The 288358-nt window shown below is 38.7% G+C and overlaps 1 protein-coding gene across 1 annotated transcript; it reads left to right on the top strand.

Moving 5' to 3' along the window:
- Window positions 1-48934: 48934 nt before the first annotated feature.
- Window positions 48935-209791, top strand: LOC306852935 (protocadherin-1-like). Its single transcript, XM_079390048.1, has 5 exons — window positions 48935-49576; window positions 57513-58347; window positions 60057-62240; window positions 153455-153674; window positions 209097-209791. The coding sequence occupies exons 2-5, from the start codon at window positions 57523-57525 to the stop codon at window positions 209504-209506; spliced, it is 3639 nt and encodes a 1212-aa protein (XP_079246174.1). The 5' UTR covers window positions 48935-49576; window positions 57513-57522; the 3' UTR covers window positions 209507-209791.
- Window positions 209792-288358: the final 78567 nt, after the last annotated feature.

The raw sequence follows: 288358 nt of genomic DNA, 5'->3' as shown, positions 1-288358 counted from the left end.
GTCGGGTTGGAGTCACCCCAGTATTCCATGTGTAGTACAATCCTACGGGGTTGGTCCATATGTACTCTCCACATAACTCCTTCGGGGAAGGATGTGGTTCCGCAGCGGTCCTTTCCAAGGAAAGGGTACGCTTTCCCAGTGTTATCCATTAGTCTCACTGAATGAGTTTGGTGAACAGCAGTGATCGACACTCTCTGTGTTGGCCCTGGCCCACCGTCCTTAAGCAAGGGGGTTCAGGAGGCTTGCTACAGAGCGCTGAAAGGGGGCAGCTCCTGTGGCGCTTTGGTAGGGATTCCCATTCCTGAATGGGAACGTCTCGGTTACATAGGTAACCCTCGTTCCCTGAAGGAGGGAACGGAGACGTACGTCCCGTCGCCACAGTCGCTGGACCCCGCTGATGCTGCCGCCTTACCTGTTCGGCTCCTCAGCGAAAACTTGAAGATGCAACACACCTGCTGCTCGTTATATACCCGCGCTGCGAGGCGAGCAGCTGCTGCATGTGATTGCATGCCAATGTGCATTGGCTCGTTTCAGTTACACTCAAAGCAGATTGGCCTCTCTAGCGAGATTCCTATTCGTCGGTCAGTCCGACGTACGTCTCCGTTCCCTCCTTCACGAGGGTTACCTATGTAACCGAGACGTTTTCCATTTAAATGAGGCTCATTATGGATGCATCAGATTTACAATAAATGTGGTGGTATTATGAGCTCAGAAGGCAGGAGGTAAATGAAAGTTTATTTGAAGGAGGCATTTCTGATCATTTAAGCAAAATTTGTAGCCCGATTGAGTGCGTGTGGTGTGGGCCATATGCAAATTTGTTAGATGCTTGACAGATATTCAGATGTACTATAATAAACCATAAGATACCATTTATTTAGAGTATTAAAATGTTTTTTTCCTTTACTAAAAAGAAAAAAAAAAGACTAATGTGTGAACCAACATCTTGCTCAGTTGGGATTGCATGAAACAATACCTATTTGAACCTGATGGATTTTTTTCATTTCATAATTTAATGGGTTTTTTTTTTCCTTTCTCAGGTTTGCCTGTTAATGTAGACTTGCATCCATTTATACTATCGCCTTGCACATGCAAAATGCATTCAGATAGAGATGGCAGCAGTCCCAATTTTGCCAGCGTGTTGCGCCGTTACCACATTTGCATAATTCCTTTAGTAAATTATTGGTTGCTAAACCAATGCAGACATCTGGAAAAATCTCCTGCTACCCTGAGTGCTGTCATCATGACATCTGAACGCTGGCAGGTTTGTGTCTCCCATAGCACTCAAACCATGTATGAACAGGTTTAAATGTCAGGGACTTCTCGCTGTCAGATAACTATGAATTTGAGATAAGTGGAGAATTGTCGTCAGATTTAAATCCAAGTCCAGGTGCTTGTACATGAATTTTGGCAGATTTTAATGAGATCTTTGGATAGACTTGTCTAGACGACGATGTCCCAAAGGAGTTTTACTTGCAAGCACAGGAGGGTGTTCATTTAATTGCATCAGTCTCACAAGATAAAATTTACATGATTCTTTACTCCGCCCACTGTTTGTTTATTCATCTGTAGCTCAAGAAGAGATGGCAGAGTTTTAGTTATGTTTTTGTCACGTTGGATTAATTATCAAAAGATTTACACCAATCAAACAAACCAAACTCTGATGATTTGGGTCTGCACCAAAAGTTTTGTAGGCAAGCACCCTGAAGCTTGAGCCCTCATGTCTCCTTTCTGCCAAATCTGTTTATCTCAGAATGACCCACAAAGATTACATGTGAATTTATACATGATGTTAAATGAAGAAAAGACTTTATCTTAAATTTAGAGTCTGTTGTGGGAGTTAATGTCATATAGTTAACATAGTGCAAACTCTGACAGAATGTTATAAAAACAGACTAATGTAAACTGCCAACATTCAGTTCTTCAATTCAATTCAAGTTTATTTGTATAGCGCTTTTTACGATACAAATCGTTGCAAAGCAGCTCTACAGGAATTTAAGTTTCCACAATATATTTATATATTACAGAACCTTAATATATTTAATTTATGGCAAAATTTGGTAATTCTGTATGTTGTCTGAGCATTGGCATCCTCTGAGGTCCTCTGAGGGGTTGGCATTATCTTTTCTCAGGTGTTCGGTCATCTCAGGTCATTTAAGGGTTGGATCCAGACTGAAGCTTCTGTGATTCCTAGTTACCACGGGATGTTAATCCCGTGGTAATCATACGTGGCAGAAACAGAGAAACAAATAGAGACACAATTAGCATAGCTGCTGTTCCATCTAAGCAAAAATGGTTTGTTCAACCCAAGCTAAAGAAGAATAATAATGTACATTTGATCAGATAGTAGTACAAGATTATAAGATGCATTATGTGAATGCTTGGCTAAAGAGATGTGTCTTCAATTTTAGTAATTCTTTTTTAATGTATGTTTATTATTTATACATTTATTTTTAGATTTATTTATATATTTATGCATTAATTTTTTAAAAATGATTTATTCCCACATGTATTTATTTTTAGATTTATTTATTCATTTATTTTTACTATTCCGTGTGTAACATGGAAATGAGGAAGGTGGTCCTTGTGTAGCTTCAGTGCATCATTGTTTGAGAGCTCACGCATCGCATGGTCAGGCCAGCTAAGCGATAGAGATGAAAGTTTTCAAAGAAAATAGTGGCAAGTAGTAATTTGTTGTCCAGTTTGCTACGGGATGTGGCAGATCAGCTGGAGAGTTGCAAGTTATTTTCACCTAACGTTATTCGCATTAGTGCCGAAATATTTAAAATATTTTCCAGAAATAAAAACAGGAAGCGTATCGATGAGGAAACAAAAGGTTCAGTAGACTTTTTGCTTTAAAAGAATGGTTATTGTCATGGTGTAAAGAAAAGAAACTGCTCTTTGTTAATGATTGGAATATTTTCTGGGAGCGTCCTAGGCTTTTTCGTGCTGATGGCCTGCACCCCAGCAGAGTCGGAGCGGAACTCCTGTCGGACAACATCTCCAGGACGCTACGCTCTATCTGACTAGTAAGACAATTCTCAAATAACTGCTATGATGACTTTTGTTCTACCCACTTAAAAGATAGAAGTACTTGCGTTGTCCAATCTATACAGACTGTGTCTATTCCCCGAATAGCGAGGTCAAAATATCAATTTAATGCAGGATGTAGAAAAAATCGGATCGTGATTAAACCAGAAAAATATGGAGGACCAAACCTGCATAAATTAAATATGAATAAATTAATAAATAAATATATTAATGAATAAATAGATAAATGTGATAATAGGAAAATAAATAAATGAATAAACGACTTCATAAAATAAATATGATTAATTTGTAATAAAATACATTTTTTCCCCCTTAATTTATTTTCTGCTTTTAGACATTTATAAAAAAAATTTTAACTTTTATTTTTTCACTAATTCTTTTTTAATTTGGACAAGCCAGAATCCAGTGCCCTGACAAATCCATCCATCCATCCATCCATCCATCTTCTTCCGCTTATCCAGGACCGGGTCGCGGGGACAGCAGTCTAAGCAGAGATGCCCAGACTTCCCTCTCCCTAGACACTTCCTCCAGCTCTTCCGGGGGGACACCGAGGCGTTCCCAGGCCAGCCGGGAGACATAGTCTCTCCAGCGTGTCCTAGGTCTTCCCCGGGGTCTCCTCCCAGTGGGACGCGCCCGGAACACCTTCCCGGGAAGGCGTCCAGGAGGCATCCGGAACAGATGCCCGAGCCACCTCTGCTGACCCCTATCAATGTGAAGGAGCAGCGGCTCTACTCTGAGCTCCTCCCGAGTGACCGAGCTTCTCACCCTATCTCTAAGGGATCGCCCAGCCACCCTACGGAGAAAGCTAATTTCAGCCGCCTGTATCCGGGATCTTGTCCTTTCGGTCATGACCCAAAACTCATGACTATAGGTGAGAGTAGGAACGTAGATTGACCGGTAAATCGAGAGCTTCGCCTTGCGGCTCAGCTCTTTCTTCACCACGACAGACCGGTACATCGACCGCATTACTGCAGAAGCTGCACCAATCCGTCTGTCAATCTCCCGTTCCATCCTTCCCTCACTCGTGAACAAAACCCCAAGATACTTAAACTCCTCCACTTGAGGCAGGAACTCTCCACCAACCTGAAGTGGGCAAACCACCCTTTTCCGACTGAGGACCATGGCCTCGGATTTGGAGGTGCTGATTCCCATCCCAGCCGCTTCACACTCGGATCTGAAGTGTGATCCCCCTGTAGTTGGAACACACCCTCCGGTCCCCCTTCTTGAAAAGAGGGACCACCACCCCGGTCTGCCACCCCAGAGGCACTGTCCCCGACCGCCACGTGATGCTGCAGAGGCGTGTCAGCCAAGACAACCCCACCACATCCAGAGACTTGAGGTACTCAGGGCGGATCTCATCCACCCCGGTGCCCTGCCACCGAGGAGTTTCTTGACTACCTCGGTGACTTCAGCTTGGGTGATGGACGAGTCCACCTCTGAGCCCTCAGCCTCTGCTTCCTCAATGGAAGACGTGACGGCGGGATTGAGGAGATCCTCGAAGTATTCCTTCCACCGTCCAATGATATCCCCAGTCGAGGTCAGCAGCTCCCCACCTCTACTGTAAACAGCGTTGGTAGGGCACTGCTTCCCTCTCCTGAGGCGCCAGACGGTTTGCCAGAATCTCTTCGAGGCCAGCCGATAGTCCTTCTCCGTGGCCTCACCGAACTCCTCCCAGGCCCGAGTTTTTGCCTCCACAACCACCCGGGCTGCAGTTCGCTTGGCCTGTCGGTACCTGTCAGCTGCCTCAGGAGTCCCACAAGCCAGCCAGGCCCGATAGGACTCCTTCTTCAGCTTGACGGCATCCCTTACTTCCGGTGTCCACCACCTGGTTCGGGGATTGCCGCCTCGACAGGCACCGGAGACCTTACGGCCACAGCTCCGAGCGGCCGCTTCGACAATGGAGGTGGAGAACATGGTCCACTCGGACTCAATATCTCCAGCCTCCCTAGGGATCCGGTAGAAGCTCCGCCAGAGGTGGGAGTTGAAGATCTCTCTGACAGGAGACTCGGCCAAACGTTCCCAGCAGACCCTAACAGTACGCTTGGGTCTGCCGAGTCTTTCCAGCTTCCTCCCCCGCCATCGGATCCAACTCACCACCAGGTGGTGATCTGTTGACAGCTCCGCCCCTCTCTTTACCCGAGTGTCCAAGACATACGGCCGCAGGTCAGATGAAACGACCACAAAGTCGATCATCGACCTACGGCCTAGGGTGTCCTGGTGCCACGTGCACTGATGGACACCCTCATGCTTGAACATGGTGTTCGTTATGGACAAACTGTAACTAGCACAGAAGTCCAATAACTGAACACCACTCGGGTTCCTCCCAATCACGCCCCTCCAGGTGTCACTGTCGCTACCCATGTGGGCATTGAAGTCCCCCAGTAGAACGATGGAGTCCCTGGTTGGAGCACTTTCCAGCACCCCTCCCAGAGACCCCAAGAAGGCCGGGTACTCTGCACTGCCGTTTGGCCCGTAGGCACACACGACAGTGAGAGACCTATCCCCTACCCGTAGGCGCAGGGAAACGACCCTCTCGTTCACCGGGGTGAACTCCTACACATGGCGGCTGAGCTGGGGGGCTATAAGCAAACCCACACCAGCCCACCGCCTCTCACCATGGGCAACTCCAGAGTGGTGAAGAGTCCATCCTCTCTCTCGAGGAGTGTGGTTCCAGAGCCCAAGCCGTGCGTAGAGGTGATCCCGACTATCTCTAGTCAGAACCTCTCAACCTCACGCACAATCTCAGGCTCCTTCCCCGCCAGCGAGGTGACATTCCACGTCCCTAGAGCTAGCTTCTGTGTCCAGGGATCGGGTTGTCGAGGCCCCCGCCTTCGACTGCCGCCCGATCCTCTTAGCACCGGCCCCTTACGGTCCCTCCTGCAGGTGGTGAGCCCACGGGAAGGCGGCCCCACGTCGCTCCTTCGGGCTGAGCCCGGCCAGACCCCATGGGGGGAGGCCCGGCCACCAGGCGCTCGCATACGAGCCCCAACCCCGGGCCTGGCTCCAGGGTGGGGCCCCGGATGCGCCATACCGGGCGACGTCACGGTCCTCTGTTTATTTTTCTTCATAGGGGGTTTTTGAACCGCTCTTAGTCTGACCCGTCGCCTAGGACCTGTTTGCCTTGGGAGACCCTACCAGGGGCATATAGCCCCGGACAACATAGCTCCTAGGTTCATTCGGGTACTCAAACCCCTCCTCCACTTTAAGGTGGCAGTTCAAGGAGGAGCCCTGACAAATACTGCAGCAAAAATATGTGCACCTAGATCACTTATTAAAGAATCTACGCTTCTATTCTCCCACAAATATGCACGAAGTAAGAAGATGAAGACTCAGAGGCATTGGGCGTTCCCTCCTGAAATATCACAGTATATCACTCTCATTCTTTGCAGTATTATCAGGATGCAGTTGCAGAGTGATTTGGACTTTTTCACATAAAGCGAGTGGGATGACTTGGTGTGTGTGTGTGTGTGTGTGTGGGAGGGGGGGGGGGGGGCTATAACTTCAGAGCTGCTGACAGATTCACTCTCGGTGTCACGCTTCACTTCCTCATCAGGAGAGAACCGTTGCATCACGGTTTCCTCAAAGTGCTGACCCTTCACTTCATCACACCGATGCTCTCGTCGGCCTTCAGGATCGCCCTTCAGAAACATCGAAAACACGAGCTCCGGGGAAACAGTGAGTGTGCACTTTACCTTCAGCTAATGTAGCACAGACGTGCCGGACGATGGAGTCTCCGATCACAGCGTCGCTTTCCGTCTCGCGGAGGGGAACGAAGCGGTTTCCGGGTGGAGATCTCGAAGACCGGATGCGGAGAGGTCGTCGCCCGGGGCCTGGCTCGCGTCTTCCGCTGATGGTGCACCCAGGGTCCGTGGCATCCCGGCGCCGGAGTGAAGGACATCTGGGAAGATCCCGTCATGGGTGCACAGGGTCTGTGCAGAGAAACACACTGAGTAGAGGTGGTGGGAGTGTTAGCAGCATGCTGTATACTTACCCCGGACTTGTGAGCGTCAGCCCGGGATGTTTCCAGCGCGGCTCTCCGCTCTCTCAGCTGGGCCTGCTTCTCCACCAGGTCGCGGATCTGCTTCTCCACGGCTTCCAGCTCCAGCTGCACCGAATGCAGCTCGAATGTGTCCTCACCTGCACTCAAAGGTAGACACAAATCTGCCATTTAACCAAGTAACAGTGAAACAATGGTAATGTGTGTGAATAGAGTATTAGCAATCTAAGCGATATGCTAACGGGCTATAAGCTAATAGCAGACTCGAGAAATCAAAATAAAACTAGTGATAACAAGGCGTTCTGATTGGTTTTGTTTTAGAGTGCTATAGGGGATATATTCACACGTTATAGGAACGAAAATGATAGTGTATAAAATTGTTTTTAAGATAAAATAGACGATAAAGAATAAGTAAGATTTTTTTTTGAGTTCTTCAAAAACAAACTGACAAATTGAAGATTAGATTAGAAGCACTCATCTAGTGAATCCCATTACCATTAACTGCCAATTAGTGTTAGCAGCAAAAGATTGGAAAGCTGTACTCTTTGACATCTTTTTCATTTATTCAATTTCACGTATTCTTTGTATAAGTTATTTTTTTTTCCTGTGACATATTAATCTTTTTGTGTTTATTCATTTTGGCAAACCAATCACCATGGAAGTGAACAACCTGTTTCTTTTTTTTTCTTTCTTTCTTTCTTTCTTTCTTTTGCTTTTTTTTAAGAAAACAGAGTCGACAGTTTTTGAGTAAAAGATCATGAATTTTAATATGTTTTTCTTTCTGTGACTTGAGGCACTTTAATGTACTTTTAAGCTTGATTGAACATATATAATTTTAGAGTTAAATAATTAACTGCAATTATTAAAGTAAATATGTGCATTAATTTTGATAATATATTTGAAATTACTTACATCTTTCATTCTGTGATAACCGTGGCAACTTGATGCAGTGATGGTTGCTTTAGCTATAGATCACAGCAGTGTGGAACTTATTTCAAAACCTCTGTGACAAGATGAAGAAAGTAACTGGTTGGGGATCACAAGCAAAACACAAGAGACAATTTTTGGACCAGGATCCCTCAACTCACTTATTTTTCCAAAATATGTTCTGATGGATTCCACATCTATGGAAGTTGGGTATTTTTAAGTGAGTATGTGAGATTTTTTTTGGAAGTATAGCTCACAGATATACTCTAAAAAAATTGATTACAAGAGGGGTTTTCACAGTGATGCCACAGTAGTAGAACCTAGAAAACATAATATACCAAAATATATACCAGAAAGGAAAAAAACAAAAAAAAACATAAAGAGCCTTTTATGAAATTGAATGTTTCCATGGATTTTAAAGGTTCTTCACGGAACGATTTATCTCAAAGAATCTTTATTTTTAAGAGTGTACAACAATACTTGAAATATCAATGTGGGCCTAATGAATTTTATCTATTAAGCCTGAAATTTAGCATTTCCATTAAATGTATATATTTGAATAAGTCAGGAATCTGCTCTCAAAGCATACATTTCAAAACAAGCTGAGAGAGGGGTTATGTAGGCCTGGCAGCAGAAGCAGGGTTCTGAAAACATCTGTTTAGTCTCTCTGGCCGTGTAAGTCTGGCACTAACCCATCTCAGTGTGATTCATTTAAATGTAGAAGAGGGCTTCAGAATGGGTCATCTCTGTATTCACTCAGAGTGTGTGTGTGTGGGGGGGGGGGGGGGGGGGCTGCCTTATATTCCCCATCATAATGTGGCATTCACATGGGCATACTGCACAGAGAGAGTGAAAGAGCAGGGATAGCAATATATATTACAACACATGGTGTGAGGTGTGATGTTTTTAATAGATATGGTATTGAATCTTAAATATTAAATGTCTTCACCGTTGCAGATGTAACTGATCTTTTATCTTCCCTGCGTTGTGTTGTGGATCAATAAAGCTCGTGATTCAAGAATTCTTCTCTCAGCCTTTTTATTCACTGAGAAAACTGAGAAAACAGGATAACACAGAGTGAGTTGATAACTTCCAGCATATTCGACACTCTTCGTGCTGGCACACGCTGGCCTTTCACACATGAACTGACTCAGAGTAGAATAAATTCAGGAAATATTAAACATAATTGAATGAATACATCGTCACAAAATCATTAAGAACCAAAGTTGATAACTTCCAGCATATTCGACACTCTTCGTGCTGGCACACTAAAATAAAACACGCATATTTCACTGTCTTCATCAATGCCTAGCACTTTTCTTGATATCGAATATATGCTGTTGCTCATGATATATCACACATTTCATAGATAATAACAGATGGAATTACAGAGCTACTAAACACACAATTTACCGCTGGCCTTTCACACATGAACTGACTGATGCTACAGGGGCTTACACAGTATTAACCAGCCAGCCAATAGGAAACTGTTAACCCTTTCTCATCAAATCAATTTCCAGTGTGATTATCTAAGAGATCATAATTCGCAAGTGGAGACACACCCTATATATATATATATATATATAACTCTGTTACACAGACAGTTTCTAGATGCACTCATCAGGAGCTTGAGTTTAGCTATTTACTTGCACACTTTTTAGATAAGCTCATGGCTTCTCTTTAAACTCACACTCTTTAAACTTGTGAGAGCTCATAAATGAATTTTGTTGGAATAATGAAGACTTTTTAATGTTGTTGAAATAATTAAAATATAGAAGAACTGTTTTCTTTTTCAATAAATATTAAGTTATTATGTAATTTAGGCCTATTCCTGTGATGGCAAAGATGAATTTCCAGCTGTCAATTTCCCCAGTCTTGTCACAAAACGGTTGCAAATTAGTGATGTTTGGTTCTTGACCGAATTGTTCTTTTTTTTGTTATCAACATTTTTTTTTTTTTTTTTTCATACATAACACAACATATAATATATATATATATATATATATATATATATATATATATATATATATATATATATATATATACAACAGACACATACTTAACATCTCAAAGTCCAGTCAAAAGGAGGGAGAAAATGAAGGACAGAAAAAAAAAGAAACCCACAGAAGTCACTCCTCCATACAGTCACGTATTTCAAAGAGAAAGCACTGCCAAGCATCAATGGTAGAAAGCTTGGCCCCATTGATTTGTGCTGTTGTACATTCACAAGAGACTATTTGCAGGAGGCTACGGATCCAATATGTTTTCCCACACATATGCGGTGTAAACCAGTTCTGTATTATGGTCTTCTTCGTAGCTGTAAAGCCAGCAAACAACATTCTCTTTTGCATCGAACTTATACAGAGACCAGAATCATCATTAAGAAGACACAAACTTGGGTTAACTGACCAATCAATTTACAGTAAGGATGATAAAACCAGGTTTACATGTGTCCATAGACTGATAATGATAGGACAGTCCCAAAACATATACAGAAAAGTACCTGATGAAGTAGCATTACATATATGGCAGTTGAAATTTGATTGTAGTTTCATTTTGAATCTTTTGTAAGGAGTTATGTATGCTCTATGAATGACTTTGAAGTGAATAAGACGATGGGCCAGATTTTTAGATGTTAAACTGAGATTAGACCACACCCTCTCCCAGTCGACTGACAAATTAAGGTCAGATAATTCCCTATTCCAAATAGTTTTAATAGAAAGAGGTTTTATAATGCAATCAAGAATCTTATTATATATTAAGGAAGCAGATGGCCGACCAGCAGATGGTGCAATCCAGTCCCGCATAGGATGAGAGGAAACGGGAGAAGACCAAGGAACGCCATACACTTTGAGAGCGGAACGTAATTGAAAAAAGACAAAATATGCGGATGCTGGTAGACAAAATTTTGTTCTTAACATCTGAAATGAACATAGGCCCTGGTTATCATATATATCACCGCACGTGTTTACACCTAAAGAAGACCAAGAGGGTTGGACAAATGGGCGATTTCCGCATACAAAATTAAAATTGTGCCATAAATGTGTACTATTACAAAATTTAAAGGGTCCTCCTATCCGACGTTCAACCGTTTTCCAGATTTTAATAGAGTTGGCCACAACCGGACCAAATTTATAATTATCCCCTTTTTTCCCTGTGCCAGTAAATAAAATATCTTGGAGTCTATTTGGTTTAACCTTGTCAGCTTCAATCACTCTCCAAGAAACTGTAGATTGAGGATCAACCCAAGTATGAAGAGCCTTAAGCTGGAACGACCAATAATACAGTTCAAAATTTGGTACAGCCAGTCCTCCTGTGCTATTAGGATGTTGTAATGTGGTAAGTTTAATTCTGGGGCATTTATCATTCCAGACAAATTTCGTAATTATGGAGTTGATCTCCTTAAAGTAACCTGGAGGGGGAGAAAGCAGTAGCATAGAGAAAAAAAAAAAAAAATTGCGGTAACAAATTCATCTTAACAGTGGAGATTCTTCCTTGGAGGGAAACGTTAAGATTCTTCCATGTTTGAATGTCATTCTTGACCTTAACTAAAATATTATTAAAATTGTCCCTGGCAATCTTATGAATGTTTTTATATATGGTAATGCACAGATAGGTGAAAGATTCCTTAATAGGGATGAATGAGGGAATAGAAGAATTAACTTTAATATTGTTAATTGGCATTAAAGCAGATTTGCTCCAATTTATTTGATATCCTGATAAGCTACTAAAATTATCAAATTCCTTAATTATATTAGAGACTGAAACATCAAAGTGGTCTAAATATAGAATAATATAATCAGCGTATAACGAAATACTATGATTATGATCATAAATCTTAATTGATACTCCAGATTTCCTGATGGCTTGTGCTAAGGGTTCAAGAGATAGACAAAACAATAAGGGGGAAAGCGGACAGCCCTGCCTCGTTCCGCGCTGTAAAGGGAATGGGGGGGAAATAATATTACCAGTTATGACTGATGCTGCAGGTGAGTGGTATAATGTCTTAATCATAGAAATGAAGTGTTCACCGAAGCCGAAACATTGCAAAACTGCACACATATAATTCCACTCTAGCCTGTCAAAGGCTTTTTCTGCATCAAGTGAAAAGACTGCACAAGGGGTTGGGTGGGAGTCCGCAAAGTCAAGAATATGAAGGAGTCGACGCATATTGTCAGATGCATTGCGCCCCTTGATGAAACCAGTTTGGTCCTCCTTGATCAGACTATGAATTACCTTCTCCATACGAGAAGCAAAAACTTTAGCATAAATTTTTAGATCACATGAGATAAGCGAAATTGGTCTGTAGTTGGGACAATCTAATGGATCTTTCCCTTTTTTAAGAAGTAATGAAATCAATTATGTTTTTTGATCTCTATGAAATATCCCATATTCAATTGCAAAATTAAATGAATTAAGCATAAGTGTCCCTACCAAATTTCTAAATATAATTCCGGGGGGAGTCTGAATCGTTCTTTTGAGCCGGTTCTCAGGAAGTAACCGGTCGAGCCTGGTCCGGGTTGATGACGCAGGACGCACAGCAGAAGTAGCACGTCCAACTCAAAAAGAACCGAATGAGCCGTGGTGAAGTTTGCAGAGGATTACCGAAGATTCTGATGAGTGAGTTGACAATACTGTGCAAGCCTGAGGCATGTACTGGAAATATGCTATTATGACAGTTATTAATTAAAATTTTATTAAAACCTGCAAAAACCTTTCTGTCGAGTGATGTAAATAAGTTTTACTATAGTTTATTGCGCATGCATATTATATTTAAAGTTGCTTAAGTGAAATCAAGGAGTTTCAGTTCAAGTTCAAGTTTATTTGTATAGCGTTTTTTACAATACAAATCGTTGCAAAGCAGCTCTACAGGAAATTAAGTTTCCACAATATATTTATATATTGCAGAACTTTAATATATTTAACATATATTAAATTTGGTAATTCTGTATGTTGTCTGAACGTTGGCATCCTCTGAGGTCCTCTGAGGGGTTGGCATTATCTTTTCTCAGGAGTTCGGTCATCTCAGCTCATTTAAGGGTTGGATCCAGACTGAAGCTTCTGTAATTCCTAGTTACCACAGAAACAGAGAAACAAATAGAGACATAATTAGCGTAGCTGCTGTTCCATCTAAGCAAAAATGATTTGTTCAACCCCAGCTAAAGAATAATAATAATAATGTACATTTGATCAGATATAACTGTAGTACAAGATTATAAAATGCATTATGTGAATGATTGGCTAAAGAGATGTGTCTTTAATCTAGATTTAAACAGAGAGAGTGTGTCTGGACCCCGAACGTTATCAGGAAGTCTATTCCAGAGTTTGGGAGCCAAATGTGAAAAAGCTCTACCTTCTTTAGTGGACTTTGCTATCCTAGGTACTACCAAAATTCCAGAGTTTTGCGACCTTAGGGAGCGGGTTGGATTGTAGCATGGTAGAAGACAAGTTAGGTACGCAGGAGCTAAACCATTTAGGGCCTTATAGGCAAGTAATAATATTTTGCAAATGACACGGAACTTAATAGGTAGCCAGTGCAGAGACTGTAAAATTAGGGTAATATGATCATATTTTCTTGACCTGGTAAGAACTCTAGCCGCTGCATTTTGGACTATCTGTAGCTTGTTTATTGAAGATGCAGGACAACCAGCTAGCAGTGCATTACAATAGTCCAGTCTAGAGGTCATGAATGCATGAACTAGCTTTTCTGCATCAGAAACAGGTAGCATGTTTCGAAGCTTGGCAATGTTTCTAAAATGAAAGAATGCTGTTTTTGTAACATGGGAAATATGATTTTCAAAGGACAAGTTGCTGTCTAATATAACACCCAGATTTTTGACTTTAGAGGACGTAACAGTGCATCCGTCTAGTTGCAAATTGTAATCCAAGAGATTCTGTGTACTGTTTTTTGGTCCAATAAGTAATATCTCTGTCTTATCTGAATTTAATAGAAGGAAATTATTGGTCATCCAATCTTTTAATTTTTTTACACAATCTATTAGCTTAGATAGTTTAGAAGTTTCATCTGGTCTTGTTGAGATATATAGTTGAGTATCATCAGCATAACAATGAAAACTAATCCCGTATTTTCTAATAATATTACCAAGGGGCAACATGTATATTGAAAATAGGACCTAGGACAGATCCTTGTGGTACTCTATACTTTACTGGTGATAATTGAGATGACTCCCCATTTAAATGAACAAAGTGGTACCGATTAGACAGGTAGGATCTAAACCATCTTAAAGCCTACCCTTGAATACCCGTATTTTGTAATCGATCTATGAGTATGTCATGGTCTATAGTGTCGAACGCAGCACTAAGATCAAGTAATACTAGCAATGAGATGCAGCTTTGTTTATAAGTTTATAAGACTGGTTTACTCAGTCTTTTTACTGTAGACATGTAGAACATATCAGCGTTTGTGCATCAATGTGTGTAATGTGTCCTGTAGGAAACTTTTAGGAATCTTATCCAAGTTGTAGGCTAGTCAATATTGGTCAGTCAGTCGTATCTGACATAAAGGATCCGCGAATTAAACTGTGACCACAAACACCATTAACTTAAGTGAATTATATGGCAATAATCAACAATGTGCTTTCACACAAATAACTTTATTTTTTGAATGTTTCAATGTGTTGACACAAATGAATTTTCATTGATACAGCATGGCAACAAGTTGGTAGAAAATAAATGTAGAAATGTTATTGCTTGATGACGTCAGGAACCGATGAATCGCCTTTTTGAACCAGTTCAATAAGCCGTTCTGTCCAAAAAGAACTGGTTCACGGAAATGAATTGGACATTGCATCACTATTGCAAATAAGGATAATGGATCTAGGTGCAGCAATATAGTTTTATTTACACAAACGTTAAACTGGAAACAGGAACATAACATGTAATTAGAACTGACAATGAACAGAACAAAACAAAACGCAGAGCTTAAATATACTGACACAAACCAATGAACTAAATGAACATCAGGTACAAACACTAATTAAATCAATGAGTAATAAGGGAACAAACTAAAAACTAGGTCACAGAACAAAAACATTTGCCAACCACCCAAAACCAAAACACATAGATGAACCAACCCAATCTCACAGCAATTCTTAGATATATTTACAAGGTTGCTAATTCGTGCAACCTCACGCATACAAATTTGTACGTTTTGTGAAAAATCAAGGTGGCAAAAATTGTTGGTATTCGTTCGAAAGTTCACACCTAACCTCGCCCCTAAACATACCCCTCACAGAAATAATACAAAAGTGAGTTGTATAATATGTAAAATACATACGAATTGGTCATGTGATAGTATTGGAGGAACTCTGACAAGTCTTCAGTGTCACATGATCCTTCAGAAATCATTGTGATATGCTTATTTGCTGCTACAATTTTTGATTTTTTTTATCATCAGTGTTGTAAAGTTTTAGCTGCTTAAACGATTTAAGCTAAAAATCCAGCTTTGTCATCACATGAATAAATTACAATTACATTTTAAAAAATAGTGTGTTTTCAACAATGCTATGTTCTTACTGTATCTTTAAACAAATACATGCAACCTTATTTAGTGTAAGAGACTTACACTAGTTAAAAAAAAAATCATACTGTTGATTGGTAGTCTATATAGTCTACACTTTTTTTTATTATTATTTATTTTAAATATGTATTTATTTACCACACAGATGCCACTACATTCTATCATCTCTGCACATTTTGTTAATGTCTGTGAATTAAACTGAAACCTTATAAAGAGATCTTTGTAGCTGAAAACTGCTGGCATAAAGGGATCATTTAATGGTATAGATGTATTTGGGTATTTGACATATCAATGTGTCCTATGGTATGACGGAAAAAAAAAACAACCTCTAACATTGAAGATAAACCTCTCTAAGAATGACGATACATTTTTCTCATGTTATTTGTATGTTGAGTTTTTTTCTACATTTTTGCTATGTCATACGATAGGAAATATTGTAAATTTTACCCAATTGTAAATACGATGTCTAAAATAATCTTAATTGTGAGATTGGAAGAACTCATTCATAAGTATGACCACATGCCATTTTGGAAATCACAGTTCTACAGTATTTATGAGTTCTTCTATAAATGTCAGTGTTTTGCTACTATGTATTCAGCACATTTAGTAAAACAGATGGAAATGATGCGAGAAAACTACAGTTTGGATAAAATGATGAGAGTGCATTGGCCTGCCCTATCTCAGATGAGCATGCTGGGGTTGTTGCTCCTCTCTGAAGGTCAGAAGTCAATTGCAGTAATGTGCTAGCAGCAGCCCACAAGCCTCCATTATCAGGAATAATGTGTGGCTGCATTATTCGCCCACACCCTGTGTGGCTTGGGCAGTGCTCCCTTCCCATAAACCTCAGTGCACAGGACCCTACAGTCTCATTATAGACAGCTACAGCCATCAACAAAAGTGCCCATCTAAAAATACATAACAGCATTTATGTTATGTATTTCTCAACAGTTTCTATACAAACAGTACATGCATTATGGATTTTGAATGTTGCATGTCAGATTAGTCCACTGTGGCATGCGTTCACCGCTGTAAAGGCTAGAGACCATATGCTGCGTGTTCAGAACAATTTCACATCATTTTCCACAACAAAGTGTTACTTCATTCATTCACTAATGAAGCTAGCAGTGCTTGTCCAAATCAATTTCCTATTCTGATTCCCATATAGTCAGCATGGAATTAAAATGGACCCTGTTTACTTAGAGTAAATACCTCAGTGTTATTATCATTATTATCAGCTTATGTATGTATGCGATTTCAGAGATCATATGTAATTCTGACTTTGGAATGTGTCTCATGCACGCCAAGACTGCATTTATTTGACCAAAAATACAGTACTATTGTGAATGTTATTACCATTTAAAATAACTCTTTTCTGTTTTTATTTGTTTAGTTGTAATTTATTCCTGTGATGACGACAGCTGATTTTCTGCAGACATTTATCCAGATTTTTAGTGTTACATGATCCTTCAGAAATCATTCTAATATGCTGATTTGGTGCTCAAGATTTCTTAATAATTAATATGAAAACGAGTGCTTGATCGGTTTATTGAATATTACATATATTTAGTATAATGTTAAAATAAAAATATATATATATCTATACTTTTACTGAGTATCAACAATATTAGTAACTTTTACTCTACTACTTTTGTAATGAGTGTTGCAGTTACACATTACATTTTGCATGGAACCTAGTTTTCTTCTGTAGCACTTTATTTCTGCTACAAAATAGATGGTACTGCCTACTACAGGGCACCGAAAGTACTATATCTTGTGTGTTTTACCCTTTACTCACCCAAACTTGTCAACAAGGCTACTTTATGTGAATGAGAGCTCCTTGATGTTTTATGTATGCGATAAGGACATGACTGCAGCCGGCAATGAGGCCGAAACCAGCACATCCAGTGCAAGAAGGCTTTGACTTTTTATTTTTACTTTCCATCTGTTATTCTGAAGAGACCTTTTTGAGGGAGGTTTTTTTTTTTTTTTTGCTCAGTTTTATTTTTGTTTCAGAAAATAAACGTGATTGCTCTCCTCTGTTACATGCTCTCTGCCTTGTCTTGGACTTATGTCACTTCCTCTCTCCCGTGGTGTTTGTAGTCAATTTGTAGTCCGTTTGTTCATTGGTTCCCCTAGATTAGTCTCTCCAGGTGTTATCTTATTAAAGTGGTGGTTGATTGTGATTTCGCTTTTTTAACTTTAGTTAGTTGTGTAATGTTGCTGTTTGAGCATAAACAATTTCTGCAAAGTTACGACGATGAAAGTTCAATGCAAATTAAGATATTGTCTTTTAAAATTACGGCAGTTTAATGCCTACAGTTATGACTCATAGGGACTACAACAAGCTTATTTCAGGTTTGGTGACAAACCCTGAAATTTACATAAACGCCGCCCACCGGAACATGCAACAAAGGGGGTGAGGCCGTGTTGCACTGCTTTAGAGAAGAGGAAGAGTTGTTGCCATCTAGGGGTGCACAAAAAATCTATTAATATACTGTATGAATCGTGATTCTGTCTTCTGACGTTTCTAAGGGATTCACATGTTTCAAAATCAATGTTGTTAATCCTGTTCCTCGCGTCCCCCTGTTCTGCACACGCTCTTTTCTGCATCTCTCTCTCTCTGACTTGATCAGCTCATCAGCTCCATCAATGAACTGTGTTCTAGTTATACACTTTACGTATATAGACAGACAGATATTTTTTACAAAGTGTTAAACATGGCTGGTAGTGAGCAATACTTGCTGGCAAACACTTCTTACTGTTACAAAGTGAAAAATTACTTTACAAATATGCTACAGTGCAATCATGTATTCTGTTGTGTTAAAACTTTAATCAGGATAAAACCATTTATTAGAAGTTAACATAAGCAGTAGTACTTACAAATAACAGCATATCTGAAAGTACGAGACAACAACACAAACAAACAAAAACAATACATACACTGTAAAAAAAAAATAGTTTCAAAAAGTTGTTTCAACTTAAAATAATTTGTTGCCCCGCTGACTTAAAATGTTTAGTTTAGTCAACCTGAAATGTTAAGTTACTAAATTAAGTTAAGTTATTCAATGTTAATTTAAGGGACAACTGGAATATTTTAGTTGACCAAACAAAAAATTTTAAGTCAGCGGGGTAACAAATTATTTTAAGTTGAAAAAGTATATATTTTTTTTTTTACAGTGTACCGTTCTGAAATGTCCTATACAACTGAAAAGGGGGGCATGCCGTTTCTGGACAGCACTAGGCAGTTTAGCGAATTGCAACACACCGGGCCGGCTAACCGATCTGAGTCCATAGCATATTTCTGAAGGAGGGGCTTCATAAAACCAGGAAATCATCAGTGTTCATAGGCTCAAAACATGCCACTTTAGCAATAAATATTCACCATTATGGCATAAGACACAATATTGTGCATATTTGCAGCTGTTTGTCTGCTTGACTACACTAAATTACTGTATTTCACAAGACAATATGGTGTGTTTTCAGTAAAACATTTTGTTGCCTAACCATTCCAAACCATGTTAAATTGACAACAGTTATATAATCTGCACACAGCAAAACTTTATTTCATTGTAATGCTTCCAAGACTGATAGAGAATAGAGGTAAAAAACAAAACAAAACAAAAAACAGGAAGAGTCTTGCATTCAGTGGAATGGCCTACTGTGCAAGCATCGCTAGACAATATGATTGATTTTGACAAGGCTTTGTGTTTCCAGTGGATGCTTTATACTGTTAAGCTGTGATTGTTGTTTAAAATCTGCTGTCTTCACCTGCAACAACAAATACATTTTTTGTGTTCAGATAAGAAAATGATTAATTCATTCATTTCTGGTGGGAGGTCAGCATGAGTTTTCCCCTCCCATTGTTTCAATTCACAGCATCATTAGTCACACTGTTATAATTGGGACTTCTGAGCAGTAAGGAGAGCCTTGTGGTTCCTCTGAAACTGTTTATCAACACCTATAGTTTTCAATTATGCTAAAGAGATCCCCACTTCCCTGAGCTGTAATTGAAACACATTTGGGATTGCTTGTTGGAACATAGATTCGCCACCAGAAGAGTTCACAATTGAAGCCAAGAGAGGAGTTAACAAGCAATCTGGATTGTTTTTTTGTTTTTTTTTTCCTGGGTATTATCAAGCTTTTTGGACAAAAAGAAAAGGTTATTGCCATGAGAGGATGTGTTATGTATTTAGAACAAATAAATAAATGACAAAAATGTCCTTACTGAAGATTCGAAAAGTTTTCTATAGTATATAGAGCATTTATGAAAAAAAAATAAGAACATACAGACGTGATAATGAATACCCAGGTTAGTTTTCACAGTCTCTGTACAGTGATTATTTGTCAAAGTAAATTTGTATCTGAAAATCTATTTCTTTATAGGTACTGTTCCTTAAAGTCTTGGCCTCTAAAACGATATTCCACTCTTCTACTGCTTTTTCTCAGGGAAAAAATAGAGTTTGTGGGATAGGTTGCCACATTAAACTGTTTAACAGTTTTTAATGGAAAATGTAGAAATTATCTTCATTATATAGTTGACCCTTGTCTGAATGTATAGAAGTGTGATTGTAGGGGTGGTGTGGGGCACAAACTAATGTGGGTTAGTTGTAAAAAACATGCTTTAAATATTTCAAAACATGCTAGCATAACAAAAATTACGGTAGGCTATTTACAAGTTGCCATATCAATACTATATAGAGAAAAATTATGCCAAAATTCAAAAATCTTTTGAAGATATCACCATAGAAAAAGTAAATTTCTGGCTGAAGTAAATTTTTCATCTCAGTTTTTAGTGAAAATTAGACAAATCTGCTATTATTTAAGTCTCCAATCGACTTGCAGAAGACACTAACCGGATTTAAATTCCAGTTGCGCAGATGGGAATGTTGTGTGTATATTAATGACATCAGATAACATTTTAAGCTGATCATGTTACAACATGCCCCTCAGATGTTACAGTGTACCCCACCTATGGGGCACGTTGTCACATTGCATTTCCATTCTTTTGGGGTAGGCTAAATAAAGTAAAATGCTATACACAGTAATTACGAAACAAAACCACATGTTTTGTACTAGACAAGTGTGAAATTAATGTGCAACAAAAAATATACTCCGAAACCCATATGGATTTAAACTGAGAAAGTAAAACAAAAAGTTTGTGTGTTGTTTTCACCCAATAGCTACAGAAATATATATATATATATGTTTGAAGATTAGAAATTAGGTTAGAAGAAAACATCTTATTTAGCAAAAACAATTAAGACCGCTTGAACAACCCGAATTCCGGAAATGTTGGGATGTTTTTTTAGATTTGAATAAAATGAAAACTAAAAGATTTTCAAATCACATGAGCCAATATTTTATTCACAGTAGAACATAGATAACATAACAAATGTTTAAACTGAGAAATTTTACAATTTTAAGCACAAAATGAGCTCATTAATGAGTATGCTACAGGTCTCAAAATAGGTGGCACGGGGGCAACAAAGGGCTGAAAAAGCAAGACATTTTGAAAAGATTCAGCTGGGAGAATATCTAGCATACATAGAAAATACTGCTATATAGAAAATACTAATTTGTGTAATTGGACTTTTGATTCAAACTCTTATGGTTACTGAGATGGTGACAACTAGCCAGGTTTGCCCTTCCACTTAATAGTCAGAGAATGCACATTATCTGCTTTAGGTCTTCTGATGGTCTGCTTTGACAATGACAAAGCTGACTTTTACCGTCAATGTCAAAATACTGACATGATTCAGTACTTGCGGTTTTTCTAAAAGGCAGCAGTAAGAAGTCGGTTTTAAAGGTCAGTTAATGAGCTTTTTCAGCCAGGTGCTCTGCACTCATTTCACAAAGCAGATTTCAATGAGATGGGAAGCTCCCTTGAGAATGATGATAAGAGTGACTTGAAATAGGCAGCACCGTGATTTCATCTAGGTTCGCATAAAGTTAGTGAAGCATGAGCCCATTCACAGTAAAACTTGGTCGGTCTATATTTCATGCTGCCTTATGCTGTTACAGACAGGCCTGACCACTCCTAAACAGTCATTTGAAAAATGTCAACCTTTCATTGAACATTACACTAAATATCCTCTCATACTACAACAGAATGACTCTTAAAAATGAATTCTATAAGTGGAGCTTAATGAAGAGTTATTGATTCCCCCATATGTGAGGTTCAATTCTTTGTGACATGAAAAGGTCTAACTTTCTCTCAGAGCGTTTTATTCACCGTGAGGAGCACATGGGGGTTCACCTTACAGCACAGCCATTTACAGAGGAAATTGGGTGTTGTAGTTTAAAGTAGAAAAAAATATCTTCTGCTATGTGTAGACATAGACAATCCTGATGATATATTACCTCTAGTGCAGCAGAGGACAAGTCACATTAAGAAGTGTCAGTGATGAGATCCAGTATCACAGATGGCTCTGAAATTTGGTTAGGTTGCAGTAAACCAAAGCCTGAAGCGCTCTACAGTTACAGTGATCTTGGGGATTGTATTTCTTTTGTTCTGGTACTTTGCTGCAATGGGCAGTTTTCTGAGTTGGTCTGTACGTTTACGTCCGCAGCTGAGGGTTGCTCGGTCTTTCACTCTCCTGCACTTTTAGGGATGCACAGCACAGATTCGTACAGATGCCAACAAGACCATAATTATTTTCATGATGTTATTGGCAACAAGTAAATACATTGAAAACAAAGCACTAAACCTAAAGTTTAAAACCTAAACTGTGTAGATATATGTGATATATCTAACCATATATGCACTAAACTCTTCAGCTATTTATTTTCAGTTATTTATTTATGGATTGCAGTATGCAGACTCCATGAGATTTGTCACTGTTCCCTCAGTAATTAGCAGAAATTCTTTTTTTTTTTTTTTTACACATATAGAACAGACGCTCATTTTCCTGTAAATGCATTAGGGTGAAAAAAGAAACCACATTCAATGCATTGAAAAGTAAGCGTCGCTTAAAGGTGGGTGGAATATTCATCGTTAATTAGTTTACTTCACAAATCTTCTTTTCTGTCACTGTCCTGGCCTTGAGAAAAAGCCCACACACCTGTTCCAATTTGTTTTGTTTTTCCAAGCCAGTTTCAGTAATTGCCTACCTGATTATTGCAATGCTCTGGCGCAGGCTGAAGTTTCAAAACTTTGTTATTGTGCTTCATAGATCTCTTCATTATTACATTGTCTGGAATTCACAGCTACAGTCCAATAACCTGACTACAAGACGCATCCTCTTGTTGAAAGGCGTTAGAGATTCTTTTTTTTTCAATAGTTTCTAAGCACTTTGCTGTGGTTTTCAAGTGATTCTGTTTTATTGATCCTTCTGAAGTAAATGCACTTGTGGAGAGATCGCCTACTGTTAGGTTCCTCTGGGCATTTGTTTCTCAGGTTTGATCTAACCATTTCAAACTGTCTTCTTTGACCAATAGTGGTCATTAATGTTTATCGACTCTGGTTTAAGAGCAAAATGTAGGTAAGAGACTGAATGGCATATGACTACACCAGCGTCCTGCTCTATTCAAAATGTTTAGACTTTAAAAGCAGCATGCATGTATGTAACCTTTCGAAAGGCTAAGGATATAACTGGAAATATTTGACTTTAAGCGTTGGAGAAATATTGCTGACCTTCAGAAAAGCCAGAATGGAGTCTAAGGTCACTGTAAAATTACGCTTTCATTTATAGACATTTCAGAGGGTAGAGGGGATATGATTAAGCAGTTGAAGACAGATGGGATCTATCGTTTGCCAATAAAACCTTCATCTCTTATCAGATGGGGAGAGAGGCATGTTATAAAGAGCTTCTAAAATCAATTTTTTTTATATAGCGACAGAGCGTGGTGTGTGAATGAGAGAGGAAAGCAGGCTGAAACTAAACAAAAAGCAGAAACAATGCTGATTGATAATATTAATTAAAATATGGTGATAGTCAAAACAGTTTAAGCTACATTCATATGTCAAATTGTGGTTCGTAAAACAGAAGCGGATCAAAAAACGTAGCCTTGAGGAATGCCTGTAACCATAGTGATAATGATAGTAAATATTAAGACATTTTTTTTAAGGATTTATTTTTTAATCTGAACTAATGAGGGTCACTCCTGCTGTGTGCATCCTCTCAGATATGTGGGCAATATCTCTAGCTTGCTGCAGTTTTTTTTTTTTTCCTCCTTCTCTGCCCAAACACTTTATCTCACTCTCCAACCATGCAATAGTCCAATTTGCTACCATTTTTCATAACCTGAAATAAATTATAAGTCCTAATATTAGTGACTAATGCTGATTTACAGTTATGCATTTGGCAGACACTTTTATCCAAAACACCTTTGCTTTCAATATATTCATTTTATCAGTTCATATAACTTTGGGAATCATATAGCTTGGATGTTACTAAAGTTATGCTCTACTATTCTGTTCATAATTTGCTATAGTGACATGTTTTTTGAAGTTTCAGATAAAACAAAGATTATTGGAGTATATGTTTTACAAGAAAATACTATTTCAGTCTTTATACCTTATAATTTCACATCTAATTCATTGTGTTACTCTCAAATTTCAGTCTGGACTACTGTAAATTTAAGGGAGTCATTTTGGTTATAGATTCAGTTGTCATTCAAACTGTGCATGAGATGCATTTAGCACACAAACAGGACTGAGAAACCGTATTGTAATGCTGTGTGAAAATTTACAGTACCGGCTTTGCCACAGTAGTGATTCATATTCAACATTTGAAGACATATCATTTATAGATTGTTCCTCTGGCTCTTTTTTGTCCTCCACCTCCTTCCTTACTGTGCCGTGTCATTAGCACCAGCTCTGGGGCGGCAAAGAACACATTTATTTCTTCATATGGTGTAATGTGTCATCCCCTTTTCCCCCTCCTTTTTCAATTCACTGAAATTTAGATTTGCACATCAAGGGAGCTGTGGCAGTGATGAAATCAAAGGCTCGCCTGTGGCTTTGAACCCTCCTGATGAAGAGATGAAAAGGGCCAGGTTGCTGGAGCTCCTAGCACTCACCACTCCAGTTCCTGCCTGGCCAGGTTTGCCTGGATGAAAGCCACCTCTCTCCCCATCACTTTCTCTATCTCCCTTTCTTTCTCTCTGTGTCTGTTAGTCGCTATCTCAGTGGCTTTCAAACCGAATCTTACTCTCAATTGCTACATTTCATCTCTCTTGGCGTCCCTTTTGTCCTCTTGGGGTCATGTCTTCTCTTTGTTTGCATTTTGCTCAGTTTTTCCTAGATACATCACTCTGCTTTTCACCCTCCTTCACCGGATACTTTATAGTACACCCATTTTGAAGATGGATGAATGATTGGCAGACAGCTAGATAGGTAGACAGACAGATGGATAGATTCTAACAACATTTGAATTTTCACTTAGAATGTATGTAAAATATTCAGGCATTTTTGTGCATGTAATTTGATTTCAACATTATATCAAACCATATTGGTTATCAGATGATATTACTTTGTTTTATACATATTTGAGTAGATATAGAATATTTAACTATGCAAGCTCATTTTTCCAATGTTTTATATTTAGATGACCTTTTCCACCATTTAACGCTTATGTAGTTACTTTAAAAAACAAATAATTTAATAACAGTAAATCTCAAAAATGAAAGTCCATTTCTCATATTGTACATTATAGTGTTTTGAAATCATGGCATTTTAATTGTCTGACTTTTTTAATGTTTTATTTTCTATTAGATAAAATGGTATATTTTTATATCAGTCATTAATTGGTTATTTGTTATAGTTGTTAATTGTAACACTGTTAAACACCTTAATATAAGCATGAAAATCAGAATAATATTGGTTATTTGCAGCCAGGTTCTCTAGATACTAGCATTGGATTTAGTGGTTACTGAAAAATGCAGTTGGTTTCTATATTAGATATTAAAAATTTTGAAATTGCAGCATATTGTCTTGGATTTGTATTGTTATTCATTGTATTGTCAATCTCTACTGAAGAGTCAATGCACTAAAATGTTGATAACCGATCTTTACTTATTTTTTATTAATTATTATTTTTAATTATTTTTGAATGTTTAATTATTTTTTAGCTACTCAAGACACATTTAATGACATTTAAATAATGTCACTTGAGAAATAACTGATTTCTATTTATGTTGGATGATTTAATATTCAAACCTGTAAGTGTACACTTTTGAAGGCAAGGTGAACCTGGATAGAGATTCAGGTGTCCTTGACTGTCTATTTATATTGAAAGTTTCATAAAAAAATTGGCTGATTGGAAACTTTATTAATTTATTCTGATTTTTTTTTTTTTTTTTTTTTTTTTTTGGTCAGAGGAGCTCCTTTATTTAGGTAATATATCCTTACAGATGGTCTGCCTCCTGTGTGCTCAAAGCATCTTTCAGAACTGCGATCAGATTACCTCCTGTTCCATATTAGCTTCAATAATAACAAAAAAATGATCCTCAGTCAGTACTGTTACTGTGCTAGTTCCAAATTTGCCCCTGGCCTCAATCAGTACCAAGTTAACTAGCACTTTTATCAGACTGAAAAGCAGCTTTTGGATCATATGCTTGAGTATTGATTTTCCTCACAAAGCTTTAATTTGCAATAGATTTCTGTAACACAATCGCAGGAAGAAGCTATTACCGTTATTGTACATACAAGCATAATAGCTGCCAATCGATACAAGAAGAAAACATTTAATTAATGAAACATAATTGATGTTAAGGTCATTACCAAATGTCTTTTTAAGAACTGTTCACTAGCTGTATATCTCCTCCTTTTAACTGAACTTTCAAACTGCACTTGTATACTCTTATTTACTCTCACACTATTTGTACAGCTTTATTCCTCCTTTCCTTTGCTCTTTCTCGACGACATCCCTTAGATGCTTTTGTACTTCTCTGATGGACAGTGGGAAAGAACAAAAGTGAGGGCCAGGCTGACCCACAGGCGATGCCTGGCAGGAAGGAATATCAAGATACTAATCCTCCGCTGCTTCAGGAGGTCGGGTCGCGCTCGGTAGTGGGCAGAGCTCAAATGCTGAGCATTTCCCAGCCTGCCATTCCAAGGTTCACAAGGTTTGTGAATGTTTGCATGTGTGTGTGGGCAGGCTCTGTAATGGGTGAACAAGGTGGCACGCTATCTGCTTAAATAGTGTGCGGCAGATCCATAGCAAGAGCCAAGAAGACAATCAGCGCTCGGTTACAGAGTTACGGGTCACTGCGAAAATCTCCAGAGAAAATATGAATTCAATCGTGCACAAAACAAGCAAGCGGTGAATATATCAGGTCTCCAGAAGGTTAGGCAAGACCCGAATCAGGCATGAGAGAGAGCTAAAAGTGAAGCAGGCAAGCTAACAATCTTCATGCTGTGAGTTGCACTTATTGTTGCAATCGGTTTCAATTTCCCAGCTCAGTACCTGCAAGCACACGCGAGACTGACGCGTTGGTTTCTAGTCATTATTTTCTGGCCAAGGTCAGTGTTCTTGCCGGTGCGCTTGGCAAGAGGATAAACAAATACATGGTGTTTCAATGACCCCTTTAACACATCTCCAAAGCCTCATGTGGCTCTGAAAAGTCCAAATCAGTTTAGGTACATTAAATGATGGAATGGGTTCAGGTCCAGTGTAGTTTTCTTGAAGAAAACGGCTGCAGATAGCTTAGGAAACAACGTGCTTTTCATCTTTCGGTCATAGCATAAAACACAGCGGCGCTGTCTGAAAAGTGTCTCGGCCCTCGGTGAAGAATATAGATCAGTGCCACAGGAAGTAAATAAATAAATAATTCAACAGAAGCACTGAGCCAATCTTACATCGAGCCTGCATCGCTCACCTGTTCAGTCTCACATTTTATTTCTGTTTCGTTGCTTCTGCTCTGCTCCGTGGTCTTCACTCACACCTGAGTATGAAAAAACCCTGTTGTTTGTCATTCTGACAGATTCCTCTTATGCGGCACGGGATGCACCAGACAAAGAGAAGATTTGGTGTTGGAGGACACTGAAGAATGGGAGGCAAGGGAGTGCCCGAGCACCCAGGAGGGATCACTCACAGTGGGATTAGACATTCAGACACAGCTGGGTATTGCTGTCTGGATGGGTCTCTTTCATCAAATAGATGGTTCTCTATTGTGAGTGTTGCACTAGTGGGAATTTGCTCTTAAGTATGGAGTGAGAAAGGTCCAAGGGACTGGGAGGACACATGCATTGAATGGCAAAGAGCCAAGGGAAGCGGAAAAAGAGATAGTGGTTACTGTGGAGGGCATTGCTTTAAAAATACATAAACTGGGATTAGAGAAGTGCCTTAAACCCTTACAATTGATTATTAGTGACTGGGCCAGCTAAGACTAAATTTGTACGAAAAGGGGGGGGGCTGTCAATCGATTAAAAAAAATTACATCATGCAGGTTTCTGTAATTTATGCAATTAATCACATAATCATATTCAAATTTGTAACCAAATATATTTTCACATTGAATCTCAAAGATCACTTTAAATATATTAAATTCTATGTTTGTTCCGTTGCCTCTTCTTTACTAAGCATTATTTAAGAGACCTAGTATCACCGATACCAATACTGATACTGATGCCTCGATTAAATGGACCTCCCCCCCATCTCTGAGGATAAATGGGTAATTCTAGTCATTTAACATTACATTTAATAACTTTAATTGAAGTGAACTTATTGCTATAAGTTTAATTAAAATGGATTGGTATTATTAAGTTTATACGTTTTCAAAGTTATTATAAGTTATAATCTTAAATAAATTATAATATTGTTATACTTACAATATTCACATAAACGCATTAAAATAAATGTCACATTTATCTGTGCCTTTTTAATGTATTTGTTGACGTTGTCATATCTCTATCAGATCTCACTGTTTGAATGAGAGTTGTCAGTTCATTTTTTCCCCCACTGTAAATGTGTTATTTCTGTAACTTATTTTCATGATAAATAAATACTACATTACGGTTTAAAATCATGTATCAGGTATCAGTATTTTTAAATGAGGATCAATCCTCTCAATACAACTCTAATATCACAAGTAGTCATATTTCAGGAATTGCTGCATTAATTTTAACGCATTGACAGCAAATATCTTTAATAGCTTTTATATCTATATTATGTTATATTATATTATAAAAAGAAGTGGATTCATTTAAATACGTGACAGCAGCAGATACTTTTATTGCATTAAGTTGAATTACTGGTAGTTAGCAAATAAGACTCACATGGAGAAAATGTTTGCTAAAGTGATAGAGTTTGATTGTTGGCTACACATTCAGAGAGAATTTAGATTTCATTGCTATTCACTTCACTTGTGTTTGTGTAGGAGAAATAGAGAGAAGACAGATCCAGAGATTGGCATCAGTTATTATGTTCCTTGTGGCCTCCAATCAAAGCATTCAGTGTCCATTCAGATCCTTTTTGTAAATAACTGTAACTTGTTCATCCAAGCATCCATCCATCCATATAGCCAGAATTTTTTTCTCAACAGAAGAGTTTCTAAAGATGTTTTTAACAAACTACCTCACATACAAAAGGGTAGACAGAAAAAAACAAAACACAATTACAGGTTCCTTAGGTTCTTTATCTCAAGGATGCAGGAAAGCATTTTTAAAAGTGTGGAATATTATTTGAGAGTTTACTGTCACTAGATTGTGTGATTTCTCACTGGTTTTGCAAGCTGTCTCCTCTGATGAACAATAGGATGAGGAATGGAAGTGGCATTGTTTGTTTTTCTGAGAATAAAGCCATGCCAGGAAGTAGTTAATTGCATTTGATTATCCTTTGCTTTGAGGAACATCATCTAATGGATTGCCATCTCATATGCCCAGCAGTTAAAATAAAACAAAATAAAAAAAATCTGATTTTCTGAGAACAGAAAGGGACAACATATTGCTTACTATGATTTTAGGGAATAACAGTATTGTTTCAGCAGAGAGAATAGGGATTTTCATCTTCGCAAAAGTCACACCTGTCACACCAATGCAAAAAGTAATCTCTGTGAACCCATTACTGTGGATTGACAACACCGGAAAAGCGTATAAGCTCAGTCAGACATCACACATGTATCTATGAATGTTGATATGGACTCCTGTTCTGTGAATTTTTGCTGTATAGGATCATGTTCAAATTTAAGCAGCCTTGCTTTTGACCGCCTCCGATCCTTTTAATGTTCATGGATTTTGTTTAGTTGCTGTATTTATTTCCTTTTCAGAGGATGCACAGCATATTGTTACCAATTTTGGTTATCTGACAATATTTATTGTTGCATTTAGTTGCATTTATATAACATTTATTTGTGTTTATAAAGTTAAATTGCTTGCAAATTCGCACATAAGAAATATAAAAAAAAAAAAAAATGTTACAAATGGCCGATAAATCTCTATAATCTGGTCTCCCAACCGGTGCTCGTCTGGGGGTGCGTGTGTGGATAAGGGTGAGGCCAGCCAGCACGCATGGGATTTACAGGCTGAGAGATCAGCCAAAGGAGAATTTGAGAGGCAGAGAGCAGTGAGCCATCGATTTCTCACATACACGCCATTGCCGACAACCAGCACCACTGTGTTTCACCTTTGCTGCCATAGCAACACCTCTGTTGACTCATGTTGCTCATGGGAGAGAACTGGCCAGAGGAGAGAGGAAAGCTTCTCACTCACACTGACTTTAACACACACTCAATCACTTACTCACTATTGCTCTCCAGGTGCATGTATGTGGTCTCAATTCAGACACTAGCATTTTAAGCCTACACAAATTGCAGCTCTTCAAATTAAATAAATATTACACTACACAAAGTGTTACTGCAATAAAGGAAGCCTTTATGTAGATTATGGCCAATAATGATGTCGATAAATGTTATGGCTGAACATTTTAGTATGGAATTTTAATTATAAATGAACTATTGAGAAATGAATGGTTTTACATACAAGTGAATGTATGGATCGGGGATATTATAGGGAAATATCAGTTAAATTGAATCTAAAATGGAAAATCATTGAGATAAAAATGTCACTTTAAATAAACAACCAAAATAATATACTAAAAAGGGGAGGGGGGGGGCTTTTTATTTTAGCTAACAAAACATGACAAAAAAATCATAAAATAAAAATAAATTCCAAGTTAAAATGAAAAATTATAAAAATAAAACTATTTCAAAATACACTAAAATAACACTGGTAGGCATGGTACGCAACATTACAACGCACAATATGAAAAATGGGTATTCATTTTGAGATTTGAAAAAAAAAAGATAACTAATAAATGTCTAAGATCAAAATTCTGTAATATATAATAATTCTATAATATTAATAATTCTATAAATCTAACAAAACAAAAACAAAAAAAGAACACACAATTTTTTATGTGAAAGAAAAAGAAAGACAGAAAGTAAGAAAGAGAAAGAAAGAAAAATTTTTAATTAACATGCCTTAGAAAAATATTACTTAGAAATATTTATTATTAGAAATAAAAATATTACTGGTGTGCATCTTGAGAAAAACCAAAGGCACTGATATCTTTTCAGATAAACCAGTGCAATTTTCTTTCAATTCAAACAGCTCAGAATTACATTTTAGTCTGGGACTAGGCTTAAGCCTTGTCTGTGAAACTGAGGGTATGTGTAGTATCAAAAATAGATATTCATTTTGTGTTTTGATAAATATTACATTCCCATTGTTATTAAATGTTTTGAATATGGAATTTAAATGAGTATTAGATGTAAAAATTGGGGAAATTAGCATGTACAACTAAATAATCTTGTGTCTGCTGGAACTGAAAAATGAAAAAGTGTCTGATAGCTAACATGGTACTGATATGTTGTGCATCTCAACAGTAAAGATGGCTATTTGCATAAAAAGCATTGATACATCAGCCCACACATTTCATACATTCCTCTATAGCTTGGTCACACACTGAGTCTAGATACAGCTACTGTATTTACAACAGAGCTGATGTATTTCTTCCTGCACTGCATGCTGACCGGCATTAGGTTTTACTGTGCACAGCATGGTTTTGGTTTTATGTTGGGAGATTAAGTGCTTGTTTGGTTTTATTTCAGACGAGATAAGTCGTTGTGATCCATCTTTGCTGGAGGTTGGACTCCGAGTGTGTTTGGTCCCTACAGTGGGAAAGAGCGTGTGTAATAACCTCTTAAAGCCCCATACACTCCCCCACATACTTTGTGTAGAGGGTGATGGATACTAGCATTAAATCCATGCAGGGACTCCATGCCGTTCTCTCTCTCTCTTTCTCCCTCTCTCTCTCCCACACACTGCACACATTTCCCGTTCACATTCATCTACATTCTGTGCACTCTCTATAGCCTGCTGCTTTTGCCAATGTCATCAGTCACATTACAGTGGAACAGAATGCTGGGGAAAAAAAAATATATCAAATATTTTTACTGTAACTACCACCAAGGCACCGGAACAGCTTTTTTGCCTAATCTAATGTGGCCGTGCAGGGAGTAAGCAAATGAGCCATGCTTCATTACGCAACATTTATCTGCCCACAAAGTGTGTATGTGAATGTTTTTGCTATTATTTAATCAGATACTCACCTTTAAAGAGATGTATTATTTACTCACCTTCCTGTCAGTCTAAACATGTTTGATTTAATTTCTTTTGTGGAAAAGAAGATATTTTTTTTGTTCATACAAAGAAAGCCAGTGGGAGCCAGTCATGTTTGAAACCAATGTTCTTTTATGATAGCACTTTTGATGTGCACCTGGATTCGTTTTGCATCAAAGTTTGATTGGTTTTGGATAATGTGAGCGCACACCTGCAAACTGTACTGGAGTCTGACTAAAAAGGACAGTCTGGGGTACACTTTACATTAACTAAATGCCGAAACACACTACACAAATTTCAAAGACAGTCGTTTTCACGGTCTTGTGCCCAAAGATAGCCTACAATACAGCCGGGGGTGAAAACTTTTTTTAATTTGAAGATCAAGGTAAATTGTACTTCATTTGTCTTCCAGGAAACATGCAAGTATCTTCTGTCGCGTCAGAAGGCCAGTACTAAATGGAAAAATATGATATTCAACAAAATAAGAAAAATTTGGACATCTTCATCCTGTTCAAAAGTTTTCACCACCCGGCTCTTAATGCATCGTGTTTCCTTCAGGAGCATCAGTGAATGTTTGAACCTTTTTTAATTGTTGTGTTTGAGTCCCTCAATCATCTTCAGCGTGAAAAGGTGGATCTCAAAATCATACAGTTACTGCTGGAAAGGGTTAAAATATGCAAAAGATGCTGGAAAACTGAAGATTCTGCAGGACCTGGAGGATTTTTCTGAAGAACAGTGCTCAGTTGAACTGTTCAGAACAAACAAGGGACTCATGAACAACCATCACAAAAAAACAGTCGTAGATCATCCAGGTAACCACACACAGTATTAAGAACCAAGGGTTCCCAAACTTTTGAATGTGGTTATTTTAATAATTTCAGCTATTTTTTTGTCTTGTGGACTATATGTAAACATCTTTTATGGAAAATATCTTACTCAGGACAGTACTAAATAAAAAAATAACATGCATTTTGTATGATCTCTCTTATTTTGGTAAAATTATCCACATTTTCACAGATTCTGCAAGGGGTTCCCAAACTTTCGATCCCCACTGTATATCATATATATATATATATATATATATATATATATATATATATATATATATATATATGTACAGTGGGGGAAATAATTATTGGATCCCCTGCTGATTTTGTATGTTTGCCCAATGACAAAGAAATGATAAGTCTACAATTTTAATGGTAAGTTTATTTGAACAGTGAGAGACAGAATAACAACAAAAAAATCGAGAAGAACGCATTTCAAAAAAGTTATAAATTGATTTGCATTTTAATGAGTGAAATAAGTATTTGATCCCCTATCAATCAGCGAGATTTCTAGCTAGCTCCCAGGTGTCTTTTCAACAGGTAAGGAGCTGAGATTAGGAACACTCTCTTCAAGGGAGTGCTCCTAATCTCAGTGTGTTACCTGTATAAAAGACACCTGTCCACAGAAGCAATCAATCAATCAGATTCAAAACTCTCCACCATGGCCAAGACTAAAGAGCTGTCCAAGGATGTCAGGGACAAGATTGTAGACCTACACAAGGCTGGAATGGGCTACAAGACCATTGCCAAGCAGCTTGGTGAGAAGGTGACAACAGTTGGTGCGATTATTCGCAAATGGAAGAAACACAATATAACTGTCAGTCTCCCTCGGTCTGGGGCTCCATGCAAGATCTCAGCTCGTGGAGTTTCAATGATCATGAGAACGGTGAGGAATCAGCTCAGAACTACACGGTAGGATCTTGTCAATGATCTCAAGGCAGCTGGGAGCATAGTCACCAAGAAAACAATTGGTAACACACTACGCTGTGAAGGACTGAAATCCTGCAGCGCCCGTAAGGTCCCCCTGCTCAAGAAAGCACATGTACAGGCCTGTCTGAAGTTTGCCAATGATTCAGAGGAGAACTGGGTGAAAGTGTTGTGATCAGATGAGTCCAAAACCGAGCTCTTTGGCATCAACTCAACTCGCCGTGTTTGGAGGAATGCTGCCTATGACCCCAAGAACACCATCCCTATCGTCAAACATGGAGGTGGAAACATTATGCTTTGGGGGTGTTTTTCTCGTAAGGGAACAGGACAGCTGTACTGCATCAAAGGGACGATGGATGGGGCCATGTACAGTCAGGGCCAGGGCATTTAAAATGGGTCGTGGATGGGTATTCCAGCATGATAATGACCTAAAACACACGGCCAAGGCAACAAAGGAGTGGCTCAAGAAGAAGCACATTAAGGTCCTGGAGTGGCGTAGCCAGTCTCAAGACCTTAATCTCATAGAAAATATGTGGAGGGAGCTGAAGATTCAAGTTGCCAAATGTCAGCCTCGAAACCTTAATAACTTGGAGAGGATCTGCAAAGAGGAGTGGGACTCTTTTCAAGTTCAAGTTCAAGTTCAAGAAAGCAGCTCTACAGGAAATTAAGTTTCCACAATATATTTATATATTGCAGAACCTTAATATATTTAACTTACAAAATTTGGTAATTCTGTATGTTGTCTGAGCGTTGGCATCCTCTGAGGTCCTCTGAGGGGTTGGCATTATCTTTTCTCAGGTGTTCGGTCATCTCAGATCATTTAAGGGTTGCATCCAGACTGAAGCTTCTGTAATTCCTAGTTACCACGGGATGTTAATTGTTCATGAATACAAATAGAGACATAATTAGCGTAGCTGCTGTTCCATCTAAGCAAAAATGATTTGTTCAAACCAAGCTAAAGAATAATAATAATAATGTACATTTGATCAGATATAACTGCAGTACAAGATTATAAGATGCATTATGGTCTAAAGAGAATGATTGGCTAAAGAGATGTGTCTTTAATCTAGATTTAAACAGAGAGAGTATGTCTGGACCCCGGACGTTATCAGGAAGGCTATTCCAGAGTTTGGGAGCCAAATGTGAAAAAAAGCTCTACCTCCTTTATTGGACTTTGCTATCCTAGGTACTACCAAAAGTCCAGAGTTTTGCGACCTTAGGGAGCAGGTTGGATTGTAGCGTGGTAGAAGACAAGTTAGGTATGCATGAGCTAAACCATTTAGGGCCTTATAGGCAAGTGATAATATTTTGTAAATGATACGGAACTTAATAGGTAGCCAGTGCAGAGACTGTAAAATTGGGGTAATATGATTATATTTTCTTGACCTGGTAAGAACTCTAGCCACTGCATTTTGGACTATCTGTAGCTTGTTTATTGAAGATGCAGGACAACCAGCTAGCAGTGCATTACAATAGTCCAGTCTAGAGGTCATGAATGCATGAACTAGCTTTTCTGCATCAGAAACAGGTAGCATGTTTCGAAGCTTGGCAATGTTTCTAAGATGGAAGAATGCTGTTTTTGTAACATGGGAAATATGATTTTCAAAGGACAAGTTGCAGTCTAATATATCACCCAGATTTTAGACTTTAGAGGACGCAACAGTGCATCCGTCTAGTTGCAAATTGTAATCCATCCAAATTCTACTACGAACCCATGCTGTTGTAATAGCTGCAGTATGTGGTTTTGCATTGTCCTGCTGAAATACACAAGCATATGTTGCTCTAATACCTTTATATACCTTTCAACATTCATAGTGTCTTCCAAACCATGCAAACTGCCCATAACGTATGCACTTATGCACCCCCATACCATCAAGAGATGCTGGCTGTTGAACTGAACGCTGATAACATGCTGAAAGTTCTCCCTCCTCTTTAGCCCAGAGGACATGGCGTCTGTGATTTCCAACAAGAATGTCAAATTTGGACTCGTCTGACCATAAAACACTTTTCCACGTTGAAACAGTCCATTTTAAGTGAGCCTTGGCCTACAGGACACAACGGTATGGCTTCCTTTTCGCATGATAGAGCTTTACTTGGCATCTGCAGATGGCACGGCGGCTTGTGTTTACCGACAGTGGTTTCTGGAAGTATTCCTGGGCCCATTTAGTAATGTCAATGACAGAATCATGCTGATGAGTGATGCAGTGTCACCTGTGGGCCCTAAGACCACGGGCATCCAACAAAGGTCTTCAGCCTTGTCCCTTACTCACAGAGATTTCTCCAGTTTCTCTGAATCTTTTGATGATGTTATGCACTGTAGATGATGAGATTTTGCAATTTGACATTGAGGAGCATTGTTTTTAAAGTATTCCACAATCTTTTTACGCACTCTTTCACAGATTGGAGAGCCTCTACCCATCTTTACTTCTGAGAGACTCTGCCTCTCTAAGACATCCCTTTTATAGCTAATCATGTTACAGACCTGATGTCAATTAACTTAGATGCTAATCTTTTCTAAATGTATTGCTTTTTCTGCCCTTTGTTGCCCCTGTGCCAACTTTTTTGAGACATGTAGCTGGCATCAAATTTGAAATGAGCTCATTTAGTGGATAAGTGTAAAATTTCTCAGTTTAAACATTTATGTTTTCTCTTCTATTGTGAATAAAATATTGGCTCATGTGATTTGAAAGTCTTTTAGTTTTCCTTTTATTCAAATTTAAAAAACGTCCCAACATTTCCGGAATTCGGGTTGTATGCGTGTATATAATATATATTTGAGTGAACTATCCCTTTAAGGACTATTTGGTTAGGCAAATGTTAGTATACAATCTCAATCACAGCCATTCTGTTTTCAGGAAATGAAGCACAATTCATTCACTTTCCATTTCGATCTACATTAGACAGAAAATTAGAGCAGAAAAAGCCATTTGAGCAGATTTATTGCAATACATACAGTTTGAGGTAGTGGGCAGGTGTCTTTTATACTGATAACGTGTTCAAACAGGTGCCATTAATACAGGTAACGAGTGGAGGACAGAGGAGCCTCTTAAAGAAGAAGTTACAGGTCTGTGAGAGCCAGAAATATTGCTTGTTTGTAGGAGACCAAATACTTATTTTACCGAGGACTTTACCAATTAATTCATTAAAAATCCTACAATGTGATTTCCTGGATTCTTTCCCCCCCATTCTGTCTCTCATAGTTGAAGTTTACCTATGATGAAAATTACAGGCCTCTCTCATCTTTTTAAGTGGGAGAACTTGCACAATTGGTGGCTGACTAAATAGCTTTTTGCCCAACTGTATGTTCAATTTATCATCCCGATGCACAGTAGCTGGATGCGGCATGGAGTAAGTGTAGTTATCAGAGATGTTTTTTGTAACGTTTGCTTAGGTATGATGAATGGTGGAAATACATAATGCTGTGAGTATTTTCAGGGTTGTGTTCGGTGTGAAGTGTTACCTTTTTATCCTGTTCTCTCATTCCTCTCGAGTTCTGCAACACTTGCAGCCACTGGTGTGTGTCTATCACTTCTCTGCACACCCGCAAAGCATCTATGCTAGCCCAGCTGGGCCACTGGCCATTTCTAACAAGGGGAAGGGGCCATCTGGGAAATCTAACACAACACATGCTAACATAAACTCACACAAACATACGTGAAGACAGACAAATATACTGGCCAATATGAATTAGGACTTAATACTTCAAATATTTTTTTTGCATTATATATTATAAAATACATATTGTTAAAAAAGAAGCTTAGTTTGAACACTTTCTTCATGTCATACATTAGTAAAATGTGATTCGAGGGAAATTGGCGCCATCCACTAAAATTATTTTTGTTAAAATAAGTGCAAAAAACAAAACAAAAAACAAAACGTTAATTATCAACGGAAAAAGGTCTTGCATAATTTGTTTGCAGATATGACTGTTGCAGATATGTTTATTTGATTTGATTTTAATTAAAAAAAATATTTTACTTTATTTTAAGATTAAGTTGGCCAATGCAATACAATATGTATATTTTAAATGTCTAAATATACTTTTTATTTTTTTTATTTTATTAATTTATTTATTTTGTTTACCATTTTTACTGTTCACTAGTTTGGGATTCATTATTATAATTTTTATATTTCAAAATAATTATCTTATGCTCACTGAAGCTGTATTTATTTGATTAAAAATAACTGTAAAAGCAGTGATATTATAAAATATCATCACATTGTAAAATACATTCTCTATTTTTATTTTTTTTTTCTAAATGTAATTTATTCCTTTGGCAAAGCTGAATTTTCATCAGCCATTACTTCCGTGTCACATGATCCTTCAGAAATCACTCTAATCTAATATGTTGATCTGCACAAGGAACATTTATCATTTTTATGCTTTATTTATTTACTTATTAGGAAACTCTGCTGCTTTTTTGTCAAGTATTTCTTGAATACAAAGTTCAAAAGAAAAAAACATTTATTTAAAACAGGAACATATTTATCTTTACTGCCACTGTTGATCAATTTAATGCCTCCTTGCTGAATAAGAGTATTCATTTCTTTCTTTAAAACAAAATTGTATTGACCCTAAACATTTGAACTGTATTAGTAACACTACCATTTTGCTGTTCACAAATGCATGGTGTGTCATTAGCCAGTGCATAAACATGCCAGCCATTGGAATTGAAGCACCTACAACCCACTTATATGCAAATAAGACACATGGAAATGTTGAAGGTATATCTCTACGACAGTTTCGCCATGTTTACTACTGATCAGGAATGAGATCATGCAGTTAGGATTGCACAGACGCGTTAGTGTGAAGCTCTTAGGCGGCAACATCAGGGGAGGAATTACTGTCTACAAGAATGGATGAAAGATGTTTTACACACGCCGTATGGAGAGTGATTTCACTACAGGCCGCAATCTGGATGGATCACAAGAGAAATGCATTTTCAGTATGCTTGCGTGTGTTCCAGCTATGAATGAATGTTATCTGGAGAGCAGGAGTGAAAGTCAGAAAGAGCATGAAAATTAGACTGGCACATATGAACGGAATCGATCATAGATAAAAGGCATTTGTTTGTCGTAGTTTACAAGGATAATGGGCTGACAGGCAGCACACATGAATCAAACGGAATAAGGGCACGTGTCAAACAAACAGAGTGAGAAGCGACTGTTGCCAATCCACGCCTCACCCACTCACTAGCCTACTGTTTGTCTACCTCCCTGGCCAGGCTCAACACAATTAAAGCACTTTCCACATGACAATTAATGCTCATTTGCATACTCAATTGCACCTTTTTTGCATCCCGTCCTTTCAACATTGTGTGAAAGTCAGCGGTTGCCATGGAGACTAACCCGCTGTAAGGTACATGTGTTAATGTTTGTTTTGCTTATGTAAATGCAGTTATTTTATTGAGGTCAGACCGTTTGAGTGGCTACTTTCTAAATTAACCACAGATTATGTTTTAAACGCATTGCAAATTGACAAAAAATAATCTAAAATTCACCTTCATTGCTTCACTCAAAGTAAAAACAGGGATGGTGTCTCGAACGTTCACTAATTAAATATGTATCTTGTTTTCCCACCTTACCTGCCAACATTACACTTTCATCAGCATATTAGCAGGTACAAGAGAAAATTAATGTCATATTTAACCCTGGCGTTATGATTTACAGACTGTCTGCAGAAAGGTCAAGGCCTTTCAAACACTTCTTAATTAGACTTCGCCTTTTTCCATTAATAATGCTTACATGGGCAAACTTCTAATGACTTGCATAGATGAGGAAAGCCATATTTAAATCATTATTTAAGTCGTTAAACACACCCCCTGACATAACAAAAAAACTCCACCATAGCCGAGAATGATCATAGCATTTGATAAATCAATTACGCTTTCATATACAGGCACTGTTTTCATATAATATAAAACTTTCACTGCAAGCTTTGAACTTTATAGTTGAGAAACTGATGACTGAAACTAAGAATATAGAGGAAATGTAGAAGTCCTTGCATACGGTTTATTTTAGGGTTCTTTGGGCTGCAATAGGGTGTTATAGAAAATGTCCAGAAAATAAATAATGAAAAGCATTTTTTGCACGATCAATGTTGACAAAGTACTTGGACATTTAACTACATTTTAATGCACAGCAAAGATTATATTCTAGGACTTTAAGTCTTCAGTTTGATTTAATATATAGTTGCAAGTATATAAATATATGATTAATTACTGAAGGATCATGCAACATTGAAGACTGGAGTAATGCTAAAGATTAAGCTTTGGAATCACAGGAATACATTTTATTTTAAAATGTTTTTATTGTATTTTTGATTACAAAATGCATCCTTCACTGTAAAAAAAAAAATGAAAAGTTGAGAAAACTTAAAAGCTTAAGGTATCCAGCTTCAGCAGATTGGTTTTGTAGGAGATGAGAAAGTTGAGAAAACTCAAAACATCTGCCGAAGCTGGTTGCCTTAAACTTTTACTTTTTCTCAACTTTTCAGTTTTTACAGTGTTGGTGAGCATAAGACATTTTAAACAAATGCAATTAAAAAAAAAGTGTTCGCTATGACCCCAAATATATTTAGACATCTAAAAATATATACAGTTTTTTTAAATGGACAACAAAATCTCAACACATGTGGTTTCTGCAAACATATGATGCAAGACCTTTTTCCCTTCATAACTAACTTCACTTTTCTGAGCAATTTTTGCAATTTTTTGTAGCAAAAAGATGACTTTAAGTGGATGGCATATTTTCCCTCAACACCTAACAAGCAGAAAGTGTCCAAAAAAGACTTATTTTTCAACAATAAATCAATTTTTAGCTATTATGGGGGAATAAAAAAATACATTCTTATTTCTCTGCTTTTATATTACAGGAAGGGTGCCTGTCACATTCCCTCCTATTTGAGGGTCTGAAGTTTGAAAACATCTGATGGAGATAATGATCTTTCCATCTTCCTATATCCTACACCCATCCATGGCAACGGCCATGTTCCTTTCAGCGTTTTTTTCCACTTTTTTCCAAAACTTGGGGGTATATGAGATGAAGGTTGAATAGTTCTTCTCAACCTGGTTTCTGACTGTTTACAGGACCTCGCAGGGCCTAAAAAGTCCAACCTCAGGAGTCGGTTTGATATTTCATCACAAGCTGTGCCTAATTATCCAGAGGGAGTGATATTTGAGTGAGTATGTATAAATATCCCATTATGGATATACAATAGAGCACTGCACACTCTGTTCTGTTACCTGTGCCACTGTGAACTCATAACTGGATTTCTCTCTCTCTCTGATTCAATCTCTAAAACCGTTGAGCAAAGGTCCACCGTATTCATCTTTAAATCCTTCCACCTCCATGATTTTCCCTCATATCTCTGTTCCTCTCTCTTTTTCTCTCTCTGTATATGCCTTTGATCTATTCATCTTTTTCAGTTCACAGCTCTGTCTCTACTTTGGTTTGCCAGGGCCACTGTCACAAGGGCTTCCTCCCTTTCCTTTCCTGGTTTCCCTTTACACATCTATCTGGCTTTCTTCCTTCATCTCTCCCCTCGGTTTCTCTCCATCACTTTCTTTTATCCCAGGGTTTCTCTGTTCTTTATTAGTGCCGGCCATCTCTAGGTGCAAGATCAGTGATGTACCTAATGGCCTAATTAGGAGAATAAAACAGCACTCTACCAATACAATGGAAATGTCAGACCGCAAGCTATAATTTGACTTCCGAGTCGCTGAAAGGGCGCAGTGAATTTACCCTGGCGACGGGCATCGGCTCAGCTGGGCCTTTCTCTCTCACCTTTATCTAAATGTCAGTCAGGAATCAGTGGATAGGAGGCAGCCATGCCGAGATGGAGGATATGGGTGGTTGGTTCCCACATTCACCGACTAAAGGGGTTTTGTTGATGAGCGAGCGGGGTTTCGTACAAAAAAACGAACCAAATTACACCCATAGAGCGTCCTCTGAGATGAACTCTCTCACTGATTAAATACAGGTCACCATTCTTTTGAAAACTTTCTGGAGGATCACTCAAGTGAGCCTGGGGTGCTTTTTGATCATTTGAGTGCTTTGTAACTTTGACCGCTCCGAGTCTCATGGGCTCGTGAATAACTGAATTAATAGAAGTGTTCACGGTAGACGTGTCGTGGTCTGACCTGCTCGGTGCCTGTGAAAAGTGCTTACCTGCATTACCCATGGCCTTTGACTAGCTAAATGTCCAGGTCGCTTTTTGGCATCACGGATGAATAAATGTTGGCAAATGGCACAAAAAAACAAACACAACTGAGCGACTGAAGCAACAAGCAACTTGATGGAAGACAAGACGATATGTGAAAATGGCTCTTTCATGTGCACACGACTGCATGCTTTCCCTTAGGAGTCAACATGCTTTGACAGTAGAGTCCTGTCCAAAGACACTGATTTGAGATTGGCCATTCGCTAAGCTCCACCCTTCTTGGTTACTGTTGCTAACTCAGACAAGCTCAGAACATTTCTGTAAGGGAATAAACTGGAGTTTTTATTCAATGTAATCTTCAGTAAAAACTGGTAAATATCGAATTGATGTTGCTCTGATGTGAGTTAGAATGAATTGTGACATTGCAAAGCATTATGTTCAATTATGCAGTAACGTGATTCAAATCTGTGAAGATCGTAAACCAGAGTTTATGCAAACGCTTTTCGTCATCATCTGAAAAGAGAAAAAGCCTCATTTGAAAGCAATTATTGATAGCACTAGTGTAGATGAACACAACTCTTCCTATAGATTCTGCAGCACATTTATTGTAGTACTATGAATTATTTTGTCATTGCCAACGCTGACCTAAATGAATATATAAATTAAATTATGTTAATGTTAACTTACCTTAAAGCAAATGTAGAGGTTTTTATTGTTTGTTTTTTTTTTTTTTTTTTTTTACATGTTTATTTAAAAACGACAATGGCGCACTCAAACCATTTAGAAGTTTGGGGTCAGTAAGTAATTGTTACAACCAATTTATTTTTTTATTTATTTACCTATTTTTTCAAATAACTTCTATTACTTTGCTATTTCTGTTCATTAAGAGGAAATGTGAAAGTTTTAAGTGGCATTGATAATAAGACGTTTCTTCCAAATCACCATATTATACAGATTTCTGGATCATGGGACACTGAAGACTGGAGTAATGTTGCTGAAAATACAGCTCTTCCATCACATGAATAAACTACATTTTAAAATATATTACAATAGAACACATTTAATGTATATATATATATATATATATATATGTGTGTGTGTGTGTGTGTGTGTGTGTGTGTGTTCCCCCAAAATATTACTGTTTTTGCTATTTTTGATCAAATAAATGCAGTCATATAGTAGGCATAAGAAACTTATTTAAAAAAAAAATTAAATTCGTACCAAACTCAAACATTTGAATGATAATGTACTTTAATGCACATGAATTTGGAGAGAAAAAAAATGCTTTTTAAAAAATAACATGCACACAGATCTACATTAGACAGAGAAAATGCCAGATGAAACATTTCTAAGGTAGGATTGGTTAGTAGTAGTGTTTTAAAGCAGGACTTTAAAAGCTCAGATGGAAAATAAAATCTGAACTGACAGAATATTGAAAGAAGAGGTAATAAAGTCAATTTTCATTTGTCAAGGAAGGAATCAGAATCAGAATCAGAATTAGATTTATTGCCAGGTATGTTTGCACATACGAGGAATTTGTTTTAGTGACCGTAGCTCCACAGTGCGACAGAATGACAGCAACAGGACAGGACACAGATAATAAAAAAAATAATACAAATTAAAATTAAAATTAAAATTAAAATTAAAATTAAAATTAAAATTAAAATTAAAATTAAAATAAATAATGGACAAATATACAAAAATGGACAATGTGCCAAATAGCACAAACGCAATATACAAAATAGACAATTTAGTATGTACAGGTATGTTAAGTACAAATTTGAAATGTAATATGTATGTGTGTTAAATAATAAAACGTATGATAGTGTTGTGTGTTTCATGTCTATTGTTAAGAGTTCAAGTGTTCATGAGATGGATTGCCTGATGGAAGAAACTGTTCCTATGTCTGGTCGTTCTGGTGCTCAGAGCTCTGTAGCTTCGACCAGACGGTAACAGTTCAAAGAGGTTGTGTGCTGGATGTGAGGGGTCCAGAGTGATTTTACCAGCCCTTTTGCTCACTCTGGATAAGTACAGTTCTTGGAGAGTGGGGAGGGTTGTACCAATGATTCGCTCAGCAGTCCGGACAACCCTCCGTAGTCTTCTGAGGTCAGATTTGGTAGCTGAGCTGAACCAGACAATTACTGAAGTGCAGAGGATGGATTCAATGATGGCGGAGTAGAATTGTTTCAGCAGCTCCTGTGGAAGGTTGAACTTCCTCAGCTGGTGAAGGAAGTACAATCTCTGCTGGGCCTTTTTCACAATAGAGTCAATGTGAATGTCCCACTTCAGGTCCTGAGAAATATGATCGGTAATATGATAACACGTATATACAAATTCACAATGTAACAAAATATATCTTATGAAATTGTCTGAAAGATTATCAGGAGCCTATGTGATGACAAGAATGAAATTACTTATTGCAAGTTACCATAACAGAAAAACATTATGTGTATAATGAGCTGTTGATGAACTAGAAATGCAATCATAATGTTCAGAAACCGATATTAATGTCTTTGTCAGCTCAAACTTGAAGTGGAAAACTGCTAGCTTTAATTTAGCAGACTTTAAAATATCCCTTACTATATTGCGAAAACTGAATTGACTGAATGCACCTCATTGCATCTCAGTAATCTCAGCTTGGTTGAGTGACCCAGCTGGGTGTGGACATTTGCACTGTCCAAACAACCAAAGACAGGCACGGAGTGTTTGAAAAGTGTTTGGAAACGGTCATTATTTGCGTGACATGTTTGCTTGAAAGAGGGCAAAGCACATAATTTCAGTGCCATTAGCAGCACTAGACACACTTCACCTTCAGTAAGATCTTTCCAGCATGAATAATTATAGTTGTGACATACGGCCATCCCTCTCATCTGGCTCACAACGGCACACGCCAAAGTGAAGTGTCCACTTCTTTGACACCACATGAACATATGTATATAAACACTTGTGAGACAACACAGAGGTACACAAATATATACATTATCATTAGATGAGCCTGCCTGTGTTCATGCATTCACGTGTGTTTGCAAATGAAATGTTAATGTGTGTGGGAGTGTGTGTGTGTGTTGAGAGAGAGATTAACATGTTGAATTATTCATCCTCTTGTTGGAGTTAATAACAGTGGTGTATCAGGGGGATGGGGTCTGATGGTTGTTTGTTCTATGATAAGCTGACGGAGCTCTTATCTCATGGGCCAGTGCTAAATTAGGCTGTTTTTTTTTCCCTGATTCAAATCTCTAATGCCTGATTTGCCATCTCCCCCATACCAAAGAGTCAAAACTCACCATGGACTGGAATCGAAATTAGGATGAAATTGAAGTCAAAGGGCAAAAATGCATGCATGCGGCACATCAAAATGAGTCAGCAAGGTGTGTAGCTGAAAACTTGAGTGCAGCAGTGTGTGTATGTGTGCAGCAGTGTGTGCCCGTCTCCATTTTTCTGACAGTAAGCAGGTACACCATCTCATTAGCACGGATTACTCAAAGCACTTCCTGCTGCTTGTGGCTTCATCCACAAGTATGACTCCTGTGCGTCTGCGTTTTACTTCCTTCCTTTTTTCTCTGTCAGTGCATGTGCATTTGTTTGTCCTGTCACTGTCAGACCACATACGTCTATGACCACAAGGCAAAACCCTTAATTCCGAAGTCTGCCGTGCTTCAAAGTGACATGCATTAATTACAGACTTCTAAACACCTGAAAGGCAAAAGGACTGTAGGCCTCACATTCCTCTAAAATTACTGTCCGGACAAGAAAACGTCCAACTTCATCTCACAAAGTGCTCATGCTATTAATGGTGGCAAATAATCCTCTCGTTCCTGGTTATACGGAGAGGAAACATCCCTTTTTTAATAGAAAAGTGTGAGGCTTCCATTCTCTGAGCTCAGCTGTGCAGGTGAACTAATTTCAGAGTGCTGTACCTGTAATTCGTCTGAGGAAATGAGGAAAGTCGAGTCTGTGAATTTAAATAATCTACATCTTGAGACAAAAGGAGAGTCGCATTGAAGGGGGACTGAATCATTTAGCTTTGAAGAGAGACTGAATTATATCATGATTCAACCCCCCTTCAATACAACTACTCAATTAAAGGAGTAATTCACCCTTGGCAAGATGGAGTTTTAATAAAGGTTGGCTGTAATTTTATTTTTTATCTTTTGGCTACATGGCTAGAGAAAACTATGGAAGCCAGCTTCCAAAGAATAAAAACGTTGTTTTACGATTCCATTTTTTTTTTTTTTTTTTGCAATTTGAAATTTTACATCTCTAAATTTTTATGATATTATGAATTCTGAGTTTACAATCTCACAATTCTATTTTTGTTACTCTCACAGAATCCAACTTTTTTTTCTTACAATTCTATCTTTTTTCCTTGCAATTGCAAGTTACTTCTCAGAATGGTGATGGGAATTCTAGCTTTTTTTCTTATTATATGTCATCTGGTGAACTTTTGCTAAGAAATAAAGAGGGATATCTCTGTGCAGGTATTGCAGAGAAATAGTACACATTTGTTTATTTACAAATACTAACAACAAATAGTATTAGTATAAAAAATAGTATAAAAAAATAGTATAAAAAAACTATGTAACAATATAAAATAAAAAGTAAATATAAATAGTAACTGACTACATTCATAGTTTGCAATGCATTTCTTAAATAAACTTCAAACAGTTCTTTTCAGCCCAAGGCTACAAGCAACTGCAGATCAAGGCTGACATAAACTTGTTCAACTCGTCTCTACTCAACCTACTGTTAAATACTGAATAGATCCCCTCGTTCCATATATAAAGCAACTCCACTTCTCTTTAAAGATTCTTGAGTTTTCACAGCCTTTAGTTTAAGATGAAGTAACCAAGGTTTGAAAAACTGACTCACTAATTGCTAACCTCTGACTGTGGGTTAGCAGAAAGTCTTCTACTGAATAAACTGAACAAAATGTCAAATGTCTCTATACCGCTTTGAGTCTGTATTAGCTATAGGCTACTGCAGATAGTGCCAATTGGGGCACAGCTCTGACAGCGTATGCCTTTGATACGTTTTAAGAATATTAATTTTGCAAACATGTTTTTTTTTTTTTTTTTGGTAACACCAAGACTTTAACCAATTAGAAATTAGATACAGGACTGTCAGTACCATTATATATATATAAGTAAACCGTACTACCACAATGCATTCATGCACTAAATTTAAAAACACATACTTTCTAGTGTTACAACCTAGTGGGTGGGTTGTAACAGTTCTTTGTACTTGACATTTAATTGAAACAGTTTATAGACAATATCTATAAACTTGAAGCATATAAATTTGAGTTAGAGATTTGCTTCCCTCCTAAATTTGATAGTCTATAGTCCACACTTGAATACCATAATCTGAAGTTTGTATGTTTTTAATAATGTTTAATAATTGTCATTATTAAAAAAAAGACAGTGAATATGAGAATTTCTTTTGTCCCCTTTAAACTGCATTAGCCCACTAAACAATTCTAAACAGTCTACTTCAGTTTCCCACATTTCAGCGTCTGTAACTAGAAATTGCTTAGCTGTCTGTGAAAGAAAGAAAAAGTGCAATGGTAAGCACATTTAGTTCAATTTATCTCCTGTCCACCGTGTATACAGTTAAGTGTATTCGTTTGGCTCACCGTTGGTGTAATAATTATTCCTCCCGTGACCTCTAGATGCCGCTAAGAGCACAATGAACATTTCCTTCTGCGCTCTGCTATAGTGCGTTTAAGGATCTGGTATGTTTATTCCCCTTCTCCCTCCTACTTAGTGCCCCATGACAGCGTGATAAACTAAATAATATCATTTCACATGGTGTGTTGATGCAGATGATCCCTTTTAAATAAAGTAGAGGATGACTGAAAATCGCGCTGAGTCGAGAGATTTACCCGTGAATGACTCAGTCGTGCTTGCTATCGCAACTCTCGATTGTGTTTGAGTTCCGGGCGAAAGGATAATGTCCTTTAATCGTACATTGACAGCGGTAACGTCTGCATGTGTCTTAATAAGAAGCATATTTTAAAGGTATACGTTGTGTTAATATCATTTTATTTCTTCATAAAAATGTCTTTCAGATAAGGGGTGTGCATGAGGAAGCTAGGGATGCGCGCGCAGCGTGACGCGGGTTGAAAAGGGACGGAAATAATCGTTTATTCCGAGTGGTTGTGAGACGCATCCCGAAGTTTTTCTGAATGCGAAGTTTAGGAGGTAAGCTATCCCTCTTGGCAGCGTTGCCAGATCACAGATCACATAAGAGAAACAGACGAATTAAATTATTTTAGCCAACAAAAAAATAATTAAAATATCTTGCATACACAATTTAAATAAATGCTTAAATCCCAGTTGTTCATCAGTGGTCTATAACTTGTTGACTGTTGATGAAGCCCATATTTTGTTTGTAGTATAAATACGTTTCCATACTACATTTATGTTGACATTGTCCTTTGACCCGTATGCTTTTTGACCTAGTGTGTACTAACAACAGCTGCAAACACAATTTTTGGTGTTGTTAAGTTCAATAACCTTGTGGAGCAACGTGCCTGTAAGTACAGCTGTCATTTACATATTGTTCACTATTTCACTATAAATATTCTACAGCTTTTCTGGACATCATGCTCATTTGCATACTAAAGTTGGGAAGTATCTAGCCTATATTTAGATATGGGAAATATGTAGAGCATGGGTCAAGCTGTACACTTGACAGCAGCAATTAGTAATTGGTCACACTTTAGCCAAACCGCAACTGTGTTCTGGAGCCCCAACTTGCCATTGCTCGTATCCATTCTATGACAAAATGAACATATTCGCTTATAATAAGCGGATATGGCAACACTGGCACTTGGTAATGTTTGGGTAAATACGAATGAGGTTTTGTTGTGGAGTCCACAGAAGCACGTATAACAAAGCTCCGCCCTCGACGATTCAAAATGATGTTCTTGTATGAGGGACTGAGCGAGCGAGAGAGGGGGAGAGCGAGAGCGCAATCGGTCGGAAATCACTTCACTCTCACACAGGCTATCCACAGTATAGACGCGCGCGGTGAGCTGCGGCAAGAGCGCGAGCCCCGGCGTCCTCAGTAACACTGAATGGTGAATTGATGATGAGAGCACGCGCACTGGACACTACCGGACATAGCCTTGGAAGATTTTTCTGTTTTCACTTTTACGCACAGACAGTTGTTGACTGAAGGTTGAAGTTTTTGGAGGATGTTGTCGTGTGGAATTGGAGGTTTCGGGATGCTGTGAGCCCGGTCCAGGGTAGCGCTGGTTCGGGGTTTCCTTTCGTGCGCAAGGAGAGGACACGTCTCTCTGATGTGCGTAACCACCGTCAGCCAAGTTGCGCGCTCTTATTTTCTGACGTGACACTTTTCGCTACAGTTCTAGCGGACCCTTCGTGTTAAAAAGAGTAATTTTAAGGAAACCCAAGAGAGCTGACCGCGGAAAAGTGTGCTGTTTTTGTATCGACAGGATTGCGGTGGTGCTGAATTTTGGATATCCAAAGCGCTTGATTTGTGGCGTGCAAAGGGAACGCGGCTCACGGTCCGACTCCATCGGTCAAGACTAGCCTACAACTGAAAGGAGTAACTATCTGTTAAGGTATATGAGTTTTTTTGCCATCGATATTTATACATTTGAACATTTGTTCGTCTTACCAATGTATGCGCTCTCATGTTGTCCGTAAGTGAGGGTATAATAGGAGCTGTGTAGAGATACTTTTCTTTATAGAGAAATGTGTTTGTGTTTCTGTGCGTGTGTGTAAATCATAATCAAGACATAAGTAGCCTATAATATCACCCGATATCAGGTTGCGTGATTATTTGATTTTTCATTATAATAAACGCTGAGCAAATAACTGTGAAGTGCTGCACGCCTCAGTTTAAATATCCCGAATTTATCGATATCTCAAGTTAACATTGCCCTCGATTGTCCTCAGAGCTGATTAGCTCGCATGTGACATGTTTTCCCTACACTACTGCTATTGATTTTTCTACAAGAAACCGAGCGCTGGAGTGGAACTCCAATCTACGCTTGCTATTGCATTTCCACATATATAAATAAGCCATTGACTCCATGCATCATCCACAGAGATAGAACATCTTCATCTTGCTCAAGTGCCGGTCAGTGTATCTTCGCGTAGATTTTAGTCGATTCCTCACTCTAAAATGTAATATTCAACTCTATCCAGTGCGCTCGAGAATGAGCGCATTATAGATGGAAAACAGGAACTGCGCTTATTTCCTGTAAACTTGTTCGACGCTTGTAAGCACTGTTCATAGTAGACAGAATAATGACTTTGTTTAGATGCTGTGAGCTTTTATAGGTAAACCCTTAAGTTTGCTATCTTATTTGGTTATTGCTCGCTCCCACAACACCTGTTGCTCTCGTTTTTGCGCATTTTCTCGCATAGCCTTACTTTTCCATCTCAGTGCGTTTAAAAATTCAGCGGGTAATTTTACCCGCAGAATGTCGACTAGTCAACATTTCACGAGACGTAGGCTACTGATGTCTTTCTTTGCACTCAGTCACCAGTGATCATTACTGAACAATTGAAAGCAATGCCTGTCATAACAGCGGAATCCGGTCTTTCTGGTCGCTCCCGTCGTCGGGTTGCTTTTAAACCTGTTCGTCCGGCTGAGAGAAACAGGTGTGAAAACACGGCAAGGCTTGAACTTTATTCCGCCCAGCTGTGATCGGACATCGATTCTTTCTGCGGTTCATTTGTAGGCAAAGCGTTCAGCCGGATGTAGGCTAATATTGTACAGAAGCCCGCAATGGCTTGCAAATGACCTGGTCTAACTAACTCGGAGCGCATTTATCCGCAGGTAAAATCATTTCCCTTCCGTTCTCGTCGAGATCGTGTTCTGTAGGCATCAGCACAACACACCGGCACTTGAGTGAGATCCTCGTGCTGTTCCAGTAGATTATTGATCTGTGGATCGTATAAACACCTTCTCTTATATTCCACCTCCGTTTCTGTAATGTGCTGAAACTATTTTCGTTGCACAATCTGTACAGTTATAGGTGAATGCGAATTAAATGGGGGGGTGGGGGCGGTTTACCACCTATAAGGACTTGTACTTCCAAAGGAAGTCAAAACCAAAGTTGTTGTGGTCTTCATACATGTTTCAGTGAAATTTTAGTTAGTCAGGGAGTTAAAAACAAAGTTAATCAGGGAGGCTTGTATGTTCATCTATAGGCGCTCGCGAACAGAAATCGCGTAGTCTGAGGAGGAAACCATAGCAACAGCAGACCGCAAGCCTTTCCGATGGTACATTGCCAAAACATAAATGCTATCATGTTTTATCAGTTTATTATAGATTGGCGTTTCAAAATATAAATATCAAGAAGGTGTTTTGAATAAGACCCCTTTAGTTTTGTTATAGTTGGCGTTTGGACGTATGCGCCCTGTCAGGCTCAACTAATTGCGTCCTGCTAGTCTTCTATAGAGATTTGCTTTAAAAAGTTGAAAGAGATCGAATAATTCGTCCATTTAGGGCATTTGATCATGATACAACGTGTCTCCTCATTATAACCAGCCCTTAGTAAACTTGATGGGCGTAAACGCTCCACACTGAGTTCGAGAGTCCAGCGAAACGGGAGGAAATGAGACTCCTCGCGCACACACTGAGACAGATTTAAGGTGATCGCTTGAATGAACCGAAACTTCAACATTGTATAAAGCAGAGATTATGCTGGCATATTTAGGCTAAACTATAGAGATGTTTTCTTTGACATTAAAATGTACCTCAGTTATTCCAAGTAACCTCCTGTAAATGTTTTTAATTTGGCACTTATTACAAATTACATGTTGATTTGACTGTAAATGAAGTGAAATGAACTTGTGGCAGTGAAGTAGTCAACAATATACACAGCACAGTGCCCAGTTGAACGGTAATACTCAAAGAAGTTCAATTTATTTGATGGAGTTTCTAATCTATGCTGTCATACTTTTTTTCTTTTTGATTAATATGTCAGTGTTAAGACTTATTGTATAAATTGAGATTAGTTAAATTAGCATTTTATCCAATGATTTTATATTGCCAATTTCCAGCTAAAAATAATAATATGAATTTCCTTCATTCATCACTTGAAAGACAACATCTAGAATCCTTCAACTATGCATATAAACAATTAATTTAGTGTACGTTTATATTGTTCATGGAAAATAATTGTCTGTTGGTCAAAACGACTAAATAGCAAGCTATCACCCAGTGTTGAGCTTTGCCGTCCTTCATTATTTTCCCATCAGTTTCAAAACAAATACGTATACATTAAGTAAAAATATTATGCCTGTTTTGCTCATTTTATTACAACCTCATCTGTTTAACCCATACTATTAGCAGCAGTCTTCCCGTCTTTGTTTTTCAGTGTGTGTGTGTGTTTAGCCGTGTGTAATGGTGTGTGAGAGTTTGTGTGCCAGCCTTGTGACTGGCCAGCTCTCTCTGTGTAACAGCCTGGTAGACAGCAGCGGGGCAGCAGTTCATCTCGTCTGAAAGCGGGCACAGACTAATCTGGTCCCACAATGGCTGAATGAAATAATTAAAGTAATCCTCTGTGCTTCGCACTTGGCTAGGGAGGGGGGCCTTGGACCACCCATCCTAAACGGGTCACTGAACTCCATGGAGCTGGTGGCCCTTAGAACCTAGATGGCTGCAGTCGAGGACAAAAGCTCACATGAACTCAACTCATTGGCTGTGGACACTGGCATCAAAGTCTTGACGCACTCAGTGTTTAGAATGTGGTTGGTTAGTGTTTATCGCCTGCTAAACTACTTCATTTTAGCTCATTTATGTGGTTTCAGGAGGATTCGTTTGCGTGGTCTCCATGAGAATGAGTGCATATGAATGCGTTTTATTCACAGGTCACTACACACTTTTTCGATCTTCTTGCTGATTAATCGGCAACATTATTCAATTGGTGAGTCTATCGGCTTACCTCGTGTAACAGTAAGCAAATAAATCTTCAGTTTTTATGCTATATTTTTCAAATACGCACTTCAGGTGCGCACTAAAATGTCAGTTGAGCCGGATGAGTTAACCATTAACCTAGGACAGATGCAGTACTCACACTTCCTTCTGAGTCAATCATTCTCCTGGCTTCAGACAAGAGCTGACTCCTGAACCCTCATAAATGTCACCGCCTTAATTTAATTCTTTAATTATCGCAGTGAAACCAGCATGGGGAGGGGTTAGAACAATCATTGACTCAGTGCGTTACCGTGACGCAGTGCCACTGCTGTGCCTCGTCCAGGAATCCGACTCCTGCCATGCCGGTTACGTAAATGCTTTTATTGCTTTATTTTCCCTAGAATCACCTTGCTGTTTCATGCTGAGCTGGATGCCACCTGGGGGGGTATCTTGGCAGAGGTATGCCATCCTCATATTCCCATGGGTTTTTTTTTTTGCTGGCAGAGGAAGGGTGAGCGTTGGTACAATGATGAATTCCTCGTTACAAATCTCTAAAGAGGAAAGAAGGAGAGCGAGACGGTGAGAGTGAGGGAGAGAGAAAATCATACAGCAATTTTAAAGCATGTCAGCGGGGGAGGCTTTAGAGTAGTAATTAGCCCGTTAAATCTGTTAACCTCCCCCTGCGCAACGACACAATGGCCTTCTCGGCAGTATATATATATATGAGCGCGTCTCTGAGAGGGCACGGTAGGGCATAAAAGGACAGTGTGTGTGTGTGTATGAAAGAGAAAGACAGAGAGATGTAGGAGGTGTTGTTACAAGAGACCAGGTGTGAAATGAACATAATGTGGTTTTTGCGGACAGGAAATGAGAGGGGAACCGTGTTCCCCCGAAGGCTGATGTGAAAATTCTGGCCAAATGTACTGTGAATAATCCATAAAGAGCTGATTGTTAGACTCCATAGGGGAAACGCCGATTCACGCCTTTCTTTGCGCTCACAGCTATTGATTATATTAATGACATCCAGCTTATACACAGCAGTACAAGATGAATTAGGCTACACAGCCTGAGAGCCAAGCATAAATTCTCACAGGATTATGACAGTAGTCATAAATACCACACTCTGGTGACGCCTGTCTCCCTGCGAGGAGATCTTAGCTGCGGCTCGACGATGGCACATTTGAAGACATTATTAGAGAGGTGGACGGTGCGTGTTGATTTAGGGCCTGTCATAAATCGCCTCTCTGACCATGTAATGATGACGATCAAAGCTCGGAGGTGAAGAAAAGCCCCACCGACGGCCTATTGTCATTGTAATGGCTAGGCTTTTTGTGTACCTGTGAGAAGGCTAAGTGCTAACTCTCTGCAACTGAAAGGAAAGCCGTCTAGGTAGCAGTGCTTGATTTGACTCTGTTAGGGCCTCCTGTGTCTTGTAAATGTTGTTGTCGTTAAGGCACGCCACACATATGCACTTACACATTTCCATTACAAAGGAGAGTTCTTAGCCAAAAGCCCGAGCCATTGCCACCCTTAAATTTCATATACTCAAACACGTTCAGTTGTTTTCCTATTTTTCATGACCTTCACGTTTTTCTCTAAGATTTTCCATTTTCCCGAGCCTGTGCTCGCAAACACTCACTGATATTCTTTTGCTGTGGTTGTTTTAGATCTTGTGTGTAACTTTTACACACCCACAGATGTAAGGCGCATACATATGTGCGCACGATTTCAGAGAAGAGTGTGGGAAAGGATGTCTACGGCCCACATTGGGGTTCCCAGTGTACAGTGACCCTTAACACAGACTCTTTGCGCCGGGCCCTTGAGAGCGAATGTCGTGAGAGATTCTTAAACCCTTCATCGCAACAAACAGATTCACACGCTTTTCATGTTGCGAGAATGTTTTTGAGCTTTGTTGATTTTTCCAGCACATGATGAAGATGGGATGTTTTGGTTTAGTTTATATATAGTTCTTGTCCTTTTTGTTTAAACAAATAGCATTTGAGTGCCATTTGTTCAGCCCGGTTAATCCTTGACCCAGTGCTTTTGAGGTCCCTGCCCTGCTTTTTCATGTTGACCGTTTTTTCATCAACACATGGTACAAAATTCAACACGCACCTTCAGCAAAGACTCTGACACATCATTGTGAAATGCCAACTCCATAAGATGGTCGTTCGAAACCACAATGAGAGATAGGTTGTTTTAAAGGTGAGGTATTTTTCACCTCTCCAGCCTCCTTTGCGGTCTGCGCTGTTTAATTAGCTGCATGAAAGTGTGCCAGAGTTGTCTGTCTCGACAGATTCAGAATTAGACTGTGAAATTAGTATGAAACGAGTCAAGCTCTCATCATATGTGTGATCAGGGTCACACATTCCACCCTTCATTTCAGCCTCATTAGTGCATTGTTCTCCCTACAGTGTCGTTGCCTTGTGGCTGCAGTTGTGCGAGTGTGTTTGTAGTCACTGGTGTCTTAATTTGTGTGTATTAAAACTGCCTTTAGGGGAGCGTGTGCTTGTTGCAGTTACCTTAGCCATTTTTGTCGCTCTAACCATACATTCTTTGTAATGTGTTTGTGAAAGGCTCACTCCGCTAATGGAAAAATATTGAATGGTACATGCACTAAACTGCTACAACCAATCAATACTGGTGAGTGTATGGAAGAAGCCACTTCCTATTAGTTACCAAATGGCTGCACCAATATGCTGACAGCCATTTTTCTTTGTATATTTGTGGTTTTTAACAAAGTTACACAATGATATTTTTTTTTTCAACCTTATGGAAGGTGACATTTAAAGACTGATTTTTATTCTTTAGGTTTGGTATTCACACAGGCAGAATGTAACTGGTGCCAGTGCTCACACATCCCCCATTGGTTCACCGCTGGGTCGAATTGAGGTGTCTGTCTCCTCTGGACAGTAATCTAGCAGCTCTGCCTCATTAGCCATGGGGAGCGTGGTGGGATAACATTCCACATATGTTACAGGGGTCTGCAATTACCTCTGTGGGAAACATCAAAGTAACCTGACCTTAAACATGTTGGATTAACAGAATCTAATTTATTTATTTGATTGTTCTTTTTTGTGGTCTTTTGCAGTACCTCATGCTACCTCATGCTGAGGTTGTTAATGTTTGGTGAAGTGGCAGGAGGGGGATGTTGTCAAGACGCCCTCTATAGTCCATCTCACACCTCTCCGAGGTTGTGTGATGTTGCAACAAATTGGGAGCCATTTGCTGTGAATAGCTATCTGCTGAAGTGGCCATTGGAAGATTAGAAAACCACACTATTCTCCCATGTGTTCAATAACTTAAAGACAGGAAAGGGAAGATTCACACGTGATACTGTTTTCAAGAAGCCATAATTTTGGTTTCATTTCTCCTTTAAAAATAAATAAATAAATGTTTTGTAGTTTTCTCCCCATGGTCCTAACATAATGGTGGTCTTTCTTTGTCAGAGTAAAAAATATAAAAGGTCGTAGCACCAAACACTCGTCCAAAAGTCCAGTATAGGCCAATAATATAAGCTGCGCAGAAAGACGAAAGAGATCCGCACTCATCCAAATTTAGCCCAAAAGGCTTATATTATTCAGGTCACAAAATTGTGCAAAAAAAGTGCAAAGGTGCAAAAGTTCAAAACAATTTCGGGTATTAACCCTTCCTCAGTGCCATGTGCTACCAAGCTATCACCTGCGCTCATTAAAACACGTATTACCATAATACACTTAATATCACGAAGATACAAAAACAATACACATTTATATCTCAAAACATATCCAAATAAAGCAAATACATTTACAAATCAACCAAATTTGGTGTTTGCTTGGTATAAAATAAAAAAATAAATAAATACAAACCCAAAGATTTACCATCAGATTTATTTATTATTTTTTTTAGTTTAGTTTTACTGTTTTGCCCCCAGTTTTCACTGTGATTTTGGATTTATTTGTATTACAGAATAAAGTACAGGTTTTAGATAAGGGTAGGAATTGAGGTAAAGTAACTAAAATAAATATTAAATAAATAAAATGAATAACTTTTTTTTTCTATATGCTGAGAGTAACATTGTCCAAAAATAAATTTAATTGTACTTCCTAAGATTTTTTTGGTTTTGGCTGAAATGATGCATACGACTCTGGGAGATGAATAAAAAGAATCGTGTTGGTTGATTTTGATGGATTTCACACTTTCGTTGACCCCATGCATGGTTCTGGAAATGAGAGCTGAGACAGTTTATCAATAGCTTGAAAAAGGTAGATCAAGCAGAGTAACAGAATTATTTGAATGGACATCACTTGTCTGCTAGCTTCTTCCTCTCGTAGGGTCAGTCAGCCAATGCATCTCTCAGGAATACGGGCATATGTTGTCTTTATGAATTAGACATGACATGAAGTTTGCAGAATGAAGGTCAAACACAAGTAACTGTTTGTGACACATTTACTACCTCTAAAAAGGAGAGGTTTACAACACATGAAGGGGCGATCAATCATAAATCTCAGGGAATCAGTACCATAAAACTCAGTGGCTGCCATCGCTTTACAGGCTTCTTGGCACTGTCAGAGACTTTGATGGATTATGTCTGAAGAATGAATGTTTCTCTAATCTTATTTGTTTGTTTGCTTGATCTTTTGCAGCAACAGACTGATGATGTGCCAGAGTGCCAATGCGATGTGGTCACGGTGGAGTGCCATGCTAGTGTGGATGTTCCTTCTCCTCTGTTGCTCTGCAAATGTAGTCAGCACCATCATCTACCAGGTGACCGAGGAGCAGCCGCCTAACACACTGATTGGCAGCTTGGCATCTGACCAGGGCCTGCCAGACACCGGTCACCTTTACAAGCTCGAGGTGGGCACACCTTACCTCCGTGTCGATGGCAAAACTGGAGAAATCTACACTACGGAGACCCCAATCGACCGTGAGACTCTCAAGGACTGTCGTAACCTTTTCGAGGGCGATCCTTGTTTCCTAGAATTTGAGGTATCTATTACAGACCTGATGAAAGGCACAGGACCTCGGCTCATCGAAGGCCGCATCGAGATCTTGGATGAGAACGACAACACTCCACAGTTCTCTTCACCCGTCTTGACACTGTCGATCCCAGAGAACACGCACGTGGGTGCGCTTTTCCCAATACCCGTGGCCACCGACAAGGATTCGGGAAGTAATGGCATCGCCGATTACGCACTAACGACTGGCCCTGAAGCTGCTAACCTTTTCAGCCTGCAGGTGGCACAAGACTCAGATGAGAAATTGCCACAACTCATTGTATTGGGAAACCTGGATAGAGAGCAGCGAGATTCATATGACCTCAACATAAAAGTGGTCGATGGAGGCTCTCCACCCCGCCAGAGTAGCGCCCTGCTCAGGATCACCATTACAGATGCTAATGACAACGTGCCCAAATTTGAGAAGTCACACTACGAGGGTGAGCTCCCAGAAAACAGCCCAGTGGGTCATTCTGTTCTACAAGTAAGTAATCTCTTTTTTAAGTCATACTTTCTATCTAAAACTAAACAAATGTTATGTCATATGCTGGAAAATTATATATTCTTGAATGCGTTGTATTTCATGTTGCATGAAAGTGCCTGCTGAATTCATAATAAATTATTCTTATAATTATTATATTTAAATTTTATACAGTGACTGTTTATGTATATTTAATGTTTATTATATAAAATATGAATCAAGTAAAAATGTTGTGACACAAGTGTCTCAATAAACGTACCTGTAAGAAAGCATACTGTATGTTATGCTAAACATTTAGATTGGGCAATAAGTAATAGAGGAGCTGATTTGACAGCTTGGCAATAGAAGTGCACTTAAGCCCCACATACAGAGCCTGACAAGCTCTTGTAAATGGAAGTCTCAGTTATCCCGATGGGCTTTGGCCTCGGTTCCCACACAACAGGGTTAAATCGGAAGAAATGGGAAAGCCAAATCATATTTTCACAGGCAATCGATTGATGCCTCATGGTCCCTTTAAACACAAGCTTTACAAAACAGGAGCGAGGTATTGACTGGCGGTGAGAATTACATGTTGAGTTGTTGTGGAAACGAGAGCACTGCTAAGATTAGGATAGCCGTGAAGGCTGGAAGCTTTCCAAGATCAATCTGAGGCAAGTGTCCAGGCAAAAATTGTTTTATTAATGACTGGTAATCTCTCAGTCAACAATTAATCCATGCAACCAAGTTGTATTCAAAGAGTATGTCAGAAGACTTTATTTTCCTCTCAGTCCTCAATAGCATTCTTTGAAGCCAAAATAAATAAGCAGTAGTGGTATTAAAACTTAATTTTGTGATTTCAGAGGTTGGAAATGTTGATGGAGTGTTTCAGCTTGTTCAGAGAAATGCTCTTCAAATACATAAAATTAAATGAATTCCCAGTTTGCATGGAGGATGAAATGGAGTGACTCATATAGAGCAATAATAACTTAAGCACCATGAATAATCTTATGACTGCTTCAGATTAAGGCTGTTCGCTGTAATACATGGACTGAAACACCATGCACGTTTCATACACAGCCAAAGACGGAAAGAGGAGAGGATGCAGCAGGAACAAGGGAATCTTGATTGCTTGAAAGCTTTAATCAAGCCACACTTCGATTTAGAGCTGTTTAAATTTATTCCCAGGTCCACTATAGACCAGAAAAAATTATAGAAATCTGTGCCAAGACTGAGTAATTTAAGTGATTTAATCTCAAATCTCAAATTAATTTCATCTAGCAAACTACAGCTAATTTTGGAGAATTTAATTTAACACAAAACACAACCCAATCATATTTAACCCCTCTGAGTAAGTGCATTTCCCATTTCTCTCCTTATATAGGCCTATTGAAAATTGAATAATAATAGCATTATGGTATTACTAATTAGTGAAAGCACAAGCTGTTTTCTGGAATCAAATGATGTGTGCTTTATTTTAAATTTCAGGGAAATTCAGTTAATTTATTAATTAGTCTGATGTAGTTCTTGGATGAGCTTAGGGTCTTTTTTTAAGTGTGTTTTTGGCATGCAAATTCATTGACACTTACAATGATCTTTATCCGTTTACGAAGGTCCTGACCAAGCATTTTAATCCCTATACTGACATTGATGTGTAAACCTGTGATTACATAAACTGTTTTGCAAATGAATGTTTCAGTACTTTGCTTAGTTTCATTTGTGTTGTGTTGATTTAGGTGAAGGCCAATGACTCTGACATGGGACCCAATGGAGAGGTGACCTACAGCCTCCACCAGGCATCACCAATTGTCCAGAGGCTCCTTAGCATTGAACGCAACACAGGCATCATTTTCGTCAAAGGCTCGGTGGATCGTGAAGATATCAGCATGCTCAAGTTCTACGTCCAAGCTAAAGACAATGGTCCACAATCGAAGAGCTCCAAAGCCCTCGTGACTATTACAGTGAAGGACCAGAATGACAATGCACCCTTAATCAGAATCCGGGGCATTGGCCTTGTGACACATGAAGATGGTGTTGCTAACATATCGGAGGACATGCCTATAGGCACAGCTGTGGCTCTGGTGGAGGTATCAGATCGTGATGAAGGTGAAAATGCAGTTGTGACCTGTGTGGTCGCAGGGGATGTCCCATTCCAGCTGCGTTCAGCTAGTGAAACAGGTAACGACCGCAAGAGGAAATACTTCCTCCAGACAACCATGCTGCTGGACTACGAGAGGATCAAAGACTATAGGATTGAAATTGTGGCCGTGGACTCTGGCAACCCTGCACTATCCAGCACAAATTCCCTGAAGGTGCAAGTGACAGACATGAATGACAACTCCCCGGTCTTCTCGCCCTCTTTGTACGAGGTAGAATTTGCTGAGGAGAACCAGCCAGGTGACAAGGTTCTGGATGTGGTAGCCACGGATGCCGACAGTGGGACTAATGCAGAGCTGACATACAGTATAACTGGTGGATCAGTCCCAGAGGGGCTATTTGAAATTAACCCTAACACAGGAGAAGTGCGTGTCATGAGCCAGTTGGACCGTGAACAATTAGATCACTATCAATTTCTAGTCGCAGCAGCTGATAAAGGTGTACCAAGCTTGAGAGGAACTGCCACTGTTGTTGTTAAGGTGCTCGACAGGAATGACAATGACCCTAAATTTATGCTCAGTGGTTACAGCTTTTCAGTCCAAGAAAACATGCCACCCCTTAGTCCTGTTGGAATGGTAACAGTCAACGATCGCGATGAGGGCGACAATGCTCGTGTTCAACTCTCTGTAGAACCAGACAATGGCAAGTTTATGATTCAAAATGGAACGTACACCATACTTTCGACTATTTCCTTCGACAGAGAAAAGGAGAGCACCTACAGTTTCCGACTTAAAGCTATTGACGGAGGTGATCCACCACGTTACTCCTATGTTGGCATTACCATTAATGTTCTTGATGAGAATGACAATGCGCCATATGTCACCAAGCCCTCAAACTCTTCATACAAGTTCTTGGATCCCCGCACCAGCCCAGAAACCCACGTAGAACGTGTTGAGGCAGAGGACATGGACATCGGTTTAAATTCGGAGCTGGAGTTCAGTATTGTAGGGGGCAACCCGCATGGCTTGTTCCGCATCTCTTCAGAAGGTGAGGTTACATTGGCTAAAGAGTTCACATCCAAACACATTGGTCTCCACCGTCTGGTAGTAAAAGTTAATGACAAAGGCACACCACCACGCCATACAACTGCACTGGTGCACATTTATGTCAATGAGACCATCGGCAATGTCTCCCACGTCGAAGGACTTGTTGGACACAGTCTTTATACACCACTTGAAATGGACATTGCGGGAGATCCCGATTATTCTCGAGACGGGCCAAGTAACATTATTTTTGCAGTCTTGGGTGGCTTTTGTGTGGTTGTTCTAATCATTGCAGTGGCTATGATCATCAGGCATGTCATGCTGAAGGAGAATAAAAGTGGCTACCAGGCAGGCAAGAAGGAGACCAAAGACCTCTATGCCCCCAAACCAGGACCTAAGAGCAACAAGAACAAGAAGGCAAAGAAAAGCAAAGCTCCAAAGCCTGCCAACCCATCTGAGGAGGATGAGGGGGATAGTCTCCAGAAAGGCCTAAAGTTCAACCTCATGAATGATAGCGTCAACGATAGCCCAAGGATTCACCTGCCGCTCAACTACCCCCCTGGGAGCCCAGACCTGGGGCGACACTATCGGTCTAATTCTCCTCTGCCATCCATTCAGCTCCAACCTCAGTCACCTTCTGCCTCAAAGAAACACCAGGCAGTGCAGGACCTGCCGGCCACCAACACCTTTGTAGGAACCGGGGACAACAACTCAACAGGCTCAGACCAGTATTCGGATTACAGCTACAAGGCCAACTCTTCAAAATATAACACCAAACAGGTAGGAGATGACTTCGAAAGCATGGCAAGGTACCACAGCACAGGGTACCAAAGCCCAGGGTACCCCAGCCCTGGGTACCACAGCACAGGGTATCACAGCAACATGGTGTGGACTAAGGGCATGTATTAAGGGCTGGAACTGAATGAATGTCAAACCAAAGCTGCACTGATCACAACTCCCATGCACATCATTTGATTGACAGAAGTTTGTTTTATTTGTCAACCTTTTTTTTTTCTTAAATTTTGTAGTATCGTTTATGCTCTGAAGGAAAAAAAATACTTAAATTAATTACTACTTATTTACATGAAGGAGACAATCCTACACAGTCTTATTTCCATTTAGATTTTTTTTTGAGAGGATCATTTTCAGTTGGACAGTGTTTATTGCTCCCCCTCAAAAGATGAACAGAACTGCTTTCAAAAACCTTTGAAACACATTTGTGATATAATAACCTTTATAATAATGAAAACCTTGACCAGAGAGATGTGCCTTATTTTTTGCTCTGAAAGACAACACATAATAGCCGTTATTGTTTTGATATCTTTTGTTAGGCTAGCTTTAGGTAATTGCACAATTGTTAATGTGTCAAAATGATTCTAAAAAGCATTATTTTCTTCTTCATAAAGAAAACTGTGCGCTAAGTTAAAATACACAGGAAGGTCGGACAAGTAAGCTCAACATATTTGAATGTTTCCACGGCACATTTTGGCGGGCATTAAAAAATTAATTTTTAATTATTTGGACCCTGTTTAGTTGGAGTTGAAGTGGGTTATTTTTACAGATTAATAGCGAGTAATTCCCCTGTTCTTTCTCAAGTTTCGCATACAAAGAGTGCCTTCATTTTGTTATGTACACAACTAAGTGGAATGGCTAAATGTAGATTAATAATCAGCTATAAACGCCAGAGTGTGTCATTGAACATTATTGAATTATTAACTGCGGGATTTTCTACTAGGCTGTGAATAATGTCACGTTCACTGTAAATAGAAAGCTACTTGACATTAAAACTCTTATCACTTTTCTCTAGTACTTTTTTCTAGTACTGAAAAGAAAACCAAAAATAAATAAAAATTTTCTTTGACTGCGTTAGCAAACCTTTGGAGACAATCATTGAAAAAAGTTTTTTGTTTTGCAATTTGTATATTGTGAATGTTAATAACCAGCTATATGTGCTGTTGCGTGTGTGCGTATTCATCCCTTAAGATGTTTGTTTTGTTCTGTTGCGGAATGGCGATGAACAACCTGAATAGCTTTATACAGAAGAATTTGCTTAATTGGTTTTTATCAAAATTTTCTTGATACCTGATGTGTAAATAGAACCAACAGATAGATCTTGAGATCTCAGCTGCTTTGATAGTGGCTTCATCCTCCATTTTGTACATTTGAAGTCTGGTTCTAAGTGAAATGTGTTCATATTTAAAGCAATAATCACGTGTGTTGTTGTTATGCTGGAAAGATGCAATGTTGCAGGAGCGACTAGTTTACACACAATGCAGCATACGCATGCATACGACCCTTTGCATTCTATGTGGAGTGTGTATCATCTGTGGAACTGTATTTAAAGCTGCAGACATCCCCATTTGTGTTTAATTTCTTTTATGTGTTATTTTGTTTCTGTTGATTTGCAATTTGTATTTTGTAATTTTTACAAGTAAAGCAAGTTGGCTTTCAATAAAACTTTTGTGAAGGTGTTACATTGTGGATTTAATGTTAAACAGAAACAGTGCATTGAAATTACTCACCAGGGGACATGAATTTTTAAGGTACAGTATTTAATTTCCATATTATATTTATTTATGACATTGCCCTTTCTATATATCACATTTTACCAGTAAACATTCACTTTTTATTTACTAACCGACACCATAAAAATCTCTACTTCAAAAACTATTTGAAATTCTCTTGGTACCAGCGAGAACAGGTCGATGTGCTTGCATTACTGCAGCTATTATTTCAAGCTCCCTAAGTTGATGGCTAAACAAATGGATTGATTTTTCTTTACTATTCAGCAAGTTTAGTTTTATAGTATTCTTATATCTTATGTGATCCATGTCTTAACACAATTAATATGACACATTTACAGCATTGCTCCTTCGGGATCGAGCCAAATACTGAGTCACTGAGCTTTACAAATGCATTCATTTTTTTTTTTTTTTTTTTTTTTTGTATTTCATGTGTGTTTTTGTTTTTCTCATTCATGCTGCACATCACAGGAACACAATCATGTTCTAAGAGGATTTGAGCAGTGCAGACTTGGCGTATCCGAATGACCCTAGAGGAAAGTGAGGTGTTTTGTACAGGTCCTGTCAATCAAAGCCCTTTTTTGGCTCTCATCCTTAGATTCGAGGAATGGGATCAAGGGATGGTTGTCAGAGGTCTTGTTAGGTTTTTTTGTACTATTCGATTGTCTTCTTGTATGCCGGCAGCTAATCTGGGCCCCAAAAAAGACACACACACACACATGCAGCCTTTCCTGCCACTGCCGACCATTTAAATTCTAGCAGCGTCTGCGCTTCTTAAAAGCTGTCGATTTTGCCCTCAGCTTGCACCATCACCATGGCAACGGACTGACCAGTGTGTGTTGTATGCTGACTCACAGACTGTTCTGAGTGCAGGTGGGGGGAGACAGAGAGAAAGAGAGACTTGGAGAGATAATGGGGGATGAATAGAAAGAGGGCACGAGAAAGAGAGAAAAAAAAAAAATATATATATATATTTCTGTTAATTCACACCATTCTTCCATGTACTCAGTTCATGGTGCTAATGGAAGAAACAGGCCATTTATTCATTCATTTGGTCACATTCTCTCCTGTCATTGGTGAGTGCTGTCCACTTTATCATTTTTTCATGAAAATCCACTTGTATTGAATATTAGACTCTACTGTACCTTAAGTTTGTCATTGTCCCTGTGTTTTCCTCTCAACGACAGAAATCCAAAGAAGGGGATAATGCAGCCTTAATACAATTCCTATATGTATATGCATAGCGTTTCATTTCTATATGTTGTTCAGTATGGGATATCATGCAAAATATAGCATCACGGTATTAACAAGTTAGCAAAGTAATTATACATATTTTTAAATTTTACCCTACCTTTAAAAGAGCTTTAGCTTTGCATGCTTGTCTAGCCTCCACTTGTTTCTCCCGGGTTGTAGAGACTTCAGTCGGAGCGTGACTGCGAATTAGTGAATATCATTTTGAGTGGATGTCGGTTTGATGTCGGTCCTTTTATGTTTCCATGATTTAGGAAAACAGGAGTTGGAAGATAAAACAAGAAGCTGTCCATTTCTTCGAAGTTGTCTTTTTTTCTCTGTCTAGTGTGGTGTGGTCTTGTGACTGTAACCGTTACAGAGCGAGAATCTATTTTGTGAAGTGTGAAGTCAATTATGCAAAACAGTTCTGTGGTCCAGGCTGCGGTACATCAGCTGCAAGTCACCCTTTAGCAGTCCATGGCCTCAGTAGTATCTTTATCTCAGCAGTCTGTCCACCTTTCTCGCCTTTAAATAAGCAAATAAATGCCTACTATTGCTTAGCGGTTAATCAGGCGGAACAAACTCGCCAGTAATAATCGTGAGTCATCAGGAGAGAATATAGCTGGAAAACAAAATTGTTTCAAATGAACTTTGAAGGAATATTAAACAACCAGCTTCTTTTGCATTATTCAGGTGTCGTCATTGACAATGCAAGGCTAATTAAAATAAAGAGCTGTTAATTGTGATGATGGACCTTTTTTCTCCCTCCTCCCACCTTGACATGTATTTGATGACACATAGATACGATGGAGAATCACTAGCTTTGTCTGTCTAGCACCTGCAAAAAGCCCCAGACTGATAGCATCTTTTGTGTGCATTTCACAGGGGAAATTGCACCATTTGGAGTGATGCCACTAAATTGCACACGCTCTTTGCACACTGACTATTTTGCATGCTTTGTTATACTTGTGTATATTTCTGCTACATGAGAAAAAGCCATGATTGGGTTGGTAAATCATGATGTACAAAGATGAAATTGAGATACTAAGTCGTAGTTATGAGATGACAACTTCAAATGGACTTAAATTGAGATGTATGGATGAATGTCGAAACTGAAATAAACATTATGATGAATGATATAAGGTTAAGTCGAAATTATGAAATGCTAAGTCTCATGAGATGATTAAATAATCAATGAGATAAATGTCAGAATTATTTCAATTTTTACTTCAGCTTTATATATATTATATTATATGTATTTATTTATTTATTTTTTCCCCTATGTGGCAGACATGGGCTTTCACAGCCACTGTGGAACTGGTCATTTCTGTTACTGCACCCATTCTTTTGAGTTTTGTTGTAGGAAGGGAAGAAGGAAGGATAGATGGAAGAAAGGAAGGAAGTGACAGTGACATTTCTTGTGTTTTGAGCTTTCCTTCTGGTTTTGTTGAGGGCAGGAAGAAAGAAAAGAAGTGGAAGGAAGTGACACTGGCATCTATGTCAGTGCATTGCCATTCCCATAGTTTTACCAAGAGGAAAAGATTGAAATGGAAGGAAGGAAAGAAGAAAGAAAGGACACTGACATTTCTGCCTTTTGAAGTTTGAAAGTTTTGTTGAGGAAAGAAAAGAATGTTGTGAAAACGAGTTGTGAATAGCTCTGTTACTTCACTTCTCAATAGTGTTTGAGGTGTGAACCTAATGAGACACAAAACTAAGCTTGTCTTTTTGTTTGTGTTGGCCCATGACACCCTGTTGTAATATTCTAATTAGCTGCCAGGGCTTTTCATAACATGTTTTTTTTAGGCTTGTTGTACTGTACTCCTAAATTTTAAATGATACCATGAAGATGTCACTTATTACATGGCTTAAAATTTTGGCCCCTTAGCGCCTCCATGTTACTGCTGTTCTTGTTTCACAGGATGCGTCGCCTGTCCTGTGGGCTTAAATCTGGGACAACAGTGGCAGACAGGTAGATGGCCTTTTTGACGCACACACAAAGGAGTGTTTTTACCGCTCTGTAATCAGTGAATTCCTGAGAGTACAAATCACTCAGCGAAGGAAAATGAATCTAGCCTTTCTAGTGTGTTTGTGAGTCATGGTGAAGGCACGTGTGCAAGTCTTTCCAGCTCTTGCGGGAAAGATAAGGGGACACGCATGCACAAAGGTGAGCGGGAACACAAAGGTTCCTCTATGTGGAACTCTGACGTTCCCTGTCAGAGCCTCTCTCATTAAGCAGCCCGTCTCTGGGCTCTCACTACAACCCGACATCAAGGTCAAACACATTAGCTCTCATTTAGCTCCATTATCTAGATTATCTGAGCAGATCTAATGATAAGTATTAGCAAAGTTCAGCTCTGTGGTCGATGTTAAAGAACTAGCCGACTGTCAGCTGGTGCTCAGTTCGGATGGAGGCCTCATATGCAGCCATATGGCTCTCTTGGGGCATATGTGTACAATTATTTTAATGGTCTCTGATTAGTAATTAGTGTGTTAGGACATGCTAATTGGGAAATGTTCCCGGTTAGCCTTCAGGGCAGCTTGGATGGAGATCAATGGAGATACCAGATTTCTAACCAAAAGTTAGAAAGCAATCTTTTTGCAATCTCAGTGAACAGAAAACCTGGTAATCACACACTTATTTCATCTAGAGGTCTTATAAATGTTTCAAACTGTGATCAGATTTGGCAAGCCTCAATTTGAACTCAAACATTTCTTGTCATATACTTGGGAGTCAAGATTTTCTGAGCTATTCTGTACAACTAATTAATGTGGATACTCTTACTTAGCTAGTAAAATCACCTAAAGCAGCCTAAGATTGGCTGTTGGCCAGTTTTAAAGGGGTTTGTGACACTTTTCAGCAGGTCTTGCCTGCAAAAAAACAGATTAACACCAGCTTGGTCATGCTGGGAGACCATTATTGAAACAGGTAAGACCATCAAAACAGTTCAAGCTGCAGATATCAAAAGATAGGAATAATTAAGATTTTTTTTTTTATTATGTTCACAAAGGCTACATTTATTTGATCAAAAATACAGTAAAAATAGTACTATTGTGAAATATTCTGACTTAAAATAAGTTTTCTATTTTAATAAATGTTTAAAATTGAATTTATTCCTGATGGCAATGCTGAATTTTTATCAGCTATTACTCCAGTCTTTAGTATCACATTATCCTTTAGAAATCACGCTGATGTGGTGCTCCAATGCTCAGTTATTTACGATTGTATCATTGCTGAAAACTTTGATTCTTTGGATTCTTTGATGAACAGAAAATTCAAAATTGTATGTTATAGATATCTTAATTGTCATTTTTAAAAAAAATTTTAATGCATCTGTGCTGAATAAAAGTATTTTAATGGTTGCAGAATAATGTCACAAAAGGTTTTTTGACCACCAAATCAGCATATTAGAATGATTTCTGAAGGATCATGCAACACTGAAGCCTGGTGTAATGGTTATAAATTTAATTAAAATATTTGTAAATAGTTATATATTTATATATGTCTCTATTTAATTCTTTCTTTATTTCATTGCATGCTTGATTGATTTATTTTCTGGTTTTATTCTTACTAAGGATATATGTAGGGATTATGCTGCATTTGAGACTTAATGGTTAGAGAGTCGGACTCGTAATCCAAAGGTTGCGGGTTCGAGTCTCGGGCCGGCAGGGATTGTAGGTGGGGGGAGTGAATGTACAGCGCTCTCTCCACCCTCAATACCATGATTGAGGTGCCCTTGAGCAAGGCACCGAACCCCCAACTGCTCCCCGGGCACCGCAGCATAAATGGCTGCCCACTGCTCCGGGTGTGTGTTCACGGTGTGTGTGTGTTCACTGCTGTGTGTGTGCACGTTGGATGGGTTAAATGCAGAGCACGAATTCCGAGTATGGGTCACCATACTTGGCAGTATGTCACTTCACTTATTAAAGTTGTCCTCTGGGGTCTTTCTCAGGTTGATAAAGGCCCAAGCGGTACATAAAACGTTTCTCTTTATTTACCTTTCTCTTATTCTCTCCCCTGTCACTTTACTCTTGTGGGCTGTCATTGTTTCTGGGTGAGGTGTCGTGTGGCGTGTGGTGACTGCACTCTTTGCCTGTGCAACTGCAGAATCCGACTGCTACTCCACTTCTCTCCTCCCCGGAGGCCCATCCACACACCCTGGCATTGTCAGGCAACATCTGCTGAAATTACGCCTGGCTGTCCCCTTCCTGCGTGCACACACATACTCACTCTCCGCACAGATGCTGACAGAGTCCATCTTTATAGGTCCTGACAGCAGATGAATAAACTCACTCGCGCTCGCTCAACTACAGACAAATGCACACACGCAGATGCGCTTGGCTGCATGGACAGAAATTAGCCTCATAATCATAAAAACGAACATGAAATCCAATCAAACCCTTCATGTGCACAGTCAACAGAGTTTAATCCCTTTATTTATGCATTTGCTAGCTCTAAATTTGAAAAAAAAAAAAAAACAGGCTTCACTTTGCATAGCCATTAAGAGAATTTTAGTCCAATGATGTTACAGAGATTTTCATGGTGCATGTTTATGACACATTTAGCGTTCTGCCTCACTGCTCCGCTCTTCTGCCTCATAAGGCACTTGCTGATCGCTGTGTCTACAGATCTGTTTTTAATTTCACAGTGAGGATACAGAGAGAAAAAGGCAGCAGTGCAGTGTGCACGTCTTTACCCTTGTCTTTACATTGCTAAGCTGTTGCTTGGTCACCTGCTGAGAAAGGCCAGAAAGGCCATGCTGCCATGTTCCATAATTATTTAGTTCTTCCTGGCCAAACATAAAGTCAACAGCAAACACAGTAATGCTAATATGACTAAATGAGTTTGAGTAGCTATTACTGCTGATTACGGTTGTGCATTTGTGATGTTGTTTGCTACTGGACAACATTCAGGAGGACTTTGTCTTTTTTTTGCTTTTGTTATAAATTATTTTTTACTTTTTTTCTGATAAACTATCATTCAGACGTCTCTTATGCTCATCAGGGCTGCATTGATTTGATCAAATGCAGTAAAAATAGTAATATTGTGGAATATTATTACAATTGAAAGTAATTAATTTCTGTTTTAATTATTGCTGTCAAACAATTCATCGCGATTAATCGCATCCAAAATATAAGTTTTTGTTTACATAATATATGTGTGTGTACTGTGTATATCTATTATGTATATATAAATACACACACATGCATGTATATTTAAGAAAAATATGTTACGTTTATATATTAAATATGTCTATATATGATATAATTTATGTGAATATAAATATATACATGTACATAAATATTTTCAAAATATATGTTGTATGTGTTTGTCTTTATATATATACATAAATATACACAGTTCTCACCCATATATTATTAATCGCGATTAATCATTTGACAGCACTAGTTAATATACATGTGTGTATATATATATATATATATATATATATATATATGTATATGTATATGTATATATATATATTTATTTATTTATTTTATTTTTTTTTTTTTCATGATAGAAAAGCTGAATTTTTAGGAGACAATCCTCCAGTGGTGCTCAAAAACATTTATTATCAAAGTTAATAAAAAAAAAAAAAAAAGAAAACATTTATTTGAAAGCATTTATTTGAAATGTAAAAAAATCATAACATTATAAATGTCTTTGTCACTTTTTATCAATTGACTTCATCTTTGCTGAACAAAAGTATTAATTTCTTTTTACTGACCCCAAACTTTTGAAAGGACATTTGTAATTGTCAACTTTTAGGTGTACACTGGTATATAGGTCAGCATCAGGTTAACGGACATGGACATGCCTCCAATTTTGATCTCGTAAGCTCTTTTAAGACTGCAAACTCAATGTTTAGAGCAAACCAAGAAGCCATACGGACAGAGCTAAAATGGCCCCAGGTGATTTGGCTAGTATCGCTAGTAAATGGGAGTGACAGAACAGATGTTTTTTTTTAGCATAATGGCACACACACTTACATACCTACACTCTCACAATCTGGACCCGCATAGAAAGGCATAAACATGTTGCCAACAGGTTAATGGATTTCGCTGTGGTGAATGTAAATGTGTGTAAAGTGAATAGCTTTGTTGCTTCGTCCTCTGAGCAGAGGGTGGGGCCTTGATGACCTTTGACCTGTGCAGTGGTCTCCAGTACATGTTGCAGACGTCTCTCGTGCCTGTACCAGGCTGTTAGCAGGTGGCACGGATCTGCCAAGGCGTGCGCTCACTGACCTGTGCTACAACCCCCAACACTCACCGTCTGTGTGTGGGTGTTTATGCGAGACTGATACATGAAGAATCCGCTGCATTTTTGTGCTCCTCATAATGATTTTTTTCAGGTCTTTATCACAGGAAGCTGTGTGATTGATGTCGGAGAGAGATTTGACCAGTATCTCAAGCATGTGGTTGAAATAAGGCAAACTGTACAGCAGGAAGCATCGTAATGTTTACAGGATATGGCTACTTAGACACATGATACTTGTGGGTTCCATACGTTTTCCATTAGGTATTATATCCTTTTTGTCCTTCTGTCTTTGTTTTCATTCCGATAAGGCAGTAAGCTCTTTGTTCTTTCTATATTATTTAGTTAAATTAATTATTAGATTAAAAAATAATTTAAAAACCACAACTAATGCATTTAGCAACAATACATTTATCTATTTATTTGAGCAAATATTTGCTAAATTTTATATATATAATTTGGAAACGCATACAATATTGCTTGATAAATAATTTTTGGACAATTTAGCCCCGCCCACATTCAATCCTTCAATCCACTCTTATTTTCACATCAAATATGTCAAAATATTGGCTTTTATTGTGTTTTAACTTTTAACTTATTTTTTTCTTCTTCTTCTGGACAGATCTATCACTTGGAAATGTGTCACATTTCACCTAGTCAGGATGTGGTTTAATATAGTAAACCAGATGTAAACATTTCCTTTCCCATCCCACCCCATATTTTTCCCCCAAGATTAAATTGTACAGCTCATCTCTGATTTTAATGTCTCTGTCTGTCTGTTGCGCACTCAGTAGACACTCACTTAAACTTCCTTCATCTCGAATCAACTTTTGAGTGACAAACGGCTGGGCTGGGGCATCAGGGCATATGATTTATTTGGCGTACCTTAGAGAAGCCATTAGTCATGTCTATATTTAACGTAGCTCTGCACTGGTGCCCACCTCTCATGTGCCAACTTGGCAGAGAAAAGAGAAGAGATTGGAGAAAGAGAGAGCGAGAGATTGAAGATAGAATGTCTCATGGATAGGATGTAGAGTATTCAACAGCCATCAGCACTACTGGCTTCATCGGCAGAGTGAGAATTGGTCTTGTGGTCGGCTGCCATGAGAGGCAGGCATCGCTGCATACTGGTGTGTGATTGCAGTCAACGGGGGGTTTGTTAGAGGAACAAGGCTACAGGAAGGGAATCAGAGAGAGGTGGGACCCTGTTGGGAGAAGGGTTGATTTTTGTTTCTCTCTCACAGGAAAATGCATTTGGTGACTGAATGAAAGAAGCAGGTGAGAGAAATGAGAAGATGATAAAGAAAGAATGATTTATAAAACTGGAAGAGCTCAGTGAGAAAATTCATATATACGTTGTATATTAACCTGTTCTTTCAAAAAAGATTTTCCGTACCCCCGTAAGTCAGCTTTGAGTTTTGCTAAAGAGCATGGTTTTGATTTTCAGTGGAAGAGCAAATTAAATTTTGTTCAGTTTCCATATAAATTTACCATATTGCTTTAGAAGACTTGGGATATAGTTCATAGTGCTATGGATCACTTTAATGATGCTTCATGGTTTTTTTTTTTTTTGTCATTTTGGAGCTTGACAGTCGCAGCCGTCAATGACATGTATTATACTGAAATGGCCAACATGTTTTTTCGATTAAAAAAAAAAAAATAAAAAATCAGCTTTTGTGCTCTATATAACAGGGTCATACAGATTTAGAACAATACGAGTATTGTATTGTCATATTTGGTAAACTATTCCCATAAGGTGTAAAAGAGATGGTGAGATGAGTAAAGGAACGGAAAATAAGCTGGGGTTTCAATGAACACAAGAGGAAGTATCTCTCACTCATCTATCGATCTCTCAATCTATCGGTCAATCTGTACCAGTCCCTGTGGGGGTCTTTTTCAGCCTCGTGGCAGCGTGGCTCGACAGTGAGAAAGCGAACCTTCAGTCTATACTGACCATACATGCACACAGTCAGACAGTTCATTTTTATTAGAGCCAAAATTATTATTATTTGAGGTTAGAATTATATACACTTCAGTTTAAATGTTTTTGAAAGAATCAAGGCAGCATTTATTTGATCAAACATACAGTAAAAACTGTAAAATTGTGAACTATTATTACCATTTAGAATAACTCTTTTCTATTTTAATATATTTTAAATGTAATGTATTCTTGTGATGTCGACGCTGAATTTTTAGCAGCGATTATTCCAGTCTTCAGGGTCACATGACCCTTCTGAAATCATTCAGATATGCTGATTTGGTGCTCAAGAAACATACTATTATGAATATCGTTATGAAAGATCAAAACAGGATTTTTTTCAGGATTCTTTGATGAATAGAAAGTTCAAAAGAAAAGGATTTATTTGAAATAAAGTCTTGTGTAAAATTGTCTTTCCTGTCACTTTTGATCAATTTATTACAGTCTTACTGAATGAAAATAGTTTGATTGAACTAATCTAATTGCTGATAACTTTGGCATTTGCGTTGTGCATCACCAGATTCTACTAGCATATTTATCTACATTCGATCTTTGTTTTGACAGTTATTCTGTGTCTTGTTTTCAGTCAGATGTGCAAAGATTCAACAATCAATTTGTGACTAATTTTTTGTCACACTATTGAAAATCCTGTGTGAATACATGTATGCCACCTAAAAATTTAAAATGTATGTTGATGTACCTTTTAGAGGGATAAATGCGTCTTTAGATGCTACTTGTGACCACAGCAGTTTGAGTAAGTGACTGAATACCCCAGGGGGAGATAAACACAGAGGTCATACCCTCTTTTCTCATCCCTGAGTCGCTGTGCATGTGCGTGGAGCGAGGGATAGAGGGACAGCAGCAGCGCAGGTCCATGCAGGTCATGGTCAATCCGCTCCTCCTTCTGCTTGACCGGACGCCACACTCAGAGAGGTCACTCGCTGTCTCACCGTTTGCTCTGTCTCTCAGTCTCTTCTCAAGTACTCAGAACTGGCACACTGCTAAAAGTCACTTTCGCAGCATACCCTCTCAATTTGCTCTGTGTGGGCTCCTTTTTATCCCACCATTTCACCATTCCTGGCTGTTGGCCAGCTCCGTTTGTCCACCCCCCGCAACACCAAAACTATTGACTCTCTAAAATAGACCACTTTTCACCAGATGCAGCCAGCCACAGGAGAGGATAAGAGACAGGACAGAAGAGTGGGTATAGCCTTGGGTGGTTCTGAGTAAGACTACAGTGGTTATGAATCACTCGGCACTGACAGGTTAGCTTGAGGTTTTAGGCTGACGAGTAGGAGGTAATACGTTGTGAGTGTGTAAATAAGGCACAAGATGAATGTAGATGTTTTACCATTATAAACACTCTGCTACCCTTCATTAATATTCCCCTTTTTCAGTTTCACGTCTTGTGTAATGAATAGCCAAGTATATTTAAATTTGTGTTTGAGCATGTGTGTGTGTGTGTGTGTGCGCACAGCTACACTTGTGTATGTGTGTGTTGTGTCTGCCCCGGGCCTCTGCAGATTACTTGAGCGTACACCTCCTCACCATAACGGAAAGAGGAAGAAGACACTGTCCATCTGTTTATCCACAACAGATCCTCTCAGCTCCTGCTGCTACAAGCTCTGTGTGTGTGATGGTATGCCTGTGTCAGATTTACTCAAATATTCACACTCAAGTCAAGATAAAATCAAAATAAGTGTAATGGTTTCAAACACAAATATGTATATTGATATCAGTTTATTTTTCTATTATTAATTATTGCTTTTTAGTAATACTTATATTCAGCAAGGATTAAATTGTTCAAAAGTGACAATAAAACATTTATAATGTTACAAAATAAAATATTTTAAACTTGCTGTTCAAGAGGTCTTACTGTTTCCACAAAAAAAATTATTAAAGCAAGGCTTTTTTCCAACATTGATAATAATGAGAAATGTTTCTTGAGCAGCAAATTAGCATATTAGAATGGTTTGTAAAGGATCATGTGACCCTGAAGACTGGAGTAATGATGCTGAAAATTCAGCTTTGCATCACAGGAATAAATTACATTTTAAATTAAAGCTGCAAGCAGCATTGAAAGGCCCTCACACCTGGACTCAATGCCTCCCGGTGGCTTTAGGAAATCAGCAAAAGGTGAGCAATATGCATTTAAAGTGGTAAATATAGGACGAATATGTCGTCATTTATATGTGCCAAACTTCCTGCTTCCAGATGGTGGCGCTATAACCACAACAGAATATTGACATGTAGACGTCTTCAGGCCTGGCCTCTTAAGTTTGGTGCAAATTGGACATTGTATGTTTAAGTTAGTGTAAAACAAGTAATTTCCTGTTGCCAGCAGGTGGCGCTATGATTATAACGGAATTTTGGCATTTAGATGTGTTCAGGCCAGGACTCTTATTGAACATGTGAAATTTGGGGCAGATCGGACATAGTGTTGCTGAGTTACAACAACTTCTTTTTTTCATGGAGAAACATAGAACAAAGTCTTCTCAATTTAACGTCACAAAGGGCTTTAGATTAGACTGACTAAATTTGGTGTTGATCTGAAAAAATCTCTAGGAGGAGTTTTTTAAAATATGATGCCTGAAAATGGCAAAAACGGCACAAAATTTGTCGGGAAAATTCAAAATAACTGACTTCCTGTTAGGATTCGGATTTCATACCAGGAGACTTTTTCGTAGGTATTGGTGAGTTACATGTGTCTACCGATTTTCGGACATGTACGTAAAAAGCAGATTGAGGGGTACATAGTTGAAAGTGTATAGGTGGCGCTATCGAGCCATTTTACCACACCCACTCCTGAGACCCATATCAGACCTAAATATTAAAATAGAAAAACGGTTATTTTAAATTGTAATAATATTCCACAATATTAGTTTTACTGTATTATTGATTAGATAAATGCAGCCTTTTAACTCATTTGAACACCACACCAACTGCTTATTTATTTATTTACAGGTCAAGCTGTGGGAAAACTGACCTCTACCATGACATTAGTTGCAGTATAGTAATGGTAGTAATGGTCATTTATGGTTTGATTTTATGTTCGGTTTGGTCTCCAGGGATACACATTGCTTTGTGCTTCCGTTGGCCCAGAGCTGTGGTCAGTCCTCACCCCAAACACACACATCCCATCTATCTCTGCACTCCTCACATATTTAATATTGCCACCGCTAGTCTCACCTTGAGCTTTCTCCCCCTCAGCTGCAAACTGTTTGCCTGAGATAACACAATCTTACAGGAGAGAAAAATAAATAAAGAAAGAAAAGTAGAGAGAGAGAGGAAGAGGAGAGAGAGAACATGAGACATTATTTAGTGAGGTTTCTTCACAGCGTCTCCTCACACGTAATCAAAAATCATTAGGCACATTAGTCTTTTTTCAGCAGGGCACGATGTGTCTTCCTGTAAAGCTGAATCATTTTGACGCTTCTGTTCTACCATTCTTTTTACTCTCTCCCTTTCTTTCTTCTCTCCCTCAATTTTCTTCTTCTTTCCTCTGTCTTGAGGGCAGCAGACTGCTTGCATATGCATGGTGATATGTCAGTCAGCCATTAGTAGGGAGGTGTAATCTATTCTGTGGATAAAGAAAGAATGATAGTGAGAGCTGTAGTGACGAACGCAGGGTGTCTCAGGCTGTCTAACGCAAGTGTTTCTCCCATCCTGACTTTGAGTAATCTACACTCTTTGTCTCAAAGTCAGCATGCTCTTCAATGAGGCTTTAGCGTGGGAAGTCCACTTTCAGCCTGATCCAGGTATAAACCACCCATATGTGTCTTCATTGTCACTATTCTGTTACTAAAAGGCCACTTTAGTATGGAATGTAATAACTGTGGGGAAGCTTCATATTTATTGAAAGAGACAGCAAAATTAAGGTCGAACTTAAAACATCACTACCTGTGAGACTCATTCACAAGTAGCAGATGGCAATTTGTTTATTTTTTACTACTACTATGACCATTATTTAACTCATTAATGCTTAATATCGTTTTACAGGACCCTAATTTGAACACCCCACCAATTTTTCTTTAGTTTAAAGGGGTCATATGATGCTTTTTTAAAGATCATTATTTTGTGTATTTGGTGTAACAGAATATGCTGACATGTTTTATTGTTCAAAAAACACATTATTTTTCAAATACTGTACATTATTGTAAGTCCTCTATGTCCTGCCTCTCTCAAACGCTTCGATTTCTACAAAGTCCCTCCTTCCGACAAGTGCAGTCTGCTCTGATTGGCCAACTTGCACAGTGCATTGTGATTGGCCGAACACCGCAAACCGCGTCGGAAATGCAACACCCCTTTCCATAATCGCCAGCTTCAGCTCACAAAATTATATGTAAAGAAAGACAGTAAATAATGTCCTTAGTTTTACCATCAGTTCAAGCCCGAGAGGGGAACAGAGTTGCGTGACAGACACAGTGATGAAGCTCGATGTGTTTGCACACAAGCTGCGATTGTGTGACCATTTCTCCCTCTCTCTCTCACACACACACACAAACAAATGACGCTGCGCTGTGACTCTCTCTCTCTCTCACACACACACACACACGTGACGCGCAAAATTCCACATTTAAACAGTCAATAGTAAATACTTAAACGAATAACAAGACATACAGTTGCTGATTCAGAAGCACCAGATTGTCATAGCAAAGTCATAATTACCTCCTCTCCTAGGTTCACGAAACGGTCGTCCATAAAATGTGTTGCTGTTCTGTTGTAATAATCTTAATGATTCCTAAATACATCTACTTTCGGAAGGTCAAATAAAGTGCTTTTGCTTTTGCCTAGAAACACACAGTGTCTCCCTGACACGGCTGCATCAACACTACTACGGTTGGGGGAAGTCGTGGCCTAATGGTTAGAGAGTCTGCCTTGTTATCCAAAAGGTTGCGGGTTCGAGTCTCGGGCCGGAAGGGATTGTAGGTGGGGGGAGTGAATGTCCAGCGCTCTCTCCACCCTCAATACCACGACTGAGGTGCCCTTGAGCAAGGCACCGAACCCCCAACTGCTCCCCGGGCGCTGCAGCATAAAATGGCTGCCCACTGCTCTGGGTGTGTGTTCACGGTGTGTGTGTGTTCACTGCTGTGTGTGTGCACGTTGGATGGGTTAAATGCAGAGCATGAATTCCGAGTATGGGTCACCATACTTGGCTGAATGTCACTTCACTTCACTTCACTTCACTTACTGAAACCACTCCTTCTTTCTTTGCGTGAACTTTTGGGCAGCATTATGCAAATATTTCCACATCGTGCAAATATTTCCACATCGTGACATCATGATGTGGGGGTGTGGCAGAGTCTTAACTTTGAAAAAGAATATCTGTTTGGTTTTGAGATTTTAGTCTTTGCAACTTGAGGGACCTTATCTATGCACAATCAGCTTGTAACACTCCAAATAGAAATGAAAACTTGAAATCGCATCATATGACCCCTTTAAGAGCACCTATAACCCATTTGAGAACCTCATTCAATTAATTGGCTTCCTTTGAATGACTGATTTACAATTAATATGTTTTTTTTTTTAAGTTAATAATTCAGTTATCCTTTATGTGATTCAAAAGCACATGTGCTTTAAGCTGAAAACATGAGTTCGATCTATAATTAAAATATATTGTGTAGAATGCCCTTAATTTACAGCTGCTTTCTGGCTCCATTTGTTCACATATCCTTTTTATGAACCCTATAATGTAAAACTGTGACGAGGGCAGTGTTGGGCAAGCTACTTGAAAAATGTAGTGTGCAAAGCTAACAGTTACTCTTCATCAAATGAAGCTTCACTTCACTAAAGCTACAGCCCTGGGAAATGTAGCAAGCTAAGCAACTGCAACATGGCAAAAGTAGTTTACTACATCTAAGCTATTTAAAAAAAAAAAAATTTTTGTACTGAACCAACATCATACCAAGTCAATGCTCTCTCAGTGATCAATAAAACTGTCAGTCGAGCAGATAGCCAGGCATAATAGTTCAGGTTAATTGTTTATTCAACAACTGTTCCAAAACAATTTGGCAGCAAAAATCAGTATCATGTACAGGGCCGGATTTACGCCATATTGTGAGGAATAATGAGGTTTGACTGACAGTTTGAGCGTCACTTACTGATCCAGGATCAGCGATCCTTACCTGTTATATTTCTGATTTGAGCTTGAGTTTCAGAAATGCTTTGTAAAATGTAACGTTAGCTTTTGTTGATGCTACCGTGCTGCTTGATCCGCTACTGAAAAGCTGTTTTATTCAGAAAACAGAGATGCTACCACCACGCTACTGAGAAATGTAGTTAAACTAGTAGTGTCACTACTTGTAGCGACGCTACTTCCCATCACTGGACAAGGGCATCTTTTTCACCCTGAGAGAAGACCTACTGGTGACAACAGCCTGTTTGTGCTGACCTTTGCATCCTTTGTGGGCGATTCGCAGCCTCACTGACCTGGCCATCCTTTAATCAGAGCCATGCAGAAAGCAGGGCACTGAGGCATATCTTTCTCTCCCTCTCATCTCGATCCCTTGGCTTTAATCTCTCAGCATTAAGCAGGGTTGAAGGCTAAATGTGTGCCTTGGTCTTAATCACTGGTCTGTCTGTTTCTTTCTGCCAGATATCTGCCAAAGGGTCTGAGCACGACAGAGAGAAACAGAAGAAAGGGAGGTAAAGGAGGGCTGAAGCCTTAGCTTAGCTGTCAACAGGGCACACAAATTGCAGCCTAGTCTATGTAATGTACAAAATTGTCCTGAAATCTGTTCAGGAATGAAAAAAAATAAATAACCCAAACTGAGCTCATATGTAGATCTAGCCCAAACAAACATGGAGTGTAGTATTTGTTATGCTGAAACCGAGCAGTGTCAAGTCACATTTAGGTCTGAAGTCAAGCTAGTTGTGCCGGAATGGGTGGCAGCTGCTGTTTGCCAGCTTACAATCGGATATCAGGCCAAACCAGGTACTAAAGCCCTTATTTACTGCCTGATCGTCTTAGCCACCGGTACACACCCATCTCACAAATGGAGCTTAGCAGGAGATTAAGGCATACAAGATCCTCTTTTCGATATTTAGCTAGTCTAATCGTTGCATTAAAACAGAGGGAGGGAGATGCATCCTAGTGTAGCTTCCACCCTTGTAAGGTTTGATCACTCCGGACGGGAGTTCGAGGTGGCGTTGTGCAGTTGGGGATACAGATATACGATCACATGGCTTCTAGTGTGCGCGTTGGTAGAGGCTACATGCTAGGCCTCGTTATGTGCTTTTTGGGAGGCGAACAGACAGCGACTGTTTCCTATAAGCTCTACGACAGGGGTCCTAAGGGGCTTAATTAAGGCTGTCTTTAATGTAGTAACTCAGGAGATTAGACAGGACAGAGAGCTTATGGCTATTATCCCTGCTTCAGAAGACACTTCGGCAGCATCCTTTAATTAAGAGAGCACCGCATTCCTCTCCTCGTCCATCTTTCTCCCCCGTCCCTCGCTCTTTCCGTCCGCATTTCATAAAGGAGTGTGTCCACACAGCCGTGGGATTGGTGTGACAGATGAATGCGTCGCGCTAAGCTTGCCGTTCTTTCCATCTTCGTCCTCGCTCCCCAGCAGGCAGCCTCTGTTTCCCCTGAGATACTCGTAAACACTCATCAAAAACGAGAAGGCAGAAAAAAGGACAAGAACAGAAGAGAGAGAGAGAGACGAGGGAGAAAAACACCAAAGCACTAAAGGAAATAATCATAGCCCAAAGAAAATTGAACCAACAGACAATTTAAATACCCCAACAACTTCAAAGAGTGAGTCATGCAGACTTCAAAACAGGAAATCTAATTTCCACCAAAAAATCTGGAGCTTTTACTTGTAAGCATTGTTTTTGCTCTTTCGCTTTCTGTTTCTCTCTTTTTGGAGGGCAAGGGCAGAGGTCTGGGTGCAAGAAGTGTGCCAGTCTGATTTCCTGACCCAGGAAATAAATGTAGAAATGAGTTCTGGCCTGGTTGCAATGTGGTTTATGCCCCGTTCACACATGCACTCATTTTATAGCTGCAGGTCACCAAGTTGCAGTATTGCTGGTCGCTGGTTGGCATTTAGTGGAGTTATTGGTTGCCAGTCCAAACTTTTCAAACTGAATTCTAATTCACAAACTTGACTTTAATTCAATTCCAGTTAATGTGGGTGTATTTTTGGGTATATTTAATATTCATCTTCCTTACATATGAAAGAGATATGACTATGTGAGTATGCTTGCTTATTGTGTATACAGTATATAATATATAAACCTATTCTAGCTATATAATATAATATAATATAGTTATATTATATGCTATAGTAATATAATAGTGCTATCAGATAATAATAATTATTATATAATAATTTATATTATATTATATTAAACTAGATAAAAAAGTTTGTCGAGAAAAACTTTAAGTTGGCTTGAGAAAGCCGGACCAGAAAGTTCGAAAAAGTTTGAAAAGTTTAAAAAAGTTTTAAGTTTGATGGTTTTCAGTATGAAATAGTTTGAAGTTTAAAGTAGTTTTACAAGCTTAAGACAATACAGTCTGTCAGAGATAGATAGATAGATAGATAGATAGATAGATAGATAGATAGATAGATAGATAGATAGATAGATAGATAGATAGATAGATAGATAGATAGATAGATAGATAGATGGGTGCTAAGTAGGTACCCGGGGTGTTTGCTAGGGTGTTGCTATGTGGTTGCTAGGGTACCCGGGGAGATTGCTAAGGTATTGCTATGCGGTTGCTAAGGTATCCGGGGTGGTTGCTAAGGTGTTGCTATGCGGTTGCTAGGGTACCCAGGGTGGTTGCCAAGGTGTTGCTATGCGGTTGCTAGGGTACCCAGGGTGGTTGCCAAGGTGTTGCTATGCGGTTGCTAAGGTACCCAGGGTGGTTGCTAAGGTGTTGCTATGCGGTTGCTAGGGTACCCTGGGTGGTTGCTTAGATAGATAGATAGATAGATAGATAGATAGATAGATAGATAGATAGATAGATAGATAGATAGACAGACAATGTAATATTGTGAAATTATTATAATTTAAAATGTAATTTATTCCTGTGATGGCAAAGCTGATTTTCAGCAGCCATTACTCCAGTCTTTTGAATGGTAGTAGTGGCTATCAGTGTTGTTGCCATGTCCACGGTTTTCTACTTTAACACTGTTGCCACGGGTTTTTGTGACCCCAATAACATTATATTTAGCCCCTGGAATGTGAATGTTACCAGGGGAACCCTGGCAAAAAACGTGTTTTACCCCCCAGATCGCAATTTTTAATGGGGGACCCCCCTCAAAAGGCGATTGGGCTGGGCTAATTTTGGGCTAGATTTGAGTAGCAATTGGGTGGGTTTTGATGTGAAAACCTGGCAACCCTGGTATGTATGCGTTAACAGACAAATCACTCACAATAACGTTAACATCCTATCTATGCTCCACAGTAGATTGATCATGTGTGCGTCAATGTGTTCTCTCCCACTGTCAGTTGTTAAACTTAACTTCTAGACCGATGCATGTGCAAACGCCCCTTTAAGGAAAGATCCACTGCAGTGTCCGAGGTCAGAATAAACGTAAGGTTTTCTAACGTTTGCATTTCTCTCTCCCCCTTTATCACCCTTGATCAGCATGTCTTCAATGACTAAAGGCTAAGTAAATGTAGCCCCTGTTTGTCACACGCCAGAAGTCAATATGTGAAATAACCAGCATGTCTTTATCAGCTGCATATAAATGAGCAAACGAGTGAGGAAAGGAGGATGACAGGGAGAAAGAACGAGAACATCTTTCCTTGAAAGAAGGTCATCCTATTTGTATGAGTGACAGATCGACCTATTCGGAGCTAATGCTGGAGTGTAAGGGGTATAAGTTTGATGTATTGAGCAGGGAAGGGAATTTTTTGAAGACTTCCACACTTCCTAAGAGGTTGTCATAGCATAATGAACGAGGCAAATTTGAAATTCAGTCCTCTAGCCATGAATATAGTTTTTTTTTCTTTCCTTTTTTGTGTGGTATTCATATTTACCCCCCAAGCAAACAGCCACATCACGGTGATAGGTAGTGTCCTTGTGTTTATTATTTGTCTCATTGTCGCTGTGAAATAAGCCTGGGATGTCAATACCCACATCTGTCTGTACGACGTCGTCCCGTGAATATTTCCTCTGCTGGAAGTGTGTTTCTTTTCTTCGCCTGTCCATTGTTCTCGTGTTTATAAATAAGTTTGTCTGAGCCTTGTCACTTCTGTTGGGGAAAGGCAGTCCATTATTCAAGCATCTCTTTCAAACCCTACAAAATTGCTGGAGTCAGAGTTATTCATGGACAGCTTTTGTTTTCCTCCCTTCTTTCTCTCTCTTTTCTCACAAACAGCCATTGACTTCCACCAAAGTCTCGTGCTGTGGGGAAAAAGCACAGGGTCTCAGGGTGAAAGAGATGTAGATTTTGAAGTAGATAAGATGTGTGTTAGGGAAAGAGCGCACACGTACACACACACACACGGCGAGGTCTCTTTTGGTTTATCTAGTGAGAGGCACCTTTAGAGCGCTCCGAAGGCTCAATGAAATGCCGCTGTGTGTGACATTTATCCGCACTCTCGGTGAAGCACACTGCTTTTTATGCCTGTTAACTCTGGGCCCTCTGTTCTTCACTCTGTCTCAGTATGTGTGTGCGTGAGAGAGAGAGAGAGAGAGAGAGAGAGAGAGACCGTATGTAAATGTACTGGATATTCTCTGTTGGCCTGTGCGGGAGAGTCTCTGTTTCGCCTCTAAATGATGATTTCCATGTCATTGGGCAAATTCCATTTCACAGTGATAAGGGGCTAAGAGTGGACATTACACACATGATAAGATAAAACGGGTGGGTCACTTCTGTTTTCTCTTCTATTTTCGTCTCGTCTCATTTCTTTTCTGCTGGTCTAGTCTCATTTTGACTGCTTTCTCTTTTCTTCTCTACCAGTCTCATCTCATTTCTTTTCAGCTTTCTCTTCTCTTCTCTTCTCTTCTCTTCTCTTCTCTTCTCTTCTCTTCTCTTCTCTTCTCTTCTCTTCTCTTCTCTTCTCTTCTCTTCTCTTCTCTTAGATGTAGTCTTTGGCTCTCACCTCATCTTGTCTCTTACCTTTGCTTTTTTCTTTTCTACTCATCTCTTCTATTTTCTTCTCTATTAATCTTGATCTATTTGCTTCTCATCTCTTCTTATTTTACCCACTTGTCTCTCCACTCTTTTCTACTCACATAATTTATTTTCTTTTTTCTCTACTCGTTTCTTTTCTTCTCTACTTATCTAGATTCCTCTCATCTTTTCTCCACTTGTTTTGTTTATTTTCCTCTCTGTTCATCTCGTTATTTTTATTCTCTACTCGTTATTTTCATTCTCTTCTTATGCCATTTTTTTTCCCCAGTCTCTGTTTATTTGCTGGTTTAGTCTATTCATTTGTTCTCTGTTCATTATGATTTGTCTCAACATTTTATTTTTGCACATCTTGTCTCTTATCTCATTGTTTCTTCTCTTCTGGTCTTGTCTCATTTCTTCTAATCTTGTGTTGTCTCTTCTTTGTTCATTTTATATCTTAATTTCTTGCTACTTCTGCTTCTCCCCTGTCTTTTCTCACTTTTTTCCCTTTTTTCTCTACTTTTTAATCTCTTCTCTTCATTTTGTCTCTTTGCTGTCACTCTCACTCTTCTCTGTCTCCTTTTCGCCTCCATTTCCAATCCTCTGCTTGACCTCCTCTGATCCTCATTTCTCGCTGCCCTCCTCCTTTCCTCCCCGCCTGCTCTGTCATTCCATCTCACTCTTCTTTGCCTCTCGCTGCCCTCCTCTCCGCTACGTTTGTAAATCCCATAAATTTGCCATGGCCTATGAACGGGAAAAAGACTTTGGGAAGTCATGCGTTGGTCTCCATGGAGCTGGTGACTGGGCTGGGCTTCCCATGATGCTTGTTTCTTACAGCACATGTTTGTCAGCTACAAGACAACACACATCTCCAGTGTTTTAGCATTTCAGCTGGAAAGATAGTTATTAAATAGTATATGACAAGAATAAAGCGATGAGACCAGGAAGCTGAACTATGTAGTTAACAGTTAGTATTAGTTAACAATTTGTATTTATAGACTGGTATGTTGCAGGGTTCCCACGGGCATGGAACAACCTGGAAATTAATATATTAATATATTCTAAATATAATACTTTATTTAAAATTTAAATTATAATTATTTGTACAGAATATATGTATATATTAGTGTTGTCAAAAGTACCAACCGCGATACCATTCCGTACTGAAAAAAACGTCCATTTCCTGCTAAGATTTGAGCGCTGTTGAGCAGGTTCTTAAACAGCGCTAGTTGGTCATTGTGTTCACGCGCTCAACAGATACATCTGTGATTGGCTTCAATGATCAATGAAGTGCTCGGTGAAGAGTGTGAAGCGATGATCATTGAAGCCAATCACAGATTTATCTATTGAGCAATATATTATTACATATATTAATATATTACATTATTTTGCAATAATGACCACTTGACTGTATACAGTCATATATGTTACTCTGCTTACACTAAATATGTATACTGCTAACCAAAAATAACAAATAATAATAATAATTTGAAGTTGAAAAAACAGCAGTACGAGAGACGTGAAACAGCAATGACAACAAAATATACAGTTTAGCAGTCATTACATAAAACGATTTGAATGCCATGATTGACCATTCCAGAGAGTTGTGTTATAAATTGATTGACTGTCCAGAACATTATTTAAAATCTCTTTGGGGGCTTCAGTATATAATTTAGGTCATAGAGGTTCAGCAGACCAAAAAGTGTTGCTAATCTCCACCGTATACGTCATGATGGTAAAATGAAAGATTTGCAGAGATATTCTTATACTGTGATGTGGTCTGGAAGCTGTAAAAGGATTCAGGAAAAGCTGTAGAACTGTGTGTACTTTCCTGAGCGGCGTCCTTTTCGTCTCAAATGACGACAGAGGAGCAGTGAGCATCCTGGTCCTGACTCCACTAAATGCAAAGCAGGCTAAATCGGAGACACGATTACGACTCTCTCGTAAGGGGAGGGAAGGAACAGCAGCATATGCACTCTCCCAACTGAAAGTGATTTTTTTTTTTTTTTAAACTTCTCATCAGATTTCCAATTTAGAGAGATTACTGGGTGAGGCCATCATTAATGGAACCCAAGTAAGCCTTTGAGAGCAGATTCAGAACAGGCCTATCTCAGCACAAATGTAGCATTAGCAGTGCCAGGGATGCACTCTCTATCACACACATGCACAGACACACACTCGTGCTCCCAAAACACATCAACAGACTAATCCAGGATCGTCAGAGAGCATGAATGTGTGTCACTCTCAGCTTTGACTGTGACACACACACACACACACACACTCCATGCCGTACAATTTGTGACGTATTCATGTAGGAGTGTGTTCCTAATCCCTCCGTTCCCCAGCTGCATCTTCAGCCTCATGTAACCCGAGGGAGACACGGACAGAGTAGAGGTGATTTATGCAGAGAAACAGACAAAGAAAGCTAAAAAGAGAGCAGGGAGGAGGAGAGAGGTTGAGGTTTTGATTTTCTTTCTCCTTAAAGTGCCAAATCGAACCTTGAGGTGATTTATACCAACATCCACCCTAACACCACTCCCATACCAGTGTCTAATTCACTGCTCAGAGCTGAAGATAAGCCCAGAGGGGAGATGTTTCTTTCGTACATGTGTAAAAGTGATAACGGCAGCGTTTGCTCTTTGACCGTCCTACATGGTTTTAAGGCAAGAGGACTGTGCTGAAGTTCCCCTTAGAGACACTTGACCCCACAGTCTCCTCCTGAAAGCGCTGAACTTTTAAGTCAACACTGTCACGCCAAAGGCAGCTTTGTATTGATATTCCTATGCTTGCGTTTCTTGTTCTCCCTTTTTGCAATTGATTCCATTTGAGCCGCTTCATGTAATTAAACAATCAGTTGGTTTTGTAGATAATTCTGTGTATTTTTAATCAGTTTTTTAAGGAATTTAAGATTGAATTTTGGAGGACTAAAATGCATAAAGAATGGCAGATGATTTTGTTTCTTAAAGGGATAGTTCACCCAAAAGGTTTTTTTTTTTTTTTTTTTAACTCACCCTCATGTTATTCTAAACCTGTATGGATTGCTTTCTTCTTCGGAACACAAAGATATTTTTAATTTTCAACATTGATCATAAGAAATGTTTCTTGAGCACTAAATCTGCATATTGGAATGATTTCTGAAAGATTGTGACAAGAATACATTTTAAAATATATTAAATTAAGCTGTAGTAATATTTCACTTTTTTTTACTGTATTATATGATACAGTATATATATGAAATAAATGCAAAAATGTATTCAAAAACATGACAAATCTTACTGACCCCCAACTGTTTTTAACAGTAGCTTAATGATGTTTTGGACTCAGCATGAAGAAACAATGATAGAAAAAAAGATAAAAGTATAGAGTTTGGTAAACAGTAGCGACTGGCGTCCACTTACATCAATTGTTGTGCTATTGCTAGCTCTGTCTTTGAGTTTCTTCTCAGCAGTGGAGACCTGTCAGCCTCTGTCAGAGGAGTTTAGTATTCTTAACAATATTAATCTCACTTCCTCCCTTCATAAGAACAGAATGACAGGATGACTCAGTTTATTCTCCTAGCTTTCTTATGCTCACATGTCGAGATGGACGTTTCGTTTCCTTCATAATACAGAGTAGGTTTGTTTAATGTCAACATGCATCACATGAAATGGAAGTTATTTCTATTCAATCTTCTGTTTTCGTTTTTGTTTTTTATATATCTAACGGTGATGTAGTACACGCTGAGGGTAATTCACATTTACATGCACACCATGAGCAGATGGAAATGTGTGATGACAAACGTGTCCTAGTACAAATACAATCCCTAGTTGAACAAAAAACTGGGTTCTGATGCAGATGACAGTGTGCAATTTTGCAAGATGTGCATTTGGGACTAAAGCGGAATTCATAATCAACTTTTTATGGATTGTTGACTTGTGATACGCTTTCTCCAAACTCTCAAGGAACATTATTACAAATGTTTTAACTGATCTTGCTGATGTGTGGGCATAGTGGGTGCTGGATATCTGCTGTGTCAGGAAGTTTAAAACTTAGTAACAATTGTGCGATTGCCCTGCAGGCCTGACAAAAAAGTGCTTAAACCAGAAATATCCTACACAAGGAGGAAAATCCAGCGAGTGAAACTGGGATGGAGCAAATGATGCGATAAAGTGAAGACGGAGTGGAAAGAGGTCAGAAAGGAAGCTGTAAGTGTATTGGCGAGCGGCTGAGTTTGGGCTCATTTTTTGCAGAACATAAAAACGTGGCAGTGGCACCTGTCAAGACATAGTGAAAAGAGAGGAGTGAAGACACAGGGAGAAGCCGAGTACTGCATCTGACATTTAACTTCACGGAGAGGAGCTTCCAGTCTGTCACCACTTAAAGAGAGGGAGAGAGAAAGAAAGAGAGCGGGAGAGAGAGGGTGTGTGTGAAGTTGTTAAGTGCTTTTGTGGTGCTGCTCTGTCAGCCTCCCACTCTCCTCTCCGTCTTTGTCTTTTTCTCACCCCTCATTTAGCCGTAAACCTCTGTCGATCACACTAAAACACACACACAGACACTCTATAGCAGCAGGATGCACGGTGACAATGGCAGCATACTGGAGAGATGCGGGGAGGGTAACTCCTCAACAACTGCTTTGCTTTGTGTGTGAGACAGAGAGAGAGGTAAATAAAAGGAAACGCGAGCTGAACAGAAGGATGGACATTAGGACAAAGGCGGAAGCAGTTTCACACAAAACCAATCTACAGAAGGCAGGGTATTTGTTTGTGTGCTGTGCACGTGTGTGTTTGGATGAGCTACTGTTAGCAGAACTGATATTGTCTCGTAAGTGTTTGCCTACTTAGGAAAGGAAATCATCGACTTGTATAAAGATGTGTGTCTGCACTTGTTCTCTTTAGAAACACAATTAATACTCTATCTTTCTGTCTATTATAGATTTGAGAAATCTACATCCTATTTCACATACTTTTCCACTGTTCTATGCCATATGTGGCAAAAAGGAACATAATAAACATTCTAAAGTGACAGTTGTTATTGGTGTGATACAATATTCCACACACACACATATGGGATGGTAAGAAAAAATAAATAAAACAAAACTGTAATATTACTAATGATTTTTGGCATAAAAGAAAAATCAATAATTTTGACCCAAACAATGTATTGTTGGCTATTGCTACAAATATACATGTGCTACTTATGACTGGTTTTGTGGTCCAGGGTCACATATACAGTATATACAAACACACACGCACGCATGTGCACACTGTTTTCTGTGTTTCATTAGCATCTGGCTTGTCTTCACTGTGTGGTCTTTGTTGCTCTAACGGTGGAAACGCATTACGACCCCTCTGATTACCATCCTGCTGATTTGTGTATCATTACTTGTGTGTGTGTGTTGTGTATATTGTCTTTAGTTAGATTGGTGGGAGGTCCAAATTAATGTCTTAATGGCACTCGTACCTATTTGCAGAGCTGATGAGTAAAAGCACTTGTCTGATCAGGTCAGGCCTGGGTCAGTGTTTACTGTGCAACAGCCCATCAAGAGAATGGATCCTTCCCCCCAGCCCTGTTCATTTAGACCCGGTTAACAGCTTCAGTGAACACCTGCTGACTTGTGTCTGCAGATAACAGCCATTTAGCATGAGGCAGTGATCATGCATTAAATGCACCAAAAGGCGAGAAATTTACATCACGTCCATTTGCCGGCAAAAATAAATGCACAAAACCTATTACCGTTCAGTTTGGTTTGTTTATGTGCCTGACAAGGGGGAAAATAACTGTTATATTGGATAAAATCATCTTCGAATGAGAGATTTAATTTAGCAAAAACTCTTTGTTGGTGATGTGTGCAGCCTTAACCCACGTATACACACATACACATGCATCCACAGCATAATCTTTGTCATCCTTGATTGCGTGTAGAAACAACATCCTGTTTCCATCACTCTGACAGACTGTGAATCAAGCCTCAGCAAACAGATTCCCCCCTCCCTCAATTAGACTAACACCCATCAATATGGAGGTCTTCATATGACGCCCATAGATCAGGCTCACAGAACATGTTGCAGCCATCACATCAGCCATCACATTTTCATCACTGTAGGGGGAGTTTACTAAGCATGCTACTAAAAACATAGTTTATTTGCTGTTTTGGTAATAGTATTTGGGTAACTGTGCAAACATTCATTTTCAATTTCGATGCATGTCTGACTATTTGTAGGTATTATAAAACAATTATATACATATATATAAATGAACCATGATATGATGTAAAGTTGCAGTCAGTGTTATTTTACTGACTATTACTATTATACTTTTATTAATTAATTATTTGAATTAGATTTTATTTTTATATTTTCCTTTTTTATTTTAATGTTTTTTTGTGATTTTAATACATTTAAAAGTTGTAATATTTTTTGTGATTTTGTTATTTTTATTATTTTTTTTATATATTTCTATATAGTTTATATTATTTTTTCAGGTTTAGCTTTAGTTATTTTAGTATATCAAGTTCAACTAAATCAAAATAATAAATGTAATAAACTAAATCAAAATAAGAAATTTTCTTTTTTGGTATTTTTGTATTTTCATTCATTCATTCATTCATTCATTCATTCATTCATTCATTCATTCATTCATTCATTCATTCATTCATTCATTCCTTCCTTCCTTCCTTCCTTCCTTCCTTCCAACTCTACATCAGCACAGATATCAGCCAGTTGGTTGGGATTGAATAAGATGGAGGTGTTTGTGTTGAAAAAAAAATCCTGTGAAAGCAATACAGCTCAGTGAATTTGCCCTGAGTGTTCTTTCATTAAATGCCACAAACCAAAACCGCCCCAGGAACAGGCCCCAAAACACAAATCCTCCTCAAATTCAGCTTGAGCCAGATCTGTCAAGCTCTGTGTCCCCTGCCGTCCACCTGCCATTGAAATATTCTCAGTGTTTTAGATCAAAAACGCAACATAGTCCCTCATACACATGAAAAAAAGCAGGACTAGGCTTTATTCACACCGGAGTCATGGCGTCAGGGACACACTACGTTCCACTGCAAAGCCGCACAATACCAGCTCTCTCCTGAGTTATAACCATGAAATTCATTCCTGTCCACGCTTTCCTTTCACTCAGCTTTCTGTCACACTTTTATGTCACGTCTGGAGAGAGAACAAGAGGGAGCAGGGCTGTGAAAGACCCCAGTGTGTGGCTAACTGTGCTCTTACATTCACATAATGCGTCTTAATAAGGAAAATACACAACTTGTTGTACGTAGCTAACAGACCGTTAATGGCCATGTAAGATGCATGAGTGACTTGAGTGGAACTTTTTCAAAATTATTTCCTTGTTTTTAATGAGATTCTATTTGCGTGTGTGTTCGTGTTGTGTGTAGTTGAATCCTAATGAGTTTACATTTACCACGGTGTACGAGGTGCCACTGTAAATTGGTTGATTAACGTGTGATCGCCCTGAGGCAGATTGACTGTCTGTTTTTGGAAAGAGTGGCATGGAATACATCAGCGGTAGCTTCAGGAAATGTGTGTGTGTGTGAGAGGGTGTGTCAGTTTATGTGTGTTGGTTAAAGTCAGCCACATCCAATCACATTCAATCACTCCAGATTACAGTCTGACAGCCCATGAGTGGCTATGGGGACATGCCAAACATTTCTGTATGCTGAAAGGACACACTGCAGAAGAGAGGCAGAAAACAGGAGTATTGCAAATCAGTTATGCAATTATATTTATATAATGTATTGTTTTTGTTACTATTATTATTGAGTATTGTATAAATAATTAATAATAATAACGTTTTATTTTATTTATTGTGCTCTTATACTTGCATGTCAAAAACAAGAAAATAATACATCATGCAAAGTAACCGTAATAGAAACAAATTTAATGTTAAATACGCTAATATAAAAAATTGTGTTTCTTAAACTAATATTGTATATAGGCTTTTATATACAATATTTTATTATTGTTTAGTGTGTGTATGTATATATATATGTATATACTACCTCTCAAAAGTTTGGGATCAGTAACATTTTTAATGTTTTTAAGGGAGTCTCTTCTGCTCTTCTACTGTTTTTTCTACTGTCTTTTAAAACACATTACTCATTTGTCTCTGTCACATAGACGGCGTTAGCACTCAACACAGTCCTGAGGGAAGTATGAGAGCACCAATGAGAAAGAATTCACATTTAGCTATTGTGTGGAAACTCAGACACGAATGCAATGACTTTAAAACGGTCATACTTTTTGCGGATGCTGTATTACTTCCCTCATCCCGTCTCTTAATTTGGTTTCTTTCCTGTAAGAATTCCTGTTTCCGTTTATGGGGCTTGAGGCGTTTATTGACCGTGGTTGTTGTGTAAAGTGGGAAAGAGTGAATTGCGTAACTCTCCTCTCTAAGTGGCTGTGTGGCCTCAGTTGGCATCTTAAGTAATTATGCTCTTTGCTCTTTTTTTATTGAACCACTTTAAGTCGTACACGCATATACGCTCAAATCCGGAGTAGTATAGTGAATATTGAATGGTGCAGCAGTCAGCTGCTTGTCTTGTGTAAACTCGGTCGCCCCCATGGCTCATTACGCTCAATAACTCGAACAAACTCCCCGTCTCCAGATGAATATGAAATATGAGAATAAACCATGGTAGTATTGCAAATATCCACACTCTGTGATCAGCAGTTTAATGCGCGTCTCTGTTAAGCATGCCCACGATCAATCACTCTGTCGCCAGTTTCACATCCCGACAAAGGGAAGGGGTGCGTGTCTGGCAAATGAGTGTAAGTTATAACCATGTTTTAAATTGATTCCACCTTCCCTTTTGGATCCCATCACAAACATTTATTAAAGATGTCAACTTTAAACACTGATAAAATGAATGGTTAGATCGAATGACTCTTCCTCTTATTAAAAAAATCAGTTCCTGTAGAGAGCGATAGAAAGAGACAGGGATACAGAGACAGAAAGATAGAGGTGAGTCATAAGCCATTTTCATTTACCCAGAGGTCTCCTCTCCTTCTACCCTCCGTCTCTTTATTTGATCGACACGGTTGTCTGAGGCATAATTTGACTGCTAGGCAACTGGTGAGGACTTTGAAACCCAGATCCCAGTATAATTGCATGGTGTAATGAGAAGGGTGATATTTAATGATATTTAATTCTCCTGTCCCTCCATTTATGACAGTAAGAGGGGACGGTGCTCTATGAAAATATAATTCTTGACATCAGTAAGTAATTTTATTCTGAGGGCCGATCTATTTCAGGGAAAACTCTTTACCCACCGGTGACATTTAATGACATCACAGTGGCTTTGTGCACGGATACAAAAATGTATTAGAGACGGAGATAATTTTAATCGGCAGTGAATATGGTAATGCTAGCTTTGAACCCGGTCTTTTGCGGTTTAATGCCATATGTATTTCAAAAGATATCTGACAAATATCCCCTATCATCCGTGCGCCTAGCCGTTGTCTTGTGCTGTGCAAACCCTATGCCAAACTAATTTCACTACCTTGGCCGTGCAAACCTCATTGTTATGCTAACTGCTTGGCCAGTTTAATTTCTAGATAACTATTTGCCAAACTAATCATATCCAGACTAACCTTTAACCCGCAAAGACAATATCAAAGATGAGGCGAAAAAAGGACTTAGCTTACATTCTTGTTTGTTGTATTTGATGTCTTTTTAAAGTTGTTTATAGAAGTATATATTATATTTAACTTTATTTTGCTTCACACACAATACGTGTGTGTAGATAGATAGATAGATAGATAGATAGATAGATAGATAGATAGATAGATAGATAGATAGATAGATAGATAGATAGATAGATAGATAGATAGATAGATAGATAGATAGATAGATAGCCTAACGGAAATTAAATATAAATGTATTTAAAAATACATTTATTTCATGCTAAGAATACTACCAATACATTTACATATTTATGTGCTTGATAAAAATGTCCTGCAATTGTACTTGGTAAACAAATATTGCTACATATTTATAATAAATATGATATAATATTTATTTAAAATTGTTAAACATTATGTAGTATGTAATAATATTTTATACATTTTTTACTTTTTATATAAGACATTTTATATATGACTGTTATATGTATTTTGGCAAGTCAAAATCAAGCATCTATTTAGCATAATCCAGATAGTCCCTGTTGGTAGATGCCATAAGTACACCTTTCTGATGCAACAAGCATCTTTCAAAAGCCCAAGTGTGTATTGGCGGTTGAAATCTGCCTCTGGTATGGTGTGGCCATCTCTGTGGCTTGTGGTTTTGAGAGCCCAGCAGGTGCAGTAATTGAGTCCTGATAGAGTCTGGAGGGGTTTTGAGAAACCTGCTTTACCGCCCAACTCTCCCTCTCTCTCTCTCTTTTCCCCTCTCTCTCGTTCTCGCTCTCTCTCAATGTTGTCTTCATCCTCTGTGGTCACACTCCATTTGCTGTCATACATCACACTCGCTCTCTCTCTGCTTCCTCTCAAACACAATCCTAGTCCATTGGAAGCACAGGTGTCACCGCTGCTTCAGTAAGAAACGCTCTCGCTATTAAACCCAGGCCGTTCGACCACACTCAATCTCCCTGCTGACCCGGAGAACATCTTTCTTCATTCTGTATTTTCAAACACCCTGGCTACTTAGGTGTGTCCTTCCAGGCAATCAGGGTACAAAATGTTGTATCCTGACTCACTGTGCTCAGGTCTCCTAGTGTAATAGTTTCCCTGGCTCTTCTGCTTTCTCGCTGTTGGTGGTAACAGTAGGGTTTCTGCGTACTGGTCTGTTCCCCAGGGCCTCCCCAGAATCTCTGCCCAGGGCTGGGACCTAAGGCCCCTTCAGGCTCTCCGATGATTGACAGACAAGTCCCCAATTCAGATTTGCCCGAATCCGAGTCCCCGCTTGACGTACAGGCCCCAAAGCTGATCATTTCCTCAGATTAAGAAATTAATCATTCAGAGTGCTTAAAGAGTCATGTGACACCCCTCAATACTGTCAGTGAAGTTATGATGGTTCCACAATGGAATGTAGAAATAATAATAAAAAAATTGTTTGTGGTTTTTAATTGCAATCGCATCTAAAGGAAGACACTTCCTGAAAGCCACAGCTGGAACAAGAATTAGGTCATCCCCTCAGGCTGTCATGTTATGGTCATTTGGAGAGCTGTCAGAAGGTCATGAAATCAATGATTCTCTGTTTCAACTCTTAAGTGAAGTCGTATGTCAAAAAGGTATTGTCTGTCATCTCCGTTTGCCCATCCAACTAGGGTTAATGCAACATGAATAATTAATTTTTAAGCCTATTCAGTTTTGAGTATTGTCACTGTTATTTTTTCCGAAAGGCTTGTAATCATTATGAATAGATTTCACAATAAAGTTTTTTATAAAAGACAGACAGAAGCGCGTTTAATATAGGTATTAAGCACAAGCTCTGAATTATCGGTAAACAAGCGTAAGAGCAAGACAGACAAAGAGACTAGAAAAACACAGGGAAAAAAAAAAAACAATGGCAAGAACAATGCAAAGACACTCGTCTTCTAAACCCTCCTATTTTTGGACTTCCTCTAGCATCTTCCTGGATGAAACAATGGATAATGCGGACACTCAGCTGTTTTAATGTATGATTGCTCTTCATTAAGTTTCCTTTAGCTAAGATCTGAGCCAATCCATTTCCCAATAATCTCCTGCATCTGTGCTTGTATTCCTCATCGATCCCTTTGTTCTTGGGCTGTAATTACTTTCTTTTGGCCGTAGCTGCGCATTATTATTCGATGTTTATGGAGGAGAACACTTCGGGTAACACGCCAGCCGTCTCCGCAGACAATCAATGGCAGCGCATGCAAAAATTATCAATCAGTGCCTACTTGGGTTAGAGGAATGTGTGTGTCTGTGAGTGGACAGACCTGAGGGAGAGGTAGAGGGGTTCAGGGGACAACACACCTTGTTGAAAAGAACAACAGGATGCTTTACTAATACAACCCCAAAATGGTTGACCAATATGATTTGCATTTAACATATAACAGATCGGCACCAAATCTGTACCAAACAGTCTTTGTCACAGATTTGGAAAAAAATGGAAACAGGAAAATGTATGAGTATAGTTTTTTTGTAGGTGCAAATGATAGCTCACTTCCAAAACCTAGCGAGAAGCCTACCTAGACAGCATTTTAACCTGAAGTGAAGTCTGCTTTAACCTGATTCTGCCTACTTAAGATATCACATTTGTCAATAATTGTTGAATGTAATCCAGATGTACTAGATTTGTTACGCTGACATTGTAATGTGACCTGTCGGCGTCAATTGCATTGCTTTTCTTCCTCATAGGATAGTAAATTATCTCAAGTCTCTCAAGTAATAGATTATCCAGATACTTTTCACCTACTGATTTATGAATACTGTGAGTTCAGATAATTCTGCATTCCAGTAGCTCAAACATTACAGCTTGGCACTATCAATGCTGAGGTAGTGGGTTTGATTCCCAGGGAATGGAAAAAAACTGATAAAATGTAAATGTATATATACCTTGAATGAAATGCAAGTAGCTTTCGATAAAAGTGTCTGCTAAATGCATTAATGTAATGTACAAACTACTCTTTTCACATACTGTTTTTTCATCTAGTATAGTATAACATAGACGTATGTAGTATTTTGAGTTAGTTCTCTCAGCAGCCATCTTGCTAATGCTACCAGCAGCTATTTACCAAAATCTCCAAAACTGTTTGCCCTGATTACATTTCAATATCATCAGCAATTCAAATTACACTAAACAACTGTAATTTCAGGCAGGAAACTGGAGTAAACAAACTGCAGTGATTTTCTTTTAACTGAATAGTGGGCCTTCCATTTCTATGACACCCAAACTTAGCATTATGGTCTCTCTTACATAAACAAGTGGTCCATCTCCACCTCCTTATATTGTCTCTGACTTTCTAAGTAGAGCATCAAATCAATTTATTACAAAATTCTACTTTCTTTAGTTTTGATTCATTTGAACTCATATGGTGTCTCCCCGTGTAGACATTAGCCAGAAAGGTAGTTCAGTAGATTTCAGAGCAGAGCTGTTATTACTGGGCTTTGGAGGTGCAGTTACTTATGACCTTTTTGTGCTGGGAAGCAAGCGTGTTTACACTGTTGAGTTGTTTGCGTGTGTGTTTGTGTGCTCTTTGTGAGCAGTGTTATTGGTATGCATGCTCACATGCCTCAGGCACACACACATATGCTTTCACCCGAATGGCTATGTGTACAGAGCCGAGCATTGATCCTTCTGTGTGATAACCTGTTCTATTCTCTTACAGCCATGCCATGTCTGTGAATACAGAGGAAAGAGAATCTTTATCCAAACATTCCTCTTGTCATCTCCCCCGCCAGTTCGTTGTTCCCCATCTTTCGTGCTTCCCCTCTCCCTCCTCACCGTCTCTCGTCCCCCCAGCCCTCCGCCGCTCTTCTTATCAGATGTGTGCACGCGAAAGAAAACAAAGAGTGTGGCACTTTCATTTTTGCCTCATTATTTTGTAATTTCACAATCCAATAACTTTGCCTTTCCCCAAAGAGAGATACACGGCGCCGCGCTTCATATGCCGGGCCACGCAGAACAGAAAGAAAAAGAAAGAGAATAACTGAAAGAAGGAGGGAAGACTGTATCGTGGCTGCAGGTCGGAGCGTTCAGGGAGGAAGAGAGCTTTTCGTGACGGCAGGGGAGGGAGTCAAATCATAACCGTTACGAAGGAAATGAGTGCTGCCTGAAAGGAGGCAGAACGAAAGCTGCGTTTGTGTCACACTGTGATGTACATACGCTTTTTTAGTTGTCTTTTGTGCACGTTAGGGGTTTGCGAGTTGTTTTGTACGCGTTTAGGTACTATAGGTGCTGTCTCTGTACACATCAATAAATCCATTCCCTCCATTTGTGCATACAAACTAGTGTTTTTCAGTGGCCAACCTTGAAAAATGACATACCGTGTTTTCAGTGGGGACTTGTTTGCCCCTTTCTTGCACTTTGCACTGGAGGAGTTGTTTTGATTTTCTTTGTTTATTTATTTACATATTTGTGTCTCGGTGTGTGTCGATTCATGTTTTCAGTTCCTGAGGGTAACCCGTAGGCTACCTCAACCCTTCACAAACTACCTGTAGGTGTCCCGTGCAGATTCCACCTGTATGACTTCTGCCCTCCCAATATGGTGTCTGTCAGCAAATCTGCTACACATATCAGCTTCCACCTTGAAATTAAAACAAATCAGACTTGGAGTTTCTCATGTGCATTCCATGTATGAAAACTATTAGCCATTAGCTAACGTGAATCTCTTCTGTAATATGCATCAGTTTCACACTTCGTATATGTTTTCTGTGCTCTTTTGATGGTGAAAATGATTTTGTTTGGTGCCCTGAGGCAGATATCGCACTGTGTGAATCTATCTGTATTCGTGAGTCTGGGGTGTAAGAAATGAAAATGTAAATAGGCTCATCGGAGTGCTTGTGTAAACACTGCGAGGCCTATATAGCGCTAGTTTTGAGGCAGGGGAGACTGTTATTGTGTGTGTGTGTGTGTGGGGGGGTTAAGGAAGATGGTAGTGTTCATATGCACGTGTGTCTAAGCACCTGTCCCATTAGTGTATATGTTTAGGACAGTCGTATTTAATTTGAATAGCATAGCGCACTTTCCTTAGCCAAACAGAACAGACTGCCGCACGGCTGTGCTACCAAGTGTTTATTGAACCATGGCTGCCTGCCAAATCTCTGTCTTTCTCTTCATCTTTAACGAGCAAGAAAAAAGAAGGGAGGGTAGAGAGAGATAGAGAGAGAGAGAGAGAGAGAGAGAGAGATTATAGCTTCTTCATTATCCCCTGTGTTTGAATTAATATTATGATGATAATAATAGAATAACAGTAATAAAGATTACAGCATCCGTTTTGTATACACAGAGCGTTGCTTTGTGTTGTCATTTGTATTATTTAATGATGGGCTTTATCGCACTTGCTAACTGCTGTGACGAACCTCACTATCATCTAGTCTAAGGAGAAGAGATCTACGAACGCCCACGTACAATTTCCCATTTTATTTCTCTTAAATACAGGATCTCAAAATCTAATTTTGTTTGTGCACTCTGTAAATATAACAGATAATTTGTTTGAAATGAACTATGTCACAGAGCATTTGGAGTAATTATATCGCTTGTTATTGTATCAGAAGTGCTTAAAGCTCTTCTGATTGAAAGATGGTGAAGGAAATGAGAAGGTGAAACTGCACACAGAGGTTCCGTCACTTCAGCACAGTGCAAAATCAGGACTAAATGTGCTGAAATAGCACGGCTGCATGCTTAAATTAAGTCAATGTCATTTTTTAAAATGCAAACACATCTGCTTTGTTTGCAAATTTAGCTTTTTATAGAATGTACCATATTTACACAACTTAACATTAAGCAATTAACGTGCTATTAGCACCTGCGGTAACACTTTATTTCGATAGTAACAGTAAGTAAATTTGCAACTGCATGTCAACTAGCAGTCATTAGTAGACTGTCTGTTGAATATCTTCTAACACTTTATTTTGATGGGTCCACAACATACAACATACTGACTATGAGAAACTTTGCAAGTATATGTCAACTTATTCTACTAACCTTAAACCTACCCTAACAGTCTAATCTGAGAGTTAGTAGATATGTAGTTGCAAATTAATGAGAATTAGTTGACATGTAGTTGGCCTGTAGTTACAAAGTTACTTATAGTTAGTAGAATGTCTAGAGTGGACTATCAAAATAAAGTATAACCGCACCTGCAAGAAATAAGGCAGTAAACAGACCTTTCTTAGGAGAACACACACACACTGCAACAGGAATATATCTATGTATACAAAGTTGAGCATACTTTCTGCAGTTGAAATAGTAATTTTGGTGCTTTGGGGTAGAAAAATGCTGCATAATCCTAGTAAATTATGCCACATTGCAGTAAAGCGCCTAGATTAGACCTACGAGATGGAAAATTATTGTGAGGAGTGCATTCAGCACAGATTTTGTGGCCATATTTGGGCATTACATGAGTTATTACATTAATTTATTTAATTAATTGATTAGTAAAACAGCAAAGACAACATGTGCACATTAAAACAGGTGCAATTCCTTCTTTGTACCACCAAAGTTCTGTACATATAGCTCATTTTCTGCTTTCACGACTAAAGGAAGGAGAGATGAAGAGAACGAAGGGAAAAGTGGTTTGTGTTGAAGAGATTCATGGGGGGATGGATGAAGAGACAATCTCACCTAGACCAAAAGAAAAGCATGATGCCTTTGGCAAAGACATTCACAGGCAGATGGGTTTATGCATATGCGTTTCTTTTTTGCATATATGAATGAGTGTGTTTGTGGGTCAGTATAAATGACCCACAAAGGTTGTTGTGTATAATTCAGTGATGTTTTCTTTTTCCACTGGGCAAATTGAGAGGCATCCATTTGTAATGGATACACCCACACACAAACATGTTATCATTGTAGGATCACAGATCCAGGTTAACAGGTATTTTTTGTTCTTTAGAAAGAAGCTTGTGTGTGTGTTGACTGTGGAAGCTATTGCCACCCACAAACTGTATTGCATATGAGTGCATGCCTTTGAGACTTGACAGGCAAGTCTCACATATTTTTGCTGAAGGTATGGGTGATATTTTTCTATAAACAGACATGAGGAAGCACTGTAAAGGAGACAGAGGAGAAGGAAACACTGTACTTACGTGCAAGAGGCAAGCACAGCTGACAGTGACAAATTCGTAATCCTTTGTTTTTCCCTAGCCATGACCAGCTCTCTTTCTTACACACACACACACACACACACTGCATTGTGATAACCTTATTCTGAGTGGAGGTCTTTAGGGTAATATCTGAGCTCAACCTGTCCACATATCTAGGTTGCAGTCACTGCCCTAGAGATAACGAGAGTACCTCTTAAGGTTCTTCAAGAGCAACCTCTGCACCACCAGCCTCTACACTGCTACACTACAACAAATCAAGCTCACAATCAATTGTTTTCATTACAAGCATAATTAAAAAGAAAAGACCATTTATTGAAATGCAAAATTGTTTAAGAATTGGTAAGAAAAATATTAAAATCAAGATAAATCCCATCAAAATGTCTTCAATTTTCTAGTTATTAACTTATTTTTGTGAAGTTATTTATTTTTTTTTTTTATGGTAGTATTTTATGGACATTGATCAAAGAACATATGGGTCAAAGGTCAAAATGTAATATGTCAGCAGCACATCCAGTACATTCTATGTCTCCAAAATGTATAGAACATTTATGTGGCAGTGCACTTCTTGGCATTAAGTGTACCAGATTGACAAATTGTCAGAGTCTCAACCACTCCTCCGTTCTTCCATGTTTATCCCCCCATTCACCCCTCCATCTGGACTTCTCTCTCTTTCGCAAGCTAGTATGTGTCCCTATGACATCGCCGTGTGTATCACCACACTCTGTGAATCTGCTTCCACACCGACACTTTGAAGAGAATGGTGATTTATTGCCCGCTCAGTGATTGATTGATTTCTGACTGACAGAGCCTTAGAGCGAATGTAAACAGCTTCTTTCCCCCCTCCCATGTGCATCCCTTGGATATTGACAACTCTGGGTTATGGGCCATCCATCCGACTATCCAGCTCTTCATCCTTCCATCCGTCCATCTCCCCATCCATCCATCAGTCTGCAGAACCCTCCTGTTTTCACTCTAGTGTCTGTTTAGCGAAGGCTAGTTGGTGAGAGATAGACGGGCCCTTTGTTTGAAGGTCCCGGCGATGTTGTCTGGAAGTTGCGCTACTGAATGTCTTGATTGTGGTGGAGGTGTAAGGTATCAAGTCTGACCCTAAGGACACGCTGAAGTGGAAATGCTAACACGGTGAGCTGTATAACTTGATCTGTGACATGATTCCGTTTTCCCACTGGGAAATGTGAGAACGTTGAATGTCAACATGGCTTTGCTCATGTGAATTTCAGTTCAAGTATTTAGGTACTTGAACTTTAAAATATGAGTGAATACTGTCAGACTTCGTGCCTGATTGTAATAATAGCTTGTTATGGTCTTGTGAATGAAAATCAAAAAAATATTTTCACATAAAATAAACCCTTAGTGGGGAAACAGACACATATGTGTGTGTTTTTCATAGAGAAAGCTCCGATTGATGACTGGCTCTCAGCTCTTAATTGACAGGAAATGGCCACCAGTGGCCTTTGACCTCATCAGGCTTTAAACCCCCCCTGCTTTTAATATGTGAGTGAGCATTTTGTATCCAGTAAGGAAAAATCTGGACTTCGTTCATGCACTTCGCACAGCTTATTCTTTGTTATAAAAACTCACCAGTCACCATTGCAGATATAAATGTATCAATGTTTGTGTCGTTTAATTTAATTTAATTTAATTTAATTGTAGTTTAGTTTAGTTTATATAACAATATATCAATGGGAATATCTGAACATTTTTTTTATTATTTTTTTTTTTTTTATGGTTCCATGGTTCCTCATGGTGGGGGAAAAAAAGTTTAAAGTAGTTTATTTTCTGCGGAGGTTGTTAGCAATATGTGAGTGAATATTTTGTGTCCGTGAAGTAGGGAAAGGTCTGGACTTTGTTCAATAGCACATTTCCCACACCTAACTCTTTGTTATAAAGACCCACCGTTCACCATTACAGATATAAATAGGCTTCATTGTGTCTCCATCTCAGCAGGTGGTTTTAGCTCAACAAGTCTCTTGTTGTTACAGTATTCAGAAAGTGTGTCGGATAAATTTCAGGTCGAACGGAATTTGTTCACTGCCACAATGAAATGGCCATCAGTTGGGTTGAGCACACAACATATGCTTGGCTGAATGAGCTGTCACTCATACTGTAGCCAATCACTCGAGACTGATTACGCTAATGCTGTGGGTGGGCCCTGGACTCAATTGCCTTTAATTCCCACATGTGTGATATTAATTACCTCAAGTCAAGTAAACAAGTTAGGGTGTTGTTCCAGGGTTCCCCCACAATGCTTTGTCTTAATTATCCCATTTCTCCTGATTAGATTGAAACTTGAACCCCACAAATTAATTCATTATTCGGTGGAGTCCCCAGAAAGCGAGCGAGAAGTGCATGAGAGAGGCGACCATTTGTTTCTCGTCAAATGTTTCCCTTGTTAAAAGGCCTAGAATCCGATCTCATTGATTAATATTTCATGTTCCGGTTCATTCATTTTTCACAAATCACATAATCTGGACGTCAATCAAAGGACGTTTGTAACAACTGACATGCTCGGTTGTCAAGAATGTCCTTTGATTGTACCCCACAGATTGATCTATTGATCCAAAAGTGTAGTCATCAGCCAAAGAAGCACATATGGAAGCTTAATGGTGCCATAATATTTCTGCGAAATACGTCTGTGTTCAATGACGCAGGTTGAGAGAACACAGTGAGAGGTCAGAGGTCAAATTGAGGTTATAATGTCAGCACAGTACTTCAACTAAACCCTTGTGATTGTCTCAGCCCCACTTACTTATATGTGGTGAAAGCGCAGCGAGCTGACATTCCTACCGCCGGAGAGAAAAATATCACTCCATAAATCTGCATTCCCTCCATTTTTCACTCCTCTCTTCTCCTCTACCTCTCCTCTCCCCCTCTAGCCGCTTGTTCTCTTCTTGTTCCTTTAGCCATCGCTTTGCCGTTCTCCATTCCAACCCCTCCCAACTCTCCCTAATCAATCTGGCCTGCACTTTTTTCTTTCCTTTTCTCTTTTTTTACCCTTGCTTCCTCATTTATAGAGCGTGTAAGACTGTGTTTTTCTTAATTAAACGCTGAGCTTGCGTTTCCACGCTCATGAGAGCCACTTCTACAACACGGTTGAAGTTGGTCCCCTGCGGGGGAACCGAGCACCGGGAACGGATGACAGGATGGATCTGTTGCTTTATTGAGCGAGCGTATGACAGGACAGATCTGTTCTTATCAGCGCGACTTGTGCTTCGGTTTAATTATTCTCTTGTTTCGGTAATGGACTTTCGGAGCGTCAGAGCCCAAATGAGATGTGAGAGGCAGGAGACAACTGATTGCTTTTTCTCCTCCCCCACCACACACAGAGACACGCAAACACTTGAGGATCCACTGAGAAATTAGGGGTTTCTCGTTTTTATGCAACCTTTAAAGGGCAGATAAAGGACTGCTGAGAGAGAGAGAGAGAGAGAGAGTGCTCTGGTATTCAGTGTAGTTACGGCTGCACATGCATCTTTCCTCTCATCCATACTAATGTCTCACTGCAGTGTGGAATGGGGCTAGTTTGTGTGTGCACTTAGACACCTGCACCCAATAATTTAGAAACGCAAAACAGCTTTACACACAACCTAAATGACAAGCCTTGGGTGCGGGACATCTGTAATTCTCGCTGAAGAGGACCTGAACAGGTTTTTCCCAGTTAAGTCGGTGGGCTCTCGCTGTGGATATTTGTTTGGTGGCGCTTTGACTGAAGAGTCCCTACACACACACACGTGGCATTCTTCAAAAGGTCGGACAATTGTAGATGGCTTGATTTGCTTGTGAAAGGCCTCTGAAATTGAGATCAGGGGCCAGGTAAATATACCCTCCCCCTCGTTCCCTCTTTTCCAAACCTCCCCGCTTCACTTCGTCCTCTCTCCTGTCCTCGTGCCCTCTCTTTCCAGCCTGCTCCTGAAGTACCCATCATCTGCATCTCATTAGCCATTATGCTGGGAGATAAAAGAGGCAGAGCAACAGCAGACGAAAGGAAGCCATGTTGATCTGTTTCCCCATCTTTATTTATCCTTATTTGATCCATCAAAGCCAATAAATGGACATTTGGATGAGTAAACTCGTGTATAATGCCTTTACCAATCTGTCTATGTGAGTGTGTATGTGTGTGTGCAGATTTCTGGATTCAGCACTAATGAGGCATTTATCTGACGGGACTGAACTGAGCATTTAGAGGGTGATGGATGATGTTCTTGCCGTTTTCTATAAGTGTGTGTGGGTCCATGCAAATGTGTGTGTCTGTATTGGCATGTGTGTACATAGATGTTTTTTATGCATTTTTAAAGGCACACTCAATAATTTTTATTCTCATTAAAAAGTTCTATGCATAGCACTGTGAGTATATGAGCGGAGTAGTGTGATTTTGAATGGAGGAAGGAGCGGATTTTTTAAAAGTCGGAGCATCGTGGTTTTCACTCGCTCCAAGATTGCTCAACCACCACTCAATCACGAGTACAATTCATGCCAACAACCTGTAATATAACTGCATATTTAGCAAGATTTCACATGTTAAACATATTTAGCTAGCTTGATAGAGAAGGATCACTCAAATAAGAAAGAATGCGAAGGCTATGATGACGGCAATGGACATAAGCGGGCAGTTATAGTTCTCAAATAATTTGTTTGTTCCTTCTATATTTTCAGCTGAAAGCATGATTTAAACAAGACTGATTCACACGCAATCGCTCTCTCAATAATGCATTCAAACAAATGTAATCATCTGTATCCGATTTCAAATGAGCAGAAATCTGTAAGAAATGCATCGATCTGTAGGTAAAATAACTGACGAAAACTGACGAGATATTTCAAACATACTGAAATACTTTAGATGTGGCGCACAGAGGGGGAATGGTTGACGCTCCACTCCACTCACATACTCTGAACTGTAGGCAAATCTGTTTAAAATAGTGCTGTCAAACAGTTAATCGTGATTTATCACATCCAAAATAAAAGTTTTTGTTTACATAATAATATATATGAGTGTGTACTGTGCATATTTATTATATATACACACACACACAAATGCAAGTATATATTTAAGAAAATATGTTATGTTTATAAATTAAAAATATTTATAGATATATTTTAAATTGAATATGAATACAAATATATACATGGAAAAAATATAAATCAATATATATATTGTGTGTGTTTAAGCATATATACTTAAAGTGATGTACACTCACATGAGATAAAGACCCTAGTCATATAAGTATCTTAAGAAAAGCTGATTTTTTTTACATGGAGTGAATTAGATCACATGACAATCCCAGTACTCCTTTTTTCTTTAGCTTCGGTTACCAGTTACCAGAAATGTAACACTCTTTACAGTACTCATCTTACCTGCTTATTCATTGAAACGTTTTTGCAGTGCCTACATCAGTAACTGACACAAAGCCTGTCCACGTTAAACTGTCTTTACTTACCAATAGTGTAAGTACTGTATATGAGCAGACAGTGGGATTCCATACTCAGCCTCAGCAGGAAGCCCATCTGCGGTATTCATGAGCCACCATGTAGTCCTTCACTTTTGTCATTTCACAGCTATATTTAGATCTTCCTATTGATCTGTAGAACCCTAAATTAAACAGCCATGTTAAGGCAATATAAACCGAACAGGTCATGTGACTGCACCATGCAGTTTGGCTTCAAGTACCTGTAATTCATATTGCAACCCCTTAATGAAATACAGATCTTTAAGTCATTTGGGCAGTTAATGTTAAATACATTTGGGTATATTAACTATTATACTATTTTAAACAGCTATTAATTATTTGTTTATTTAGTTAGCTATTTTCCATACAGTTTTGTGACCTCATATATTATTTTTTATTCTAACATCTTGATGTGGACGTAAGCCTGCAATGCGTAAACTTCCCATTTTCATATCTGCAGTATCCAGTCTCCTTTCACATGCTATAACATATTTCTTTTTGATCAATTTCCTCGACCTTGTTTACATCAGCCCGTTCTTCGTGAGAAGTTGGCAACAAGCGTTTTGACATCTCGTTGCCTGTGTCTCTTTCAGACAGAAATTGTTCTTCCGTCAGAGCTGGCTTGTTTCAATATTCCAGTCTGTTGAAATGTTAATGCTATTCAGATTCCAGTAGATGTCGGAGGCTTTTAAGATGTAAAGCCTAGACATGCGGGGGACCTCGTCTGCAGAATCAGCTGTTGATAGTCAACAATGTCTCTGCTTAGAATGATAAAGGCTTCGCTCCAGACCATTGCTTGTATGTGCAAGGAGGGGATTGAGACAGCTTTGTGTCTTAAGAGGGCCCATCCCAGCAGGAAGCCCTGAATGCAAGCGATCTGTGGGGGACTTGCAGCTCCGTTAGTGGGCTGTGAACTGCAAACCGCCCCCTGTGGTTTCTCTGAAGACCTAAACCTGCTTTTGGCTTGACTTAATGCTTGCCATTTAAAAACAGCAAGGACAAACAATAAGAGGCCAGTCGGCAGGGACAAAAAAGATACTATGCTGACTGTATCTGCCTCAACCGCAGTGTTATTGATGGTCTGATATGGTTAGAGGTAATTCTATTCATCGCATTCATTCTAAACAAACAAAAATGTAACGGGAGATAAATGAGCTTAGCTTCAGTAAAGCCACAAAAAGGCATTGAGATTTATAGTTTAGCAGAGAATGAAAGCCAGACCCAGCCTATCTCTGCCTATTGGGAATGGGTCACTATGTAGAACCGGTGGGAATTGTTGCATCTTGCTCTGTAGCTCCATCCATTTTTCTTTCTCCTCAGTATCTCGCTCTCTCTCTTTTTCCATCCCTTGAGACCCCATGGTTACTGCTGGGCTTGTTGACAGGAAAAGGTGTTACCTTTGGGTCCCCATCCTAAAGATAACCTAATTAAATTAATTATGCTTTATTGCACTGGTGCCAAAAATAAACTAGTGCTTGATAAAAAAAATATCTGAACTTTACAGTGATGCTTACTTGGTAAAATTAGAGTATACATTTATAATAAATAATAAAAATGGTGCATAAAATACTACTAGTACTAATATTTTATTATTATTTAATTGAAGCCATATTATCATACCTAAGCAAAGCAACTTTGCTGCATTACAATCAAAGTGATACCATCTGCTAGTGCTAAGCTTAGCTCCATTCATTAGCGATGATGTTGATGCTATGCCTAAATATGCATTAAAAGCACTTTGGGATGTTTGGGGTCATGACAAGGGTAGTGCTGAAATCGGGTGATGGATATTTTTGTCTCTCCAGCACAGCAGCAGTCTTGTCTGTGCACCGTGTTCCCTTCCCTTCACCCTCGACCCTGTGACATCCCACCTAAGGGGATTAAACTCCATGGCTAATGGCCAACGAAAGCATACTTTGTCTGCTTTGGACAATGGATACATGTGAACATGGAGGTTGACACCTCTTGCTTCTAAGATCTAAACTAAGATCTGTTTTTTTTCTTGGTATTGATTCAAATTAATGGGAATTTGATTCAACGTCAACACCCAAGGACCATGGAGAGTAGAGTATCCACTTTAAAGTATGTCTACGACAACAAAAAGACAAGGATAAAGCATGCAGGCTAAAAATCATGCATAATTGAACAGGATGCGAGTGATTGGTGTAAATATCCTGACAGCAGATAACTGCACAGTTGCTCTGGGCTAATGGGCAACCATTGGAAACATGCTTCACGATTTACATTAAACAACATAAACAGAGCAAGATACAGAAAATGTATTTGATAAAAAGTGCTGGAGACTCTTTAAATGGCACATACCCAAGTTCAAGCAGAAGTATGTGGCATAAATACTAATGCTGTAGTCAGATAAATATGCATGTGTGATATCTTAAGTCAGGTAAAGTGGTTTGCTTTGAAGGCGAGCGCTATATTACACATATATCTTCTCCACACACACACACACACACACGCACATGCTCACACAGGCGTACATCCTCTCCTGCTGCTGCATGGATAGTTGCTCACACACACCCCCTCTTGAGTAATTAATTTTCACCCTGGCTGTCGAAAAAGGAAAAAGGGGCTGCTGCCTGTCTGCCTACTTGCCCGTCTGCCTCCTTGCCTGCTTCAATACTCATTTTTTGAGGAGGAAAACAAATGTATTTAATCCCAGCTTGTCTTGTCCGCTGTTTGTATCCTGTTCCTTCCTGGTCATATCCTCCCAACTGGGAAGCTCAGAATTTAGCGCAGCTGCCTGGGCGATTGAATCCTCGCTATGCCAAGACAGCACACCGAACTCCCCTGTGGCTTGTTTTGGACCAAATTAATTAAATCTGTCACTGATTAATGAGATAAAGTGTTGAGAAGCTGTTTGTTGTACTTGTCGGGAAGTTTCGGTGATGTAAGGAAGAATTCAGGGACGGCTAGAAACACGCAACGTATGCGCACAAGTCAAATAAATTGCAGAATAAATAGTGACAGAGCAGAGGGTGAAGAAAAGAACTAGAGAGTTTATGCCATCAATAAGACCCTGTGATGTCAAGCAATTTATTTTGCTACATTGTTCTGGTGGCTTTTTTATGTTTGCAGAGGGTACGTTACCGAGGTGGCACAATGAAGGTGAGGCAAACCTTCCTCGGCAAGCTTGAAAACCTTTTAGTGAACACTTAGCTGTCAGGATCTGTACCAAATCTCAGCACAGCGTATGACTTCTGTACTCAGTTTTCATTTAAAAAGGAGTCAAAGGGGTGTCAACTGTTGCTCATTTTTCTGTTTTTTTTCATTCTCCATGTGGCTGACTGCCTCTGTTTCTCTCACGCTTGCACGCTCTATCTCTTTACAGGGAAGCAAACCATCTGCAGTTTCCTTTGTGTGTGTGTGTGTGTGTGTGTGTGTGTGTGTGTGTGTGCCATACCTGTTCGTATTGCCACCATACCAGTCCAAAACAACACTACTTAACCTTAATGGTGCAATATTTATACTCTCTTTATTTTTAATTTAACATGTTTGGGCTCTGTACTGACCTGAAGTCTCTCCAGTTAGCGAACTAGGTACAGAACAGAAGACTGTATATAGAGGCACTTTTTTTTCTGGCTCAGCAGCTGTGAATCTTTAGTTTTGTTTGAGCAGAAACATATTTTAGTCCCTTCATTGCTTCTTCAGGCCTGCAAGATGAAGAGGATACAGATAGAGTCAGGAAGTATATCCTCCTCCTTTACACTCTCGTTTCCTCTATATGTATAAATACTCTAAAGATTGAGTTTAAGGTGAAAAGTGTCGTGAGAATTTTTAAAGGTCATCCCTGTTGAAAAAAAAAAAAAGAAGTTTAAAACCATAACATGGTCTAGCTGTTGCCCTAGTCTGATAAGTACCCTAAAACCAGCAAACTTGACCAGCTGAAACCAGCTGATTCTTTGCACGGTATCTGCCCTTATCTGGTCTCCCAGCATCATTAGGCTGGTCTAGATGGCTGTTTTGGGGGAGGGAGGATTGTAGGCACTGATCAAGCCATGCTGGGAGACCAGTTTAAACCAGTAAAGACCAGTTTAGACTTTTTTTTTTCTGATGGGTTAGGGTACATGACAGTTGTCAAATCATCAGACGAAATACATTCAGAATTTCAGACATTCAGCCAAACCATAAAAACGCCAACAAACTGGACATTTTACTCTGCGTGGGATTACAAAATGTGCTGGGTGAAAAAAAAAGACCATGAGAAATAAAAAAAGAACAGTATAAATAAATAAATCAACAGACAGAGGGAAAGCGGGAGAGAAGCAACCACCCTTCTGAATAAAGGATGAGGTGGGCTTCTGCTGTTAAATCACACTGGGTCCTCATTGCATAACAGTAAACAGTGGAAGAAAGACGACCCGGGTCATGCATAACTGCTCTAACCTGTGTGTGTGCCTCTACCATGGTAACATCTCTAAATGAAGCCACTTTGGAACCATGATTGGGAAATCGGTGGCCTATGAATAGGCAATTTATTGTTGCCATTGAGGCATTGATTGGATAGTGCAGGCATGAGTGGTTGGATCTTTGAACAGGCCAAGGTAAAGGGTCGTTCCACATTCAATTCTCCAGTAGGACATTTAAAGTGAAGCGTCCTCTGGAGGAAAGCTGCCACAGTGCATGGTTTTTAATATATAATCCAGACCTTGCTTGTGTATTACAGCACTCTCTTATTGTCAGGAAGGGTCGTAGAGTAACTGTCTGAGAGGGCACATCTTACTCTGATTGTCATAGTGACATACTTTCATATCCTCTGGAAGCTGCTGGAATGTTTCAGAAAGAAGGTTGGAATTTTCGGATTTATCTGGTGCTTTTGCATCCTTTTTCAAAGTCCACTGTTACTTTAGGTTATATACTATGATAGTATTTGTAATATTTTGAATTCACTTTTATTTTTTTATATTTTCAGCTATATCATTTTAATTTTAGTTTAATTTTAGTAATTGCATACACTCTTCTAATTTTTATGAGCCTTTTTTATTATTTTTAAATTTAGCTTTATTTTTTTTTATTTCAGTTTTAGTAAGTTCAGAAATTAAATGACAATTAGAAATGTTGCACAGGCAGCTAACTGAAAAAAAAAGTTGAAGTTTTCCATCTAATATTTATATTACATCATATTTCAAGTACCTTTTCCAGATTTTTTCAAATACCTTCTTTGCTTACCCTCAATCACTCTCTTATTGTTAGGTAGAGTTGTTGTTGTCTGAGGGGGCACATCTACTCCAGTTGTCAAAGTGACATACTTTTCATTTCAACTTGAAGCCTCCAGAATGTTTTAGGAAGAAGTTTGAATTCTTGGCATTCTGAAATGCATTGTCAGTTCTTGCAAAATTTTGTTCTTCTTCTCACTCTTCTTGCGGAGAACATTACCATAAAAGATGGTGGCAAATTAAGCTGCCTATTTGCTTTATGTTTTTCATGGACAAATTAAACAGGCTCATTAAACGGCCTTTTTCCCCCATCCACCTCTTCCAGTTATGGAAGAACTTTCATTGAGCCTTTACATCTCACATAAAACATCATCTCTGTTCGCAGCAGGATTCGCTGACTCTGGAATTTTCTATAACGGCCTGCGATATGAGGTGCCCTACATTCAAAATAAACCAGCGAGCAATGCACTCACAGTTCCCTCTCTTTCTCTCCGCACTACTTATAGTGCACCACAGTTAACTGCACGCTCCATAAGGCCCTCCACTCTTATGATCACCTACTATTTCCTTTGCACCTTTAGCCGATTTCCCTCCTTTTTTTTGCACTCCACCTACTTCAAATCCTACAAACATAAACATTCAGTAACATCTATCTATCTCGTATTGTATGTGAGGAGACTTCATATCTCTTGCCTGAATCCTGTTCAAAACATCCATCTCTCTGTCGGGCACAGGGGACGACGAGGTCCATTCAGCCCAAACAAATGTTCTTTCTCGCCACACACACATGAGTGCACACAGACACCATCTTGTAACACACGCGTTTATATATACACACAAACACACACACACACAGCAACTCAGCACCTCAGTTTAAAAGCTCCGGAAACACAGACTTGCACTCACAAACATGTGCATATGCACACTAATGTTCTCATGATTCCTGCTGCAGCAGATATACTCTGTTATCAGGCCTTTCATCTGTGCATTTTTAGAATAAATTAGAGAGAAAATCACACACACTTTCTCTCTCTCTTACACACACACGCGTACAGAGGTCCTTGCGGGACAAGAGTATGTGTATTTGTGCACTCACAGCTTTCATAGCACTTCGAAGAGTTTTTGTAGCTACAAGTCCCTCAGGCTAGACATGTAGATCATCATGGAGGATATGAGGGCATCACCTTCCCTTTGTTTGCAAGAGCAAAATGACTATTTTAGTCACTGATTATGAAAGAACCTCAAATCACCTCTGGAGTCAGATGCGCAGATCTTTTGAAGGAGAATTCCCCCCCTCATATACCTTCCTCATGTGTGTGTTTAGCTCCATACAGGCCTGTTGTCAGGGAAGGACAACCAATAACATGAGATCCTCTAAGGTATAGCCTATACTTATTAAACATTGTTATTTAAAGGAATAGTTCACCCAAAATGTTTTCTGTGGGATTGAGGCTTTCAAGCTTTGTGTGTTGAACATATTTTGCATGCAAGTTCATGAGTGGTTGGTATCCTGAATGAATCATTTGATCTTTGGTGTCAAATCTTGTCACTGTTCACAAAACTGGTCTGAATGATTCATTCTTGAATCTGACTCATCCATTTCTCAAGTTCAGCTCTATGTTCAGTTCAGTGTCCAGTTGCAGGTTAACAGCTAACTAAATGTGGTTTTCAGTGAATAAAGACATCATTTTGGTCTGTTCTTTTCACATAAGGATATCATAGATTCAGAAGATTTACATTAAGTGTTTTATGCTTATCAAGGATGCATTTATATACATAATAAAAACTGTAATATTGTGCAATATGTTAAACAACTTTTGACTTGTGAATTATATTTTATAATAATACAAATCTACATCATTTTATCAGGAGCATAATGTACATAGAAGCTGAGTTTTTTCCACCTGCCTTGCATGAGGGGGCTTCTAGATCGTTCCACCATGTGATCTCCTACGCTGACGCTGTTGGCTCATTTATAACTCTCCACACACAACTGTTATCACTGACCTTGTAAGACATGAGGCAGACTCTTTCCCTCTCTTCTCCCAACAATTCTTTAGTTCATGCAGTTTTTTAAGAAAGGACTGTAAAGAGTCAATTGCACACTGCGAGTCTCAGTGACCAGCCACCTCATAAAAGCTTTATACAGGACAGAGGGCCGCTTCAGGCATTATTCATGGGATGTCCCTGATGCCTTCCTCTGATTGACACGAGCTATGATACCACAGCTATGAGCCTCTAGAGCCGCTCAAACGCCTCTGAGCTGTTGTTTCAAATAGGGCACTGACCATTGGTCTTGTTTAAATTGTTTCAAATGCAATCAGACACAAAATAGGACTTTGATTTATTGATCCCGTCTGCAGATGTTCTTGAAAGGCTCTGCCGGTCTGTGTCATCATCACACTCTGGATAATTTTGTTTTGCTTTTCTTTTATTAGGCGGAATGATCAGAGAAAATAGGTTGAAAATTAAAAGATGGAAATTAGCCAAAGTCGACAGACTTTTCATTTGAGCACAAAAAAAATCTTAGCTTTTCCCATTAGAGACTGAGCTCTAAAATAAATGTAAATGCCTAGAGGATATGAGCACACCATTTCCGTTTTGTAATCTTCCCGCAAATATGCCCACACAGGCTGGATTTGTGTTTCGGTGTTATTTAAAGTTTGGTAACTGAATCTGTGGGGAAGTATCTCGTGGAAGTGTCTACTTTTCTGTCCGGTAAGGTGACTCTTTGCCTCTGTCCTTTTTTTTGTGGGTCTATGAACAGCAAATGTCGAGTCATCTAATGCTATTCTTGAGATACATTCCTTATGGCTCTGTGTGTTGCATATGTGTGCGTTTGCTTGAAGAAACAACCAGAGCGTACCAAATGTGACTCTGCTAGCCAAAAGCCCATCCGCAGGCACTGAAATGGTGGCTACGGATATGTGTGTGTGTGTGTGTGTGTGTGTGTGTGTGTCTTGGATTTGTATGAAAGCTAAGACTTGTGAAACACAAGTGTGTTGTCCCTTCTTTGTGTGACGTCACCACAGGAAATGAGGTTGTGGCCTCATTACTGAGGGCTGCCCTGTAAGCAAAGTAGCATGGTGCTGCGCTAATTAGGCTAACAAGCATTCAGCACACTACCTGAAACAAAGACTCCCTGTTTCTTACCCAGCTGTATAATATCACACTCACTAACACCCCACTGGACCAGACGAACACTGGAGGGTTTCATTCGCTGGCCTCTCACCTCTCTTTCAAGAATTAACACCGACACATGCAAATGCGCTCTCCGCAAAATGAAATGCTTCCTGATGTTCATTGATTACCAAACATATTTTTTTTCCCATGGAATTACAATGAATGGGAACTGAAGCTTTCAAGCTTCAAAAAGGACCAACTTTAATGATACTGTTATGGTTATTTTTTGCTATTTTAGAGCTTTACCACCATTATTTACCCATTTATATAATATGAGACAAAACTACAGAATATCACATTTTATTATTAGCCGTTTCAACAAATACATGTTTTACCAAATAAAATGAACAGCACTTTTAGAGTTCATCCCACTCATTGATGTGAGCATAAGTATTGGGACAGTTGAACATAAGGTAGATACAAAAGATTAGAAGCTATTATTTTGTTGCAGATCCCTTGAGCACAATCACAGCAGTGAGTCTGTGACCCATAGACATCACCAGACTCTTGGTCTCATCCTTTGAAATACTTTTCCCAGCCTTTAATGCAGCCAATTCCAATTGTTGCTTGTTTTGTGGAGTTTCTGCCTTTACTCTTCTCTTCAGCTGGTGAAATTCATGTTCAATCAGATTTAAATCTGCAGATTGACTTGGGCAATCTAAGACTTTCCATTTCTTTGCCCTTATAAATTCCTTGACTGAACTGGCAGGGTGTTTTGGATCATTGTTCTGATGCAATATAAAGCACTTCCCAATGAATCTGGTGGCATTTTCTTGAATATTGGTAGGCAAGATGGTTCCCTTCCAGGAACTCGAGCTGCATCAAAGCGCTAGAGGAACACCCACAGCGTGACCGCGCTCTGAACCAGAGTGTAACGTGTCCAATGGAAGTGCGAGACGTCATAGGCGGGTGACGTCACTGACCGGAAAGCATATAAGCACGTGCGGTGCAGCCGGCGTTTGCTTTTCGTCATTCAGCAACCGCCTCTCTGTCTGTCTGTACTGTCTTTGCATGTTGTGAGTCTTATTTAGTGTTGTTTGGCCTGCACAATCACTTGAATAGGCTCCAGCAATATGTGCAAGCACTGGGGCGATAGCAGATCGCATTCTGGGCTGTGTGTTCCTCCCTGCACACATTATATCACTGCTTTTGATACACGTGTGAGCTTTTTTCATTGCTTACGCCTGCTCTCTGAAGGCTCTCTTTGAAAAAAAAAGAGAGGAGTGAGTTTTCACTAGCGTTGTAGGGAGGCGGGCGAGCCCCTATCCTTTCCCCTTCCCTAGACCTGTCTTCCTCCGAGGAGGTGGACGCGTCAATGAACCAGTGCTTGCACAAGCATATTATGAATGAGAACAGCGCGCAGTCAGCTCTAAAAAAGGAGAAAGGGGGCTGATTGTGTTTCTCTCCGCTGTACGTCTCGCATTCCCGCCGCTGCTGAGGCACGGCGGCGAGTGTGATTGCGGGGATCGCAGCGCGCATTGCCGAGGCGACGCGTGTGTTATGTATTCTCATTCATATCAGAGCGATGCCCCGGGTGGAACAGACGCTCGTGACGTTGTCTCTGAAGGCTCGCAGCTGCAGGTCAGGCTGGTGCGTGTCTGCACACCGAAAAAAAACAAAAAAAAAAGAAAGAGAGTGTTGCAGGCGCACCAAGCGGACGTATCTGCTTAGAGAGCTGGATGAGGGCTCAATTTGATTGAAATATAAGCTGATCTCTGAGCTCCCTAGAACCGCTGTCTGTGGTCGACCCTGTGGTCGAATCTGACATGAAGGAGAAGATAGGGTTTTCCTCATGGACGCCCCGCTTGCGCCTTCTGGCCTGTTCGGCGACGCCGTCAATTACGTCGTCAACAGGTACCAGGAGGCTCGTAGACAAGCGGCGGCGTTTCAGCAGTTTCTCCCTCAGCTGTCTCTAGCTCAGGGGGCTGCTGGGCGGGAGCAGCCCTCGCCGCGTGCCAGCCCCTCTTTAGAGAGGCGCAAAACAGAGCGTGGGGTTTTGAGGTGGCTACCACTCTGGGTTGGGGACCTCTAAGGCTAAGCCAGATCTGCGGACCGTTCTTAAGTCTAAGGTGGTTCTCGGCCAAGAAGCCTACGGGCGTGGGAGATCAGTCTGCCAACCCTGCCAGAGTTCCAGGGCGCAGCTGGCTCCAGCGAGCGATGTTCTCAGTTTCTTCCGCCCCGAAGTGTAGCGGAGCTGAGAAGCTCGCCACCCCTGCGGGGGTCCCTAGAGCTCCTGGTTCGGCCGTCTCCTGCCGGTCCTCCACTTCAGGGCACCGTGCCAGCAGCTCTGGGTACATCAGAGGCCAGTCTCGAGAGACTGGTTCCCTTAGTAGACCATTTAGGCAGCGTGGAAACTACTGTCAAATGGATCTCATTGGGTCCTGCGTATTGTAGAGAAAGGCCTTTTGTATTCAGTTTGGCGCTCCGCCACCGCCTTTCAATGAGTGATTCCCAGTTACCAGTTACCCTCCTCACGGAAGAGAGTCCGGGTTCTACAGCCGGTACTTCATTGTTCCAAGGAAGGATGGTAGATCTGCGTCAGTTGAACCGCTCAGTCATGTGACTGAAGTTCAGGGTGCTTACACTCATCAGTCGTGTCTCAGACCAAGTTCGAGGACTGGTTTGTCACAATGGATCTAAGGACGCATATTTCACATCTCCATCCTTCCCTCTCACGGGAAGTCCCTCAGGTTTGCTTTTAGGGGCAAAGCTTACCGATATCGGGTTCTTCCCGTTGGCCCTGCACTCGTACCCCGCATTTTTACATCAACGATTGGTTGATTCTAGCTCAATCAGAGCAGGTGGCGACTCGGCATCGAGATGTCGTTCTCGCGCACATGAAGGGGTTGAGACTGAACGCCAAGAAAGTGTGATTTCTCCAGTATAGAGAACCACTTATCTAGGAGTGGTGTGGGATTCGACCACGATGCAGGCACATATGTCTCCTGCTCGGAGCGAGTCGATCCTCACCTCAGTCTAGAGGGTGAAAGAGGGCCAGTCACTCACTGTCAGGCAGTTTCAGAACTGCTGGGGCTCATGGCAGCTGCGTCCAACGTGATTACTTTTGGCCTCCTGTACATGAGACCCCTACAGTTGTGGCTCAAGACCAAGGGGTTCTCCCCGAGGGAAAACCCGATTCGCATGATCAAGGTCACGCGGCGATGCCTACGTGCCTTAGACATGTGGAGCCAAGCTTGGTTCTTGTCTCAGGGCCCGGTGCTGGGAGCCTCTTGTCGCCGCGTAATGCTAGCGACGGACGCATCCCTCACCGGTTGGGGAGCGGTCATGAGTGGCCACCCTGCCCGTGGTCTGTGGAGCGGTCGCCATCTAACATGGCATATCAATTGTTTGGAAATGTTGGCCGTGTTTCGTGCACTCAGCACTTTCTCCCGGACCTAAGAGATCACCATGTGTTGGTGCGCACCGACAGCACAGCGGTGGTCTCTTACATCAACCACCAGGGAGGTCTGCGTTCGCGCCCCTTGTACAAGCTGGCGCACCAGATCCTTGTGTGGTCCCAGGGCAAACTTCGCTCGCTCAGAGCCATCGATATCCCTGGGTATCTCAATGTGGGAGCAGACATCCTGTCGAGGCAGGGGCCGAGGCCGAGGCCCGGGGAATGGATGCTTCACCCCGAGGTGGTGAAGCAGATATGGAGGTTTTTGGCTTTGCGACTCGAGAGTCAGCGCTATGCCCCTCTAGTTCCTCCAGCTCCTTTGGACTGGACGCTTGGTACAGACCTGGCCGAGGCTTCGTCTGTACGGTTTTCCCCGATCGCTCTGCTCCCGGGAGTTCTGGATGGCAACACGGATCTGGCGAACAGGTTGGAGACGGGTTCGCCCTATCTCCTCCTGCATTCCCCAGATCTAGCGCTCTCGCTCATGGAAGCCCGGTTCTTCCCCTTCTGAGTGAGTGCTCGCTGTTGCAGCGCACGTTGCCGAGGCGACGCGCGCATTACGTGTGGAATTTCTGGCCTCTGAGCAGCTCATAGCTTCCGGTCTCTCAACCGAGGTTGCTGAGACCATCTCCCAATCCAGAGCTCCCTCTACGAGGAAACTGTATGCCCTGAAGTGAAAATATTTCACTTCTTGGTGCGGAGACTGCCACCTTGACCCAGTTAACTGCCCGTTTGGTACAGTGCTGGAGGTCCTGCAGGCCCATTTCTCCGCAGGGGTAACTCACTCCACCCTGAAGGTTTACGTGGCGGCTTTATCGGCCTACCACGCCCTTCTCGGTGGCCTTACAGTGGGTCGACACCCCCTGGTTACATGTTTCCTCCACGGTGCGCTGAGGCCTCCTGTACGACGTGTCCCTACGGGGACCTGGCTGTGGTTTTAGAAGCTCTCTGTAACCTCCATTCGAGCCTTCGAAGAGATTTTTGATCGCATTCTCACTTTGAGACTTCCTCCTTTGGCGATATCGTCTCTTAAGAGAGTGGGGATTTGTAGGCCCTTCATGGCCCCTTCTTATCTCGTCTTTGCCCCTGGTCTGGCCAAAGTGTTTTTCTACCCTCGAGCGGGTTATTTCCTAGATCCCCTCTTCTATACCACGGCCTGTCGTGCTGCAGGCCCTCAGTCCTCCTCCCTTTCGGGAGCCTGACCAGCGAAAGCATAACTGTGTGTGTGTCCAGTGCGAGCACTGGACGCATACGTCCACAGAGCTGCCCTGTGGAAAAGGACGGACCAATTGCTAGTTTGCTTCGGTCCTCCTAAGCGGGGTCTGCCTGCTTCTAGGCAGACCCTTAGCAGGTGGATTGTGGATACTATTTCCTTGGCCTATGAATCTTCAGGCATCCCTTCGCCTCTGGGGCTTAAGGCCCATTCTACTAGAAGTATGGCGGCCTCCAAGGCCTTTCTGGCAGGGGTTCCTATGCAGGATATCTGCAATGCTGCGGGTTGGTCCACGCCCCTCACCTTTGTTCGGTTTTACGACCTTGATCTTAGGGCCACTCCCGGCTCCTCTGTTCTCTCGCCCTCGTTGTGCTCCCAGTGAAACACACAGGGCAGGTATCTTGGAAGTCTGGAGGCGTGGGCATCTCGTTCCCCTAGCGCTTCGACGCAGCTTGAGTTCCTGGAAGGAAACGTCTCGGTTACGTATGTAACCCCGGTTCCCTGAAGGGAACGAGACTCTGCGTCTCGAAGCCATACTTCCTGTATCCCTGCGGGCGGTTGCTTCATTCCTGGAAGCAAACGCCAGCTCCATCGCACGTGCTTATATGCTTTCCGGTCAGTGACGTCACCCGCCTATGACGTCTCGCCCTTCCATTGGACACGTTACACTCTGGTTCAGAGCGCAGTCACGCTGTGGGCGTTCCCCTAGCGCTTCCCTTTTTTTCTCTACATTTTTGCTTTCCCATCACTTAGATAAAGGTTCATCTTTGTCTCATTGGTACATAAACACAGTTCCAAAACTCTTCTGGCTCATCTTTGTGCTTTTTTTTGCAAACACTAATCTTGCCTTTCTATTTTTGTTGCTGATCAGAGATTTCTCCATGCCCTTTATTTTTGCTATAGCTCTAATTGACTTCCTCTTTTCTTTTAGCATCCAAATTGCTTGATTTTCTCTTAAAGTCAGCTCCCTCATCTTCATCCTGGTTTGTGTGTGTCATCATCGAATGCAAGATTCAGAATGCAGAAGTAATGGATATAATTGATGCGACACATTCCCTGCTTTTAATATCTGAAGAATTAATGCAACAGGACACAGCTGATCACTTAGAAAGACCTGTGAGGCAACTGTTCCAATACTTATGCTCACATCAGATAGGGGGATGAAACTCTAAAAGTGCGGATCTTCTTAGCTGGTAAAACATCTATGTGTTGAATCACCCAATAATAAAATGTGACATTCTGGAGTGTTGTCTCATATTCATCTTTTAATCATATTTGTATATGTCTTGACTCCACAGCCAACAGAGCAATTTTGTCTTTACTGTTCCAATACTTTTGGAGGGCACTGTATATATATACATATGTAAAATAGAAAAAAGTTTGGACTACTGTTATTCAGTTTTTGAAAGAAGTCTCTTATGCTCACTAAGGCAACATTTATTTAAATAAAAACACAATAAAACAGTAACATTGTGAAATATTATAACTATTTAAAATAACTGTTTTATATTTGTTTTCTAGTTACTTTTAAAAATGTAGCTTATTCACATGATGGTAAAGCTGTTTTTTTGCAGCCATTACTCCAGTCTTCAGTGTCATCGAATTGTTCATAAATCATTATAATATGTTGATTTGGTGCTCAAGAATAATTTTCTTCTGATTATAAACAGTTGTGCTGCTTAATATTTTTCTGGAAACCATGATGCTTTTTTTGGATTCTTTGATGAATAGAAAGTTCAAAAGAACAGTGTTTATTTGAAATATATTATGTACTATATCATATACTGAATTTTGTAACATTAAAAATGTCTTTACTGTCACTTTTGTTCAATTTAATGCATCCTCACTGAATAAAAGTATCAATTTATTTGGGGAAAAAAACTACTGAACAATAGTGTATGACAGTTGTTCAATAGATTTTCACAATTTCCCTTTTTTTATTATTACTCTCTTAAGACAGGATTTAGAGTTATAAATAAAGCTATATTTGCTTGTTCTTTTGACAATGTGTGATAGGATTTATACTCAGAAGATTCACTGTTGTCTCAGAGTTCTCAGAACAGGCTCAATAAACTAAAAGAACAGTCTGATCAGAACACAGACGTGGGATGATCTAGTCCAAAGGGGTTTGATTTATAAATGCAGTATCTTTTCTTCTAAGTCCAGGTGAAGGCATATGTAAGAACTAAGTTTCTGAGAAGGCTTTTGGCATCAAATAGGCCTAAGAGTAATACATTATCTTGAGATCTGACCATTTATAGTGTGAGAGAGAAGAACGCAGGGAAACTAATAGTAGAAAACATTTTGCACTAGTTGTTCTGGTGGTTTCAAAGTTTGTGCATATGGTCGGGGGTTTATGGGAAAATCGGAGGGTGTTTATATATTTAGTAGAGGCAGACTGCACTTTACTTCCGTGTGAAATATGTGAACCATTAGATCCCAATTCACCCATGGCATGACTGAAATGAGTGTGTGTTTGAGGTTGAAAATGTGGACCAGGTGTTTAATACCACCACTGTTTGCTCTCTTCATGTCCTTTCATACTATTCTGCTGTTTTTGGAAGCTTATCAGATTTTACATGTGCTTGGACAAACACACATTCTCACATAAAAACTAACACACCTGTCTATCATTTTACCCACTAGCTTATTTACCCACTTTCCTCCTCTCTTTTCCTCTTCGCTTGTCTCCTCTCCTCCATCATTCCAGGCCCGTGAGCTCACAAGAGTGCCGTCACTGATGAATAATATTGATAAAGTAGGTTTGCTTAAACAAACAAAAACACACTGGCAGCCCACATACTTGGAAATATTGATTCTGGAATACGGTACAGTCTTGGATAGAGTTCATCTTTGTTCGTGAATCAAAGATAAAACGGTCCTTCAGCAGAAAGCAAGGAGACTGGTATGTTTTAAAGGAGCATATCACACATTAATGGATGTTTACTTACACGATTGCTGCTTTATTCTATATTTACAAACTATAGACAGATGTGACAAGTTATGCATGCTATTATAATCATACACAGCTTTTTCCCCTTTGCCTATGCTTATGCGAATGAACACACACACATATATATTTCTACCAGTTATGGGGAAGCTGTTTTGATTCACTAACTTGTCAAGCTAAAATGCTAATCATAATTTAAAGTAGATAAATATGTTTTGAAAACATAGTTATGGACGTTTTAGGTTATTTTACTAAGTAGCCAACTATATTGTTATTTTAATGAGGCAGTATTTTTTGAATAAAGATCTAAATGTCAGATGATCATTCATTTTTCAATTTAAAGTCATCGGCCTAGACCGAGTTGCAAGGAACCTTTTAAGAAAGCCATTTGAAATGATTTAGGAATTAAATTATTTTATGTTCCTGACACATTTGTTGCAACCAGCTGTTGGTACATAAACAGTTAGAATCTTAAATTGGTAAATTTACATTATTTAGTATTGCAAATTTATGTAAGAGACTAAATAGAAACCAATAGTCAAAACCAATAATATGGTAATAATTAAACAAATATATTACTATATATATATATATATTTAAAAAAAACACTTATGTGCAGGGATTCAAATGAATCATTCATTTCCATGAACCAAACAAACCAGTTAATTAAAATGAATCAGCAGTGCCACATCAATCAGCAAAATGTCTTTTGAACAGATTAATTTACATGAACCGAATGAACTGGTTCACTGAAACGAATCATACTTCCTAGCACTTTGTATTTTTTTGAAGCCATTAATTTACATGAACTGAATTAACCAGTTGGCTACAATGATTCAGACTTCCCAGCACCTCACATCAATTAATGAACCAAAATAACTCATTCATATAAGGACAAAGAATGTGTTGTCATATGTCTACTGTTACATCGCTTTCCACATACTTTAGTACTCCCCAACACTGGTTCCCCCAACAAAGTAAATATGTAACGTCTTAGTTAATAATTCGATGAAGGTCCAGCAGTGAAATATTGTCATTTTGTTTGTGTCTGGAAGTTTTTTGTTCCTCCCACTGCATTCGGAAAGTAGGCCTAAAGCAAAGTTAATATTCTACCCTGCTAAACCTAGTGTGTAATCTCAACGAAACACACATCTTCTTACAGCAGGAGCCCGTACACACACACACACACACACACACTCCACCAGCTGACTGTTTGTGTGGGCCCGTGCATAGCGCAGTCTCTCCCCTCTTTTGTAACAGAATTTAATTTAATCGATTTACAGATTGGAAACTTTAATTAAGGAGAATTCTTTGCCTCTTTGTATTTTCCTTCTTCGTCTTTGTTCCTAGTATAAAGGTTGCTGGAATGTGTGAGTGTAACTTTGTGAGGGAAAAAAATCCCTTTGTGTCTGCGTTAGGATGTGTGTGGAATGGTGGGTGCGTCGGCAATCATCAACCAACTAATTTCCCGCTATGTAATGATGCAATGCACAGCTATGTGAAGTTAATTCAAGTTCGACTTTAACTACTTGACCCAGGTAAACATGACGTACACACACACACACACACACACACACACACACACACACTCTGCAGAAATGATCAATATTCCTGCCTGCTCCTGTTGCATCACAATTATAGATAAGTTCCTTTCTTCTTTTTTTATAAAGTTAGCCATTATGTATGTTTAATGCTAACATTTAATTAGCGTATTTTGTCTGCTCTGTTTCAATTCCACCGCAGCACACAGCGAGATGAAAGAGCGAGAAAGAGTGAGAGAAGCCACATCACATTTCTGTCCTGAATAATGATTTCGGCCTGCTCCTGACGACTCTAACACCAGAATGCTAAAGACAGACATACTGAAGTGTCATCGAGAGGGAGAGAGAAAGACAGAGATAAACTGAAAATGAGAGGAAGAGAGCAGCAGATTGCTATTTTAGATTCAGAGCCACTCCGTGCAGCCATGCGTCTAAATCTAAGGAGTAAATGGGAGTAATCTAGAGGAGGCAATATGGTATAATTAAAAGTGTTTTTGATGAATAGGAGAGAGAATTCCCCAGTTTCTCTGTCCCTCAGTCCCTCTTTCGCTGCTTTCATGATCTCTCCTCTCTATCTTGCTCTCAGCGTTATACGTGGCTGAGAGCTGGAATGGGAGCTCTCTCTCCCTTTCTCTCCAGCGCAGAGCCCAGTCACATTAATCAGAGCACTGAGCTGTCAATCACCGCTGCAGGCACAAACCCTTACACACACACATATACATACTCATGGCATCTTAACTGACTTTAGCATAGTAGAAAGGCACAGCATTGTAGAAGGCAGAACAGCATGGGGAAACATAGGAAACAGCTGTGTTTTTCACAGAAAGCCTTTGAAAGTGATTCCTGCAACGTGAATCATGAAATCTGTTATCAGCATGTCACATTTCTCTTCAAAATGAAATAATATTTTGTAAAGGATAATTAAGCAGACATTATTGAATTTTGCACAATTTTAAGACATTTTATATTTGCACATTTTATAGTATTGTGACCAATTCTCAGTATTAACCAGCTGCTTAGCATGCATATTGTTAGCATATGACTCTGGACCACAAAACCAGTCTTAAGTAGCACGGGTATATTTATACCAACAATACATTGCCAAACAACAACATTTTATGCCAAAAGTCATTAGGATATTAAGAAAAGATCATGTTCTATAAATATATTTTGTAAATTTTTCACCATAAGTATAGCAAAACTCAATTTTTGATTAGTAATATGCATTGATAAGAACATCATTTGGACAATTTTAAAGTCAATTTTCTCAATATTTAGATTTTTTTGCGCCCTCAGATTCCAGATTTTCAAATAGTTGTATCTCGGCCAAATATTGTCAAACATCATTGGAAAGCTTATTTATTCACCATTCAGTTGATGTATAAATCTTGACACTTATGACTGGTTTTGTGGTCCAGGGTCACATATTGGCTGTTTATTAGTGCTTATAGAGCACATATTCTGCATGGCCATATTTTATATCCCATAATCCTATCCAATACCTAAACTTAACAACCGCTTTACAAAACTATTAATAAGCAGCAAATTATGAGTTTAATGAGCCCAAAATAGTGAGAATTGGACCTTAAAATAAAGTTAAACTGTATTTCAGTAATTCAGTAATGAGAATCCAATGACAATTATCACTGAAAATTACATTCGGAATGCATAAAAGTTAATCAAATTTGGGATAAATGTGTTTAATGGTACTGATTTTTAATTTTTATTTTTTTAAAATTGAGGATGAAATGTGACCTGGACTGAGGTGCTTTGTGGTAAACTGGTAAATTGCTAGCTAAAGTGCATTCAAGTGCATTTACAGCATGCCATAGATATTGTCCATAAACGTTCATTTCTAAATAACCTAGAATATTCCTTTAAATGATAAAAGGCAACAGTATTCAAGAGAGAGAGAGAGTAGAAACTGACTGGCCTTATAGCCACTGTGTCTCTGTCTAATATTATTATACGTGCAAGGCCTCCACCCTCATTCTTTCTACTGTGTTTACTGGCAGTGTTCATCAGAGAGCCCTTATGAACAGTGGGGGAGTTGAGTTCTCCTTAAATGTTTTTTTATTTATTTTTTATTTTTTTTCTCAGAAATCTCTTTCACTTTAAGTGAGTATTACTATATATACTTTTTTGCAGAACTTTTAAGTCCTATAGTCGTTCCGAGAAAATAAATCTGAACACCTTTACTAGTCTTTTCAGCAGGTTAATCTCTCATTCAGTTATCAACTGTGCTGTGGAATTCTATGCATAATGTGTCTTCACATCAAGAATCAAGCAGAATCAGTTCAGAAACAACAGCAAGATGAAAGGTAGTGGAATTGAGCTCCACTATCTCTCTTTCACACTCCATCATCAATAACAGACACAGATTACAGATTGATCTGCTGTCACCCAACGCCAAGGCAACCATCTCCTTCAGAAACATGCCCTGTCTAAGCCAACAATACAACGGCCCCTGGAACAATTGTGGGTGCGTGTGTGTGTGTGTTCGTCTCCAGTGAATGTCTCACATTGGGGATGTGTGTTTGTTAGCATGTGTGACTTATTGCACAAAATGTATGGTCAAAGAAAGCTCTCCCTGTAAAAGATGCAAGTGTGCGTCCGTGTTGAAAGTGGATAAACAGTGTTCACTGGACCTCAACCTGATCTATCTCCGGTGAGAGTGTGTGGTAGTGTGTGTACCTTTGCTGTGACTGATGGAACAGCTCTGTCAACTCTACTGCCCCCTGTCCAACTCATGATGAAGGAGATGATGTCCGCAATGCATCCTCTCTCCCTGACCGCTGGTCACTGGTGCCTGACAAAGTGTGTGTGTGTGTGTGTGTGTGTGTGTGTGGAAGAGAGAAAATCAAGGAGACAAATATAAAAGCCTCAAAGTGAATTTAATCTATGACAAATATGAAAGTGCCCCAGGCATGTTTTAATCAAGCTGATATCCTTATTAACAATGCAGCGCTGGTCACTTTGTTCCGCCGTACAAAAAGTGTATGTGTGTTTGTGCATGTGTCAAAACACAACGGTATAAATTGACTAAACACTTGTTCTTTATTGCCTATTATTGCCAATAGAAAGCACGAGGTAGTGGCATAGATGTTAGAGCACGTGCATTGATGCTTACATAAGAAATGTAATCCTTCTTCTATTGGTTAAAGTGACAAAAAGCCTCCAAAAGGATTTTTCTGTATTTTAAACAGGCATTTTGGCTGCCTGAATAGCTAAATTTGAATTGAGGTATGAAACAGAATGCAGAATAGCTATTTAAAATTGAATGTGAAGTAGAATTCAAATGAACTTCATGTAACTTTAAAGCAGAAAAGCAAAGTTTGTGAAGACAAAATTAATCTAGATAGATCATTACAATTCATATTCCAATTCAATCACATCTCAACTCGTTTGTGTGTGTGTGTGTGTGTGTGTGTGTGTGTTTCCTTCTTTCTGCTCCACCCATTCAGTCCCAGCCTCTCCTCCCTCCCCTCTCATCCAATCCTGGCAATCAGAGTAGGCAGCGGGCGAGCTTAATGAAATATCCTTGACATTACAACCTCGATCGAACGCATATTTACATTTCCACCTGCAAACCCTCCCTCTTATCTGATTCTCTTATTTCACACTTTACATGATCGTTTTACAAAGCCCAAATGAAGGTAATTGGAGATAACACCTCACGGCATCCAAAGACATTACCATGTCTCTCTTAATAACGTATTAGCCACGTAATTATGCCCAAATTGTCACACCACATTTAGGAGATGTATTGAGATTGAACAGCCCGTTTAGCGAAGGCTAGACTTCAACAAGAAAATATTCAGGCTGACAAGGGAATTGTTTTCGTTCCCGCAAGTCTGTTATTTTTATGTAAACACATTTGATATGCAAACCAAATTATAATGACAAGGTAAATGATTGATCCACTCAGAAAGACTGATGTTTATCTCTGTCTCTCTTTTTTTTTTTTGTCCTCTGATATGGAAAATACTCACTATGATGTCAGTTGAATGTGCCAAAATGGCCACAGTGGAATTATCGGTTTGCACATTTGCATTAGATACAATAGAAAAGTTGGACTTTATGCAGACATATTCATTCTGCCCAGACAGAGAAGCTGTCTTGAGAAATAGAACTGTAAGGGCTTGTGTGGATAAATGCACTCTTAAATTGCTGCTTTGATACGGAGGACCCCCTGGGTATCGTAATGTAGTGGTAGCCGAAGTTTGCCAATGCTTCTGAAAGCATCTCAAAGAGACTGCGGTCTCCACGCAGTTTGTTTAAGTCTGAAACTAACAAATGATTGCATCTAGCTTAAAGGTTGTTTCCTGATCTGGCAGTTGCTTGATTGTAAGTGACCCTGGGTCGGTCCCCTCTCTTCATTCTCAGGCCAGTAAGGTCGCAAATGGAGCACAAAAGGTTGTCCGGTAGGGTGCTTGTTAGCAGACAGATGCGTAGTGAACTCTGTCCCTTTAAAGCTGGCAAGTGAGCTCTTCATTTGGGTCATTTGTTTGGAGTTCCTGGTGTTTTGGTGTCTCTGCCCTTGCCGTTGTTTACACACAAACAAACAGTGACAAAGACAGGGGTTGCGCTTGTCAACACACTCCTTTCCCACAGGCTGACAGGAGCCTGGGAGAGGCAAGAAAGACACTCCTACACTGTCAATTTTGCTTGGTGGCTTTTTGCTATTTGTTTGAATCAGGGTTGTGCAAAATTCTGAATTGAGGAATTGGCTTCCTTTCAGTTCCTAAGAATGCATTTGAATTGAATTGGCCACACTCAGGGGTCGTTGATCTGGAATTAAAGGAAGAGGGATTCCCTGATTTGTAAGCCATGATGTAGGTTTTTATTGATCAAATGTGTGTTCCTGTTAATTAATTAATTATATTAAATTTCAATTTGCTATTTTGCTTACAAATACTTTTCATTCAAATGCAAATAGCACATTTGCAGCTTGTTTGCTGTCTCAGTTCAAACTTAATTGCAATTATAAGCATTTTCAATTGAATTCTGAATGGTGCACAAACCTGGTTTGAATAATTTATTTGATTGACACCTGTAATGGATGTTGACATACGAAACCGGTGCTAAACACGCACTGGCGCACCTTCTCACTGTTTAACCCATTAACCCAATGTATTTTCTGCTTATTGCCATTCAAAAGCCATGACAACCTGTGTTGACAATATCATTCTTTTCCGACACTATTCTCTCTGAAACCATCTCCATGCATGTTCTAACACGCCCGCCACAGGGGTCATCCAGAGCCCGCGCCGCTGGAAACAGCCGAGGTATCGGAGCTGGCGCTGGTCCAGGGCTTGAATCATTCCCGATCGACTTCACTCCCAGCATGCGTTGGAACAGAAGGCTGGTTGAACCTGTCTCGTGCTAGACACAGCTATTGTTTTACTTACTCGGAAAGCATTCGAAGTGTAAATTTGTGGCTCTCCATCACAACCTGCTCCCCTCGGGGGCATCTCGCAGCAAATGGCAGCCGTTGCGCACATAGCATCTTTATCTCCCCATATCTCATTTTGGCTCTTTAATTCTCCTCTTTCCAGAAGCTGTATCAGGCTGATAAATGCTGCCCTAGAGTTGTTTTATGATTGTAAAGAAATGCAGATGGGTTCTAGAGAGAAGCCAAGATGCCCCTGCCAGTTCTGCTTGCTTTCCATTTCCTGCCTTCCTATTTGTTTGACTTTATTTATTATGTTATTATTTTTTGTCCATTTTTTCAGCCCTGCCACAGCATGATAATGGGCTTTCACTGCTGTTAAGTCTCCAATTTCCCCTGCCCCATCCCTCTTATGTTTCCATCTCCTCTGGCCTTCGTGCCAGAAACGTGACGCTTGCTTGGAGAGATAGAGCTGCGGCGCTTCGTTTTGATTGGCGGTCATCACTCACTCAGTTTCATTCTGTCTATCTCTTTTTGTGTCCTTTCTTTCTCTGTCTCTCTCTCTTTCTCTGTCTCTCTCTTTGGACGAGTTTTGTTTATACGGCACAGCCCTCAGCCCCTAAACTCCAGCCTGCTCTGCATGCCATGTGTTGTGACCATTAACATTGCTGCTGTAGCACTCACACTCAAAATGGGCCAGCGGCCTAATACAAACAAACACATGCTCACAAACAAACTCAAACAGGACAGAAATGGACTGCTGCTATGATCTTCCTTATTTGTCCTCTATTGTCTTTGGCAAACTGATCAGAGTCTCTTATTTGTGAGGAAACATTTTAGTGGAACATAAGAAAAGTGACCAGTCACCCTATTGTGTGCTGTGATCGACTGGAAGAGCCAAAATAAAGACCCTTCCATCTGGGCTGACCAGAACTAGGCCAAACGATGAGCCCAGGAGGGAGACTCGGGTACCACGCCATATGTGATGTTGGACTCGCTTGATAGCAACTACGGCCACTTTAACGCGTTAGCGTTTAGTCATAGTTATGCTAATTTCAAATATATATGCACAACTAGTCGAGTCCCTGTGGGCCGGTTGAGAATGTGCGCTAATGCTCAAGTCTGATATGAGAATGCAGGCTTTGAAGTACACTACAATGCAATCTTTCCATATCTTCAGTCAACCAGCGCTACAAGCACAGTCAGAAGCCGCACCTCACTCAACTTCCTCTTATCAACAATAACATGCAGGCATGTACATGCAAAAACATATGTAAACACACAAACGCATGCACACACATTTTTGTCTTCCTCCCAGGATGCTCGGTGGGAGAACTCATGCATTGTTACTCGAGACGGTTCCTGGTTTTATTTTTGTTTTAATTAAGTTGATGTTCCTCTGGTGAACATTTACAAGCCACAGACACTGCCTGGCTGCTGACGTCAACTACAAACAATTAGGGTTAGGGTCAATGACTTTCTTTCTTTCTTTCTTTCTTTCTTTCTTTCTTTCTGTCTTTCTTTCTTTCTTTCTTTCTTAATTTGATCCTGCTTTATATTAGGTGGCCTTAACTAATATGTACTTACATCAAAAAAAAAAAAAGTACAATGTACTTATTGTGTTCATACTGTATTGCAAAACACTTTTGCTGCTACTGAGGTGGGATACAAGTAAGGTTAGGGACAGGTTTGGTGGTTTGGGTAGGTTTAAGGGACCCACCCACAGGTGTAAGGGATGGGCCAGCAGTTTAATTATAATTTCTTACAGATTTAATTGCATGCTTTCACACTGCACTTGTACACAATACGTGCATAACGTTTTTTTTTTTTTTTTTTTTGTAAATGATTAAGAAATGATTAATCTTTGCCTTTATCGTGAACCATCATATGCCATCATATGTGTGCATGTATGTTATGATGTCATTTGAAAACAAAGGCTCATGTGATGGGTTCGTTTGCATAGACACACAGTGCATTTCCAGTATTTTGTCTTTGCATGCCGGAGTTCGCTGTGTGAACTCTATGTTTGCGTGTGTGTATATGTGATAGCCAGCACACACATAGTGTGTAAACACACCAATCATGTGCAAACTCATAAGCAAACATCAGACATCACCTGTACAAGTTCAACCAGTCGTGAACTGTTCTTTGGGCGACCCGAGCTATTTATGTGTAACAGCCTCCATGGATGGCAGAAAAATAGAGTCCGACAGTAAGACATGGAAATGACGGAGAGACTCGGTCATTTGTTTAAGTCGGAGAGCTTGCCTGAACACCACACTTGAATCCTAATGGGCAGCGCCAGTATGAAAGAGCTTGCTGTTCAATGAAAAACGATGAGAGGCTAGGAAGGAGGGATGCTGGGAGGACGGAATAGGAAGAGAGGGGTATTGATCCGCACTTCAGAGGTGTACTTGCATATTCAAGATCAAAGATCTTCCCAACAGTACCAATACCTTGGCCATCTTTGATAAAATAAGATAAGCTTTTGGATCTGGCAAATACTCACAAATGCTAATCCATAGCTGAAATATTATTCCAGAAATGTGACTTTTAAAAAAGAACATCCAAAAAGCTAACATTCTTGTGTCTTTTTAAGTGGTTTCCTATTTAAGCATTAGTTGAAGTGGTGCAAATGCTTTTTTGAGTAGGATCATTTTTTTATTGTTTATTGTGGAACTTTGTACTTACCTTTCTAGAAAAAAGGGATGTAGCGAACAAGAGAGATTTATGTGAGCTTCACTGCTAAAGGACACAAGGCATGCAGTGCTCTAAACAAAGCAAGAGTGAATTAAACAAGTGAAGGAATAAGAAATAAATAAACACGTGGGGAAGACAAAAGTCGCATTATAATGAAATAGAAGTTAAATGAGATCAGAGACGCTCCCATATTTGTACTGTTGCATCTAAATAAACATGGACAGCAGTCATCTGAAGGAATACAAAAATAGTAGTCATCACCGGCAGCTAATATCAAGTGTTCTTTCACAATTAACTGATTTGTATCAGTAAATAAGATAGCTATGAGAAGGTTGTGCCATTGTTCGTGCAAGGAAGGGGAAACTCGATCTGTCTAGTTGCTATTCACATGTTTTTTTCCTGTTAAGTCATACTGATTTATAAAACAGTGCCATTACCCAAACAGACCAAACAATGGCCGATGTCCTGGCCAGCTGTGGCTATTGTTCTGACCAGCATTCCTTAGAATTTATGTGTCAGACACAAAAACAGACAGAGACAGGGGAAATAGTAATATTCAATAAGTTATTTTCCGATAGGGCTGGTCAGAAACGTCTCAACGGGACCTCACCTCAGTGTGTGAATTCACACTATTGCTTTGGCTGAATATCAATGAAGGCGTATATGTTTGTGTGTAGATGAGCATGGTGTGTTGATGCATTTTAATGCTTCTAATTGACGTCAATGTGTTCTTTTTTTTTTCTCTCTCAGAAGTGATTTGTGTATCCTGATCCGTTCACATTTTAAATAGTCCTGTTAGTTGCATCAGATCAAATCATTTTTAGTAAGACTCGGTGTTCCTTCCAAAACTGCTGCTGCCTGATTCAACTACAATTTGGTCTCAGAAAAAGTCAGTAATACACTACTGTTCAGAAGTTTTCAGTAAGTAAGAAAAAAGTAATAATTTTTATTCTTAAAGATGCATCGTTTTGATCAAAATGACAGTAAAGTATTTTCTTTTGCTGTTTTGAAATGGGTATTCATCAAAGAATTATAATAGATAATAGATTCGATTACGAATATGATAGATAGATAGATAGATCGATCGATCGATCGATCGATAGATAGATAGATAGATAGATAGATAGATAGATAGATAGATAGATAGATAGATAGATAGATAGATAGATAGATAGATAGATAGATAGATAGATAGATAGATAGATTTTTTAAAATCTTATTGACTTCAAACTTTGCAACGGTAGAGTAAACCAGGATGATTATCAAAGCATTTTCTCCATTTTTGCAAGTAAAACTATTCTTAATTCTTTGCTTACACTCTGTATTCTGGGACGTGGTGCATTATGTCTTCCTGTCAGTCACTGTGATCAAAAATATCCCTCTTCCCTGATGAGTTGACCCTGCAACTTTTTGAAGTTCTGGGCTTGCCAGCCTCTAGAAGGAAGTTTGAGTTCTGGCGTGTGGGTTTACCATCTGTACTTCAAATGACGGCATCTTGTTTTCTAACCAAACACTCTAAAACGAACAGGACTGAGGTTCATGATTTCCCTTTAGCAAATTAGAACCTCTTGAAAATATGAAACCAATAACATCACTTCCAGTAAACCCACTGGAGGCTTTGGAGATATTAGCCAATAAATCACACAGCTCATAATATTCACATAAACACGACTGTAAGTTTCTGGCATATGAGAGCTGTAACGAGTCATAATTGTGCTAATTATCATTGAGGTTTCACTGGTCACTTGTTTGTTCATTAATTTCAAGGCTTTTCGGGAAATGAGCAAATGTGCCTAATCAGGAAGTAGAAGCTAAATCCACATCCGAACCCGCACACACATCATGTTTTCTGTGGAAACTCGGTCTGGCTTGATTAGCAAGAGCGGTCGATATCTTTTGATTGTTGGCTTTGCAGTAGCAGGGTGTTTTTCTTGCTTACTCGTGATATGATCTCTCTCTCTACTCTCTCCTTTTCCACAACATAAGTATTTAAACGGGTGTTTTTAATTCCTGTGACATTGCTTTTTATAGACACATGTACACCTTCCTGTCCGTGCCACTTTGTGTGACTAGTAATGTGCTTCAGTCTTTTAATTCTTTTGATGTAAAGAAAACAATACAGGGCCTCATTAAAAGCAGGAGTGGACACTATGAACATCAGTATCTCATACCAATGTGCTAACATTGGAAAAATATAGCACTTAAAACAAACAAAAGGTGTACAAAGTGAGTGGAGGAGGCTTTGTGTGCACATGGAAGAGACCACTGCTTTGTCTGAGGTGCATAAAAGAGTGCTTTGTATTCTGGGAAGAGGTCCTGAACTGTGGGTTCAAATCAGATGCTTGTCTAAGAACACAAAGAAGTCTCTCGCTCTTTTTTTCTCTCTCTCTCTCTCCCTTTGATTTCTTATTTCTTTGCCGCCTCATAGATCTACTTTTACCTTTGCTAACTAGCCACAAAGGTGACATCTGGGAGAGAAAGAAAAAGTAAAGCAAACAAACAAAAACTTCATTTCTTTTATGACCAGAATGGTTTGTCATAGGGTGTATAGATTGTATAATCTTCCGTTCAAGAGAACAAGTTAAGATAATTCCGTTAAATGGCATGCCCGCTGTTAAACATACACCGGGTTTCGTGGCAACACGTTCACGGATGCCTGAAGTTTAACGATGCATCTAAGTATCTTGACATGCGGCGTTTCGGTTTGTGGAAAATCTATTTTGTATTAGTAGGGGAGCGCGGGGCACAACCTAACACTTTTTGACGTTCTTATTTTGAAAATAAACATGGGGTTCAGAGTCTTTTTTTATGCACATTAATTTCAGACTTGTCTAGTACAAATGTTTCATAAATACAGTGTTCTTATGTATTTATGTTTTTCGTTATTTACCTCAAAAGAATGGACGTGAAATGTGACAACATGCTACGTAGGTGGGGTAGATTCATTGTAACATGACCATATGACAGCTTAAAATGTTATGTGATCTAATGACCAAAAATATACATGCAAACTAAAATATTTGGTTACACTTTATTTCGATAGACCACTTTGGAAATTTTACTAACTATAAGTAACTTTGTAACTACATGTCAGCTAATTCTCATTAATTTGCATCTACATGTCTAACTCTCAGTAGGGTAGGTTTAGGGTTAGTAGAATAAGTTGACATATGCTTGCAAAGTTTCTCATACTCAGTATGTTGTATGTTGTGGACCCATCAAAATAAAGTGTTAGAAGAATTTAAGCAGACAGTTTACTAATACTCTACTGACTGCTAGTTGACATGTAGTTGCAAAGTTACTTACTGTTAGTAGTGTTTAATGTCTAAAGTGGACTATCGAAATAAAGTACAGTATTAACAAATATTTTGTCAATAAAATAAAATTATTAACCTTTTCAGATAAAATTATGCTGTTTTCTAAGAATTAAAAATGATCTAATTTTGGAGTTTGACAACGAGCACATTGTAACCATGCTTGAGACGACCCCGATCACAAGACACAGCTATACAGTTTAGCCTAGTTCAAACAATGTGAGCAAATATATGAAAACACACATTCAGAAAAACACAGAGATGCACTGCCCTCCCTCCTCACACAGCTCTCATTGAACACAAGACACATAAACAAGCCAAAACGCTTTACATTTCACAAAAAAATAATAATTTCAGAAAATTAAACATCCATTGTCAGTCTTTATTCACCTGTTTCTTCTGGTTTCTCATTAAAACTCATAAAAGTAAAACTGCTTAGTGTCTTCTGCTAGTTAGCGAAACATTAAAAAATCTAAACTGATAAATAACAGACTGGAGATTATTATTATTATTGCAGAAAAATAGCAATAAGTTGCTTATGCTAGCATGTGTGGAAATATTTAAACCACATGTGTTACAACTGACCCTGCGTTAGTTTGTGCCTCGCGCTCCCCTAAAGCATAAAGACTTATTGTGTTATAGTTTTATATTTGTTGACATGATGTTCCGCTGAAAGCATTATGTCACTGAAACTTTGTAGCAATCTAGATGCAGATCTGTGATGTGGTCAAAGATGACTGCAAAGGAATGACAAATACCTTGTTAAATGTATGCGTGCCATCAGGTATGCAGAGGGCTGAGATAAGGTATAACAGAAGGCCTTAGTACAGTGAAATGATAGTGCCACTGCTGATTAAGTGCTTTGAATGGTGCAGGTATTGTTTTGAACTGTCTGTCTCCCACGATAATGTTTATTTTTGTGCATTAGTGGGTATGAGTGTGTGCTTGTGGAGTTACAGCAGTAGCCCTGGTGAAGAAACACGATATAGAGATGAAAAGCAGCTTTCATACTGCGTGTTTTTGTGAGATTGTATTTACATGTTTGTTTGTCAGTGTGTATGTGTTTGTTTGTCGTCTCGTGTCTCTGTGGAATTCTCTAGTATCTCTTATAGGCTAGTGAAGAAGCTATGTTGCATGCCAAAGTTTGTTTTTGCTAGACTTTTTGTACCCCTTGGCTGTCCAACAACAGAGTTCAGGCATTTCGAACAGAATCCCACATATGTAGCATTCTTTTGGGATTATGTTTAGTTTTTTTTTGTCAGAATTCCTTCTGGGATCATTGCATCTGTCATCAGGCAGACCGCTTCACATCCCCTTGCTTTATTTAGCAGCTCTGTCTGTGTGTTTGTGACTTTAGCTATACTATCATTCAAAAGGATTTATTTTTTTAAATTATTTTTATTTTTTTATTTTTATTTTTTTACAAAGTATGAACTAAATTGCTATAAGTCGGTAAAAATGTATAATCTTACAAAAGGTTTTTTTTTTTTTTTTTTAAATATGCTGTTTAAATAATGTTGTTTTAATTGAAGAATCACCCAAAATGTATCACAATTTTCACAGAAAAAAAGAAAATGTTTTCAACATTAGTAGTTAAAAGAATAATAATTGTTTAGTTTTTTACTATATTGAAATAAAATAAATAAATAAAAACTAGTACTGGGCAACAATTAATCGTGATTAATTGCATCCAAAATAAAAGTTTTTGTGTACATAATATACTGTATGTGTGTGTACTGTGCATATTTATTATCTATATATAAATACACACACATGCATGTATATATTTAAGAAAAATATGTTATGTTTATATATTAAATATATCTTTGTATAATATAAATTATATGAATATAAATAGATACCTGTAAATACATGTAAATGATTTCTAAATATATACTCTACTGTATGTGTGTCTTTATATATGCATTAAAAATATACACAGTACACACACATCATATAATCAAAAGCCAGCTAATGACTTTTTGGCTTTGGTTTCTTTTAACAGTAGCATGTCATCTCTCAGTTCCTGCCAATGTAGCCCTCGCTCTCGTCACCAAACCCTGTGTTAGACATGTTGTGACGGGTACAGTATTCCAAATATGAACCATTTAGCATTATGTAACAGTCTGTTTGACCGCTAACAAAACTTTTGTTTCCCCTCATCACACAATGTGTTTCAAACTGTTTATAAACACACCTTAGGCTACAGACAGACATTACTGTTTATTAGTTTTCATTTCTTAAGAACTCTTAAGAACTTTCTTAAGCTTCATTTGTTCCGCATTTATCACTTCTTTGCATCTTTGTGTGGCCATTTTGAAATGCAAAACAACATAGTTTGCATTTTGTCTACTTAAATACATACACAGCCATTATGAAAGGTAACGTCTGCCGTGTATTTTGTAAGCATAACAAAATCAAGAAGAACACAGTCCTATATTCATATTTCAGCTTGAGGAATAGAGAGTGGATGTTGGTAATTGTGTTAGGCTGCATTCGCCTGCCTATTGGCGTCCGTAACCTCTCCTCTGAGTGTAGAGCACCATCTGTTCCCCACTCTCTCTGACACCAGTACCATGTGTACAGATTCATCATTCTGCATGCAAGTGCACAGTGAGAGACAGAGAAAGAGAGAGAGACTTTGAGTCTTCACTGAAACCAACATCAGATATCCATGCAAAGTAACTGGGTCTTTAAAATAAGATATTCCCAACCCTAGTCTGGTGAGCTTCACAAACAGACTGAGAGAGTTTGCATTTGTGGGGGAAAGAATGAGAGAGTTGACCAATAGAGGGAGATAGTAAGCATTCTGTACCCTGGCATTGCTTAGATGACTTAGATAACCACTTCTATTGCTCTCTTTAGGGTTTACCCAAGTTTTATAGTTTCCCGTGTGAATTTGGAAGCTGGTTTGGGAAAGTCCTAGTCTGGTAAAGCTCAAAGGGAGTTCTTACGCTACACTCAAAATGATACATCACTGTCATTTGGTGGGTACCCTTTCAAAAGGTACTAGTATGTACATTTGAAGTATTTATATGTCCATTTGAGGAAATAATATGTACCATTTATGGGTAAATAAGGTACAAAGATGTAACTTTTAGACTTTGTACCTTAGGGTACCAACCCTGTGACGACTTTGTACCTTTCTGAAAGTGTAGAGTACACGCACAGGCGAAACATAGCCTTTCAAAGTACACCATTTGATAGAGTGTTTGAGCACATGCGGTGGACACATGCACACTAAACAGTTTCATCCTCATTGTCTCCCCAGATGTCATGAGTGATAAAAAATGTCTTTGTACTCGTTTGAAGTAAAGTTGTGGGTATATCTAAACCCCTCACACAAGTGTTCCTCAAAACACAGGCATCTGTTGTTGCTGTCTCCAGTAGTTTGTTGTTGTTGTCTCTTCTGTTTCTTTTGTGGCTGTGAAACAACGGTACCGCACAGTGTTGCCACTTTGTGGAGAAATTAATTGGTGCTAATGGAAAAAAAAAAATCTGACTGCGCAATTTGCGTCACTCTAACAAAGTAACTTTCTTTTGTCTCTCACACACACACACACACTGTCTGGTTAGCGTCGGTTAGTTAGCATCATTCTGTTTAATAAAAAAAAAATCTTCATTGAACACTGATATAGCTGCACAAACTTCTATATTTGGCCGATTTGAAATTGCGTAATTCCAAGGGAGTCATTTGCTAGCTCAGCAACTGCCTTTGAGATGAATGCTGATGTTAAGCGTTAGCTTTCCCCAGGTTCTATAACACTTCTTGATGCAAACATACATGCACACACTAAATCATTTGTAGACGCTCGCTCCCCTCTGTCCCGCACGCACGGAGTGAGCTATATTTAGCGTGTACAGTGTGATAAAGACCAGCGCTGCAGGCGGCGGTGGAGTAGTCGCCCATCATCCTTCCTGCCGAGACCACAAAGAGAGGCAACGGGAGAAAAAAAATGAGGCACCGGCAAGAAAGTGACAAAGAAGGAGAGCACCTTTAAAAAGACGCACCAAGCATAAAATAATGAAAAGTGAAGTAGAGGGGAACGCAAGGCGTACGGACACGTGCTTCCTCTTTTTCTGCCTCTTCTTCACACGTACACATCGTCTCATCTGCCTTTCATTTCCTCCTTCCTTCAAACACCTTTCATCTTCCTCTCCATTTGTGTGACATCAGCACATTTGAAGGTATAAGAAAAATTGCACGGGGTGATGGGTAGGCAGTTGATTCCACAGATATGCTGAAATCACAGTAAATTAATATATATCTTGTCTGGTTTTGCCTTGATATTTTTTTCTGCTTTGAATTTCACAACAACCCGTGAATGTCCCAGCGATGGCACAGTTCCCGTGAAAAGTGGATGCTGAAGACCTGCCAATGTGTTTTGCGATGCCCATGAAGTCATTCCACTGATTTACAGGCATCGGCAGCAGAACACACACACATGGCCCTCTGCAAAACTGCCTGAAACCTATTGCCTCATTGCAGTAGAGGCCACAGAAGCAATTATGGATGTTCACCTGCATCTGCTCAACTATCCTGTAGCACATTTCCTGACATGAGGTCTGCGTTAAGTCTAATTCAACCATTAAACCCTGAAACTCCTAGTGTAAGTATCAGCGTTTGGGTCTGCTTGAGCGACGTTGCCAGTGACCTCATACATTTATTTGATTGTCACCGTGTAATAATCAAAGTGAACACTAGAGGTAAATCTGAAATTTTCAGCTTCTTCTGTGGCTGTGAAACAATGGGCCCGGGCAGTGTTGCCACCTTGTGGAGAAATTAATTAGTGCTAAAGGAAAAAAATAATTTGACAGTGCAATTTGCGGCACACTAATAAAGTAACTTACACACACACACACACACACACACACTGTCTGATTAGCGTCGGCTAGTTATCGTCATTCTGTTTTCAAAAAAAAAAAAAAAATCAGTATTCGGATCTGCTTGAGCGACGTTGCCAATGACCTCATACATTTAAAAGTAATTTGACTTTGATTGTCACCGTGTTATAATCAAAGTGAACACTAAAGGTAAATCTGAAATTTTAAGATTAACTTCAAAGCACACCTGTGTTAGGTTAAGGTTGCCTTTAATTTACCCTTGGATGTAACCTGATCTTTGGAGCTGTTCATTTTCACGGGACTGTTGACGTTGACCACCATTGCAGTATGTGAAAATATACCTCGCTTGATTTTTTTTTTTTTATGTCACTTCACTTATTAATATTATTTATTATAAACTTAAATTTATAAACTTACAAACTATACATTTTATAAATAAACAAACTTAACTTAAAATAAATCTAAATAATAAAAAAATATATATATAAAATTAACATTATATATAAAATGGTATATATTCAAATTATGTTAATTATATTTGGCTTTTACATTATATATAATACAATTATTAATTGTATTTATATATATATATATATATATATATATATATATATATATACAATTTAAAAGCCAAATATAAACATTTCACTAGTGGTTTTAGACATGACTGTGCATGAACCCAATCACATAGGAAAAAGACCCTTCATTAACCTCTTGAATAGGGAATGGTGGTAATATCGATTTATATTATTATCCATTCTTGCCACCATCTATTAGGCCAGATATCGACTAGCAGTCATTTAGCTTTACATCTTGCTGTGTGTGTGTGAGAGAGGGAGAGAGAGAGAGAGAGAGAGAGAGAGAGAGAGAGAGTTAATCTGGTTTTATCTGTGTATTGCCAGCAGCTATCTGATAGCAGGATGTCTAGCTAACGGAGAGCACCACTCAGCTCTTTTACAAACACTTACCAACACACACACACACACACACACACGCATCTCTAAAATTACCTCCTGATTTTCTTTAGAGGAATAAGAGGTTATAGTGTTGTTTGTGAGTAGAGATAGAGGGAGAAATAGAGAGAGAGAGAGAGATACTCAGAGTATCCAGCTGATTAATGTCCTGCTCGAAGAGAGGGAAGGAAAAATGGAAGCAGAGAGGGAATCAGGGAATGAGAGGACCATGGGGAGAGGAAGACAGGAGCACCAGAGGAAGTGACCTGCCTCCCAGGTCTATGGCGCATTCTATGAAAGTCATACACATTAACACAGCAGTAGCCACTCTGAAGGTGAAGCCACCGAGTCTAACTAGCTAAATCGCTTATGATTCCCACATGAGGTCATTGTGAGAGAACAAAGCATTTAAGCACTAATGAACGATTTGGACCTATTATTCATCATTTAGTAACCCTTAGAAATATGTTACTATGGTTACAACAGAATTTACTCAGTGTGGAACCATAAATTACAGTCATTTTTGGTGTTCAATACAAATAAAGCTTTATCAGCAGCATCTGTAGCCATTGTCGGAGGGCACTATTATGTACTGACCCAAGAAGAAACATTTTCTTTACAGTAATTTTATGCTATTTTGGTAGGAACTATGGTTATCATGGTAAATAGCTAAATATTTTTAAATATTTTTAATATTTAAACATTGAATGTTACCTCATACATAATTTCCATACAGACCGCAGAACAAATCCATTTGGAAGTTTTATATTGGCTAAATTTGGCTAATTTGATGCTAAACACGCTAATGCTAGTCAGAGGCCTGATGTTCGGTTGAGTGTTTTTTATTTTATTTTCTCCACGACTCTGATTTACATTTATTCATTTAGCTGACGCTTTTATCCAAAGCGACTTACAATTGCTAAATATGTCAGAGGTCGCACGCCTCTGGAGCAACTAGGGGGTTAAGTGTCTTGCTCAGGGACACATTGGTGTCTCACAGTGGATTCGAACCCGGGTCTCTCACACCAAAGGCATGTGTCTTATCCACTGCGCCATCACCACCCTAGTCGTTCCATCAAGACTCTTTCGTCCCTCCCCCTCCAGAGATAAAAATCATTTATACGTACAAACACACACCGAACCTGTCTGAAAATACTCAGGGCTGCATATACCATCGGGAATAGATGACTCAATCGATGTCCTTCAAAGAGACACAGTGAGTGACTGCTGCTCATCACTTTATCTCTGTCTCTTTCACTCTTCTTCCATCTTTATTTGCCTCTCTTTTCATCAGAAGAAGAGACAGTCTAAAGGAATGACACTGATTGAGAAAGCGAATGAAGGAATTACTGAAGACCAAAAGGTGACCATGTTGGCAGAAACATGTTTGACCAGCCTAAGCAGGTTTGCTGGTGTTCAGCTGGTTGGTTCATTGGAAAAAAAGTACAAGTACCTACATTTTTGAAAAACTCCACAAAACACAGCTATATACAATTCACTGCAGTTTCCAGCTGAAATAAACACTAGAGGCAGTAAAACACCTACTACTTTTATTCGTTTTCACACAGAATTATGATTACAGGGACAGATTATTGATTAATTAAGACTTATTTTTGCTTGGTTCCTTGTGTATACTCTATTTTGATATGAAAATGCTTTCGCCATTGTGCATGATTTGTTAACAGATACATTTTGATGTTTACATCACATAGCCAGCTCCACATGTATAGCATTTCTGTTGTAGTAAACTCGTAAACTTGCTTGGTAGCTCCCCTTGGAGAGCACTGCATTTGCAATGTGGTGCTATTGGGTACAAGTCCGATGAAATATGAGTGACATGATAAAACAGCTCAAATACTTGTAGTAGCAAGCTAAAATGCCTTGATTGCATTTTTATCTCATATTTGCTTGTTAACACTATCGTTTGGGTTTAGGGTAGGGTTTAGTGTACATTGGTGCATCATATTCAAACACGATAGAGCTTTAACCTTTTAGCGCCACTTACTGGACATTTCATTTCTGAACTGCTGCGATACTTTCAGCAACCAACATAATGAAACATTGAGGTACAAAGATATACCTCATGTTCAACTGTTTTAGATAAAACTGAACATGATTTTAGTGTCGCTCACTGGACATTACACCTTAAAACTGTCACAAAATGTGCAAGAAGCAAAGTAATATAATTTTGCAGAAATGTTGCCACAGGAACATTTTTCCAATGATCCTGGGTTGGGTAATTGCCCCAAAATAGTCTAAGACCATCTTAGGCTGGATTTTTAGTGAGGTAGTATGTGTTTGCAAAGGAAAGAGGAAGAGAAATAAGTTTCAAGGCACAATTTTTCCACTTTAGGTGGCATATAACAATAAATATGCATCAGCCAGCATCGTTTTCATGACATTAATCGTCAAAATCTGACAAAAAAACTATATATGCCTTTCGTATGCACCATTTGAACATTTATATTAAAGCCTCAAAGGGCCAATAGTCATCTAATGTAGCAGTTGCTCAATTCCTTCAAACGCAAAGAACATCAAGAGAGATTACCTACTGAGCCGTTACTCTGTGGTATCGTTTAAAGAGAGGGAGGTGTCAGGTTTTGTGAGTGTGTGTGTGTGTGTGTGTGTTTGTTTTCTGAACTTTGCCTGAGGGAAAAACATATCTGACCAGCTTAAGAACTCACCCTCTCTTTCTAAGTGCATGTCTTTAAAATAATTAACTCCAGTTGAACCTAGTGTATGCTAAATGTGTATGTGTGTGTGTGTGTGTGTGTGTGTGAGAGAGAGAGAGAGAGAGAGAGAGAGCGAGAGAGAGAGCGAGAGAGTGAGTGTGTGTGTGTGTGTGTGGGTCAGGTTATGCTATCTACAGTTGGTCCCTGCAGGGATAGTAAAACAGGAAATCACCTGCATTGTGGGGACCATAAAGATACTAAATAATGTCTTAATGAATATCTAAAAAATGCAGAAAAGTTTCTGTGTGAGTAGTTTTGGGGCATATTATCTCAGTATAGAAGATCATGGAAAGTCCCCACCATGACAGAATTGTAGTTATAGTAGTTGTCTGTTGTCTGGCCTACAATGGATTTATTCTCTTCTCCACCTGCATTCTTTAGGGTATTTCTTGAAGAATGTATTTGAATGTATAATGAAAGCAAATGAAGTTCCGGGTTGTAAAGACATTAAATAACTTTTGATTTCACATTCAAAATCAGTTCCATTCCCACTCGATCACATGAATCACTCTCTTCATACTTTATTCTTCACCTTATCTGTTCATCTAATTCCTTCCCTCCTATTTGGCTTTCCGGCGCCTCGGCATCTCCATCCCTTGTTTCGTGGGAGGAACCGACTTAAATATAAGTCGTTGCAAATGTGGTGGTTTTAACACGGCGGATTTGATGATTACATGTCACCTAAGTGATCGGGGCAAAACAAGTCTCAATATACAGAAATACAAATGAGATATGAGAGATGTAAATGGATAATGAATTAAATTTAAGTCTGATTATAACTTTTTTTGTGATTTGGGATCTTAAAGTACTTATATCCCCATTAACGTTTATTAAATGGAAAATAGCTCAATATTTTGCTAAATTTCTCTTTTGTGTTCCAAAAAAGAAAGTCATACAGGCCGGCACGACTGCTTAAATGTTTAACAAGTAAGATATTTAAAAAAAAAAATGTTTATTTAAAAAACTAATTAATTAATGAACCAAAAACAGCATTTATTGAAAACAGATTTTTTTTTTGTAATGTAATGTGAACGACTGGTACATTATTATATCAATTTCAGTTTGAGATCAATATCAACTTTAGATCAATTAAATGCATCCATGCTGAATAAACATACATACATACATACATACATATATATATATATATATATATATATATATATATATATATATATATATATATATATATATATATATATATATATATTTATTTATTTTTACATAATGTATGTGTATACTGTGTATATTTATTATGTATATGTATATATAAATACAAACACATGCATGTATATATTTCAGAAAAATATGTTATGTTTATTATATATGTTTATTATTTATGTATGACAAAAATATCAGAATATAAATATATAAATGTATATACATGTAAATATTTTCGAAATATATACTGTATGTGCTTATATTTATATATACATAATAAATATACACAGTACACATACATACATTACGTAAACAAAAACCTTTATTTTGGATGCAGTTAATCGTTTGACAGCACTAATATACTGTGTATATATTTCCAGAATATTTGCACATGAAGCCCATCACCAACTGTGTGCGGCTTGACTGTTTCTTTCATTTTGTTTGGTGGATTTGAGTTCACATGGATATTGGAATGAACATGTTTGATTCTTAGGAGGAACCAATTGTAGCAGAGCTCAGGTGTTTTAATTCCAGTTCACAATCGTCCCCAGATGCCTGTGTGTGTGTGTGTGTATGTGCGTGTACTCGCTGATCGGAAATACCCTTGACACTGTAACTTCCAGAGTAATCTAAACTGAGCTGATAAGTGTGTGATTGGCATGCTGCCGTTATGTTGCCAGCGATATCTGAGCATTTGAGAGCTGATATGTTTGGTGCACTGAGGCAGTAAATTGAAAATATATTCACAGACACTCTTGATGTTTTTAAAGTTGATTTGTTGTGTCGAAGCGAGATTTGAGGGGCTGTGTGTATGTATATGTGTGAATATGCGAGTGTCGCTCTACCTCAGTCAGTACTGTAGTGTATCCATCATGGACCCCTGTTGCCATGGCAATCCTTCAGACCTGTCACTCTGTGATGCTTTTAGCTGCTCCTCAGGTCATTTGAAAGGATTTCAAATTATAACACAACTGAATTATATGAATCGCCTATATTATATATTATATATTGTGTATTTTTTATTTTTAATTTTTTTGCTGCTTTGTACATTGGTTATTGGCTATTTCTTGTTATTTTTGTTTTATTACCTGTGTCCTGTCCTGTTACTGTCTTTCTGTTGCACTGTGGAGCTTCTGTCACTATAACAAATTCCTTGTATGTGTAAACATACTTGGCCAATAAAGCTCATTCTGATTCTGATTCTGAATATTGGTAAATATCGTCTGTGTGTGTGTTTAACCATGTGGACAAACAATGAATGCATTGTTTGATATTTATAGTTTTTTTTTGAATATCTTGTAATTCATTCGAAGTCATCTATTTTTCCTGTCTAGTCTGACCGCTCATTTCCATTTGAGTTATGTTTAGTAGGTCACACTTCATTTCCATTTCAAATTTACATAATGCCCATTTATTTTGCAAAACAGATAGGCGCTTTCCGTGACAGTGATGAAAACATGCATTTGAGGCATGATAACATGAAGTTCTCTACAAATTCGTGTAGCTTTTGATACCTAATTTGACATGGAAAAATGAATCTGGCTGCCACTCTATCACTAAGACGCCAGCACCATCCGAAAAGTGCCTTGGCTCCGTTGCGAAGCGTTTGCCGAGCATGTCGGTTTGTTAGAGGTTGTTAGTCTTAAGTCAGGTGATTGGGCAGCTGCTGTCTGCTCACATCTCATCTCTCTAATCCACAGGCAGAGTTTAGACCTGGCCCGCTGGCTTCTAACTGAATAAGACACACATGCTAATGTAGCATTAAGAGCCCGTGTTGGCGAGGCAGTGGATGGGATGGGAGGGAGTGCGACGGAGCTATAGAGAGTAGAGTGTTGTCTTCCTGCTCCTCAGGGGAGGATGTATCTGCTGAAAGCCTCCAAGAGTGCAAATGAGTCTTCACTCGAATAGAAATGATGGGGGGGATAAATATCTGTGAGGTTTGACAGTACAATACTTCCTTTCTGAAAAGAAACCAGAGTCACAGCTCTTTCAAAGATTTTAAAACCATGCACCCTCAGGGTGTAGTTTTTAGTTCATTTTGGCATGGAGATTTAGATTCAGTTTCAGATGAAGTCCATTTTATTTTATAATATAACATATTTTCGAGTGAAAGAGGGCCTTAAAAGAGATACTGTTCAGAAGGGGTCAGTATGATGATGATGATGATTATGATGATTATTATTATTACAATTTCGCTAGAATGCATTAAATAGATTTCTATTATCATATTTTATTTTATTATATTATATTAGGTATTGTATTACATTTATATATAATTAAAATACATTTACAAGTTAATATATTAATAACAATAATAACATTATTATTATTATTATTATTATTATTACTATTCAGCTAGAATGCATTACATTGATTTATATTATAGTATATATATTATATATTATTATTATATTATAAATTATATGTATATTATTATATTATATATTACATTATTATATTATAATTGTATTATATATATATTACAGTATTGTGTTATTATTATTATTAATTTATTTGCGAGAAGAAGAGCATTAAATTCTCTTCTCGCAAATAAATTTGAGAAGAAGAGAATTTAATTCTGTATAATAATAATAATAATAATAATAATAATATATATTATTATTATTTATTTATTCCGCAAGAATGCATTAAATTGATTTATATTATATTCTATGTTGTATTGTATTTATGTAAAATTAATTAATATAAATTTGCTAATTTACAAATTTAGAATAGAATATAATAGAATAGAATAGAATGATTAAGTTAAGCAGGACAATGAATACACAGACCATTATTTTGTTGGAATAACATGCAGAAATGTGTATTAAGACATTAAATAAGTTTTGATTTCACATTCAAAATCAGTTCCATTCCCACTCGATCACATGAATCACTCTCTTCATTCTTTATTCTTCACCTTATCTGTTCATCTAACTTCTTCCCTCCTATTTGGCTTTCCGGCGCCTCGGCATCTCCATCCCTCATAGTCACCGAAATCACTCCCATTTTCGTCTCCCTGCACTCTTGTCTCTCTCTACACATCTCTCTGATGCTGTTAACAGGAATAAAAGCTTTTCTACAGTCTGAGGACTGAGGTAGGTACTTGAGTTCCACAGGTGCTTTTTCCCAGCTAACCAATCCCATCCTCAGGCATAGCTGTCATTCCTTACATAACTCAACCCTGGCACCTGCCCTCTAGCTTGGAACAGAGGGAGGGAGACTGAGGCCGACAGCATGAGGGAGGGAGTTTAGTAGTGGGAGCTGGTTTTGTTTGTGAGTGAGTGCTGTCTTAGCTGAGGGCTAAAATACTAGAACTACACCAAGAGGGGGAACAAAAGCAGCTTTTACAGAAAGTACAGAGTAAGAAACTCTCCGTACACACACACAGCTGTCGAAACCTTCTTTGTATTCTGCTCCACTCTCTCTTTTTTTCACCTCAGTTTGAGTATGAGATACAGGAATCATATTATCATAGTAGCACATCCACTGTATCATCTCTGCATATGTGTTTGTGCGAAAGTATGGATTATAGTTTCACAAAGTAACCCTTCACTGTCTTATCATACTCACGGACAGAGAAAACTAATGAGGAACAGGATAAAATGACGCATACACACACGCATAGATACAGATGCAGAGATCCAATAAGCTCAGAGCTGCTCGTCTGGTATTCTTCACCTCCTCTCTTATTGAATGGGGAGGACAATAGAGCAGTGTGTGTGTGTGTATCTATCCACACGTACCCACTGGAGACTTTGCACGCTTCTGTTTATCAGCATAAGGGGATGGCCGGCCTCGTAGCAGATACGGCGAGTGGTCTAAAATGAATCCCTCAGCAAAAACCATTCGCCTCTCTGAATAGAAGTGTTGTGCTTTACACATAGATGCACTGTGCGGCTTATCTTTATTTCATCTGGAGCAGAGGAGATGAACCATGTGTTAAAAAAGACTGGCCAAAATGTTACATGCAGCAACCGAAGGTTTTGAAGCTTTTCACTAGCGCCCATCTACCATTACATCAGATGCACTTAAGGGTTGGCTAATTATCTCTAGCTCTTCTTTTTCCATTCATTAAATTTAGCAACTGCAACACAGATGCAATAAAGGTGATTATGTCCTCATTAATGGACTTTGCGGGAGACAATGTCTTGTTCGTGTGGTGGACCCATTCTGAAGTCTTGTGTGATATGTTGCAATATATATTTATTTATTTATTATATATAAATCATAGAATCACATGACACTGACGACTAATAAAGGACCTTTGCCATTCCAGATTGCCTTTCACAGTATATTAAAATTGAAAACAGACTTTTATTGGAATAATATTTCACAGTATTGCTGTTTTTACTGTATTTTTTCATGAGAGACTTTTTTTTCAAAACATTAGACTTTTATACAGTACTAATAATTTACCTCAGTCACATAAAACAATTGTTCAGCTGAGTAATAGTTAATTAGCTTAACTGTATGTTTTTTAAACTTAATTGAATGTGTAGTCACAGATGTGCAAAAAAAAGTGTCTGATTCAGTCAGATTATTATCTGTGTTTTAAAAAGAGCCATTCTATTTGTATTGAAGGTAAGACAGTCATAAAAGCATCTTGTAGCAGCTTCTGTGGCTGGACTCTCTGTACAGCAATTACACATTCATAGAATTTACTGCACTTTAGAAAATTGCAATTACAGAAAAGTAGACCTAGAGTAATGACCCCCCGTCGAACAGTCGTCATTTAAGCATCACATTCACAGCAGTACAGTCATTTTCCATCCTCTGCACAACATTTATTAGATCCGACAACAAAGAGTTAAGCAATGGAGGGACTTATAGTCTGGACAGCAAGGTCATCTCACCCATCTTGGGAAATGCTTTGTGTTCTCCAGAAGACCTTCATTGTCACCTGAAGATAGTGTGAGATTAAGAGAAGTGCAGTCAGTTATTTCTCTGTGTTACTTTGGAAGTTTCTCCTCACACTCAGAAGCAATTTGCGTGCGGTGCAAGCAGCTTTGGGTGTTCAGAGCGGATTGTCGTGCAAGAACATGTTTACCTTGTAAAAATAAACAAAACAAACAAATCACAGCTAAGCTCTCAAACCGAGTGTGTGGAGGTGAAGAGGAAGCTGAGAAGTGGAAAGGGAGGCAGAAATTAAGTAGTTGTGTTTCCCTGTGGCAACTCCACAGCATGGCGTGAGGAAGGAGAGGGGGAGAGAGAAAGAAAGAGAGATTGAAAGTCAGAAAATAAAAAGAAATGCAGTTGAGGAACATTTCTGTATTATTGATAACAGTGAGAGGATGAGTAAAATTCTTCTACTTGTTTTTACTTTCCCACTCCCTCTTTCTGTCTCTGTCTTTCTCTCTGAAGGTTTATGGTTTGTGATTGGTATGTGGAGGGTGGAGGTGCTTCGGAGAGCTGGGTGGCTGACAGTGGTCTCCGTCTAGCTCCGAATGCCTATTTGCAAGCTGTCTCATTCCATCTTGACGAAATGTCCTATTCTCCTGTCGGTGCTGCTGGAGGGAGGGGTGGGGTGTGAAGTGGGCTTCTCCTATGGGAGAGTTGTGGCTTCTATCATCCTTATCAAACCTGGCTTCTGCAGTCACACTGGATTTAGCTAACTCTTGCTTAATGCACTCCTCACTGAGCCTTAGGTGTGTGTTTAGGTCTCTGTGTGTATTACTCTGGGATGTACAGCCAGCGTGTGCCAAGGGATTTGCTCTTGTGAGACGATGCATACATAGTTAGACTTAAGGGAAATAATGTATGTGCAACTGCTAATGGCTGTGGAGCTTCGCAAAGACACATGCTACGATTACTGCGTAGATCAACATTGCCTTTGCGATTATTGGATGTTGCTTTGGATGGAAAGCATTAATTAATTTGAAATATTTAAGTTAGGGATACATGACGTATACGGTATTGCCTTTTAAAAGTTTGGGTTTAGTAAGAATGTTTTTGAAAGTCTGTATTCCCTTTAATTATGTTGAAAACGGCTTAATATCTTTGTGGAATCCTTGTTACTTTAAGTATGGGTACGTTCTATACTGGATATTTAACTATTCATTCTATTTTTTACAATTCAGTTACAGTACCTTTGCCATCATCTAATAATTTAATGACACTTATAAATGTAATCTTTAGCAAATCTCTTACTGTATATCACAATGTTGTGATGCATAATTTCACTTGTAACATTAAAATGACTGGATTTAATTTTTATCATTTATTTTTTTTTTTATTTAAAGCAATAATATATAAATCTAATTTAATTTGTAAATATCTTAATTATAGCATATATAAATTAATTATCAGCTGATTGATTTTGGACAGAATCAGCTGATAATTAATTTATATATGCTATAATTAAGATATTATGAGGTGCCGAACAGGAAATAATTATATAAAAATCTGTCGTGGCCTAATGGTTAGAGAATTGGACTCGTAATCGAAAGGTTGCGGGTTCGAGTCCCCGGCCGGCAGGGATTGTAGGTGGGGGGAGTGAATGTCCAGCGCTCTCTCCACCCTCAATACCACGACTGAGGTGCCATTGAGCAAGGCACCGAACCCCCAACTGCTCCCCGGGCGCTGCAGCATAAATGGCTGCCCACTGCTCCGGGTGTGTGTTCACGGTGTGTGTGTGTGTGTGTGTGTGTGTGTGCATTTGTTCACTACTCACTGCTGTGTGTGTGCACTTGGATGGGTTAAACGCAGAGCACCAATTTTGAGTATGGGTCACCATACTTGACAATACAATACGTCACGACTTTTTAAATGTAAATCTGAATATATAGTTATAATTCTGAAAATATACATGTAAATTTGACTATATAGTTATAAGTCTGATTATATACTTGTAAATTGTGCATATATAGAAGTAGATCTGAATATATTGTTATAAGTCTGAATATATAAAAGTAAATCAAAATATATAGTTGTAATTCTGAATATATAAATGTAAATCTGAATATATAGTTATAAGTCTGAATATATAGTAATAAGTATGAATATATAAACGTAAATCTGAATATATAGAAGTGAATTTTAATCTATAGTTGTAATTCTGAATATATAAATGTAAATTGTCAATATATAGATTTAGGCTTTTCAAGCACCTCACATTGGACAGGCAGTGTGCCATTCGCAGCAAGAAGCTGCTCAGTGCTCTGAATGGCCTTTGATGCATCAGAGCAAGTGTGACAGATGTAGTAGCCCAATCGCACACCTGGAAGTAAGCTGGAGTTATTGATTGTTTCAATAGTATGCACAACAGTTAGAGTCCTTACAAGCAAAATTAGATAGCTTAATCTACAGGGAAATGAGACGAAATCATGATTAGAAATGAAAACAATAGCATATTCACTTTTCTAACTAGGAAATAAATTCTTACTATTTTTCTGTATATAAACAACCTATGAGATAATTGTGTACAGTTTATAACAATCACTACATTTGTATGAACAATTAATAAGGCTTGATATTGACACTGATTTTCAGATATACATATATATATTTCGATTTACTTCTGTATATTCAGATTTATAACTATATATTCATATTTACTTCTATATATTCAGTCACAACAATATATTCAGGCTTATAACTGTATATTCACAATTTACATTTAAATATTCAGATTTACATCCATATATTCAGATTTTTATATAATTATTTCCTGTTTGGCACCTCATTTTATATATATATATATATATATATATATATATATATATATATATATATATATATATATATATATATATATATATATATATTCATTTATTCACTCATTCATTCCAGGGGAAAATGTGTGCAATTTTTTAAAATGATTGATTTGGCCAGTTGCTTACTGGCCAAAGTTTAAAGAGCTCACTGCCAAGTCTCTGTGGTGTTTTGGTCCCTCAGTATAACTCCTCAGGTTTTTATTATCAATAAAGCCTGATAGCTTAGAAAGTAATGACCCACCTTGTTTCAGTAATATGCATCATTTATCATTCATGCCTGTGGCACAAATGGTACATAATTAGTTTAATACATACAGTAAGGTTAGCAGCGCTATATACTGTATGTGAGGTAAAACTAATATTTTGTGAAATTTTTCAGAATTTTTTATTCATTATACATAGTTGTTCCCTTGAATTAGAATGAAGATGCCTGATAATGTCATCAACAAGCATATTGACCTTCGACCTCTCCCTGTCTCTGTCCAATCACAGCTCCCACATCGCCGAGTGACCTTCTCCACAGCCAATCAGGCACAAGATCTTCAGGATCCCTCTCAGCACAGTTACTATGACAGCGGTCTTGAAGAGTCAGAGACACCCAGCAGTAAGAGTTCTTCAGGGCCCCGTATTGGGCCCCTCGCCCTACCTGAAGACCACTACGAACGCACTACCCCGGACGGCAGCATCGGAGAGATGGAACACCCCGAGAACGGTAAGAAGAGGTGGTGTGTCCCCCTCCTTTTTTATGATCACTCCATCGACTCTCTTTCAGAATGATCTTTTTAGACCTTCTACATATTGAAGACTTTTTTAAAATGTTTTTAAAGAAATGACTGGTAATGAGCTGCACTGAGCAGTTTACTTGCACACCCTTCATCACACGCTCGTTTTGCTTTAAAACAAAAAGTTCTAAAATAAGGTCAATCTGAATTCTTGAGCATTGCAGAAGATTTTACGTGACCTAAATGTCAGAATTTAAGCAAATTAACCACTGATTTGAATATGTTTTCCATTAAAACTATGAGCTTTGTCAACATGCATCTACATATACAAAAAAAGCATTAAATCTTGGCAAGATATTGAAATGACCTAGTCATATTAGCACACACACACCAAGAAGACCTGATATAATCCTCCTCCGCTGTAGCTGTAGGGAGCATACAGTGAGGGAGGCCGCCTCTCCTTCCCGCCCGGGTGAAGGTGCTCCCGAACAGGCCAAAAATCCTCGGCAACAGCCTCTGAGAGGGAGGAAGTCGTAGCCAAAAGGCAAGCTGGCAGTGAAAACATTTAGGATTTAAATTACTGTGGAATTCATTAGTGCTCTGTATGTGTGTACACATACAATATAATAATCTGCTTTCAATTCAAGTTGAGCTCAGTAAACAGCACTTGTGGCATAATGTTATTTACCAGAAACATTTGGACTTGTCTTTCCCTGAAAAAAGGCCAAAAATTGGTTACAGTATGAGGGTTAGTATGATTTTAATGTTAAAAAAAAATCTTCTTTTATTCTTACAAACCAAGCTGCATTAAATGAATCAAAATTGACAGTAAAGTATTTTAAATTGTTAAAAAATATTTATATTTCAAATAAACAATGTTCTTTTGAACTTGTCTATTCATCAAAAATGTGTAATGTTTTCATAAAAATATTAAGCAGCTCAACTGTTTTCATTCATAATATAAGAAATGTTTCTTGAACACCAAATAAACATATCAGAATGCTTTTAGAAGGATCATGTGACACTTAAGACTGGAGTAATGATGCTGAAAATTCAGCTTTCCCATTACAGGAATACATTACACTTTAAAATATATTATATTTTGCATATTTTTAAATTTAGTAATAATTCTCATTATTACTGTTTTATTGTATTTTAATCCAATAAATGCAGCCTTAGTGAGCATATCAAAAACATTAAAAATAAAAATGACCAACCACAAACTTTTGAGAGAATATATATCCAATTTTACAACTTTGTTGCGATGACAAACAAAGCATACGACCCCAAAATGCCCTTAAAAATGAAAAGACCAAGTTTGCAGCACAAATAAAAAAAATTATTAATAATTTTGTTAAAATTATACATTTACATTTGTGGTTACACTTTATTTTAAGGTGTCCTTATTACAGTGTAATTATACATTTAAGTACTGATTAATATTATTTAACTACATGTACTTACTATATGGTTAGGGTTAGGATTTGGGTTTGTCTTTGGGTAACATATGCATGTAATTATACATAATGTATTGTTATTATAATAGTAAGTACATGCAACTTATGTAACAAGAACACCTTAAAAAAATAAAGTGTTACCAATTTTGCTTTTAAATCAAAATACCACATTTTACTTCCTTTATACTGCCTCTTTATAACCTCTTTTTTCTTTAAGTATGCCACAGTATGCCACAAATTCTGTCACTTGTATTTAACCTGGAATATTCTGTTAAAGAGGTCAGAATGCATGAAAACCAAGAATAGCCGAAGTATCAACAGAAGGAAAGAAGTATGACTAAGGAAGTGAGGTGGACTTAGGCCTAAATGTCATGACTGTCTTCCCACATCAGTGCTTTTACTGCAGCTCCAGGAATGTGTGTGCGTGTCTGCAGGGAGGGTCACCCAGACAGGTCACACTTATGGCATCTGTATACACACAGCTGCACACCGAAGCCCGTGGCAGGTGCCACCAACCACTAGAGCGCACACACACACGCTGAGAAGTACAGTATGACGTCCTGTGCATGCAGAAATGAGGTCAGGTGCGATGGGGGTTATTCAGGATTTTTAACCTATTTGCCCGCCGGAACTTTCTTAGGATGAATATATATATATATATATATAGGGCGTGCATGTGTTTGCGTATGTTATCATTGTAGACAGACTCCATTTGTGCCTGTTGACCCTGACGATAGTGGTTTGTCTTCATGGATTGCTGCCAGCTTCCATGGGGTCGACATCTCTGGCGCTGAGGGGAGAGTTTTACTGTACTCCCTCACATCGCTAAAACACAATAGAGCTAATAAAAGAGCAGGGATCTTAAAATAAATAGTCCCAGAGCTCGAAATGACTTTAGCAGTCATGCAACGCAGCAGTGCTAGTCTATAAATACAGCGCTGTTCTTCAAATGAGCTCTGCTTCATATAACCACTATGGATAATGCATGGATGTAATGTGCAAAAGAGGGCACAGTGAGTGTGGAACGATACTGTGAGGCATGAATGTGACGGGGCAACTGAGTTAGCACAAATGCACCATTATGAGTCTGCCTGGCAACCTGTGATTTGGCTCATGCACCTTTTTTAAGAACATTGTCAAAACAAAAGAAATGAGCGAGCTTGCAAGACAAGGACTAATGTCTCTGAGATATTTATGGTACATGGAATAAAGCTGCTGCCTTCTGTTTCCTTAAAGGTGAAACATCTAATTTATGCGCCACTAGTGGCACCAAACAGGCCTGTGAAAATAACTGTGAAGAAGTTTTAAACATCTGCCATTGGTCAGGTAATTCTATTCCAAACTCATCCCAGTCAGTTACTCAAATGAACAGTTTGCAGTTCTGTTTGATGCCACTGGGGACACAGAAATTATTCACGTTACATTTAATTCTATTTTAAATTTAAATTGTACTGTTAACATGACAGAAGTGCCCTTCATATCATATGTCAGCAGTGCCTTTCTATAAATCTGTATTGTTTATCCTTTTTATCTTTCATTAAAAAAAAATTCTAAACTTTCACTGAAGTAAATCAATGGAAAGTAAGAGGAAATTCCCATTGTGAAATAAATGTTTTTCTCTAGTTCATGTTAGCCACGGTTATTGGCACCCAATTATTGCAACATCCTTTTCCCAAGATAACCAGTGTTGGGGAAAGTTACTTTTAAAAGTAATGCACTACAATATTGCGTTACTCCCTAAAAAAGGAACTAATTACGTCACTTAGCTACTTTTTATGGAAAGTAATGTTTTACATTACTTTTGCGTTACTTTTTAAATATGAGCAGTGCTTGATTGTTTTTAATACAAGAAGTTCTAAATATAGCAAATGTAAAAGCCCTTTTACACCAAAAAGTGTAATGAATAAACCTCAGGCTGAAGGAAAAGTAAATTCACGTCTGTAAAGTAGAACGCAGGAGAAGAAGGTTCAACACTCTTCAGCAATAAAAAACAATGAAGCACAATTGTTAGTTTATCTAAAGTTATTTTTGCTTATTAATATGGTTGAACTGGATCATCAAAGGTCAGCAGCAAAGACATTGGTTAATAAAATGGGAATAGATACATTTGTGTTGTTTAACATATTTAATTATTGAAGGTTTGCATCATATTCTGAGTTTGCATTTCACTGTTTTAATTCATTTTGATGAATACTAAATCAGTTTTTTGCGAGTAGGATGAATTAATGCACATTCACATTTAGTATAGGACTACAGTAAGTCAGTCAATACATTTTTTGAAAAAGTAACTCTTTTACGTTACTTTACTAGTTACTTGAAAAAGTAATATTATTACGTAACTCGCGTTACTTATAATACGTTACCCCCAACACTGAAGATAACCACTCTGACAAGAGATCAGAGAACATTCCTTCATTCAGAATCCCTCCAGATCCTTCAGAATACCAGCTCCATGTTGGTGCTGCTTCTCTTCAGTTCACCCCACTCATTTTCTACAGGGTTCAGGTCAGAGGACTGGGACAAAACATAAAACATCCAGCAGTATATTTAAATGTGAACATGGGGTACTTTTTTATCCCTGTTTGCAGCAAACTCATCTGGTGGGTTTGCTGCCTAAAAGCTCTTTTTTATATTTCATCTGACCGTAGCAGCCAGTCCCATGTATAGTTCCAGCCGTGACTGACATCTGAATATGCTGGAGTTTGTTTTTGGATGAGCCAGGAGTTTTTATCTTGAAACCCATTTGAACAACATGTAGCGATATAGGGGCTGTTTGATATATATTTTTTAAGCTTTCTGACCCCAAGATTCAACTAATCTCTTTAATTCTCCAGATGTGATCCTTGGAGAGTCTTTGGCCACTCTAACTCTCCTCCTGCCATGCAGATTTGTAACATCTTTAGTTAATTGTAACCTCTTAATTATTGCCCTTATGGTGGAAATGGGGATTTTCAATGCTTTAGCTATTTTCTTGAAGCCACTTTCTATTTTGTGAAGCTGAACAAGCTTGTTCTGCACATCAGAACTATATTATTTGGTTTTACTCCTTGTGATGGATGATTAAGGGAATTTGGCCTTTGTGTTCCTCATATTTATTTTGGGGAAGTCGTGGCCTAATGGTTAGAGAGTCGGACTCGTAATCCAAAGGTTGCGGATTCGAGTCTCGGGCCGGCAGGGATTGTAGGTGGGGGGAGTGAATGTCCAGCACTCTCTCCACCCTCAATACCACGACTGAGGTGCCCTTGAGCAAGGCACCGAACCCCCAACTGCTCCCCGGGCGCCGCAGCATAAATGGCTGCCCACTGCTCCGGGTGTGTGTTCACGGTGTGTGTGTGTTCACTGCTGTGTGTGTGCACGTTGGATGGGTTAAATGCAGAGCACGAATTCCAAGTATGGGTCACCATACTTGGCCGCATGTCGCTTCACTTTAACTTTAATTTATAATCCTGTTGAACAAGAAGTCATGGCTGGAATATTTCATGTTCATAATCACCCTGTTGTGTTATAAAAATGTAAATATGAATAGGAATATACATCAGAGATATTTTTCTAGGGGTGCCAATAATGGTGCCAACATGCATTGGAGAAAAGCATTTATTTCATAATGTGAGTTTCCCTCCAATTTCAATTGTTTTACTTCAATGAAAGTTTAGAATTGTGTGTTTTTTTTTTTTATCTCTGTGATGGTAAAGCTTCAGTCTGCAGTGTCACGTGATCCTTCAGAAATCATTCTAATATGCTGTTTTGGTGCTCAAGAATATTTTTTGTGAAGACCATGATACTTTCATAACATTATAAATGCCTTTACTGTCACTTTTGATCAATATAATGCATCCTTGCTTAATAAGTGTGCTAATTATATATATATATATATATATATATATATATATATATATATATATATATATATATATAAATAAATTAATTAATTAAATAAATAAAAATGTCACTGATCCTAAATTTTGAACAGAAGTGTTAAAATCTCTCACAATGTATATGTCACATTGTGACTTTATATGTTGAAACTACATCTTTATTTCTTAGAATTAGTGACTTTAAATATGGCAACATGGCTTAATATCTCCCAAAGAGACATTATATCTGACAAACAAACAAACAGACACACAAACAAACAAACACATCCTCATGAAAAATGTTAAGTACCCCCACCTGTTTTTTTTTTTTTTTAAGAATGTAATTGTCAGACTTTATACAGACTTAATAAATGCATCCTTTATCTGCCATTTGGATAAACAGGTAGACCGGTACCGGAATTTAAACCATTGGTTGAAAGGCACCATATGCCACATTTCTCAGATAATTATTATTATTTATTTTTTTTGTGAAAATGCCATAAAACTGGAGTGTTTACACTCTTTGGGGAAATCAACCCACGATAGGCTTGCTTAGTTGTCTCTGCAAATTAAAAAAAAAAAAAAAAACATTTTAACATTGAGAAAACTGTGCATATCAAATTTAATTAGGTTCAGTGTGTCACCTTTATTAAACCTCAGAAAGAGAGGTGGAGGATAAAAAGAACAATCAGATTTATCTTCATGTTTCTAAAGACAATCTTTTGCATAAGACCATTAGGAGTCAGAACAGGTTGCACCTGGTTTCCTGTCTGTTCCAGAGACCTCTTCCAGCAAGACAAACCCTCGTCTCAGTTTCAATCTCTTTCTCTTTTTATTCTCTCTGTTCATTGTTCTGAGAAGAGATAGAACCAAAGCATATCCAGATCGGGATGACTTAGCAAAACTGTCTTAAAAAATACCCATTCACTTGATATGGGCATGGAGCAGGTTGTCTTTGCTGAAGTAGATGTTGTCTCTGATGGGGTTGGAGTTACTCCTGAAACCGCAAAACATCACTTTTACTATAGCTTTGCCTGTAGCTCATATTCCATAAGGAAATTTAGAGTACTATACAGTTTCAACATCATTAAAACACTAGCATGTAAAGTACTTGACTGCACTTAAATGTGCTTTTATATATCTATAAGTTAACAAGTTTGTTTTTAGCAGTGGTTCTGAACTGGTGGGCCATATATTTTCTGATAGCTCTGATTTAACTATGTTAAATGTAAATAATAAAGTAACAAACCAAATCCTTGTGCAGAGTTTTGATAGCAAATGACTTTTAAAAGAAAGCAAAAATGCTATGTGCTGATGTCTAAGGCAGTGCTATTTAAATGATTAACATTTTGAATTAACTTTTGATTTTGACATATATTTTCATTTCAATTTATTTTTAAGTAATTAGTAATTAGTTTAAGTAATTTAGTCATGTTTTTTAATATATATTTATATTTCACTTTTTTATTATTATTTAATTAAATTTTAAGATTACGTTTTTCATATAATGCTTATATTTTAGTACAGTTTTAGCCTAATTTCAATTACCAAACCAATTTGTAATAGTTAACAATAACACCACTGGTCAGAGTCTGTGTGTTCAAACAAACTTTTGTTACTTTAGTACTCCTAAACCACTTTGATACTGTTTTGAGCCACCATTAGGTGTAGAACCTGCTTCCCGAAGCAAAACGAGTTAAGAACCACTGCATTAGTAGGCTGTCGAGTTCGGTGAGCTCTTGGAAGTTTAGCTCTAGAGAAATGGCATGATAGCCAACACGGTGGTTGTTGTTTAGCTAAGATTAGCTTCGTTGAAGCAAATGGACTGAACTTGCTCTCTTCCTCTCTCCATCCCTCTCTCTTACTCCATCTCTCCGCCGTAGCTTGCTCTTCTCCAGCTAAATGGAATCATCTCCGTCTGATAATGGAGTGTAATTCCATTACCCCAGCTCAGTGTCCCAAGGGGGGGCATTTCCGCCCGACACCCTCTTCTCTTCCCTAATGTGCTCATTTCCCCTGCCTAATAGAAATGGATGGGTCTGTGGGTCTTCTCTGGGAAGAGTGGGCGAAAGCGGGAGAGACAATGGAGAGAAAGAGATACATAGGAATAGGGGATGGAGGTGAAATGTTTTGGAGACTAATTCGACGGAATTAGCCAAGATGGAAAAGATGAGACGAGCTCAAAGCAGAAAGTGATTACGCGGTGAAAGCCGGGAACGGCAGACGTGCAGTTTGATGTCGTCCGTGCCTGAGTATTTATGAGCAGTCATAGATCTATTTGAATTTCTCTCTCTCATCTCTCCTCTAAAGACAGACCTAGCGTTCGTAGCAGCCGACTGGTAATGGCTTCCTCAAACAAGCAAACAAACAAACAAAAAAAACAAACGGTCTATGCACCTAAACAGAAGAAAGGCCTTTTGAACATCTGTGCAGTTGTCAGGGTTCATTTCTCAAGAGCCTCTCAAAGGCAGCCGCGGAGCGCTCTAACGTTGCACAAAGCGTCCATTACGCCCTCGTTTAGGAGAGCAAATAGGCTGCCGTTCTCCCGCCATCATGCCCATATCAGGGGAAATGAAGGCAATCATTCGTCTCAAATGAGCAAACAAGCCATCTCTATAACGGCAACATCCAATCTGTCCCGTACCATTCAATCAGGCCACTTCTTTAAGCTGGAAAACAGGAAAATTGTTTTGACGTTCCGATGCAGTGAACCGCATGTACACACATGCATAAAAAAGAGAGATTTGAGTTGTTTTTAATGCTTCTAACTAACCACAGTCAGCATTTCTTCCGCTGACAATTTGCTCAAAGATTTTGTGACAGCAAACATAAATTACACAGAATTGCAACCATTTTAAATTTAATCTCCAGCCAATGTCTCAACAAGAGTCCTTAAAAAGAAATGTGCAGTAATGTGTTATTAGATTTATATTAAACGCAAAGCTTGATTCGTGCAGACTGGGGTAATGCATTTATGAATATGCCTGTCATGCACGTCCTTTAATTACAGACTTTATGCGGCTTTTCTTTAATGATCATACAGACACCAGAGATTCTTTATCACTCCTCCCTTTGCCCACAATTCCACTCATATTTATTTAATCTAGCACATCAAACCACAAAAAATGAACATAACTAAACACAGAATGGCTAGCGTACCCTTGCGCCACGATTCAAAACATGACTCATAATTTTAATGGTGAAAGAAATATGCACCATGCCACTTTCTCTTGAAGTGCCAAACATCTTTGTTTGTACACAGAGGGCGCCGTGGTAACCCTAATTAAAAGGCTAGAGCTGGAGTTAAGGGAGCGGCTGGAGAGGATATAGACAAAGAGGAAGAGAATTCATGGTTTGGTCAGGAAGTATGCTTGAGTGTTTACCACTGTCTCCTCATTCCTCTCGGGATGGCTGTGCGACAGTTTCGGAGGAGGTTTAACCCGCTGACCGCCCCCTGAATCTTGAACCTTAAAACTGATGGGAGAACGGAGCGAAGAAGAACTGAGAGAGCGGCATCGGGTATGTGTAAGTTAATCGAAAGCAGATGCACTCGGATGTTCTGGAAGTGTTTCCCACACACACAGTCTCTGTTACTTCCTGTCCCCACGCACTAGTTTTCCCATAGTGACGTTCTTCCTAAATACAAAGTGACATAAAACTGTTTCTAAAACTCTCTTGTGCTTGACCCCCTTCTCAGTGCACTCTCTAGAGTTTCCCCTTCATCGTGATGTGTGTGACTGTGATTATCAGTCATGTCTCTACTCTGACAGGCGCTTGTGGGGCAGTTTGGGGTCTTCACTAAAATGAGCAACCACTATGCATCCAGGCAATGGGTCATCTCGTCCTGCTCAACCTCAGCGGAGAACGCACAAACATACGCAGCTGTGTTTTCTGTCATGACGGGCACTTTCTGTTGACCTCTATTGTTTAATGCTGAGCTAAAGATATTTTCTGTCTGTATTTAAAAATTGTAAGATAAAAAAATATGAAACAGTCACATTGTGAGATACAAAATCACAATCATAATTGTGCGATATGAAGTTGCAATTGCGATACAGTATAAGTATACTTTATATCAGGTATGAATCCACATTGTGATATATAAATTTGCAATCATGAGGAAAAAAAAATCACATTTGAGAGTTACATTTTGAGGTACTGAAGTCACGATCATGAGAGATCTCACATTTTGATATCACAATTGTGAAAGACAAAGTCACATTTTGAAATAGTAAGTCACAATTAGGAGAAATAAAATGCAGTTTTGAGCATTTTTAGATGTATTGTTGCAACTGTAAAAAAAATGCAATTGTGAAATACATTTTGAAATAAGTCGCAAGTAGCAGAAACAATTGCTAATTGTGAGATATAGTAATTTTAAGATTTTTAGAGATGCAGCCACAATTATGAAATAAAAATCGCAGTTGGGAGATATAAAGTCACATTTTGAAATGAAGTTACAATTATGAGAAAAAAAGTTGCAGTTGTGAGATATAAAGTTGCATTTAGAAGAAATAAAGTCAGAGTTAGCTTTTGATTTTTGTACTCTGGGGCAGAAAAAGGCACATACATATACTGTACACACTCACAACTTAATTGGAATTGTGGGAAGCTTGTGAAAGCCCAGTGGACTATGGAAGTAGATCTAATGCCTCCACAAATTATATAATAAAGTGAGCAGCAGTGGACCACAGCTGGGTCTCTCTCTATCACGCACACACACAGAGCTATCCTTAGATTTTTAAGTAATGCTGAGCACTTGTTTCTGTGCTGAATGTATCCTCCCGTCCCCATGAGGAAGGAAAAGTAGGGAGCGATGTGTGTGTCTGTTTTGGACATTCCTTAGTTCTTCTTAATTAGCTGTGCTGTTTTGCTATAGCTGCTAGATGAAAGGCTTGCGCGTAGGGAAAGTGGGTGATCTCCCCCACAGAGCCCTGCTCTCTTTCTCTCCTCACAGCCACTCTAGCGGTCCCTGCTCTCAGAGCTAACAATGGATGCCGACAAGATTGTTAGTGCCTTCGCTAGAGACACTCTCAAAGCTTTTTACTAAAAAACAGCCCATCAAGACTGCAGGGGCAGAGGAGGATATTATCAATTATGAACATTAAATGCTGGTCCATTACACAGCATTTCATTTGATTTTTTTTTTTTGTAATTTCAGGCTTCTTTTAAAGGTAAAATGCATAATTTTTTGTGCCAAGCAGAACTATTTAGTTAGCTAAAAGGGATAGACATTTACTCATCCTGATGTTGTTCCACACCTATGTGACCTTCTTTATTTTGAGGAACATAAACAATGATATTTTAAGGAAAATCTTAGTGTTTACCTATTTATTTTTTTTGTCCATACAATGGAAATAGACAACACATTTCATTATTTAACATTTCTAAAGCTGTGACACCAAAAAAGTACTTTAAGCATTTAAATTTGTTTATATTATTAATGTTTTAGTTTTTAATTTATTTAGACAAAATAATGTAGTTTTTTTTATATCAGCCACTGATACACTCCCTTTTAGTGAACTTTTTTTCTTTGCGTGAAGAACAGTTTATCCATCTAAATAACCTTTTTCCACTATACATAATATGTTGTTCAATGCAGTTTCAGTGGAAGTTGGAATAATAATGGAACCATCAATGTCAGCAAATAACCTTTATCTTCAACGGTGTACAGTAGGATATTTACCAACATATGGAAATTATCAGAATATATGTATTGACCACAATTTTAATAACGCTACATCCTTAGGTTTTAACATTAAAAAAGACACTTTTTTCCCATTTTTACCTTAAAAGTCTTCTAATATTGCTTTGTTTATTTTGGCTGCACATCTTAGCAGCATTAGCTTAGCTTAGTTACAGGCGAAAAATTAAATAAGTCCTTTAAAAATGAACATTTATTATTTTATCAATTCCGTTTAGAGGACTAGTGCTGCAGAAACCAAACACACTTCAACCTTTTAATGCTGGGTGGAACCGGCTGCAGAGCTGAGACCGATATACAGAGGGAGGAGAGGTAGCAGACAGCGAGAGAAGATTCATGGAGGGGTTTATTTCAGGAGTGCAGGTTGTTTATTTGTGCTTATTTGACGGTGGTCTGCTGTTCTATAGTAGTGAGCGAGAGATTGAGTCCTGAGAGGAGAGAGAGAGGTGTGGTTGCTTTCTTGCTTCGCCCAGAGCAGTGCATTGTGGGCCGCTGTTGTAAATTGGAGCAGAGCTGGCAGACAGGAGCTCCACTACTGAATCACAACAATGACTAGATTGCTGAGCACTGCAGTTCTACTGCAACGAGAGAATGACAGGGAGAGAGAGCGGGGGGAGGGGGAGAGGGAGGGGGGGTAGTCATGGAAAATGGGACCGTGAATGTGAAAGTATAAAAGTGCTGGAGTATGTTCAAGCAATGTGTGTGTGCGGCCACCCCTGCCTCTTCATCATCTAAGGATCCCTGGGTCGTCCCTTGCCAGGCTGTCTGACAGATGCAGTACAGTGAACGCAGTGTCACGCTGTAATTGTACATCCCCGTTATGTCAGCGTGTAATTGAGCACACAGCCTACAAAGGGCCTGCCAAACAAACACACACACACACACACACACACACCTCCGAGTCAGTGAGCAGGACATCACTAACATCCCATGCTATGCCTTTATCGACACTGACAAAACACTGAGGCTATACAATTCACAATCGCTGATAACTAGATAGGCGGGTTTGTTAAGAGCAAAGGATTCTGGGAATACTGCCATTGTGTTTAATGGCTACTGACATTAAGATGTAACTCATCTAATTAGCGAATGTGATGTGGAGTCATGTAAGGACGGATTAAATTCACTCTTTCTTTCTCTCATTCTCTTCTTTCCTGCCTTAATTATCTCTCCATTCTCTGTATGCATTGATTTTACCGTGGTCTTTATGTCTCTCTCTCACTTTCCCCATATACTCTTTCTCTCTTCCGTAGACCTGCAACCACATTTGCCTTCTTTCCTGCCTGCTTCCGTGCCACTCTGTCATTCCGGTTTAGAAGCCGATGGCAGCTTCACACTGAGAGAATAACCGCAGTAATTGTATTTGATCTAAAGGGAAATCTTAGTATCGTGTATCTACGGCCTAGCTTAAGTAACCAGAAGCACTGTGGCTCCAATATATTGGACTGGACCTTTAAAAGGCTCTCCAGGTTTTGCGTTCCAGCAGTCCGAATGAAGGAATTTGAGATGAGTATGTGAAGGTCTCAGGATGTAACTGGATAAGCTGTGCGTATGGATTATGATGGTGTGGCAAATGTACAGTCCTCTCTTGCATAGAAATTTGAAATGTTCCTCTTCCCCGGTGTTTGAATTGGAAAAGAGAAGTGCTTTTATCTAATTTGTTTGATTAACCAAATATGAGGTATGAATTATTTATTCGCTTCGCAGGATCTGAGATATTCTAACTGTGAAAGAATACAGTGGATTTCTTCCGCTCTCTCACACATGCTGAGGTTATTTATGGAAGCCGCCTCAGAGTAAAAAAAAAAAAAGAAATTGTGGTAATTGTGATTTTTTTCTCTTTCAAAATTGTGTTCTTACAATTGTAATTTAATATTCCAGCATATGACTTTATCTCACAATTGCAACTTCATACCTCACATTTGTGAATTTATGTTTCACAATATGACTCTATATCTCACAATTATGACTTTATATTTTCCAATATGATTTTATATCTCACAATTTGAGAATTTATATCTCAAAATATTACTTTGTATATCACAATTGTGACTTTGACAACATGACTCCATATCTCACAATTATGACTTTATATGTCACAACATAATTCCGTATCTCAAAATTATGACTTTTTATTTTACAATGTTTCACAATTTGAGACTTTATATCTCCAAATATGATTTAATATCTTACAATTGTGACTATATATTTCACAATATGACTCCATATCTTAAAATCACAACTTTCTATTTCACAATATGACTTTATATCTCGCAACTATGCCTTTATATTTTGCAATATAACTTCATATCTCAAATTTATAACATCATATCTCAGAATTATAACTTCATATTTCACAATGAAATGGTAAAATTATACAATTGCATACAGTATTTATCACAATTATGACCATATCTTGCAATCCGCTTTTATATTTAACAGTTTGGCTGCATTTATTACAAATATGAATTTTATATCTCGCATTCGCGACTTCATATCTCATAACTCCCACTTCATTCCTCACAGCTGTGGAATTGTGGCTTCATATCCCACAAATGTGTCTCGATCCAGGGTCACTGGAATCAAATTCTCTGAGAGATAACATTTCACATTTCCCAGACCCAGAAATAGATGGATGGACACTTAGCAAGCTCTTAGTGTGCACAGCTAAAATTTTAACAAGAGTTTGTGTTTTTAACAGTTCACCCACAGGGCTGGTTTGCTACTTTATATTCGCCATCCCTAGGGCTCCATGCTGGTCCCCACTAGCGCAGAGGGAGTTATCAGCTGCCACTTTTGCCAGCTTTACACCTTGCTCAGAGAGTTAGTGTCCACTGCGATCGCCACCTTTGTGTTTAATCCACTGTGTTAGCTGCTGTTGCCAGGTCCGTGGCCAGCGCAGGGAATCAGCCACCACGGCCATTGGTAGTTCAGAAGAGGAGCTGAGGGAGTTAGCCCCTGCCGCGTGTGGCACCATTGCCAGGCCTGCTGCTTCTTGTGGGACCGGTGACTGCTTCTAATCTAAAGGATATTATTGTTGTTGTCCATCAACTTCAGAGGATGAAGCCAGCTAGGAGGATCTCAGAGGACTAGGCTGACACGCACAAGCGCGCACACCTTCTGTCCCAGTGGTAGGGATATGGCTTCTTGTTTATCTCCTGTCCTGCTGGGGCTCTCAGCTAGTGTTGTCATGGAAACGGGGCCCTGGTGGGTGAGGGGGTTTTGTTGAGCTGCAGGGATGAAGCTTCGCTGCCCACTTTCCTAACCGAGTGTCTCAAACATGCACCAATAATGATAGGTGTACTCATAGAATGAATCATGCTGTCTATACTTAATGCCATAGTGTCTCAGTAGGCAGTAAGCTGTTTCCAGATATGAAGAGCTCTTACATTTTGAACCGATGTCACCTCACCTCATCCAGGCACTATAGATTTTAAATCAATACTGACTCTTGGTGTGAAGCCTGACTCTGTCTCTCTCTCTCTCTAACACACACACACACATCCTCTCTGTTCGCTCTGTGAGAAAAGTGAGGTTCAATTCTACTACAGTCTGTATGTTTTCCTTCCACTCTAGCAGTAAATTGGGCTTGATTGAGCAGGTAATTGTATACGGCTTTAAGTCTCCAGTAGAAAGACTTAACACTTGCAGAAGTGTGTTTCTCTTAATCAAATTACACTCTCTCGCTTCATCTCAAAGCAGACTTAAATCTCGAAGTGTTTCCCCTCCATGCTACATATTAAAAAGACTCATCCTATCATTTACATTACAGTTAATATAATTCTGTGTTAATCAATGAATTAGTAGTTAAATTAGCCAACTTCTGGACTCACGCTGTTTGTGTTATACAGTTGGAAATGAATGAGGCAGTTGATTAAACGTGGGATGACGTTTGTAAGTCTCTAAACGGGAGGCCAATTTTCAGTGCTAATTGTCATCGGAAAAGCAAAAGTAGTGATGCAAACAGTGCCAAAACAGGCATAGTGGGGTAAACCTGGGTTGCATAATTTTCTGTGTGTGTAATCTTTGAATATTACTTTTTAGTTATGAAAGCCACATTTGGATGTTAGAGACAGGAATGGAAACCACACATTTTTAACTTCAGCCACATAGTGCAGTTACAGGGGTTGATTTATTAAAATATTTCTTGTCATATTAAAACTTTTTTTCATCATTTTACATTCATGCATTTGGCAGATGCTTTTATCCGAAGTGATTTACATTTCATTCAAGGTATACATTAAATCAGTGCAAGCATTTTCTGACAATCAAACCCATGGGTTTCATGTTGCACTACTAATTATATATAACAAAAAAAGAAGTAATCATCAGCCATTGTATAACTTACAATGAAGTGAAAATGATTTATATACATTTATATATATATTTTTTAAGTATAACTGTCCATTAGTTATGGGATCATTTCCATTAAAGCCAACTTTTTTTAACCTAATAATGTTTTATGAAAAGTGAGAGCGTTTAGTTACCAAGAAATAAAAGAGCAAGAAAAAGCATGTTTGAGATGAAATGTGACCCTGGACCACAAAACCAGTCATAAGGGTAATTTTATTTTTATTTTTTATGTATGGATTATTATGATAGGATAATATTTGGCTGAGATACAACTATTTGAAAATCTGGAATCTGAGGGTGCAAAAAATCTAAATATTGAGAAAATCACCTTTACATTTTTCAAATTAAGTTCTTAGCAATGCATATTACTAATCAAAACTTAAGTTTTGATATATTTACAGTAGGAAATTTAATAAATATCTTCATGGAACATGACCTTTACTTAATGCCATAATGATTTTTGGCATTCAAGAAAAATCACTCATTTTGACCCATGCAATGTATTTTTGGTTATTGCTAAAAATATACCCCAGCGACTTAAGACTGGTTTTGTGGTCCAGGGTCTCAAATATGAGATGTGTAATTTGTAAATAAAGAATGAAGAAATGAATACAGTGGTTATGTTTATGTCTCAGAGTGTGCATTAATTCAGTGCATTATATATACATAATGCACTGAATTCATGCACATTAGACATTTGTTACTGCGAGTAAACGTACCAACGAATGGTCGGGTGGTGAAGATACATCAACTGTACTGTAACTGACATAAAAGAAAAATGTTGGTTCTAAATGTTTATTTCCCATGTACTGTTTTCCATCACATGTTTGTGTGCATGTGTCTCCCCTCCTGCATGCATTCAAATGTGCTCGCCTTGTAGCATTTGTATTTGTAAGCGATCCTCTCTTATCGCATTATTGATGCAGCCTGTTGTTGTTGCGTGCCACAGAGATCTGGCTTTATCATGTCCGAAGCTTGACTATTTGACCAGCCCACTGCCAAAATACATACAGACGCCAGCAAGCGCACACTTCTCATGCAAGGTCCTTGTGACCGCTGGGGCCAGAATCAATTTCCCGTGTAGGACTGAGAATTTGCTCCACCGCTGCACCCTCAGTTTTCCTGCTTTTCTGTTTCTCATCTTTCAGTCGACATGAAGACCTATGAATTCTTTCTAGCAGGGATATTACTCCTGTCCTGGCTCATCGCAGATAATAATGATCCATTGCCAGCTTTTACCTTTTTTTGTGTGACTTTCTTTTTACCTCAAAAAGGGGTGAGTGAGACAAACAGTATCTGTTTACATACTAGTGTTGGGAAGTAATTAATTAATTAATTATTTTGACTGTACTCCTCGGAATTCTGAAATAGTTTTCTTTTCTGTGTTCGTTTCTCCAACAACTCATTCTGGTGAATTGGTTCATTATGAACGTTCATATTAATGAACAGATTCAAAAAATGATTTACTGATTTGAGACTGTGTGCTGCATTTTAGATCTTATTTTTATAGCTAAAGACTTAATGTTGCTGTTATGCTTTCGACTCACTGTTGTAAATAATGTTTAATGAAGTTTAATGTTTATTCATTAAGCTTTAACAAAAAGTCTAATTGCTCATTCATTCAAAAACCTTCATTGTTTTTGTCTGAGGTTTAATTATGTAGAGTTATTTAAAAATCTATATTTCTTCAGTGCAGTTAGCTGCTTCTTTTTAGTAGCTCGAAGAGCAAATACTTTTTCAAAAGTGCAGCTTGACTGTAGTATCACTTAAAATTATGAGTAACTTGTAGTGTAAAAAAAACTACAGTTTCAAAGTATTTGATTTTCCTGTTTTCTGTAGTTGATAGTTGTAGTTTTTATAAGTTCTGTTGACAAAAGGAGAGAGAGAATGAGAGAGGTGAGACAGGAAATAATAAGAGAAAGACAAAGGAATAACAATATAAACAGGATGTGAAGTAATAAAATCAAGAGCAAGACAAAAAAAAATCTATCTGAGGGAAAAAAATTATGACAGAAGCAGAGAGAAGAGGAGGAGGAGAAATGAGTCCCGTCCTGACTTGTTATTCAATCAGCGTAATTTGCATAAATAGCTACAGCACCAAATTCAACTTCATAACGTTTTCACACAATATTCTATTGACTTACTTACACGGCGAATAGTGCAGTTACAGTTACGTAATATTTCTCAGTGTCAAAGTCAGAAGTCTGATAGCCTTTGTATTTGTTGCTAGCTAAATTGCATTTTTTAGTTTTATCTTCAGGTCAACCTGGGCTTAGTTTTATCCCTGGTTTAAGTATTAAGCACTATTAACCGGGTTCAACCTACTCATAATGCACTAGTTCAGAAGGTTCAATAGTAAATATCCCTTCCATGTTAAACCACAGAAACTCTGTTGTGAGATCATGGAGTGGCAGCATTATTAGCCTACTCAGCTTGACTTTGTGCTGTTTTCCTCTTTTTGAATGAATGAATGATGCATTTATATAGCGCATTTATTGTGTATTGCCGTACACCCAAAGCGCTTTACAATCATGAGGAGGTGGTCTCTGCTCAACCACCACCAGTGTGCAGCATCCACTTGGATGATGCGACGGCAGCCACAGTACAACGGCGCCAGTGCGCTCACCACACACCAGCTACAGGTGGAGAGGAGAGAGTGATAGAGCCAATCAAGTGTATGGGGATTACCAGGAGGCCATGATTGATAAGGGCCAGTGGAGGGAATTTGGCCAGGACACCGGGGTTACACCCCTACTCTTTACGAGAAGTGCCATGGGATTTTTAGTGACCACAGAGAGTCAGGACCTCGGTTTAACGTCTCATCTGAAAGACGGTGCTTTTTTTTACAGTATAGTGTCCCCGTCACTATACTGGGGTGTTAGGACCCACACAGACCACAGGGTGAGCACCCCCTGCTGGCCTCACTAACACCGCTTCCAACAGCAACCTAGTTTTCCCAGGAGGTCTCCCATCCAGGTACTGACCAGGCTCAACCCTGCTTAGCTTCAGTGGGCAACCAGTCTTGGGCTGCAGGGTGATATGGCTGTGGCATATCACCCTCTTTCTACATTGATTAGTGCTTGTTGGTGTGTATGTGTGTAAGGTAACTGAAAAACAGGGAACTGCGCGTTAAGAGCAAGCACCGCTATAATGAAAGGAAATCGGTTTGCACTGAAGACAGTGTATCTGGCAGATGAAACAACTTTAAATTTGGTATCAACAGCTAGTGGATGTTAAACATTGAAAGAAAAAAAACATATCATCTGAGATAAGCACACTTAAAAATGCACCGCTCACTTTTCAGCTACTGGTGAGATATTATAGAGTAGATTAATGGGTATATGGAAATATGAATTTTTATTAACATAAAATACTGCTCAATTTTCAACTACTCTTGAGATATTGTAGACTGGATGGATGGATGGACAGAATGGATGGGTCGAAATCTGAATTGAAATGCAAATTAGTTTCACATTGTCATGGAAACTGTTTTTTTTTTTTGCACGTTTACTGTGCATGAAACTGAGATTAACACATTCAAAATGCATTGCTTGCATTTTGACTAGAGAAGAGACTGAATGGATGAATGGATTAGACTGAATAAACGGATGGGCGTACAGACAGAAGGATGAATGGACTGATAGATGGACAGCCATTTCAGTAGGTTAATTTGATATTGTAATGGGCACAATGTGCTTTAGATTTTACAATGCATGAAACTGAGATTACATTGTGTGAAACTGAAGGACCAAGAGAGGAATGGACTGATAGGTGGGTGTATGACAGTACACATTGGACCAACTGTCTGTCAAACTGTGTGGAGTTGTGAGTGATGGTTATGTGTGTATGTTTGTATGTGTGCATAAAGCTGTGCTTTCAGGTCGCCTCACCGGGAAACAATTAAACATTAGTTTAATCACACTTTAATCTATGCATCTTAAAATGCACTCATGCACAAATAGCACTAGATATGAAAATCACATATCCATGTATTTCTTTCCTTCCTGTTATCTTCATCTAGACTTTACGGTAAATACTTTTGAACCAGTACTTCCTCTCTGCAATCCATCATAGCTCTCCTCTTCACTCTCTCGTTCTCCTATGTCTTGTATCAGGCAATCCCAGTTTACATCTATAATGCATGCATGTGTGCTACTTTCACCTGCTGCAATGCACTATAGGATCGCAAGCCTCTTGAAAAGCCTCAGTAAGGTCGATCGCCATCAAAACAATCAGCACCTGGATTCTCAGGTTAGGAACTGATTTGAGTTCTGTCCTTCCAGGTTCTATTCTCATCTTCCTATACTGAATGCTAAAATAAATCCCAAATGAAGGTGACAAATAGGTGAGGAACGTTGTCGGGGGGTTGCAGCATAAGGTCTACCTGTGGAGGTCAGTAGTGGCTTGTTGGTTTTTGAGCCATGTTGCGATGATGGGATTAGGATGGATGTGACCCGAAAGGTAATCCCAGCATGCAACAGTCAGGGAGAGTGGGATAGAGCTCATTAAAATACGCTCGGCTGTACAAGCGGCTTATGCACACAGGAGCTTTTATTAAGCAACTGTGCCGGCTGAGCAGAAAAACTTCCTGGAATATCTCCCAGCACTTATTCCTTGAGATAGACACACACACTCCCACGCACACCCACGCTACACACCAAGGGTATTTTTCGCTGAGGTTTTAGCATTTCCTGAGGTAGGGTTGACTTGCAGGTTGAGGGGTTTTGTATGTCACTGACTTACAGTAGCAGAAGCAGCAGTGCAAGGTTTAACCAGATCCACAGACAGGCTTACTGAGAGGTAACAGATTATAAATTGCTAAATTAGATTTCATGTCCCAGTAATATGTGTGGGTGCTTTTGTACGTGTGTGTGGGATCTGCAGTTTAGTGCCGGCTGTTTTCAATGCATTAATTAGATGTTAAGTGAAAGAGATGATACTAACATATCATGAGGCTGAAGGCTTGCTCAGCCTTTCTGAGGCCTCAACCAATCAGAATCAAGCAAAGGTGATCCACACATCCTTTTCCATACAATACCTCATTCAATATTGTAATATGTTAAAAGAGCATGTTGTGTTCTGAATCTACTGTTGGCCTTTGGCATCTTTTACTTAAACGCAAGTTCTTCACCAAACTAGTGAAACTAGTTATGCGTTTGTCTAGCATTGCAACGGAATTTTGCAAAAGTAGCCTTAGAGAAAGTTTGTTTACGAGTTTGTGTGTGTGTGTGTGTGTGTGTGTGTCCCATCCTCTCTGTCTCAGCTCTGTAGCTTAGGGCACTTTAAGGGCTGAGAGAGAAAGGTTGAGACAGAATCTTAAGAAGTGAGATATTTGATTCTGATGTAAGACCATCTATGGCTATTGATTTCTGTTTCTTTCCTTGGGATGAGTGCTGTTTTTAAGCCATTTTTCACCTTGGGCGATTTAGCTCACTATGTCCCTTCTTCTGAATGCTGTATGCTTTTTTTTGTGGAAGAGTTTGTTAATGTGTATGTATGTGTGTGTGTGTGTGTGTGTGTGTGTGTGTGTGTGGGAGAGAGAGAGAGAGAACGAGATGGAGAAGGAGAGTGTGTGGTGTGGTGTGGTCTTACTCTGCCTATGTATTGTGAAATATTTATTAATAGTTCAATATTTTAGGATGCTAATGTGAACACACACTTATACAGTAACATGCAAAAAATGCATAGCCTTAATTGAATACTACGCTTGATTTACTGTGTCACTTTAAAAGGTGAAGATCAAAATCATCCTAACAGTAATCTTTAAACTTACGATTAGCTCATTATCAAACACTGTAGGCTACTGTCTAATGCTCATTCAAAATTAACATCTATTAGGGCAATTTGTGCCATACATACTTGGTTACCAGCAAGTTTGATATATGTATTTAATATTTCGATTTTATATATTTCGATTTTTTATTTTATTTCATTTTATTATTCATTATTCATCTTTTAAAGCATGAAGCTTCATGCCTGAATCTAACTGTTAGTGGAAAACATATGAATGGCATTATTTTAATTAGCCAGCAATTCATGTAAAATACTGTAAAATAGTTATGAACTTCCATGAGAATGTATTGGATGCAGCATGTTTTCACTTGCTGGCATTTAGCTTAAACATATCAGACATTGTTGAAGCAGCGGTGTGCATTGTTTGACACCGTCTGTACACAAGGCAGGTGTAAAATCACAAGCAAAACATGTCACCTACTGAGTAATTTTCTAGTGTAAATGCCTACATTAATTTATTACTGTGCGTTCAAACGTCTTTGTTTAAAGTGAAGTCAAAACAGGTTTAGCCTTTGGAATTAGGGTGGATGTCTTGGCACACCTTTGTGGATTTAGGTAAGAAATAAACAGGCTACAATATAAACAAACAGTTTAAAGATTATCTATGTGCCCCCAGCTACTGGCAACGTGTAAGAGTGCTTTCATGTGACTATGATTCTTTCAGGGAGTCTGTCTCACTAAACCAGTCAGTCTGGCTGGATGAAGTCACAGATACGGAACAATGTTTTGAGGGTCGATTACACCTGCAGCAAGTCACCGTCGTTCTCCTTTATTGAAGTGAAGCATATGGAGAAAAAGGCATGATGGTGCGATGGCCGCCCATCAAATCCACTTAGAGAATGAGCGGATAAGGGGACTTACTGGGCTCATCTTTTGTTTGCCCGCTCCTGTGTGTCTGGATCCTGCTGCGAGCGCTACATAATCCCATCAAAGGCAGAGCATAGCCACCCCAGTATCTACCAGAAGGACCACTGATTATTGGACGGAAGATTAGGATTACGCAGGCAACAGATTGAAACCGACTGAAAGACCCTAACCTCTTTCATACGAATAAATACGTAATCATATAGATGAATAAGAATGAGTAAATAAAAACGTGCATCGAAGCGTGAAAGTGGCGCATTTAGAGACCTGATAAAATTTGTGAATTGTAAAGAATTATTCATTTCTGGCTTTCGTTCTAAATGCAAGACTTGGTTTCCAAGTCTTCCAAGAGTTTCAGACCATCTGATCTGAGTCTAGCTGCTCAGATTCATGGGGCTAAGACTTCTAAAGTCTTGGCAGCATGCAGGGGGGCTTAGAGTCTGACCCGGGCCTAAATCCTGAGGTCGGATTGAGAGAGATAAGGAGAGCTGTTTTAAGTGCGTATGGTTGTTTATTTCTGTTTAACTATATTCATTTTCCCTTTCTCTTAGCATTCATGTACGTCCTTCTGCCTTGTTTGACGTCATGAGACCCTCATGCATTTATATTTTGCTCAGCAAGCAAGTTTGTTTACATTTTCATGCAAGACCAGCACATCATGCCCCAGAGACATTTCCTCTCGAGTGCAGCATGTCGAACAGTCACTCATGTTGTCATTCAAAGCTGTCACTGAAGGCCGTAAGAGAGGTCACACTGGAAGGCTTCATACTTCACCATTACAGCACTGCCTGTGGCTGCATGATACAGACAGGTTAGAATGGGCAAGAGCCCTGCAGTTTCTCATGTCCTCTCCAAGATCACAATGACAAATGTCAAACTTGCTGTAAAAAAAAATTATCTTTCTCTTACAAATTTTTAATGAACATTTAACTTTTACACCCTGTTAACACTGGGAGCGAGTGGTGCAACATGATGCAACACAAATAGCCAGATGTCTCTCATTAGAAACAATGCCCGTCTGCTCTGCAGATGCATGACGACACCATGTTAGTCTTTGACCACCTCCTTATTCTCACAGAATTTTCTGGTGGTCTTTCTTTTCTGCTATCCTTCCTTTATTGCTAATCTGTCACCTCTGGCTGGTGGCAGAAATTGTTGTGGTCTTACATACATCGTAATCTGTTTACTTGGTGCTAATTGGGCCGCCGAGACTAGAATACTGAGTAAAAACGGTGTTTTGCTATGAAGTCATTCATGTTTGCTGTCTCCAGACAGCTGAATGAATTCACCACTTCCTGTCTATTTCTGCGGCAACTGAAGCTACTGTGTCTGTGTTCACACTTCACGTATAACTGGATGTCTTCGTCAGCATCGAGCCCACATGACAGGTAGTTTCAAATTCAGACAAAACCTTAACCTCAGACCCTCTCAGAGAGATTAAGATGTGACTTTGTCTTAGACGGTATTTAAGGTGCACTCTATTTTTTTTACCAAGGTACACTGTATTTTTTTTTCCATTTCCTTTGATTTTAGACCTACAGCGAAGAGAAAAAGAATGTATAATATTGTTAAAACGTAGCGTGCCCACCACACCGTTATTTGTTGGGCATGTTCAAGTAAGCTAGATATGTGCAGATTCTGTACGATTAGGCTGTTTTTAATATATCATGATGACTCACAGGTTCAGTATTTGCGCTAAATCTGTGCAGATTTGGCTTAAATGAACTATATATGTGTGTGTGTGTGTGTGTGTGTGTGTGTGTGTATATGATGTATTGTCTAGATTGATTTTCATTATGACCTTGAATCACCAAACTTCATTCATCCACGCCAGTGTCAGTATATACCAAGATTACTGAGACAGATAAGAGCTGACTGAGTGCACCTTTAATACGAAAAGTGTACAAGAATTACTATAAACAAGGTTACTATAAACAAGAAAAAAATATGGAGGTCTACAGTCCACAGGGAGGCGATATTAACTCCCCCTTAACTTCTTTTAATCTGGGCCCAGGACTGAACCCCCATCCGTCTGTGAGGCATTGTGTTGGCTGCGTCTCAGTGGTCAGTAGGGGCCATGCTGGGTGGCGTCTGGCTACCTACAGTATTTCCCACAGGCGCGCCGGGCCCGTCTTGCACAATTCTCTTTCTCTCCCTCTGCTTCTATATTTCCCTCTCTCTCTTTTGCATACGAGTTGAACTTCACAGTTGAATCCAGCATAATTTATTGGACGCTGACCTGCTAAATAACCAGAGACCTTCTCTCTTTCAGAGGTCAGAAAAAAGATCAATTCTTTCTTTTCATCTCCATTTGTTTTCCCAGAGAATGATTACATGCCTCTGACCCAATACAAATAGTGCAGTTATAAAAGGCTTCTTTGCAAAACAAAGATAAAGCTTCAGAGAAACAAAGTGGTTACCACACACAAAGGATGAGTGAGTAACATTTATACGCAGGCATGCAGCAGATTTAAAAACAGAGGGGTGTCTCGATCATCTGTCTCCCTCTTTTTACCACTTTATACACACACTCTCACACACTTGGAGGAACAGTGGGGTCTGATCTTGCCCAGGGCACAGGGAGTCGTGCTCACTCTGTGGAAAGGAGCCACTCTGAGCCAGTCATTGTAGAGAGGTCCCATAGTGCTGGGAGGCTGCACAGTGCATGCATGTGTATATAGCCACACTAACACTCCTTAGGGGGAGGAAATACACATCACGGGTCAGCTGCTGTCACTGGAGCACATCCACTCATCTGGAGGAATGGCGCAAATCTGAGATGGGAGAGAGATACTTTTACTGTTACCAGTGAAATTGCAAGTAACTCCGTTTATATACTTGTCAACACTGATCTTTACTCACATTTGGAGCTATAAGGCCTTAAGTGAAATCCTTGTAGTATACATGGTTACTGCATTGATTCGTACGAAAAAAATAGCTGAATATATGAACTCTATGGATCCTATATGCTAACAGCCCCATCACACATCATTTAACCAAGTAACTAGCTCGAACTGTAGGAAATGAAATAAATAAATAGATCAAAGCTCTCAAGATCTAATTGAGGTCTAACCAGGTGTGTAGTCTGTATCTGACAGCGGTCTTCACTGTAAACATTTGTTGCAATGAGAAGAAACAGAATGCACAGTTGTTAGCGAAGCATGTCAGTTTAATGACCGATGCCAGTTCATGTGAAAAACATGGATTTTATCTTCGTCAACAAGCAATTAGCTGCCTCTCTCTCACTTTTCTCTCGTCTCTGGTGATCAAAGAATGTTTTTAAAGACTGTGATCTGACGAGTAGAAACCAGTCGCTGGAAGGAAACAGTCACTTAGCATCCACTCCATAGATTTGTGTGATCACCAAAACCTCGGCCTTGTGAATTTTTTTATTGATTGTTCTTTTTTTGTTGTTTTTCCTTTTCTGGGCTGATTTGTTTTAAACTATTTTAAAAGTATATTTAGTATTTTTACAGAAGCCAGAAATGACAGTTGATAGTTCTCCAGAGAGATACTGCAAATAATTTTAGATATACAGTCAGCTAGTCATAATTATTGTACTATATATATATATATATATATATATATATATATATATATATATATATATATATATATATATATATATACACGTTTAGCAAAATATTTTAGTACAGAACACTGCAATTAGCCATTTAAAATCAAGTTTTTCGAAAGAAGTGGAAAAAACGTTTTGACATTTGGCTCAACATAAAGCTTAAACAACCCCTGTCCCATAAAAGCTTAATCTGTAGGAAAGAAAAACGGAGGATGGCATAAGGATGAGAGGGAGGTAGACATAAAAACATGAGAGATGAAGAGGCCCAGTGCTAGCTAAGAGGATTAATAGTTATACGTTGGCATGGAGACGAAGTTGGCCACGCGATTAGACAACCTTGCTTTTATTGTATCAGCCACTTCTTTACAGAGTCTGATGAGTGAGCTGTCGTCTGAGAAAATCCAAGGCAGGAAGTGCAGAAGGAATGAAAGAGGAACGCATGAAACACTCCATCGGTCTGAGAAGTCTAAGAAGTCAGACACGTCTCTTTCAGATCCGGTGCTTCGACAGTTACAGAATCTTTCCCCCTCCCTTCACTGAGTCATTGTCAGTGCCGCCTGGATCTCTAAACAGTCACTCACAGCACTTTTGTCTCTGGGCTGGATAGATCCTCTGACATCATGGCAGTTACAGCTGAGCGCTCATGGATGAACTATCCGTGCGCCATCTCAACCAGCACCCCCCACCCCACCCACCCCCCCCACACACACACACACACACACATACACACACGTACAGTACACACACAACGATGCTATGCTATTGAGAAAAATATGCACTAGGGTTTAGAGTGATTTTATTTGACCTTTTTATTTATTTTACCGTTTATAGTCATATAAATGCAGGTTGAGTTGATTAATCAGACTTCTGTGCTTGTTATGTTCGGCTGAAGAGAAAAAGCCTCACCATATGAGGTATGAGTGTCATTTTTTTAATCCTGATTTATTTTGAGTATACTTGAATGCATAAATCTGAGCAAAGCTTTAGCTGTGGGTTCCAATTTTGCTGTCATCCAACTTAAAAAGACAATTAAACAAACGCATCACTGATTTGTACCTTATTTTCTCCCGAAATGGTACATATTACTATTTCAAAAGTACATATTTATATAGTGTATATATTAGTAATTTTGAGAGTACTGCCTCAGTGATGGTGACATTTTTGTACCTTTTTTTTCTGAGAGTGTATGATCATTTCCTTTCCTCACTTTTATGTAATACATAATAAAATATTACAATTATTTTATATATTTATTTTAAATATTTCAGATTACATCATCATCACACTAGTAGGTGAAGGCAAAGGGCTGTCTTTACGAGTGAGCCACTGACTCTTTCATTCAACCAGTTTGTTCAAAAACACTGATTTGTTCCAACCAAATGCCACTGCTTTCCATTATCATTTCCATTATTTCCAAATATTCTGAGCAAAAACATAAAAAAGTAACTGACAATGTTACTCAATCTTAACATCTTTTTACTGTTGTACAAAAGCCATAATACCTAATTATGCTGCCTCCTGTCACACTTGATAACTTTCTCTCAGAATTGTGAGAAATCCAATTCAATCCAAGTCCAATTTGCATTATAAACGTGCATTTCCGAGAAAAAAATAATAATAATTGTGAGACGTTAAAGGTGGGGTAAGCGATTCCTGGTAGCCAATGTTGATATTTGAAATCACCAAAACAAACTTCCCCAAAAGGGTCTCACCCCTTTTTTGATAGCTCTGCCCCACTCTGCCTACGCAACTCAGGCAACGATTAGTTCTGTGAAACAAAGCAAAACCAATGTTACACCGTGTCTACACTGGACGTGAGCAATGCACCAAAATACTATAGACGTCATTATAATCAGTGATGCTATCTACACTGGATGCTGCGTGGCAAGACAACTCTCCGACAGAAAACTGCTGCCGCGTTCTGACACAAATTTCAATCAATGGTCGCTTTATCACGTCCAGTGTAGGCAGACGTTAGCTGTTGCTGCACGTCTGGTGTAGACTCCCCTATCGAGAAGAAACAAAGCAACCTCGGTGTCCGATCACAGGCCTTCCGCTACTTGAGTTCTCTTCAGCTCTGGAAAGCTGATCCAATATTTACACAGGTCCTACTTCTTGCCTAATCATTCCGCAGACGTTTTCCTCTTTTGTTTTTTTATCCGCCATCTCTCTTTCTGTCATCCCTCGGCTCGGCTAATGTCCATCATGTGCACTGATGTGCGCTCTCTCCTCTGCATCATGAGTAGACACGCCCCTTACTGCTGATTGGCTACAAGTTTGATTTGGTACTCGGGCCCGACTCAGTTTTCTAAAGCGTTTTTGAAAAATTACATACTTCACCTTTAACTAAAAATTTACTCGGAAGAAATAAGTTTAGAATTGTGAAATAAGAAGTTGCTATTTATTTTTTTGTTTTTTTGTTTAATAACGTGGCGGAAATGGATTTTCATGCAAAGCCGTGGCATAGCATTAGTAACTACACATATTTAATCCCATCTAAAGCAGTACACAAAAAACAAACAGTACATAAAATCACAGATTTCCTCTGATACTTGTAACTTAAATGACTTAAATGATCTTGTCCGAATACTGCTTCTGACTGATGGATAGGTCGTCACGACAGCTGCTGTGCCGTGTGAGATGCATCCCCTTTCCTAGGCACCCTCACTGGGTTCTGGCAGGCAAGTCCAGACACACACATATTAGCTCTGACACACACATACTGTCTCCCACTGGTACAAGGTACCCTCACTACGCTTAAATGTGCCACGCTGGGCACATGGCATGCACACGTGTGTAACGTGCATCCACGCTGTGTCTTCTCACTGTGTGCAGATAATAACAAATGGTGCTCATGCAGTCGACGCTCAAACCTCCCCCGCACTACCCGTAACATGTCTCTCACAAAGCCGTATGTTTCACAGTATGGAAAAAAATATACTAAAGTGCCGTACGCCTGGACAAAGGAAGGACCTTGAATGTCTCTCAGCTTCTTTATGAAGTTCAGAGTTTCTGAGGTCTTTGCCGAGCCAAGTGGCTGCTGACTGTCTGAGACATCGAAAGGCCACTAAAGCAAATCCTGGTGCCAACTCCAGTCATAAAGCAAACCAATAGAGTCGCACTGCTGTCAAACCGAACATTTCTCAGACAGTAGATTGTCTATAGATTCGAATCAGTTCCATGTCGTCTCATAAAATCTGTTGCCATGACACTTCCGCAGTCATAAATCACAGTTAGTCATTCAGCTGTTGATATGAAATGGTGGATATGGAAATGTTGCGAGGCCCGCACTTTGTTTGCACATAGTTAGACAGAGACGGTTTTATTTACAGCCATCTGATGAGCGGCTCAGTTATGATTGTTAGACGACATGAATAATGGCTTTAAGAAAGTAGACAAATGGGGGAAGAGATAAATAAAGACATCAACAAACAATGAGGCGTCAGTGAGAGTATGATCACATTTGCCGGGCAGACGCCAGTGCAACATTTATTCTCCTGAAAGACAGATAGCAGGAGGGAGAATGAAAGGCGACCCGTATCCAAAATTGTCATTATTACAATTTTTGACAGACAGCTTAGTTGTTTTACTCAGGCAGAGTTATTGGTTTTCTGGGAAGGCAACAAAAAAACTAAATAAATAAAAATATAGGGGATAATTTATCCCCTTTATTTGCTTTGCTTTATTTTGCAGCATGCTTATTTGAATGCCTGGAAATAAGCAAATCACACTGCAATCTCTCTTCACGCCCTCTGAGTCTCAATGTATTCCCTATCTCTCTTTTTTCACACTGTTTGGTGTGGGATTAGAGCTCTTGAGCTATGTTTAAATGGTGTTTATGCAAATAATCACTAGCCTCAGCACAATTATTTAAAGTGCTAACAACAGAGAAATGCATCTCGCTCAGGCTGACAGCAGTCACACTCCCACTTACTGTGGCCATCTGCCTGTGGCAGAATACACATTTTACTCTCTTTTGCTGTTAAAGGTTGCTCGATATATTTTTTTGCAGAAGTGCTATGGTGATTGTTCCCATGAGTCGTCATTGTTAATAATCAGAACGAGGTTGGAAGGCTCTAATCTTCCTTGATTTTGGGCTTTTGAAGAGTTGCTCATTTTAATTTGAGTTTTTTAATTTTACCATATAATTTAATGGAATGTGTAGTTTATTAAACCAGCTGGCTGGGGTTTGCTGGGATCACTGTAAGCAGATGGCTAACTGTTATTTATATCAATATAATACTTTCAATAATAGATAATAGACAAATAGATGTTAATGTTGTCCAGTTGAGCAAAATCATCCACTTTTTTGGTTGTTGTTTTTGGGAAATGGCTGGAAAGCACACTGGAATAATTCTAATAGCCTGAGGACAAGATTTATACCAAGGTGTGCAATGTTGCCAGGGTCTAAATTTATCATCTGCCAAGTGCAAGAAAAAAAAAAGGCTTTGGCAAGTAAATAAAACTTACCAGTTGGATGGTAACATCATTAAGAACTGCTATTTGACATGGTTAACACTGAATGGAATTAAATATATAATCTGACCCTCATTAATGGAACTGGTGTGAACAGTTTGTATGTTTTCGATTTGTTTTAAAACCATCTACAACAGAAAACATCTGTCACAATTCAAACATTTTTTTTTTTTATCTTTGTTATCTTAGAAGAAAATTTATCATCAGAAATTTGCCTAGCATACCTATTTTTTTAAACTCCAGGTGGTGACCAATGTGTGGATAACAAAAATGAAAATATGAAAACACAATGAGTCTTATAATATTAATACTAATAATAATAATAATATTTGTTATTTATTTATCAACATGTTTTTATGCTGTGGAAATTGTGCTCTTGATTTTTGACTCCAATATGTATGACTCATGACTTTTTTGTGGAAACTCTGATAATAATATTGGTAATATATTTATAAGAATTAAAAAACAAATCTTACTGACCTTTACTTACTTTTGAACGGTACTGTAAATATATTGCTAATACTATTCTCATAGTTTCCACCCACCAAAAAAAAAAAATTATAAAAATAAATAAATATTTAACAGCACAACTCTTTTCAACATTGATAATAATAAGAAACATTTCAGCACCAAATCAGCATATGAGAATGATTTCTGAAGGATCATGTGACTGAAGACTGGAGTAATGGCTGATGACAATTCAGTTTTACCATCACAGGAATAAATTACCTCTGATTTACCTGTAATTAAATTTTAAAACATACTCAAATAGAATTTCTCTTTTTTTTTTACATTGTAATATTATTTCTCAATGTTACTGATGTGATGCATTTTTTGTTCAAATAAATGCAACCTTGGTGTGGTATTGCATATGGTAACACTTTGTTTTGTACCTGTCTACTAAAAGGTGCTAACAGTAGTCAGTCAGACTTAAGTAACATCTATGAAGACTGGAGTGTAAACCCTGTGCACATGACTCCGGGGTGACTCCATAGTATCAAACCTTATTTTAGCAGTGAAAATCACTGGATTGCAAGAGGTGGAAGGGCTGCTGTGGCAAGAATAACAACGGTACATCACGTCAGGAGGTAACCTCTGACGCAGGTGCTCATGGGAAGGTGCTAAACGGGTACAGTGGCAGGCTGTGAGCCTCATTAGGCCCAGATGCTGCCCGACACACTCACAGGCCTGCATACACACACTTCGACAGATGTCGAGGTGGCAGAGGTGAGGACCAGGATTAGGGAAGGGCTCTTGTCTCAGTGATTAGATTTGAGAAAACAGCTTGAGCAAGGCCACTAAAAGCCCTATTGGGTGCATCTGAAGCCATAAACCACTGACTGTAAATATATATGTGCATGTGCACCCGTAACAAAACATCTAGTAGAAGTATGATCATGTTGACGATATCATTTCTTGTATTCATATTCTTTTTTGTTGTTGTTGTGCAGAAACGTCCAAACGGCCAAAATTATTAGAACACTAGTATTTTCACCAGATAAAAATGGTTTTAAGTCAGTTATTTGTATCTTTTGCTGTAGTGTGTGAGTAGGAAATATTAGATTACATTTCCAGACATTCATTTTGCCATTAATTGTAATAATCCAGTGAGATTTTTGTCTGCACAAGGAGTCTGAAAACAGCCAGTGCTCCACACAGAGATCTGATCTCATCATCATCCAGACTGTCTGGAATGACATGAAGAAACAGAACAAACTGGGACAGACTAAATCCAGAAGAACTGTGGCAACGTCTCCAAGATGCTTCAAGAAACCTACCTGCAAAGCTACAGAACTGTTATAAGTTTTCGGCACTTGTGTAAAAATGCTGTAAAATGAGGATGCTGTCAAAAATAATGTCATAAATAGATTTTATTTAGCAATTAACTAAATTAAATCAACATTTGGTGTGACATGCTTTGCGTTTAAAGCAGCTTTTGCCCTAGATGCACTTGTGCATAGTTTTTCAGGTAGCTTTGCAGGTAGGTTTCTTGAAGCATCTTGGAGAAGTTGCCATAGTTCTTCTAGATTTAGTTTGGCCACCACTTTATAAGTATATAAATTAATATTAACAACTTAAATTCACAAATCTATAATAAAAAAAAAAAAAATATATATATATATATATATATATATATATATATATATATATATATATTAAGCATGTATCATCCTTATTGTTGAACCCTGCACTGAAGAGATAGTTCACCCATAAATGAAAATTGTCATCATTTACTTAACCTCAAGTTGTTCCAAACCTGTAGGAGTTTCTTTGTTCTGTTGGGGAGAGAAAAAAATAAAGTGGATATTGGAAACCAAATAGTTGACGATACCCATTGACTTCCACAGTATGGAAAATACAATGGAGGTCAACTGTTTGATCAGCAATATTCTTCAAAATATATTAATTTGTGATCAACAAAAGAGAGAAATTCATACAGGTTTGGAGCAACATGAGGATGACTACAGTACATTTTTGGGGGAACTGTTTCTTTAAGATAAGTTCAAATGTTTCTAAATAAATCTCACAAAATCAATGAAAAAGACTTTGCCTTACGTAACTTGCACACCTTACACCTGCGCATCACAAACGATGGGTCAGCAGCAGGCAGCCCTGAATACAAAGCCAGCACATCGCCTTTAATGCAGTGATAAAAAGTCTGTGTCTGTATTAGTGACATGCGGGATTCGTAAGGTGCACACTGGTCTCTGGACAGATTGCAGCAGCTGGTGTTTGTGTCAGCAGGGTACAGTGAAGCAGTGGCTGAAACTGTTACTGTGCAGTGCCTCATTGCCTACTGATGAGATGAAATGTCAGTTGCATTTCTCCTGCTGATCTGCACCCGGTAGGCAAGCTGTGCCTACTGCGTGAGGAGTCTGTGTCCTAACATTGTGCGAGACCTCTGGATCAGTCATTGGCTTTAAAAGCAGCGTGGGCCAGCAGGAACTGTAGTGGGAAAATATTGTAGTTGCTCTTGCTATGTTTCGTGCAACAAACAAGTCCATTTCAACATTGTATCTTAGCAATGAGTAATGCGGATTGTGTGGAAACTTTCTGGGGACTTTTTAGTTTTTTAGTTTTGTGTTTTTCCTGGTCGTTCATTCTATATACTGTAATGGACAACAGAATGGAGAGAAAACAGGGCCATCTGTGCAGCGCTGTTGTACAAGTGTGGACTAGGGGGGCAGGTTTGTTCAAATCAGTCTCCGAATGAACTTTGCAAAGACAACATAACCTCTAAAAAAGTTTTGTATATGCACTGTGTGACATGAATGGATTGAATGTACAGTTGCAATGGAAAACAGTTCATAACAGCACAATAAATGTAATAATTAACTGTTAAAATGCCAGAAATAAAACTATAAAGGAGCAGAAGTCCACATTTTAAATGGATAGAGCAGGTTTTTGGTCTTGCCCCCTTGCTCTTCTCACCACCTTTTGTTGTTTACACATACTCGTCCAAAGATATGTTTTAATTGCACTATTAATATTTATATATTCATTTTTTTTAGAAATATTTTGCATGGAATGTATTGCGTTCCATTACGTGAGTAGTAAGTCGTATCTATCCTCTTGTAGGTGCTGTAACGGGCGTTGACCAAGAGAAGGGGGCCGGCCAAAAAAGACTGCCTTAAACATTCTTCTTTTTCCAAAATGTTTTTCTTTTTGCTCTGCGGGAGATTCTCTGTCACAGATTGCCATAACACATATCTCTTCATCTCTGAAATATATATAACTACTTTTTTTTTTTTTTGCACATAAACAATGAGAAAAACCAAATGGACAAAGTTGGAAAGGAAAAGCAAACTGAAAATGGGCGTCTGTCCTCTGATGTTTGTCACCCCCACCCCAACAGTTTTTTTTTTTTTCCTCCATAGCTTTTTGGGAGTGGATATCTGTCATCTAAGGACACTGCAAGGAATTTGGACTAATGGATTTGTGATATCTCCTTTTTTGCCTCTCCTCCGCTGTGCATTTCTTCCCTTTGCTATGAACTATTTTGTATGGACTTGCCCTCCTCCTTTCTTCTCCTATTCCCTTTGAACCCTTTTGGAGTCTTACTATCATTGCACCCTGGGTTTGGTAGGTATGTCTTTCCTCTGTCCTTCTCTCTCCTTTCCAAACCTCTCCTCTCTTTTCTCCTCTCTGTCTCTTTTGCTCTGCCACAGTCAGACCCATTCACATTCATTGAAAAATCACCTAAGAGGACTTAATAGCTCTACTATAATGCACTCTGACCTCTTATCAAATACAGCAACAGTATTTTCTCCCATAACTCGCAGTCTTTCTCATCTCGCTCCATAAAAAAAAATGAGGGGATGTTTTATGAGAAAAGGAAAAGACTGCTTTGCAGTCGAATCAAAAGAAGACTTTGCACTTTGCTTCATTTTCCTCCTCTTTCTCATTCTTGTCTCCCCTCCAAAAGACCCTAATTTAAAAGAGGTGAGAGCAAAAATTTCTTAGATGAGAACATTATCTCCTTTTTGACTTCTTCAGACATGTGCACTCACAAACCTAAATGAAGCTTAGTGCCATAAAGTGTCAGCCAGTCGTGTTTGTTAATTAGATTGGGTGACTGTAACTCCATTCCAGTCTCTCTCTCTCTCTCTCTCTCTCTCTCTCTCTCTCTATTGCTCGCTCTGAAGGCAATGACGTCTTCACCTCACACCAATGACTGTGTCACAATATAACACAGACACCAAATACACGTTTGCCTTTGAACTGAGAACACGTATTGATGTGAATATTGTAGACATTGACATTCCCAAGTGTCTACTTGGGGAACATGTGTAAATATGTAACTAGCTTTGAATGATATTTATCAAATATATATAAATATATGGTACACCTGACAGTACGTCCGTAATGTGAAAACTTATTTTATGATCACATATGGGATTTTACTTCTCTGTGTGTCTGAGACAATGATTACAAAAGCAGTAGATGGGGAAGCTAGATTAATGTCATGAGTCATTTACTTACATTAAGCCAGTAATAGAGATTCTGTCGGCTCTGCAGACAGTCTAGCAGAAAGTGCTGTTCTTGTGAATGTACTTTGTATTCAGCCATTTTTAGTACAATAAATGGACTTATCAACATCCGCTTGCTGTGTCTGTAGTTTTACTGACAGATGAGCAGCTGAAATGCATGAGGCTAGCTGTTTTTAGATTGACATTTAAGTACTTGTCTTACAAAAAAGTACTGTGGCGACATTAGATGCTTATATATATATATATATATATATATATATATATATATGTGTGTGTGTGTGTGTGTGTGTGTGTGTAATGATATTTCCTGGTATACAGTAATATAAAACATGAATGAATTGCATTGTGTTATAAACAATATAGCCAAACTATTATTATTATTATTTGTATATATGAAGTGAAGTGACATATGGCCAAGTATGGTGACCCATACTCGGAATTCATGCTCTGCATTTAACCCATCCAACGTGCACACACACTTGCTCAAGGGCACCTCAGTCGTGGTATTGAGGGTGGAGAGAGCGCTGTACATTCACTCTCCCCACCTACAATCCCTGCCGGCCCGAGACTCGAACCCGCAACCTTTGGATTAGTCCGACTCTCTAACCATTAGGCCACGACTTCCCCTATATATGTATATATATATATGTCTGAAATCTGTATATATGTATGAAGACTTTTGCATTGCTACATTATCCATCAAAGAATGCAGGAATAAATTAAACGTTAATTTAAACGTTATTCAAATAGAAAACAGCTATTTTAAATTATAACAATATAAACACAAAGTATATATGTATATTTCACAAACACACACAGTAAAGTTTGTTTTCAGTGTTTTAACATTCAAAACTGAGGATGTCAAATATGACAACTGCAAAAGAAGCCAAGTGCTGATAAAAGACAAACCGCATAATGCAAAAACACATGAATTGTTATGTTGGTGCACTGTAAATTAGTTTTTGAAGTAGGCAGCTCTTATGTTTGCTTTTTCCCTTTACAGTCTGCAGCAATCAACAATCTTATTTTGTTTCTCAGAGAGAAAAGAACAACACTCCAGCATTAGCATATCAGTACGCAAGGTGGTCAAGGAGAAACAGAATGTCACATTTTTATTCAGCAGGAAAAAATCAGAAGACCTATTGTTACAGCTAGCTCTCTATCTGAGTGGTATTTAAGGTTCAAAATAACATTGAGTGGATCATTAGAAGTGGAGGGTGAAGGTGCAAGTGTGTGTGTGTGTGTGTGTGTATGTGTGTGTGTGTGTGTGTGTGTGTGTTTTGCTTGAGTGGGCATAGTAGCAATAATCGCAAAACACATCCTAGGGAAACTGCAACTCTATTTCCACGTTCTAATTCAGGCAGAGACTGATGACAAGATGAAAGACGTGGTTTTTGTTTTTCCACTCACACTTTGTACAAACACATCACGCTTATACGCGCATGTGTGTACGAGTGGGCTGTGAGAGATAGCGGTGATGTCAGCGAGCGACTGGAGACATTTTAAATGGAAGGCGCCACTGAATTTAATTAAAACATAACTTGCAGACCTAATTAACATCATGATAAATAACATTGTCCACCAGAGGTACAGCTCCTCCAGAGAAACTAAAATGGATCTGATCCAGCTTCTCACTTTCTTTTTCTTTTTGAAGAACTAAATAATCATAAAATAAACATCCACGGAGCTAGTCTAATGACAGAAAGTGCACATTTCGCAAATCCAAATTTTAAATGACAATTTTTTTTTTTTTTTGCAATATTTTATAGTTTTAAATTGAGTAACTGAGTATTAGAAAAATTATTGTTTTATGACGCATTTTATAGTTTTAAATTTGTAAATTTGAGTTTTAGATGTGAACTACAACAAACATATATATATTTTTTAAAGACAGACATTTCATTTTCAAGCAGTAGATATTTTTATTCTTATTATTTAGACTGTAAATATTCGGATTCAACATAATAGTGTTTTAAAAATGCAAATCTGTAAAATAATACTGTTTAAGAATCTAAAATATAGCACAAAACTATATTGTTAAATGTCATGACTAGAAGTCACTAATTAAAAAACGTAAAACACCACATAAATCGATTATATAAAGCAGATAATTTTTCCTTTTCAGCCCTAATCAGGTTTAGTTTACTTAAAGCATAGTGTGAGTATAAATGCTGTCAGAGTGATAGATCAGATGTTTTAGATTCAATCTGCTAGCAATGTAAGCAGTAAAGCAGCAGCAACATTTTACTTTTTGCCTTTAAAATTCTGTTTGACATGCCAGGTGCTGCCCTGTGGCGAAAGACCTCCAGACACACACACACAATCATTTTGTCTGAATAAGTAGGCTTGAGTGAACATTAAGTCTTTGCAGCATGTTTGTATATTTGCGTCTGCATTTGTATGTTTGTCTTAAGGGCACTGCCCACGTGAACAGACTGTGTATGCTCTCAGACAGATGGTGCGAGGCAGTGTTTGGCTGAACAGGGCATTTACCTGTTATCACACAATCAATCAGTATAGGCAAACTCACACGCTCAGCCCATTTCTAACACCTCTAGCGCAGATGTGTTCTAGTTTCAGCTGTACAGACATGGCCACGCTATTCTCAGATCTCTATATCCCCCCGGGGTCCTCATACAACTACATCCCTGTGCCCTGCTCGAGCTGGCTAAGGACATGCCTGACTGTAAAGAGAATCCCATTAGCGAGGTCTTTAGTGTTTTGTGGGTCGTTTTGGCCCGTCCACCCGAACTGGCACAATGCTGGCCTAGCGCTGGGCAAACAGAGGGTGCTTATTATAGTGCTGTGCTTCTGTGCCAGCCTAGCCAAGCCTGACAGTGCCAGCTCACAGCATAATCCACTCTCTCCACCTCCATCCTCACTGTTTTCCAAATTACCTTCCATCTCTCACACTCCACAGACTGTCATGCATCCCTCTTTTGTCCTGTACCATCCTTTTGCATACGCAAATTTGACTTATTTTTGTAGTAGCATTGTGTCAGGTGGTAATACTGTGGCACTGTTTGATTAGCATATCCATATACCATGGAACTTATATTGTACTCTAAGCAAAGATTACATTGAATGATCCAGAATGTCATTCAAATGACTGGAATTGGCTGTTTCTTTGTCAATCCATTTCATTTTAAATGTGTGTATTTCAGTCCAGATTTTGTTTGACTCACTTCACATGTTCCATCATCTTTTTATGGAGACCAGTTTGTCTCAAAGTAGATCTAGATCACTCTATCTATTTAGTTTTCTTTTTAAATGTATACTATTGATTTTATTGTGGATGACTCATCTATGCATATGCTTAATTATTATTGATTGATTGAGTCGCAATAAGGAAACAAATTATCTGTCTCTGCTTCCAATAAATCAGGATGTTAAGTTTACAATAAGAAGTAAAGTCATATTTTTATATAATTAAGCAGTAACACAAAGTGTATGGTAAGTTTCGATTCTGAAAAAAAAAAAACCCTCATCGTAAGATATTGTATAGGTGTTGTTTGCAATTACAATAAAAAAGCCATATTGTGATATATAAAGTCACAGTTTGCGAAAACCAAAGTCACATTGTAAGGAATAATGTCACAATTACATGTAAAAAAGTCACAGATGTGAGATACAAAGTCACAAAGCGCAAAATAAATTCATGATTATTCATGAAAACAATTCCCAATTGTGAGATTTACCCCCGGTTTCACAGACCAGGTTTAAGACTAATCCTCGACTAAAATGTAAGTCTGAGCTGTTTCAACTGAAAGAAACTTGCACTGATCTTAAAATATATCAGTGCCTTTGTTTTGTCTCAAGATGCACACCAGCATTGTTTTTTTTTTTTTCTAAGTATGTTCATAAAAATTACTTCAATGTCCTAATTGAACTATGGCCTAATCCTGGTTTAGTCTAAGCATTGTCTGTGAAACCGGGCTGTAAAGTCGCAATTCTGAGTAACTCACAAATACAAGATATAAAGTCATAATATACAGTAAAAAGTCACAATTATGAGGGAAAAAAAAGTCCCAAATGCAAGATAATAGTATAAAGGCACAGAGCCCAGTAAAGTCGCAATTATGAGAAACACTGTTACAACTGTGAGATAAGAAGGAATAATGTGTGGTATAAAGACACAATTACAATAAAAAAGTCACATTGTAAGGTTTAAAGTCACATTTACGAATGAGAAAGTCACAAATGTGAAAGACAAAGTGCCAAATAAAGTCGTGATTACGAGGAAAAAAACAAACCAAAAAAAAAAAAATCTAAATGATGAGATACAGTATAAAGGCATAATGTCTAGTATAAAGTTGCAATTATGAGAAAAAAGTCACCTTGTGAGATGTAAAGTTACAATTATAAGAAACAAAGTCACAACTGTGAGGTATAAAGTCATATTGCGTGGTATAAATTAGGAGAAAAAAAGTCACATTGTAAGATATTAAGTCGTAATTATGAGAAACAAAATAACACATGTTAGGTTTAAAATCATAATGTGAGGTATAAAGTCACATATGGGAGAAAAGAAGTCAGTGTTTTTGTACAAGATGCCAGTCTTTTTTCTTCACCTTATTTGTCAAAGTTCTACTCCATCTGTTTTCTTTCACTTCTGTCCTGTTGTCTCCCACCGCTCTCCATATCCCCTTAATTGTTTTTGGTCTCAGCAAACCTTTTTCCTCTGTGCCTGTGCTTTACAGGGCTATGCATGATAGACAGACAGGTAGAGGAGGGAGTGAGGGACAGCCAGAGATAAGCAGATATCTGATAAAGAGGAAATGTGCTCCTGTGGCAAGGACGCTCGTTAGAGTTAGCGGTGGCTAATCCTCTCTTATTAATGGGCTCCATTGCAGTTCTGTTGTTTGCGCAGAGGATTAGCTGTTGTTTGTCTCTCCTCCTGTGTTATGTTGTTCTAGCCACATGTGGGTCAGAGGGGAGACTATTACTGAGCTGCCTTGTTATAGCGGTGCGGCGGCTAACACAGCCTCGCTTGGTGGTGGTGCTTAGCATTGGTGTACAACTGAATTTATAATGGAGTCCGGGAAACAAACACACACATGGACTCACAACCAGTTTATTTCTTACACCCCTAGTGCTTTTGGATGAGGGTATAGGATTTTGTGTGTGGTCGTGTTTTCTTTGGATGGGGCTTCTGGTGAGCCACAGGGCAAATGTGTTTCTGCCCCAGTTAGGCCGCCCTGCCCTGGCATGGCCTGAACTGGCATGAGTGTGCCACTGATACCCGTGGGCACTTGTTATTCTAGAGCACAGAGGACGTGGGCGCACATTTGTGAAGAAAAGCCCTGCAAACAGTTACCGGACACCTCTACATTCTGATCTGAGGTCAAAGTCTGTGTGCCAAAGTCTTGCTCATTCCTAAATGTCAAAGAACAAATTCAATTTGAACTGAAAATAGTATTGCTTTCAGCGGAAGAGTGTTGAAACAAAGGACTTTATTCCTTTCTCTCCTGTCAAGCTGTACCTTAAAGAACCCATGAAATGGTTTGTCAAATGCAGTTTGTTTCAGTCAGAAGAAACAGTGCTTTTTTTAAATTAGTTGAACACTCCTCCATCTGCCATTGGTTAGTCAAAAAGATAGTCCCGCCCTAAATGCATGCGATTGGTTGAGCCAAAACTGCTGTGTCAGTATTGGTCAGTATTGACTAACAAAAACTTTATTTCTAGCCTAATTATATTTATACATATTTTCCCCCTCTACAGCTGAGACTGAATAAAGTTGTTTACCATAAACTATTAAAGTCAGCTTTAAATAGCCAGTAGCCTTTGTTTAAAGGCACACTGCCAATGAATAATTTGCTACTTGCTTTCGCTAGCCGGACTCATTCAAGAGAACATCTTTTGTAATAAGTGTATATACCCCTGAGCATAAGATAATATCTTCAATATTTTGCCAAGGTTTTTTAGCAAGTGAAAGACTTTTTGTTGTTTTTTTTTTTTTTTTTTTTTTCGTATTACAGTATGTAGTAGCATACTGATAACTTTTAAGATAACGGCAATAATATATTCAGATTAAAATCTTGACATGTATTTCAGATATGCATTTATATTAAGTTATCAGCTATTTCAGAGGCTAAAATTAATATCCAGTGGCTTCACAGGTGTGATTGTTACCATTTGAAGTCAAGGTTTTGACTGTGTGTGTGTAGTTTATGTGTGTGTGAGAGTGCTAGCAGTGCTATCAGGGGACACTTTGCTCCTCTGTGGTGGATCTCTCTGTGGGCGATTTCCCGCAGCAGGTGCGTGTGTGTGTGTGCGTTACGTGTGTAAAGATGTGTACCGTGGAGCGATCACACAGTGTGCAGCCAGTAGAAGTATTGTCCTGGTTAATTAGCAGCACAGCGGTCAGATCTACACATCGGCCTTCAGAGCTCTGACACACAAAACACAAACAGTCATGAGTACATTGTGTTGATATTTCACACACACACACACACACACACACACAAACCATGGTCATGCTGACATGTCCTTCAGACCACTCTCATGTATTATCTTTGCCTCTTCTCTGTCCTCTTTTCAACCCCTGAAACTATTATTTCTATCACCATCAGCTTTCAATTGTTCTTTTAATCATTCCATCTTCTTCAACTATGGGCACTTTTGGCCCTGTGGATTTTCTTAAGACAACACTTTTCAACTCATACTTTTCTAACTATAACAGTCATAGAAAAATATACATTTCCATCAAAATTTAAATCATGCGTTGTGTTTGATAACTGCCTGTGATGGAAATGACAATGAGTGAAATTACTTGTTAAACATTTTAGTAATAAATCATATTTGTATTGCTAAAGCTGATTTAATTTCTAGAATTGTATGTATCCTAAATTAAATTGCACACAATTAAATATTTTTCACAAACTATTGCACAATAAAAAATATCCCGTTTAACTGATATACCTTTTTTCACTCATTACATCTCATAATTCATTATGTCTCATATTCCATAAGAATTTATGTAAAAAAAATAATAATAATAATGATAGTTTCATGGTACATACTGGGCTGATGTTTGATTGTTACTCATATTTTAGAATGATGAACGCAATAATTATCATAGATTTAATGAGACATTTGTCCAAGTAAGATTTTTTTTGTTTTTGTAAAACCAAGGTTGCATTTATTTGGACAAAAATACAGTACAAAAACTGTAATATTGTCAAATATTATTACAATTAAATAACTTTTAATAAATAAATAATAAATAACTTGTTTTCTTTTTTTTTCTTTTTAAATGTATTGTATTCCTATGACAGAAAAGCAGATTTTTCAGCAGCCATTACTCCAGTCTTCAGTCTCACATAATCCTTTAGAAATCATTGTAACATGCTTTGCTTTGGTGCTCAAGTAACATTTTTTGTTGTAGTTTTTCAGTAGTTATGGCATTTCAACCTCTTAAACCATTGTACGTGTGTATATAAAACTACCAGTGTTAAGGCTTTTTAAGATATGTCGCCTTTGAGGTCTTATGAAATGCATATTTATGCTCATGCTAGCCTTTATCAGCAGTGGAGTGAGCTACTGTACGTGACTCAAGAGGAAAATGGCATTAATTTCCATTTAAAAAAAGCTCTTTCCTTAAGGTTTATAGAGCGGAGATAGCAGTCACAAATATTGTTTATGTTTTTTTCTTGTTTTTCTACGTACAGATTAAGTGTCACTTGGTCGGGTGCAATGTTGAAAATAGTGACTTGGGCGCATTTGCTTGTTAGAGCTCCTGTGGCTTTTGAGCCCATCTTGGTTATTTTCTCCTCAAAACCACTTTGTAATCAGCAAGTCCAGTGAGGACGTAGTTTCATCTCATCATCTACTGTTTTTTTCCTTTTCCAACCATTCCTATTTCATTCCTACCTTACTATGTTACCTCATAAGACCCCAAAGCCAAATTGAAGGAATCATAACAGTAACTCGTCCTCGACAGTCTGCTAGAGAGAGCTAGAAAGCATCATGCATTGTGCCGAGCTCAGAGAACATGATAGGCTGTTCCCCGTCTTTCAGCAGCAAACATTAGCACCGTACTTCCTGTCAGGTGAGATACAGAGTTGAAGGGATGTGAGGAAAAAGAGAAAAGTAATAATGGCATTGTGCACTTTCTTATGCCCTCTCACTCGTTTCTATTGTTATTCAGCTTCTAATCTGCAATGCAAGGGAATTAAAGCTGGGAGCTTTGCCCACTCTCAGTAGCAGAGAGAAAAATGGATTGTGTTTAATAATGAATCAAACAAGTTCGGCAGCACACACACATGCAATACACACTTCTTATATTTCACCTTAAATATTGAAAGCGCTTGATTCTGTGTGCACCTTTTCTTGGTGGAGGAGAAGAAATAAAAAGACAAAAACAGAAGTGATAGAGAGCATATGGGGATTCTTTGGGCCCAGTGCCTTGATCGGTTTCCATATTCTGTTAGTTCAGGTGGGCGTTCGTACTCTAGAAGGTAGTGCTGATTGATACACTAGCTGTAAATTAAGTTTTAATCTAGCCTGCTTTTGCAACTATATTTTAGGTAAGAGATTTATCTCTCAGCCAGCTGAAAAATATATTGAAGATGTTCCAATTGGGTCATAAACAGGAGGGAATATATGCTAAATGCTAATCGATATAATAATTCACTGATAGGATGAAAAGTAAAACGTAATAATTAGGCTTATAAACCTAAAAGTAAGGGGGAAAATGCTTTTTAGTCAAACTTCATGATGCAAATTCATTTTTCACTTAGTAACATACTAATGATAATATAGCTAATATTTAGCCTATTGTTTGTTCCATGTGTTAGGCAAACAAATCACAGTTCCACTGTTGTTTATGGTTTAACAAAAATGTTACATTTTACATTTTTATGCTGTTTTCTACATTAAGCTATGTTGTAAGTGTGTTGGGTCAGCATTTGATTCCCGGTGTAAAATCTGGGTCTTGAAGCAATAACCACTGATTTAGACCAACGTGGGGTTTGACCCAGAACAATAGCATACTGACACAAATCTATTTCTTCTCTCTCCAAAACTGCTCAGTTTTTACTGTAATATTATTCACTAAAAAGACACGTGTTATGATTTCTTTTGGAACTATTTTAGTGTATTTTTCGGTTATCTTATCTCATTTCAGCCTCTGAGAAGATAGAATAGAAGGCAGTCTAACTTGAGAGATACTTGCCCGATGCGTTATTAGATTTAGCTTGTATTAACTCTGTTTAATACAGCAAGCCATTTTACTACGTGAACAGTATATGGAATGATGGTAGATCTGACTTATCTCCTGAAGTTTGTGTCTTCCGGAGTTAATCAACATACAGATCAAATGCAGAACTCAGTTCTGTTTTCATGTTCAGTGTGGAGAGAAAAAATCTTAAATGAAAGCAATGCTGCTTTTTTGTCTTTCCATTTTCTCAGATAATGATGGTAAATTTGGAATTTGGAGCATGAAATGATGCTACAGTGGCAGAGAGAGAGAGAGAGAGAATAAGAAGAAAAACAAGAGAAGGATAACAACAGAGACATCACACAGTAGTGCAGTAAACATAACAATCATATTGCAGTTCTGAAAGCTAAATGTGTCCCATTGAGGGGAAGAATCGTTCAAAAAGGTCAAAACGTATTCGCATGACTGCACTCTTATAGGCAGGATGGGAAGCCAACTGTTTTAATATGTTCCCCTAAACAACAGCGGCATAAAGCATCCCAGCCTAGCTTCATGACGATTAAATTAATGAGAGAATAGCTTCTTGTCTCAGCACTGGATGTAGATTTAGTGAGAACATTATTGTAGTTATTGTTTTTTTGTTTCATGCCCTTGGATTTCAGATGCTGTTTGTAAGGTCAAGGGCCTCTTCTAACAAAACATTACTTGTCTAACACATTTTATCTCTGTTCATTACACTTTATATGTTTTAGTCCTCAAATCTGATTGGTGAAAAGCACTGATATTTTTTTAAAGTCACAGATTACATTGTGTTTGTTCCAGGCATATTTTAAGTCTGTGTATTAGTGGTGTGGATATTTCAGTGGCTCTTTCTGCAGGCTTCAAGTTGTTGAAAAGTGTTGTTAAATGTCTTTAAGAGTGATTCATTGAATATTTCACTCAACCGATTCATTCAAAAATGCTGAATCATTAAGTAATTAAACACCACTATTTTGTGTTGGAAAAAAAATGGGATTTGATGTTACAAAAACTACATCTGTATGTCTGTTTGTTTGTTAATTAAATGATTCTAAATGGATTTTAAGTAACTATTCTTGCCATTCAGAACATGCTGCCTATGTAGCATGCACATTATTGTCTGAAGATACTCAAATACACTCATTATCCCTCAAGCTTTCCTCATATGGAGAACTACGTGATATTCACTATAGGAATGAACAAGCATGTCAGCATGAATGCTGTAAAATGTTCTGTCATCCACATTGTCAGTTCAGCACCACAGCAAGTTGTCATCATATATGTAAGCACAGGAAAACTTTCAGCTTTCTGTCCTGTTTGCCTACTGACAGCCAGTCAGTGACAGCTACCCTCAGTTGTTTCATGAGAAAGTCTCTCGGAATTGTGCTGACGCTTACATCATTACCATAGCCACCAATGTAGATATACTGCATGTTGACTATGCTAAGCAAACAGATCCAGTTTTACCACTTACAGAATGGCAGTATGGATAGTCAATCTTAAAGACTAGAGTTTGTGTGCACAGTCTGAATAAAAATGTCAATAATATTTGATAAATTGACTAACTAACTACTGTACCAATCTATATGTGATCTCCATGCAAGAAACAATTTTATTAAATTTCTGTTTCATTGTTTCATATATTAAAAATAAACAGTAGCAACTACTGTATTTGAGGGGAAAATACAATTACCATGGAAAGGATTCCTCATCTGTGTTCTGGAGCTTTTGAGTGTTCCATTGGGAAAGGTGAAGAAAGAGGAGGATGCTGGGTTGGCAGATCAATATAAGGTGAATGTCTGGGATATATCGCAGCCTGTGCATCCCTGACCTGCTAAGATAAGAGTAGCTTACTCTCTGTGGAGGAGGGATAGATGTTGGCTCCCTAGATACTGTAGAATAGTAATCCTGTGAGCGTGTGTGTATGAGAGACTGTATAATGTGTGCTGTGCTGTAGAAAAAGAGAGGAAAAAGGCTCATCATGACCAAAACCAGCATATGGTCTCTCTCAAAACAAGATGTCCGACAGCCATATGTTTGCATGCAGGTTACACACACACACACCATCACAAACACGTCACCCTTCTGGTGATCTAATCTTATATTCACACACCAACACTCTTTGTAAGTGTGCCCAAAGCTGCCTGTGGTTTCAGGACTCTTTTAAACACACTTTTAAACACACTTTTAAACACACACACACACACACACACACACACGCACACACACACACACACACACACACACACACACACACACACACACACATATACTTAAAGGTTTTTTTTATTGTTTTATTTTTTTTCCGGAGCAAGGGCACTAGGGCTCAGGCAAGGCAGTGCAATGACATTTTGTCATTCTGAATGACCCCTCCTCTGACCTCCTTTCTCCTTCGAGGCTCTTGGACGACAGAAAGAAAGACAGCACTGCAAAAACAGATTCAGCAATATGACACTCAACAGTAACGACTCGATTCAATATCTGTGGGTGAGCGCTGGTATGTGAAAATTATCAACTTTTAATATGCATTCGTTAGCTTTCGCATCCTAACACTTGTCTTTTCCTCTCTAATCTGTCATGGTGTGTAACACCATGTCTTCACTATTGATAATGTGTTGCAATGCATTGTACCGTAACGCCTTGAGTCTAACACCTTGCACTGGAACTGTAAATATATATATATATGGTTAGAAACAACAGATAATATTTTGAATTAGGCCAGATACATCCCTACATGGCACTGATGTAATATTCAGAATGTATTTAAATATATTATATTTATTAGAGTTATTTAACTTGAGTAGCATTATAACACTCTGCAATGAAGACTTTCGGAATATACTGCTTCATTGATTATAATAGGAGCAATTTATTTTTGATGCAACATTTATGGCTGGCATAGGCATGATATAACTTCTGTTTCATAAACTATAAAATGGATAATCAAATTTACATCTTAAAGGGATAGTCCCCTCCAAAATTAAAAATCTACCATCATTTACTCACCCTCGTGTCTTCCAAACCTGTAGGATTTTTTTTTACAGACAATGAGTGAGTAGTTGGCTCCAGTATTTTATTTTTACTCAGCCTTTATTGTAAAAGATTGTGTTTATTTCTGCTGAGTTCAGCTCAATAGTGTGGTTAAAATAGTGTCCATAGCGAATATCTACTTGCATGTCTGAATGCTTCTGTTACGCAGACTTGCTCTATTTGAGCAGGCAAGTGAATAACCTGTGAATATAGGCACAGAAATAAATGCATGCCACTTTGCATATAATATGGACACATGCCTGAGACTCACAGAGTGTCAGCGAGGTGGCTTTATAATAAAGGAAATGTGCAATCTCATTTCTGTCTGCTGTTTAAAGCGTAACTGCCAGGGAAAAACACATCTGCAAAAATGACTTCAGTGTCTCTAAACTCCTGCCTCTTTGCTTTGAATAGATAACCAGCATCATTACCATTCAGTTGAGACGTCTGTTAAATATATTCTGTAATTCAGTTGCTCTTTTGTTGTTGTCTTGTTTTCCCCTTGGTTTTGGTGGCTATTCTTGGTCTTTTTTTGTTCTAATATTGTGAATTTTGGAATGATTCTCTCTCTCTCGCCCACTTTCTTTCAGAATCAAACAGGGATATTTACTGGGAATAAGCTCAGTCATTTTGTTCGGTTGGTAGGAAAATACTGGATAGAGGATATCCATATTCATCCCACATTCTCCACAATCCTGCCTTTTCTCCATGTTATAGTATGAATCACCCCAAACCATAAATATTGCTGTTCTTTTCAAAGAGAAATCAAAGGTCTCTAATGATGGCAGATAAGGCAGAATATTTTTCCCCCCATGTTTGTGAGCGTGTGGATGTGTGCGTTTGTTTCTCCTAAATTAAAGCCGGCTGCTGTCCTCAAAAATTCAGCTCATCTCAGTTATGCGCTTCTCTCTCGACTGTGGTCCTAAAAGCTTATTGAGACGGGAGAGAATGCAGGCCTGAGGGCAGTTCACTCCAGCCATACATTTATTCACTTTTGTAGCATGATTGAAGTTTCCCTCCACTGATTTCTGGACGGAGAGGAGAGAATCTTTCCTTAAAAAAATATTCTCTCTCATTCTTCCTTTCTTTCTTCTGTGTCCCTCAGTTCTTCTTCATTAATAATGAAAATGATTTTGTGCAGTATGACATTTGCCTGTGAGTATGTTTCTAGTGAGATCTAATTTTTGCAGGGGTCTCGCTGAAAGATTTTTATTCTTTTTAGTAGGCCTGTCAATTTAGTGTAATAAATTAGGATGATTAATTATACCACGATTAAAAAAAATTATAATGCTATGACCCCTATGTAAATCACGTAGTATGGAATTTTCCTACTATTGGAGCAGTTAATGTTTTTGTGAGTGTATATTGAATTGAGTAGAATGATTAATTGTGATTAATTTATCAGCATCTAATGTGGTTAATTCAATTCTACATCATTGACAGCTCTACTTTTAGTCATAACTTTAAGTATGATTTCAGCTCATCATCCATTGTATGTCCAACTACACTATTGTTCAAAAGTATGAGGTTATTAATATATTTTTTTAATGTTTTTAACATATTTTAACATATTTTTATGTTTTCAAAAGCTCTTATGCTCACTGAGGCTGTATTTATTTGCTCAAAATACAGGAAAAATAATAAAAAATACAGTGAAATATTATTACAATTTTGAAGAGCTGTTTTCTAATTTAATATATTTTAAAATGTATTTTATTCCTAAATTTTCAGCAGAAAGTGTCATGTGATCCTTCAAAAGTCATGCTAATATGCTGAGAAAAGCAGTTGTGCTGCTTAATATTTCTGTGGGAGCAGTGAAACTTTTTTTTTTTTTTTTTCAGGATACTTCAATAAATAGAAAGTTCAGAACTGCATATATTTGAAGCAGACATGTTTTTAACATTATAAAGTTCTTTTGATCAGTTTAATGCATTCTTGAATAAAAGTATTAATTTCATTCCAAAAAAAAAAGATCTTATCCTAAACATCTGAATGGTAGTGTAAATAGCGTAAATGTATTTGTACATACATGAGCAAGAAGGAAACAGTGGTAAGAAAGAGGGCAAGGAAAAGACTATGAAAAGTGTGGGAGGCTGTGCTAATGGCAGACTTTTATATTTATAGCTGTGTTCTCTCCTCCTCTGTCAAAAGTCCTATAGGCATAATTACAGTTATTAATTTTCTATGGCACAATGAAACTTGGAATAGAGGTTCATTGAAGTACTCTTGTTACAAAAATCAACTCAGACCAATCCCTATCACACAAATTAAACTGAAGTCTAGTTGCACTTGTCAGTGCACTGGCTAATTTCATTAGGCTTGTCCAATCAGGCTGGATTCCTGTGCAGCGATTAAGTCTTATTCTAGCTAAAAGCATGATGCTGAATGGCGAATCATTGATCGTTGTGGAAGAACGTGCAATGTACCGAAGCAATTCCAAAGCGTTCTTGAATCAACACTGATGTAAGTTCAGTCCAATTTTTATGAAGACTTAGGGTGCTTTGATGGCCTATGGACACTGATCAGTTGAGTTTGCTCCTTTTTCATCTGTCCATTTGTCTGTATCTAGCCTACAGAAGGCTTTTGTGTTCGCTTTTCTTCTTCACAGGCAGTTGTTTAGGCCTTCAGCACAATCAAACGCTACACCCTTGCTTCATCTTCAATGATTCAGCTTGTGCACAGACGAACTCAACTTTAAAACATTCATGAGTGGAAGATGTTATGCAGCTTACCCTAGTTGATTTAGCCGCGAGCTACAGCCTTTCTCCGTGTGCTTATCTCCCTAAGCCAGAAGGAGATTCTGTGTAGCTGATGCATACTGAAACACAGCGTGCCAACATGTGGAGGTTTGCAAAATGACACACGCCGCTCCCCCCCTTTCCTTGGCTGGCAGAGTCGGGAGAGCAAATTTGGTCAGCAGGCGAGGACATTGATTTTTGCGGATCAGATAAGTTCCATGTTTAACAGATGTAGGCCAATGGGACACGGTCCAAACGATGGCACTCCCTGACTCTGCTCAGAACTCATTTAGGCCGTAAGTGAAGCTTTGGCAAAGGGATGCGATGCTCTGGCAAAGAGCGTTGTGGTACGTAAGCACGGAATTTTTTTTTTCATTTAAACTGCTCCTCTGTGCCAGTGAGAGTGGTGAAAATGAACACAGCGTCATGTAAAAGGGACCATGTCTATGAAATAGAGTAGAATTTAAGATTGGAAATTCCTCAGTCCAGTCAAATGATGTAAGTGGAATTTTCTAAGAATGAACTCTGTAACCTGATTTGCTTTCGAAATATGTTCATGCTCACATTATTGAAGGCCACCTATACTGTATATGTCTAGCAGGCTTTGGCCATTATGCAGCTATGACTGTAATGACATGCAGTACTGCATGAAGCATGGAAGCCTATATGTTACAAAACTAATGGACGTAATATTAATGATATATATATATATATATATATATATATGTATATACGAATAATGTGTACAGTCTAAAACTGTAAAGTGTTATTGCAGAAGATCATTATTTATTCACCCTCATGTTGTTCCAAATCTGTCTTACGTTTTTCTTTGGGACACAAAAGAAGATATTTTGAAGGAATAACAGACTTTTGTCTGTATAATAATAGTCAGAGATCTCCAAAACAACATTATCCCCATCTACTTGAATGGTACGGACAAAAAAGAGAGACGTTTTCAATTAATCGTTTTATGTGATTTACCGAAAAAAAAAAGTCATACAGGTTTGGAACAAATAAACAATGAGTGAATTTATATTTTTGAGTGAACTACCGCTTTAGCATGCAGTAACCCAATATTAATCACATGGCCAATGATTTTTATTTGATATGGTCATGTCAATAGATGTCATCTGTATGTCCGTATGTTCCAGAAAAAAAGTCACATCTGATTGCAATTCACACCAGGTCAAAACTGAGTTGCTAAGAGAACAAAAACACGATGTGCATTTGTGTGTAAGTCACATTTTATTATTATTTTCAGAAATAATGTAAAATACCAGTAAATAAGACAAAATATCTCTGTACATTATATAGTTCCCCTCACTCTAAATAATAATTAAAATGTATCGGTATTCAGAACAGAAATCTAACTGAATTAAAGCAAAACTTCTTTGCACGTTCTTTTCGTTTTGTGTGCTTGATGTTAATTGCATTATATATAAGTCACAGAACGTTTTAGGTGATTGAAAAACGTGCATTCTGGAAATAGATTTTCTGTGCTGGCTAGTATTAATTCACCCAGTATCTTTTTAGTTATGTAGTACAGCATGTATTGAAACTGGCAATGGAACAAGTCTAAATTTAAACCTTCATCAATACATTGATGCCACAAGCAAACCACCAGCTAAGTGGGAATGTTTGAATGTGGAGCAGGACTTGCACGCCTGACCCAATCGTTAGATTCCCAAATGAATATCCATTAGATCAGTCTTGCTCTGTGTTAAATTGTAGTTTAACAGGGTAAAGTTGTAAGACTGTTTGATTCTTTGTTTGATTTAAGATCATTTGAATAGTGACTCATCTTGATAGCCATGATTTATTTGTGGTACACAACTGAACCCTGAATTTGCATAACAAGACTTACATAAGTAGATTTTAGAGCAAAACTGTATAGGCCTATGCTGTATGCAACAGTGAGTGAAGCATTTCTGCACATCTTACTTGTGTCTTGCTCTTGTGGTTACTCACTAATGTAACTCTTTAGTGTTGTGGCTACTGGCTATCTTTTCTGCTTTCTGCCATTAGACAGCGCAGTGCCTCTTATTCGTCCTCCTGCTGTGTCCAACCACATGTTATTTTGAGCCGCTGTTAGCCCAGCCAGGAGAAACAGCACTGATTATGGACTTGTTTTTTATTGTTTGCCTGTTTTTACCCTTTTCTGTCCTCTCAAAAGCAGCGTGTCGATTAATTAATAGCTGGCTTATTTAATTTTCCTAAAAGTAATAACTTGTTTAAGCACGAATAAAGAGTGACAAGGCAAAGGCCTAATCTTCCAAAGTTTAATTCGTCTTAGCGAGGTTTGCATACAAGCAGACAGGGGTCAGGGGGAGAGGACATCCCAGCGAATGACAACGGAATGAAGGGTAAAGCAGAGGCGATATGGTGGGGGTTTCCATCAAATCTGCCTGTCTGCTTCCATCCGTGCACACGATCAGCCTGCTCTCACACACAAGGGATTGTGGGATAGTTGGAGTGTTGTTGTTAACTGTCAAATAAAGGCTGATTTTCCCACTGCTATTCTCCACACCTGTCACCCAGGGCAACCTGTGTGTTGTGGCCAGAACGGTTGGGCTCCCCTGGCTGGATTTAAGGCATAGCCAAAGCTGAAAATCAATTGGCTAAAACTGTTATAGAATGAAGTGAAGAACCTGCATATATTACAGATTCACTTAGAGGGCCCTGGGGTAAATGAACAATGAGCTATTGACTACAACACTGCCCTCTTACAATGACTGCACTTCTTGCATGGATTTGAGACCATTATTATTATTATTTTAATAATAATAATTTATTTTATTATTTCCTAAATTATTAGTCGATTAATAAAGTAGATTAATTAGTCAATTTAAGAATACCTATATGTATATATTTGCAATAAAATGCATTAAAATGTAAAAAGACACACACATACTGTACCTTTATACATTTATATGCACATGCATATAAAAAGTTGTGGCATAATGGTTAGAGCAGGGGTCACCAAGTTCAGTCCTGGAGGGCTGGTGTCCTGCAGAGTTTAGCTCCATCCCTAATTGAACACACCTGAAGTTGCTAATCAAGGTCTTACTAGGTATATTTGAAACTTCCAGGAAAGGTGTGTTGAGGCAAGTTGGAGCTAAACTCTGCAGGACACTGGCCCTCCAGGATCAAGTTTGATGACCCCTGGGTTAGAGAGTTGGACTCGTAACCTAAAGGTTGCTGTTCGAGTCTCAGGTTCGGCAGGAATTGTAGGTGGGGGGAATGAATAACCAGCGCTCTCTCCACTCTCAATATCACGACTGAGGTGCCCTTGAGCAAGGCACCGAGCCACCAACTGCTCTCTGGGTGCTGCAGCATTGGCTGCCCACTGCTCTGGGTGTGTGTTCACGGTTATATGTATTCATATAAGTGTTTTATATTGTTGCTCTTGCTTTCACTCAGTTAACATGTATTCAATTTATAACCCTGTGTCTACTCTGAATACACATAAACTGCATAAAATAGAAGATAATTAGGAAATAATTGCCTCTGATTGATAGCAGGGGCTTAGTGAGGTGGATACTGAATAACAGATTTGATTTTTTATTAGATTTTTTTTTCATCCCTTAATACACAAAAAGCGTATTCTTATTCATTACTGTCATTTTGATCAAATCATTATAACTCTTTCATATGAAAATCCTCCACCTGCATGTCAAATAGGCATTCTTACCTAAAATGAAATGGTCAAATGGACATTTTGACAGCTGCACAGTTGGACATGGAATACTTGCAAAAACAGCTTGAAGCTTGTATGTATATTTCCATCCATATCACACCCCAGGGGCACGACAGTTGAATGAAAATAACACGAACCAAATCTCTTGTGCCAGTCCTCCATCACAGAAGAGAAGAGCTGAAAAATGCAGGGAGCCCAGTCTTAACACATATTTCCTCTTTACTTTAGACAGCACCAAATGTCAGATACTCATCTGGAAATAATTTCCATTCTATTATGGTGACAAGGGGCCAGCGGAATCTAATTAGCTGAAAAAGAGCCGGATTGGGAGTGATTGGTGATAGGGCCGGCTCTCCAGCCTTCAGGCTCAGCAGGAACACTCCTGAGGTTAACTCCAACTTGAAGGAAGGAGATAAGAAAAGGAGAGAGAGGGATTCAGGTGCTGTGTGCCAGAGATGAAGGTCTCTATTGGTCTGTCAGAGCCTCAACTTTGAATATTCTTCCCTAAGTGATAGTAAAATAGAAATATAAGAGCAAAAAGGGGCCAGATATAATTTGGCTCTTAGTGTCTAGTTTCATTGCGTAGTTCATATGTATGAATCTATCTGTCTATCTATCTATCTGTCTGTCCATCTGTCCCTCCCTCCCTCCCTCCCTCCATCCATCCAACTATCTACTGAAAAGTAAAAAAAATAAATAAATAGTAAGTACAGAGTGTTCTATGTTGGTCAGATACCAGGGACAGAATAATGTTGTCCACTGCCTCAAATCACAGGCCTTTCATAGAGCTCAGACATTTAGAGAAATAAATGTTTCCCCCTCGAGAACTTGCCATTGTAGCCTGCCCCCTTTTCTCATGCACACTATCAAACTAATCTAATGTCACTTTCAGAGGAAAGGTTAGGCTCAGCTTTTGCATATATATTTTCCAGACAGAGAGTCTGACCTTTGCGGATCAGACCGTTATTTTTGCTGCTTGTGATGCCATCCAGCTTCACCAGCCTTTTATAGTGAAGATTAGCATCCATTACGCTGATTGGTTACAGTGAACAAGGGCGAGATTAGGCTGGACAGTTGTTTGTGCAGCTTTGATTGACTGCAAAAGTAAAGCTTCACAAAAAAAAAAAAAAAGTGATGTCAATACTTTATGCTTTACAATAGTAGGTCTACATTTAAAGTGTTCTGTAATTTGTTTAATTTATCATTTGAACAGGTTTAGTCAATGAGTTTCCTTGAACGTTGACTAGAGGAATCAAGTAATTAATAATAGAATAATGCACCACTGTAAAAAAAAAAAAAGAAACAAATTACTCTTATGGCTTGATTTCTTTTGAGAACTGAAATCATACGGTGCAACCAGTGAATTCCATTTCCTAAACAAATAACTCTAATTTATTGTTATTTTTTTGTGAATTGCAAGCAAATAGCGCAACCAGTGTATTCTGATATGTAAAGTGACTCTAATGAGTCAGCTCTTTTTAGTAAATATTATAGGTGTTATGCATTTTACTTACGCATTTTGTAAGTAATATTTCAGAAATATTAATAACTAAAATATTATATTATATTATAAACTAAAATTATGAAAACAGAACGTTTAACTAGACTAAAAACTCTAAGTAAATGCACATTTTGCTCAAATTGTTTTAAATATATTTATTATTAAAATGATCTCATCATTATATTGTATTTTGTTCCAGATCTGAGGCCTCTACCTGATGTGGCCATGACGGGAAAATGCACACGCGAGTGTACGGAATATGGCCACTCGGATTCCTGCTGGATGCCTGGACAACCCTCACCCAACCGCACCAAGAGTGCCAAGAGCGGGCCCAAGCTCTCCACCTTCGTGCCTTACCAGGAGAGGGAGGGTCAGGAGCGCCTGATGGCTGACAGCAGCTCTAAGCCTCACGGAGAGGAGCGGAGCGGAGGCGGGAGCAACAAAGTGGCCAGCATTCGCTTTTTGCCTCCCTACACTAGTGCCTATTCTGCAGGCGGCGACTCCGGTAAGGACTGCCCCAGGGAGGAGATACCCCTGAGTCAGACAGCCGATTACGCCCCTGCCACTACACCCTCCAGCCAAGGCTCCAAAAGAGAAATCTACCTGTGATTCGTGCGCCTAGGTTCGATTCCACATTTGATCCAATTTACTTGTGATCAGCAATGCCTGTGAGAGGATAAAACGCCTCGTTGTCAAAACACCTGCTAATTCTACCCCACCACCAGACCCTGATTTAAACAGACGTCTCGACATGCATCTCCAAACCCCTCAGCCATAAGCCTAATGGCTGACACAAAACAGCTAGAGACCTTCTTTAAAACCCTCTGGGTTTTATACAGCCCTGCGCATTGTTAGAGGCTCTGGAAGCCAAACATTTATGAAGAGAATAATCATAAAAAAAAAGAGAAAACCATTTTGTGAATATGAAATGAAGTACACAATCCCCATGTAAACTTCTAATGAAAGAATGTAAGGACAATTTTTAAGTGAACTTTGTGATAATTTAATGTCAACGTTATATTCCTATTTGATTCTGATTCGTTTGTTGATTTTTGTTATTTTTTTCTATTCTATATATATATATATATATATATATATATATATTACTTATGATGAGACTGTAGTTATGCTTACCTAAAAACATATACACATCCAAATAGTACTTTTTTTTCTGTGTGTGTGTGACTAAGAACTCGAGCCAGAAGAACTGGCAAACCAAATACTGGCAATCCAAGAGGGACATACATTCTCAAAACGTATACTTTACTGAAAAGAAAACATTCACCTTTCTTTAAGCACTGAAGGGTAACTGTTTCTTACATTTGTCTTTTTTCATAGGAAAATCTTTTCTTAATGTACAGTGATGTAAATACTACACGTCTGAAGGAACAGTTTTGATTTGTGATTTAGCTGTACAGACCCTCGAAGCCACGGCTTCCTTCTGTTGATGAAAGTAGAAGGGACATTGCTCAGAGGATTTGCCTCCCTGTCAGTGAAAGAAGGACAACAGTTTTGGACCTTGGAATGCTAAAGATAATCCACAGTATGAGCCTCTAACTACTTGGGACTCGAGCAAAACATGGAATTTGGGGCAAAATCCAAGGGAAACAAGTGGATTAAAGCAGGTATGCATGATGCCATTTGTCATTTCGGACAAATTTGACGGGCTTCATCAAATCCCAGAGGAAGCTCTCCCTGTGACTTTTCCTCTGTAATACTCTCGTGCTTCTTCACAAGACTATCTACAAGTAGCTGAGGCTTTAGGTGAGTTGCCCTCTGGAAGAGCTTTGTTCAACCCATCCCATCCGTAGGGAGGAGCAAAAACTTTCACAAAAAAACGAAAACAAAACAAACAAAAAAATGAACTGTTCATGTGCTGTGCAATAGCCTACTCGTTTTTCGGACATGTCAAACTCTGTTGTGTAGATGTGTGGTTTTGTCAGAGATTTTGTCTCTGCTCTGTTGTGGGTCTGACCTTGTCAAAATGAACGCTCACACGAGGTAGACGGGTTCAAAAATCATGACAGCAGAATATTTCTCTCATGTTTGACCACATTAAAGTTGTATTCAACAAGTCCAATATATTCTAAAACATCAGAGATTCTGTTTAAAATGTGCTTTGAATGTATGACATGACAAGACTCATGCAGCGAGCTTACAAACATCTAAACCTCATTAACCTATTGCTGTAAAGTCACACTGGCGCTCGCCTGAAGGGGGCACTTTCATTGAAAGCGCTAATTTCTACAACTGAAAGCAAGGTGTTTCAGAAAGAGTTTACAGGAAGTTGATTTAGGGCTGACGGTAACAGGGATTGAATCGGTTGGGATGCAGGTCAGCAAAAGCTATAATGAGTATTCGAGCTACACACAATAAGTGCACTATAATCACCATATTACACCATGTCACACAGCTAAGTCGCCACTTAAACAAAACCGACTATTCACCTGATTTGCCCGTTAACTATGTAGGTGTTGATTCAATGCTCACAGAGCTTATGTGCTTTGGGTTTAATACTTGATAAAGTCTCCTTTAAAAAAAAAAAAAAAAACAGTCACCCAATGCTAAAGGCTGGTGTCTCAGGTGATGGACATTTGGTGTGATACTTCCTTATGTGTGTGTGAATTCATTTAGTTCACTGCTGACCCCTTATTTGAACACTAGCAAACCAAACACTTCAATGACTAAGTAAATAAGATGTATTTCCAATTTGACAGGGTCTTTGGTCTCTGCATGCCCTGCGATGCCCCCTATGGACAAATGTTGTTGAGCTTGCCGCAGCCCTGGGGCAGACCGGAGGAGATACTGAAAGAGCTCACTCGGTTGATTTGAGAACATTGACACTCTCGCTTCATTGTACACATTTAAATTCCTGTTCTTTTAATCATCCTACTGACTACTGACCTTAAAGGTGTTTTCTGCAGTGACAAACAGAAGTTGCCCAGGCTGCATGAACCCCAAATGCTGCCTGACAGTTAGACGGTCTCTCGCTCCCACTGGGAAAACCTGGAGTTTATCCCCAGAGAGTAACTGTCACAGATACTGATAGGTCGAATCACTCGAAGTGTGTGTGAACGTGTGCGTCTTCGCAGACCTGTGTAACTGTGTAGATGCACGGAGGGATCCGTTCACTGCCTTTAAAGCTAGAAATTTTCAAGCTCTATGCGTTAATTTTCAATTTTTGCTAGGATTTTCAATGGCCAAATTGTATTGTGGCATCTCATTGAATAAAATGGCTCGTGCTGTGTGAGACATTGGAAAGTGGTGCAGAGAATCTGATGGAAAATAAATAACGTCTTATTCACTGGGCGTAGGGTGAAAAACAAGCATTATATAAGGGAAAGACAGTCCATATCTTTATCATCCTGCAGTTGTAGCTGTTAGTTTGTTAGTCAGAGAGCAATATATTTTACTCTCACATGGGATCCGGTCTTTTTTTAGGTAGTTTCAAAGAGACCAGTGTTAATAGAAGTCTGAATGAATCTGTGGCAAAAAATGTATTCTCATTCAGTTTTTATTTTTTTTATATATATATATTTATGATTTAGTCTATTGTTCAAGAAAGTTGAATACATTGTTATTCTGAACTTTGAACTACTGTTATTTCATACCAAACACAATCTCTCATTAAGTTTTAAGGTTTATGATTTAAGTTATGCATACCGCACAACCCCATTAGTTATTTGTTTTTGTTATCTGAAATACAAAATTGTCCTGCTTTTATATTTTTATTATCAGTCTTAAAGCAAAATTGATAATGATGATTTGTTATATACATATACATGTTTTTGTTTTTTTATGATGTCGTCTATTGCAGCACAGTGATGCGCAAATAATGTAAACAATCACTTTTTTTGATATCTAAAGCACAGGATCTTAATTTTCTTTAGGGTTTTGTCCACTTTGTGATCAGGCCCAAACGGAATCTGCATTTTTTGCATTCAGTTTTAAGGGGAAAAAATTATTTGTAATGGATTTAAACATGGTAAAATGGGTTAAATAGAGCTTAATCGGTAGCTGAAAGCACTATCAAATTAGCCAAATATTTAATAAACCAACACATGAGGGGTGTAGGATGTGTATGGCTTTTTAAATAATGGGTGTTCCAGTTCTGTGGAGATCTACGGAGCTTTCTGTCGGCACAGATTCCATGTGGGCCTGTTCATGACTGATGTTCAATTTCATCCTACTGTAAGCTCTATTTCATTTGTGCTGAATCGTGTATTTGATTACATGGTAATCAATCAAGTCCAATGTGACTTAAGAATCAGTTCTTTGTCTGAAACATGGACTCATTTTGGAGCAGAGCCACCCGCTGCATTTGTCCAGGTATTAGGAGTTATGAACAAACATGTCATCGTGTTGTAATGTCACCGTGCATAATGAGGCTCACCATGCATCTCTGCACATAATAGAAGTAGAGAGTAAACAGCATCATTCTACCCCTCGAAAAATATTAAAAACAAAATCAGTAATTTATTTTGTGAAGTGGTGGCTGAGCGGCTTCATTACTATGACTTTGGCTCTGAAATGAACTGATAGCGCTTTAGCGGTTTGTGGGCGTCCGCCTTCATATGATTTCGATATTAAAACTCTACACTAAGTAATTGAAGAACAGCCACCGTTTAAATAGATAATTACAGGAAGTGCAAGTTTGTAGCCTAAGTGTTGGTTATATTTAAATCAAAACGCTTGTGATGCCTTGTTTTCTTTGTACAGTTTTATGTACATGCTAATAACGTGGCTTTTAAAAAAGAAGAGAACAAAAAAGAACATGTTGAAAGACAAATTGAAACTGTAAAATATTTTTAAAAGTAGAATATGTTAGAATGAGAGTGGTGGGGACACACAGTTGGTGTGCCTGTGTTTAAAATGTCATCAGTAACCATTCACTGGCTTCTAGTCGATTTTAAAGTTTTACTGTATCTTTTTATGAGTCTTATTTTTTTTTCTTCTGTTATTTGCAAAACAGTGGCTTTGAAGAGTTTAGCCCTTATTCGTTCCATTATGTTCTTATCAATATCCGCATGTTAAACACGATGAGGAAGAAAAAAGAGAAAAAAAAATGTTGTATTTTATTTTTTGCTGAGCAAATCAAAGAAATACTATCTTGTAAGTACTCCTTCCTTATAGCTTTACAATAAAATACATTCTGTACAACACTGTGTCCTTCATGGATTGTTAGTGGCTGTATATATGTATAGCTATTATTAGCACGGTTTATTTTTATTTCATCGGGGAAAGTGCTTTGAAAATGTGTTCCATTCTTTGGGGAAAACATGTTGCCACATTGTACCATCTTGCAAACAGCTAAAAGTGAACTTGCTGATTCAGCACATCTTATCCACTGAAAAGCTTTGCTTTCATCAGTCTTAGCAAACCTGGCAGAGTTCAAATTCTCCTAAGGTTCTTCAGCTTGTTCGTAATGTGTGGCATTTGTTCCTTGGGAGAATAAAGCCCTGTTAACCCCATTGGATTTCTTAACGTGCCAGTGGCACTGCCAAGCGTGGGTTTCATCGATCGACATAAACACAATGGGGCCTAGAGTCCAAACACACACACACACAGACACTCACCCTAACAAACTGTTTCTCATATGCCAGAGCCATACAGTGCAGTGGCATCATGCAGAATTCTTGGGACCCCAGAGATTTGTGGGAACTCCTTTATCTCAAATTCTTCAGGCTTACAGTTACAGATCTTCCCGTTTATATACTGAAAATCAGAGCTAGCAAAATTGTAAAGTGATAGCTCGCCCCAAATTGTCATTATTACCTCATTTTGTTGCAAACCTGTTCCCCAAAATTAGAAATTTAGTGTTGATGCGGTTCTTTTCCAATGTAAGTGCATTATGTGCAGGTGATTTCAAAAAGTTTTTTATGACACTATATTCTTCTGAACTCATTCAGTATCTTTGTGTGAAAATACGTTTTGCAGATCTATATGTGTGAACACTATGGTTCAAAAGTTTGGGGTTGATATTTGTTCATGTTTTTGAAAGACGTGTCTCATGATCACCAAGGCTACATTCATTTAATCAATAATACAGTCAAAATTGTACTTTGAATTTAATTTTAATAGTAATATTCAATTATATAATTATTTATTCCTGTGATGGCAAAGCTGAATTTTCAGCAGCCATTACTCCAGTGTTTGTTATTAAAATAATTACACGTTTGTATAGGGACCAATTATAACTATTAACTAGTTGCTTATTAGCATGCCTATTAATAACATATTGGCTGTTTATTATTACTTATAAAGCACATATTCTGGATGACCATATTCTATATCCCTCATCCTACCCAATACCTAAACTTAACAACTACCTTAATAACTATTATTAAGCAGCAAATTTGTAGTTTAATGGGGCAAAAGTGATAGTTAATGGTTTGCTAATAGCGAGAACGTCTCGGTTACGTATGTAACCCTCGTTCCCTGAAGGAGGGAACGGAGACGTAACGTCAGTGTGACTGACTAATGGGAACTCGCTCGAGAGCCCAATCATCTTCGAGTGTTAACAAAACAAGCCAATGACAGTTGGCGTGCGTGTTTCGCCACGCGCACCCCGCCCCGCAGTGCGGGTATAAAAGGAGAGCGCGTGCAAACGCACATCAGTTTTTCGCTGAGGAGCCGAGACTGTGTGCCCCGGCCGTACAGCGGTGGTACAGCAACTATGGCGACGGGACGTTACGTCTCCGTTCCCTCCTTCAGGGAACGAGGGTTACATACGTAACCGAGACGTTCCCTATCAGTCAGTCACGTTCGACGTAACGTCAGTGTGACTGACTAATGGGATCCCTTGGAAAACGCCACTATTGCTGACCCCCTCCAGTGCCCTGCGGAAGCCGGCAAGTCCCCCCACACCAGTTGGGGTGGAAGATAGGACAAGGCTTAGGCAGGGATGACAGCCACTGCTGTTCCGTACAGTGGGTATGGATAACACTGGGAAAGCGTACCACAAGTAGGGGAACGCTACGGAAGCCACATCCTGCGTAAGGAGGTACCACGTGGCAATTACACATATGGACTGACCAAGGGCAGTACTACATATGGAAGTCTCTGAGGTAGACTCAGCCAGCCTGGGGTGAGATAACAACACAGCAGAGACGGCAGAAGGTCTCTGCCAGGGAAAGACACGGGCTCACCGTGAGGGGAACCGTACCGTGGAAGAATACACATGTGGGACCACCCGAAGGGGAATCACTACACACGGGCACCTAGCCCAGCACAAGGGCTGACCTTGGGCAAACACACGAGTGCTGGACCTGGCGTCTGGCGTTCCGCCACGCCTGACTGCCGAGGGTGCGGGAGGAACTTCAACAGGGTTCGCCATGGGGAACTGAACTGAGAAGCAACAAAGCGCACGTATCCGGTCCGTAGAGGGGAATGGCGCAGCAAGCGGGATTGACACCGAGCAGTGTCCCAGTGCTACTGGCCGTCTGAGCCAAGTACACGGGAGGACACGGGCTCTACACGGAGATTATAAAATCTCGCAAACGTGTTAGGTGCCGCCCAGCCGGCAGCTCTACAAATGTCTGCTATCGAGGCGCCCCGCGCCAACGCCCAAGAGGAAGCAATGGCTCTTGTAGAGTGTGCTCTCACACCGAGGGGGCACGGTAAGCGCCGGGCCTGATAGGCCAAGACTATAGCCTCGACTATCCAATGGGCAAGTCTTTGTTTGGAGACAGCCTTCCCCTTCTGCTGTCCCCCGAAGCAGACGAAGAGCTGGTCTGAGGTCCTGAAGCTCTGCGTGCGGTCCACGTAAGTGCACAAAGCGCGGACGGGACAAAGCAGAGCAATGGCTGGGTCTGCCTCCTCCCGGGGCAGCGCTTGCAAGTTCACCACCTGATCCCTGAAGGGTGTGGTGGGAACTTTGGGCACATAACCAGGCCGGGGTCTCAGGACAACGTGAGAGTCATCCGGCCCGAATTCTAGGCACGAATCGTCGACCGAAAATGCCTGCAGGTCCCCTACCCTCTTGACCGAGGCCAATGCAGTGAGGAGTGCTGTCTTCAACGACAGAAACTTAAGCTCTACTAACTGCAGAGGCTCAAAGGGCTCCTCCCTCAAGGCCAACAGGACCAAGGGGAGATCCCAAGAGGGTACCAGATGAGGGCGCGGAGGATTTAACCTCCTCGCCCCTCTGAGGAACCTGACGACCAAGTCGTGCTTCCCTACAGACTTACCGTCTACTGCATCGTGATGTGCGGCAATAGCGGCGACATACACTTTGAGGGTGGAGGGAGACAGCCTTCGCTCCAACCCATCTTGCAGGAAAGAAAGCACGACCGCGATCGGGCATCCCCGGGGGTCTTCCCGGCGGGAAGAACACCAATCGACGAACAGGTTCCACTTCAGCCTGTAAGCGTGTCTTGTAGACGGGGCTCTAGCTGAAGTGATTGTGTTTACTACCGATGGAGGTAGCCCACCTAGAACCTCCGCGTCCCGTCCAAGGACCATACGTGGAGATTCCACAAGTCTGGACGCGGGTGCCAGAGGGTGCCCCCTCTCTGAGAAAGGAGATCCCTCCTCAGAGGAATTTGCCAAGGAGGGGCTGTCGCGAGGAGCATGAGTTCTGGGAACCAAGTCCGACTGGGCCAGTACGGCGCCACCAAGAGGACCTGCTCCTCGTCCTCCCTGACTTTGCACAGGGTCTGCGCGAGAAGGCTCACTGGGGGAAACGCATATTTGCGTAGGCCCCGAGGCCAGCTGTGTGCCAGCGCGTCCGTGCCGAGGGTACCCTCGGACAGGGAGTAAAACATTTGGCAGTGGGACGTGTCCGGGGAGGCAAACAGGTCTACCTGAGCGTCCCCGAAGTGTCTCCAAATCAGCTGGACTACCTCGGGGTGGAGTCGCCATTCTCCCGGAAGGGCGGGCTGACGTGAGAGCTCGTCGGCTGCACGATTGAGCTCGCCAGGGATATGAACGGCGCGAAGCGACCTCAGATGCTTCTGACTCCAAAGGAGAAGATGGCGAGCGAGTTGCGACAGGCGACGGGAGCGTAGACCACCCTGGTGGTTGATGTACGCAACGGTCGCAGTGTTGTCCGTACGGACCAGTACATGCTTGTCGTGTAGCAGCCCTTTGAAGCGGCGCAGCGCAAGCCATACTGCTAGCAACTCGAGGCAATTGACATGCCACTGCAACCGGGACCCTGTCCAGAGCCCTGCAGCTGCACGCCCGTTGCACATGGCTCCCCAGCCCATGGCAGAGGCATCTGTTGAGACAACAATGTGCCTGGATACTTGCACTAGGGGAACTCCTGCCCGAAGAAAAGCAAGATCCGACCACGGGCCGAAGGTCTGACGGCAGGACGGGGTAACTGAGACCCGGTAAGTGCCGTGTCGCCATGCCCATCTCGGGACCCGGTCGTGAAGCCAATGCTGAAGCGGTCTCATATGAAGCAACCCGAGCGGCGTGACAGCGGCTGCGGATGCCATATGCCCCAGGAGCCTCTGAAAGTGTTTCAGTGGAGCCGCTGTCTTGCGCTGGAAAGACTCCAGGCAGTTCAGCATCGACTGAGCACGCTCTACTGAGAGACGTGCTGTGAGGTTGACCGAGTCCAACTCCATACCGAGAAAAGAGATCCTCTGCACAGGGGAGAGTTTGCTCTTTTCCCAGTTGACCCGAAGCCCCATCCGGCTGAGGTGGCCAAGCACCGTGTCCCTGTGATCGCACAACAGTGCTCGAGACTGGGCCAGTATGAGCCAGTCGTCGAGGTAGTTGAGAACGCGAATGCCTGCTTCCCTTAATGGAACAAGGGCTGCCTCCACGACCTTGGTGAAGACACGAGGCGACAGGGATAGCCCGAAGGGGAGGACTTTGTACTGATATGCTCGTCCTTCGAACGCAAAGCGGAGAAACGGTCTGTGTCGAGGCAGGATTGAGACATGAAAGTACGCGTCCTTCAGGTCGATCGCTGCGAACCAATCGAACGGACGGATGCATTGAAAAATGCGTCTTTGCGTCAACATCCTGAACGGGAGCTTGTGAAGGGCCCGGTTCAGGACGCGCAGGTCCAAGATTGGTCGTAACCCACCGCCTTTCTTGGGTACAATGAAGTACGGGCTGTAAAACCCCGACTTCATCTCGGCTGGAGGGACCGGCTCTATCGCGTCCTTCGCCAGCAGGACCGCGACTTCCGCACGCAAGAGAGGGGCATCCTTGCTCAACACAGAGGTGAACCGAACGCCCCTGAACTTGGGGGGACGCCGGGCGAACTGAATCGCGTAGCCAAGTCTGATGGTTCTCATGAGCCAGCGAGACAGCCTGGGGAGCGCTAGCCAGGCCCCCAGAAACCGTACAAGCGGGACCAAGGGAGCCACGGACGTACCCACGGCGGGGCAGCGAAGTGGAGCGCAGGGGCCCGCCTCGGAAGGCAGTGCGTTCCGAAGTGGGGTCTGAGTGTGCAGTGCGACACTTACCTGGCTCCAAGGCTGAGCAGGGGGCGCGGGAGAAGGCATCGCGTCCTCGGACCGGACCCTGCTGCTCATAGGCGAAAGGAGAGGGGGACGGGAGTGTGGAGACGGGGTCTCGTGCACTGCCATCCTCGCCCTCTTGGGACCCGGAGAAAAAGGAAACTGCTCTTTTTTTGAGGTTTTGGGTACCACTGGCTGGAGAGCCAGTGGCGGAACAGAATAAAAAGGGAACAAAAGATTCTCCACCCGGCCCTCCTCCGGGGGAAGGAGTGGTGCAGTCACCATCTCCTGAAGAGCAGGATCCAGAGACTCCGGGTCGCCCGTCTCAGGGCCGCCGCTTGCCCTGGCGCTTCACAGATTTGGCAGGGGCAGAGACGGGCTGCGCCGCTTTCCTGCGGCCAGCTCCACGCTGCGGCCGTTGTGAAGGCTGCTGCTGGGGCCGAGCTGGAGCGGAGGTGGAGGCCGCAGGAGGGCGCCCTCGGCGACGAGCAGACGGAGGAGCTGCAGCCGGCGGTGGGGTGGAGACAGCAGCGGACCGCCGGGGCAGGATGTGTCGAAACGCCTCTGTCTGCTGCTGTGCGGCGGAGAACTGTTGGGCAAAGCCCTCCACCGCTTCGCCGAATAGGCCGGCCTGGGAGATCGGGGCGTCTAAGAAACGGTGTTTGTCAGACTCCCTCATATCCGCCAAGGTCAGCCATAAGTGGCGCTCCTGGACCACCAACGTGGACATCGTCTGACCCAGGGCCCGCGCCGTGACTTTCGTCGCCCGTAGGGCAAGGTCCGTCGCTGTGCGCAGTTCCTGCAATCCGGCTGGGTCAGCACCACCCTCGTGCAACTGCTTTAACGCCTTGGCCTGGTGGACTTGCAGGAGGGCCATGGCGTGCAGGGCGGAAGCGGCCTGTCCAGCAGCACTGTAAGCCTTGGCCGTCAGAGCGGACGAGAACTTACAGGCCCTGGACGGAAGGCGTGGATTACCCCTCCAGGCGGCAGCGCCCTGCGGGCAGAGCTGCATTGCAATGGCGCGCTCAACTGGGGGGATCTCCACATACCCTTGGGCCGCCCCACCGTCGAGGGTGGTGAGGACGGAGGAGGCACTAGGTCTGTTTCGGGCAGAAAAAGGTGCCCTCCAAGACCTAGTCACCTCCTCATGCACTTCCGGGAAGAATGGAACCGGAGGCGGTTGCCTGCGATCGGCCTGCGCCCCCAGGAACCAATCGTCCAGCCTTGAGCGTTCGGGAGAAGGAGGAGGCCTCCAGTGCAGCCCGATGCTCTCAGCGGCCCGGGAAAGCATAGCAGTCAGTTCTGGATCTGACTCGGTCAACGCCACTCTTCCTGATGGAGGCAGCGCAGCCGAATCATCATCTCCAGAACCTAGCTCATCCCCCGATGCAGTGACCGACATCCTGTCATCTGCTGGAGCTCCGAACGAGATGCTGGGCCCCGCCCTGTCCGAGGACTCCACAAACTCGTCCGGAAACCCCAGACGGTGCGATGCGCTAGAGGAGTGAGAGGCCCGCGGAGACGCACTCGACGGGGAAGCTCTCACTGTGATCCTCAAGTCACCCTGACCATGAGCCGAAGTAGCCCTCCGAGAACCGGAGGAACTAGAACGGGGCATGGCAAGGGGGATACCCCCCCGCTTGACGAGGAGGTATCTGGAGCGCAGCATCGCGATGGTCATGTTCCCACACAGAGAACATGAGTCATCCACGAGCGCTGCCTCAGCGTGCTGAAAGCCCAAGCACGAGACACAGCGATCGTGACCATCAGATGAAGCCAGGAAACGGCCACATCCAGAAACACACGAGCGGGAAGCCATCTTTAAAAAGACGCCCGTCGCTCGTGGAGCTCTTTCAGAATTTGCTCTTTTTTGAAAGAAATTCTCTTTTAGAAAAAGTGTTGAAGCGCCCAGGAGAGGTCGCAGCGCGACCGCAGAATGAGAGCTGCAGCACGCCGAGATGAAGCAGCAGCACTGGATCGCAACCTCCGCTGACGCGCCGTAACACCAACACTCGTCAAGCTGTCTTGTACACTCTCGGAGATTCGCAGCAAGGCTCGGCTCCGAAGCGAAAAGCTGATGTGCGTTTGCACGCGCTCTCCTTTTATACCCGCACTGCGGGGCGGGGTGCGCGTGGCGAAACACGCACGCCAACTGTCATTGGCTTGTTTTGTTAACACTCGAAGATGATTGGGCTCTCGAGCGAGTTCCCATTAGTCAGTCACACTGACGTTACGTCGAACGTGACTGACTGATAGGGAACTGAACCTTAAAATAAAGTTTGACCAAATTTATAATCAAAATAATTTATTTACTGTCCATAAACCGTTGAACATTTGTGTATATTCGAATATGGTATATTAACATGTCACCACAGGTTTGATTTCCATGATGCAGGCACTTTTGTGGTCTTTGGATGCTAGAAAGTCATAAATTAGGGCAGAGTATCACTTTTGAGAGAACTATTTTCAATTGCTAGAGTGTAAACAATCTACGGCAAACTCTATTTCATGTCTTTTGTTTTAAAAACAATAGTCTTTATATAGTATGGTGGATTTTAGAGTTTTCAAAAATGCCAGCTTCACACTGCTGTAATTAATGAGAAATATATCAACAAAACTAAGATGCATGCAGTAAAAAAAAAAATCACAGCTGTTTAAACTCTGCTGCACTTTTTGTCAAGGGTTCTTTATTTCCTTCCACGGCTGCTGTGTGCATGAGGAGGATTTACCGAGCCCCTGACTGGCTCCCTTAGGGCAGTGCTTGACTGAGGGTCAATGTTATCAGCCTCTAGGCCGATAGAGCAGGGGTTTTACTCCACAGCACAGTGGCCGCCCTCGCCAACTGTAAATATTTGCTCTTCCGTGCAGGCAAATGAAGTGTCTAATGACGGGGTTTTGAAATAAGCTCTCACCTGCTGCCAGACAGACAGTCTGAAGGCTAGCCGTGATGATAAAGAGAAAAACTGAGATACTGAGAATATGTAAAGAAAAGAAAAACATTAAAAACAGCACAGTCCCTGAATGAGGGAGAGCGTCACAGGGAGGATAAATATGAAGATCTATTTATATATCTGCTGGTGCATTGGAATAAGTAATAAGTTTAATTCATGACCTAGACAGTGGGGAACGTCTGTGTGGAGTTTCCAGATATACCTTGTTTTCCTCCTAAGAAAATGCCAAGCATATTCTTTGAAAGGACAACCTGTTCGTGCATTATTGCGTTTCTCAGTGTGTGGCCATAATGACTCTGACAGAAGGTTAGTTGCTGACTTGAGAGGTATGTGCATAAATGTTAATGCTAATCACTCAAAGCTTGTGTATAATATAGGACTAAACCATCTATTTATTTCCCCCCTCTCTTGCTTTCCCCATCTCTCCATTAAGACTGACTCCACCTCTCTCGCTTGCGGTTTGCAGCATAAGGAAGGCACATAACTGCAGGCGCTGTATTTAATGTTAAAATGAGATTAGCCTACTGGTGCACATCTCTGTATGATGATTAGGAACAGCGCTTACAGTCTTCAGCCATTCCAAGGTTCCCTTTGCTGATGGAAGGAATCCCACACATATGAGAGAACATGAGCATTTGAAGATTTGTTTGGGCATTCTCAGGATAGGTGATGAAAAACATTTATTCGCAAAAGCCGGCTGCACACTTTGCAGCTACTGCCACAAGATTACCAGTTTTATATATGTATATACATTTATAGAATTTGTATGTTCTTTTATCTTTTATTTTTTATCTTATCTTTTTTTCTGTTTTTATGAAGGCCCATTTCCACCACAAGAAAAAACAAATCATACTGTGATAATTCAAAAAATTCAAAATTATGATATAAAAAGTAGAAATCACGATTAAAAGTTATGAGGGTTTTTTTTCATTACTATGAGCTAAAATTTCATAGTTGTGACATAAAAAGTTTGATAGATGGAAAACCATTTCTGCCATAAAAAAGTCATAATTACAAGTTAAGTCAAACTTATGAAACAAAAAGTTTAGATAATTAGGATAATAAAAAGCCATAATTATAACAAAAATGTTGACAAAAATGTTGAAGTTGAGATGAGCAATATGACAAAAGGTTTGTTGTGGATTGAGAAATTTTACTCTTTTCATATAATGACCTATAATCTCATAATTTTGATTTTTGATGTCATGGCACAAATGGGATTTCATCATTTTATTTTGTATTACCAACTATTTTAATATAAATATAAATAAATATGTTATGTTATTACATATAATTTAGTATTGCTCTGTCAAAGAATGTATTTTATACAGAAGCCAAAGCAGGATCGACTGTTTCAAAATCAATGTTTTTTCAAGCAGTGCACAGATTGTCAGGCTGTTTTAAATTCTGCAAACACAACAAACTTAATGATACAAAAATTCTCAAAAGTTGTGTTATAGGCCTATGATATAGCATCACTTTTGTAACTCCTCTTGCCCAATCAAATTAGAAGACTGGAACTAAGTGATGTTTAAAAACACTATAATGATGGTAAAGAGAGAGAGAGAGAGAGAGAGAGAGAGAGAGAGAGAGAGAGAGAGAGAGAGAGAAATCAAAACATTCATTTGGCATTTGATTTAAAAATAGTATATAAACCAGGTGAGTTTGCAAGTTTACCTAGCATGATGGCTGGTTAGCTTTACTAGCGATTAGCAAGCAAAGAATATAATACACATTCATTCCTGAATATGAGTGCTATTTTTAATGTTTAATCTTCAGTGATGCTGAACTTGCTAAGCCAGCTGTGTGTCATCATCTTACCCAAACATGTGAGTGTCCGTGCTCCACTAAACTAGCCATAAGGCAGAGGCGGTATCATGCAGGTGAACCGAGCAATGGTGTAATGATTCAGTTCGACTCCCAAGACAAGACGATGCTCACCCGACTGGCCAATAGGAACGTGGCCCCGCCCATGACACAATTCTCACAGTGAAAGCAAAATCTGACACGAGAGCAAGAAATTGCATCGAGAGCAAAGAAAAGCACATTTTTTTTTTAGAGAAAACGATTTCACACTGATAGCAAAAAATATATATTTGAGAGTTTCTTTCAAAGTATTTTGAGAGAGATTTTATTTCTCAGAAAAAAAAATGAAAAAAAATTCAAATGTATATTTTTTTATGTTCTATGAGAAAATACTTTCTCTCAAAACTTTTTTTAGTCTCAAATATTATTATTTTTTGGTATTGGTATGAAAACCTTTTCTCTCAAATATTTTTTTTTCTCTCATGAAATGCTTTTTTGCTATCAGTGTGATAACTTTTTCTCTCAAACTTTTTTTTTTCTCTCGGATCATTTATTTTCGCGCATGTAATAAAGACACAATTCTCTCTCCATAGATGATAAGATAGATGGACGGATGAGCATAGATGGAATGATGAGGTGAAGAGAAATCTTGCTGTGATGGAAGGTGGAGGGAGGTCTGTCCTGAGGGGCAGCGCTGTAATGCCCCTCCATCATCCCCCCTGCTCCTCGTACCAACCCTTCCTCTCCATCACTGTCGGCCGGAGGGGGCAGCCCGGCTGACTGCAGAGGGGAAACAGTGCATGTCGTGTGGGTGAGGGCAGGGGGAGCTGCCCCCATGGTGCTTCTGTAGTTCTTTTCATATCAATCACTCCACAGGCAGAGAGCTAAAGACAGACTCGCTGCCTGCCATCATCCACTCAGGACTGGAGCATTAAAAAATCTCCTACCATCCACCTCCCCAAACAATATCCTCCTCTGATCTCTTTCTTACAAACATGCTCATTCCATCTCAATCTTGACCCTCTGTTGGCTGTCATTCTGTGGCTTTTGCCAGACCCCTGCAAATTGAGTTCCATTAGCCTCAACCTGACAGTGGGAGTCTCTGGCAAAGCAAAGTGTGAGTAATGCGATTTGTCTCTCCGTTGTTGTGCAATGGGAAATAGACTGTCAAGGTGTTTACAGACATGAGGATGAAAGACAACGTGTTTTGAATGGTGGGCTTTGGAAGGGACTTTAATTAAGGTCAGGGTTACAGACCAAAACAATAAATGAAATTTTAGATGTCAAATACAGAATCACTTAACACTTCATCCGGGACATGGTTTCTTAAGCTTAACAATGACTGCTGTTTGTTGTGATAAACAGATTTGTATAGAAGATGATTATTTAACTAAATTGTTTTGGCTGTTTTGCAAGTTACATTCAGTTTAAAAGTAGTGAATATTAAAAACTAATAAATTAATTCAAATTTGATGATGTCAGTGATCCTGACTGTATTTGTGCCCTGTATTTGTGCCATATTGTAACACTGTTTTGACAGACAGACAGACAGACAGACAGACAGACAGAAAGACAGACAGACAGACAGACAGACAGACAGACAGACAGACAGACAGACAGATAGACAGACAGACAGACAGACAGACAGACAGACAGACAGACAGACAGACAGACAGACAGACAGACAGATAGATAGATAGATAGATAGATAGATAGATAGATAGATAGATAGATAGATAGATAGATAGGATTCATATGGATTGTAACGTAATAAAAACATAATATTAATATGTAATTTAAAGAAATAGTTTAATTTAGCTCAAAGGGAATCACTTATGATTTTATAGGGAATTTTGAACAGACTCACTGTTACGGTGATTCACTGAACGAGCCGTATAACAAACTCTGCACTGGATATTAAAATCCAAAATATAGTGAAAACACTATTAAATAGCACAGTAACAAGATCGACAGATTAAGACAAGATCGACAGATTAAGACATTAACGTGTGAGCACAAAACACAAGATACTTCTCTTTTCAATATAAATAAGATTTTATTTATATAAACCTAAGACATAAACTAATCGAACACATGAACACAAGCATTCACACGTTGCAGAAAGAGAGACAGTAAGGAAAGGATGAGTTTAAGGGAATGAAAATGTGAAATCCTAAGTTTACAGAAATATGTTCAATTGCATAGACCTGAACAACCATCCATCACTTATTTAACCCTTGCTTGGAGTTTCTCAATGCTAAAATTGATATTAAATACACCAATTCAGTTAGAACCTGGAGGTGTTACTTGCTTGCATTGCCTGTGTTAAGGGGTTTCCTTTGTGTCGTCCTCGTTGCAGATAGGGGGTTCCCCCGAAGTTGCTGATTGGCTGGAAGTTCAATAGTGTTTGAAGTGAGGTCTTGGGCGTTGGCTAGAAAATGCGGAGTTGGTCAGGATGAATTTTGAAGCGAGTGCAGTTGGAGCTGAACTTTGCAGCAAACTTACATTAAAACACGAAACTCCACGAAAAGAAAATAAACTAAAGTAAAAGAATAATAATAAGAATAAAAGGAGGTAATGAGACTAGGTGGTTTTCTTCTCATTGTGGTAGCAGCTGGCACGTGGGTCAGAGTTGTTAGGTTATTAGTTGGGTTCCTCCACCCAACTAATAAATCAACATGTTATCTGTTCAGTCAGAGGTCCGAACTTTACAGGCTCTTGCAAAGTATACTTTTGAACATGATTTCAATAACAAGACTATGATGCATTTGACAAATAATTGATTGGAAGAAACATATAAAGCATGATTTTTCAAACTCATACATACCAAACACGCATCTGAATCCTTCAGCTATTCAATAATGATTAAAAAGACATACATAATATTTGATTAAAACATGATAGTCTAATATGTGGTTTACAAACATAATATGGGGTTCTGCATAGAAATGTCCTTTTAGGATGATTTTATGTGCATATGAAAAAGAAAGTCTTTGTGTAGTTCTATGGAGAACGAAGGCATGCTCTTTAGACAAAGTAATTTTGGTTTGGTCGGTCTTCTATGTGGGGAATAAGTCAGTCTAAGGAAGCTTGTGACTTCCAGATTTTTTTTATTTCCCCACAGTCACTTGTATTTTCTCCTCCTTTTCCCAAGGGTTTATATTTTGCTGCTTGGAAAAATTAGTCACACTACCAGTTGTTTGCCGACTTGCTCAGACTTGCCACTCTAAACTGCAGGTTCATTATCAGGAAACAATTAGCAACCAAGCTTGCATTCAGTACAACATAAGGGAAGTTGGTAAAATTTCAGTATGTGGCAGCATATTTTATGCTTAAATGGATATATTCCTTTCACCTCTCTTGCAACTGGAATGTCCCCAGTCATTATTACATCGTATCCTTTTTGAAGATGCGTCGAATGACTTCTTGTGCGACGAATAAAAATGCTGTGGTTGACTGTGGTCAGGATTGGGCTAAATTGCCTTCTGGAGACACAATATCACACATCTCGCTGTCAATTCAGTAATGTGAGGATTTTACCATGTAGCCAATTCAGAGGCAACTGTAAGCATACTATTTCTCATTTGGGCCAAGAATCCACAGGTGACTATTAGTGCAGAAGTCAGAGAGCATTTAATTTTTCCGACTCTGATTTGAGCTAGGACTGCATGCAGATGAGGGCGATCAGACCTCTGTGATTCTCTCTTTTCCTTTTAAATTAATAGTTCTGCCATCTTTATTTCATCTTAAAAGGAGTCCAATGTGACCCTGACCCATATCAAATCAAAGCGTTACCTAGGCTTATTAGCGGGACAAACCTGGGTATCTTTCTCTCTTATTCCTTTCCATCCTCCACTCTCTCTCTCTTTATCTGTTTTCCACCTGTGATCGCAGTCTTATCTTCAGTGATATGCTGCTTGACCTTCCATTCATAGCCAGCTGTGAGGAGGTGTTTCATCGGAGGAGAGGACACTGGAATGGATATTCATTAGTTATGAGATAGCCGTCTGCATTCGCATGATGACCTCCAAGGATGTCGGATAAAAGACAGCCAACAATGAGGGATGTGATTTAAAGCCTGCTCTCCTCCTTTTATGGGGTGACCTTTCCCTACAACCCTGGCCTTGCTTTTATACTCATCTACCTATATTCAGACATCATCTGACATAATGGACTCGAACAAGTCCATCACGGGTGTAACTAGCATCTTTCAATATGTCACTGAATGACAAAAGGATTCTTTTCAAATTATCTGTTTATGATATCATTTGTGATAATTAGCTAAAATTCTAGCAGCCAAGCAGGGCAAATATGAACAAAACAGAAGATGCAAATATCCAATGTCATCTGCACCGACTTTATCTTGCCATTGCAAAAGTAAGGAAAGAATAATAAGTTTCAAAGTTTTTATCATGAAACAGTACATTCTTGTCATAACTAGGGTAAGTTTTGTTTTTCTACAGCGTGTTATTTTGCAATATAGTTCAAATCTTCCTATAGCTTAAACTGTAGAGCATGGCGCTAGCAACGCCAAAGTCGTGGGTTATCTCCTCTTCTATTTTTCTCATTTACACAAAAGTTGACTGATATATACCTATCATTAACTGACTTAATCATTTCCAGAAAAGTGTGAGGTGCAAATCTTGTGTTCCATCCCATATGGCTAAATAAATAAACAAGAAAATAATCCCTGGCCAAATAATATTTTAAATATGGGCTTAATATATGTTATATTATACATTGTTATATATTAACTGCAAAGCTCAATGAAATATATTTTTTAAATATTTTTTTTTTATTTAATTCCAACCTTCATGCCAACCCTCATAACTTCAAAATGTATTTCAAAACGTTTTATTTAAAACTAAAGTATGTTGCTGATTTTTATTAAAATGTGTTATGTGTTCAGACGTATTATTGACAATATATATATATATATATAGTCCTTCAAATAAATGACCAAAAACAAATATTCATAATTTATGTAAATATAGATATACAGTATGTATAGATAAACAAAATACAGTTTTACAGTATCAATCAGCATAATGGTCTGTTCTTGTACAGGGGAAAAAAAAACTGCAAGCAGATGATGCTTGAAGCCTTGTGCAATTAAGTTACAGTCTTACATTAACAATAAAGTGGATTAGAAGCTAGAACTGCAATGGTGACTGTACATATAGATTAAATGAGTTAACATACTGAAAGAATTTATCATGTTCCATTATCATGTAATTTTATAATGTGTTCTCATTAGTGTTAGGAAGGCCGAGGTCAAGCCTTGCAGTGGTAAGTAAGCCGGCTATTCCATTTAGAAGTCAAATAATCCCAGAGTCCACCACTTGACGGCCCATCAATCATTCCACACACACAAGCACTCAATGAAAGCTGCGGAGGTGACAACGGATTTACACGAGAGATTGGACCTGTTGTTAATTAGGTCCTATTGTACAAGCGATCTGCAAGCTCAATATCTTATGAATATTAGCTGCTGACAATTCATTAAAATGTCCGTATAACTTTGGCGCTGACTGGTGGGGGGAGATTTGGCTAAGTGAAATAATGAAGCAGGGATATGGCTGTGCAGTAGTATGACAGTAACAATATGCAGATTGCCAGGACATTTTTGGCAGCAGCTGAGATCTGGCATTTATTACAGGATTGTGAGAGGAACCCGGGGAAAAGGCCTCTCATCAGGCTAGCAAAATGGGCATTGAGTAATATTTTTTGTTACGGGTGAAAGAAAAATAATTTGTCATATATCTGTTTTCTATTTTGGTCTGCTGCGTTAGTCATTCAGGAGTGCTAGGTGTTTGCTGTAAGGTTCGCAAAAGGAAATTTGCATTACGAGTGGTCGCACTTTCAAATGAGTAATTAGAGTCTGTTTACATGAGCCAATTAAATGCAATTAAAAGCATCAAAATAGTAATTTTCCACCCTGTCAGCAGTGTTAAAATATATGAATGGTCAAACTGCAGACTGCAAATTCACACAGGCCCATTAGCAGTTTTATTCATTAGTATTTATTAAATGAGGGTTTGACTCACATCAGCGTCCATCAAACACATTTATTGGAAGTTTGGTTGTCTCTGTGCAGTTTAATTATAATTTCCATGATGAGGCCTTTTCCAAACCCTGCCAAACTTTAATAAAATGTGACTGATTGATTGAGGTTCAGTGTAAAGCACAGCTAATTAAGGTTGGATGGAGGAGTATGTAATTAGGAGTGTAGCAGTCCATCCTCCACATTGAAGATGCGGGAGATGTACATTCCCTTGATGTGCTTCCTAAGAGAGTTATCTCCAAGTCAGTCTGTCCTACCATCAAATGAATGATGTTTTTATTTATTTAGACTGCAAGAGCTTATGGCTAAGCACTGTTTGCAATCACTATCTTAATTGCTATGGAAATTAATGTAAAATGGCACTAGAGTCAATCAAGTGGAGAGTTCAATTTAAGGAAGATTGCATAGAATGGACTGATCGTTAAAAAACGGTGTTGGCTATAGGACTCTCATGATATGCTCCGGAAAAGGACTGCTCAATCATGCTGCTGGAAATCCACCATTCTGCAGAGTTCAGTTCCATCCCTGTTCTGGCACACCTGCCTGTAATTTTCATGTGAACTATAAGACCTTGATTAGTCGGTTCAGATGTGTTTGATGAGAGTAGAAACTGAAGTCGACAGAAATTGTAGATCCTCTGAAGCACTGAACGTCCTGGTTTTAGGGAATCTACAGAATGTTTTTAATTTTGAACTTTAATCAGTGGCATAAAATTGGATGTCAACTTTTTGTGAATTTTCTGACTTTTTTCGGAAATTTTTTTTTAGTGATAAATCCAGCGATGTCCAAGACTTGCAAATATGACGACATCTAGCGACTTTTAGCTACCAGTTAACTACCAGTACTACCAGTACCAGTCACTAGCTACTTTCAGTTGAAAGCAGTAGGCAACAGTGCCTCTAATGTATGCTGTATTAATTACAGTATCAAACTTAAATGCCATTATGCTAAATAAATAAATAAATAGTTTTACTCAATTTAAATACTTGATTTTATGAATTTTCAGAGCATCATCGCAAAAGTAGGCAATTCCAAATGTTCAAGGAAAGTGCAAATTAAAAATGCGATAAAGTGACAAAGGATGCTTTCTCCTCCACCTGCAGTGCATATGTAGCGTATCTTGCCAGATGGCCCCACCCACACTGAAAACTCATTGGACTGAAGTATCGATTCTCATGTATATCAATTATCAAATCTGGACAAGAGGACACTGATTGTGTTCATTTAGAATTGGATTACAAGCGACACAAACAGTTAGGCTATATGTGTTCTTAGATTTACAATATCCAGTGAATTGCAAGAACCCAAACGAAGAGAACGGCTGTGATAGGCTTTATTTTGTATATTATTTTTGTGTTGTGTCGTTTTTTTGTTGTTTATTTTATTTTGTTATATTGCTTTCTTTCAAGTTGCAGTCGTTCTAGGATATAATTATACAGTAGTTTTGTTTTTTTGGGGGTTTTTTTTGTTTTGTTTTGTTTGAGCCAGCTGTCCAAATTCACAAATACTTATTTTTGGTTTTTGAGACATCTATTTATAAAATTATTTATTTATTTATTATTATTATTATTAGTAGTAGTAGTAGTAGGCTAGTAGTAGCAGTAGTAATAGGGTGTTGTTGTGTTTTCCAGTATTACAGAAATGCCAGGGCGGGACAAGTGGTCAAATACTGTGTAATATTACAATATTTCTTTGCCAAAACAATTTTTATTTTTTAATTAAAGGTTGACGTTATCTTTACATTTCACAGTTTCAGTAATTGTCTTACATTTCATAACTGTTTTAAAATTGTCTGAAAAGATTTTAATAGGCTGGTTGATGTCAAGTTCCAACTGTGACAACTTAGTGTTGTTAGTTGTCACAAAAGGGCAATTCATGTTCAGTGAACTTATCTATCATCCTTTTCCCCCTTGCCAGTAACGGTATACATATTCTGTGGCTTTTTTGTACCATACAGAAAGTGTGTAGCAGAATTTATTCATTTTAAATGTGTATAGTAGTCATAAAAAACATCAGATTGCTCTGAACTTTCTCTCCTTAACTTCAACCAGAGAAACGTTTCCCCGTGGCATCTGCACCAGCATTCGTGCAAGTGTTGACCACTTACCGACACCTGTCTGTGCCATATGGGGGACATTTTGAAACTCTGCTTTTTCCCCTCAAATGTGCAGGTGAGCAATTTGCTGTCAGCAGATTCTATTACATTGGACAGGCTGCCTGCAAAGCGAGGGAGGGGCCGTGGGGTAGGGCAGCGGAACGCGAGTCTCTCTTTCTCACTTGATATTTGCCAGAGCGTGGCTGCACCTGTTCGAGGCTGGTGAATAATCATACACAGAGGGGGATTTGACGGCCAGCATGCGGCAGCATATTGCCTGGAGATCACCACGTATATCAGTTTGTGGCTCCGCGTGGCGAGGGACAAAGAAACAGGCTGACATAATAACGCCATTTGTGATAGGGCTTTGCTATTAGCTAAATGAGTGTCATATTAGACATACTGCCAACAGCATGGACCAAATCACTTTCACTGTATTGCTTTCAGTCCGTACTGTTCTTGCAATTGATTCCCCCTAACAAACTGGCAAAAAAAGCCTCACAAAATGGTCTCTGAGAGTTCCATCTCGTCTCAGATGTAAGAGTATCAGGAGATATAACACTCTCTTTCATTTTGTGGTTTGACTAAAGCTGGCATGGTGACAGACTTAATGCGCTTTGCAGGGTCCAAAGCGTCTCAGGTTTGGAGCTCTGGGGGCAATGAAACCAGACTCTGTGGTTTTCATGTGTGGGCCGAAAATGACTGTAGAGTTTCGGGAGAGAAAGAAAGAGAGGGGTATTCTTTGACTTTGTGCCTCTTGAAATTTGACGAGGATTTATTTTTGATTTTTTTTTTGTGGCACTTTCAGATTATAATTTTTTCAAATTGTCATGTAAATTTAGCAAAAGTTTCCCCTTTATTGTGGTCAAAGATTTAGCATAGTCTTCAAAATGAACTCTATTAGAAGTCTAAGATATGTATCAGAACTTAAATTCATATCACCTCAGATGTCTTGTTAAGCAGCATGAAATTCAAGGATTAAGAAATGAGAACAATTGTAACAGTCTTGTTATTTTCAGAATCATACATTTAAATTGAGAGAGAGAAAAAAATGTTAATCAGAGCTAGACTAAAGTTTGAATAGTCAATCTTTTGATCTTGAATAGTGATCAAAGCTGACCTTACATTTCCTGTGTGATGAATATGTACTGTATATTGTGTGTGTGTGTGTGTGTGTGTGTGTGTGTTATACAATTGGAATGCCGAAAGTAAGTTTTGAATTTCAAATAGAAAATATGTATTTTTTTTAAGATAACTGGATGTCCTTCACATGTGACAGGGTCATGTGACAATGAAGCATACCACTCTTTGAAATATTTATTATTGTGTAATGAGGGCTTGCTGAGGAGCAGAAGAAGTTTGGGCAGTTTATAAAAGTTGCTCTGTGCTGTGGGTCTTGTGTTGACCCCTGTTGGTCAGTGAGTGAACTGCATTATTATTCCACTCAATTGAAGACTGTAGCAAACTTTGTAATACAGCCTTTTCTTAATCCTCAGAAGAAAATATCTTATGTAATGTAATTAATGTATTATTTAAGGTAAAAATATCTGTAGAATTGAAATAGCACAATTCAATGCATGCAGAGATCAGCATAGTCAAGTCTTAATAAATGCAAGCAAAGAGGAAAGTACAAGCTCAACCTTCCCTAGTGTGGAAAGTTACAGCAACGTGCTAAGGCACTTATATATGAGAGAGAGAAGTGACAATTTCAATTTATTGATTCTTGATAGTAATACATCTTATATATTTCTCCCCATCTGAGCATCTACGTAATATAAGCTGCTTCAAGAGTTTCAGACTTTCCTTCGTATAACAATATGTCTTTGAGAGCCCTGCAAGTTCAGTACTTCATCTTAGCCAGAGTCTGGGGCTGGAACCAGAGTTCCTCGGGGTTGAAATAAGCACTGGAAACTGCAAGGCACACCAGGCTTTTATTGTCTCATATTGAGGAAGCAGAGAGAAGTAATATATCGCTTCCTCCCAGGATTCTGCTGAAGTGTGCCTCTCTCCTGTTTAATCTCACTGAACCTGGAAGCGAAGTGTGTGTGTGTGTGTGTGTGTGTGTGTGTGTGTGTGTGTGTGTGTGTTTATGCCACATTTGTGTATGTGGGCTTTATTACGAACCTATTGAAGGCCACGGAGGCCTATTAACGTAGTGAAATATCTATTTCTTATAATTAACTATTGATGAAAATGAGCGTTCGGATGTGCATTTTAATCCGTTCGAGCTCAGATGGTGCAGTGGGGAGTCTCACATATTTCAGATTTTATTTTTAATATAATTATCATTAATAATAATGTCAGAATGCAAGTAATTTATACTGTCTCCATTACATTTATATGCTCGATACCAGTCCGTAATAACCAGTTAAATGATCAAATGAGACACATTAAGTGAGTAAATGAGACTCCACAGACAGATGCTGTTGGAATAAAGTGAATAAAACAGAACTACTCCATCTATCAGCATTTGTTTTCGGTGAAGAACGTTTAAAAGTGCAACTTAACCTCTGTTGTTTCACCTTCATGCAAAAGTGCACCTTTGGTTTTGAATATCATAATATGTCAAAGTCAAACTGTGATTTTTCACTTTTATGTAAAAGCATGATACGCTTCTTGAACCGCTTACTCTTGTCATATTTCCAGGCAATGTAGCAATTTCCAAAGTGGGGACACCAGCTCATGTCTTCTAATCTGAATATATGTGAAGAGGGCATCCAATCAAAGTGTAGTTTGTCAGTATTGCTTTCACTTTGCTTTTTGTTGTACAAAAAAAGCTGTTTGCATGGGAGAGAGAGTCTCAAATTGACAACAGGAACAATTGCTGACTGAAGAACAGAGGGAAAGTAAATTGTATTTAAGGGAAGAAATTGACCTATTGACTGTTTCTTAGAAAGAACAGGGCCATGCAGTAACTGTTGAAAAGTTTTAGTAGACAAAACAAGAAGCGGTAAACAAAATTTCATAAATAGCTCAAATCATCCACCATCTTTCTTTGGCAACAATGACAGAACTATAAAAACAAAATTAATCTGTGAACCTGGAAGAGGCAGAAAAAAAATTAAACAAAAATGTACAACAATGACATGCTGAGGCATAGTAAGCTCAAACCAGACCGTTATTTTTTTTTATTTAAAAAATAACAATGTAAAATAAATGTGTGTTTGTATATTATTTTACAATTTTTAATTCTAGAAAAAAAAAAAGATCATTTCAGGTAACCGATGTTGTCATGGTAACCAACACAGAGCGTATATATTTGTGATACAGTGGGATGTATATTTCCACACTGACAACATGAAAATTATTTATACACAAAAATTATTCATGCACACTTGATGGATCATTGACATACCCAGCAGGTGAAAAATACCTGTGTCTGACATCCTTAAACCATGATCAGGCTGTGTAAAATCAATATCAAGAGATCCTTCATGAAATATAGCATGCACTTGACAGTTTACTAAATATAACATGCTATAATTTATGTGTTTTGAAATATAGGTGTTTTTGGTGGTGATACTGAGTCCAAGGTTATAATTCACCTTGCTGCTACTATTGTTGGCTACAGTAGCATCCTGATGAGTGAACATTAAAGTAGACAGAATGTTAATTCTCAAAAACATGTGACCAGCCCTGAGAAAAAACTGATTATGTTTATTTGCATTTATTAAACCCAAGCAGATGATAGATAATTGGGTAAATGGCAAATAAGGATGTCTAAGATGATAAAAAGGATACATCTTTTTTTGTAATCTAGCAAGTGCCAGCCTCTTATAAATGTCATTTGTATTTATGTTGGTTTCATATATTAAATAAATAAATAAATAAAATTTTTATAACACTCATCAAACGTTTTGATTTAATGGCTCCTAAAATGTCAAGTGGTGTAACCATCATGAAAAACGTAACATTTTACATTGGAAACACTTGAGTTTGCACATCTTAGGTTTTCAAACATTTTTCAAGGTTGTTTATATGACGTTTGTGATATAGAAATTCTTCACATTGTTTTGGGGTTACTTCTTTCCATATATTTTCATGTTACATGGGGGGGGGGTGCTTCCATTATGTTGGTTACACCACACTGACATATCGATATGAACGAATAGCCAAAAAATGTAATAACCAGTCTAGAACAAGAATGACAAACATGTTCTCATGCACTAGACATTCTTGACCTCACTATTTTATTTTTTTTTAATTCAGAAATTGAAAACATGCTCATCACAAATCGAGCGTAGGGTTAGTTCTGGCAGGTCATGTTAGTCAAGCTCTCATCAGCTGGCTCTCAGCTGATCCCCATACCTATAGAAGTACAACACCTATCTAAGCATCCATATATAAGGTCGTCAGTATTATCAGCAGTTTTCGCTTTGCTCAATAGCAAATTACCCTCCTCCATCCCCAATTCCTCCTCTGTCAGTCAGGATCCAATCAGACAAATTCAAAAATGTGCACATAAAATTACTGAACTTTTTAACAAATCTGCAATACTTTTGTTGGTTCTGTTCTGTTTACCCTGGGGGGTTATGGCTGCTCTCCCTGTTCTCATCCATGCCAGGCTGCATGGATGCACAGGAAATTCTTGCCCAGAACAGAACCATTCCGCTAATCCAAACTATATGCTAATTGTCAATCATCTTTGATGATAGTGGTCCTGACAGAAATTAGATTCAAGTCAGTGTTTTTGCATCAGTGTCACATCGTTGACCCGAATACACGTGTTTAAAATATCTTCCATTGCAATGGAAGATGCTGTCAGAGAAAAGGGAACTGTATTTATGCATTTGTTTGTCTCTCTGATAGAAATGTCAATATGTGGACAGTAGGGATTATGATGATTGTACTCGGTCCAGAGTTCAGAGCTGCAGCTTCAGTCGGATAGCAGAAGGATAGAGGTGGATCTGAGTCCTTGCTAAAACAAATAAACACTTCTTTTAACATGGCTCCTCCTTTCAATCTGTCTCAGTCTCTCTGTCCCTCACACACAATAAAACACAGGCCTTTGATGAAGGGGATGGGATTAGCATAAAACAGAATTTAATGGAATGGTGAGGATTATAGTCACATAAGTGCTGTAGAAATTTGGATTTGTGGTTATCATGACCCTGATGATCTCTGTCTCTGTGGCAGTGACTGTGACAATGAGTTACACATTGAACATTTTATTCAACTTTGATAATTGCTTCTACCAACAGTTTGTTTGATTTCAAGCTGAAGTTAGAGTTTTATGTATAAATAATTTATAATAATAATACGTGTTTGAAATAAGCACGAGGCATTTTAAAGGAGTGATTGTTGCATGTCTGGCTACCATTAAGCGAAAGGTTAAGTGGTGCTTTGCTTTCACCTTTATGCTGCTCCAGCAGGAAATTGCACCACTTTAGTCAGAAAAGAGGGTCCTCTGTCACCTGTTCTCTTTATTGCAATAAGTTTGTTGGTTATGGTTGAATATTTATGTTTAGGTACATATTACTGGTATTATTGTATGGTTATTTTGTACTTTAGCACCACAGGCCTTTTGGGGGCTATTTGTCATTGGGCTTTCAACATAAAATAAAATAAAAATAAAAAATACATGCATGCATACATTCATTTTATTATTAACATGTATTAATTTTCTTTTTCTTCTCTGGAATTGTTTTTATATTTTGTTAAAAGGCGCAGTTTCTTTTTGCTTGTTATGATGGTTTTTTAAACAAATCATCCTTGTTTTTATATAAAGAAGTGGATATTTTTCAGTCCTAGATAATGCAAAATGTCAGTAATATTTCCATATCATATACTGTACAGCCACTGTACACTTGCTGTTGAGTAGTAGATACTGACTGCAGAGGCTGCCATAGTATTCTGAGCTTATTTTAGTTTTGGACTCTTGTAGAGTGGACAGAGAAGTTGGACTCAAATTCACGATGACCACATAACTGCCACAGTACAATGGTGGTCACCAGTGGGAGTTTTGGCCTACTTGGTACCACAGGGAAAATAAAATGAAGAAAATATTTTATTAATGTTTAAACAGTTCTTTACACAAATGTGGTTTGACTTGATCATATTAACCAAGTTTAAGTCTCTAAAGTCTTTCTACATTATTATTATTGTTATGTAGGTTGCATTCAAAAGCCATTGTGATATAGTGTGAATACTAACCATTTGACTCTGGCATATGACATACAGCCATAGATAGATAGATAGATAGATAGATAGATAGATAGATAGATAGATAGATAGATAGATAGATAGATAGATAGATAGATAGATAGATAGATAGATAGATAGATAGATAGATAGATAGATAGATAGATAGATAGATAGATGCAGCCATATCAACCTGTAGCCCAAGACTAGTTGCCCACTGAAGCTAAGCAGGGTTGAGCCAGGATGTCCTTCGAAAAAGAGTAGGGGTGTTACCCTGGCATCCTGGCCAAATTTGCCCATTGGCCTCTGACCATCGTGGCCTTCTAATCATCCCCATACACTGATTGGCTTCATCACTGTCTCCTCTCCACCAATAAGCTGGTGTGTGGTGGGCGTTCTGGCGCACTATGGCTGCCGTCACATCATCCAGGTGGATGCTGCAAACTGGAGGTGGATGAGGAGATTCCCCCTCGTATTTAAAGCGATTTGAGTGCCTTGAAAAGCGCTATATAAATGTAACTAATTAATCGATAGATATATGATAGATTTTATTTTTTTCACATTACTGGGTTTAATCATTGTTCCCAGTGTAGATGAAAAGGAAAGAGTACATATAAAGCGATTCTTCTTGTTGTTTAAAAATACAACTATATATGCGCACAAGCTGCTGTGCCTATCGACTCAGCGCAATGTGATTCATGGCACATGCTCAGAGTCTGGAACTGCTTTTAATGCTATCGTTTCCATATGCAATATTTTGCAAATACTCAGTATAACAGTCCACTAAACAAGTTCATTATCAGCGCAATTATGCTGAGCCATTGTTAAACAGCGAAGCTATTTCCAACAGCAAACATAAATAAACAAATAATATGAAAATATGCAAGATGGCATCTTTTTCAGCTCGTAGACCAATTTCAAACAATAAGTGAGTGTTCATCAGAAAACAGGCAGAGGTGGAGCTTTGGCCAATCGCTGTAAAGATTAAATGCACACTCGTATGCATTTTCTCTCTCTAAAGAGGAAGTGCTCACTGCGCTGTGCTGACTGTGGGTCTTTGCCCCTTAGTGTGCTCACGGTGAAGCATTGGATTTTCATGAAGTGTAAAAGTCTCTAAAAGCGGCGTTTTATAACCGAGGAGAGCATGTCTGTCGCAGATGTGTGGTGCAAATCGGCTGAGCTAATTGATGCAGTTTGGCTGTGCGCTTCATTATTCATTGTGCTAAAATTGAGTTTTGAGACTTTAAAAAGTTGGAGTGCATGTGTGTATATAGTACATTATTACTCAAAGTCTTTTATTCAAGCTGCTTTAATACATCCAATTCATGTGGGTATGCTTTCCCTCTGTGTGTATGTGTGTGTGAGTTGTGTGATTGTGTGCGTGCATGTGTTTGTATGCATTTGTTTCTAGGAGACTAACTCGCAGTCTTCAAACCTTTTGCCCTGCAGGCATCGCCTGCAGCGTTAGCTCCCAGAAGCTCCATGTCTTTTCCCTATTAACTCTCTGTTTCACAGTTCTGATAATGGGATATTGTTTATGCGTGCATCTCTGGATCTGTCCAAAACATGTTGCCTACCCCCTGGTTTTCTAGCATAGCGTGTCCATTTACTAGTTAGGATTATTAAAGGTTAAGTTTGCAGATTTTCAATCAGCTTTGTATTGTTACAGTGCTGATAGTATAAGTAAATTAGTAATGCTATTATTTTTCTGTTACATGCACCGAGATATGGTTCTCTTTTATTTATTAGCAAAAGTCTGTTGTATGGAGTAAAATGTGCCATCCGGGAGACTTTTGACAGTTCCAGAGCTTTTGTGAAAATTACAGAGTGTACTTAGACATTTTTGTGTCCCGTGCTCATGGATAGTGTGATTGACCCCATTGCATCATGGGTGTTTAAATGTTCCTACCTTATTTGCCACAGCCCATTTCTTTGTTTACTCTAGCAGTGTAGCACGAAGAAGACGATGAAGATGACGAAGAAGAAGAAAAGTGTTTTGTCTAAAATGCATAAACAGACATGTGTTTTTTTTTTTAAATACCCATCTTGCCAACATTGACTTACTCAATGTCTTTTGGTAGTTTTGGCATGGCATTTTCAATTTATTTCAATTTCTATTTCCTAGACTCAAGCTTATGCACTAGAAATAGAGACAAACTGGCTCTGTCAAGCTTAAACGATGAGAGTAAGGCCATTCTGCTCCAAACATTTCTGTGATAAATATATTTTAACACTTTTAAAAATACACTTTTAAAACTGTAACGACTATCAAGATTAGAATACGTTATTCAGGTAGCACATCTAAACTCTTATGAATATAATTTCATCATTTTACAGAATTAAAATGGTAAAAACACACACACATTCCAAAAATATTTGGCAGAAAACAGCAAAAAAAAGCTGATTCTGATGCCATGTTTTGGCTGTGTCAGCATCTATGTGTATACACAACTGAACAAGCTACAACAGGTAAACATGTCAGCTGTGTGGACACGTCACAGTGACCAGAAATAATTTTACAATAGTCATTTATAAAGCTTCAAAGTCATTAATAGCTTTTCTATGAGTGGTTTTCACCTGAGTGCACAATACCCTGAACATCACACCAAGTTCAGTTACCCAAATTGAATTACTGAGACTTCAATTTCGGTTTGTGTGTTTCGGTAAAAAAATCATTGCGATGCATTGTTGCCGTTGTTGTCATTTTTCATAATAATCAAATTTAAATGTATAAATCATAATAATTATTAGTATTAGTATTAATATTATTATTAATTAATTAATTAATTATTTGTATGTATTTTTTTGTGCTATGCTTTTTTTTTATTTATTTTTTTATTGCAACTAGGCATAATATTTCATATTATGATTATAGATTATAATCATCCACATTATTTTGGTAAATATCTTAATTGAACATACGTTTCAAGAGTCCCAAACATGCATACAAAGTCGTAAATTGGTGGTAAATTTAAGATTGCGATGGCTGTGTCTCTGTGAGTGTGTCGTTGTGGCTGGGTTCATTACTGATGTCACTGCCCCTGTTCTCAGAGCTGTAGCTTTCGGGATGAAAGCATGAATGATTCATATGTTCTTGCATAGCAGGGACTTTCTGCAAGGCACACATGGGGTAAACTTTCCCTTCAGAGCTAAAAGAGAGTTACGGCTGGGGGGATGGGGGGTGAATACTAAGGGAAGCACTTTCACAATCTTTTATACATTATACCATCTTAAGTAGCACAGGCCTGTAATGTATCAGTTGTATCAGTCTCCAGTGAGCTGAACTCACAAGTAAACACAGGAGATCTTGTGAGCGCCCACGCGCGCAAATGATGCTGCTAAAAGTAAGTTACTAATGTCGAATTTTAGGATTAATTATTGTAACTGAAAATCATATTTAAGTCAAAACTGTCAGTTGTTTGTGAACTAAATCTGCTGTAAAGGGTGATCTATTTAAGCCCACTGAAATGCTTGAATGCATACAGATCAATGTCAGTGTCTCTGTTTTAGGTCAAAAAACAAAACATTAAAATAACACAGATTAAATAAAATAACTCATGCACGTTCATATTCCCCGCTGCTGTAAAGTTAGCAGATTTATTAAATTGCTATGCATTTAGCCCTATGTGGCCTCTGTTTTTATATTGTTTATCAACAGTACAAATTTATATATTGTTTAGATCATCGAGCCGAGCAGACAGATATTAATGTTTATTTATAACCATACTGAAAATAAGTAAATATTGTTAGCTAATGCTAACTGTCTAGCTAACAAGCTTGCTGGTGTTAAGTTGAGGAAATGTTTTGATATAAAGTCCAAATATTTTTATTCAGCCACCTAGATAGATTCCATCTGATGTAAAAAGAAAGGATGTGATGTTAAGAACATGGTAACTACAGTAATTATCGAAGTGGGAAGTGATGCCCTCTGGGGGCATTTGGCCAGGGGTGTTTTTACACCACAGACAAGGTTTCAGAAGAAAAAAATCATGAAAATATAATTATATTTTCCTTAAAATGTTCTTCCTAACTTCAGGCCTAATTCTCATGTCATATATAACTGACGTTCTGCAAACCAAGAAGTTTTAAAACACTTTTTTTCTTACTGGGGAAAATTAGACGGTCAGATCTGTTTTCTCTCAGGTACATCGCAGTGTAAGCTTCACAGTGAACATCACTACATCACTCTTATCAACGTAGTCCATATCAACAAAATATATATATATATATATATATATATCTTGACTCCATATAGTGCTCATTTTGGGAAAATTACAGGTATTTTGGGCAGTCGGATTATAAAAATGTGTTAATATAAAATTAAATTAAGTAGTCTACATAAAATTGCTAAATAAATCTATTAGTAATTTTTTACTTAAGTACATAAAAAATTAGTACTTTTGTACTTTCACTCAAGTAAAATTTAAAAAGCAGTACTTTGACTTTTACTGGAGTAATATTTTATTATACGTATCTGTACTTTTACTCAAGTACTTGATCTGTGTACTTTGTCCACTACTGCGAGGCACAGGGTCAGAAGTCGAACCGGGAGTGGAAGTGCTGGTCGAAGAATGTGACATAGGTGTACTAGCTGCATGTGGACCTGTATTTGGAGACTTGTTAGGAACTTTAGTTTTAATCTTGAGCTCTAGCTCTTTCAAACGAATTGTGCGCTGAGTTTCAAGCTCAACTGTTTTAACCTGCAACAGCTGACTTTGATACTGCTGCCGGCTTAGTTCCAACTCAAGTTCCTTTAATTTAATATTCAACAATGGGTCTTGTGGGGACGGCAGTGCAGCGGGATCTATGATGAAACAAAGCATACAAAGATAATCAACAGAACAAAAATAAATATTAGGCTGAAAAATACATACACTCAAAAATACATACACGTACTTTGGCAGACCAGAGATGTAACAATATACACTTATAGAAGTATACTGGGAATATTTTTAGTCTAATGCTTGACGTAATGCCTAAATATATACTTTAAAATGATTTATTTGGATATGCACCGATATAAATGGTTATTCTGTTAAGTAATATTCTGAAGGACATTCTAATTAAGCTGTTTATGTGACCCAGAATTCTAATTACTTTATTAAAGGAACAACGCAGTGTTGGTTGTATGTCTTGTAACCAAAATATATCTTGCTCATGCTAGTCACATTGATGTGACTCATATGTATATCAGAATATGACCAAAATTCCACAGTACTGATGTTGCTCCACAAAGTGTTGCTCTAGTCAACATTCTCAAATAAAGACAGCGACTAGGATTTCTTCATTCTGTTGTTCAACCCTTATGCGGAGCAGCATTCACAACATGGTGTTTTTGAACATGCAGCGATCACACAACTATAATTTCAAACTTATCTTTGTACTGGTGTGTGGTGGAAAGAGGCAAAGCCCCCTTCTGTGTTATTTTTCAGTTCCAATAGTTTTTTGTGTAATAATAACAAGCAAACAATGCTGTAATAGTATTTGTTAAAACCATGTCACATCCAAACTCCTCATGTTAATGTTTTTAAAAGAACATTTTTTACATCGCTAAAATAGGATTTACAGACACCGTCTTCCTCCACTCTTCCTCCGAAACTGTCATTATTGAACAGTTATTTAATTAGAATTCAGCCTAATATTTATTTTTGTTCTGTTGATTTTCTTTGTATGCTTTTTTTGAGTCTTCAGCGCAGTCTCTAGTTGAGTCTCTTAGTCTCTAGTTTGTGCTTTCATGGCAGAACCATATAAACTCAGTTCTTTGCTTTGAGCTTGCAAATAAATATTAATACAAATACATGGTTTAGAGTCGTTTTGTCGCAAGCCAAATGCAACTTTGAAAGCCCTCTGGTCAATACAACATTCACACAAGATCATTTATGATCATTAGTTAAACAGTTGCATGCTTAATAATAAATGCATCATTTTCTCCAGCTCTGAGAGGCAACGCTCCATATGAATGTTGTTTGTCAATAACGCTAACTAAATCTGACAAGGCTTTGGTAGATTGCTAGGGAGGGAGTGTGTAAGAAGTTTGTGCACTCAAATGGAAGTCGGTTATCTTGTTTTGGTCGGGATCTGAGAAGCGGTTATGAAATTGTCACAATATTGCACTCCAGTGGGTACTTTGTGTGTGTGTGGTGGGGGGTCTTCTTTCTTAGAAGACTTTGGGGCTGAGCATTTAACACTGGAGGTTATTGCATCTGAGCTTACTGGATCTGGGCTGACTCAGAAATGCCAGGAAGGGTGCATGACCTTTTCAGCCTCCACTAATCCTCAGCACACATGAAGCACCTGCAGAAGAATGGCTCCTGCATCACACGCTGATCTCTGGACTGAAAAGGAGTCTATGTTTAGGTGTATAGGTTTTTTTGTATGGTACTTATTCTTTTCTTTGTTATAAACGTGTTCTTGAATATGTAACTGAAATGCCAGATCCTGTTCACAGGGGTGGTGATGGCACAGTGGATAAGACACATGCCTTTGGTGTGAGAGACCCGGGTTCGAATCCACTGTGAGACACCAATGTGTCCCTGAGCAAGACACTTAACCCCCTAGTTGCTCCAGAGGCGTGCGACCTCTGACATATATATGTAAGTCGCTTTGGATAAAAGCGTCAGCTAAATGTAACTTATGCTAAACAAAATTACAATACATTAACTTGATTATTGTAATTGCTAATCAGTTCTTGCAGTTTACAAATAATGCAGCTCATTGGAGATTTCCTTTTACGATACATTGAGTTTCAGAAGTAGCACCAAAAATGTAATACATTTTATTTAATATTAGTAAAAATATTTAAAAAAAATTTTTTTTTAGCACTTGCAGTAGGAACATGCACTGCCATTCCAACACTTACTGGGAAATAAGTACTTGCTATGATTGCATTTTGTTTGTCCATTTGCCCTTTGTATTCCTTTTTTGAGACTTAAAATAACTTTTTTTTGTCTTGTCATTTCAGAATGATTTTTTGTTCCTTTTTTATTTATTTGTTTTGCTCTTTCAAAAGTTGCTTCTCTTTTTGTGCTTCACATACCAAGTGTTGAGGTCTCTGTGTGGCGTAGGGTATTTTGGTGGTATACTGATTAGTTTTTTTGTATATATAAAATATTTTATTAGAGGTCTATGACAGTAAAAACATTTTTCAACACTGATAATACTAAGCAATGTTTCTTGAGCAGCAAATCAGCATATTAGAATGTTTTCAGAAGGATCATGTGGCCATTTAAACTAGACTAATAGCTGCTGAAAATTCAGCATTGCCACCACAAGCATAAACTACATTTAAAAATATATTAAAATCAAATAGTTATTTAAAATTATAATATTTCACAATATAAAAAATGCATTGTATTTTGATCAAATAAATGCATCCTTAATTGAGAAAAACCACAACAACAACAACAACAAAACAAAAAACGATAAAAACCATAAAAAATGTTATTGACCCCAAACCTTTGAATGCACTTTAGGGTAAGTACACTGTAAAAAAAAAAAAAAAAAAAAAAAAAAAAAAAAAAAGTTGAGCCAACTTAAAATTTTAAGGCAACCAGCTTCCGAAGATTTTTGAGTTTTCTCAACTTGTTGTTTTAAGTTTATACAAACATAGTTTGTGTAACATAGTTTTTTTTTCTCTCTCTCATAAAGAGAGAGGGAGAGAGAGAAAAAAAGGGAATAAAGCTTTTAATTAATGTTGACACCTAAGTCATGTCAAAGTGCCATTTGAAGTTCTGGTAGCTGGTAGTGATAGCTGCCCCAATGATTTTTCTTCTTTTTTTTTTTCTCTGAAAAGTTAACTTGCATGTTTCTCAGCACACTGTCTTTCAAAATGTGAGGAACTGCTTGCTACACTGCTGCTCAGCTCGTTCTACTTCGAGCTGGCATAGTCGATTCCTGGTCACCCAGCGGCTATGTAATGAATGCTCAGTGGGCACAACTGTCACCAGTCCCATCATACCTCAGAAGAGGACCCGTTTTGTAATGAGGTTTACAGACAGCTCTGGCCACCAGAGAGAGGAAACACTCAAACACGCACTTACAAGGTTAATTAAAAATGTTGTACCATACTGACACCAGCTAAGATAAAAGGTGAAAGTTAAGAAAAGGAGAGCGAAATTATAATGAAAATAGTCCCCCCACCCCTTCACTTTATTCCCTTAATCACTGATTACTCTCAACTCGTTAATTGAAGATAATTATAGGTTTTTAATTTTCGAATGTAGGTTAGTGGAGAAAGTGAGAGAAATCATTACAAATGTCAAGGGGTTTCACAGTGACGCAAATGAAGATCTTGCTGTGTGGCGAATATATTAGTTAAAATGACTGCATGGTGCAAAGCAAAAGGCCAGCTCAATGGTAGTCTTTGACATTAGCGCTGTCAGCTCTCAAAGGTTGTGCTAAATGAATCATAACTTTTGTACTGTCTTAAAGAAAAAAAATACAATATCTCACACTTTATTCATTTGTTTCAGTGACCTACTCTGACATCTGACTACTTTTAGCTATAAAGTCCTTGGAGTCACGACCATAGAAGAAAAACATCAAACTTTGAAGGCTGAGTATTGACTAAAATAGCAATGAATTGTATTTAAATAACACGAATTACTATTTAAATTAATATTAAAATATTATTTCTCGCACAATACAAAATAACTCTGTGCCATTTACTGACTGATGATGATTTTTCTTTTCTTTTGAAATTGCATGAAAAGTTTCTTTTCTCAGTTTTCTTTCCTACTAACCCCTGTCACTGCTGTATATAGCCTAATCTATAGGATTTATAGGCTGCTGTAGAAAAGTTTTGGAATTAATAAATGACCTTGTACACAAACTATGTTTGCCTGCAGATGTTTACAGGTCTGAAATGGTGCTCTTATTCTTTATGTGAAAGCAGACTTTGTCTAGAAACCAATTTTCTGGCTTGATTATACTAATAAATGAATGTTAATGTATTTACGTGGAGTTGTCCTTTTGGAAGAGCTTATTATTGTACACATGCACTTCATAGTTTGACAAAGTTAAACAGAAATGCTTGAGCACAGCACACAAATCTGCTCATCACACGTGACCTGATTTAACCTGTTCACTGTGCTATATAACACCTGAGATGGATAGTACTTCCACTTCCCTGGCTGTGTTATGCGGAAGCACATGTGCAAATGCACAAGTGCACATATACACACAATTTACATAATGCCCATTCATGCATACATATATAAGTATAGTGTTTCTAAATATGTACTACAGATGAAATGGCTCCTGTGTTAATAAAATACAACATACTTTTAATGGCAAGAACAGAATGAATACATTTCTCTCTCACAGCTATTTTTGTATGCACCTGTTTCAGTGTTTTTGAAATAGTAAATTATAATTATCTCATGGATTTAATGGAACTTTATGCATGTTGATTTCAGTTATAATTGTCCAGTCCCATTTATGTACCAAAGGCTCGTATTTTACAGATCACACAACCATTAAGGAATCATTAATCATTTATAAATATGCTAAATATGAAAGTTGTGCAAAGACAGACTGGGCAATTTACTCTACCATGCTTATTCAATATGTTGTTTCTTTGTAGGCTGGCCTCCTAAAGCACTTTTCACAGTAGTCATGTTGTTGTATTTATGGAGCAGATGTCCATGAGATGATAAAATCAACTGAAACTGGTATGTCATTAGTATTCAGTATTCATAGGTAGAGTGGATTTTGTTTTTGTTTTATTTATTTATTAGTATTACATTTTCTATATTTTTAGTATTATAAATGTATTATTAGACCACAACATTGACACTGTCTATAACAGTATTACTTCTTGAGCCTCAGTGATAATTCTACCATATAAAAACCACAAATGACTTAATAAAAATCTAAATTTAATGGGAAAGTGAATTTGCGAATTAAAATGTCTTTCTTGGACAAATGGTCTCCATTTACTGATAAACCTGTTGGACTAAGGGTTTATTTTGTGTGAGCGTTGAACTTGGTAACCTCGGTTCTTGCATATTCTGGCTCGGGCCAGGCTTTAGAAACAGGATAGAACATTTGTAATTTGTGATTTCTGCAGCTCTAAAACTGTATGTACATGTAAAGTAGTCTCTGCGTCAGTGTCCATAAAAATAAATAAATAAAGTTAAAAGTATATGTGCATTATACATATGCATACCTATAATGCTAATACGATTAAATAAGCCTAGTGTATTTCTAATTGACTCACTTTATCATAAAAAGACCTAGGAGGGACCTGGTAGATGCCTAATACTGATTTATTTATTTTAATTATTTTTCAAAGTTGGCCATCCAGCCTAAGGATACTTTGAGATTCATAAATGATGCATTCAGTTTCAATTAAGCAGATGATGTTAATTTGTAATTATCTAAGGTACTTATTAACTCTTTATCCAGAATCCCTGCGTGCGAGGAAATCAATGGAAATATCAGTAACACATTATTTCAAAGTGTCCTTGTAACAGTATAATTATACATTTATGTACTTATTAACTATATATATTTACTACTATATAGTATAGTGATATAGTAATAATTTAGTACTTTCTCCTGTTTTATTGTTGGTTTCCTCTTTTCTGATTATTTGGAATGAGGAGAAAAAGACAAAAAATACAAACAAAAAAAATCAAACATCAATTCAATCTACTATTTCCTAAATATTATGAAATTCAAGAGGGCCACCCCTGATGACGTCATATTATGCAAATTAGATGAGTATATTTACACCCCACATAAACTTTCGGTCATGCCCAACATTTTTCTAATTTACAGTAGATCTCTATCTTTAAGCCCTTTCAAGCCACAAGCTTTTGAAATCCAGCATTTTTTCCAAAAAACCCTGGCGCCTAAAGGGTTAACTATATGTACTTGCTATATGGTTGGGGTTATGATTAGGGTTACTCGCATGCAATTATTTATATATATATATATATATATATATATATATATATATATATATATATATATATATATATATATACATATGCATAATTTGTTATTACAATTAGTATAAGTACACGTAACGTGTATCAAGGACACCTTAAAAGTGTTAGAGAAATATCTGTTTATACATGACGGTGCACTGTTCTGTGTTGTAATTTGCCATTTGTAGCTGCAGAGCACTGCATGGCGGGAAAACATGGGGAAAAGAGGCCTGGGTTTGTTTTACCATGCTGCAATACCATTAAAGTCACATTCTAAGAACTATGAACAGGCTCTATCGCTGTATCTTCTCTCTCTCGCGCGCTGCCCATGTTCCTGTCTCTCTTGCCCTGAAAGCACGACTGTTATTCTGCTGAATAGGCATATCATGAATTTAACTGGGGGAAGAAAGCTGGGTAGCAAGCCAGGCTTTTCTGTGCAATGCTTTATCAAAGTCAGCCAAGTGTATTAAACAAATCCACTAGGCTGCGGTATAAAAGTGCTGTTTGCCACTGCAATCAGGGGCTCAAGCTGAAAAACAAAGACACTTCCTCTCAAGAAAGGGTGTGGTGAGGCCACCCAGGTAATGTCTGTTGGAAGTTGGCCTCAAATTAGGCATGGCACAAATGGATTACTGTCAGTGTAAAACATGTTCATTTTCCATGACGATTTGGAGCTGCAGCTCTTGTTGGTATGCATTATTATTATAATGTTCACAGTTTTCTCAACATTTAGCACACAACATTTAAATCCATGTCAATCAAGAGACTTAAGACTTTCCACTTCATTAAATTGTTCATTTATGGATTCTAACAGTATCTGTTTTAAAGATAACATGACAAGTGCAAAGCATTTAATAGAATTTTCCATCATGTGACCTATTTCTGAGTACATTAGTCTTTTATCTGCATGTTTTCAGTACACTTTTAAAAGACACGCTTCTTTATTGGCATCAATTGTTCCATGAAGAACCTTTAACATCCATGGAACATTTCAATGCACAAAAGGTTCTTTAAAATGTTATTCACACTAAAACAAAAATGGTTCTTCTGTGGCATAGTATATGAATTTTGAAAAAAAAAATTCAAGAGTGTAAAAATAAGAAAATAACAATTGTGTATTTTGTAGTATTTTCTTTTGTAGCAAATGTTTCACTATAGGTTTTGTTTTTCTACATGGATTGTCTTAAAATCCATCATAAAATATGAAAAATTATATTAAAAATGGGAAACGTTGCATGTAAGGAATAAAATTGGCATTTTAGTTTAGAATAAAGATACATGTTTTACTTATTAACTACATTAACTGCTCAAAACATGCTTCACCCCACAATTTGTAGAACATTTCCATGTAAAGACTAAAATGTACAGTGGACAGTGTAAAACAGGATTTGATTTTGTTGTGAAAAGTTGGAGTTAATGTAGTTAGGATGTGTTATTGGCAGTGTTGGGTGTAACGCGTTACAAAGTAACGCGTTACTGTAATTAAATTACTTATCCACTGAAAAAGTAAAGTAAGGGATTACTGTTCATTTTTAGGTAATTTAATTACAGTTACTTATAAAGTACTTGCGTTACATACAGTAAATAATTTCAACAGTTCTAAAAGCAATTTTGAATTTGAAATCTAAATTTACCGTCTAAAGATATTGAATGCAACGGCTTTAACCCTCCGCGTGCGGGTGCGTTCACTTTCAGATTTTCCTGATTCACAGAGAAACCTTAAATAGCTACTCAAATCAGGGCCGGCACCAAGAGGGGGCATTCGCGGGCAGAGTTACGGTGCCCCCCACTTTCCATCCTCTCCCCTTCTTGCTGAACGTGATCGTTTCGAAAGCGAAAGTGAAACCGGTAAAACAGCGCACATAAGAAAGCGATTGCACGCTTTAGTGAGCGTCAGAAACTGCACGCAATCACAGATTGCACGCTTCCCATCCCACCCCGAACCCCCCTCCCCAAATTCAAATGCCCCTCTGATGGAGGTGCCCTGGCGCCGGCTCTGACTCAGATACATATAAGACTAAAATCAATAGAATCTAAAAATCTTGAAGTGTCTACTTGACACTTGAACGAATTCAAATTAAAAACTAATGTTTCTGATTAAGCAATCCGTATGAAACTAAAGCAAGGTACAGTCTTTCCCGTGTCTGAGCTCATTATGCAGTCACCTGCGCGCATATGCCCTCACCTAGATACAAAAAAAATGTAAAATATTAAGAAAAAAAAAAATCTTCTAATATTCATAATTTTTGAAAGAAGACCTGCTATGAGAAATTTACCTCATAAGAGCAGCGCGATCTGACATTATTCAGCAGAGAAGATCATTTCTGTAATTTATTCTTTCCTACATTAGTTAACGTGTTATTTTGACATAAACCTGTACAGATTTTACTAGTTGGGCTTTTCCTGAACATCTTGCCAAACTGAAATGTATTGTTTAACTTTTAAGCCTTTTTGTTATTCAGATATTTTGCAGAGTATTTCTATTTGTTAACCAAAGGTGGTTACATTTTTTTCATAAAAATGTTTAAGTATTACAGTTGTTTTAAAGCTAAAAGGCTAAACTATTCTATGTTTGACTCGAATTGAAAGAATATAGAGTTTAATTTCTATTAAGGTTTATAGGGATTTTAAGATGTAGCCTATAGCGATTTGAATAATTAAGTTACTTATTGAGTAACTAAGTTACTTTTCAGATAGAGTAATTAGTAAAGTAATTTAAATACAATATTGATGAAGTAATTAGTAACTGTAATTAATTACTTTTTGAAAGTAACTTACCCAACACTGGTTATTGGTTTATCATGCTTTCCTGCACATGATTATGTCAGTTATAAATAAACTTTGTTGAAAGATTCTGAAATCTAACAGTCTTTATTAGAATAATGAGAACTGTTGATTTATGTCCAGGAAGAAAGACATAAAAAAAAAACATATAGGGTCAGTTTTGATGTCATGCAGTCTTAGCTGCTCTGCCCTTCTGATATAGCACACAGAAACAACATAGACATGAAAGTCGTTGGGTAGTTAGATCATCATTTAGTTTGTTCCATTACCCCTTAGCACTTGCGGTGTGGCATATATAAGGCTGCGTAACTGTCAAAGCATTAGCAAACTGTCACCGTTGGCAGTACAACCTAAATCCCTCTACAGATGAGACGTGTATGGGCCACTACTGCAATTACCTTGTCTACGCTCTTTGATATTCCCTCTCCCTTTCTCGCCGTCCCTCTATCTTCACTCTTTCTCTTACTTTCATACCCACACCACCACCATCACTGGAGCTTTCCAGTGACATGGTTGTTTGACACCATTTAATTGGAAACTCTATTAAAACATGTTCTGTCCTGTACTTTGGGCTCTCCTGTCTAATTGCCAGAAGAGGAACTCTTAATTGAAGCTGTATAGGGTGCAGTGTGGGAGAGAGCGATGGAGGAAAATAAAAAACAAGCGAGACAAACTCAATAGGATGCAGCTCAGAGAAAACTTCTAATTACAGTATCTAAACTATAATTTGTTATACATTGATTGAACTGTGGATGTATCAATGTCAGAGCTCTAAAACCAACCCCTCTGAGACGACGACGTGCGAGGAGATCTAAATAAAATCCTGGGTGTGCATCTTACGGCTTAATTACTAAGATGCCATCAATAACAATTCCAATAGACCTCTTACAAGCCATCTGTGCCAGACAGAGGTCAGATGCACGCATTGATTTTCATAAACTGCATGCGGATTTGGATCAACAGGAGCGGAACATCGTGCATTAGTATTCAGAGTGTTTGTGCGTGAAGTGACTGTGGGGAATGGAGAGGGTCCTCTTCAGAGAATGTGTGGGGAAAACTAACATCCTTCGATGCAGGGACACCTGTGGTGCAGCCATGCATAACTTGTTTCTACAGCTCATCATAATGCTCAGGGTACATAATCACAATGGCAACAAGGTTTTAAGACACCAAAGAGATTTGAAGGTCAGGTGTGAAGACGAGTACGTGCTTGAGCCTGCCGTCTTACCTCCTCGTTTGCTTTGTTCCAAAACCTAGTGAGCTGCCTACGGTGGCAGCATGTTAAGACATCATAAATGCCATTCCAAATGATAGGAGACTTTAATTATGCTGCCTCTTAAGACACCTTGTTTTGCCATGAGCTCATTGCAGTGCATTCTTGGATTGTCTTCCTTAAGAATATATGCAAAGCTGCCAAAATGCTAAAATGTATACATGTTCTGTTTTAGCATTTTGCCAGCTTTGCATGTGTTCTTAGGGAAGGCAGTCCCAGAATTCTTTGGATTGAACTCAGTGATCAAGAATGTGGACAGTGTGGTAAAATATACAATATACAATTATTTTGTCTAATTGTGGAATACATTAATACTGAATGATATAGCAAATAATATACTGTGTGTAAATCTATTTTTTTTTTGCAGTTTGTATTGTTGATTTTTATTTTTTTATATAGCATAGGCTAAATCAAAATACAAAGTTTCTTTAACAGGAGTGTTTTATGGCAATTTACACAAGTCAATCTATTTCTGCTGCTAAAACATTACTTCAACAAATGTGAATGTGACTTTTTCTGATCATACGTGGAGTGCTTCCATAGTATGATGCAAAAAATATATTAATCTTTTATGCAGTATTAAAGGCTGAAGCTACTTGGAATTACTCAACACATTTCCAGTGCTCTTGTATAAATACTCAAGACTTAATAACAAATGAATAACAAATCACTGACAAAGAAAAAAAACATTAATTGTTGTATTGTGTGTTTTAATATATTTACTGGGTTAACATTTCATCCATCTGTCAAAGCATTTTTTTTTATTATTATTAAATTCTAACTTGTTTAATTTTTTAACCTCCTACGACTCTGCTGCCTCATATGAGGACATTATATTTTAGTGAATTTCTCCAAGACTATATGTCACGAATATGGTTCATAGGTCTTCTGTACACTCACCATCAGAGCTCGCCCTTCCATCATATTGACTCTTGTACCATACTACTGTTGCACTTCACCCACGGACTACAATTCCCATCATCCATTGCACTGACAACACATATACAGCTGATTGCACTAATCACGCTCACACCTGAGAATTATCACACAATCACACACCCTACTTAAACCATGGACTTCCTCTTCCTCTCTGCCGAGTCTTGTTTTGCGTTTAGCACTCTCCATGTGTTAGCTGCCTTACCGAGCCATTCTGTGTTCTCTACGTTTAGTTTATTTTGTTTATAGTCTCGTTTCCTGTTTCCTGCCCTTGTATCGTGGATTAACCCTTGTCTCACAGTTTCGGACCTCTTCTCAAGCCCTCTGGATATTGTTCGCCGATCGAGGACCCAAGCATGCCCTAAGATTACTTGAGTATTGCCGCGCCATACCTGTTTGCTGGCATTTTGACCCTGCCTGTTATTTTTCTATGTTTATAAATAAAAGCTTGCAAATGGATCCGCACGTCTCTCGCCTTGTCGATGCCATTACACTATATATGCCACAGTCATGTACAGAGCACATTAAGGGCTTTTCAGAGATGCCAAATGATTGGATGTTTCACCATGACAACTGCCTCTCCTTGGTCTTCAAAAATGCCTGAAATTTATTTAGTAACACTCTTATGGAAATATGATAATATTGTGTAATTATCATTTAAATCTGTCAAATTTTTAAACTTTGTGTCATAAATCAGCATCTCAGGAAAATGTTATGGGGTTTCAAATCAAAATATGACTTTCTGTTACGAAACAGGACATTGATTTCATACATGTCCTCATATGAGGACACCGGGACTAAAAGCATGTTTATTACGAATTTTGGGAGACATAACAAATGAATATGTAAATAAATTATATTTCAATATTCTATTAAATATTATATATTATTATGAAAATCTTGTGAATTATTACACTTCTTTTTTCATTACATGTTGCCCCAAAAACACATTAATATGTGTTTATGATACATTGTGTATAATGAGAATGTATCCGTGTATGGCCATTTTACCCACATTTTGCAGAAAGAAAAAAAAAGGTATATCGAATCATTCTGTTATAACATAGTTGAGAATCATCTTTATACAAAGTTTGGTAAAAAAAAAAAATAATAATAATAATCAAACTAAAAATGTATTGGTGATTTAAAAAATCAATTGTTTTTGCCTATGCATGTTCATTAATGTATTTTTTAAGAAATTGAGTCCTGATGTCATCTACCAAGAACATAGCATAACTTATGAATTTTTTTTTTTTACATTATTCTAAATACTCTAAACAATTTAAAGACATGAAAAAAATATATATATTTTATTTTTCCTAAAAAAATTTTCTAGGGTCTTAAGAGATTAAATACAGAATTCTTATTAGAATATTTGTTGTTCCTCTCATTTTGTCTGTATTGAAATTAATTGTGTTTAGCGTGAGCATTATTTGTTAATTTGTTATTGTTAATTAGTTCCTGTGTATGTAGATTTTTTTTTTTTTATGTAGATGACCTTAGAACGCTGCTTCCTATGTAGGTGGTGAGGCAGCTCCCTAGCTTGTGGTACATGGCTAATTTATCCATAATTCTGTTTATGCTTAGAGGACAGTTCTCACTAAGAAAACAAGCATGTTGACATTTGCACTTGTGAATCAATATATTTCAATTTTTTGGGCTCCTTGGTTATAGTTTTGTCTTCCACATTTATGTAATTCATCACAACATAACTGGCATCATTTGTGAGAAGCAGGATGTACAGTATTCCAGACTTCTTATATTTTCATCTCATGGCAGGATGCACATTGTCCTTTTCTGGCTGAGAGTATTTCAGGCACATCTCCATGTTGCACTGGCACACCAGTGTGGCAGCTAATTAAAAGCGAATCTGTGGAGAGCAGACAGTTAAAGAAAGAAAGAGGCACAATTAACTGGGGGTGACAGAGGTATCAAACTCCTGTACGCCTCACATTTAAATCTACACAGATGCTCGAATGGTCACATAAACAGGTGTGGAATAAGAATTGCTGTGCACTGCTCGATGCTGTGACACTTATGGGGTCACGGTCGATCTCCCACCCCGCCTTCTCGTTTCACTTTTTTTCAGTCCTTTTCTTAAATCTTTCCCTTTTCGCTGGGGCACAGCTGCTGCACATCCCTCGGTCTCCGGGGAGCGAAATGAAGAAAGAGCTAAAAGAAGTAGACTGACAATAGAGGAAGAGGGAGAAAATGAAGGCAAGGTGGGAAAAAGTTTGTTTCTGCTCGGTCCCTTCTTGACCATCCTTGGCTGGTCAAGGAGACTGTTGCCAGTCGGATCACCAGCTGCACACAGATGGCCCTTCCACACCGGTGAAGAAACCTTGACCTGCCCTGACCTCCCCAACACAAGCAGTCCAAACAGACAAAGAGCAAGATGGCAAAAGAGATCTTAAACAATGCGCCTTCCTTCAAGTAGAAGTAGCAAGCCACTCAATTGAATTAAAAAAAGCCGAAACTGCCTCGCTTCACTGCAAATCTTATTTTCCGTTTGTTTAGATTTCCTAGTGCTCATGCTTACTGACCGTCCTACTTGGACGTGTGTGGTGATACAGCCTGGTACTGCTGTGTGCATCCAGGTGAATGTTTTCAGCTCCCCTCTTTTGTTGTCCATTGTGCATGTGTGCAGAAAAGTGTATGCGTGTGTCTGTGTGTGTGTGCAAGTTTGGAGGAGGCCGCAGCTGCATCGTTGAACCGTTCAGCGCAAGCTTCCTCTCAGGCTCATTTGACACTCGATTAGCTCACACCTGAGCAAGGCCTCTGCCCATACATCAGCCTACACCCCGACAGCACACACACCTGCGGACAGCGACAGGCACAGTCAGCAACACGCAAACGCTGGCTCTCATTGGTCAAAAGCTGGTAGCTGCTAAAAATGTTCTTTCCAATTCTGGAGCTTTAGTTTTCTTTGATTTAACCCTAATGTTCTGCTGAGGATGACTTGACTTTGTTTCTTCTCTCTAACTTTATTTTTTATATAGCACTTATTAATCTAGATTAAAGGTGGGGTAAGTGATTTCTGGTAGCCAATGTTGACATTTGAAATCACCAAAACAAACATGCCCCTACTCCAAAAGGATGTCACCCCTATTTGAATAGCTCCGCCCCACACATACGTACGACAACGATTAGTTCTGTGAAACAAAGCAAAACCAATGTTACTGACCTATCGAGAAGAAACAAAGCAACCTCGGCATCTGATTGCAGGCCTTCCCACACCTTGAGTTCTCTCCACCACTGGAAAGATCCGATATTTACATGGGTCCTACTTCTTGCCTTATCGTCAGGGACGTAGATTACGCGGGGGACGTGTCCCCCCCCCACTTTTAATATCACGTAATGTCCCCAGCACTTTTTCGGGCACGTGTGTTGGCATAAAGGTTTTCAAGAGCCGGTGTGAATAAATGTAGATTTAAATTCAAAGAGACATGATAGTCTGTTGCATGACCTGATGTTTTATTCGGACCCAGAATAAGGCGAGAAAGTTCATTGATGAATGATGAATAGAAAGTTTAGAAGAGCAATATTTATCTGAAATAGAACTCTTTTGTAACATTATAAATGTCTTTATCATCACTTTTGATCAATTTAAACCATCCTTGCTAAATAAAACTATTAATTTCTATAATTTATTTTCCAAATAAAATAAATAATAATACTGACTCCACACTTTTGAATGGTATAGTGTATAATGTTACAAAAGCTTTTTATTTCAGATAAATGCTGATCTTTGGATCTTTTTATTCATCAAAGAATCCTGAAAAAAATTACTCAACTGTGTTAAATAATATAATAATTAAAAAATGTTTCTTGAGCAGCACATCAGCATATTAGAAGCCTGGAGTAATGATGCTGACAATTCAGCTGCACATCACAGAAATAAATTACATTCTCCAATATATTCAAATAGAAAGCAGTTGTACATAGTAAAACTGTATTTTGGATGAAATAAATGCAGGCTTGGTGAGCAGAAGAAACTTATTAAAAAAACATATATATATATATTACATTTCTGGACCCCTCACTTCTGAAATGATGGCTACGCCCCTGCTTATCGTAACACCATGTCTACACTTGATGCGAGCGGCACGGCAGATCCCCAACAATAAACATTTATTTATGACATATTGACAAAACTTTCAAATGATTTTCAACAGTTGCTTTGTCGCATCCAGTGTAGACAGACCACGACAGGACAACTGTCACATCCGATGTAGACACGGTGTAAGCCTTCCTCTTCTGTTCTTTATCCTCCATCTCTATCTTTCTGTCGTCGCTCGGCTCGGCTAATGTCTGTCATGTGCACTGATAAGCGCTCTTTCCTCGCATCATGAGTAGACACGCCCCTTACTGCTGATTGGCTACAAGTTTGTTTTGGTAGTGGGCCCGACTCAGCTTTCCAAAGCGTTTTTAAAAAAATGCATACCCCACCTTTAATGCTTCTTTCTATACACATTTTTGATAATATTTTTTTGTTGTTATTTCACGTTAGTTGATAATAAACAAATTTCCATTAATTTATACAACTTGAAATTGAAAAGAAGACCCAAGAATAATAAATACAGTGAAAGTATTGTTAACTGTAATTTCATGTGCGATATTGCATTAAAGTGAAATTAAAATTCACCTATTTTGGAAATGATTCATCAATGTGTAATTTAATTTAATTAACTTACTACTTACTTTTTGATGAATAGAGCCAAATCCCCACCCTACTTTTTTTTATTGATTTTTTTGATAATATGTTACACTCAGATATACAATAAAATATGTCAGAAAATATCTATTGATACTTACTTTCATTACTTCACCTAAGTTACTCTATAACATCTTATTGTTAAGTGTTACCCGAAACCTATTTAGCAGATATTATTAAATTATGCATGCACTTTTCAGTAATCATACTCTATTAATGTTAGTAATGTTTTACTCTGACAAGAAAAAGACTATGAAAAAAATAAACTTTAAAAGGTTCTACTACAAGTCATGTGTTTGTGTGTGGAAATGAATTGCGTTTATTCATATTTTAAAGCATAATGAAGCATTTCCACGGAGAATGTTTGATCGAGTGGAAATTTTGTATAAACTGTTATCATAGGATCAGCAAATGTCATGAAGAAATCAATTTGATGCTGAAATGTTTAGTATGTTTTAAACTGTTAAAACGCCTTAGGGTCTCTCAGACACCAAACTGAATATAAGGGTTAAAAACCATCTCTGAGCTTAAGGTCACAGAGTCATATGTTTTATTGATATATTATCTCTGAGAACATTCTAAATCTCTGTGTCTGAGCAGGATTCAACTGCAAAAATCTCAGGTGAAATTTATTTCTCACAACTCTTGAGGATCCAGAAGGAGCCACAGTATGAAGATTGAAGCTTCTCATTAAATGTGGCTCAGCAGTTTCACAATAACACACTTCCTCTTTCTTAACATGTCTATACGAAATCAGTTTAAATCACTTTCTGTGTCAATCACAATCAGTGTTTGCTAAGGTTCTCTCCCATTTCATTTGCAGGGTGGCATTAGATTTTTTTTTGTTTTTTTCGTCAGCTAGATTGAAGGGAGCCACAGTTTTATGCATTACCATTTTTTAATCCTATTTCCTTATGTTTATAAGCAATTATTAGACATGAAAAAAAATGTGCCTGCCTGAACTCACGGATGTGGCTTGCTAAATTATGTCATTTATACTTTTTGGCGTGGCCTTTATGAGCTAACTGCATATTAATAGCCTAATTAAAAGGCGACGAGAAGTTTAGTTTGAGTGAATTTTGTGAAGGGACATGGTTTTCCAATGTATAGTCCACAAGAATAATTAAAGCGATGTCTGAAGAGTTGGTTTAGGAAGTTGATAAGAAGTGAGAAGAAGAGGGCAAATAGAACCTTTTGACTCCTCAGCTCAGGAAGACAAAACGTGAAAGTCCTCTCCGAATTCATATTTCATGAAATCTGCAGCATAATTAAGCAAATCCACACCAGCGACTTGTTAAATGCCTTTATTTAAATTAGACTTGGCACATATCGAATACTATCTGATGCCAGCTTCTCTACTTACTTTTACAGCCGTTCTTCCCGAGAGTCTGTCAGGGTTTGTCAAAGTCACAGTATGAAGGATTTTATCAGGTACTGCTCATGTTTACACTGTGTGTGTGTGTGTGTGTGTGTTTGTAGGTGTGCATGAGTGTGTCTAAAGAGGGGGGAGACAGCCACAAGGATAATGTTCCTCTCTCCCCTTCTGGCCCATTCTTCGTCTGGACGTCCACCTTGGCTGGCTTCTCACAGCAGGCCTGTGGTGAAATAGACATCTATCCGACAGAGAGGTTAATAATCATGCACCTGGCTCTCCACAGGGCCTTGTTCCCCCATTCTTACCTCTTTTTTAATCAAACACAAGAGGTAAAATCCATGAGGGTGTGCAAGACGAGATATAACCTATATGCAGTAGTATTGTCGAGGGCATTTTCGAGCCACTAAAAATGAGTAATGATACGTAACAAAAGCCACTGCAATGACATGGATGTGCTGCAATATGGTCCAGCAGTTTTAAAAATACTGCACTTTTTGAGTTAAGTTTAAGTCTTACATTTTAAAATTAACATGAATTATTAAATAACCATAATACCCCCAATGAAGTAAAAAAGCAAATATTGTTCATTTGAGAAATTATAAGAATCTTGAAAAAAAATTATTGGTTTAAAACACAAAGCTATTTTCAACTGCAATGCTTCAGCTGTTTTCAACAATAATAATGATAAATAGTTATTGAGCACCAAATCAGCATATTGGAATGATTTCTGAAGGATCATGTGACACTGAAGACTGAAGTCATGGCTGCCGAAAATTCAGCTTTGCCATCACAGGAATAAATTGTGTTTTAAAAAGTAATAGATAGAAAGCATCTATTTTACATTTTAATAATATTTTACAATATTACTGTTTTACTGTATTTTTTGATCAAATGAATGCAGCACTGGTGAACATAAGATACCTGTATGTATAGAATGGATATTATATTAGTCTGTGATCCACAGCACAGTTTAAGCCTTTTTAAAAACATGGGGTATGAAGTAGCCCATGCAGCGAGGCAGAACTTTTGGTCAATTGAAAGTCTCTGTATGTGTACATATTAAAGAAAGTAGATAAACACAAGTGCCTGCAGATTAAAAAAGGGTCCGGCTGCGATGAGAGATAAACAGGGGTGCGTGCCGAAGGTAGAGTGCATAAACGAAAAGAAACTGAAAAGGAGAGAGAAAGCTGCTTGTCTAGAAAGGGGAAACCCATCATATCAATTTCAGCCGGCCTTGCTTCATCTGTCAGTAGATAGCGAGACCCCTCCCCCTGCCTTCAAAGCACATGAAAGATCGCCTGCAGATCACAGTCAATCAGCCACAGTCTGTTCCAGCCCGCCCCTGCCTGAGTTCACTCCACTCCAATGACTTTCACACAGCACTTCTGAAACGCTCCCTCTCTCTGTACAGCTCATGTACTCTGGCTGACATTATGTAGTGTGACCTTTGATATTCTTGTGAAAGTCTGGAAAGCACTCCACACTAATGAATGCACAAAATGGTTGTTTGGTGGGAGGGAAAAAGTGTGAATCGTGTGATCATTTGACATTATCAATTACAAAGCTATTACTCTGATTTTTAAGGTCAGTAGTTACTTAAAATTTTGCCTCCAGTCAGTTTGGAGCTCAAACAATGATGATGATGATGACGGAATCCACTGTTAAAACAGGCTTTTTTAATTGCTGTAATATAACATTTTATAACATGATTAGGCATTGACTTTCAAGCCCATCATGCTTGATACAAGTTGCTGTCTCATTACCTCATCTCGTGCTTAAAATGAAGGCTCATTACCATACTATTACAGTGAGTTAGAAACCTTAGATTAAAGAGAGGTGTTCAGGCGCCCACAGAAAGGATTGTTTATGACAAAAAGGTTGTTAAAAAGATCAAATAAATTGTCACTTGTTTGACTGTTACTATTAATGAGAGCTGTGCCCAAATTCTAACAATTTTTAGTTTGTTAATGAAACAACTTTTAAGAAATTATATTGCATAATATCCCACATTGCCTTTTCCTCACTCTAGATAAACACATCTCACTATTTTGCAGAGGTTTAAATATTCTTTGAAAGTCCTGCTCGGTCATGCAGTTGAGCTAAGACTCACATGTTTTCTTTTTAATCAGTGTACAGCTGTCTGTTAGTATATGAATTTCTTCACAGAGTGCCATATTTTATGTTTGTGTTATGATGAAAATCTCCCTCAAAGCTTGTATACAGAAGCCCTCACAGCGCAACATCTAAAACCTGCTAAATATATGGCGAGATACAAACCATCTGTGTGGTTTCATCCAGAAACAGATGTGTTTATAAATGTGCATATGATTGACTGACTGTTTGATTGAGAATGAGGAAGAGAGAGAGAGCGAGTTTGTTCCTGTAGGTTGGTCATTTGTGGTTGGTCATTTATTTTGAAGCTCTGCGAGATTTACTCGCCAGGAGCACGCCATGCTTCATAATGTCAGCAATTTCTGGCACTTCGATCTATTCAGCAGTGATTCATTGTAGTCAGGAGTGGCGTATTCCTGCTTGAGACGCCCGTAGACTGTGGAGCTTCAGGCATATACAGACTTCATAGTGTGTGTATGAGTGTTTGTGAATGTTGCTTTTAAATGTTACTATAACTATGTTAATTTAATTGTTTATTAAATAATTAAAATGATCTTTATTTTTTCCCTCACCATTAGCTGATTAATCTCCCCAGTGGCATGCAAGCTTGGCATGTTTTTTTTTTTGTGTGTGTTTAGTTGTGTGGTTTAGTTTTTGTTGTTTTTGTTTTGTGGTGTTTTATTATGTTAGTTGTTTGTGTTTTTGTTTTTTGTTTTTGTTGTGTTGTGTTTTGTTTGGTTTTGTTCCATAAATTCTCAGTTTTTTAAACTTATTTTGCGGCCAACAGATAATGTAAATTAGATGTTTAAAATATAATATTTAACAAGTAATGCCCTGCTTCACTCATTACTTAGGGGAAAAAGAAGTAATCTCATAACTTAACCCACTTTACTTGTAATGTGATAATCATTAATAAAGTTATGAAGAAAGTGAGAGAGAGAGGAAATAGGATTGAAAAAAGAGGGTTAGAGAAACATTTGAATTATACAGCTACTGTATATCTTACCTGTGTTGTGCTCATAGTATATCATCATATTGTATTGTGTCTCCGTACACTCAAGATGAATGTAATAATATATTCTTACCCTTTGGGAAATTACTCCAAAAGCCACACTCTATAGATTAATATCATTGCATCTGTTTGCTTTGGAGGCAAAACATTATCCTACTTCATCCATTTCATTACACAAAACATAGTGGTCTCCAGCATACAGTATAGTATTTTAAGGCTCAGTAAGACCAACTCATACACCTGTATTTACTGTATACTCTTTATATGACCTCTGACCACTAAATGAAGGAGTTAGCCATAAGCACTTAGAAGTGTGTGACCCCTAGTTTCAGCCCCTATCCTTGATCTTCACAGCTACAGTATAGACACCTTCTGCTTGCTCACAAAAATATACCCAGTTTTTACTGATTTTTGGTGACAGAGTGTTTTGATTTTGAAAATCAATAGTATAAATGGGCAAATAGAAGGAGAATTTCTGCAGGCAGCATGTGCACTTAGAGAACACCTTCGCCTGTGTCTGTATTGTGTGATTTGTATTTCAAATGCTACACACTCTGTTACTGAGGGCGGAAATTGGAAGATGTCAAGGAAAGCAAGCGCAGCAATATCGACCATTGGGCCATTTGCATTAAAAGCCAGTCTGCATTGATATATATGAGCCTGTGTAAAGTAATGCAGAGCGGTTCTAAGCCCCTGTGCTACCAACTTCTTAACTCAATCATGGGCTTAAATCACCACAACTACGCTATGATATTAAGGAAATTAAACACTAAATTCAATGTCGACCATTGTCAATGTCGACATTCAATGTCTTCTAACTCTTACAAAAATTAATGTGGAAAAAGCATGAGAAAGAGAGGGAAAATATGATAAGGTGATGAATGGGGGTCTCCAGTAAACTGTGCTATCTGTGAAGGGAAATATAGTGCTAAGTGAGTTTAAACATGGTAAAACTGTCATCTGAATGAATATTAGGTCCATGGTCTCAAGTGTATCCCTTTGTTACTTCTGATCTATAAGGGAGGCCAGGGCTTGTTGCCACTGAGGCTGTATGGCTTTAGTTGGAGGCCAACTAAAAAAAAAAAAAAGTCTTATTTTCTCTAGTAGTTTTCTGATGTGGTTTGTAGTTTGGTTAATGTTGATTTTTTTTTTTTTTTTTTTTTTTGCATAATGTGCTGTTGTGGAGTTTTTGGGGTTTTATTTATATAGTGTTTTTTTTTTTCTTTTTTGGTGTGTGTGTAGTAAAGACTGAGGTTTGCATGTTTACAGAAACTGGCATGAAACTGATATATCTTTTTTCTCTAAAACCATTATAGGAGAAAGTTATATTCAGTAAACAAAACTTGCTCCATTTTTTTCAAAACAAAATCCTTGATAATCTGTAGTCCAAAGCATGTCATCCCTGTAGGATCAAGCACCTTATACTGTATCACTGTACATTTATATTTATAAATAAATAACATCCATAACAGTCTTAAAGGTCACCAGGGTACTTATTTATTTAGGCGTGATATAACATGTCAATCCCTCATGTATGGACACGTGTCTGTTTCAAATATAAGTTTAGGAAGAGAAAATAAGCTACACCAAGCACATGGCTATACACATCTGGCAGTTAGCAGCAGGAAGCCGAACGTGCCATTTAGATCCTGCTGGGAGAAAGTGTGTAATAGCTACATTTAGATGAATTAACTGCAGTCTGTTGTCATATGCAGAAATAATGAAATTATCTCGAACTGAATGAATATAATTCAACAGCACACCATTTTTAGTACCAAATTAAATATACAGGAAAAGCCATGTCTTATGCTCAATAAACAGGGCTTTACAGCACCAGATGCTAATGAGTGTACTGTATATAAACTGAAAACAAACAAACAAAAAAAGTAATTGTTATTTTTGCCTTGTTTGAAGGATATATATATTTTTAATGGAGATAGATAGATAGATAGATAGATAGATAGATAGATAGATAGATAGATAGATAGATAGATAGATAGATAGATAGATAGATAGATAGATAGATAGATAGATAGATAGATAGATAGATTTATTTAAGGTTTAACTTGTTTAACATTTGTCATTTTGGTTTCATATAAATTTTGGTTTCATATAAAACAGCACAAAAATACAGTTTATAAATACAATTTATTCATTTATTTATGCATTGTAGCATCATTGCATCATCTTCCATTTTTGTGGTCCAGCAGAACGCCCCATTCCCCCCACCTTACTCGATCTCTCTCCGTCATGCAGAACAGCTCAGCCTTTCTCTTTTCTTTCTTTCGCATGCATCAGCTTATTGTTTTCTTTCATTTCACGCCATGTGATCTGACTTCTTTCATTTTGCAAGCATCCAAATACTGTGGCTAGGCTCAAGGGTATAGCACGCTACCATTTCACGAGAATAGAATGAAGCTGATCAATGCTGGAGCTCAAGACTGCCAACATACCATGAGCCAAAGACATTATACAGAAGGAAGGAGAGAAAATAAAAGCAGGAAAGTAAGCGAGAGAGGTGGGAGTGGAAGACAGGGACTTATTTGAAGTGAGAGATTTGCGGCGAAAGAGAGAAAGAGATGGAGTCAGAGAAATGGACAGGTAGAGTTAGCATAGGGAAGGGAAAGAGAGAAAGAGAGGGGGAGTAGAAAGTGGAGGAAAGAAGATTGATGGAAATCTCGGGAGTTTCATTAAGCTGGATGTCGAAGCGCACAGTTATCACGAGGGCTGTCTCTATCAACGGGGAATCATCTCTCTCAAAGCCTGCTTAATTCTCAGATGGGAGTGTGTGTGTGTGTGTGTGTGTGTGTGTGTGTGGTGGAGGGTTAGCGTGTTTTAGCTGCATAAGTGCATTAACCGAAAAGGCCGTGAAGGAATAACAATTGCACGCTGCCGTCCTTACTGTAGCGGTGAGCTCTTGGCAGCTTTGTGGTGTTGGTAAGCCTGTTGGTCCCGCTCCTATGAGGGTCTTCGTGTTTTTACAGAGAGGTAGATGCGTTTCGTGTGGGAATTTAGATAGGCGTGGGGAGAGACGAAGAGAGTAAAAGAAGCTGTTAAGCCATGTATTCCTTTTTTGTGGTCACATAAATTAGATTGTGCGATAGTATAAAGTAAATTTGCCATATCCTAAATGAAAGCTTGATTTAAATGATCATTTGTGCAAAGTGAATTAGCATATAAAAATCCAATTTGAACATGGCAAAATTCAATTTGTACCTCACTGCGCTATATTTCCACTGCAGACTATATTGGCCAATTTAAAATCGAAATCTACTTTGTGACGACACGGTTCATGATAGTTCAACTGCAGTTCTAGTTACTGCAACTTAAAGTAAAATTCATGCCAATTACTTTAAGCAAAGATCAAGCAAACAGATGGAGAGCAAAGAACTTGCTCTCAGTTATTCACTGCTTAGTAGATCTGAGTCACATATGGGTGAAGCTTTTCTTCAGTATTCACTGATCTCTGGGTATCAGATGTCTGCTCTCATATCAACTCATGTCTGCAATCATATCAACATCCCTTACTGCTTGTTTCATTAGAATTAGCTTACCAAGGCCTCTATTTGCTTCTTTTCTTGGAACTCTGCAGTGGCAGAAATTATCATATCAATTTACATTCTCCATTACTTTCAAGGAATATTACACTCAGAGTTGCATGACTAATCATTAAAAGATCATGATCTCATGACAATGATTCACCCATGTGTATTAAACCTTCGAAAAAGTCTTACTGGAACATTCAAATCTGCGTCTGCGCTGCCACTGACACAGCAGTTATCATATGTAGGTAAGAAACCGCTTCACAAACAGTCTTTTCAACCACTAGCAAGTATTTGAAGTATTATTTCTGTCTTTCATCCTAGTATTTCTGTGATCATATGAATTAATGTAAGTTTATACAACCCCAATTCCAGAAAAATTTAAGTTTTATTTAATTGACAAAAGTACAAAGAAAAGATTTCCAAAGTTTTCACTGACCAGCGTAAATGTATTTTGTAAATATGAACAAATTATGTTTTTGGTGGCTGCAACACATTCCCAAAAAGTTGGGACAGAGGCAAAATAAAAGTGAATAGGCTATAGAATATCCACGTTCAACTGTTCTGAAACAGTTCACAGTAAGCAGGTGAATTGGTTATAGGTAAAGGTATCATGTTTGGGTATAAAAGGAGCATCTCAGTCTTTGCAAGCAAAGCTGGATCATGGCTCATCACATTGTGCCAAATTTCATGAGAGAAGTGTCAAATAAAATTAAAAAATCACATTTCGCAATGCAAAAGAATTTAGGTCTTTCACCAAGTACCATACATAATATTGTGAAAGGATTCAGGGAATCCAGAGAAATCACAGTACATGTAGGGCATGTCAGGAAGCCTCAGTTGAATATGCTTGACCTGTGTGCCCTTAGGTGGCATTGCATAAGAAATTGTCATGCTGCGGTGTTAAATATAGCCACATGGCCTCAGGAGTACTTCAGAAAACTACTGTCATTTACCAAAATCTGCTGCTGCATTAAGAAATGCAACTTGAATATGTTACTCTAGGAGAAAGCTATACATCAATTCTATGCAGCGGTGCTGCGGGATCTCTGGGCCAGAACTCATCACAGATATTCAAAAAGACAGTAAAAATGTGTGCTGTACTCAGATGAGTCCACATTTTAACTTGTTTCTGGGAAAAATGGATTTCAAGTTCTCAGCCCCAAAGACCAAGAGGGACCATCCAGACTTTCATTAGCGACAGAAGCAAAAGCAAACATCTGTCAAGTATGGGGGTGCAGCAAAGCAAACAGCATGGGTGACTGGCATATGTGCGAAGGTACCATTGACATGGAGGCATATATTGGGATTGTACAGAGATGTATATACTGACATCAAGATGATGTCTTTCATGGGAAGTCCATGGTTATTAGATTAAGATAATGCCAGTTCTCATTCTACAACAGCATTATTATTATTATTATTATTATTATTTAGAATGTTTTGTTGTTGTTGTTGTTGTTGTTTTTACCCTAGTGGAAAATTGCTTTAGGGATTCTTTAGTAGTAGTAGTAGTAACAGCAGTAATAATATTAAGCCTTTCAGTGGTTAGTTTAAAATATTCTAGCGGTCCCCCCAGAGTGAGATTTTTAAGGTGACCGCTATTTTAGAACGTTTGCCCTTACAGTTTACATGGCGACGCGTCATTATTGTCACGTGACACACCGTGGCCACAATAACACTGTATGACAGACGGATCTCTTTTATTTAGTTTTTCCTTTTTTATTTAATATATTCACAAACTTGCTTATGCCATGGACAATCTGATATTCCAATTCAAAAATATGTGTAAATGAGTGTGTTTTGTTGTTTAAACACCTTTATAAATGATCTTGATCATGATCTGTAACGTGAGATGGGCGCCGCCATGTTTGTTCACGCTGCAGTTCAGAGAGTCCTGTCAATCGGATTTACAGCATGTGAATTCATCAATTTCTCCCGAAATACATGAAAGTAAGTGGTCGGTGAACTGGGTGAAGAATAGAGTGAACGTCTCGGTTACATAGGTAACCCTCGTTCCCTGAAGGAGGGAATGGAGACGTACGTCGGACTGACCGACGAATAGGAATCTCGCTAGAGAGGCCAATCTGCTTCGAGTGTAACTAAAACGAGCCAATGCACATTGGCATGCAATCATATGCAGCAGCTGCTCACCTCGCAGTGCGTGTATATAATGAGCAGCAGGTGCGTTGCATCTTCAGGTTTTTGCTGAGGAATCAAACAGGTAAGACCGCAGCATCAGCGGGGTCCAGCGACTGTGGCGACGGGACGTACGTCTCCGTTCCCTCCTTCAGGGAATGAGGGTTACCTATGTAACCGAGACGTTCCCATTCAGGCGATCACGTTAGACGTACGAACAGGAATCCCTACCAAAGCACCACAGGAGCTGCCCCCTTCCAGCGCTCTGTAGCAAGCCTCCTGTACCCCCTTGCTTAAGGACGGTGGGACAGGTCAAAAACACAGAGAGTGTCGATCACTGCTGTTCACCAAAACCCATTCAGTGAGACTATTGGATAACACTGGGAAAGCGTACCCTTTCCTTGGAAAGGACCGCTGCAGAACCACATCCTTCCCCGAAGGAGTTATGTGGAGAAGTACATATGGACTAACCCCGTAGGGCTGTACTGCATATAGAAGTACTGGGGTGACTCCAACCCGACGAGAGGTGGGTTCTCCCAGAGGGAAAGAAATGGGCTCCGTTTAGGAGCAACTCGTGGAATAACACATATGGGATGCCCGTAGGCTCACACATATGGAACCCAGCCTAAATCCAGTTCTCAAGGATACGATGGAGTAAAGGCCTGGTCCGCCACGTCTGGCTGCCGAAGGGTGATCGGAGGACGCAACAGGGTCTGCCTTGTAGGGACACTCTGGAGCAATAAGCGCATGTAATGCAGCAAGCTGACACTAAGCCGGGACCTCTCCGTGCCTCTGACCTGAGGTGAGAGCACGGGAGGAGACCGGCTCGACACGAAGGCTATAGAATCTAGCGAACGTGTTAGGTGTCGCCCAGCCCGCAGCTCTACAAATATCTGTCAGCGAGGCGCCACGAGACAGCGCCCAGGAGGATGCCATGTCTCTCGTAGAGTGGGCATGCAACCTGAGCGGGCAGGGCACGCCTTGTGCTTGGTAAGCCAAGGCAATGGCGTCCACTACCCAGTGGGCCATCCTCTGCTTGGAGACAGCCTTTCCCTTCTGCTGGCCTCTGTAACAGACAAAGAGCTGGTCTGAGGTCCTGATGCTTTGAGTTCTGTCTATGTACAGTCGCAAAACATGAACTGGACAGAGCAAAGCCAGGGCTGGGTCTGCCTCCTCCGGGGGCAGCACTTGCAGGCTCACTACCTGGTCCCTGAAGGGAGTGGTAGGAACCTTGGGCACATAGCCAAGCCGGGGGGTCTCAGTACCACGTGGCCATCACCCGGCCCGAACTCTAGGCACGATTCGTCGACCGAAAATGCCTGCAGGTCCCCTACCCTCTTGATGGAGGCCAATGCAACCAGCAACAAAGTCTTCATAGACAGAATCTTTAAGTCTGCTGACTGCAAAGGCTCAAAGGGAGCAATCTGGAGTGCTCGAAGCACCAGATCAAGGTCCCAAGAGATTTATATATAAATCCCATATGTGGGACTGTACTCCCAGGGGCATGAAAATAAAAATCCCATATGTGGGACCGTACCGCTCAAAAGGTTAAATGAGAAAATTAAATGTTTCTATTTTAATAATAATAATAACAACAACACTTATTTACTTATGTAAAGGTAACATGTAATTTAAAACAAGGGACTCACTGTTTCGCGGCTGATCACTGAGTCAGCAGCGATTCAGTGGACGAGCTGTATAACATCAACTCTGCACTGGATATTAAAATCCAAAATACAGTGAAAACACTATTTAATAGCACAGTAACAAGATCGGCAGATTAAGACATTAACTTATAAGCACAAAACACAAGATACTTCTCTTTTCAATATAAATAAGATTTTCTTTATATGAACCTACATTTCACTGCTGGTTATACTCTGTATAATTGTGTATGTGACAAATAAAAATCTTGAACCTAAGACATAAACCAATCTAACACATGAACACAGGCATTCACACATTCACACATTGCAGAAAGGGAGAAATTGAGGAAATTATGAGTTTAAGAGAATGATAATTTGAAATCCCAAGTTTAGAGCAATATGTGCTATTGCATAGACATGAACAACCATCAATCACTTAATTAACCCTCGCATTGAGTTTCTCAATGAGGTTGAAATTTATATTAAATGCACCAGCTCAGTTAGAATCTGGAGTTTACTTGCGTTGCCTTTGTGTTAAGGGATTCCCTTTTGTCATAGTTGTTGCAGGAAAGGGTTTCCCGAGGTTGCTAATTGGCTGAAAGTTCGGTGGTCGTTAGTGAAGTCTTGGGCATTGGCTGAAGTCGTGGATTTGCGGTCTGGTTGAAGTTTGAAGTGGGTGCCGTCAGAGCTGGGCTTTTCAGCAAACGTAACTTTTGAACACGAAGCTCAATGGAAAGAAAGGAAACTAAAGTAAAAGAATAAAAGGATGTTACGAGAGAAGATTTGATGGTGTGCTGAGTTTTTAAACTCGGCTTTCGGACCCATCCCAATGAATGTCTTGACCAAATACAAATGATCTTAGCTAGGGGTGTTGCTCTGTTTCTTCCCCATCATAAATCCTGTATCAGTCACATGGTCCGAATTTTCCCGCTCTTGTAAAGTATAATTTTGGACATGATTTATATAACAAGACTATGATACATTTGACAAAGAATTGATTGGAAGAAACATTTAAAGCATGATTTTTCAAACTCATGCATACCAAACACGCATATGAATCCTTCAGCTGTTCAATAATGATTAACAAGACATACACAATATGTGATTAAAATGATAGTCAATTGTATGGGTTACATACATAATATGGAGTTATGCATAGAAATGATTAGCTGCTCATAAGTCTTTTAAAGATGATTTTAGGTGCATATGAAAAAGAGAATCTCTGTGTAGTTCTATGGAGAAGAAAATACATGCTATGTGAAGACCAGGGAGAGGTTAAAAGGTCTCCTAAGGAATTTCAGTCTAAGTCTTTGTCTTTTATGTGGGGGGAGACCAGCCCAAGACGGCACGGCTCAGTTTGGCTCGGTTTGTGTTTCCACTGCAGCTTAGTACCGCTTTTAGAGTGGGCGGGATTATCCCTGATTTAAATCTAGCGGATCTGTTGTGTCTTGTGCCGCATGTTCAATGACGCAGGCAGAGACAATTCTCTCCAGCCAATTAGTGATCAGCAGAGTTTACACATAACGTTTTGGTTACAGTACGGCTCGCTTGGAACCTCGGCTGAGGTGGTACTAAAAAAAAGTACCAGGTACCAGGTACTGTACCCAGTGGAATACCCCCCAAAAGTGTGCCGTACTGAACTGTACCGTGCCATACTATGCAGTTGAAAAGTGCCATATCACAGATTTACATGTGACGGCCATCTCTTTGACCATCAATCTTGATTACTTGCCCCAAATTTGACAGTCTCCTTCCTGCGTTGGACTTATCAATAAGTATTCTCTTGTCTTAATGTTGCAAGCTGTTTTGTGAAAGAGGCTTGCTGGTTAGGCTTTCTTCAGACGGGCTGGCGCTAGGATCTGGACAGATGTATGACGTTGTCCTGTTTTCTTGGGCCTCTGTGGAATTTCGGCTCCTCATGTTTCGATGTTCTGATCAAATCTTAATTTTGTCTGATTCAGTCTCTGATATCCTACACTTACTTACTTACAAATAGTTACTAAGAAAATGACTTTTTGCAGTAATAAAAGAGACAGCATCATGCTCCCCTTGCCCTGCCAGCCAGCCTTGAGTGCCTGTTCAGGCATCACCATGGAGATGCAGACTAATAGAAATACCATCACTGTGATACCAGCTGTAGAAGGAAAGAGAAATAGAATTGGCCTTTTGACAGTTTCAATTCATCAGTTTGCAGCCATGGAAATAATGGAAGTGATCTAGACATTTTTGTAAGTATTACTTTAAACTTACATCTTAAATGCTTCGCTGCACAGACGTTTTAGAAGTGCTGTGAATCAATATTTTTGTACAGCATAAGGTACGACCTGATGTTAGAACAACGAACGGAGTGTATTTTATTTGCAAGATGAATTATTTGTAGTCTCTGTTTTTCATTACAGTCGAACGGCGCTCTCAAAATGACTCAGGTAAGTTATGAAGCCCGGTAACTTGTATCATTTTGTACACCGACGGGAACACAGAGTGCTGTGATGATTCACAGCCGGCTTGCAAATGTACGCTTTTATTGATTATATCGAACCATGCGGTTGTCTAATTCCGCTCCCTTAGAAGAAGTCAGAGAGGTGACATTGAAATTTTGTGCAGTTCCCGTGTGTTTTCATATGAAAGGTTCTGACATGCTGATGGAGGTACTACCGGGAAAACACCTTAATAATAATGAACATTAGAATAAGCAGCCTATTAGCCAGCGTAGTGAGCAGAATCTCATTGTCATTCCTGCCGAGGGTTTGCAGTCTGAGGTCAGAGTGGAGTGAGCCGAGCTCTGATTGGTGGGCTCCTCTGAGGATATGCCTGGCCAGAGAATGGCATCAGCTGTGAGGCGCTGCCAGCAAGCAGAGCGGGCTGCCAGTCTCCAGATGTACGCGTAGGAGAAGGGAAGTGGTTCTGAAGCCCAAACAGAGAGGATTGTTTCCTATTTCATTTACCCAAATGAAGAAGAATTGATATCTATGATTCTCTGTTCCCACCTGTTCCATACAGCGAGAGAGAGAGACAGAGAGAGAGATGAGTAAGATGTTGGGAGCTCTGCCAAGAGTACAATTAACGGGAAAAAGAAAGTGAAAAAGCAGTGGAAATAAGCATTCTTCCTCTAGTAAACATGAGGCCGCTGTGCATTATGGACAAAGAAGAGGGAAATGAGGGAGGGAATGAGAATAGCAGAGAAAAGAGACACTGGCGGTGAGTGTGCGTGTAATTAAAGTGCTTTACTAACGGGGCTCTTGTGTTAAGGAAGCCCTCCGGCACCTATTTCAAGCCGTTGCGGCGAGAGCGCCTGGAACATGACAGTTGCTGATGAATCTTAAGCAATGTTTGTTCCCTTGTGGGCGAGACAAAGAAATAAATAAATGCTGCACTTCAACTGACATGTAATCAAATGCAGAATCTCAAAAAAAAAAAAAAAATCTGATTTAATTAGGGCAATAATGACCCAAGGCACTTAGAAAAGGGTTTAAAGCGGCTCCAGATTTGATGCCTTTGTTCACTAGACTTCTGACGCAAAACCGACCATCAACCGGTAACAATACTCACAGGTATAAAAAAAAGCTCAGAAATAGAGCCGCTATGTAAAAGAAAGGAAATATCTTTGTTCGATGCTTTGTGAAATGTTAGGAAACTGCAATTAGTGCTATGACAGCTGCAATGCTAGGTAAGAATCGCCTTTGCTCCACTAATACAAACAGTCAATTGCTAACACTTCATAGAAATGCTTGACAAATCAGTTAAGGACTACATAAAGAAAGAATAAGATATAATAATCATCTGCCTGCGACTCTAAACATTTAATGAAACTACGATTAGCTAGTCGCATAGGCGCTCAAGTTCAAGTGCATTGTCTTAAGTGGTTATTTTGAGTTTTAAATGTAATAAATGTGATTTTTGTTTTTGAAATTACAGGATATTTTGCCCCCTCCCTCAGTGTGTGTGTGTGCGTGTGTATGTATATTACAATTTAACATAACAGTTTTCTGTTTAAATATATTTTACAATGTATTATTTTCTTGTGATGGTGATAGATCGTATAGAGGCAAATTCAGTTTTTTTGTATAAAATCCTACATTTCATTCACTAACCACCCACAATTCTGTTTTAAATTCAGGTGCCAAAACAATGCAGACAGTGCGTGAAAATAAACATCGCTTTCATTGGGCGCTATTCATTCTTACCAAATTCCCCTCGAGCATTTTGCAACATGACAAATGTGTGTAGCAATGCCAGAAATGTGTGCGGCATTCACAAAGGTGGTCGCTCAGGTATTTCAAACTTGTACAATCATTCCTTCAGAAAGTTTACCCAGTAAAGGACATTCTTTCTAGAGGTTTCATTAAGTAAAAAGGATTGCAGACACTCCCTCCAGTGAGTTTAGGATGTAGGCATGCATCTTTATTGTTGTAGAGGCCTTGCTTACCCTTGCTTGTACGGATTGTTTGCTTATTTGCATTCTTTAAAATGGAGGACAGATGAGGGGAAAGGACAGCACAGTGCGTAGACAATTGCAACAGTGTGTTTACAGATGATATGATCTGCAAATGGAGCGTCGGCTGCAAAGCAACTCAAAGAGAGCGAGAAGGTACTTTGGCCCTCGCCATATAATAGAATGAATTAGAAATTATACCATCCATCCCTTTTCTCCCGCTTCTATTTGCACGTCCACAATTCTATCTCGCTTTAACAATTTTTCCTGCACATCGTATTTTTTTTTTTTTCACCATCAGCCAATCTCTCCATCTGTCTCATTTCCTATTTAACAATCTCCTGCTTTTTTTTTTTTTTTTTTTTTTTTTTTCTGATGCCTTCCTCAGTTCAACCCCGTTCTCTTTACTCCCATCCCTTTTTTTCTCTTGTCTGAAATTGGAAACAGAGCAGCTGGTAATTGAAGATCATTGTCTCTCTCTGGGCCCTCAGGATTTGCAATGCTTTTTCACCATAGCTCATCTGTGTGAGTATTCTCAGCTCGCTGGCCAATTTTGGCCTCTCTTTTTTGTTTGCTTTTTTTCCCATAAACTCTGTGAGCCTTTTCGAAATTGGATTTTCATTTAAGAGAGCCAAGCGTATTGTGTTTATGCCACCGTCTCCATCTATTGCACACGTTTCCTCGCCTCTTTCATTCTGTCTCTCGTGCTCATTCTCTAAGCATGCCTCATTTTGTCCTTTGCTCACATCGTTACATGTCTGGTGCTTCTCCCTTTTTTTCATGAGTCCTTTCAGTTATTCAACAAGTGAGGAGTGGCATGAAAACAAACAGTGAACAGGTTGAAAAAGAATACGATGCCATTTAAGTGCAAGTGATGCCATTTAAGTGCCGAACAAGTGTTGCTCACTTTGATTGTATGGGTACAACAAAGTTAAAGGCTCTCTGGTATACAAGACCCGTTTGATTGTACCTTAAACAGCATGTCCCTGAAATTGTCCTGATTCATGTAATTTAAGTCAGTGGGTGCAGTGATAAGATTTTGTCTTTTGATTTTTGTCATAACAGATTTGTGTCATCACAGAATTTGAGACAAACTTGGTTTTCAGATTTGGTAAGGTGTTATAAATCAGTCGTTTAACTGTTGTAGCTCCAAGATATACAGTAGTCAACATTTGAAGTGGATCAAAACCATCAAAGTTGTCCTAAAACCTAAAACCAAAATGAGTGCTTGTCTTAGGACAACTTTGATTAACTTTTTTGATGCATTTCAAATGTTGACTACTGTACACCATTCATTTACTAAACTTGTACAAACAAGTTATGAAATTGCCAAAAGGGAAACAAAATAAGGAGAAAATTTATGTAACATTGGCAGAAGTGGTTGTTTTGAATGAACATATATTAATTGTGACTTTTAATATATAGCATAATATGTTGCATATGATGGAAAATTTAGCTCTAATTGTTCACAATATCACTGCTGCCTCAAAAAATAATAATACAAAAATATGTATTGTATTTAATACAGTTCAAACCTTTTGGTTGCATAAGTTTTTTTTTCATGTTTTTGAATGTCTCTGAAACTCAAGGCTGAATTTATTACAGTATAAATACACAGTGTAAACAGTGATTTTGAAGTATTTACACAATTTAAAATAGCTTTTCTATTGTAATGTATTTTACTATGTAATTTATTCCTGTAATGGCAAAGCTGAATTATTAGCAGCCATTACTCCAGTCTTTAGTGTCAAATGAGCCTTCAAAAATGTGATGCTCAAGTAACATTATTTTCAATGTTGAAAACGATGGAAACCATTTTTTTTCAAAACGTAAAATTCAAAAGAACAGCATTTGTTGGAAACAGTTAGCTCTATTAATAGCCAGTACTTTTTTTCAGCATCACGTTTTGTGACTAGAACAGAATGTACATGTGTCTTAAGGATATTTGTAGCCCTGTCCTACCTTTTTGATACCTTTATTTAAATTAATTATTATTATTATTTATTTTATTTTTTTCTCTTTAGAGATGGTTTTCATTACATTTTAGACCTGAAGGAGGAGATCAAATATCTGAACCGTTTTAAAGTCAATGTAAATTCAAGCAGAGACCGGACAGGACTCATGTTAAGTGCTTGGTCTACGTAATATCTATCCTCTTTCATTATTGATCACCTGACATCCTCATGCGTTTTCACATAATAAGAGGCAGTGACTTAATTATTCATAAGAGCCTGGGTAATTACACGTCACTTTAACTATGTGTTTTATTGCCTACAAGCGTTAGAGTTCTGCAGAGCAAATGCACTGCTCGATTTAGAGACTGCTCGATTGATGAGAGAGAGCGGGACGGGTGGAGCCTGTGAACAAAGGCAATTGAGCATTATCTGAAAATGTACGGTTTTTGTTCATCAAGGGCTGATCTAGATATGTTCATCAAGCTAAATCATAATAAGGTGATTTGGAGCTCATCTTCTGATCAAGTATGTGATCATTTTAGTGCACAAAGCAATGAAAATGCTCTGCTGCTATCAGTACAATGACTTTCATTTGCAGTGAAGTGAGTATTTTTATACCCTCATTATTCTGTCTCATTTGATAGTTCTATTTCTATCTAAAACCCTGCTTTTGTAGACAGAACATATTCATATTGCCAAGGCACTAACCTTTTCATATGACATTGCCACAAGTTGCCATTAATAATAAATAGAATAGAATAGAATAGAATAGAATGTTTGAACTATTGATTCTCAAGATTAAATTTGCTTGTCACAATGTAGCGAACATACAGCACTTTATGTAGAACCTAACTATAGTTGACCTCTGTGTGATAACTAGCAAATTTCCTCATCTTCAGTCAATCCAGCTATAAACTGAAACTGAGCATTTTCAACTCGATAATTTGATTTCTAGTAATCACAGTCTCAGGTTTAAACAAAGTCAATTGCCTTACTGAAGCTGGTTGTCATTTTTTTATTTTTTTGTAGTAGTGTATCATGATGTCCACACAAATATGGAGCAGGAAAACTGTTTATAATATTAACATTCAGAATGTTTCTTAAGCAGCAAATCAGCATATTAGAAGGATTTCTGAAGGATCATGTGACACTGAAGACTGGATTAATGGCTGCTAAAAATGTAGCTTTACCATCACAAGAAGAACAAAAAAATCTACTGAATGTTTTAAAATACTTTCACAAATAGAAAGTTCTATTAATAATATTTCTAAAATTCATTACTGTTTTTCTGTACTGTGCATTACTGTTTTACTGATCAACTAATTGCAGCCTTGGTTAGCATAAGATTGTTCTTTCAAAAACAAAAACGTAATGGACAATGTCTTGCAAAACTAATATGTAAAATACCACAATGAAAGAATTACAACACTGTGTCATCATTCCCTTTCCAGCTCTCCATACAGCAGCACATGGTGAAAGACTGCTGCCAATTTTCTGTATTCTGTAGACCCTTAAAACTAAAGGATGCTTCGGTATTTAAGCGTAACCCCTCTTGTACTTTTCATTCAGCGTGTTCATTAGTCTTCTCCCCTCATTATTTCCTCTTGGTACCACACTATACGCTGGACCCCGAGCATACGGGGCAAGCTGAGGCGCTGTGTCTGGCCTGACAGTTTGGTTTGACTGGCTTTTGACGGCCGGTTAAGCAGTGGGTGAGACAGAGGAACCTGGCAATTTTACTTGCTTGTCAAATCTGCCAATGTGAAGACAGTTTAAATGAGGCAAACCTGGGCAGTGTGCCGACTGTAGGCCACAGAGAGAGAGAGGGAGAGAGGAAGGGAAAGGGGTTTCGGGGGAGAGTGAAAGAAAACTAAAGATCCCCCTTCAACCTCTGATCAAATCATGCTCTGTTTCTGTGGTGACCAATTGCCTGTTGTGTCTTGAGATACGAGTTCTCTGGTTCTTAGAGGACTTTTAACATGCCAAAGCTTGCTTTGTGTGCACAAGGGTTAGGGCTGAGAAAACACTGTGCAAATTACATCTCAGTGCCGTGCTTAGTTTCATACACAAGATCAGTGTATGTTTAATAAATGAGACCACATTCAAAATTTTGGATTCAAACTGTAAATAATGTTTAACTTTTTAAAGGTGCCATAAAATGCATTGATACAATATTTGAAATTGTTCTTTGATATCTACATAGAAGGTATGTGGCTTAGGTAAGGGCAAAACATCTCCAGTAAAGGTTTTACATGTCCATTTGCAAGCATAGGATTTGTCTCTACAATTAAATGGTCTGTTATTGGCTTATTTGGAAGGGTCATGAATATTAATGAGCTCTGCTCTGATTGGCTGTTTCACAGTGTGGCTCAAAGTTGAGCTCTGCTCTGATGCTCTGCTCTGATTGGCTGTTTCACAGTGCGGCTCAATGTTGAGCTCTGCGCTCATTGCCTGTTTCACAGTGCAGCTCATTTCAGTAGCTCACAGCAAGAAGGAAACACATGGAGGAAAATATATATTTCAATACTTTTTTCTCGCAGTTATATCGTCGGGTAATTATACTGTACATAAAATGCGGGCATCAGGGAGCTGCTATTAATACACGGGTCATTGAAACTGCTTTTGAAAGAACGGTCGATCGCGTTATAGTTTCACTTTCGCTTTTGAGATTCGCGGTCATACGAACTCTGTTTATACTATGGAGCGGCAGTACTTACCACACATTTAAAAAAAAAATAGATGCTTGTCAGTGGTGCTCAAGATCTGTAAATCATTTGCCATCATCCTCAGTCATCTCTCCTTACTCTGTTTATGTGGTAAGTGAAATCGTATGTTCTGCAGTGTTACAGGCTACTGCTAGCAAGAAGCTAACCATGTCCCTTTAGTGGCTGGCGTTATTTTATTAGAACACGTTATTTGCTTTCCGTGCCTTTCTGAATATAGACACCTACCCAACCCTGCACTTCACATCCCCTGCACAGCCTGGAACATAACATTTATTTCCATGATCTGCCATTTTCTCTGTTGTCCTCGACTGTTTCTTTACAATACCTGCAGAATGATTTGGCTGGCGGCTGGCCTAGAACATGGGCGGGTTTATGCAAATGTTGGGGGCGTAGTAATCCCGACTGTTACGTCACAGTCGTGTTATGTTCTGATTTGCCTGTTTTTCAGTGGTCTTTTTTATTCACGAGATTTACATAAGAAGGAGGAAACTATGGTGTTTGAGACTCACGGTATGTCATTTCCATGTACAGAACTGTTATTATTTAAATGTGCTGTATGTAGGATTGACACCTAGCGGTTGAATTAGGTATTGCAGTCCAAATTCAAAATATTAGAGAGTGTTTTTTTTTTCACCCGGCCCCTCCTTCTCAGAATTGAAGCACACAGGTTGCCAGATTAATGACACCGACAGGAACGAGTGCACATGATGATGAATGAAATTAAATGCGCTGTGTTTTCCACCAACTGGCAAGCCGGGGTGCCGAAATACAATTGGGTAAACTGAACACAGACATTCTCAAAAGAGGCACATTCTTAAAAGAGAATAACTGACATTAGCTGCGTTTCCATCCACTTATTTTTATGCACATTTTGGAATATCGCATAAAAAAACGCCGGACGGAAATGCCAAGATGAGCATAAATTCTAAAAATACGCATAAAAAAAGCATCGAAAAAGTCATGTGACTTTGCACTATGAGACGGTATAACTTTACTAGTCTCAGCTCAGATGTCACGCCCACGGAACATTGGCTAAACGTCTGATGCATATGGCACACTTTTCTGGAAACACTTCAGGGATGTCAAAGTCGTCATCTGACTGGTTGAAATAAACCGGATTTCCGGGAGACGCGAATGTCTCTTTTAGTTTCGGTCCGCCGGGAAACAAAGATGCTGTGGCGCCAAACCCCCTTACGAAAGAAGAAAGCCGTCGTGTTTACAAATGTGACGACGAACGCTTATCAGGGTCAACTAAACGCTGGATTTTCAAAAGTATGTGAAATATTTAAAGTTTGCGGCATAGAATCTTTAAAATACAGCCGAGGGTTTCACACACCGGTTTGTTATTGTGGCAACATTTCCACGCCCCGAAACGTAACGCTAAATGAAACAAACTTTGATTAGTTGTTTCATATGTTGGTCAAACGGCCTCATGGGCGCTCCTTGGCCAATGAAAGCGGACAGCTATTCCAGACCTTCAGCCGTCAGTCTGAAGGTCTGGCTACGTGAGACTACAACTTTATTAACCAGCTGACTGATCTTGTTCACAGCATCCATATGTTGTTATGGTCATTCAGAAAAGCCTGAGCAAAGTCTGTCGTTAAAATACTTCTGTGTAATTGTCTTACACAGCCGCGTTCCCAAACAGCAGGCATCCTCCTCCGAAAGTAATAACCGTGTTTATTGTGTCTCGTCTGCTCCCTCTGGGGTGCAAGTAATTTATGTCATATATTAAAATTATAATATTCAGTGGCTTCTCCTATATTTTTAGTGATATTTAGTGCCACAGTTTACCAGGAAGTGACGATTTTGTTCTCTTTAACTCGTTGGATGGAAACAGTGCTTTATTCGCTTATGTTTTATGCGATATTCCAGTTTTGCGCGTAAGTATAATTTGAATATTTGGATGCAAACATAGCTATTGTTTTTCAGATAAACAAGTATGTTAACTTAAATTAACTGTTTCTTAAATATCTGCAAACATATTTTGGTATTTTTTATGATTTAGTAGAGTCAAAATCCTACATACAGCACCTTTAACTATGCCAATGTAAATCGTTTTCCATACTATGGCACCTTTAAATTACACACGTTATGATGTACAGAAAAATCAATCATGCTGGGCTAAAAAGAATCAGGAGGGATAAACTTAAGTCTATTAAATAAATAAATAAACACTTTTGGTTTTGAAAACATAATTGGTAATGGAATTGTTTTTAGTGACATTTCATAATTTGTTACTATTGAACTAATGCATTAGGTATAATGTTTTTTTTGGCATATTTTTAAAGTAGGTTAACATATATTGTTAAATTGTTCATTTATGTTTGTTTATAATACATTCAATGTTGATTTCTACAACTTCAAATGTTAAAAATGTATTTGTACACTGCTGTTCAAAGGTTTGAGATTAAGTTTTAAGGCATTAAACTGATCAGAGACATTTATGAAGTTACATGATATTTGTCTCCCAAATAATTACTGTTCTTTTGACCTTTTCTACTAATTCAAATAATCTGGAAAAAAAAATGTATCATAGTTTCTGAAGAAATAATTATTAGCTGTTTTCCACATTGATAAGAAATATTTCATCAGCGCCAAATAAGCATTTTCAAATGATTTGTGAAAGATCATGTGATAATTAAGACTAAAATTTATATTTTAAAATATATTAAAATAGAAAACCATTGTTTAAATTGTAATGATACTTTGCAAAATTACAGTTTTACTGTATTTTTTATCAAATGAATTCAGGTTTGGTGAGCAAAATATATATTTTTTTGTAACATTTAAAAAAAAATCTTACTAACTTAAACTTTTAAATGGTTTCCTTTGTAGAATAGAAAATTAATGACATATATAGTTTTTTTTTTTATGTTAACATTATTAAACTATTATATATATTTTATTATTGTATGTTAGCTGTTAATTCATATAAATTAATTAACTTTTTTTTCTTTTTTTTTATATGTTGCTTTGCATGTATTTATTTATTTATTGCATTTTCACTAGTGGTCTCTCACGTTTGGCCCCAATGTAAAGTATATCGCTATGCTTTACAACAGAGACTGTGTATGTTGTCAAAGTATTATATTTCAAGAAGAACAGAACTGTCAAGGTCTTCTCAAAACTTTCAACACAACTATTTTCTGCTTATTCAGGTGTTGTATGCATGTGGTCGTACGCAACGCCTTTACACAATGTGGCTAATCGTCTAGATGGGAACGCTTTTCTGTCACTCACAAAGAACCGCTTTGTTCTCTGAGACAAAAAAAATTTAATTCTCTAACAAACCTGTCGATGACAGATGCTGACACTTGCTGCTCGCCTGTGACGGTCTGTCTGTCAAAGTCTCTTTAAACAAAACCTGTAGATGCAACTTTTTTATTGAGGTCACATTGTTTAACCCTAATCTTCCACAAAATAAATCATGCAACCCAATGTCACATCATATTTAGAAGAAAAAAAATCAATGTTTTTGGATGCACACACATTTTGCATGCTCTCTGAATTGGAAATAACCACCCTGGAAGTGACTGCCTGCATTGAAATTCAACTCCGCCTGCCCTTCTCTTCCTTTAACATCCATTAGTCGCCCCAAGGGAGCCTGACCTTCTCTTGTGGGTCAGGTAACCAGAGGGCCATGGAGATAGAGGGAGGGATCACCTGCCTGGCTGTGTGCTCCAGTGGGCAGGTGTATAGCAGAGGGCTAAGGATACCTAAGCTTAATCTAATCTCTCATCTCCTAATGAGTCATCCAGTCTACTCTCATAGTGTGGGGCCTTTTGTGAAGCCGGGCCTAATTACCTCTCGCCCGGTTAGCAACAAACAAGAGTCTGCGCTTCAGAAGTAACCTGATCAGGGAGAAAATACCCCGTTTCCCTGGTGCCGCGCTTAGCCCTTCCTCGATAGCGGAGAATAGAGGACTCTATTGTTACTGTGAAGGCAAGATAGACGTGTTTGAACCAATAATGTGGTAAATCTGAAAAAGGACACCACATTCCCTCCTTTGGACCTTTTCTTTCTTAAACTAAGCTACCTTTGCAGGTTTCAAAAGATTAACAGTGAGACCCTTTCCAAATAAATAGCTGGAAATCATGTGCCATCACATTCGATGGTCTAAAAGACTTCTTTATTTGTTGAGGTCTGTCTCTGACTTCAGAAATCAAACACGTTTTTTACATCGGGTATCATTTAAGAGATTTGTGCAAACTGGGCAAAGATGTGACAGCTTTGCTGTATTGTAGAAGTGGTTTCTTCCTGTTGATGTTATTTTTTAATGTGATTGAATAAATCTACATCCAATCAGGAGTCACCAGTCATTTTAAAACGATAGTTTATCCAATATGCCATAATTTTCTCACATTTGTGTTATTTTCAAAAATGTATGACTTCTGTGGAAAACAAAGTCATTTGAAAAATGTCTCAGTGTTTCTTGTCCATTCAATAAAAGTAAATGGGGTCATTGTTATTTAGGACTCAACTTAATTTCTAAAAAAAAAAACACTCAAATGAGTGTGAGTTGACTCAGTTACGGATGTGGTTTTTGAAATGTTCAATAACATACTTGCTGATAACAGCTCATTCCTCTTTCCTTTTGATGTAGGGTGAATTAGGATATTCTTTGACACTTAATGTTTGATAGTATAGTTTATTTTACTATTGTTTATATATTAAGTATGCCTGTTTATGTTGTGAATTAGCTTTTATATTTATATTTTCACTTTCATATTGTTTCATTTTAATTCACTTAAAGTTTTAAAATCAAAAATTGTGCTTTTGTCATATTTTTGTCCATTTTAATCTTTATAATTACATTTAATTTATTTAGGGCTGCAAAAAGATTAATCGTGATTAATTGCTTTCAAAATCAAACTTTGTTTACATATTATAGGCGTGTGTAAATGCATATATTAAGGAAAATATGTTAGATTTATATATAAAATCCCTTACAGAAAAAAACACATGAACTTCACATGTGCAAAAACTCATGTGATCACATGCACATGTGATTTTACACATGTGAAATTTAACATGTAAAACATGTGATTTTGCACATGTGAAATATGCGGATCACATGTGAAACGTGTTTTGCACATGGGAAATGTGTGCTTTTGGAACATTTGCACATGTGAGTACATGTGAAACACATGTAATCACATGTGAAACATGTTCAATTTGATCACATGTGAAACATGTTCAATTTCCATTAGAGCCCCATGAGATCACATGTGAAACCTATAAGCACATGTGAAACCCATGAGATCACATGTGAAACCTATAAGCACATGTGAAACCCATGAGATCACATGTTAAACCTGAAAATTCCCATGTGAAACCAATAATCACATGTGAAACGTAAAATTCCCATTAGAGACCCATGGAATAACATTTGAAACCCATCAACAATCTATGTTAAACCTACACCACATGTAAACCTGCAACTTCATGTGAAACCCATGTAAAAATCATTCAGCAAAATACCACAGAAAACGGTAGGCCTACCATGTTCTTTTGTAGGGCCTATAGCCATGTTTCCCAACATTAAAACAAATAATTCAAATTGAGCTTTTATTTCATTTCAAAAATATGCAGTACAAATTGAATGTTTACAACAAACAAAGCAAAACCAAATCAAAATTATACATAAAAAAAAGCCTCTAAAACGATTATGTATAAGGGCATGTGTGTGTATTGTGTGTTTGTGAACGTGTGTTGTCTCAGTCCTCTGTGCCTCCTTCAGCAGGCATCCTGTTTTGGGATAGAAAAACAATCAAAGATTAGGGCAGTGCAAACACAAGTCTATCCTGATAAACTAAGCAAAGTAAATGGGGTCAATCAGAGCAAATAATGTAAAAGTGCTGCTTCAGGGTGTAACATCTCGGTGCTCTTTGGTTGTTTGGGATAATTAAGATATAAGAAATTAGGAACTCCAAGGCAACCGAAGTAAGTAGAAAAAGTTAAAAAGCCTTTATTTCATTCATGGCTTAAACATTAAAATTGGTGACAGATCCACCTACGCGTTGGGTAATTTTGGGTTAATAGGGTCAATTTGGATTTCATGATATACGTTTTATTTTAAGGTTGAAAAAAAGGTGTTTGAAGCTGCTTTTGATTTTCACAGATGACTGATTTGCTGTGTTCGGATTTAAAGACTGTTAGCTATTAAGCCTATATATTTTTAGTGATATTATTATTATTAATTTGTAATTGTATTGTTAATAGTGTCATTAAATGTTTTGTGAATATGCTATGGAAACACAAAATGCTGGTGAACAGCAATGTCGTTTTCATCTTGGCTTAAAACAACTGTATAAGAGTGATGCGTCTCTTTTATAAAAAGCACTTTTGACAATTTGTGAATAAATCACAAAATAGACCGAGGAATAGACTGATGTTGGATCATCTGAAGATTACCTTTCTGCTCGTCTCTGTGCCATGCAGACCTTGATCTCAGTGCTAAAGGAGTCATGAAATGGATAATCAAAATATTCTTGATATATACACATTTAAGAGGTGAGATTAGAAAATGATATTTTTAGTGCAAAACACTTTGCAAACTTTATGAACTCCAGGAACAAAATATAAAATACCGAAACTGCATTTAAAGTGTCAACGATTTTGATTTTGGCTGCAGCAGCTGACCACTAAGGAGAGAATGTACAGTGAAATGACAACGCGACATGATGTGACATAACTGCCAGATTCAAACTGTGCTTTCGCATTATGGTTGGTGCTGCGGACGTGCTCAGCACTTTTCATATATCACAACTATTGATATAACTATTGATGTGCTGCTCCTTTAAGAAAGCAGGTAGATTTATTAATAGGTTTATTAATATGTACATTTGTATTTCTGTATTGCAGTTTCACAGTGCTTCTGATAAAACATCCTAAACGTCCTACTGCTTCCTGGGTGTTTATTGAAGAACCTGTTAACTGTCTGCCAAGCTAGAAGTCCTACCCAAATTTTAGTAAGGGCAGAACAATTGATAAAAAATATTTAAACATGCTTACCAATTATTAGCTGCACTTTTTCTAGGTCATGGCTCTTTCTTTTTTCACCAACAACCCCTTTTTTTCCAGTGACGGAGCATGTTGCCATCTCTTCGAAAGAGAAAATCGAGTCCATTAAAGTTCTGGTTAACTTTTTGTAACCCTCACATCTTTGAGCCTGATCCAACGCAACTGGATTCATTAAGTCAGTTACAGACTTGTTCTGCAAAGCAAAAAAAAAAAAACATTCACAGAATTGTCAACATTGTGTTTGTTATTTTCTAATGATTAAATCACAATTAACTTCCTGTTTTCTACAACTTTCACTAGGCAGCAAAAATCTACCATTAAACTTGAAAGAAAATGAAGATTGATATCAACTGATATGACATTTTTTTTTAATATGATACTTTTTACATAGATATATAAACAGACGACGACAACACACGTGCATTATATTGCATTGCATATAATGTGTGCTGGTCAACTTTTTATTAAGAAAAAAAATCAAGAAAAAAACCACTAGAAAACAGTAATACAAAAAAACAAAAAAACATTATGTGTACAATTTAGATAGGCTACTTAATTTATTATTCCAATATCCAAATATGATACTTAACACCACAGGGAACTTACAAAAATATAACTAATATTATTTTATTGCATTTGTATTAGTTGTTTGAAGAATAAAAAAAACAATTGGTCGGTCTTAACGCAAGTTTACAACCGGCAAGTCGGTCCTAAATTGTCGGGTTACGGCAAACAAGAATATTTTTATGGCCTGAAATCACTTCTCCTAAATGTAAATTATACCTTTATCTCGCCAGTTTGGTAAGGAGTGGTTAGGTGGGTTTTAGAAGTGGGTACTGGGTGGCGTGGGGCCGACTGAGCTGCCTGAATGGCATCTTTGACAGCTTTTGTGATTGTATCCGCAAGTCCTACATTCAAATCAAAGGAATGAACAGTTAACACACATCAGTCGAGTTGTGACTTATTAGTTGTAGTATTTATATTATTAAAATATTATAATCAGTTCCTCCAGTTTTTCACTATTAATATTATTTTCATGAGAATAAAGATGTTTATGTCAGTGAGTGGTCAGTGTGAAACAATGCAAAGGCGATACATGTATGAATGATCAAATTAAAATAGTTCACCCAAAAATCTAAATTTTGTCATCACTTACTCACCCTCAAGCTGTTCCAAACCTCTTTTGTGTTTAAGAAAGAAACTCGTACAGGTTTGTAACAACTTGAGGGTGAATTTTTGGGTGCACATTTCTTGAAATTACCACCATAAAATCAGTAATTTTGATCGCAAAACTGGAATGGAAATGCTTACCCTCTTGCATTTGAAAATTTACTTTTCTCAAACGTCTTATCTCCTTTTCCTTTGTTTTTAGCCTCT

This window comes from Barbus barbus, assembly GCF_936440315.1.
Source record: "Barbus barbus genome assembly, chromosome: 33".
Classification (NCBI taxonomy): domain Eukaryota; kingdom Metazoa; phylum Chordata; class Actinopteri; order Cypriniformes; family Cyprinidae; genus Barbus; species Barbus barbus.
The sequence above is the reverse complement of the archived record's forward strand: the minus strand, read 5'-3'. Positions and strand labels throughout refer to the sequence as shown.

Coding starts and splice junctions, on each gene's coding strand:
- LOC306852935 (XM_079390048.1), top strand. CDS start 57,523: ATGATGTGCCAGAGTGCCAATGCGATGTGGTCACGGTGGAGTGCCATG. Junction 62,241..153,454: donor CAAAATATAACACCAAACAG/GTAGGAGATGAC, acceptor GTCCAATCACAG/CTCCCACATCGCCGAGTGAC. Junction 153,675..209,096: donor GATGGAACACCCCGAGAACG/GTAAGAAGAGGT, acceptor ATTTTGTTCCAG/ATCTGAGGCCTCTACCTGAT.